Below are 288358 nucleotides of genomic sequence, written 5' to 3'. Positions count from 1 at the left end.
TTCAACATAGACACACCCTTCCTCTTTCTAGCCTGCCCTGTACCTTTCATTCAGGTCCTGTTTGCAGTTCAGAAGCCCAGCAGGCGAGACACTTTGTGAAACTTTGTGAAGCAGCTTGTTTTTCTTCGAGGTACGCTCCGTTCATCAGTGAAGGATGTGGTTACTTCAGCAGAGCCTGATACCCACTGCACAGGTGTGATCTCCTAACGTGGCACACAGCAGAGCGAACCGGTGGAAAAGGAGATGGACTGTGCAATAAAACCTTCAGAGTCCCAGGTAAGACCCACGCTGCTGCGATGCCCAGTTTTTGCTTTAGTGTGTATGTGAGGAGCAGCAGTATCAAAGCCATTAGTCTCTTGAGCTTTTATAAACAACTTTTAACAAACCTCTATGGTGATATATTCATTAGTGTACTGCAATGCTACAACTCCTTAATGTTATAGATAATTATATATCTTATTATTACATTGTCTGTAACACAGTATTGTTATAGCTCCTCGTTATCATTGTTAATAGTGATTGAATGTCATTATTCATAGCACATGTATGTACACCATGTGTCTTTTCTATAAGAGATTCTTAAACTAGCACAAATACAACAGTGTGCCTACCACAATTACAGTAGTGGCCAGTATGGTCTTGTTGTAAAAGGATCTGAGTGCAGACCAGCCTTCTTGGCAGGGCTTCCTAAAAGAATGGCTTGCAGTGAATTTGCACGAGCTGTACATTTCTAATGCATTTTAATAAAGTGACATTGAAGGCTTTAAAATCACACTTCTTAGTACTAGCAACACCATCGATTAAACGTTGAAACTGCTGCCTCCGGATATCCAATAGCTTCCTGTTTATTTATAGCATTCTGTTCTCTGCATATTCTGAATTAAAGTTAGAGCTTATAGGATCAGTAGCGTTGGACCATAGGGCTGTAATGATATGGCATGATATTTTAGATTGCTGTGTCAAAAAAAGCGTATGTTATATTCACATCAGACAGAGGCTGTGTCATATATACCATTCAAATGATATGCCCATGAAACTGAGGAAGTGGGGAATTCTCTCCGCCGCTGCTAAAGCTGATACACATTAAATTGAGTTGAGTTTCTGTTAATAATTGCGTGATTACACAGGGCTAACACAATCTCTCGCTGAATTCTTTCAGTCATCGCGTTGAATAAGAAGCACACGATCATTTCAAATCCTGTTCATTAAAGTGACACTGTGTCTGCTCAGGATAGCACTGCCGCAGTTTATTACTATCACGTTTAATCGTGACAGCTCTGCGTGAACTGAACTGCAGTTAATGTGAAGCCACACTGCCACTAACGGGATGTGTTTGAGACCGAGCCTCACAAGAGAGGGTCCCAAGTGAGAAGTTAGTTATTCACATGCTGCGCTTTACAAGCACATCTGAGAAAACCGACATGCATTAGTGAAACATGGAACAATGCAGATTAGACCAAGGGGTTACAGTATTTAGCTACCGCATTGCAGGCCTATAACTGTACATCACTTTGGTGACCTTCACTTCTTTTTCTTATGAATCACAGTAAAGTCTCTTGTTATCTGAGAGCCCCTTCGTCTGATCTCGGAGGTGTTTTCTGGGTATTCTTCATATTAGCCTTGCTGTTTGGGTCTGTTTTAATCACCTCCACTGCAGTGGATCTCCTGGTGCTTCTGATTCCCACCGGCCTGGGTCACGTATTGACTCTGTTTTTTGTTAAGTATAGTTTTTCTGACTTCATCTTGGTTGCAAGTGTATACCTGGAGATCATCCTGAAATCGATTTTGTTTGTTACTGACAGTGCCCTCATTCTGTAGTCTTGTATACATATTTCCGACTTTACAACTAAGTGCCTATGTATATAGATCAAGGAGTCAAATCCCACTCCCACCTGTTTCCAAGGTAACATAAGAGTGGAATAAGAAATCTAGAATCTATAAGAATATAAGCTTCAAGGAATCTTGTGGTGTCAGTTTAAATCCCAAATATGTTCTCCCTTGAAGAGCCCTGTTGTAGTCGTGTCGATCAGCTGTATGAGGTGGGGTTTTGTAATTTATTGGCAATATGTTAATACTGTAAATGCACCGGTTTTATTTATTTATGTTTATGAATCATGTACACAATTGCTCATGAAAACAAAGCTAATTAAGCTGTCATCCCTACACTGAAGCGATGTTAACCAGTTACAAGGGTAGCATAAGTTCACATTTTCACGTATTTTGCAAGCACATTTCTTCATGCACACATGTCTTTTGACGTAAGCCTCTCTCTTGCGGTAAGGTTGGTGGTTATGGCAACAGAATACTTCTGGAGTCATCAATCATGACACACTAGGCGGTCTGTGGGCCTGTAGGAACTAGCAGGTGCTCAGCCGGTGCTATCCCTTCAACACGGTACTGCAATGATTCACACTTTGCGCTGTAATCTGGGTCAGATCTTAATGTTGAGGCTTTATATCAAGTAGGCAACCGTTACAAGGAAATACAGAGTGAATAATGAGGCAATTAACACTTAGTGTTGCCTCTAATTTATTGCTTTTAAATAACCCTCTGTTCAAGGTCCCCCCCCCCAATTCATCTGTATTCTGGGATAATGACCCACACACTGAAGACACTTTGCTTAGCTTGCTCGTTGATGGTAAGATGACTGTCTTTGAACCGCAAGGTTACTTGTTTCGTGTCCAGCCCCTGCCTCTCCATCCAATTCAAAAGGGTTGATCTTGGTTCATGTTTCTGATAGTGACGTCATCATATAGGGAACGAAGTAAAGTTGCCCATTGTTACAATATTCTTTGTGCCAGAGGTGAGTCATTGTGTGAAAGGACACAAACTTTCCATTATTGCAGTCAAACAGTTAGCGGAGGACGTGTAAAAAAAAATTAAAAAGTTGTTTTTCCCTGAGATTCTAGATTGGCACTCCACCTGGACCACACTACCTCTATTGTGTTGTATGTGGACGGCTCTTTTGACAGTAGTGACCGGATTTCTGCATGCAGTGGGGTCTAAATAAAATGGAACGAGGACACGGAAACAATGCGTTTTACGGTGACTGTATTTACTGTTGATCTGGCTCGAAACACGGCTGCATGGTGTGCAGGGTGAGTCATACATGGGAGCGCAGATTTGCATCCTGGCTGTGCAAAGACGCTGGTCTTCACTGAGAATTCTGGAGGGAGAATCGCATTGGTTCTGGCACTCCCATTTTAAACTGGGGAGAAAATCAGGGATGAAATATTTGGCCACTCTAAAATAAAAAAAAATAAAAAAAAAAAAAAAAAAACAGACGTGGCATTCCTTGTTTCCTAAAAGAGCCATTGTCAAGGAGATCTTATAGAGTCATAAAAAAAAAAAAAAAAACGCCACTACTGTGTATGTGTTTTCATTAAACAGGGTTCATCTTTCAATGCGACCGATTGTTTGTGTTTTGCTTTCTGATGGCTTCTACTTGAACCTATAGATTGTCCAGCCATCTCCTCTAAATCAAAAGACATACTGCAGAGATCAATGAGCCATGCATGGCTGCAGGGATATCTGTTGGACAGCCCCAGTCTAAAAGGCATTGCTGTACTGTCACATGTTAAAGTAGCTTCTTTCTTTCTTTATATTCTGACAAGATGATCTCATTGGTATAAAGGAAGCAATTTCCAAAGTGGCTTCCTCCTTGGCCAGGTTACTTCTCCTTTAAAAAAAAAATGACTGTTTGACTGAAATGTTATTCATGCAAAATGCAGAAGTAAGAATAAACATGCTGAAAGATAGATGCCTAAATAGAAGTTTAGGTTCAAAGCAAAATACAATAACTTTGGCCAAACTTGTTTTTTTGCAACGATTTGCGGATTTGAAAATTGAGTGCAAGATAAGGTCACGTTCAGAGGTTTTTAAACCAGAGATTTGAGTAGCTTGTTTTAGCGTCATTCGAGATCCACATTTCACACTTTTGACTGAAACTGAACTTGTCTTTTTGACTTTGTGCCTAAGGTTTGGTTTAAGAAAATGTGGAAGTGTGACCGTATTTGGGGAAAATGACTCTGAAAGGAAACTTGTGTTCCAAAGACTAGTCATGATATCAGCTGTTGACACAGATCTTTGTTTGTTTTAAACAGATCCTCATCCAGCAGGACTATTCATACAATGAGTAATGTTTAATGTGTGTAGAGAGTGTTGGCCTCAATGTTGTATAGTCTAATATTGGGAGTCCATCACAGAGCTGGATCTTATACAGAAGAAGATGTTATATTATACAGGCGTTTTGTCGTAACACTGTACAAAAAGTAAACAGCAACAACATAGCTAAAAATATTGAGACAGTTATAGTAAATCTGGATATAGATATCAAAGTTGCTGAATCTCATTGTACTGCACACGGGGTAAAATGAATACAACCATGTCAGCTGATAGAATTACAGAAACTTATAGAGAGTTTTGTTCACTAAGTTGATATATTGATAGAAAAATACTTCAGACACACAACACAGACAATTGTGCAGGATGTCTGACTTAACAATGTGGTTATAATTGAAGAAAACAGGGCTTTGAAACTGGGTCTTTTAACCCTGTTCTTATCCTGCTGTGCTGCCTAGCAGGTGCATGCTGTCTAACTAATACTGAATGTCAAAGTGTTGCAGATTGCAGAAAAGCTACAAGCTCTCCAGGGTGGGGAGGACTTGCAGGATTTTGGTACAAACATAAAGAGATTGAGAAGCAGCATTAGGAAGCAAAGTTGTGTTTTTTTGGCATGTAGGAATCAAAGGTGTTAGATGACCCTTTAACACTGCACTGGGGAGACGACCCTTTAAGCTATTGCACTCCGGTTACTGTTATGAAGGTAAACAGTTTTAAATCCGGAACTGGTAACCCCTTATATTTGTGTAGTTACACTGTAATTACTGTGTGCTAGTACAGTATTACAATTACTCGTGATTAGAGAATTCATGTGACGTGCTAAGCTAGGATGGTGAAATTGATTTGGTGATCCGAGAGTAGAGCAGGGTGTCCAGGGCAAGCTTAAGGCTTTCTTACACGGCTGTTTGTGGAACAAAGGGCACTGTTGCAAAAACAACTTAATAAACAATGCAACTAGAAAGATGAGTGGTTGATGATTATGAGGTTCCAGATGTTTCACAAGAACAATCAGGTTTTTTAATCTTTAAGAAATGAAGGTGTGGGACCCTGTGGTTTTCTCAGTTTCAATATGTTTATTCAGGTTGAGTTCAGATGTTTCTTTTTTCGATAAATACAATGATGATAAGGAAGCTGGTTTGTCCAAATCGTTGTGACCTATATGAAGCAAGTTAATAAACAAACTTGTTAGCCGATACCAAGACATCCGACTTTTTGATTCTCTTAACTGTTAAATAAATATCATTTATATCATACATTTGAATAATAAAGGCATTTTTTGGTGCAGATTTACCAGGATTTGGGGCAGTGTGCACATATCATTAAAAAAAACAAAAAAAACAACAGAAAATGGTGTTTCTTTTTGCGTGCCGCTCCAAAAAAGTAACGATGTTGTGCTGTACAGTATTGGACTGTCCGGACTGTTGACAACTAAAGGAAGCTATCATAAGCAGTAACCAGAGGCAGAGGAAGACTGCGTTTGTGAGTGTGTTTCTCCCACTAGTGTCTGAAGGGCTGCTTCTCTGCGTTGTCAGAACTCTTCTCAGACTTCATATTATTTGTGGTTATTGCCAAGGTCTGACAACTTTTAGTTTTTTAGTTGGTTGCCATAGTTACCTAATTTCACAGAATCAAACATGTAGATAGCTGATAAGCTGATATATATATATATATATATATATATATATATATATATATATATATATATATATATATATATATATATATATATATATGTAAAAACAATATATATCTACATGAAAAGGAATAGCAATTCTGGCAATAGCTGTCAATAGCTGGCCAGATCTTCGTTCAATGCATCCCTATAAACAGCCCAGCAGCTACGAGCAGCCAGTATCACCTATATAAACATGTACCACTGCAAAGCTTTCTAACTTTCCCAAACCATAGGTGAAAGGGCATCATTATTCCCCCTTGTTGTGCAACAGAACATGCAGGTATGTGATGTGACTGACTAAAAACATATTTCCAGCTACCTGAACTACACTCATACAAGTCTGTATTTAATACAAAACGGATATCCTACAGGGAAGTCCTATAAGCTCTCACAGCTTCTGTATGATTATAGCTTTAACATGTCGTTCATTCATTTAGTTATTTGACCTTTGGGGATTTCCACACTGGAGTGAGTCAACATTAAGAGGGTCCTCAAGAGGCATAATACATTTTTACTTTTGTGAGACGCAATCAAATGTCATGTAGTGCACTGCTCTTCTAAGCGAACCATACTTCCTGAATTACTGATTTCAAAATGTACAGAAATTGTGGAATACTGTAGTAAATATGGCAGTACGTCTGTATTCTGCAGCTTTGCAGTATCTGCTACAATATACCAGTTTACTGCCTTCAATTCTTATACATGACAGGTTAGCGAAACAGATCTCCACATATGTAGGCGTTGCTGGAAGGGGTTTCAGTTAGGTGTGCGTTCTTTTATCTTCTACCAGTAGTCATCGAGGGTTACAAACTACAGCGTCTTTGAAATTTGAACCCCAGCCCCTTAAATTAAAGGTTTGCCACAGTGGGCAAATAGATCTAATTTTCTGGCGTAACCCCTTCGGTCATTCATTTTTTATTTCATATTTTGTGCAAACTCTATAAAATATATACAAGGACAGGAAACTTCACATGGTACATTGATGCATGCAGGGAAAAAATAATAAGGATTTCACTGATAGGCAGCTACGCTATATTTGAAGTTCAGTTACAGTAAGCAGTCAGTCAATAGATTTTAGATCACTTTGTGCTTCCCTCATATGCACCCCTGTAGCCTCCATAAGGAATCACGTTTAAGCTTGCCTGTACCCCAGTGACCCCATTAGCCTGTCCCCTGCCCCACTGTGCCCCGCAATGAATCTAACAAATAATACATTTGCTTTCTGTGGTATTTCTTACATTTCAAGAAAGATAGGTGTGTTTTCATGTTCTACAAACAGGAAACAATATATATATATATATATATATATATATATATATATATATATATATATATATATATATATATATATATATATATATATATATATATATATATATATATATATATATATAATATATATATATATCTATCCTTTGACCTTAGAATCTATGAGGAAACTGGAATCTAACTATAAACAGACAGGACTGGTGTAACTGTCGCACTTAATTCAGATTAGCTGGTCTGAGTAGAAAGTGCTGTTGTTAAATGGGGTCTTAATCAGACCCTCTGTAACTGCATGAAGCCCACTGATGCATTTAGAAAGGCATAGGGTAGCACAGCAATACAATCAATCAGGCATCTCAGAACATGCATTACTGACCAGAATAATAACACTATAGCTATAGAGTGTGATAAGAACGTGGGACTAGGGCATTGATAAGAAGCCTTAGAAGATATAGGTTTGTAACATTACGTGACAAGCTGCACACTGTTTACTCTAGGTGTGATTAATATGGTATTGTAGTTAAAATCATTCATTACACATTTCTAGATGTTTTGTACATTGATCATTAAACAAGAGCACGACCCAAGTTTTACCAGCAAAATCTACTTGCAACTGTTACATTATTGCTGCTTCCTAATGGCGGTATTGAAAGTAATCACTTGGTTGAACAGGGTTATGATCTAAATGTTTAAGGATTTTTCTAAGGATCACTTCATATTTTTAGACTACAACATATCTGGATTTATACTACAACCTATACCGGTATTGGTAAATTAGACATTGAGAAATATTTAAACATTTATAAAACTTTAACAAACTTTTCTTTTGTGCAAATTTTAACCACAATTCATAGGCGGTAGGTGTTGTTGCTTATTAGCAATTTAATAACGTGAGCGATGTATAGAGGCACATTTTGCTTGCTGTGTTATGTGTTTATGTTATCATTCTTTAATTCTTTGCTCAAGGACTACGGGTTGGGAGTCTGTTCTTATTTTTTTAACAGTTCAGTCATTGTTTGGTGATAAAACAGTGTGAACATTTTAAAACTCAATAATATAATACCCCTCATGGTATAACTGTGACAGAGTATCACAAGGGGTCTGTACAGCGCAGCATGCAGTGGAAGTCATGTGGTTGCAGGGGCTGACTTGCTGAGCTCGGCTGTAAGCTTTCCTTGCGTTTTGCTGAGGTAGATTCGCATTGGAAATGTATCAGGCTCTCTTGCAACTGTTTTCTCACATCAGGATGAAGCCTAATTCTGAAATGTTACCTCAGAGGAGATCAACAATAGGAAGAGGAAATGAAGCACGGGGTCTAAAAGCAGCCTTTCTTTCCTGATTTTGTTTTTCTGTCGCACCTTCAGGGGTCTTTGCTTTAACTGACATAATCGTCTTTAACCCTTCACGTTTATTGCGGAGCTGCTTCACAAATCCCTGGTGGAGTGCCTTCTAGAGAGACAGCTGGGATCACTAGCAGTGAATAGTAATGCGAGGTTACAATCTACACTCCAGGGAACAGGAGGAGTAACAGGGGGATTGGAGCCTCCTGCCAATGCTTCTCTTTCACTCCACCTTAACAAATATATACCTGTCTTATTAATTCTGTTCTTTGATCTCTATGTGCTGCTGATTAAGGTTGCCACACATGTGTTTTCTGTTGCGTTGTCTGAACATTGTAATTCGTTTTTTATACATTGCAGTTGTCTTTTTTTTATTGTTTTCCAGGACCCCCTTGTAAACAAGGCCTCGGTCTCAATGGGTAAATCCCCTGTTTAAATAAATATAATATGAGGATATTCATGATCCTGGCCTGCTGTTCTAAATACCACCCAGTGATTTTGTCTTACTCAAGTCGCTCGCTGTAGCTCAGTGGATAGAAAACTTAATCCCTAAGCTACCAGGGTTGAATCCTGCTCTGTTCTACTCAGTTTGAATAGCAATAAAGAAGGGGCTCCTCTCTTTGCAGAGTGGATTGGTGTGTAATTTGGATATGATCTTTTAATAGATACACATTATTATGTGGGACATCAAAGCTAGCGAACAATATTGACTTCACAAAGTGCAATTGGCAGTGATTTAGTATTATCTAGCCTGCTCCACTTGCCTGTTTCTGACCTAAAACAATAGAGTATCGCTGGAGCACCTGCTTCCTCAGTGGAAGTCCACTTATTTTGGACTGTTTTGTGGTTTTGGGAGTGTGACCAAGGTGCTGTAGAGTCATTGATACTGCAATTATGTAAATGATATAGTACAACACCAGCCTTGTACATATTCCAACACTTTATTAATGTAACATTGTAACTGACATGCCTGCTCTAGAACACTGCGTGAGCAAATACACAAGCGTGTTCACAGTCACGTTTCAAATTCACAGGAGATTTACACCAAAAGAGGTAGAACTCACTAATGTATTTCTATATATCCTGCATATTGAGTATTTTATTATGGAAGAGTGCAGATCACCTATTCTGTACAGGAAGTGGTCATTATGACCAGGTTTGACTGCAAAGAAAAGCTTCATTTAAAATAATAAACTGAATGTCCATATTGCATTTTGAACTTGCAGGGATGAACTAAGTTGTTTTCATTAGAGGGGAAAAATAATCTTTTTCACAAAGTCTGTGGAGGATATCATGGTTTTAAGAAATCGCAGAAAATAAGTGCATGTTACAAAGATTGGGTGAGTGAGGCTTCTGTTGTAGTGTTGCATTGAATATAAATTGTTCAATGTTGCATTGAATATAAATTGTTCAATGTTGCATTGAATATAAATTGTTCTCTTTTCTGTGCCACAGATAATAGGACAGCCGAGTCAAAGTGCAAATAAAACAACAGCAAAACAGGGCTCTTGTGAATCTTGAGAAAATTAGCTTTGGTTATTACAGGCTTACCTATTAACTATGTGTTTATTTTTGGCTTCTCAATAGACTATAGGCTTTATTTAGAAAGGAAGTGTGCATTTTGTACAGCTGCTGAGATGAATCAGGCATGACTTGTACATTAATGACTTGTGGGTTAAAGCTCTGTGTTCAGCTGGTTCATGATAATTGTTGTTTTCACCTGTGTCCATCACACACCTGTTTCTGCTGCCTGCGATGAAGGATTGCTATGGATCAATCATCCCTTCCCGGGAAAAGACACTGGCTGTTTTGGGGCTGTTCTGTGTTATGTGTTGCGTTATTTTATTAGTTACTTGTGTATTTTAAATGTTTAATATTCTTAATTTATTTTTAAATGTTCTCTCTGTATCCTTGCTTTTCTTTTTCTATCTTATTTTTTCCTTCTTACGAGAAACATTTTACAATTTTTAATTTAGTATTTCTATATTTTGTTTCTTTTCTGTGGATAAAAGTGCCTGCTAATGATACACAGGCTGCTTGTAGTAGTGATTCCCACAGCAACAGAACGTGGTGTAAAGTAAAGCTAGTGATTCGATGTGAATGATTACTGCCTCAAATTAGGGAAAATCAGACTGAATCGCCCACAGTATTGCTGCTTATTGAGAAATCATTCCCATAGCAGTGGACACAGAAGCTAGTCCTAGTCCTGCTGTATTGAGAGGCATCTTTTATATGTTAGAGAATACATGCAGGGGATTCTGTTCAGGAGAGTGTCGTCTTTGTAAGGTAAAAGACAGTGAGCACGCGCTATAGTTTTGAGAGGCCCTGCTTTTATTTAAAAGCGAGAACAGCTTTAAAAAAACAAATGTACAAACAAGTTTTTTTTTTTTTTTTTTAAATATAAGTTACTGTTTCACTGGAGTAAGTAGGGGATTGAGAAATGTTACCACACCGGACTTGAATGTCTAAAAATACGAGCACGAGGCACATGGTATTTGTACAGTTCTCTGGATCGTTTTAGAACCCCTTTGTAAAGTCAGACATTGTACAGGCACATATTTGACTGTCACTTTGAGCAAAGTAATAAAACATTTTTTTTTTTTTTTTTTAAATCGGAGTACTGTGATTGACTGAACATAATTCAAACCCATGCATAAAGCTTAGTACAACAATTCTTTTTTTTGGAAACTTTTCTAAGTGAAATAACCCTGTTGGAGCTTTGCGATTCCACTGAGACAACTGATTTTTCAAAGGGATCTGAAGGGACTTTGCGAGCACAGCCACAATCCTTCCTGTGTGCTGTTATTACACCTACTGTAGCACCCGTCATTGGAACTTTAAGACTGCAGCATTGAGACTGCATTTACAAAGTTCTTTAAAGGTATATCGCAATCACTTTCATGTACAGCGTGCTGTCAGTGTTTTCTTAAATTCCAAACTAGCAGTATGTCATTTTATATGATAACTTGTTAACCATAAAATATCATTTATGTTCACTTGTTATTTTGGATTTACTGATTTTCATTTTCTTGGAGTGTTGATATAGCAATAAACCCCATTATTTTACTAATGTTTATCAGTAGAACAAAGTAATGCAAATCGGCCTGTCGTTCCTTATTGCTTGGCATGCAAATCCCACACAGTATCTGATGCTTTGGTATCAGCTGGACAATCACACGCACAAAAACAAGCTCCTGTATGCTGGTGCAGCACATGCTCTGTGATCTGCTGTTTCACCGACAGCTCTGCCATCTAAACAATGTGAGGAAGTACCAATCCGTCTGCTTCTGTGAAATATTCAGCCATAAAGGATCCATGATGGCTGTTACCTTCTGAGCTCTGCGGCAGAGTGAAACGGTTAATGCTGCAAGCTTTGGAATTATCGACCCCAGAACAGGTAGGTTTGCTTGGTTTTCTTTCCCTGGGTTCTGGGTCAGTTTTCCATGTGAGCTCAGAAAAGTCCTCCAGTCGCTGGACAGACCCGGCGCATCCTGCTTTTTGTTTGACAGGATGTCCAGGAAGACATTCTTCCAGCAGTGCCTGTGTCGAGGGGGCAGCTGTGAGTTGAACTGCATTCGCCGTCTGGTAAATCAACACACGTTTACTAGCCAGGCTTCACAAAGTGTAACAGCAATAGTGTGGTTCATGTGTGGTAGAGCTACATAATGAAGCTGATAATACAGTGAGGTAGAAGCATAGTTGTCCTGTAACCTGGACTCTGTGTCTACTGGTCATTTCTCATTAAATTGACGATTTTCAATCTGCACTCTGATAAAGTACCCTTGGTGCAAGGTTTGAGCTGTATGGCATATCTAGGGTCTTTTTGCACAAACCAACAAAGCTGTATCTGAATGAAGAGGCATACGGGATAATGTGCCAGTATGTCGTTGATATTGGTAATAGTATTAAGTGTCTCACTGTAATAACACAGATTGCACAGCTGGTTGTGTCGTTACAATCTATCTAAGTGTTTCATTACCGAATGCGACGCATTGTTGTTTATGCTGCATTTAGACGCAGGCGTGTGTATTTATGGTGTAATTGCCATGTAACCCTATTCGCTTTTAGTGTAAAAGGTTTTAATAAATGTGCATGTTTCCCAATACATCCCTACTTGTCTTCTGAGGAAGTCTGGTACATAAAATATAACAACAAGTTAGTACACAGCAAGAAAATGAGGGAAGTACATGTTCCAGTTTTGTTTGTTTCACTCAGTGTCAGGAAACCTCACATGTTTGTGGTTAATGAACTTATTGCACAGTCCAGTCAGTTTCACACTTTCTATGAGCGAATAGCTCCTGCTTGGTTGACTCATGGTTAAGATCAGTTATGGTTTAAAATGAGGAAGCCAAGGGACATATTAGCATCTGAAATAGTGTTTCTTTAAATGGCTGCCCCGTTTAAAGCACTTGCAATTGCAGCTGTAATGTCACCGCTTACAGATGCCAACGTTTCATACAAATTCCCCTGGTTTTGCCTACATCAGCTGTAAAACTACTGAAATGAGTAATTTGGGTTTTCTTTCTTTTAATTTTCCCTGATGGCATAAGAACAGGCAGCATCATCTTGTTTCCTTTCAAACTACCTGCTGACAGCAGGTGTAGGCTTATGGTTTATCCACCCAAGCACCTGAGCTGAACATTATTGAGCTACATTATGCAGAAAGGATGGGTATGCTTTATATAACAAACCCTTTTTTTACTCGGCTGACAATCATTTTTTGACCATCCAAAAAAACCAAACTGGGATGGCGTTGTGCATCATTTTGACTCTCAGCAGTTAATAAAGAGTAAATCCTACTCTATTCCTTCATATTGTCCTCTCAGTAAAATCTGTTTAGAAAAGTTAGTCTTGTATGGGACAAAAAAAAACTATATAAACCAAAGTTACAAATATTTTTCTGAGTGCTGAGAACAGTAGTGTTTGCGAGAAGCAGATATTTTTTTTGTTTGTTTTTGGTTTACTCTGAGCTGTTTTTTACATGTTTGCTTGTTAGGAAGTGTTGTGGTCTGGAGGTGCTTTGTGCAAACTACAACATGATTCCAGGAGCCCTCGAGTCTGAGTGCTAGCCCAGTATCTGTGACTCACCCTGTCATCCTGGGGCAATGGCTCAGATCCACACCCGTGTAGTAACCAGGACTGATACGAGAGGGTGTCTCTCCTGTGACATATTCTTGTGTTATAAGTTGTGCTTGGTTCCAGCATTTATTGGTACTAGCAGTTAGCTGTTGGTATAAACCCTCTTTCAAATGTATAGCTAAGGGGTGGCTTTAATCAACCTGCTTCCTAATAAGCCACAGCTGGATTTCATAGGAACCTTGTACAGCACTATGGGGAATCAATCTGGACTGCAGCAGCCAACCTATCTGTGTTTGATGCAGTCCAGATGGATTCCGTGCTGCTGTAAAATGCTCTGATATTGTACACCTGCACATGTTGTTTACAAGGCAGTGTATGTCTATAGGGCAGGTTAGTGCATTCTGAGCTCAGGTTAACATGCGTTTCCCATTTCCTTGCCAGGTGATGTTTTAAGATGCAGCACACCACGTGCACCGAGGACCGGATCCATCATGCACTGGAGCGCTGCCTTCATGGGCTGGGCAGAGACCCCTCCTCCACGGACACATGGACAGGTTGGTGGGACTCTGTGTGTCAAGAGAAGGTTCATCCATGGATTTTTAAATCTAACTATAAAACACTCAATAGTGGTACATTTAGAAGTAATAAAAGAAATTCCATTTTCTCAATGCCCTGAATGTTGCAATGAGTTTACGTCACATTTTTATATCCAGGGGTGGTGTGGTCTTCACTCACAAGTGAAAAAGTGTGAAAGTCCCATTAAGAGGAACATGCATGTACTGATTTTGCCTGTATTAGACAACCTTGCATAGCTGTGACTTGGGATAAGTGTCTATAAGTACAGCTGGTCACGTAAGGGAGGGAAGACATATAGTCGTTTGTCATTAAATTCACAAAGTTTCTTTTAGAATCTCTAAATTTTTCCTTGGCTTACTTCCAACCACGACAGCACTTTTTAAGTTGTTAACAACGAAATCACTACCATATTAACAAAACCTGTTCATGGCGTTAATTTATATAACTTATTTACCACTCATCTCTTTACTCCAGTAACGTCTTTACTAGCCATTAAACAAATGGAAGCCTGTTTCAATCATATGATAATCATTTAATTAACTAAAAAAGTGACTGTTTTGTATTAAATGCAAGCCAATATTGATGTCACATAACATTTAGAAAGAGGGGAAGTGTCAGAGAGCAGGGTGCAAAAGGAAAACCTTTACAAATATAAAATAGGTAGTGTTACAGATTAGTAACAGAAAAGTTGAGTCCTTAAATGAAACTTCTGGGTTTTACGGTTTTCTTTCACAACAAAAAGAGTTTTAAAACTACATAAACAAGGAACATTAACAGATAGATAATTGCCACCATCATCAAAACATCATATTGAGGAGAAAAAAAAAAAAAACAGATAGTAGATGTGTTGTTTTAATAAAATACCAAGTAGACCTGGGTTTTTTGGTAACACCTTTGCAGAAAAGGAAGTAGTGGAATAAAACCACATGGAGGTTGGGTAGTGGAGGATGGGAGGGTTTCAGTGGGTGGTATGCTCGCTCACGCATAGCAAAACTCAATTCAGAAAAGGGCGCTATCCTGTTCCTCAATCCTGCAGATGGTTCTGCCCACTCACACAAACACGCAGCCTTGTTACCACGGTTACACCCACACAGACCTTAACCCCCTGAGGGCCGGGTGCATGCAATTGTGTGCTTCTTGATTCTTTTATATCAATGAACCCCACTGTCTCACACAGAACAACTGCACTTCACACGGCTCCAACCAGATGGAGCCCTCGGCTTCCTAATCTAGTGTAATCTAGGGTATGTAAGCTCCTATCCCCTCTACCCCCTCTTCTTTAACTGTTACTTTCACAATCAATTAGAAAAAGATATTGAATTTAAATGTGTCACTCTCTCTTTTAAATGTTGGTGAACATTTCACAGATAAGAATGATACAAACCGAATACAAACCTTTTTGACATACTATTCTTCCCACACGAATAAGTTCATGGCATTTTGCCTTGAAGATTAACGGTTTCATTCATTCAGGATTGATGCATTTCATTAGTCTACCATTTTTGGAATAAATCCAGTATTTTCATACCTATATATTGATACTTAAAATAGGGTTGATTTATAATAAATGAAGACAGTTATTTTTTTCCTACATAAGCATCAGTTTTAAATAGTGAGTCTGTGAATAACCGTTCTATTGGTTTTTGAAAAACAAGATTAGTCACATTTTCCAGCAGGATAAAAGTACTTTGTTTGATTAAAATGGTAATATGCATCCTTCTGCATTTTAATTGTATGCTTTATTTAAGGAAAATCATTCTTAAATGCATTCAGTGATACACTTGCCCACCAAACACAGGTTGGAGCCTCTGTGTGCACAGGAGTGCAAGGGAGGCTTTAGTAAAGTATGTCAGCCAGTTCCTGCAAAACAAACATGTGTTTTCTGATGCGAGAGTCTAATGTTGTTGTTGTAACCTCTGTTGAAAACATGACACTTGTGAAATAACAGGAAGGCAGTTCAGACAGTGCTCTAATAGCTACGCTAGGTGTGATACAGATTAGTGCAACTGTATTCAGGCTGTAATAACTGTATTGTTTTCAGGCTGGTTATGTTACCTGCGTCAGGCTTGTTTGCTAACAAGCTTGCATCATTAAAGATTTCGCTTCCACTAAAGCTGGACAGATCCAGTTCTATTAAAAAATCTATTTGTGTATGCTGTACCTTCCTGCTTTACTGAAACTGTAAGGCTGATGAATGACACAAAGTTAAAAACTTTTGGTTGTTGTTACCTTTTAAACATGCATTCAAAATTGTTATGTGCTTTTTAAATGTGGGGCAATTGTCATTGCAGTATGTGCTGTTGACATGTTTTGTAACGTTTGTGGCGTTCTAATCAGCAGACCATCTTGCACAATTTGGATTATAGATATGCTGATGATATCTGTGTCCTGAATGCATTTTTTAACCCTATTGAGAAACGGCTGAATATGTGTTCGGGATGCAACAAACTACACCCCTTCTTGGAATAATGGGCCAATACTTTGCACTGTGCTGTAATGAATAGGCATGGATTATTAAGGGTCAAACAAAGGGTAATACTGTAATTTTCTTTAATTGCACATCTTTGGTACTTCCCTTTTATGCCTCAATTACATTTTTTATTCACTGCATGTCCCCTAAACTTGGAAATTTAGCTGAAGTGAAAGGGCATTTTCAACACATTTTAATAGTGGAAATTCTAGGCCATGCATTCCTTTTTCACATGTTTCTGTATACTGCTTCTGCAGAATGACTGTGTGGGATACTTGTTCTTTATTTTACTGAAAAAATAAAAAAATAAACCCCAAATGGTAAACAGGGCCCGATGTTGTCTTGAGCTTTTTTTTTTTTTTTTTTTTTTTTCTCACCTCCTCTTCTTGCCTTCCAGTGGGCCTGTGTATGAACCGCTGGAGCCTGGAGGAGCTGGTGAACAGAGACCCAGGAAACTTCCTCATCCTCCTGCAGCAGATACTGAAGAGAACCAGAGAGGTAAACACAGCAGAACACATGCACTGGTCCAGCACCTGCAGTCCAGCTATATTATCCAACAGGATGCTGACCTGTTACCATGCTATAAACTGGCAGTTTCCCAAGCTGGTTTTTAGCTTTTACCATGGTATTTGCTCTGCTCTGCTCTATTCACCATTAATCCTTGTGATTCACTGTGTTTTTAAATTATACTTCAGCCAGTGTACTCCACGGTAACAGTAAATAATGTGTTATCTGGGATGTATGAAAGACTTTAAACAGTTATTATCAATAATAGCAGGCTAAGGAAACATGTATGTAACAAAAGCATTTATGTCAAACCTTGTAATGACTGTTCCCTTGGGGAGATGAGACAAGGTTTTTTTGCTCTAAAACCACAAATGCAGATGCAGATCTTTTGCACTGTGGTTAAGATGCTTGCTTGCTGGGCACGTGGTCACCTGTTCACGCCCAGCCTCCGCCCTGCTCCGATAGCACATGCTGTAGATTTTCTATGAATCGATATTTAAACTAGTGTGACCCTAGACTCACGTAGGTTAGGGATGAAGTTCACTGAAGACACTGTCACTCAGCAACCGTTTCCTGTGTATCCATACTGCTGGCATGCTGTATAGTGTTGTCCTGCAAAACCATCATCAAGTCTGTCCCGGGTATGGCTGATTTTCATGTTTTGTTTTGCTTTTTTCAAGGTGCAAGACAATTCTGAATATGTTCTCGTCACCCCTTTGGCTTTGATGTTCTTCTCTACAGTTCTGCGGGTAAGAGAAGAGAACCATTAAATACCGTGCTATCGCAGGGGCTGGTACACTACAGTAGTTTGATTGAATATTCTGCACAGTGAACAAAATGTCCAATGCTGTTGTTATTTAATAAACCTACTGTAGATTATACATCTCATGTGGCAACATTAGTTCAGTGGTGATATATGGTGTGAAATATTACCAGTTATACAGTAGCAGCACAGACAGCACTGTTATTAAGGGGGAGATGTTGTTTTGCTTTCAGACTCCCCACTTCCCACCGGACTGCACGCTGCTGAAAGAAGCCTGTGAGATATATCACAGATTCCTCACCTGGCCTGAGCCCTACTGCAGCATCTGCAGAGACCTGCTGACATTCATCCACCAGGAGCTGAAGACACCAGGTAACTAGGAAAGAAAAACAGGCTTGTGGTGACAATGCAAGGCTATCCAGCACCACCTACAGGCAGAATCTTGCAATTATTTTATTTACTATCCATTTACAAGTCGACCGTGTTTCTCAACATTATAGCACTTAACTTTATAGGGAAACAAACGTTGCTTACATTCCAGTTTGTTTAAATCAATTCATTAAGCTGTTGAATGCTGTAAAACTCAGGTTCACACACACATATATATATATATATATATATATATATATTATATATACACACACACACACACACACTTGCAGTCATTTCAAGTTGGTTGAATGCGTTGGGACATTCAGATAGTGAAAACAGGCCCTGTGGTGCAGTTTTGCTCACAAGTGGTGCACATTAAAAATGGAAGTGATTTTATGAATTAACTCAGAATTTGGAAGTAGAAGTGGTGCTCCTCACATCTGTTGAAGTATCTGTTTCACCTCTTGTGTTTTTTTTGCATTTTTATGTTTGTTTCCGCTGTTTCCATAGTAACTTATTACTAATGTCATGGTGGTTTGCTTTATTAATTCATTCATATAGCACATTGCTCCAATATATATATATATATATCTGGTGAAACTGTGTTTATCTCACTGATCTGAGAAAGTTAATTTACCTTTGAAGTTATATGAAATTACAGAACATATCTTGGAACACTTTAAAAGGTCTCTGGATGTGTAATTTTGTTTTATTATTATTTGTTTATTTAGCAGATGCCTTTATCCGAGGCTATACAGAGACTAGGGTGTGTGAACCATGCATCAGCTTAATCTCATCTCATTTGCAAAGACAGAGCACAAAGAGGTTCAGTGACTTGCTCAGGGTCACACAGTGAGCCAGTGGCTGAGCCAGGATTTGAACCGGGGACCTCCAAGTTACAGGCCCTTTTCTTTAACCACTGGACCACACAGCCTTCACAGGATTCCAGTTCAAAGCATGAACATTGAATTTTCACCTTTCATAAAACAGCAGTTAATTACAAATGATTTGGAAATATGCCACAAAGCTTCCATAAGCAAAACAATGTGAGAGACAGCAAGCTATTGATGCACACGGTACTCACAGTTCTGTCATTAGAAAGATCATTTAAACCTCTGTTTAGTTCATATGTACACCATTTTCTGTTTATTTTTTTCTTTCTTCAATAGGGATTTCCTACCAGAGGCTTGTGAGAGAAGAACAGGGGTTAACCACTGAGAATCACCCAAGCAAAACAATGTGAGTTCCTTTTTCTGAGCAGTAGTGCTTCGCAGCACTCACCGCAGACACTCTAGCCCCTTTGTCTTCTGCTATTTGTTTATTTAATTGCACTCAAAATTTTGAACTCTAGCAGGGCATGCTGCATTCATTATGCATTAGTTTGGTGCTTTATGCATTTATTGGCACGCTAATGCATTGTGGTGCAGCTCCATCCTAAAAGCAGAGAAACTAGTAAATTGCTACAAGAAGTCTTTATCACTGTCTTCCTATTCTGGCATTGAAACATCCTTCTACAGCAGATATATCTTATTGCAGTCAGGAATATGTATTATGTAGTATAATTATAAGTAGAAGACATTGAAAAACACTAACTATAAGTACAGTATACTATTCCGATTAAGCCACCCCCAGTTCTAGGTGAAAGGTGAAGAGGTTTAAGTCTAACTGCATGCACCACTTGCAGTGTCCCTTCATCTTCATGAATCGTGTCGTTTCGTTTAGCTAAAGAGTTGCAGTAGGTCTGCTTTCTTGTTCATGCAGTCATCCTTACTTCCTTCCCAGACCTGTCTGTGTTGTACACTGGGGCAGCGCACTGCCATGTGCATCGCCTTTCAATCACACCTCTCACAGGATGTCCTGAGTCTACTCTTCCTCTGTTTAGAACAGACTGAAGATTGTGATACAGCCTGCGCATTTAAACCTTTTCCACTGAAACACATATATTTATTTACTTACTCTCACTTCTCCTGCATTTGCTTTTAATCCAACGTCTATAGGACACAGTACAGTTTCAATAAACAAACGTCACAAAGGTTCCCATTGATTCAACGCGCAGTGGAAGCAGCACATTGCTTTTTAATTAAAATTCACAGCATTAAAAAAGCAAAGTCCGAAGCACACGCCACCATCTGTGCTTGAGACAACCGTCACCCTTGTACAGAAACTGTTGTCTCCTTGTACACTAGAGGTGCCCTGTAGTTGTGGTTTAATTGTGAGCAGTTGGGTGCATGTTATTGTGTTCCCTATCTCTCCTCACAGTTTGTGCTCTCCCTTCAGAACGGTCCTGTTGATGAACTCTGTTGATGTCCCCAAGGAGTACCTGACTATAGCGGATCAGCTCAGCACAGTGGAGCACTCCCAGAGGGACTCCTACATCACTCTCATCAAACACGCCTATCAGTGCACCTTCGGCACCAAATACTCCCCCAGAGACATACAGAAGACACTAGAGGTAATGTCTACTCTTTTGAACTACGCACTGCCTACCAAATGTACGACTTTGAACTAAATTTGAACCCTCCATATGGATACTGTAATCGTTAAACACGCTTTCCCATTACCCTCAAGTCAGAGAGGTGAGAAATATTGTTTATTTCAAGATGGAGTTTTTGATTTATTATTATTTGCTGTAATACATGTTTAAGCATAAATATATATTTAAATATATAAATACATTGTGGGGGGTTTGTGGGTATAAAACGGTATCCGGTAGGTGTTAGATTTTTTAACCAGTGGATTGGGATTTTTAATGATCTTTAACATCTGTCACCTGTAGTCTAAGGAATTAAAAGAACTTGTGGAGATCTTCTCAGCTAGCACAGAGATCCTGGAGACAGCATCTGCTCTGGAAGACAGTGTTAAATCCAGGGAGTTTATACAGGGGGAACTGGGGGAGCTGATGCAGAAGGCTGGAATATGTGCAGAAAATGGAAACACAGCAGCAGGTAAAACTGTTTTCTAGCGGGCAATAGTATTGCTGTACTGTATAACCACGTACAGCTTAATTCATTAATAGTGAGTCTGGATACAAAATGATGTCGCATACGTATAGTATGTTTATCTTACATGCAGTATAGTTCATGAATAAATAAAAATTACCTTTAGATGATTGTGTTGAGTTTTGAGAAATAAAAAAATGAATAAGTGCATTGGAAGTATTTTTACAAGGATAATGTTTTATTTTTAAAATGTTGTTGTGTTTGTGTCTTCTAAAGGAGAGAAATCAAGAAGTACCATACAGACTTTGCCACTGCCCATTGCCAAGTGCCACACGTACCACTGGGACAAGGATAATTTTGGTAACTTTATTACCTACCTTAAAATATTTTGTGAGCTGACATTTCTTGCATTTGGTTTTAAACAAGGTAACAAGACTTTAAACCCTCTTTTCCATCCAGATGTTTTGAACGAGATCCTCCGCAGTGAGTGTGACCTGCCCCCAACCACCCTGGCGAAGCCGGAGGAAGTAAAGCTGGATGATGAAGAGGAGGACATAGAGGATGAAGTCGAAATGAACGACCACCGAGCCTCCACCTTCTCCACCATTTCCAAAGATTCCATGTTCTCTACTTACTCCTTAGCCTCCAACTGCTCCATGCCCTCCGTGCTGTCAGTGGCCTCTGGGGTGGACAGCGACTTCTGCGAGGACATGGACGAGGACAGCAGGCAGGAGAAGCAGAGCAAAGCCAAACCGAAACTGAAGAAGAGGATTTCCATGCTGTTCAAGGCCAAGAGCAGCCAAACCCTGCGCCGAACGGAGAGCCTGGGAAACCCAGAGACCAAGAACAACTTTCCGGTCAAGTCCAGGTCTAATTCTCTGCCGCAGCACGCGTGCTTGCTGAGAGCCGAGAGGCAGTCCCTGAAGACCACCTGCTTCAGACGGAGGCCCTTCCTGAGCTGTGACGACGACAGCAAAGCCACGACGCTCAGGGTGGTCGTCTTCGGAGCCGATCAGATCTCTGGGAAAGTGGCACGGGCGTACAGTAATCTCAGGTGAGTGAAGGCAACCATGGATGGTCTGTGCTTTGACAATCTGTTCATTCTGTCATGGTAAACTTGCAGATGTTCTCATACAGTCGCCCCCTAGAAATACTGAAATCTTAGTTCCAAGCACCCTAATATGAATTTTATTATGTACGTACAGTATGAAAACAGAATACCTTCCAAACCCATTTTTTTAATATGCAATGTTACTTTTTTGTCTTAACTGTTACAAAACTTGCTTCATCTTCTGGATATGATATGACTTATACATCACTATCTTTCAATGACAGCCACAGTCATATATACACAGTTTATTTATTAAACGCTTTTTTTTTTTTAAATTATGAAACAGTTTCACAGAGATACAGTGTATCAATCCGATGCTCAATTCCTGTATTTCCATTTCTCACAGACTGCAAGAAAGCAGGTGTCCCAGACTGACGAGGTACTTCAAGTTCCAGTTCTATTTCATTCCTGTAAAGAGGAACTCCAACTGCCCTGCAGTGCCAGGTTCATTCCCTAACAGTGTGCCAGACAGCCCTATGCGACCAGCAGCACCCATGGTAAATAACCCAGGGATCAGTGGCTTTGTTACTGCAATGTTCACAACCTCAAGCCAAGATACAGGTCGTGTATGTACATGTATATGCATATGTATAAACTCAATGTGCAATGTGTCCTATTGCTGTAATACACTAAGTCACTGTGCAGGCTCACCCATTTGTTTGTGGTACTGTAGATGCTTGCTTACATACTTACCCTTAATGTCTGTACTGTGGATTTGCAGGCATTAAACCCAGCTGGTTTGGAGGACAGCACCAACGATATTGCACGCTACATTGGAATGCTAGATCCCTGGTACAATCGCAACATCCTCAGTTTACTGAGTCTGCCCGTTGGTGTTCTGTGCCAGGTGAGGCTGCATACCTGCAACCAATATAATCCTTTATTAATTCAGTCAGACAGAAAGTCTTATCTTACCACCTCAAATCATCAGCTTAACACTTACTGTGAAATTGCACCTTACTAAAATATTATTTTTGCAACATCAGCATTGGGCTTTAGTACTGTCTGTTCAGAATACAAAAAAAAAACAAAAAAAAAACCTGTAGAAATAAATGATGTCATTTTCTCACTTTTTGAGTTAGTGTTTCCTCAGCATAGACATTTTATTCCCAGGTTGTACTCTGACTTCCATGCAATTGCCCAATAAAGCTGAATCCAGTGGAAATGAGTGAAACTGGATGAGTGACTCGTAGGGTATTGCATTGAAGACGTTTCCTTAATCTGCCTGTGTGTTTCGCAGCAAGCCTCCAAGATTGAGACCGACTCCTTCAACAATTCCAAGCAGCGGCTTCCCATTTTAGCAGACATGGTGCTGTACTACTGCAGACACGCAGCTCACACTGCGCTGGTCCAGCTCTACCAGGCTGAGGTAGGTAACAAGCCACGTCAGCCTCTTCTCATTCACAGCTATCTGTGAGGGGCAGGCTGGCTGAATGGGTTGACAACAGCAAATAGATCTGGATTTCAAATCCCCTGCAAGAACTTTTTAAAATGCATAGCGCAATTACAATATCCACACAACAGGTGTCACTGTGTGCAATGCATTTCCGGTAATGATACTAATGATCTGGGTAAGCATTTTAATCTGTGCCCCCCTTCCCCCCTCCTTGTTTCCTATTGCAGTTAACCCTAGCTGGGGGTGAGAGACACACAGAGGTGTTTATCCATTCCCTGGAACTGGGGCACACAGCAGGAACACGTGCTATTAAAGCTTCAGGTGAGCAGGACTAGTTTAAGTTGTTCTGTACATATGAACCTGTTTCCAAGAATCCAATAATGGGATGTGATTCAAATTAGAGGCTGATAAGGATAGAAACTGTATAAAATGACTCACTAGGGTGTGGTCCTCGTTTTGTCTACTCAATGTAATGCTGGTTATTTATTCCAGTGCTGTATATTCTCTGCAGGGCCCGGCAGTAAGAGATTTGGCATTGATGGGGAGCGAGAAGCTGTTCCATTAACACTTGGAATTGTCTACAGCAAGGTAAGCTTAGCCTGGGGAACATTGTTTCAGAACTGGACATATGCACACGATTGATAATACTTCTTCTACTACTAATAATACTATATATTAATAATAAGAATTAACTGACCCTCTACACCAGCACCCCCTCTGTTAATCAGCCTTATTCCTTCATCTAATTCCCTTTATGTTTCCTTCTGTTGAACTGTATCAGTCACTGAATCTTCTGGCTTGAATCTTCATACTTAGCTGCACCTTGGCGGACTAAATCCTGCAGTGAATGAGTTGTACAATAACTACACTGCGTTATCTCCCCCAGGTGTCAATAAGCAGCCGGAGCCAGTGGAACAATGTAGAGAAAGTTTGTACCTCCGTAAACCTCACCAAAGCCTGCAGGAGGCCTGAGGAATTAGGTACGTACTGAATCAGGAACTTTTTTTTTTTTTTTTTTTTTTTTTTAAATACCTCTTACTCCAAGAACATCCATAAACTGCACTCATTAATCTTCACACGTTACACAAGCCTGAAATGTAGTCCGTTTGTTACATTGTTGTTTTTTTTTTTAACACAGATTCCAAAATGGAATGTCTTCAGCTGACAATGACTGAGGTACTCAAGAGGCAAAACTCGAAATCCAAGATGAGCTACAATCAGGTAAGGGCTCTCCACAGTTAAGGGGAGCTGGATTTCAGATGCGGGCAAAGTGTATCATAGATTAACTGTTAACTGCAGCCACCGTGGCTCATCGTGGCAGGACTTCGTAAATTAACATGTGGCAAATAGATTTATTAGTTTATTTTTGGGTTCGGTAAGGTCAGTGAAACTATAACACAGTACATGTCTCTAAATATTATTCAGGTTATAACCCAAACTAGCAGATTAGGTTTCTTTGCAAATACACAGTCTGTATAAATGTTCTGTACCTCTTCAGTTTAAACAGCAGATGGCACTGTTTGCAGTTACGCTAGATAGAAGTACTGTTTGGGGATCGTGCAGTTTAAGGAAGCTGGTGTTAAATAAGGCTTGAAGAAATATGTTTTTGTGGTATATACAGTATCTAGGATCCCTCATCCCTGGTCTTTTAGTGTCCATTTGTTTTCTTTAGCAAATGAACACCACTCAGGTGAAAGTGGACAAGGTTCAGGTTACAGGGAGCGATAGCACCACCTTCGCTGTGTGCTTCGACCAGGATGAAAAGAAAATCCTGCAGAGCGTTACCAGGTGGGTGTGTTACCAAGTCTCATTCGTGAATAAAAATCATATACACGTTTACCACAATGCGGGCATCTTTAATAATGGAAAATGTGACACATAATGGGTAAGATTAGCTGGGATTGCTTTATAGCTCAATGCGATCTTTTGGTGAAATGAATTGCTAAGAGTGACCACTGACCCGTTTCCCCCGGTGCTGTGCAGGTGTGAGGTGTCGGTGTGCTACAAGCCCGAGAACAGCATCCTCTGGAGGATTAGAAGGAAGCGCTCCTTCCAGGAGCAGCCTCCCCATCCTGAGTTCTGCTCCCTTCTCTGCCTCCCCATCTCCACCTTCAGTGGAACTTTACCCTGAACTGATCTGCTCCTTTCGCCTTCTCCCCATCTCCAGTGGAACTCTCCCTTGAACTGATCTGCTCCCTTCTCTTTCTCCCCATCTCCGTGGAGCTCTCTCCTGAACTGATCTGCTCCCTTCTCAACTATTTTGAAAAATTATGGAAATAGTCTATGTATTTATGGGGGAGGGGAATTTGAAAAAAAAACTATTAAAAGACATTCTATATGTCAGAGTTAAAAAAAAAAAACAACAACATAGGCAATTCCATTTGACTGTGGGCTTCCCTGGGCTGTACAGACTGTCAGCTTCAAAATGTGCAATAACTTTAAATGTTTTATGGAAAGGTTTTTATTGTTATGTTTATGTTTTTTTTCTAAAATTTAAAATGCTCAAAAGTAATTCAGGGAAACTAAATGCACCATTAATAAAGCATACACTAAGGCTGCCTATTCAAATGCATTCTGTGTTTCTGAATGCAGGCTGTGTGCATGTTACAGTAGATTAGAAAATGATTATAACTATGTTTAATGCTGTTTTTTTTTTCTATAGCAATATAATAATGTTATCTTAGATGTTATAGGCATCTGGTACACATATTTCAGCACAAGATAATTATGTAAAGGCATACATGATAAAATAGGTACCCTCTGCTTATCAATGAATATTACATCTCTGCCATTCACTTGCATTTACATTGCAAATGACGTAATCTTGCAATGACATGGTACAGTCTGGAGAACCAAACATCACAAAGTTAATTGCAGCCTGTTGCCGAGCTGAAGCGGCATGTAACTGACTTTTTAATTATATTAACAAACAGGAGAGAGCAAAGGGTTTGTCATTTAATAGTGCTTTAACTGGAGGACGCAGCTGGAGTACCTGGAGACAACAGTCTCCCTCATGTGATTGTTTTTCTTCCAGTTGGAAGACGGTTGTGTCCTCGTACACTTTATGTACCTTCTAGTTTATTATGTGACAAGTGGGATCTCGCTGTCATATTTTGTGAAAGCTGTATTGCTCAAATGTGTACTTTACCATAGACGAAATCAATACAATATCATATTTTCACACGCCAACCTACTCAAGGCAGGAACATACAGTAGATTTTAAGGAAACCAACCAACCAATACTTACATATATATATATATATATATATATATATATATATATATATATATATATATATATATATATATATATATATATTAAAGCTTTCACACATTTTTGAGCCCTATTCACAAAACTCACTTAATTTTTTTCATAGAACAGACTTTAAAACATTAAGAATGATTTCACTTTCAGGAGCGGAAGCTTTGTGAATAGGACACGAATACTGAATGGAGACAATAGCTGACCAAAAAGATTCCGCACATTTCACAAGGTTGATCTATGTGTCCTAAAACAAATGTTTACATGGTGTGGTGATTTTATTGTCAGTTTTTTTTTTTTTTTTTTTTTTTTTGTGATGTTTTATGTTTTAATGTTTGTAAAATAATGTGTATAGTTTGAAAGATTCTAATAAGGTAAACTGTTAAATCCACGTTTTATTTTGCACTAATAAAAATAAATAAAAATACAAGAATCTGAAAGCCTCTTACACGTGACTTCATTTCAACACTGAGAAAGAACTCTGTCTAGTGCTGGGCACGTTTGTAATGTTAAATTTCTTTTGGTATTACTGTCAGTGCAACACAATCCTGGCAATGAGGCCTCGTTGCACATTACCCCTATTCAGAAATGCAGTTTGTTTGGTTTAATTTTCTCGTATACAGTATAAACTGTCTTCAGCAAAAAAAAAAAAAATATATATATATATATATATATATATATATATATATATATATATATATATATATATTATATATCTTAAACCTCTTAATCAATCTCTCTGTCTAATAACTGGGCAGGGCTGAAGAACAGTCAGAACCAGTAAATGACGTACCTAACTGAGCTGGGGTGGGTCATTTAGATAAAATAACTACATACAGGTAAAGTAAATGTAATGTTATATTGACTCGGGAGGCAGAACAAAATAATGTAATCTTCTGCTATGACAATGGTGCTGTGGCTTCTGACATTTTCTCTGAGAAATGCCTGTAGCATTTCTCAATACCTTTTTGCAATACCTGGTACATAACCTCATATGTTAATAGCCATTAATCCAAAGCTTTGCAGCCGAAGGCTGAAATGATTCATTGTGCATCACATCACAACTAAACGTATCCCTGACCTGTCAGTCAGAAATCAGCACATTCATCTTGTATACAAACTCGATTTTTTTCTGGTTACATAATATTTACTTTCCACAGCTGTCTTATTCCTGCTCTCACCTTGCAATCCAAGATGATAAGATCCCGTTTCTCAGTTTTCTTATACAGATTCTGATCCACCTGCAAACGTAGTTATTCTAGTAAAACATCTACCTGGGTTGTGGCTCTCATCTCGAACTGTTTTTTTTTTTTTGTTTTTGTTTGTTTTGTTTGTTTTTTTTAATAAAGACGCTCTCTTTGCTTAGGTAACCAACATGAAAAGAGAACAGTGATATTATGCAAACTGTGTATGGCCCTCATTACATTGGTTCAATTAACCTGTCTGCCATCATGCATTCACCTGTTGAGGGGGCGTTGAAAATAATTTACCTTGCATTTTTCTTTACAAACATCGCTGAGTCACTGAGACACAATCAAAGAGCAAGGTTACATCTACAGATCAAAGTTAATCCACCAGTACAAACAACCACGGAAGCCTTTGTGAATGTACTCCACAACCAAACACCCAATTACAGTGCATTTAAAATGTAAGAGCTGCATATAAAACATTAATCAGAACCAGGTGTCAGCGTGCTACAGGTGTCATTTCCCCAGGACTGACTTTGCCTTTGCTTTAATCCTATTAGGGTACTTTTTTAAAAAAAAATTGTATTTAGTTCTTTTTCTGAAGCCCACAGGACTATATGGCTCTGTTTTTTTTTTTTTAGACTGTTCTGTTTCCTGTTTCAACATGTGCGGGAAGAGCTTTCTGGTCCGCAGTGTTTTTTTGTTTGTTTGTTTTAAATAGATTTCCTGTTTCGGAAAAGCAGCTAGCAGGGCCTGCGGATTAGGTTACATGAATGGGGGACGATTCACTTAAGAAATAGGATGATGGCACGAGTTTAAACGTTTATCCACTTGATTTATAAGTGTGTGACCTTGAAAAATAAATAAACACATTTATAAAAAGAATAACATTTAGTCCTGACCCCTACCCCATGCATGCTACAGCCTACTAATATGTAGCATTGTCTACTAAAAGCATACTTTAACACAAGTATACATATAGCCTGTTATATATAACTTAAATATATTGCTCATATATTAAATATTGCAATTCTGTTCCATTACTGTACGGCTTTAAATATATTCTCAATTATTTCATGATATTTATAATAAATCCTTTTAACGGTAATTGTAATATTTTGCCGTTAGATCATTTTTTCCGCTATATATATACACACACACACACACACACACACACACACACAAGTAAATATGTCTTTCATATGTAAAATACAGGTACACGGTATGGATTTGTGATTATGAATTGTTCAGTTACAAGAGTTGTCAATACATTTTGGGGTTTTTCACATTTGTTCCTCTTAGTACGCTACTATAAATCGTTAATCTATAGAAAGGGTAAGACCAACTTAGTCTCGTACTTAGTATCCTCTAGAGGGCAGAAGCAGTTATTTTGCGGTTCTTTGCAATTGAGACCTTTTTTTTAGTTGGGGACTAACTTCAGCGCCAAGTTCGTTACAATGGTGTTCAATTTACGTACTAGTTTAGCACCGAGCTGCGTACTAACCACGGGGTCACCGCCTGTAGATACGCTGCTTTCAATTCGTTGCAATTGACCCAGTGTCTGTAACTGAATGATCGGCCCTTGTTATTAAAATTCCTATTGTCTTAGGTGCAGCTCGCCTGGTAAGCCATGCTATGCATTTATAACTCTGCATAAACAAAGTGCTTCCTAACTTCTGTTCTTGGAAAACGGCGAGTTTAAGGTTGTGATGACGCTGTACGGCAATTTTCATGTAGCTCATGTCATTTCGATACAGCCAACATATCAAAAGACTTTTTTTGAGCCAGATTCTCAAAAGTATTTACTCCAAACCGTCATTAGCGCAATTGTTTTTTAGAAAAAAAAAAAAAAAAAAAAAAAACATAAAACACCGAAGATAATTTTAAAGCAAATAAAAACGAGAACAGTGTAATTCAATAAAACTGCTTGGAGGAATGATGGCTGTCAAGATAAACTGCAATTGATGCGCCTTTACAAAGCAGTAAAATATGTGGATTTAATAAAGCTTGTCAAAACACTCAGGTAAGTCACAAGCAAGCGTTCCAACAGATAGACGTAATCAGCAATCAGTCCAAACTGGAAACAGCAGGTTGAAGCTTGGGGCTGCTATTATTAACATTTCCGACAGCGTTTCACAATTAGTTTTGGTCTATATTAACCTGCAGGCTTAGGGAGGGAGTTTGTGAAGGGAGTTGAACAAGTACAGCATGGGGTTAACAGTTGTCCAGGGATACGGGAACTCTTACAGTAATATTGGCTATCTGTGGTTTGTGTACTCGGTTGTGAGAATGGAGTAACAAAGTATGTGATTGAAAATAAACGGAGGCCTTTCCAAATATCTGGACTTCTGTGTATTCACTCAAGGACTCTTTCCTACACTGTTACTCTGGCAGAAACCTTACAGGGGTCAAAAGTATCGCGATCGTATCACATCTTTTAATGTGTTCTCCATACCACTCTCTTGATATAAATCATATTAACAGTTCTATTGTTTCAGTACAGGAAAATCAGTTTGGAAAGTAGTGGTTCCCTTTGGGTAGCTGTCATTTTACAGTAGCCCTGCGCCTCTTCCTTATATTGTCTTGCTGTAAGTGCAGGATAGTGTTGGTTAACAGCCCCAATTCTCCCCATTCAAGTCATACTATGCTAACATGATTCATTTTAAAAAGGTTGCTTCCTAAAACTATAAATATAGCTTGATTGTGATATTAACCATTGATATAGCATCTGTGTCATGAAAGAATAAGAGAGCTATGACCTGATCTGTGTTTACCCTTAGCAGTTTAAATTCTTTGTCTGTATTCACTCAGCTTATCATGGGGAATTCCCACTAGTCTCACAATCAGACTGCCAGCCTTTCCTGTTATTCTGGCATGCAATTGAAGGAAACGCAGCGTTCGAGTGGAGATCTAGTCTTGTTACTGTAACCAGTGACTGCAGAGAATGCTTGTCTGGTAAGGAAGCTTAACTGCAGGGAAGAATAACACTGCTTTATGCTTGGAACCCTGCAATCATTATAACGTAGATATACAAAATACAAATACTTTTAATGACCCCTTCTGAGCCAGTCAGAAACGAGGTTCAGTTACAGTAACAAGTTTGATATTATTGATTATGAAATGTGATAAGTAAAATTCACATTAGCACTTCAGATTAAATGGAATGAATAATAGTGTAATTAAACTGTAATAACTCTTCTTGTACAGTGGCATTGTTACTATCATGCATTCTACACTTTCCACTGTATTCAGTGTACTATGTATTATGCTACTATCATGTAATCTGCACTTTCCACTTTATTCAGTGTACTATGCATTTTTTTTGTTTGTTTTAACTGTACATCATGTATGATGCATTTCTCTATTTAAAGTATTATGGATTTGCTTGTTGTTGCTGCATCTTGTAAAGCACTTTGTGATGGTGGTCCTCTATGAAAGGCGCTATATGAAAAAAAAAGATAGATTAAATGTAATTAAGCGTAATTCGATTTCACCACCATGGCAAAGGCCATTTCCATATATAAACACAAGGTCAGGCTATTTGAATACGTAAAAACAAGCTTTTCATTTCACTATAAAGCGTGTGGCACTAGACCGCTCTAACATTCCTATTTTTGTTGACATTGGGAAATAAATGGAATGCAGGTCCTCTATTTTATGATAGCTGGCGTTTGTTCCAGGAATCAAACTGCGACCTAAATCAACACTCTGAAAAAACACACCCTTGCTTAAAGATGGCGACATCTCTGTGAGTTGAGTGCCAGGGTCAGGAAACTAACTTTTGTTTCACAGTAAAGATGGCATGCTGACCCCCAGAACTCACGGTGGGGCTGAGGTTGTAGTGCAGGCATGTATTTAAGAGTACAGGTTTGTGGTTAAAAAAGGCTGGTCTCTTGCTGACGTCTGTATGAGGCTGATATATCTTAAGAATATTTGGTTCTCCTGAGCTGAACGCAGTCTTCCAGATTTCCGTACAGACTCGGGACAGTGTTTGCATGTCATCTGTGCATCTTCAGTACAGGCCTCTTACAATGCAAATACACCGATGATCTGTCCGTTTTTTTAAACACTGTTGCTGATGGGTTTTTGTCATTGTAATAAGGAGTTAACAGGCTGGGGCAGGTGCCATACATATTGCTGTATTGCATGGTGCTTGATACATAAAGCTGCTACTCTACATATTTCAGATAATATAACATGAATTGCACATACACCAACAGCTTCAGTTAGGAACACAGACAAATTCCATGGTGACAAAAAAATGCTATCAGTCTGAATAACTGAAATCTATATCATTTATCGTTAATGATTCACAGTTTGAGTATGACGTGACAGTATTTGAGGTTTATCTGTAGATGCAGGTGATGTTTTACTCAAACTGAGACTCTTCACTAGGCACAGGCTCACAGTACCTAGCAGGGCTTGTATCTGATAGCTGATTGGGAACAGTGGTCTTTCTGATAACCAGGGAAGACAGGGGTTCCAACTCTGGGCATCCCATTAAGAAATACTGAAAGAAGGGTTCAATGTCGAAACTTCAGTACTGTGTCCCAGCCTCGTCCTTAAATGAAACTGAACGAATTGAACCCAACCTGGACCCTAATCAATGAATTATACTGTACCTATTAAACAGAGTTGCGATTTCCAAATTAAATATCGGACATGCAGTAATCAATGATAATAATAATCAATGGATTGAGAATAGTTTATCATTCAAAAGCAAGAAGAACAAAACAAATAGATCACTGGCTGTTTAACTGAGGCTCGCAAAATAAAGGCTTGTCAGTGAATAATCGATCAATCGAGGAGCTGTTGCTAACGGGGAACAGTAACCCAGGATCGGATTGGCCTGCCTCCAATATAAAATAATCGATTGATCTCTAAACACTTTAAAGGAGATGTTGATGTTAACAGAGGGGTTTCATTTCATATTTTTCGTATGCTTCCCTGCGCTCTGTGACTGGAATGTATGCAGCTCCAATGCAAAGACTGACCAGAGCCCACCTACTGCAAAACTGTTTCTTAGAAACAAACTCATGACAGGAAGTTGCCTTAAAATAGAATCTAAACGTACAGATGCGTAACTAAACAAGCAGCCATAAAAATGCAAGATAATTGCACTGATGACATGCGTATAAGGTGGCTGATAGGTCTGTCTGTCTGGATCAGAAACATGCAAACAGTTTATTGATTTAAAGGTTCTGTAAGGAGGCTTTGGGACAAATCACACCAGAATATGGAGAATTACTGGATCGTGGTTTTTTCCCCTTAGCTTTTAGGGCTGATGCCATGATGCATGCTACTCAGAATTTAAGATTGCTTAAATTGTTCAGCACATTACCTATTGCTTTTCAGTTGCACCATTAGTTGCTTAAAAGGGAACTTACACCACTGATTGTGCAAGGATATGTAGGCACATGAATTAGCAGAAAACAGTAGACAGTAAACACGCTGCCTAGTGGATGTACACTATACCCTGCAAGTTCATTCGACTGTTGCTTTTGGTCGATAACAGCCTGGACTGGTTTTCGGGCAGGTTTTGCTCATGTGCTGGGGGACTCATTGTTACATAAGGCCACCACATTAATCTCCTTTGTTCTCCTTGCAGTCACCCCTTTTTAATGTAGAAGGGCAGATAATGATATTCAGGCATTAAAAATGAAAGTATACAGTGCAGTTGACGTCAAGAGGGTGGCCCACACAGCGACGTTCATTACATTGCTTTATCAGATGGTCTTCTTGGAGAGAATATTTCTGTATGCCTTCCTGAAAATATCACCTCTACTGGGATAACCAGCTTGTAATTGAAACAGTTTCATATACGTATGGAAAAATCTAAAGCCTAAAATTATATTTGGGAAAGTATTGAAAATGTTACTCGGAAAAATGTTGAAAGATACAGGGTATTCAACATGTTTTTGAATGCTGTAAGGAGGAAATCTACACTTTCTAATATATCTCCTTTTGTGAACAGCTGTCTTTTCTGACTGCCACAGACTGTCATGTTGATGAAATGAATACCTTGGTACGCCTTTAATTCTTGTAAAGATACCAGTTTCCTTGCTAAGAATAATAGTTAGTTACCTTTTAGGTCCTTCTGTTTGTCAGGGGTTATAGTAAAAGCAGTCATAAATCTTAGCCACATGACATTAAAACTGTCAATTCTCTGTTTATTTTTTAAGTGTGTCCATTGAAGCAATATTGAATATGTTGATTTAAATATGTAAAAAAAATAATAAAAAAAAGCTTGAAAATGCCTCTTGCAACTAGTTAATAATAGCTGTCTTTACACAAACAGATTGGTTAAGGTGCATTACCTACTGTAGCAGGTATGAGTCTGAATTAATTCTCTCTGCCCATTGATTAGTTGACCTCCCAGGCAGTGGCTCCAGTCAACCTAATCATTGTGATCTTGGTAAATGCCGGTATTTCATTTTGACGCAGCAGTACTCAAAGTCATTTCAAAAGGTCTTTGTATTTTAGACCTGGTTATCAAATGTTGTTAAGACAACGCAAAGCCCTTTTCCCTCCCCTTTTTCCACATTACAGTACTTCAAGTCTTCTGACTTTTTTTTTTTTTCGGCCGCCTCGGACAATAAGCATAACAGATATAATATATATATATATATATATATATATATATATATATATATATATATATATATATATATATATATATATATAATTACACAATAACCTTTGTCCTTTCTGCAGCACAGTCTAAGCATTTAAACAAATACAAATAAAAGAAATCAGCCAATGCATTTCAATGAACAGGAAATGTGCTAATTATAACACTGAAAACTGCTATAGGGTTAAAACAAACAAACAAAAAAAAAAAATTTAAATCAGCATTTGCTGGGTACACTGTACCGGTGTAATGGCCATTGGAAAAAATCTTCCACGTAAATCCTTCATAATATTCTGGAAACAAAGGTTATTTGTATGCCGTGTTTGGAAAGTTAAAGCTGTCCAGATACACTGTATTGATAAAAACCCACAGCCTTCCCTCAGCACCACCCCTTACACTGCTGTGAAGAGGAAGTGAGAGACTCAGTATAAGGTACTTTCATGCTCTCAGCTGTGCTGTTTATCAAGATCCCAAGCTGCCTCTGACAAGAACAATCCTGCTCAGAGTTTAGCAGTGCGGTGCCAATGTTTGGAGCTATGCTTTTCTCTCTTCATGAATAAGGTAAGCTGTCATTTTTAGGTGATTTAAAAGTGCAAGCACAAGAAGGATGCTGTATATGGTAGTGGGAGCTCTGTGCACCAGACTGCGCACGCCTGTGCTTTGTACTGTATGTTGCTGAAAAGGAAAAGTTTGCTTAGGGATCATCTGTTGCCCAGTTTGAATTGTGTGTGCTTAAGAAAAACAGTTGCTTTTGTGTTGCAGAAAGAAATATTTCAGACATAACTTGGTTTTGAGTTATTCTGCGTTTGTGCTATTCCAAGTATGTATTTTGTTAAAAACCTTACAGTATCTAAGGGAAATTGCTTATAGGCAAAACTGCTACAAAGTAATGGAACAGTTAGTTATGCGTGTAATTTAGCAGGTTACGGTATCGATTGTATGCTACTTCAGTTTTTGTTCAACATTGAGGTGCAGTGCATTGTTATACAGTATACTGTGTTAAATATGATATGGATTGGGTTCATAGTGGAGCATTAAAATGGACCAGCCCTCTTCCTAACCTAGACCCCAAGCTGATGGAGTCACATTTTGATTCTCTGCAATGAATCCCAAACTGATGAAGTCAGATTTTTATCTGGAATCAGAACACCCCAAGCTGACGGGTTCATAGCTCAGCTTGAGATCAGTAATTGTTGCATGCATATTAATACACGGGAATATACAGTAATTATATGATGCATAATACATAATAGAACAATCTCCTCTACACGCATCATTAGCTGTTAGCTGTAACAGTTTCATGTACATGTTAAAAAAAAAACAAAACAACTAAACTGTAGAATTACACAAAGAGAGATTAAAACCGGGACACTATTCTGTGTTCATATGCAGCATTATTGTGTTTTGAAGAACAAAATGGGGCAATAAACTGGATCATTAAATTACAGAGCCTTACAGCCGTACACGCCTAGTGTTTAAACTGGAGGAAACTCAGGTCCTGATCTCTGCTCAATGATTTAATTGAACAACAATTCACAAAGCTTTTTTAACACAATGTTTCAATTCAGGATGCCAGTCAGTAATTTAATCATGCCTGCGCAATGCCTCAAGGAGAGGTTTACAAGTGGAGAAGCGTGCAGGCTGTGGTGCAAAGTACAGCGTGATTTCTAAATCCCAGTTTAAAGAGTTGTAAACTGTCTGTACTGTACTATATCATACAATTAGTGCTTTCCCTTCCGAGAGAGTAAAATCTTTATTGCTATCTTTATTGTGGGTCAGAGGAGTGTAGTTGCTGGCTTGCAAGTTTATTGACATACCTGAGCTCAGCTGCCGAAGTAGAGAGACAACCTCATGCTTGCAGTACCTGGGCATTTCCACGAAAAGGGCAAAGTGTCTAGCTAGTTATAGTCAGTGGCACTGGAACCATTTTTATAGTGGTGGTGCTGAAAGCCATTGAACAAAACTGTAACCCCTGTATATGATGGAAGCAGGTGCACAACACTTCAATCCAGGGGGTGCTGCCGCTCCCCCAGCACCCTTAGTTCCAGTGTCTGCTTTTTATAGCATTTCTGCACAATACTGTCGACACTTTATGAATGGGTCAACGCAACATTTCCTAATATTTAATTTCTTAGCAATACTTGGTTCCCAGAGTTGACTTCAGAGAATGAGCCTGATGGAGTCATTTACCAGAACAGTATTGTAAATAATGATATGTAGACAATCTAAAGTAAAGACATAGGCTAGTGATAATATAATTAGTGCCAATTAGAGATAATGGGCAGAATTTTCAGAAAACAGTGTTAATGTATTGAACTCGTGGTGTAGTAACGAGTCGCAGACATTTCTATACTTGTGGTTATGAATGAGACTGGTAAACTTTTTTTAACCATTTGTAACTTTGAGGAATGTTTGTTGTAATGCTAAAATGACATACCGTTATTTGCACCCAGTGTAATGTTACTACCAAAAAACTATCAATGCAACTGTAGCCTATTTTAGTTCTGCATAGGCACATTATATGACAGCTGACATCTACTGTAAATTTCATTTGAATTATATGATTGAAATCTTGGTACAGAAAACAACATATTCGATGTTACAATAGTTTCCTTCTGTGGTTGTGGATTTTTACCCACAATCCAGATAATCAGCATTTTATATGTGAAGTGTTCTAAATAAATGCACATTATGCATGACAAAATGCACTATTTTAAATGAAGTTTACAAATTACACACAACATATATATTCCCATTATGTTTTATTTCCATGTGTCTGCTGCTCGCTGGTGGGAGAGCCGACTCCCTGTACGCTAGCACTAGTTTCCATAACAGCGAATTATGCTTCTATTCATTTTTCTTGATCTCGTTAACATGCATTTTGATTAACGAGTTCCCTTCATCTAGTCGTTGAGACAGGAAGTGATGTAGGTGATCTGCGACACACAAAACAAAATAAAATAATACTCATGTCCGGCTGGGCATTTGCCTTCACAGGCCAAAACAGAAATACAGAAATACACGGCACATGGCTAGACTCACCTAACTCCTCTCCAATCACTGTCCCAAACAAATGATTTCTCCTTGCTTTTATACATGCATATATTACCATATATTACCTAATTGGGGAATGGCCACATTCTGGCAGAGGCAGATTTAACCCTATCTTTGGCAACCTTACATTCCCACACCAACACTATTTACAGCAGCAGGGCTGCTGCTCTGTCGCACCCTCCTTAGCCCATCTCTAATCAGACAGCCTAGAGTTAACTGTCAAATGCTACTGCCTAACCTGGTAAGTTAATGACCCTTTCAATAAAATCCTTTCTGTGTTTGCAGGTGTGGCTAACCTGAACCTACCTCAACATGTTTGTCAGCTTTAATCACTCGGAACTCGAAAACACTTTAGCTTGCTGAGAACGACATGGAGACAAAAGGTGTGTACGGAGCAGACTGAAACTATCTCTTAATAACACACAAGGTCTGTAAGTTAAGCTTGTATGCGGTACTTAATAAATGTTCTAAGGTAGGTTAAAAGGAAACAAAAGAAACTAAATAACTATGAAATGTCCGAGAAGGGGGATTTGAAGTCTTCAATCAGCACTGGTTTCAGGTTGCTAAAGAGATTGCTGCTGAGTCACGATCTACAGTAAATGTGTTGTAAGTGTTGCAAACTCGTTAAATGGGTTGTAAAATCAATGCAAGGGAAGTATTTAAGTGGCTAGAAAGAGTACAGTGCTAGATCAACTGGATTCCCATTGCTACCTTCTGCCTTATGGTCTCTACGGCTCTGTTGTACACGTTTAAGATTTAGGAATTTTTATTTTAGATGTAATTATTAGGCTCACAGTATACCTTTCACTAATAGAAATGCAGTTACAGACCAGGTTCAACACTGAGGAACAACTGGACTGGTATGGATTGAAGCATAAAAAACTTGAATGTTCATCAAATATTATTTTAAATAACTTTTAAATAATTATTTTTAAATAACTTTTTTTGCAGCATGAGGATTTACAGGCACATCTAATTGAAATACAATTTAATTTGAACCCCTGTCCAGACTGTTACCCTGGGTCTCTTGAGCACAGTATTGAGAGAGCTTTGTTTTTGTGCAGCTAACCCTGAGGTCACTGATCGTATGGAGTCGGATCTTCTTCGCAGTGTCCACTCTATTCTGCTGGAGTTAGACGGGCATCACACGGCTTCTCAGTTCAACAGAGGTAAGATACAGCAAGCTCTAGTGAGAATCAAAGAGAGCTTATCAGCCTATCAAGTTAGTAACAGCTTAGAATACGAGAATTGTGGTTTTTGTATTATTTATTGAAATAAAAACTGCAGACGATTGTAATATATTTAAAACCACTTGGGGGAGCTCCACTCTAAAGGAGATGTGGTATTTGTATTTTATCTGAGCAGATCCAAAACAAGAAAATACTGCAGGAGAAATTGTTTGAAGTTCCCTGAAAAAAAAAAGTGAATATCTGAAGCTTTAACCCTTTTATGCGTGTCAACCTCATATGGGGACAGATAAAAACTCTCTTCTAGTCTTTATATGGGGACATGAGGAAGACGCAAATGCATGAAAGCCTCATAAGAGGATGCCGTCTTCCCCATATAAAGCAGAGGAAAATTGAAAAAAATATCAATGAAAAATATATTTATTATGCAACCAAACACTACTTTCTTCAGCTATTTTTTAAAATATTGAATGCGTTTTATTTGAGATCTTGGGGTTGTTTGTTTAAGAATGCAGTGTGCTATCTTGAAACACATGAAAGCATGCGGTATTGCTGATAAATGAAATACATGCTGAATAGTGGTGCAGCAGAACCGTGCTTTTTATCTTGCACAATTCTGTGCATGCTCAATCCCTATGCTTTATTGCACCATGTGTTCTTACCCAGGGTCATTGTCTTAAACCTTTACAAGGGCTATCTAACGAAAAGCCTTTGCGTATTTCCCCGTCTTGGATCAAGAACACTTCCTGGTTTGTTACAGATTTGAAAGGGAGTTCTTGGATTAAAGGGAAGTAAAGAACACATTAATCAAGCAGTATGAACATTGGCCCCAAACCAATATGTAAATCATGAATTATAGTCCAGTCAATAAGTTACATACTTATATAGCTGTTTCTTGTTTCAGTGGTTTATTTAGCAGCAGTTTTCTTGAATATTTAACATGCTGATGTACAGCAAAAGTTGAATCAACTGGTCGAAATGTTGAAGGATCTAAACCCAACAACGGTTCAAGTTATTAAAACAGGATCAAGGTTTCAAGCTAAGCAGTGTTTTGTTTTGTTTTTATCAAAAAACCTACAAAGACACACAGTATGTGCCACAAAACAGAAAAGCTATTTTAAAATGTATTTTTTATTGCAAACATTGTCTTCTTCTGCAATAGGAATGCTGAGATGGACCTTGCACAAGAAAATTGAAAGAAACCCCACCAACAACAGCACCTTGGTTGAAATTGCTGTTAAAGAACTAGAGAGAGTAAGTTGTCATAATGTATACCATTGATTTTGTACTGTAGGGGTGTGTGTGTGTGTTCTTAATGTAAAACGTAAGAAACACAACACAATGATGCAAAGAACTCCAGTACAAACAAATGCTTTCTGTCTGGTTTTGTCACAGTTGACATGTTGGCCTGCAGTAATCAATGTGTTTGTTCACAGGCAGAGAGGTCTGATAACAAGCTTCACATTATTCCTCTCCTTCACACACTCATGTATGCTATAGTACAGGTAAGTGCCTCAGTCATACCATTGATTTATATGGTCAAGGCCATGTCAGTTCTGATAAAACGGAATACACCAGTAAGAAATACTACGTAGAACGAAGAAAGTATCTACTGGGGACAGATTGTTGCTAGGAGACATTTATAATCTAGATGAACTTAACCCTTTAAGTCTTTATCTTAGCGCTGTACTGTGTTAACACATGCGTGCTGCAATCTCACATGACACCTAGGTCTCAGTCTGAGGTAGTGTATAAATATAGGGTGAAAAATTACATTTTGTCCTGTTCTCATGTATACTTGATAAAGGAGTTTATTCTTCAGCTGGATAAAAATAATTCAGGACTAAAAGAGTTAAATGACTGCTGAGCTTTAAACAATAATAATAACTCCTTGGTTAAGCGGGCTGTGATTCTGCAGACCAGAACCGAGACAAGGCAGGATCCAAAAAATAGTTTCATACATTTGTAACAGTGCCCGTTTTTTAAATTTGTTTATATTTTTATCGCAGGCCGTTTACATTCCAGATGACCTGTACAAGAGGGCTTATGAATTCTGTAAAAGATTACTGACGCTGCCCCAGCCCTACTGCACAGTTGGACTCAGTCATGCAGTTCGTGTAAAAAGTGAAAGACTGACCCCAGGTATTGAATAATCCTTGTCCTCAATGCACATGACTCTTGCACACCACCCTCTGGCATGCATTGGGTGCGAAGGGACAGCTTTATCAAGGTCTTCACACTCATAAGCAGTTTGCACCATTTTTTTTGCGAAGAGTCAATAAACTGTTTATGTTTCATAACTCGTAGCTTACATTGTAGACCTTTGAAAAACCCCTGGAAAGGCTTTACAGGTGTGATTCATAGAGTTAATCTTTGAACTGTCCCGTAAGTCCTGACTGTTTGTAATAATTTGCAGGTGTTCTGTTCCAGAGGATGGTCCTTTCTGAACAAAACATCAAAAATGAACTATACCAATACCATGAAAAGTAAGGAGATTTTTAAAAATTACAGTAGATTGGTGTAACAGTATGTTGCCGTCATGTGAATGACATTTCACACAAGCTTGTCTATCCCTTACTATTATGCCATGCACTTTATAGTCCCATGTGCACTGTACACTTGTGTAGACGCTGTACAGATAAGACAGATTGGCTTTGTATGAATTCCTTATCATGTTGTGGTAAATAGTATATATAGATAGATATTTGCGTTGTGGTTTATTTACATGTCTCGCTGAGGGTCTATACTAATGAGCAGGCTTTCCCACAGGGTGTTCGTGTTTGCAGACCCTGCCCTGTTGTCAATGGAGATGAGCGCAGCTCTCAGCAGTGAGATCGAGTCAGCCAGCCCCTGCAGGAGCCACATGAGCTACATGTGTGATGTCATCGTGCACACCATGCAGGCTGCGCTGGGGGACAGTTGTGATGCTCCGGCACTGGAGCACATGCTGAAGGTGGGCGTGGCTTTGTGATGGGTTTGTAAGCTTGGGAGCTTAGTCACTTCTTTAGATGTGTTCCAGATGGGGGTGGTAATATACAGTCTGTTTGCACAAGGCCACTTTGTCATCATTTTTGCCTTGCCTTGTCAAAACACCAGAAGCACCTGCCCAGTGAGGGGCCCAGTGAGCAGGACAGCCCGTTTGAACAAAAGCATCAAACAGTTAATCCAGCCCAGTGTACAGTGGGGCCTGTCTTGCTTGATTACAGTCCCATCTTTGTTTCTTTGCTTTAGAGGCAGGCAGAGCACCTATTGCTAATAATAGTGCAGTGTTTTTATGACAGGCAAAAGGCCAAGACACGATCGAGCTGTGCTTCCGGGAAGTGGTGGCGAATGTGGAGGTGTGTGCAGAGGAAGCTGGAGGAAACCACAGCTTGTACACAGGCAGGCTGCAACAGCTCTACAGAACCATCATCAGCTCTGCAAACCCAGGTGCGCTCTCACTGAATACTCTACAGTACTGTACTTTGCACTAGCAGGATCTGCAGGATGCACTGGCAACAGAGCAGTGTACTTACAGTGGTTATACTGCAGCTATTATTCCACAGGTCTTACCTGCTGAGCATTTCCACTTCCTGAAGCACATGCTCTAGCAATTATGCTTTCTAATACCTGATTTCAGATAGTAGATTTTTTTCATATGACTATTCTGCCTTCTTTTCAGTTAGAGAGAGAGAGAGAGAGAGAGACAGTGAGTGAGTAAAATATATTTGTGTTTCTGTTTAAGATGGACAGTCCAGCAGCACACTTTTCGGCATTCCACTCCCCAACCCTGAAATCAGCTTTCATCTTTGGAGAGAGGATGATTTCTTGTGTAAGTCATCTATCTTATCTGAATATTTCCAAGTGCAACCAACCAAATATATATTAATAGTGCAGTGTTTTTGTGACAGGCAAAAGGCCAAGACAAGATCGAGCTGTGCTTTTATATATATATATATATCAATATGTTAAGCATACATTTAAAATATTTAATTTATAAACAGGGAAAGAACTTGCAAAGTTCACTAGGTCAGCATCCTCCAGTGACTCTGTACAGTTTGAGATGCCGGATCCCATTTCGGACCTCACATCCAGCGAGCTCCTGCGGCTCTCGATACTGTCGACAGACAGCGGCATTGAGAGAGACCTGCTCCTCAGTGAGCTGCCGGCCGTCAGCGAGGAGCCCTCTGCTGGCCGCAGTGAGCAGGAGCAGGGGAGGCTGTTCAGGAGGGGTGGGTTTAAGATGAAGCCCTCGGTGTCGGACGGCATGGCTCTGCTGCAGGACACCCTGGAGGAGACGAGTGCGAACCCCCCGGGGAAGCTTCAGAGGAGAGCGAGGAGCCACGGGTTACCAGGCGGCAAACAGCAGAAGCTCTACACAGCTCGCATTGTGGTGGTGGGCGATGACAGGATTGTAGGAAGACTTGCAAAGGCCTACTACTCTTTAAGGTACAAGGCTGGCCGAGTGGTTTATGACTCACTGTGGTACAAGGCTGGCCGTGTAGTTTATGACTCACTGTGGTACAAGGCTGGCCGTGTAGTTTATGACTCACTGTGGTACAAGGCTGGTCTAGTGGTTTACAACTCACTGTGGTAGAAATCTGGTTGAGGTAAATATTAGGCTTTGTCAATTGTTTTGTGACTGCTGCTAAAAAGCCAACAGTGATCTAGGATGGTTTCATGAATTTGATTTATTTTTATTCATAAAAACAGACTTTTAAAAAACAAAATAATTTAAATAACTCAGAAGCTAAAGTTATACACTGTAGGGCCAAATATAGCATGCTAACTGTAACATCAACAAACCTGAAACAATGCTTCATTGAAGTGCTGTTTACACTGCCTTATCGAGGAGGTTCTTTCATCCTTTAAATGAAATCAGTTGACCGCAAAGAAAAACATGCTGTTTCACATTAAATCTTCTAGTACAAAGAGGCCATGGGAACCTTTGTGTTGTATATCTTTTTTTTTTTTTTTTAATTCTCGTGTAAATAAAATGTAGCTGCACTTTGCAGAGTTTGCTGATTCCTGTTCTTCTGCTTTGAGCCTCGATGGCACATTTCCTTGTTGTTGCCCCACAGCAACAGTTATTATATTGATGTTTTTCTATTGCAGGAAAAGGGACGCAAGACGACCGTTTCTCACACAAAAACTGAGCCTGCAGATTTATTACGTACCGGTAACTCAAGAAGAGTACTCTTTCACTAAGGTACCGAGACTTCTGTTAAAATAGAGATCCATGGGGTACAGGATCGAAAACTTTTATTAGATGCTAAAGGAAGTCCAGTAACTGCATAGCGTTTCATACTAGCACGACATTTTGTATATTTAACAGGAAAATACTGTAGGAAGTGATCTGTGTCAGCTGGCTGCATACCTGGGCAGGGTTGATCCGTGGTACGAAAACACCATCAGAAGTCTCTGTCATATCATACCCAAGCTGGCAAAAATGGTAGGAGCTGACTGACAGCAAGTTTACCATGACACATTTGCATACTTGGCATTTAACTCCTTCAGTCCTGAATTATTTTTGTTGAGCTGAAGAACAAACTCTTTTACTGAGTATACATGAGAACATATGTTTGTACACAATCTCAGACTGGGGCCTAGGAGTCCCATGAGGGACAATGTGATTCCCGAAGGCAAGGACAGAAAGGGCTAATATATTTGATCATAATAATCACTGCTTATTATGTAGAAGATATTGACAGAATGTCAAGGAAAGTACGTCATAGACTGATGCCAGTAAGAGAAGCAGACGGTATGAGGGGGAGGCAGCCGAGACAACCAAGTAAGCAGATTACCCTTATCTCAGGGCTCATCTCCTGAAGGAAACAGGAATAAAAGGTTATTTAACCAAACTTGAAGGTACATCAAATCTTTATATATCTTCTAACAATCTTGCTTATGTTGCCTCAGAAATCCTGCTCTGGTAAGTCCTTAGAGGCAAACTCCTTCCTGACCGACGTCATCTCCTACTACGTGAGAATGGGGGGGCAACCTGTTCACTTTTGCATATACTCAGTCAAGGTGAGGCCCACTGTAGCTTCTTTTGGATTTCAGAACAACAGTCAAATAACATTATTATTATTATTATTAGTAGTAGTAGTAGCGGAGAAGTAGTACAGGTTTGCTGTTGGTTTTGTTTGTTAAATAAATTTCAGTCGGCTGTCATGTTTTAAGTGTCCAGCAGGTGGCATTGGCCTATGGCTTTCTGGGTCCCGGAGCCTTGAAATGAATTGTTTTGTTCTGATTTCAGATCACATTTACCTGCCTAACCAAAGAAAACGTAGAAGATGTGTTTGTCACCCAGCTCCAGATTGACATCCCAGAATGTATGAAGTTTTCCGGTACAATGAAAGGAAGTGAGTATGCATTTAGAATCCTACTGTAACAGTTACACATTTAGAATCCTATTGTAACAGTTACACATTTAGAATCCTATTGTAACAGTTACACATTTAGAATCCTATTGTAACAGTTATACATTTAGAATCCTATTGTAACAGTTACACATTTAGAATCCTATTGTAACAGTTACACATTTAGAATCCTATTGTAACAGTTACACATTTAGAATCCTATTGTAAGAGTTACACGTTTAGAATCCTATTGTAACAGTTATACATTTAGAATCCTATTGTAACAGTTATACATTTAGAATCCTATTGTAACAGTTACACATTTAGAATCCTATTGTAACAGTTACACATTTAGAATCCTATTGTAACAGTTACACATTTAGAATCCTATTGTAACAGTTATACATTTAGAATCCTATTGTAACAGTTATACATTTAGAATCCTATTGTAACAGTTACACATTTAGAATCCTATTGTAACAGTTACACATTTAGAATCCTATTGTAACAGTTACACATTTAGAATCCTATTGTAACAGTTACACATTTAGAATCCTATTGTAACAGTTACACATTTAGAATCCTATTGTAACAGTTATACATTTAGAATCCTATTGTAACAGTTACACATTTAGAATCCTATTGTAACAGTTACACATTTAGAATCCTATTGTAACAGTTACACATTTAGAATCCTATTGTAACAGTTATACATTTAGAATCCTATTGTAACAGTTACACATTTAGAATCCTATTGTAACAGTTACACATTTAGAATCCTATTGTAACAGTTACACATTTAGAATCCTATTGTAACAGTTACACATTTAGAATCCTATTGTAAGAGTTACACATTTAGAATCCTATTGTAACAGTTATACATTTAGAATCCTATTGTAACAGTTACACATTTAGAATCCTATTGTAACAGTTACACATTTAGAATCCTATTGTAACAGTTTTACATTTAGATATGTCACCTGTACATTTAGTATAATATTTGTATTTATCCTGTTTTGTATTTTTTAAAAAGGTAATTGTGGAGCAATGATGACAATCTCCTACAAAAAGGTAGGAACCAAAAATACATGCTGTACCAAAGTTTGTTTCACTAGAAACAGGATGAACTGCTGAGTTTGTGTTCCAATTAGAGTTCTTGTTTTGAATCACCAGAGGAATACATTTCTCAAAATGTACTAGATAGAGTTATGTGGAGGTTTTCTGTTCTCACATTCAAATCACCAGCACACAGGATACACTATGATTATAAAGAGAAATGAACTCTAAGCGTTTGTTTCCTTGTTTGTCAGGCATCTCTAAGCAACAGGGAAGTTGAGAAGGCGCTGTCGTTACGAACATCTGGTTTGGTTTTGAGAGCTATACCTTCCTGCGAAACTGAAGGTGTGAAACCTTTTAATAAAATAGAGGAAAGGTGTGGGGCAGTAGATGCACAACACTGTCATTATAACATTAAAGCTATCTGCTTGTGATTTTACAAGTTCATTTACAATCCAATTAAAAGCTTAACATAATATCAGAACATCATTTACCTGGACCTTAACCAGAGACCAAGAGCCAGCTTTGTTATCATCTTCAATTGCTAATTCCTTGTACTGTGTTCTTACTTTTTTTTCTGCCAGACCTTGACTGTCTGACTGTGAGCTTTTCTGAGGGATCCAAGGCGAAGACAGGTGTGGTAGGTATTTCTGTTTCTTCAGAGAACCAATTTTACTGCACAGTATGGAGTGCACTGGGATAATGAAAAGGTGATCCTTTAAAACTAAGAGGCTACGAACATCCTCCACAAAATGCTATATGTGATAAATACAGTAGCTAGAAACAAGCAACACAATGACTAAAAGAGGTAATCATTTGTATTTGATTACAGGACAGCAAGATTAGAACCTGCAATATTAAAATCAGGACACTTGAACAAAAACCTTTCACTGTTTGTCTTGATCAAGACTACAGGAGGATCTTCAAGAATGTTGCAAGGTGAGGACAATGTACCCTCCATTGGTTCCATTGGCTGCTAAGTGATGTCATCATTGTTCCGACAGTATTAATGCCCTGAAGTCAGTGAACTGGTGCAATATATTTATAATCGGGTTCATTTGAAAACAAAACAAGGTGAAATCTTATAGTTAAGGGAGAGCATTTTTGTTTCTAGACCTGATGTACTGACCTTGATTTACAGCGGCTCCCATATATGCTTCATGTTCTCATCTGCTTGTGGATCAGGGTTTCATGCCTTATTGTTGGCGTGGGTAGCTGCAGGCCCACCTTTGACTAGTCGTGTTTTACCATAGTCTCCAGGTCTTGTTTTCATATGGTTCGTCACTTGAAAAGTTTTTAATTCTCACCTTCTTGTTGCTCCTCTTGAAAAGAAAATCCACTTATTCAAGATTCTGTCTCTTCTTTTTTCAGCATTGAAGTATCGCCTTGTTTGGAGCCTGGTTATGTTATGCAGAAAATGCAGAATTCAAGATTCAGTGTGTCTGACCAAGAAGACGTTGGACTGACCAAATACATGTCCAAGGTGCTTCCCCTGCCAATCAACACGTTTGCTGGCATCATACAATGACAGTGACAATCGAGGGGGAAAAATACAGCAGGTGTTAACTACAGCACTTTACAGATGTGTGTCAATGCAAGCGTGAGTTCCTATAGGTTCACAAAAGTTGTATTCATCTGCAGCAGGCAACATTGTCGAAAGCTGCAGGACACTTTACCTTATATAGAATATCATGGCAGATAAAAACACTGGTGAAATAGTGTTTAACATGTGACCTCATTTAGAGGCAGCTCTCCTCTTCAAATATCCTTCATAGCGGTGTCATCTGCTTCATGTAGGGACGAAACTGAAAGCCTGAAACAGAGCAGCCACACACAGCTGAGATTGATCTACACAGGAGTCAGCATTAAAGAAATCAACATGCTGGCCTGGAAATGAAACCCTTTTAATATTGGAAAAATGTTGCAAGTTAATGGAAGTCAAATAACAAGATTGTCACTGTTTTACATGCAGTCAAAAGTATGCCACAATCTAATCAAGGGGAGAACGCCACCCAGGTGGCACCATGCAAAGCCCAGCTGTAAGTTTTACAAGTTTTTAAAAGTTTTAAAACTTACAGGCTGGTGTTTTTAATGGTTTTTGTTCCAATGCAAGATTAGCACCAAATGGTAAAAAATAAATCACCTTCCGTTAGTTCATGGAACATGATTCATTTTAACAGCACTGTGATAACACATGGGGGTGTCCCTTCCAAACACAGTCATGTGATCACACAGGTGGAAAACGTAATGGTGGTGCCTCAAGCTTAACTTACACTAGCTTTATCGTTCATACCGTGAGAATATTGAAACTTTTTCCATTTCAGGGACTTTATTAAATGAAAAAATAATAATACCTAATGTTGCAACATGTTGCAACAGCTTACTGTATGTAAAAATGACGTCCTGTAAGTCAAACAAAATGTTATATATAAGATAATTTATTAATAAATATGTCAATGCAAAACATTCTGTAAAACTTGTATTGTAAAAATAATAAATAAATAAATAAATGGAATTTAAAATGGGTTAACACTGGGTCGTGATGTTGTGTTGTATTCCCTGATAACCTGTTTGAGATCTCATCCCAAGAAAAAGGAAAGAAAAGATCTTTAAAAACTAATTCCACCCAGTAGAAGAATACAAAACCTAATATATATGTTTACCTTTAACTTGTTAGTTTTGTATCAAATAGTTTGTATGTAGTATTGCAGATGTGTGAGCCCGTGATGGGCTGGAATATGTGCTACACTGGTGAAACCTAGTTATGCAAATCATATCACAGCTGAGGAATGTGCAAGCGTGAACCACATACCTGCCTTCTGCTCAACCAAACTAATTATCGTTATTATTATTAAAGTTTCCCATAGTAAAAGCATAGCAAAGTGTTATAATGCATATTGAAAGCATGGATGGTAAAAGATAGGTAAGCACTGTAAAGACCAGCAATGCATGGTAAAGCATATTAATAAACATGTCCAACCAGGGTAAGCTATAGTAAATGCATAGTATAACCATGGAAGAAAACATAGTATAACTGCAAAAACAGAGTGCCAAAAATACCAGGGTTAACTTGTATAAGGGCGTTTATAACGTGTATAAAATAAATGTATTCCTGTCAAGGTTCAGTACAATAAACGGGTGTAATTTGGGATCAGAAAGGCATGTGAACAATTGTAACAGTGATCAAGTGGAGCCAACATGGCGAACATAGGGATTCAGTTTCAGTGCAGAGCTGTGTAGTCTTCCTTACCAACAGAGGGCGCTGGAACTAATGACTGGCTAAACCCTCACTGCAGAAGGCGCGTCAACATTCCACAACAGCCAAAAGCCAGTTTCCAGGTGTGATGAATATAGTACAGCTTGGGCAGCAGGTGCTGTCGTTTTACTCATAATACCAGCGATACCTTTTGGAAATTCATGACTTAACCGCGATTTAATCCAGACTGACAGTGCGTATTCAACAAAACAAAGGTAACATCTTTTAAACCATATGTGACGTGTCACCAGACCCACAGGTGTAGGCAAGTACAGGTGCAACTGGTCCGTGCAGCTCAGGTAATGCGTGTGTGGTTATTATAGGCAACTCAAAATAGGTTGAAAATGTTTTTTTTTTTTGTATTGCTTGTAAAGAATGGGTTTATTTTATGTGAGACGTAAAAATGTCACAACTTTAAGATATTGTCTGCGTCATTACTGTAGTTACCGACCATTTATTTAAATATTACATTGACTAACATTTGAATTGTTTGATTTAATATACATCATACTTTGGTTTTCAGTGTTTCTTGTGTTGATGTATTGCACATTTGTATGCAGTAGACAGCTGTTCATTTTAACCCCAGGACTACCAGTACGTGAAGGTGCTTCCCAAGTGGGAACAATACAGTAAGAGTAAATACGATTAAAACCGCAGTGAAAGATTTCAGTTCACAAACATTGTATTACATTTTAGTTCATTTCTGTTCTGGGACTGAAACTTTATTTGAGGACAGGAAATAAACACAGATAAATGGTACCCACCCAGCTAAATAAATAAATACAATTCATAAATACGCCATGTAAGAGGTGGGAGATACCTTCTACAGTTTAGAAATGATATATTGTACTTTAACAGTTGTTGTATTGTATCTTACCAGGATACATGTACAATCATTCACACATATACTATTTACATAATGTATAGAGATACCTATATCAGCCCAGATTTATCAAGCTACAAACTTTGAACCTGGTTTATTAAGCAGCTGTTCACTATTCCTGACACCAGACAGCGTAAACACCTTATCAGTGTTATTATTGCATTGGGAGAGTCAGTGTAAATTGGGGCTATAGATTACTAATTAACAGGAAATAAATAGCAACTTTTAAATATTGAGAACTGAAATACTAATTTTACAAAATAAAAAAAGTCTCTTGAATAAACCTACACACATGATTTTAATTTTTTTATTTTGTAAGATTTGTATTCTCGCAGTGATTCAGATAATTAGAAGCAGTATAAATTAAGCCAGTGTTCAGCGCTCAGTTCACATGTTTATTTCTTTCAGTTTAAGGGCAACTTTAAAACCCCATCCCATCCCAAAGAGTGGGACCAGGTGGCAACCCTAGTAACCAAGCTAATACTCTAAGAAGCCTTCCATGTAATAAAATACTGTTTTCAATATGACAATATCACTGCAGAGCTTAGCTGAACCCTAACATGTGCTTGATGCTGCAAGTTAGCAGCTTCTAAGCTTTAAGCATCAAACTGTATATTTTGCATTTGTGTTTTAATTTTATAAAAATAAATAAATACTTTTTTTGTGTGTGTGTGTGTGTGTTTGCAGAGATGTCTTTCTGTTGAGTTTGGGACTTATGGAAAACAACTGCAACCATGAGGAGGAACAAGCAATGGGACGTGAACAAAGCCATGCTACTGTCCAGGCTCTTTCACTTCCTGCATTGCGCTGGGAAGGCATGTGTCATCCCCTTTCTCACTCTCTATCTCAGACATCTTGGACTGACTGCTTCCCTGACTGGCATCATAATGGGCACTAAGCATTTCATTAACCTGGCCTGGGCTCCGCTAAGCGGTTACTTTGCCAAGCACTACAACAAACGAAGGGTAGTAATACTGAGCTCACTGCTGTGCTCCATAGGAGCAGGGCTTCTCCTGTTACTCATTCCACCGGCAAACAGTGCAGCAATGAGCAGGTACTGCAATATCAGTGCATTTGCTGGGTTTGGGTTGCCAAAAACTGCAGAAGACACAATAAACAATAGCCAGTTAGGAAACACTGCTGTGACTGTACATACCTTCACAACCCTTATATCCCCTACAGCACTCACTTTAATAAATACAAAACACATTGCAACTGCAGGAGCAGGTCAGACACTTAATGATGCAATATCAGCCACCGCTGCTGCAAGTAAACTAATCGCTCACCGACAATTCCATAGGGAAAATCACAAGAACGAAGAAGGGGCTGCTATTCCAGATAATTCTCATTCAAAAAGATCACTCAGGTCAAAATCTTTAAAAACTGGCTCAGCACATGGGCAAAAAGCCACAGATGTCGTTCTGGAGGTCCAGCGCCAGCTTTTTTTCCTAGTCCTCATGGCTGTAGCTCTGTGGGAGGTCCTCGCCGCCCCTTTGGAATGGACTGTGGATGATGGCCTGTACGAGTACCTGGATTTTGTGGATGCAACTGACGGTTACAGCCGGCATTGGATCTGGGGGTACCTGGGGGCGGCATGCAGTGCCTGTGGCGTGGGTCTTTTGGTAAGCAACCTGGACTGCTTGCTAAATGTCCATATTCACCGGAGCTCAGTCCATTTCTATTGCTACGCTATTCTGATTACATTAACGCTTCTCACGGGCACCTTCTTGCCAATTCATGTCAACAGGAAACAGGAGAAGACAAACAAAGTTCTTAAAGCTCTGCACCTCATCAGCAATGAGGGCAGAGCCACGTTGTGCGCGCTTACCGCCTTTATTGTTGGCGTAGTCGGCTCTACCGTTGAAAATTACCTCTTCTGGCAAATGCAGGACAAAGGCAGTAGTGAGTTCTACATGGGAGCCTCGATAGGAATCACGCTGTTTGCTGAGATTCTGCTGTCCTTCTTCAGTCACAGGATCCTGAAGACTCTTGGTCAGAGTGGGACCGTAGCACTGGGGATGTTTTGCATGGCGGTCCAGTGTCTCTACTACTCCTTCCTCTGGTCTCCATGGTCTGTGTTGCCTATTCAGTCTTTGAATGCATTTAGTAATGGAGCCCTGTGGTGGGCTCTGAATGCCCAATGTGAAGATGTTTCCACCCCAGGAATGGAGAGATCTGTTCAAAGGGTTTTTCAAGCGCTCTCGCTCGGCCTCGGCGCTGGAATTGGCAGCTTGGCGGGTGGCTTCGTTGCCAGCAGGTTCAGCTTAGAGGTGCTTTACAGGGCGGCAGCAGTTGTTTTGGTAATCTGGTCAGTTGCATTCCTGATAGTACAGTCCAGGATTCCCAGGCAGAAGAGGGTTAACTACTCCCAGCTTTTAGCAGCTGACAACACTGACCTTAGTGATACAGAGACGGATCAGGAGAGAGACTGGCTGGTTAAAGCCATGAAGGACGAAAAAGAGAATAACAGCTGGTAAAGACTGGATCAGTAGTGTTTACCTGTGCACTGACAGACAGGGAGCACAGGATTTGGAAGGGTTAAAAGCATTTTGGAAAGTAATTGAAAATCGAAAGCTTGCCTCTACAATTATGGACCAAAAAAATGTGCCTTGAAGATCAGAATGGGGTGATGGGTCTATTATTGATAAGTGAACAGTAACTAGTGATTGCTTGTTCAACTAACTGGCTACCTGCTGTGGTAATTTGAAGGTTACAGGTATGTTATTCAGCATGGTGCTGGAGCACATGGATAACTGTGTATTTGCATAATGCCTACAGGGGAGTATTATGCTTTATTACTGACAGTGGTGCACAGAGACTAGGTCTACACTCACATTGCAAAATGCATAATAAAAGATCTGACACTACAGAAAATAGAAAGTATACATTTTAAAGACATTAAGCACACAAAACACTTTCACAGGGATTTCAAAGACAGTTTACATATAATCTATATAGTTATTTCTCTGTTTTAATAAAGTCAAATCCCAGTTCAATCACAGTAATGGTGGAGACACTAAAACAAGAGTACGGGCCAAGTTATGACATATACTGCATGCCAGTGATTTGGTTGTTGTAGGCTGAAGCACCACACCCAGAGATAAAGAATTGTTGGTACAATCTCAGGTAATTAGTTGTTCTTGTAATGCTTTTTAAAAAGCTTGTTACAGGGTATGGAAATAAGACTTGCATTGCAAAGCAGTTTCATGCATTCCAGGTTTCACTATGAGCTTCCTTATCCACAGTGTATAGGTAACAAGCTCAGGTGTGTCTAATTGCACATAGTAGAACCAGGAATGGATCAAACCGCTCTGCAATGAGAGTCTTATTTCCATCCTTGCTATTATCACAAAATTGTGAGATATTTGTGTTTGGTTTGTTCATGCCTGTCCTTAATACAGGATGTAAAAGCAGTAAAACATCTCATTTGGCGTGCTGTTTTAGGGGATGAATTTTCCAGAAAGGAATTTAAAAACGTATGTTTTTGTTTGTTTGTATACAGTATATACAGATACAGTTAATTCATGGTACGTCTGTGTTACACACAATACAAGGGTTCTGTACCAAGGGTCACATACACACTAGTAAGCCATTGCAGTGCAATGACATTACTAGAGTGCAAAACTTGTGCCAAGTCTTTTTGTGCAGCCATTGTTGGTAATACTGTGATTTGCTAATGATTTGGTAATGTTTCTTCTGGTTAATATACTGGCATTAAATGTCAATGGTATTTTTTGGTAAGGGTGGATATTCTTTTTGGTTATTTCTTGGCTGGGATTGGCAAACTGACAACATTTACACTTCATTTAGTACACGCCAAACAATTCTTGTCTTTGTTTATTCTATTTTTGAACTGCTAATGTAATAATATAATAATAATAATAATAATAATAATAATAATAATAATAATAATAATAGATTTTTAAAAAATACCCATTTTGTATTGTCACAATGTTTATAAATGTTAATTTATGGACATGGGGGGTGAAGTGGTTACATTGTATTAAAACTGTTTCATTTAAATGGTCTTATCAAATTATTCTTGAGCATTTCAAATTCTATTAAAAAATGAAAATGGGTTCTCTGCACAGGACCAGTGATGGAAACAAAGTGAGGAAAGCATGTTTTCTTTTCCTGTAGGACAGTTTTGAAGGGAATGGGTTTTTTAAGCATCTTTTTCTTCATGCACAGTCTGCGATTCATCACGATTTGTTAATGGGGTCAATCACTTGTCCACTTCACGTCTAATTTATTACTGAGCAATGACACATGGTGGGTGAAGATACAGGGATTGGCAACAACTAGAGGGTTATCACTATAGGAGAGGCAGACAGAAGAGCTTTTTCACTCCTCAGTGTAGTACCTAAATCAAGAGAACGCAGCATTTTATTAGGGATACCCATACTCCTTAATGCATGATGTCCTACAGTTCCCAGATCAGTGGCATTTCCACTGAAGTGAATTGGGCATGTGACTAATAACACTGTAAGATGTGAAAATACAGCCCTGCTCATCACTTCACTACAGTATGCTTGACCCTTGGCTGGATCTCTGAGTCAGGCACCAGCTTATTGTCTAACGTTTCTGCACTCTGCGTTGCTCTGGGTGCTAACCTGTAAGCCTGATTTCAGTAATCTATCATGCTCTAAGTGGCATGTTTGATTCACCTCTTTCCCTTTCTTCTTTTACGAGGTGTAATTTTAAGGCTCTGAGAATATGGATGGCATGCTGTGCTCAGTTCTGTAAAGCTCCACAGTCTTTATGTATCATTGAGCATCCAGCCTTTTGCTCATATTTTGATTCCCTGAACACATGTTTGCTAGCGGATATTATGCTGGCATAAAATAAACCTTTTATGAGCTTACTTGGTGTATGTTGTCATAAAAGCATTATGAAGTATAGGAAAGCACTGCAACTACATAGTACTGAAATAATAGTGAATGAAAAAGCAGGCTGTTCCATGGAAGTGAGCTGGCACAGTGGGGTAATTCACTAGCACACTGTAATGTTCCTCCTTGGGGGGACTGGTTTCAAATCCAGCTGTTCCTTCCTTAAAGATAAGTTCTCTTATTTCAGTGAGAGAGACAGTTTTGCTGGGGGTGCAGTGGGCTGTGCTGCTCTCTGTGGTGTACTGTGTTCCAATGCTGCTGATTCCATCCTTCTTCAAAAAAATGGGTTAATTGACCCTATAGTCAGTGTGAAGCACAGCTCCCCAGTGGGAGCTGGTGGCACAGTAGGCTAATCTCAGTTCTATGGAACAGCTTGCTATTTCATTGATTATATAATCAATGATAAACCAAGGTAAATAAACCAAATAAAGGAAATAACTGCTGGATTTGAACTCAGACACCCAGGGAGAAACAGCACAGCATGCTAGTGAATTAACCCATTGTGCCATGTCACTTTTGTGAGAAAAAGAAACCTTTATCAATGTCTAAATAGGAAATTATTACCCCCCACATTTTCCCTTCTTTTTGTTGGCTTAGCGATGTTTTTGAGACTTTTTTTTTTCCAATTATTTGCGCCGCTTATTTTAAAATAAACACTATTAGATGATGTGTGATAGAACCCAATTTGTTTTTTATGTAGCTAATTCCAGTCCACTGTTGATTTATACGTGTTTTGCATACAATATGAATGCATCAGTTTAGCGAAAGCTGTATATACAGTAACACGTGTAGGAATGCGTCATTAATGAGCATGTTTGAACCCTACGTCATACCTCAGCAGCAGTAAGCAACACGAGCCCCTGGGTAAAGTAAAGTGATTTACATGGACCTCTTACAAGAATGTTAGTTAAGAGCCACCATTGTTTGGAGATTTTTTTTTGCAAACTTATGCACATTTGTTCGAAATAAAAGTACAGCATTTTCAAAATTATATTTTCAAGTATTCCTGAAACCGCTGAATTAATGCTCGGTATTAGCTTTGCACCGGTACCTATATTTTATTAGATTGCATTTATCAAACACGAATACACTAGTGCGGATGCACTGTAATTCCAAGTTATTGATATGAGTTCCACTAGGTGGCGGTAGTGTCTCTTACTTGCTGAATCTTGACAGCGCTGTTTTTTTGTCATTTTCACATCTGTGCAAGAAAAAAAAAAAAGCTCACCAGGCTTCAGCTTCAGTTGAGCAGGTGTCAACATCAGCACGCTGGTCGCCGCCTTTCTGTTCCTTTATTAAGTTATGGTGGGTTGCACGGTGCGTGCGGATCGCCCTGCCTTGAAAACTGAATAACGCCCGCCGGGCAACAAAATACAACTCTTCTGTTTACTAGATTATTAACCGGTGGTTGTTTCCAAGTAGAATCAGAAAAGCAATGGAGAAGGACAGACGATCGTCCAAACAGTATGGGTCTTTGGAAAGCACAAAACGGACTGCAGATTCTGCAAAGGGTAAGTGTCGTCTGTTGTAGAATGAAAGCATGGAATGCGTGCGTGTGCGTGTGTGTGTGTGTGTGTGTGTGTGTGTGTGTGTGTGTGTGGGGGGGGGGGCATCTTTTATTTATACAGCAGCCTCTCGCATTATTTATTTTTTTACCATATATAATAAACATAATTGGGTTATGTGTGTTATTATATATGTAGCTGCAGTCACACCTGCTACCCCTACTGTTACTACTGCTACTGTCAAAACGGTGAAATCTTTAGCCATTAAAATCACCTGGAGGACTGGAGTACCATACGATAATAAACTGAATATAAACAGAAACCTTTTTAACCTTCTCTTATCTGTTAGGCTGCTAATTGCTGTTTTGATAAGCAGGCTTTGATTCAAACTCACAAATTAGAACCCCAGAAATGAGCTGGTCTCGCTTATAAGGTTGGGGTTGGGTGACCCATCATACATACGGAATAGATTATCATAACTTACTAAATAGGGTTGGTGTTGGGGTTTAGCTCAGCTAGACCCCAATGCCTGCATTGCACTGCACTGCACACATGTTTTCCACAGGGGCACATTGCATATCAGAAGTCTGTGGCTTGCGGTGTTTAGAGGTTATGCATGGCATTGTTACACTGGGTTCAGTGAGTCAGCAGAGGTTTAGTAGAATTGAAGCTAGGATCTGTAGAGTTGGTGTGTACTGGGATTTCATTTCTCATGGTGTGGGTTTGAAAGATGCTAATGACTTAGGAGACCCTCCCTTTTATAATGAATCTGCTGCTTCTCGTTAAAGAGCGGGACTTAGAGAAAGGCTGAGCCTTGTGTAACAGAAAACAATACATGAATAATTCAAACAGGGCTGAAACATTTCTATTATATATTATACACCTCCGGGGTCTTCGATTGGATACTGGTCATAACTGGTGGGGGGGGGCATCTGTAAACTAAACCCGTATCAGACATAAATGAAACGATAAATAATTGAACGATAAATAATCCACCGGACTGACCTTTGAAATGAAGAGACTATTTCTTTCTCTCTGCTGTTCAGATCACAGTCAGGTTTGTCAATAAAGAGATGAAGTCAGTAGGTGGATAAAAACATGATGAACACAGACTAAAAAGAGGTAGTTTTAATGTCATTACACTGCCCTGCTGCAATATCTCTCCTCTCCATATCGGTATTTTTGTGCATTTTTGTGCTTATCAATAAATACAGATTCTGCTTCATGACTGACATCAACCAAAAAAGGGGCATAACAAGTTTCAGCAGAGCCTTTGCCTTGTTTACCAACTATGCCAGCACAAGCTGCTTTTACTCCCCAAGGATTGTTTAGCACTCCCATGGGCTTCAGTGCGCAATGCAGTGCCAATACACCACCCCTATCTCACATGGCAAAGCGGAAACAACACCAGAGAAGTATACAGCGTGCTCATTAAAGGACATTCAAACAGGTGAGAAATGTAATATTAAAAAATGTAGTGGACATAAAGCATCCCTTTAAAAATGTCTTCAGTCATCATTGGCACGCACTTACAAGCACTAAACTGATCCCCTGTGCTGTAGTTGGTTTTCAGCACTGTTCCCAAGGGGTGTATCCCTCTTAATCTAACCTAACAACTCAGCCCTATATGTTAGATCAGTGACATCACAGATGTAACATATTTATCCATATCTCTCCTTATGTCGTGCAGTTTGAATTTGTGTGTTGTGTTCTTGAAACATGGCACCTTCTTGCTCCACAGTCAAGGCCATATAATTAGATAAGGCTTCTTAACATTATTACATTCATCTTATGCCAGGTTTATGCCAAATGAAAATACAAGCATCATATCAGCTTTGTAGACCTTTGGGGGGGAAAAAACCGATACGCTTTTGAATATCTGTTCCACTCACAGAGCTACAACAGAGCTTGTAAATTAGAAGTCACTTATAACCTCTGTTGCAAGTAGTAGTGGGAGCATGGCTGCACATTTCTAAAACAGATTTGATGTGGATTGTATCCTTAAAGCTAAAACCGTTTGTCAATAGAGCCCATACTGTTGTACTGGAAGCCATATAGTCAAGTTTCAAACACAAGGGCAAGCACCAAATGACAATTCAATCCATTTACTTTAGACAAGAAAACAGGAGGTGTCATGAACTGACTCCCAAGTCTTCAGTCAAGGTTTGTTTCAGAACATTCATCCTTACACCTTTTGATTACCATGACAAAACTATCGAATGTTGTACATGAGCTTCGTCCACTCCAGCTTTAAAAAAAAAAAAAAGGAAAAATAAGCCAATCAGGAAAACAATCATTTCTGATTGGAGTCCCACGCTTTCAGACTAGTCCTGACTGTCCATCTTAGTAATCAGACGTTCTGTTCAGCAAATGAATCCCAATCTAGCTGCTCAACATGCAATGCTGTGTCTTTACTGTGTTTTTCTTTATACCAGATTTAGTGTGATGCTACAGAATACTCTACAGTTCTTTTAATTGTGCATCAGCCACTTTATAAAGTACCTGATAGCCTGTGTGCCTCATGCATAACAACGCACCAAGAAGTGACAATATCCAGCACAACCCATGCACTCTGGTGCCTTATTGTTTAGTTGACCACATTGTGGAATGGGAATGTGTGAGCACGTTCAGCCAAAGTGTTCCTCTAAGGTAGATATTGACTATTTAAAATGATTCAGTAAGGAAAAATTAGATAAGAGTCACTCGCATACAATTGATGGGTCTAAATTGAACACCCACTGCAACCTGCTCTGTCAGGAAGGTTGATTCAGAAGTTAATAGCCCCTGGTTGCAAGCCTTCTCGATAACAAGGTGTTCATTTTGAAAAATTGAAATTATGTTGCAGAGTTGATGCAAATGCATTTCCTTCTAGCTGCTGTTATGGCCACTGTCAAGTGGATACATTCAGTTTTCTTCTGCGGCAAACATGAAAAAAGTTGTCTGATTGGAGTGCTGGTGTGAACGCTTCACAAGAAACAGCAGTCCTTGTTCTTGTTCACAAAACGCACATTTAAAGTACAGACTATTCCTCAGCTGCAGTCACGCCAGACAGCACCTGACATTACAAAGAGTAGCCATCACAGCCTGGACTTCAGAAATCAAAGTGCACCCCACGTCAGAATGATCCGCGCTTCACAAATTGAATGAGAAAAATGCCACTTGCAATCAATCACGTCTGTTTATACACATTCTGCACTGGCAGGTCATCAGCAGGATGCCTTCCAACTGTAACATTAAAGTGTACTGCAGTATTTGTAGATAAAAAAATGTTTAAAAGTCATACAGATGGCTAGTAAAGCACATAAGTGTTTCAAAGAATAGTATAGTAAAGCAAGGCAAAAAATTAAAGTATGGTAGAAACCATGAAAAAGTGTGGTAAATGAATTGTACACAACGAAAATGATGGTAAACTGGAGAATTAATGTCCAAATTTAGCAGTTAAACTTGGGTGCCCCTTATACACAGACACCCACTGTTCAATTAATGGCTCCTGGGACAGCAGCTGGGTTTCTGGTACCACTGCTTCTTGGTACAGAACCATTGCAGAGCTGCATTGCCATTGGAGACCCCTGGATAAGGCTGCTATATTGTGGAAAGAAGTATCAATCATATATTCCCTTTTTGTTGTTTTGCAGCTTGCTGCTGATGTAGAAGCCCACCTTGTCCCACACAGTGTGAATCTTTAGATGTATTTCCTTTAAAAAAAAAAAAACGAAATTAATAAAAGAAACATTGAGAGCAGCTAAATTCATTTTTCATTTATTTACACAACACACTTTGTATTTCATTTTGCTTTAGGGAAAGCTAGCATGAATAACAGCAGTTTGAAATGAAAAGATAAATAAGTAACTGAGAGACAAAACAAACACTGTACAATACAGCCGAAGCAGTTCTGTGATGTGCTGATTTGGGAATACTGCATCAGAAACACATACTAAATAATTGCAGCTGTTATGAAGCCTAAGGAGGTTGCTCAACAAAGCGGTTAGCGATTTCTTGACTAATGAAGACGGCAAAGGTTTATGCACAGTATTTGGTGTCATGCTAGACTGCATTGCATGTACTTGCTGTCACAGAATTGCTTTAGGAATACTGACTGTGTGCCTTTGCAGAGCTCCGCAGTAAAAAGCAAGATTCCCACTTGGCATCCAGTTCAGCTGAAGGGCGCTATATGAGTCCAAGGTTATTGCATTGTAGGTAAGCTTGGTAACTCTTTGTAATAAGTGTCTGTAATGACACAGTAATGATACAGTAATAGCTCAGTACCTAGTTGCATGGTTGTACCGTTACAATGCAGCAACATGATACATTTTTAAAATATTATCCAGCAGAATCAGATAAAGATGTGCCAAGCGTTACAAACCTGCAGTAATAACCTACAGATCTTACATTTAAAATTCGGTGGACTGGTCTCCTGCTCTTCAAATTCTTGTTCCTGTAAAAGAACTGGCTTGCCTGTAGTGAGCGTCCTGGAAATGATCGATTTCATTGTGTCAGCCCCACATCGACCCTCTCTGTTAGCACAGTGTAGAAAAGTATTCTCACCAGTGGAGATGAAGCCCAGTGGATACTGCCATTGTCTGTTTCCTCAGTTTCTATGATGGTGATAAAGGAACTCTATTAGTCTTAAAGGACCTGCTGCTGCAAAACATGTTAACAACAAAGCAACCTGACTTGAATAGCGAGTGATTTATACATGTTGTACAGTATACGCTTCATGCTTGGTGCTTAAACCTGGGAATTCCTTTATGGTTAGCATTGTAGGTACTGCCTATACTTGGTATCACCATACATGTTGGCTAAATCATAGTGTTAGTCCCAGTTTGTAGTTTGTAACCAGGTTTTATTGAAGCTGTGTGTTGCACAATGGCTTGTGCATGGCTTAAATACTGTAGACATTCCTGGTGTAATATCTGCATAATCACCGGATGTATGCTTCACTTTTGGTGTAGGAAACCTGACTTTAGCTGAACTGGATTTAAACTTTGATTAGGGCAATTCTGAAGTCATTCCTGTTAAATTCAGCCTTGTGTGCATTTAATTTCCCATATTCATTCCATGTTATTTTCAAGTTTTATCAATACAGATTTTACAGATAAATTAACTGTGAAGACTATGACATTTCAACGTCTGCCTTCTATCGTAGAGCAAGGAATGTGAATAAGTCTAAGTGAGTGAAGGAGATTGCCTTATTCTACAAAAGACTACACCCTTACATGAATGAATAAGACAAAAATAATACTTTTAAAAATTGCATGGGGCAATGCAGCTCTAATTGTGATATAAGAATGGTCACCTATCTGGCAGCAGCTGTATATTGTCACCCTTTGATTCTTTCTAAGGACCAGTAACCAGGCACTGATTGAAGCAGAGCATAGACAAGATTCTGGTGGCCTGTATCACAGTGGATGAGACACCACTGAGGCTTGCAGAAGCAGATATCTCCAGGCATGGAGGGGTTCATTCAAGTGGCAGCTCTCCTCTTTTGTTAGGATAAGCTAGAGTTAATCTACTTTTAAAAGGTGACATGTAGAGCTGACCCTATGGTGTACCACTGTTTATCCTGCACACTTTATAATGGTGCAATCGGCAACCGAACTCCAAATTGAATATGGGACAGGTAATAATCAACAATAATCGCTGCCCTACAGATGAATAACATCATGTAGATGGGCTGAGAAAGCTTTTATAGGTGACAACTATATTATTAAAACACAAGAAGGTCATTTTTTAAATTAGATGCTCACATTTCTCATCACGAAACAAATACAAGCAGAAGAGTGGAAATGAAAGTAATGGAGATCAATAGCACACCTGTTTTCACATCTGTAAGTGTTGGAAATAAGAAGCCTATCTGGGTTTACATTGTCAAATTATCACTGAGCAAAGTGATGAGGGAACCAATAACTGATGCGATTCTGATAACTCATTGTTTCTGAAATAAATAGGACACAACACAGGCCTATGTGACACAATGAATGAATTAAAGGTGCTAATCTATAGAGCTGTCAGCTCTCAATGTACTGTAAAACATCACTCTGACTCTCAGTGCTTTACGCACCCTTTAAATGCTGTAGATGGATGGCCTCTGCACTTAGAGCTGTCAGTTCCTTACTGGAGACAAACCCATCTGTCAGTCTACAGCAATGGGAATGCCGGCTGCAGAAATGACAGGTTGGAAATGTGAGCTTGCTTGTTGTCTGGACCGGGTGCACTGCTTTCCTAATTGGGCTAAATTCCTCATGTATTACTTTGAATGTATGATAAAGCGGTAACACTTTAAAATAATGGCTGCAAATTCATAATAAATTCTGTCTGAATCCCACAGGAATAACACCTGAATATCCCATGCACTTCCACTGAGTTCTGAAGTCATTCATTTTGAATTCAGCCCTCTTAATTCATGTGGGTTTAATTACCTGTATTCATTCCACGTTCCTTTGCAACAAAATCATGTTGATCGCACATATAAAGCATACATTCAGCCATATACATGTGATCAACATAATTTTGATTCTTTAACATATTTTGCAATGCATATACTTGAACATAGTATATTATACATTTAAATCTACACTTCAGTGTTGAGAGAGAGAGGTTTTGCAAATCCAATTCTGAACAGAAACTGGAAGTGAACTGTGAATTGCAGCCTCCCAGTGAGTCTGTGCAATCGTCACATTGACACCAGGGGACAGAGATGAGTTTTGAGCGCAGAGATTCAGTCGCTGCTTGCAGTTATTTCCACTTACAGTGAACCAGGACCTCAGGATCCTGAGGCAGAGAAACACAGCCTTAGCATTGAAGTACTGTAGAGTGAGTCAAAGCACCAGTGCTAAGTGCCTGGAGCCATTGTGCCAGCCCTTATCAGAGTGTACCCTGCTCTTTCTATCAGCTTATCCTGCGCTAGTGGCTTTGCTCCTGACGACTCCTGTGTCTGCTATTCACTGCAGTGAATTCAGTTACACTGCATATGTTGACAGAACAGCTCATACTGTGTCTAATTATTTTCTTCTGTGGTAAAGAATACCCGGTCCCTGGGACAATGTTTCGTATCGAGGGTAGGTCAAGTACAATAATGTTGTTGAGGGAAGATTTTGAGTGTGTGAAAAGGCTGGAGAGCATTGCTGTGGTACCGGAAGGATATCCAGATGTAAATGCTGTGCCAGGAATTTACTGGAAAGCTTGTGCTTAATTTGGACTTTGAAACAAACTAAATTGGTTGCACAACATTTAGAATTTACTCCTCCGAAAGAAATGTCAGAGTTTATTTTTAGGGTTAGTACATTTATTGTGTGCGTTTTTCATTTCTGAAAAAAAGAAAAAGCCCTGAGAAATATAGCGAGGCCTCTATACAGATAAAAAATTAAACACAAAAATGACAAGTTGTGTTATTTCTCCCCACCACTGGACTCAGATTTGTTGTATTTGACAGCCCCGTTGAATCATTTCAGAGATTTGGGAGGGAATGATTTATAGCACCTGCAGTTCATCCTGACGTTGGTCATTTATTTTCCGCTCCTTAGCATTGGAGTGAATGTCCTGTGGGATTCCTTCCAAAGATGTCTCCAGCAAAGTTAGCAGCACAGCAGAAATATCTATAATGCAGAATAAACCAACCAATAGCATGCACACACCCACATGAAAACCTTCCAGTGTGTCCTGGATTAACAATGCTTTGAAAAGAAGGATAAACTAATAAGCCCTCTCTTGCAGACGAAGACGTTGTTTCAATGGCAGATTCCACAATAACAATCAATGACATAGAAGAAGAACTTTTCAAAATTGAGAGAATACGGGATGTCCTGGTTAGGAGAGAGTCTGAGCTCCGATACATGTAAGTATAGAGTCTATTTTACAGTTCATTCTTGCTTGCTGACTGCAAAGAAATCATGGCAGATTTGCACCACAGATCCACAATCCAGTTCCAGATCCATGCCCAATCATGCTCTCATGTTTATCTCAATTCCCTGTGCTTCGTCATCTTTCCCTTTGCTTTACTACAACTGCCTGTGCTTTTACGATCACCAAGCCCTCCTTAATAAAGAACAGGCGCTGGTGCAGTTTGAGACTTTAGTTGTGCTGCAGTTCTGTCCATTTGTGTGCGGGAGGAGAGAGAGGCTGTATCCATAGAGACAAAAGAGTGATTGAGTGAGAGAAAAGGAAAAAAAAAATCTCTGCAGACATGAGTGGGAGGAAGAACTTTGGGAAATCATTTGAAATAGGCTTTTTACACCTTTTTAAAAGATGTGAATGCCTGTTTTGCTTTAGTAGACAGACAATAACCGAGAATACCTGTCTCAGGCCTTACCTGTCTTGCAGGTAAATAACAGACAGGCTATCAGGGGAATCTAATGCAAGGAGCCGCACCGATCTTGTTCAATACACAGGCACCCCGGGGGCAATTGGACACCACATTGGGACCTGTAACAAGCCGCTGCTGTAAACCATCCAAATTAAGAACTCTATATACATAACATGAGAACCCTGGGTGTCACTGCACCACTATCATTTACACACTAAACTCCCTTGGCCATCAACATAGATTACATTCCAATCACGCATTGCTGGCAAGCGAATGGAGTTGTATATGCCGTTGTACATAATACTTGGTATTGCAAGCTGTGTTCGTGATGCACTTTGTTAATGGGGGTCTGATGCACAGGTGAATGGGATTATGTATTCAAGAATTCATGAAATGCTTGAAACCCTTTGATGAGCCTGGGCCCAGAGCCCTGCTTTTATCCCTTCAAAATGTCGGTAATGGTGGGAGCATCATTATTAACACGCTAATTACACAGCCGTCTGTTCGCAGCGATCAAGGTCGGCAGCTCTTGTGAAAAGAGAAGGGGTTTGTAGATCCAAGGACACAGCAGCTGTAGGCAAAACCGCCCTGGCCGTAGACGCAGCGAAATGCCTGTTTTCTTTAAGATAACATGCTTTTTTTTCTGCCTACAGTAGTTTGGGAGATAACTTTCATGTTAAGACTGCAGCCTGGAATTCCAAATGGACACCAAAAGGAATCTGTTGATGTCCATTGTGCAACTGGCTTGAGTAAATGTTTAATGAACTAATATTATGTGAAACATTATTTCACAGATGGAATATAGTGAATAGGTTCTGTGGACATAGCACAATGAACACACATATGATCCTTATTCTGTCCATCCACTCCAGGGGTAGCCAAATTTGGTCCTTCCATGTCTGGTCTTAGTTCCAACCCCATTCTAAATTGTTTAATTAAACCTTGATCCAGAGTAATTAATGATCTCTCTGTTAAACCTGGAGTGGAATGGCCCTCCAGGATGCTGATTGGACACCCCGATGCACCCATTGTAGCATGACCGAATTTATATTGTGGGTGGGAATGCAGTTCTGATGCTTTGGATTGCAAGAGAGGTTCCACCTGGCATGGTATTTGTACAGCAGTGCATAGGACCTCAATATCGAAGTAGAATTGCCCCCTTTTGGTTATTGTAAAACAAAGACTGTGTAAGACAAAGGACCCCTAACAATGACCAAGTTATGACCATTTTGTTTTTGTGTTTTACATCTCTTGTAATCTAATGTGCTTAATCTTTCTTTCACCACCCTCAATCTGACAACAGGACCTCTGTGAGAACAAGCATGCAGTAAGGGCAACAGCTTTAGAATTATTCATCCTTTAACTTCAAAACACCAACATTATTAGATAAAACTTTGAGCCGAGTAGACAAATGTTGTGTCTGCTGCCTGCATCGGTGTAATGATTTAGGCTGTACGTACAGTAGTGGAAGTTTCTGATAGGTTTTAATTAGGAAACAGCTAGCACTCTTTAAAGGCAACCCTGATAAAGAATACTGCCACAGTACAAAGTCGTTGGAGTTGGCACAGCTGTTCCCCTGTCAGTTTAGATCTGGAGAGAGGAAACCGCGGGCTGACACAGCGCTCACTGGGTGACAGCTCAGTGTTTTCGTTAAGTGACAGTGTGGTAATTCCTGGATAAGTCATATTATTTACGGTGACAGGGCGACGCTGTCTACAGTTCCCAATTTCACTCTTCTGCTAGGGAGCAGGAGCTGTGCAATCAGAAAGCGAAATACTTGACAGCGTAGGTGTTTGTGCTTTTGGATCAATGTGTTTCGTTTGTAGACGTGAGCACAGCTAAAGAATATATATAATTGCAATACAAGAGGGGGGGCCATTGACATGCTGGAGCCAATAGATTTTATAAGAGTGTTGCACAGATGACTAGCCCTGACTACTCTTGATTGTGTTTTTAGATCAATGAATTAACGATAATTGCTTATACTGTAATATATATATATATATATATATATATATATATATATATATATATATATATATATATATATATATGTATCATATATATATATATATATGATAACACTATAATACTATATATATTATTGTGAATTACCAAATATACTGTATGTATGCATATAGTATGTGCACTATATATATATATATATATATATATATATATATATATATATATATATATATATATATATATATATATATATCTATTACAAATGGTATTCAGAGTATTGATGGCGTCTCATATGTGAAAAGCTGCATTAACAGTACAATATATATTATCTGTCTCCTACATCATACTATGTAAATCAAGTTGCCAACCAGAGAATCTTAAAACTGTTGTCAGAATTCTAAAAGTTATTTTATCTTAATATTCTCAAACAGCACTCACCAGCCCATATAAAAATCCTTGGCAGGGTGTATTTTGCCATGTAGTTTACCATGCTCACACTTTACTTCACCACACTTTACATGAATCTAAAACCTGACATGGACTTTTGATTTCAGTTTCCCAAACCCCAGTACAGCTGCAGCATTAGCCCTGCTGCACCACAAATAGCTGGTAGCTCACAAAACAAGTTAATTTGTTTCATAAGAAAATAAATAGTGTTTAATTAGGGGGAGCATTTCTTTGAGAAGCCTTCTGCTTTCCTGTTTAATTCATTAACATGTGGGGATCGCTGTGATAATAACAGGTGTTCTGCTTCCAAGCTTCCCATAATCAGTTGCAGTCCTTTCTCAATCAAGCTGCACATGCTGTTTTGTACCAAATTTGCCTTGCCCGCTTTTATTTGTTTTTGCTGTTGTTGCATGAAACATATTATTTGTGTGTGTGTGTGTGTGTGTGTGTGTGTGTGTGTGTGTGTGTGTGTGTGTGTGAAGAGATTAGGGTTGCCGTCTGTCCTTGTTTTCCCTGCATCATTCCGGTTAGAGGAAGGGGACCCGGGACACTAATAGGTTACAGTTTTTAATCTTAGCCCTTTTTTAAATTTTATGCCAGTACCATAAACAGAGCACAAGTTAGATCAATGAGGATACAATATTACTGCAATAGATGGACAATACAGATTGGTTGTCAATGCTATAATAGTAATATTATCAGTGTTTTCTATTGGATTGAATAGAGGATTTCTAAAGGGAATTTAAACTTTGAACAACCCCTTTCTGTTTGGATTGAATTTGAGTCTCACCTATCAGACAAAAAGATATCGGAATACCAAAAAGATTAACCCCTGGTTAGTGATATATAGAGCTATAGAGGTAGGCACCTGTTCTCTAAAATGTGTTTTGCCACAGCAGGATATTCCCCATGGTGTCACAGGTCGCAAAAGCTTGTTTCACAAGTGGTTTGATGAAATCGGCTTCTAATTAAAAACTCAATTCACTGTTGTGTGAGTGGATTCGAGAGGATGGCGATAAACATTCAACAGGTTATTAAAAAAAAAAAGGTTCGGTGATAGTGTTAAGTAAAAGTTATTTTGCGACAATCACAAGTGCTTCTATTTTGAGTTTAAAATCAGGCCTCTATAGCGACGAGGCCCTTCACGTTTGCAAATAGCCTCTCAGGTTCCCAATTAGCGTGGCACTGGCCATTTATTCACTTTTTTTTTCTCTGACAATTTCCCCTCACAGTTTGAAACGTCACAGTAGGAGGCAAGTCTGCTGGTGCCTAGAGGTAGCGGGTGCATTTTCTCTTTCAGGCTTGCTTGCTGCCTGCTCCTGACAGCCCTCTCTGTATGTGGTAGGGGGGCATCTGTGGTTTAATTGAGGCTCTTACCTCGAGCCTCTGCAACGCAAGTTTGACTGGCAGCTGGCTGTCAGGAGTTCAGTATGGGATGGCAGGGAGATACACTCCACCCCTCCCTGTTTAACATTCCAAGTCAGCTGATTGAACTCATGGAATGCAGGTACTGTTAAATGAAGAATCAATGAAGGGAATAGATTCTCGGCACCTGCAACTGGTTTGCTGATGATCTGACTTCTCTTTAAATCTTGAAATAAATATCCTTCTCTATTTGTGTCTCTTTGAATCTGCTGTTGAAAAACCCTAAATCGACCGCGTGACCTGCCTTGTTGTGTCCTTCAAATCTCATGCTTGCGAGATATTAAACAGCTTTGTTTCCTTCATACTACATGTGTTGTAAAAGGTACTACATGCTCATTAAAAGGATGCATCTGGAAATTAAGTGCAGACACTGAGGTCTTAGGACAGAGGACAGGAAACACTTTGTTACATAAAGTGGTGAGGGTCTAGGACGGGTTACAAGCAATGTGCTTTATCATTGGTTGTGGGGTCATCCGAGAGTCTGTGGCTAAGGTTGAATTTTATTTGTGGTGCCACTATCATTATACAGCATGTTCAAAAACATCCCAAATAAAAAAGATAGACAAAAATTGGATAGTAAGATAACTAAAGTTTTGGGGCGGATCATTTCAGTGATCTATATCTTAGTTTGTTTTTGTCTTTTTGGTACTCTAAATAGAGGGACAGTTATATAATAGATAACCTAATTAATCACAGCTCTCCATCAGTTTCTATTTATATACTGTATTTAATGATCTGAAAAAACAATGGTAAAAGCAAGGTCAACTTTTTAAATGAACATGCAAATTCACTGTAGTTTAAAAACTTTTGTAGGGGATTCAAGCGGACATCAAGTACCTTAGCGGTTTAGAAAAGGTTATTAAAAAGCTGGATAAATATGGTGACTTTTACATGCAGTAACTATAACGGGAGAACCCCACCAACTCGGTTTTCATGTTCAAGCACAGAAACAGTGTGAAGTGGCCAGATTGCTTAATAGCCTCTAATTTTAGATGCTGGTGTTGTGTGCTGATTGATATTGAGTGCTTTTTCAGACGTTATTGCTTTTGTTAATGAAACGTAATGTAGCAGGATTTCATACTTAAACAGGTATCTGTTGTCACTACTTACGCTGCAGAATGAATTTAACCAGGATAGTTTGATAAATTGGTTTGATAATAGCTGCACGTTGGCTGTGTTCACCTCCTATGAGTCAGCAGAACTCAAGAAATAATTAGGGAGTAATCTTAATGCTATCCCAAATTACCGTTATTTACTATTCAAAACCATACAAAGCTGGTTTCAAATAAAATGAACAGTAAATTAATTGTACATGGCACTATCTGACCTTTTTAAATCAGCTTCCTTTCAAAGTAGTGCAGTTCTATTCCAAGATTAAAGAACAAAGACCTTTTTTTGTTATTTGTTAATTTTCGGAAATTGCACCTGCATTAATGAAGACTCCAAAGACCCGACTAATTCTGGCGTTGATGTGTTTCTTCAGAAGAATCAGTGGCAGGCTACGTCAATACATTCACAGACACATTGGGCAGATGTTAACTTTCATTAGTGAGCTCTATTTCTAGAAACTCTTTGCAGTATGCTGTCAGGACTGATTTGACAGTGATTTCAAGTCCAGTGCATTTTTTTTCCATCAATAACAAAGCCATCTGAATTGGAGCTCCCATCTGCCTGAGTAAGGATTTTTGATTGGCGCTAACTGTCCTTCCAGATCTATTTGATGGAAGTAGTGGCCCAGTGCGTGCCTACATGTAAATAATGCATAGAAAACAAACACTGACTTCTGTGCTGTTCTCCTTCTTTACAAGTGGGCAGGCCATGTTTGAAATGTATTTGAGTTGAAGATCAGATTAAGGGCTTCAGGTGGATTGCTATTGTAGTTCTGCTTTTAGCTGTTCACTCTCGTTTTTCTTTTTTGCAGGATGGACGATATTCAGCTTTGTAAAGAAATAACAAGGCTTAAGAAGGAACTGCAGAAACTAGTTTCAATACCAGGCAAGTGGGAGTGCATGGTTTTAAGATCTTAACACAAGAACATGGGACTTTTCAGAAACGTGTGGTCTTACTAATAAGCATACTCACAGTTCATGTATTTGACTCGCACACCCTGCTAATACGAAGTATTACTACCAGAGATTACAAGATGAGTACAAGACAACGACAGCCTCTATATACCCAAATAAGGAATGTGTCCTTTTCAGTAAGCTTGCCTTTACATTGAATTAAAGAAAGTGCACAGACAGAGCATAGCTACGTATAAAATAGAAAAAAAAAAAAAAAAAAACATTACAAAACAACACCTTGTCTTGCAACACAGGCTTGAGAAGCGCGTCACTCTGGATGCACAGGCTGCGACGCTGCCAGCAACAGCAGTCAGATATACATTTATCAAGGTCAAACAACTCTGCAAACATTTAGAGAGTCAGAGACGTACAAGAGACAGCAATTCCGGATTTGGAATCTTTTGCCCGAGAGCAAAGCAAAGATTAGTATCGGTGTTTCCTTTATGAAATGCTGCTTGCTTTGCCTGCATTCAAGAGCACTTTAATTAAATGTAAGCGAGCGCCCTTTGCAAAATTGTTCTGCACAAACACAAAACTGCAGGGACCTTGGGGAGGATGCGTACTCTGTTTGGAAGTGCACTCAGAACCCCTTCAAATGAATATGCCCCTTGTCAGTAAGGCTTGTATTCCTTCCATGTGCATGCCAGCATGGCATTAAAAAACATGACTGAGGGTGTCTGCAAGTAGGAAACTACATCAACATCTAGTGCTAGATCTGTGATTTTATATTAAATTAGAATGATTTTGCAATTGGGAAATCTGATGTATTCTGAGTATATTGATGGGCAGGACGGGATGGGATGGGGCGAGATGGGGGGGTAGTGATTCCATACAATAAATGTGCTGAGCGTTTATATATTGCTGCAATAATAACAACGCAAAGTTAAGTAATACATGCACAGACATTGGTGACGTTTAGGCTTAGGGGTAGGATTTGGTCTTGCAAGCAATAACTTAAGCTTTTGCAGTAGTAATCAGCGAGGAAATGCATAGTTCCTGTGTATAATGACTATGCAATGTGTGTTGCTCTTCTATAACACGGTGTGTGCCTGTCCCCACTCTGCTTTCAGATAGAGACAAATCCAAAGAGGACAAGCTGAAGGAAGAGGAGCTTCTGCAGCAGATCCACAAGCTGGTGGAGACCCGAGACTTCCTGGTGGATGATGTGGAGTTTGAAAGGCTGAGGTAAGAGGATGGCAGATCTCTTTCCATCATCTCAACATCACTAAATACCAGCACGCTGTTACCAGCTATGAGGCAGAATGCAGTCAGGTGTTTCACAGCGGCAGCTTTAAGATCTGTTTGTATCATTAAGTAGAACTCAGAGTGTATCAACATTGACTTATTCCAACAAGCCCTTGAAAAAGGTTCACCGTGGTAATTATACACAGTCAACTGTCCTTTTACTACGCTCTTCTATTTTCTATACTAAATATTTAATGTGTGCATCTGTTTCTTTTTTGCTTTTTACATGCTTTGTCATGCATGTTTAACTAGACCTTGCTTTATCCAGGGTACACTCTTATAACATTTCCGTGACAGTAATCACCTGCTTTGGTCATGTCATGTGCTTATATTAGAATCATTTTATGACACATTATGACTCTCCTTTGCTGTATATGTACAGTTATCACTGACGTTAGTAAACTGGGACCTGCCTGTTTGTTTGTGTGCGACTGCAATAAATAATTTGCATTGCTGTGAATTTCTTTAGTGTTATCTGTGCTGACAGCTCCATTCTGTTTCTATAACACAGGGAAAGAGAAGAAGACAAAGAAATGGCAGACTTCTTGCAGTCTAAACTGCCTACAAGTTGCATAAAGAAATCAAGTAGGCATTTAACGTCCTTAATGGGGTGCTATCTGTTCCCCTTCACTGTGCGTGACATTTGACAGCAACAGTATATTTTCTCTGAGCAGAAGCTTGAGTCCAGGTGTGTGCATTCTCTTTACAGATCCAATAAAAGATAGGAAGTTGACTTCTAGAGCACAGCAAACCTCAACACCGTTCACCACCAAGACTGGGCTGACCCTACTGAAAGAATGCTGTGGCTTCACCTGCTCCATCATGTAGAAGACTTCCTCCCAGGGGCCAGTAAAGGATTCTTTCGATGGATGGACCAGCACAGAGACCTAGTGTATGGAAGTGAAGGGTCGTTCCTGGGGGGCACTGCACCAGCTGAGAGGACTAATAATGCACCAGGGTTAGAGAGTGTATGTGCTGTCCAGCTCTGTGTGTGTGTCTGTTTTCATTCTTAGAGTTGCTTGATCCACAGTTGTCCAGTTATTCTCGATAGAGCGGGGTGGGCCATCCAGCCTCTGTACTACCCTCATAAAAGTTTACCACTTTAAGTTTGCTCAGTAACTTTGCAGTTTTCCAGTGCTTTTCACATGGTTGTGCTATACAGGACATCTACTATAGTCTGCCATGGTTTGCCATGGTGTTTTAAATTTGCATTTAACATAGTTTACCCTTTTTTTTGTATATGCTTTACCAGACCTCTCAGTGCTTTACAATGCAAATATATGCTTATCATACCTCTCAATGCTTTACAATGCTTATCTGTGCTTTACATACCTCTCAGTGCTTTACAGTGCTTCCCTATGCTTTACCATATCTCTCATTGCTTTGCAATGCTTATCTATGCTTTACCATACCTCTGCTTTAGAGTGCTAATCTATGCTATACTTTTACTATGGTAAACTTTTATAAGGTTAGATATTGTTAACCAGGTAAATATAATCGCTCCAGCTGACAGAAATAACCCAATGCATGCCTCCAGAGTCTAAGGGCAGATCCGTGAATAAGCTGTTAACTGTTTATTTTTAAATATGTAGTGTATGCTGCAGAGTTATTCCATTATAATGTGTGTTTTTTCAAGTAATATCTCACTTTTCAATTTGGTTAATCTTTGATTAAGTAAATTATTATTTTACTGATGTGTTAATTAAACACCACTTAGCAGTTCGTTGTTAGCCTGTCTAATTGCATTGGAATTAAATTAACAGTGAATTATTTATTAAAGGTGAAACTATATTAAGAATTGAACTTTTCATGACGTGGTGATGAGTAAGGGCCCCGAGGCGAGTGTTGGAATTTTAGTAATACGTCTCAATGGAGTTTCCAGACCTTAAAAGCGTAACAGAGTGTAACGAAGCACAGCGAAAGCATGGTGGAGTATAGGCAAACATTGTAAAGCACAGAGAGGTATAATAAAGCATAAGAAAAAACGAGGCAAAACCAGAGGAAACAATGAGAAATACGTAGTGTAACCATAGGAAAAGCACAACAAAATTACAGTGCAAATCCACTCCCCCAAGCAGATATTAAAATGTCCGGATTGAAGACCAACACGTGAACACCCTGATATACAGTAGTAGAACGCAGCCCTCACACTCATCCTTTTGAAATGGTTCTGGTTTCAGTTAGCTTTCCTCCTCTTGCCCGCTACCCCTTGTAGTTGAGTTGTAAAGCTTTGGCGCTAACCTGGTTAAACAAACACACGTAAACCTGAACAGCAGCAATGCCGTCTTGCAGCTAACCAACAGCTCAGAACTTTGATTGTTGCTAGGCTAGTTTGGTTTCCATAACAGCAAGAAGCCAGCAGAGCACATCTGAGGACAGCAAGGAGCTTAAGTTTGTGCTCCCGGCTCCCAAGTCCAAGGTTGTAACTTGCCGATTTGGGAGGTCATGGAGTATTTCTTACTGGAGCTACTGTAGTGTGCTTCTGTTTATAACTTTTAAACACCCTTTTAAACATAAGTGATCCATAATGTTTATTACAATAGGAATAAACAGAACATCTTAGGCATGTATACAAGTATGTATATGCACATAATACAGTGTGTGTGTGTGTGTGTGCGTGCGTGTGCGTGCGTGTGAGTGTTTATTTATTTGTTGATTATTTTAACTTATTTTAAATGAATAAATTAATCCACCGATTAATGAATACTGTCATCGAAGCTTTTTGGGTACGAGGTTATGTATCCATAAGCATGCCAGTAAAATTCTTTGACAGTTTTTGACTAGTTCTCATTGGAACGCTTGTCAAACAATTGTACTCTTAGTATTTCTTAAAGGACAGTAGGACACATTTGAATTTCTTTCTCAGAGTGGCAAACCAAATGGGAAAAGCAGGATTAACATGAACTCAACAAGTGTCAGCATTCGAATCTTCCACTGTTTAAATATTGAAAATCGATGTTAACACCATGTGTAAATAATCTGTGGTTTCAGCAAGACTCTGCGCTTGAACGAGCAGCTCTGTGTTGTACTTTGTTAATGATGGTAATATCCTTGTGTGCCGTTTACATTTCAGGGTGTGGTTTTGTAATTGAGAAAGAATGCATTGGCCTGTGTGATGGCCCTTTGGCTCTGGTACTGTATAAATATGCTTGTATGTACAATTTTATGTTTCAATGTACAATTTTATGCTTGTATGTAAAATGTTATGCTTGTATGTACAACTGTACAATTTTACTGGCTGTTTTGTAATCAAATAAAAGTATTGGAGCAGGGTTAAATAAAGATAAACTGTTGTTTTGAGTTGTGTTATACCTGCCGTACATATCCTGAAATGAACCCCGACCTTGAATAAACACAGGAAAAAGATTTACTAAAGCCGCTGCCCTCGAAAACCATCCTACTTCCCGTAAACGCCACTCTCGAATACAGGGCTAATGCTAACTTCAGGCAAAGGGCCCTGACAGTGGATCCCATTGGATCTTGCATCTACAGGTCAATGTAAGGATAATGAAACAAGCCAGAGGCACACTGCAGAGGGTGCCGCTAAGGAAATTTATATTGAAATATTTTTAGCTGCATAGTTACTAAAATTAAACTTTTATAGAATAGCTGTAAAGAAACACTGTAAATCCAAAATGCTGGTACAGAACGTTTTATAGTAAAGTATCGTCACTTGCAGTATTTATCCACAGTTAACTCGCGTTGCCTAACAAGGTTGCTGACTATATGGCAACACAGATTATACTTTATGAAGACTTGACTGTGATTACTTTGTGTTGCTTTTGAGGAATGCAGTGGAGCGTGGCAATGCAAATCCGCGGCTGTGCAGCAATTGGAGTTTTGGATCAATATTTTTCATTGAAAACAAATGCAAATAAGCAGGATTCAAATGGAATTCCGGTTCTGTAAATCTCAAACCTGTGATGTGTCTTCAGCATAACAGCAGCATTATGTGCATTACATCACTCTTACATAAAATTGTCTGCAGTAAGGGGTGCCTTTAAGTTTATTTAAGGAATGTGCCACATGGGAAGTGCCTACATAAATACATACAAAAAAGCAACATTTTAAATGCAATGCAAACCCTCTGAGTTTCACTAAACTCTACTTGAAGTGCTTCATTAATTCACTCTACTTGAAGTGCTTCATTAATTCACTTGAGTTTAAAAAAAATGCTGGAGACACAGTTAAGAGATGTCAACAGCAGTGAGTTGATAGAGTTGTCGATCCTGTTTCTCGGCAGCCATGCGGTTCATGTTATCAACGGCTGGGCTTTCCTCCCAGTTTCCTTGTTCCTTCACCCTTGATTAAAAACTCTGCAGGAATACGTCCTCGGGGCTCTGCTGGAAGATGAGCTGCCTGTCCCCTACAACCTGCACAGCGCTCCTTCAGTAGAGTCACATTGAAGCGTCAAACAGGGTTTTACCAACACAGGAAGAGTGAAGGAGTGTGCCTTCCTGTGAAGAACAGATACAAACAAGGGGTATGGCGTATTACCAATTTAAAATTCATAATAAATGTTAAGGCTGTTCATTTTAAAACATTTAAATGACAAAGGAAAATAAAAATGCAATCTTTAACCCATGAAAATGTTATGAAGATCTTTGGCAAGTGTCATTAACAGTGTCTTGATATATTGTGTAGCGCTGTTACTGTATAATACTGAATGCAAAAGGATTGCCAAATTGGAAATGAATACAAAAGTAAACTGTAAATACTCAGTAAAGTGTACTTTTTTTTAGTGAGTGTAAGATAGGTTAAACTTTTAACCTTTTCACTCCTGAATTATGTTTGTATTGCTGTAGAACAAACTCCTTTATTGAGTGTATATGAGAACAGGACACTTTTTTCTTTTTACATATATTCACACTCTACTTCAGACTGGGCCCTAGAAGTTAAAGAGATCCCACCAGGACTGAAAGGGTTAAAGCAGTTTGCCTTCTGAATGTCAGGTTAAATGAAAGCCCTTCTCCACCACATTGTCTTTGCCTCTGTTTCAACAATGCTGGTGATGCAGTATTTACAGAGTGTGCTGCAATATAACGTTTAGATTTTTTTCAAAGGCAGTCCAGAAAGTTCAAAGTCCAACTGTTGCACCAGTCTGTCTTATATTTATTCTGAAGTCTCCAAAGGTTTGACTTAAAAAAAAAAAAAAAAAAAAATCAGAGAGGCTGCTTCGTTTTGTTTTCTAGAAGAAATCGCAGGTGGTTTTCTCTCTCTGCATGTGGGCAGTCGCTAGTTAGGATTTTACTGCAGAGAAGTCCTGCCTAATTTCCACTCATGTGTTTTCTCGGTAGGTATGTAAATGTAGCTAATAGACCTAACAAAGAATGTGTATGAAACTCAGCAGAGAGCTCTTGAGTGATAAAAGGCAGCTCAGTCCCTTGCAGATGCTAGAAGAAAACATAGACAAACCATACAGTATGACATTGATAAAGTGTACCCGTTAACATGCATTTCTGTATCGCATACAATACAATGCTTAGCCAGCTGTCGATATCATTCTTTTCTCAAATCCAGCCTCACAAGCCAGAATTATGAGTTACCGGTAGCTTTTCTCATTTCAAAAATGTTTTTTTAAGTTTGCCTTTGTTATGAGGTTTGTCCAGTTACAGTAGAAATTGAGCGTCTTGATTCCAACCAGGGGTCTAATAAAATAATTGGATTGTGTCTGGTAGTTTAGCACAGTTAATGAGAAAAATGACATATTTAAAAGAGGTATATTTAACTAACATGTAATTAGATATGAACAAGCATATTATTTACTCCTAATTTCCAACTAAGTGAACAGTAATTCATGCTTAACACAAAGACTTACATGAATTGATGATGAATACTTCGTATATATAGTTACACTGTTAAAAGAACATGTAACTAAGGCATTTATAAGAAGCCTAATAATTACTTTATAACATGATGTAAAGTTGGTTCTAGTAATGTGTCATTAAATGCTATTGCAATAAACTTGTATTCCCCATGTTTAAACCTGTAGTAACACATTTATTCATGTTTTATAAATGGATTGTCTTGAAGTGGGTTTTAAAAGGAATCCTGTTTAGCTGTTCTTAATCCCACAAACTCAAATGATTTGACCCTACTCTTAAAATCTGTTGTTTTTTCGCTGCTGTTGTTTTTTCGCTGCTGTTGTTTTTTCACTGTTGTAAACGTTCATCAAGCCCATTATTCAATAAACTGAATAAAACCTTGCAAAATGAAAGGAGAATGATACTGATAGCAGCTGTATACAAATTGACGATCACTGCTAATTTGGAATCATTCAAAGCTTGGGATCAAAACTAATAATTGACCACAGACAGCAATAAGCATAAACGTTATTACTGAAACACAATCTGTGGGCTGGGACTAAAGCAAATGGGTATAAAAAGGTTTCATTACTTGCAGTGTGTGTGTACATCACTAATTAGAAAGTCTAGTTTGTGCAAGGCAGAGACAAATGAATCTGTGCAATGACAAGCTTCAATGGTAAATGGCCACTCAGTTCACACTACTTGCATACATAACCATTTCTGAATGTGGATTACTTGAATGGCAATCACGTGCTTCAAAATGTGTATTCTTTTTTTAGAAAGTATTTGATATTTGTTTTTGGTAACTTATAGTAGCATCAAAGCAGATAAGGACTGGCACTGCATCAAAAAAGGCAACTGTAGTGGTTAGGGTTAAAAACAATATCAAACTAGATTAAAGGAAACCCTGCAAGTCACATATCAAAAAATACTGCACTGGTTTAAAAAAAAAAAACCCATCTAAAACCCGACCCGTTTTGGTTTAGCATTGCCTTCATCAGGTATCAAAGCAGATAAAGGGCTGACAAACCTAGACTAGACAAAGTAATTTAGCAATACTGTGTTAGCTTAAACACCTTATTTATTTTGTACTCTCCGATTTGCACGTTCCACATGGCTAAATGAATTACACACTATATTTGACCTGAATAATGTAATCTTGTAATCTCGTATAATTAGATTTTTAATGGTGGTATGGTGCCCTTTTGCAATTAATCACCTTTTTAATAACGTGAACCATGGCAACCTGTAGCCCTGGAGAGCGTAACCAACAGCAAATATAAAAAAATAGGGCCAAGGCCAATTAAACATCGTCTTGTGTTCTGATCTTTAATTCCATTTTTTGGAGATAATTCCAGTGTTTGGAGATTCGCAGGGATCAATAATCCAAAACTGAGTTCTAAAGCAGAATGTCTCAAAGATATAGGCATGCAAGAATTCTATTTTTTTAAAAAGCAATTTAAATTGAATGTAAAATTTACCATAATAGGACTGTGTCATTTTCAGAAGAAATTGAAACTAACATTTAAATGTCAAATCTTTTTGTCATTAATTTAAAGATACAGTTCCATGATGTTATTAGTTCACCAGATAATATTCTAGTTATAAAGCACAGGTAAGTACTTTGATATTACACACCCCACGTGTTTGTTCCCCGCTTAGTTCATGCGATAACTTTGTCAATAAAGTGTCGTTAGCAAATATTAATAGTACACCCATGATTACATTCACCAATGTTAGTACAATAGTAAGCCACTGTAATTGAATAATTTACATTTTGAACACGATAAAAACCATTTCCACTACAGCACTCGCACTACGCCATGAAAGGTCAACACATTTTCAGCAGTGACAGTAAACCGCTGCTTTAGAAAAAAAAGTTGAAAGAACACAAACATAAAATGACGGATTGACAAGTGAATCTTCAGACTCTCTTCTGCTAAAGATAATGCTGGTAAGAGCTTAATCAGAACCTGCACTAAAAGCAATGTTGCTATGGCACAAACGTGGTATGAATGTTTCTAATTGGGGTTTTTTTGTACGAACTAAGCTCTCATTGTATTATTTTATGGCAGCTGTCTTTCTATCACAGTACTACGCATTACAGTGTGAACCAACATTACCATTAAAAAAATAAATAAATAATGTAGTAAACTAGTAATTAATATATGGGTATTTGGAACTTGCAAAAGAAAAAAAAAATCAGCAAAAAGATATTGAAACCTGATGATATGATAGTTGTTCAATATAGCACAATGGTAATATTTTATTGCATTGTTGGTAGTCGGACTGTAGTCTATGTGTAGCTGCTGCTCTTTGTGCTTATCCATGGCATCATGGCGTGTGCAGGCTGCAGAATGGAGAATGGAAATGCAGCACACGTTGGCAGCAAATGAATGTGTTTGGGCAAGAATTTAGTAGACTGTTTAAATCCTTTCTGCTGGAGCACATTAGCAATGTGTTTTAATTTGTTACATTCAGGAGACTACACTGGCATAAAAACAAGCTGATACTGCTTAAGAGATTCAAATTTCAATAAAGAATCTCCTTTTTCAGAACTTCAGAAAAGGATGCCTACAATATAGTAATAAACAGCATGAAGAAACCATGTCCTTACAAGAGCTCATTGTGGGTTTTTTATAATGCTCCTGGATAAAGAGTTGTAGCACATGCATGCTATTTTTCAACGGTATCTTTATGAAATGGTGAAAGTATGGTGTCTCGTTATGAACAGTGGGAAAAAATTAATAGAAATGCCGAGATCATGTGATAAATGATCTCAGGAGCTCGACATCTCAAACTGCTATGTTGAGACCAGAGGGATATGATATTTTGATCTTGATATATCACTTTTATTTAATGTCCTCAATGAGCCACCGTACGAAAGTCTTTGGTGTCGTTGTAAAATGTATTGCATTTATATCCTGTTTGTTATTATTCACAGGCAGATAAAGCCTTTATTAGTTAAACAGAGTCCTTTTTGAAGTTTGTCATACAGATTTCTAATCAGGACTCCTCTTTAAACTTCACCTGCCAAAAAAGTCTCCATACTCCCAGTTTGAAAGCATCAGCACACTTCATGTTACAAGACCCTGAAAGGGAATTCTAATTTGAAGGAATATTTCAGACCTCCTTGACTGTAGCTCTCTTTCATCCTCAAGGCTACATGGTGCCCTGTTGACGTCAATGGAGAGAGATTCTACCTTAATGCTAAATCTTTCAAAGAGAAAGTAACCTGTGAGCACTCTTATCTCTCAAGTGCCTGCAGAGTAGAAACAAATACGCTTTCAAATCGAAGAAGCACAAGCTTAAACTAAATCATGTGTTTCAAACGAAAATCGAATTTAATGTTAACACAGGTATTTTGCACGTTTGAGTATATCCAGTTTCCTTCTAAGTCAGGAAGTTTGATTTGAATAGCATCATAAAACAGGCAAATAGCATGGATCATAAAGCACCTTTTAACGGTAAGCTTTGATTGAATCAACACATGTCTGAAAAAGCAGCAGTTTAAGAATCCACAATGTGGCTGTGCATGTGATAAAGAAAAGTGAAATTAATACTCAGCAAAAAAGGAAAGAAATCAAGACAAGCAGCTGCTGCATGCTGGGAATACAGAGTAGAGCCGCTGGGGTCATCACCATGACAGGGGTCAATATAGCCACACTGAGCCGCTGGGAAGAGCTGGGCAAAGGGCAACCAATTAAGAGCAAAAAACTTGCTGCTTCTGACTAAAAGGTCAGGATCCGCGCGAATGGCAGGGAGAATGCTGCTTAATTAATTAAGCCCACTTTGGTGTGAAAATGATGACTCCATTCTCCTTGCACAGCAACTTAAGGAGAAGGGGTTTCCAGAAAGAAAAGGATGATAAAATGAAACAAGCACAGTGTAGAGGATGTTGAGAAGCATAGTGCGGCAATATTGAACGGGAGATAAGCTCTCTGTTTATCAGAAACCTTCCATGGCATTTGACATGGATGCATTTCATTGAGGCAGTGTCTCTGAAAATGAGACATGCTTGAGGAAAATGACCTTTAGGGTGGATGAGAAAGGGGACCAGGAGATAGCTTTCAAACAAAGTCTTGCGGCGACCATTGGATACACACAGGAGTGGTGAGATTACAATCGGCTGAGTAAAAGAAGAGCTAGCGAGAGGCGTGATAAAAAGATGGACCAGCACTTCACCCCTAGACAGACTTGTCAAGCCTTTCCAGCTACAAGCAAAATAATGCTTTCAGCAGTCCCTCAAGCCAGATTAGGAAAATTACCATTTAATCAAGAGCATTCAGGCGCTGAATAACAGCACAAAGAAAAGCATTTGTTTCTCTTCACTGGGAAATAAATGAGTCACTCTTCCACGTCGCTTCATGAGTCATTCCTGGCCTTTTGTGGAATCTACTAGCAGATTATAAATCAAATCCTACAATTTAGAAGTTTTTTTTTTTTATTAAGAAAGCACAGTAAAAGCATTAAAGAATGCAAAGTGTTGTCTTTATAAAACAGGAAAGAGATAGATACCTACACAGATATCATTTTATGAGTACATCAATCTGATTGTGAATTGAAGGTGTGTTTTTATATTGAGTGTATCAGTCTCCTCGTGTATGTTGTATTTTGTATTTTGTACAGTACACATACAGTTAATCCTTTCAGATCTATAGCCTTGTGTAACCTTTTTCAGTGCTGGAAACATTGAAATAATAATAATAATAATAATAATAATAATAATAATAATAATAATAATAATAATAATAATAATACCTTCATTGCACATTTCTTGTAAAGACGCTGTCATATCTGAATTTTCTTCATCGCGTTTTTTTTTTTTAAGTTCTCCACGCACGTGAGAATAATTTGTTATTTGTGATAAGTTTTCAAACTGTGTGGAAACAAGAGAAATCGGTGAAATTGGCAGGGTATGGGATTTGTAGTTTTTAATGTGTGATTAACAGTGGCAGAAGACACCAATAAACTACATTCCAAGAGCTGGATTTGAGAGTAATATGTATAGTGACATAGCACCTTCCTTATTAGTTATTTTTAGATTACTAAGGTCACAGAAACCCCTTCTTCTTTACAAAGTAGAATGCTGCAGTCGATATACGTTTAATGGATGGTTGTGCAATCTTTATTATTTACAAACAGAAATAAATAAAATAACCATAATCCCAAACAAAACCACTGTTTATTTTTTTCATTCTCCAGTCTTCTCTCTTTACTTCACCTTAGTTATCCTGACTTCACTCCTATCAACAAATTCGAAAAGCCCCAGGTTTTATATTCCTTCAACTCAGACACAGCTTAAACAGACTGTGGATTAATGTGGATAATTGCTGTCTCATCTGAGATCAAACCTCTGGGTGCCGAATGCACGCAGTGCTGTTCACATCAAGGACTTTAATTCAACAAAGACTCCTAGATCTCATTTCCAACGCCTACATGCTGAATGCTTGCATAGCTCATTCTGAGTACAATATGCAAATACACATTTGTTATCAGGGCACAGTGCACATGGACTGCATTTCTCCTGTTTTATTTTTTCCTTTTCTCATTTTTTTTAACCCTCTCCCAGTCAACAAGCATGGTGTTTGAGAACAGGCTGCCACTTAGTTTCCTTGTTTTCTGTTGCAGTGTTCACAAGCCCACACACATCATCAATTACACACCATTCTTCATGCTGCCTTCCTTCACTTGCAGACCTTGTTGCTGCTCTTGTCACCGTGCTGCTTTGAGTTCACCAGGCGTCTAGCCAGTAGGAGCTGTAGCGTGAAAGCAGAAAGACCCCTGCCAATTCTGCCTCCCAAATCTGTAAGAGTGCCAGAGCCAATGTGACACTCCATATGGAATACCAAGCGAAGACCAGCAACTTCGCAGAGCCAGGACACAAACCTGCTCTCAAAGCCTGTAATCCAGGATCGTGCCTTACCAGGTACACCACTCAGGGACGAACTGGTCTTGTGTTTCAACGATTTAGATCAATCACACCCCCCCCCCCCCCATCAGTAATTCATAATCTGAATACCATTGCTCCCACAGAACAAATCTGCATTTTGCATTTATTCATTCGTTTCCCACAGCATGACAAAAAAGATTTATTTTATCGTTTTCAGAAGGGGTTACAAAGAACCAAATGGTGTTTCATTTTCCTGTCTAATGATCCTGGGGGCCCCAGCCACACAGGAGACTCTGAAGTGAAGCATTAACCTGGGTTGCTGGTTTTCAGTCAGATTGTGTCAGATCATTATAGAGTGTGTTAAAATTCAAATGATTTGGCTAAATTTGTAACATACAAAAAAGAGGTTCAAGAAGAGGGGAAATTATGTGATGCATGCTTGGATTTCAACCAGGGTGTGAATGATCTCAAACCTGAAAGCTGGACTGAGAGAGATATATCCTGTAATATAGCACCTTTCACAAGCACCAATACACAAAAACAAATTAGGGAGCTGATGGAGCCAGCTAAGCAGACTAACCACACATACAGTACAATCCATGTTCACACCTGGGTCCAAAGCTGAAGCCTTTGCTCTTCATCAGGGTCCAGAAGGAATCGTAGTGATACATCGGGGATGACAGTAAATAAGCATAGATGAGTGCCAGGTAAAATAACTCATTAATATTAGTGGCTATAGGGACATACACCAACAGCTTTGACAGCTCTTTGGCAAAGCTATTGTGTATAATGCTGGATGGGAAACAAGCTAAATGAGGTAATGATATTAATAAATACTGAGCAGAGGCAAACAGACCCTGTGAGTCACTGCTAATCTGTCTCTGGTATAACGACTAGGTCAGCCAGCAAGCGGAAATGTGTTTTGAAACTTCTTTCCAATGCAAGTAAACATTTTCATGAATACAAAAATACAGAGAGACTGTCTTCATTAAAACAGACCTTGAATGTTGTTTTTGGAGTTAGAGCTGAGTTCGGAGTTAGAACGAGGTTATTTCAAATGTCTTTCAATTGACATTGCTGTAATTATCAAATTGCTTACAGTGCATTGCTACACTGCTGATTTGAATTATGTTGCATGGAGAAACCTTTAAGAACACATTTTCTGAAAGTTTACACACAGTGCAGGAGAATTAAAGAGCTAAGTAAATATTACACACATACCGAAATATGTAAATGCACTGGGTCTCAAACGGTGATCCAGTGCTGTCAGAATTGGAAGTGTGTTCCCAGTGTCAGTAAATGCATGTGTGCCTGTGTGCCTACGTATGTGCGTGGTGTGGGGACTAGCAGCCTATGCTTCCCAGTCTTCGCAGGTCATTATGTGCCACTGTATTTCAGGGAGCCGATCCTATGGACTAGCAATCATCTGGACTGTAAAACTGCTGTCAAGCGGTCTAGGAGCCTGGAGGTGTCTGGCCTTGCACCCCCCTACAGCTCTTCAGTTGGTCCCCCGATGTGTGCAGTCAGCAATCGCAGCCCCAGCAATAGCTCTTGTTAGACACAAGGGTGTGAATGCCACGGTGCAGCTTGCTGACCTGTGATGAACAGCAGTGTAAACCGCACACAACGCGGATGTGTACAGCTCCTCTAGACGTTACCTGAAATACCGTGCAGGGCTTCACTTGTGTAATGGAGATAGTCAGGGCTGCTAAAGGGAATGCTGCTGTGGTTTAGAGACGAGGGGCCCATGCAAGGCTGGTAATGGATTTGAAAAGAGGGTGCGGTACAGTTCAATTGCAATCAAATCAATGTCTTTTTTTATATTTCTTTGCCTCTATTCACATCAGTAAGATGATTGGCCTGGAAATTGCACTCACTGTTTTGTGCAGGTATTTCTTTTCATGTGTCCTCCCAATAGTAGACTAATGTCATTTGTTGGGCTTGTAATATAACTTGCTTGGTTTGTATTTCATCTGTAACTTGACATCTGCAGCTTGATTGTTTTAGCTTCTTTCGTTTGGTCGGGGTACTTTGCTAAATCTTTGTGCTGCAGCCTTTGATTATCTTCCATATTAACAGGACTTAATTGTGCTTTATTACATTTTATTTGGTATCATCCTGTTTACTGATATTTCTGATAAAGGTTGATTCAATTAAATATAAGACCAACCCCTTAGCCCCATGAAATCTTTAAAAGCAAGGTAGCAACAGAAGCACTTGAACTATGATCCCATGCCACCACTAAAGGCTTTCGTTTAACGATAACCTTTAAAGGGTCTGCAAAGCCACAGGATCTTTTTCTGTGCTGGAAATGCAATAAAAAAAATCTCTTTTGCATCTCTAACATAATTCCTTTTGGTCTGTCAACAAAGCATTTAAAAATGGCAGACTCTACATAAGAGTCTGTGTCGTATTTACATGTGTGGATGGGATCTGGCCCAGTGAGTTTAAGTTTCCCTTTTCAAATATATTTCTAAAATGTCTTTGTTCCCATTATCCTCACAATTTTTCCTTCTTGTTTTTTTTTTTTTTTTGCAGATTTATCTATAGGTGAAGCTCATTCGACCTGCCTCCAGACTGTAGATTCACATCACTTAAATCATTGATTTCCCATTGCTGCACACCGGACTTAAGAAGTGGTCAAGTTAATCATCTGATTAGCCTTGACTGATGCAAGAACACCAAGATGCTCCGAGGTACATACATGAGGATAGCATGGAAATGCGTGTCCCTTAACAAAACAAGACCTCATCTTTAATGTGAGCTGACTATGCTTCAATTTGCATTGCCCGACACGGCTGTTCATGACCTAACAATTCCCCGCTTGTTAGTTGTGCTGCAGTAAACAAATGTAAATTTTTTTTACCAATTAGAAAATTAGATTCTGATTCTGATCGGTAGCCCTTTGTCCATGATCCAATAAACTATTTGTCAGTGGTTTGTGTGTCTGTGTTTTCAAATGCATTTTCAAATACATCCTTTCAAATATCTTGAGTTGTCCAGCAAGCAGCTGTCTGTCATGTTATTCTGGTAACGATCGTTAACTTGATAACACTTTGATAGCACAAATGAAAAGGCATGAACAAATGTGTAATTACATGGTAATAACAGGGTAATAACCTTGGTAACTACTGTGTAATTACGTGAACATGGCCCTTTGAACAACAGTGTGTTACCTCATGTAATTACATAGTAATTCCACTGTACAAGTAATTTAAGCACACACTTATTCTAGCAGTACCATGATGGAGAAAGCATTGCTTGTAGTTATAACATGGTTATGAATGCCCCATAATCAAAAGTTCTACCAACTTTGTTAATGACTAAACATGCACCTTTTTTTATTATCAATACTTTATTTGTTAAGCCAACTGAAGCACAAAATGCCTATCTCTCTCTCCCTCTCCATCTCCCCCTCTCTCTCTCTCTCTCTCTCTCTCTCTCTCTCTCTCTCTCTCTCTCTCTCTCTCTCTCTCGGGTGAAGAGAGGAGTTCGGAAAAACGAGAACTTTGTCTCGCTCCCTCTCATCCAGTCCTCTCTCTCTCTCTTGTAAGATTATCTTTCCCATTCTCCTATACTGGCGATTGAACCACCCACCAATTCAAAGGCACCCAAGCTTATCCAGTCATCTGTTGAGTTCTTAACACCCCTCTCTGGGTTAATGTGAAATGCCTGAGGGCCTCTGGCAATGCAAACCACCTGCTCTCACCAGTAGCTCCTTTGAACAGATCCAGTCAGAGCTTCAGTGAACTGCTGATGGTTTCCAGACCTGGATCTGTTCAATTGCCAATGTTTTAAATATTAATGCACCCTTTTTTTCCACTGACGAATGTTTCCACTTCTGAGCAAAAAAAAAAAAAAAGCCTTTGTAAAAAAAATGAAAATAAAAAAAAATAACATCTAGAATTAAATTTGCTTACTTCAATGGAATTCACTTATTTTTAATCCCCCATAACGTTGCTTTTTTTTTTTTTTAAGCTTGTCATAACATTAGCATTCATTCAGGATAAGGCAGTTAAGGGACCTGCAAGGGGAGCTGAAATCAGGCAATAAATATAAAGCCGAGGTAATAAGCAGCAGCAGAGATGACATTATTAGAGACCTCATCTGTATGGGCATAATCACTCCACACTCTGTTGGCCTCTGTGACGCAGATCCATTGACAATGGATATAGCTGTGAGAATGTCTCATCCTAGGGGACATGGTGAGTCATCCCTAGCCTGCGTCATTAATTTACTGACAGTGGGAGCTAGCCAGCCATCACACAGCTGCCACATTAACCTGGAAGACATCACCCGAGCCATTTCCTTCAGGAGATCTCGTTACATAATAATTCACAGATAACAAATCACGCACGATCAGTTATGTCCATATTTCATTTATAACTCTAAACCCTTAACAATACTCAGTTTAGAAATACGAAAAGAAACTAAATATGTTCAATGATAAATGTTTTGCTGTTTAATTTATTTAGTTTATTAGAGTACCCTGTTTAAAAGGATTTTTTTTTTTTTTTTAAATATATACTCTTGCAATACAAACATACGCTCATATATAAATATACATCTACACATATAAATCTCAACCTACAGTCAATACCATAAGAGAGCATTATTACATAACAAAATTGCTACACAGATAATACAATAATCAAAATACATTCTGTTTAAGTTAATACAGTAAGCCAACAGGACCACTATACATACCTCATGCATAGTTTATATTATACCATTCTTTTAGATAAGGTATTTTAAATAAAATTAAAATAAAATTATATATATATATCTATATAGTTGTAATTCATGTATCATTTATTTTAATATTTCTGATTAAACCACACTCCCATGAACTGCAGCAGGATACACTGACAGACTGGGGACAGCATTGCAATTTCTCCACCTATATCCCAATCCTCTGTAGCTTTAATCTCCAGGATGACAGATATTCAGAGCTGTTGGTGTTGTTGCTAAAGTTATATTTTATATGCTCTTTTGCACTTTGAAGTGTACCGATGAGAAAGTTCACTGGTGACGTTAATAGTACTAACTAGAAGAATTTAGGTTTCAAGCTCTATATATCATATATAATTATATATATATATTATATAGATATGATATATATATATATTATATATATATGTATATATAATGTATATATTACATATATAGTATACATATATAATTGGAACATTAAACTAACTGAGACTTTGACTCCTTCTTGTTTATATTACTTATTTTCTAAATAAAAAAATAATATTTAAAGCACATTAAATACAAATATACATATTATACTCTGAAATTACCCACTGATGACATGTACTTTAGTTTGCAACAATTGCTCTGCTGAATAAGGAAATAAGGCTTTTCAAATGAAGGTAAAGTTCTCAGAAGACTGCTAATTCTGTTGGTTTCAAAACATTTTTAGGTGCAAGTGGTGTATGAGAAGATAGAGCCAGACCCCTGTTTCGTTCCATTAAAGGGAGACTGCAAACTCTGATTAAGTTTGATAATTATTCACAGCACTAGCAGAGAGAGAGAGAGTGAGAGAGAGAGAGAGAGAGAGAGAGAGAGAGAGAGAGAGAGAGAGAGAGAGAGAGAGAGAGAGAGAGAGAGAGAGAGAGAGAGTGACAGCGCCCGAGATGTTTAATATAAAGAACATGAGTGGCAAATTGAGCTTCCACCAAGGCTTATTAATGTGTGAAGCTTTCAGGTGGCAGCAGAAATGGAAACACATTCATTTGTAGCTCTATTCACTCTCTTTCTTTCTTTTTAACCAAACCTGTTTGATTTCTGCAATCATATATATTAATGCAATGCATACTGAGACAGTCTGCTTTTTTACACATCATGTTGCCCAGTGCTGTAGTCAAGCCGGAACGCACTGGAATGTTGTTCCAGTCCTATTTTCTATAGGCAACTCAGACATCATCCTTCTGCCACTGACCCACAGACACTAAAGTAAAGCATTCTATCAAGATGGAGAAAGACAATGTGGAAATTGCATAAACACATTACCTATTATCTGTGTTACTAGTTCAATAAACAAATAAAATGTGAATTTGTATAATAATTCCTGTTTAAGAGAATCTGTATTTCAGATTTAGGACAACACCACTGCTGTTGCCACACTGTTGTTCATCATTAACCCTTTGCATGCATTCATTGTGGTCAGCGTTGCTTGCTGTTGTGACAGGCTGGAGAATGGAGGCGAAGCCTGCGCATGTCTTGACCACTATGCAGAAGAACCAGGCTCATCTGCAGGAGTGGTTATGGAGCGTTCAATCTCATCCATTAACAGCATCTCTGGAAGCTGCTTCACAAGACAGATCATCATCGAGATGATCTGACTTAATGATTTCAGGCACCATATGAAATGCTATCTGTGGCACTCCACTCTTCAGGACTTGTTGCTGTAACCAGATGTTCCAGGGCTTTGGAAATCTCAAGAAACAGATACTGAACCATATATACACACACAGCCATAGGATTGTCCCAACCTGTCCCTAGGCTTTAACAAGCTGTGCACAAGGGAGGAATGTGAATCAGTCAGGAGTCAGGAGTCCAGGTTGTGTCTGATGTCTGCAAATCGTTTACTGATCAGTAATGCTCTGGGACAGCAAATCTGATAGCAAGTCCAGTGTTTCTAAACATCTGATGAGGTTATACTGGCCTCTGGTGGCTTAGAACATGCATCACACATCATATTTTAAAGTATGCAAATATGTAGAATTTCAAAAGTTGACGCCATTGGGCCTTAAGTTTCCATGGTAACTGCACGCAATCTTTCATACTGCATCACATCCTACTTGCATCATACCGTGCTGGTATCTACCACACTGTACCAGCTGATAGTACCAATATTTGCATCAGAGGGTCTGCACAGTATACCATAAAAACAAATGGTTCTATAATTGTTTTTGGAATCATTTCAATACTGTAAATCTTTCCCACAGCATAGCCTAGTGGTCACCTATTGTAACTGCATCCTTTTTTTTTTAAGTAATTAATTCATTAATAATCTTTAAGGAATGTGAAATTTGAAAGGAAATTACTGAATCAAATGTAATTTACTTTATTAAGTTGGTGAATGCATGTGTTTAGCTAAACTATTATTTATTTAGGCAAATAAAAATAGTGCAAAATTGAATTAGCCAAAATCTCAGTAACTCTGACAATTAATTAATTATCATTAGGAAAGGCTGGGGCACACTCCTTATGTACCTTGCGTTATCGTGCGTTTGTAGTTAGACAAATTAATAGATACAGTTACTGTTATAACTTAGTGAGATTTTTAGAAGACATAGAATAATCACACAGAAATGTATTTTCTTAAACATGCAGTATATAAAACAACTATAATAGACAAACTCTTCAAGCTGATCTATAGTCAGGCGCATCACATGTGTTTAATATATTGAGTCTTTAAAACGATCCAGCTAAGAAACATTTTATAATATCCGGCTCTTTTTTCAATCCACTTATTGCATACACGGAGAAGAGGCCTCTACTGTATCAAAAGCTTGTGATTGTATTTAACAGTAGAGTCTAAACGGTATCCACTTGTAAAACACATTCTGAAGTGTTTAGCACATCACTGTCACAGAACATGAGTCTAAGTCTGATTTAACAGGTTCTCACTGCTACTAAGATAAATACACCTCAGAGGGACGCCACAATTTTTAATTCTAAGAAAATAACGTTTCTATTTATAACAACAGGCTGCAACTATCGCATGGTGGACGCAAGGGGTCGCCCCACATACTGCTCCCTCGCATCTCCCCTCCAAGTGCAAATGCATGATGTCATTCGATTCGAGACTGGGGAGTGCGAGGAGCAGCAGGGGCAGAGAAACAACAGAGAAAAAGGACGGCTTTCCTGTTTGCATTTTTATAAATGATTTCTGTCATTTGGGATATTTTGATGATCTATAATAAATAAATACATTTAAAAAAAAAAAAAAAAAACAACAACGAAAATAATGCAATAGACCAATACTGTATTTTTTTTTTTTTTTTTTATTAATCAAGTTCACTGCATCCTCTTCACGTGCTGCCCACACACTTGCCAATCAAATGCAACCTACCCTGCAAGCTAGATGGGGCAGGACGGCTACATACGACGGGCATGGTGCTGGCCAGTCGTTTAAACACATTCGCGCAGACTTAAATTCCAGAAACTACAAAGGCTGCAATGCGCCGAACCCCCGCTGGGCGTGAGGTCAGGGCAAAACGAGCCAAAATACAGCGAGGCGGGCCGGCTTTCCAAAGGGGAGGGTCTTTCTGACCCAACACCCCCGGTTTACTTGATTGGCGTTGTCAGCAGGCAATAGAGCTTCTCCGTTTTTAGTGGGCGTGTGCTGCGGCGCTGCGTGGGCGGGACTCAGGATGCCCAAAGTCTCACAGTGACAACTCTGCCACAGGCGGTGTCTGGGTCCCCCCCCCGGGGCGGTGGGGGGGGGGGGGGGGGGGGGCGGGGGGTGGGGGGGGGGGGGGGGGGGGGGGGGGGGGGGGGGGGGGGGGGGTTTTTTCATTGCAAATTTTTGCGTAAAAAGCAGCGCCCTCCTCGTCGCGTCTCACCTGCGAGGAACCCGCTGCGAGGAGCGCGACGCTCCTCGCGGGCTCACGCCTCCCCGATGGCAAAAAGCAAAATTTTTGTTTTTTGGGCCTGAGCTCGGTCCATTCAACTTTCCGTCTATTTTTCTTTTCTTTTTTTTTTTTTTTTTTTTTTAATTAAATACGTATTTTTTAAAAAAAAAAAAACATACTATCATCTCCAGTGGAGGTGTACATTTAATCTGAAATTAAATTAAACATATTGACTGAAAACAGCTCGTTCTCTATAGAAACGTGCCGATATCAAATAAACAAAGTGAACATGCTTTCTTTGTGTTTAAATGCATCAGTGTGTGTTGACGTTGTCAATTTCAACACATCATGTTTTTAATTCATACTATTTTTATATATTTTTTTTATTTGGTAAGTTCCAGACAGTATTCATTGAATATTTAAGGACTCGGAAGGGGGTTGAGAATGTAACATCCATTAGACTTAGCAAACGTGATCTCTCATCAGTCACAGTGATCACATATCCCCATATTATAAGAATATATATATATATATATATATATATATATATATATATATATATATATATATATATATATATATATATCACATTCATTTATTTGAATAACAGTTAACTGTCGTGTATTTGAAGTGTTTTAGGAAATGTGTAACGCGTTACTTTGTTCCCGTAATCTCTCAATAGCTGCGCGGATCTCGCAGTCTGCACTAGTCCTAGCACACAAGACGGCGGCACCTCACCAGTGAGCCAAACTGCAAGCAGGAGTTGACCCATTTACGTCTGTGCTGGTCCTACTTTTAACCTTGCCCGCAAACCATGGCTGTAGATCAGCAAACGAATCAATAAATGCATAAAGTAAAACTGCTATGTAACTAAAAAATTTAAAAATAATGCAATACATCATGATGATCACACACGTCTGGTTAAAAAAAAAAAAAAAAAAAAAACTGTGATCCACAATTAATTCCAGTTAAACGGCTTCAGTAGTCGACCTTTTATTTAATTATTTTTTGTAACCCGTTCCAGCTGGTGCATTGGAGTTCTTACTGTAGATTAAGCTGCTCTCATACAGAACTGCTACTCGTTGGCTTTCCTTGGGAGCACTGCTGTACTCCAATATTGAGCAGGTGTCCCACACTGTCAGACTTAAACAACGACCTTGGCTGGGGTTTAATAATTGTCACTGTATTTCTTTCCCTTTCTCTATAAGTAGAAGAACTCTTAATAATTTGATGGCCATTGATCCCGTTAGACCTGCAGGTTAGGGAAGGTACCAGTCCAGTTATTAAGATTACCTCACATGCAACAGGGGTGTTTACACACTGACAGTAAATCATAGATCTGCCCTACTGTTCTGGGTTGGCAGGTTAATCTAAGGGGAAGCCAGTTTATCTGCTGTTAGCTGGCACTAACTTTCTCATGCACAGCAGGTGAAGTGTGTTGTTGTAGCATCCCTTTTGTTATTTAAAATCAAGACTGTAGCGTTTCCACGTTCAGATGACATGCTTAGCCGACTTGAAGTGCCCACCGTGAGGCCTTGGATGCCCCTAGACTTCATACCAGTCATGTATTTCTTAATCCGTATTTATGTACTGTGTGATCATGAGGAGTGCACCCTCCTGATGCTGAACGTCTTTGCTTGCTGTATCACAGTTTGAGTTCCCGGATGAGAGAAACCAGACTTTCTCGAAAGTGATTCTGATTACCAGTCGTTAAGCTATTCTGAGACTACAGTCTCTTGGCTGCCTGTCCTTGCTCTCTGTCACTTTGGTTATTTACAAATGGTTTGGAGTTATTAGTATTTTGTAATGAAAGCCTTGGTGTCAATGATTTACCTTAATAGGTTTTCTCAGTTGGAGCACCTCGGCGACCATCCCTTCCTAGCATTTCTTAATCAGTCAGCATCTTCTCTTAAAAGCGACGCTGGAAACATGCGCCATTAGTTTTTTTGTGGTGGTTTCATGTGAAGCATTTTCTTGAAACCCAAAAGCTTGAATTTAGGTGAGTCTGAAGAGATGGGGTTGACAGCTTTTTCAATGCAGAAAGTGTATCTTTGAAAAGTTTGATACATTTGCAGGTCCTATTTTTGTTATATATAAAACTTTTAGTAACAATGTACACTTAAATGTGAAAATATATAATATCACAATTTAAGTTAGAAAAAGGAAAACTGTTAGGACATTTCGGTCTACAGCCCTTCTTCAATGGGATGGAGGCAGTGGGAGGTAAGGGCACACCCGTATCTGAGATCAAAATCTATTCTTTGAATCTGGTGTTAGCTGCAGCTGTTGTACCCCTCCTCCTCCAGGCCAGCGAATGCCTGAGTCACGCCACAGTGTGCAGTGTAAGATCTGAGAGAGCTGCTGATTGGTAGCCTGGGAATACAGGACTGCTGGCTACTGTACAGTGTATTCCTTTCTCTGCGTTCGAGACATCGATAGCCTGTTTAATGGAAAGTGGATGCGTGCCATACTTCAGTTGGATTGGCACACCCACGTCATCCAGAACTCAATGGCAATGGAAATTTTGTTAGGAAGTAATTACACATTAAGTATTGTGTACATTGGTATTGATTCTTAGGGTTATATGCTCAATATTTATCAGAACAGAAATGTGTCTCTGTTTTAAACTAGCGCAACACTAAATACTATTTTACATGTGTATGTATGAAAACCACAGACATTTGTTTTTTTATACTTATACACATTAAGTACTAAGGGAGCATAGCGCAATTACTTGCTAGTACAATAGTAAGACTTAAACACAAAGTAGCTAGTACCTGCTTGTACCTCATTATAATTACAACCACAATGAAACATTACTGAACATTTAGCTAAATCGTTTTATTTAGAAGGAGGTGTATACCCCAGAAACAATGAATGTACGCCAAAACAATACAAGGTTTATAAACATCTTTCTTTCTCATTTCAGGGGACCTGTTTTTTTTTCCATAGCTCAAGATGGCACAGAGGAGTGGGCAGGAGGACCCGGAGCGGTACCTGTTTGTGGACCGGGCAGTGGTGTACAACCCGGCCACTCAGGCCGACTGGACCGCCAAGAAGCTGGTGTGGATCCCGTCGGAGCGGCATGGCTTCGAGGTGGCCAGCATCCGCGAGGAGCGCGGGGACGAGGTGGTGGTGGAGCTGGCGGAGAATGGCAAGAAGGCCATGGTTAACAAGGACGACATCCAGAAAATGAACCCACCCAAGTTCAGCAAGGTGGAGGACATGGCTGAGCTCACCTGCCTGAACGAGGCCTCCGTGCTGCACAACCTGAAGGACCGTTACTACTCTGGGCTGATATACGTGAGTGTCTCCACTTGTTCCTCCCCACGGTTTCCGTCAGCCAGGGATTGTTTCCCTGGGAATGTGGCTGAGATAGCAGTGGGGGTCTGGAGGGCAAACGCGTTGGCTTCCAAGGTGCAGTTTTGGAACAGCTTGCCTGTGGCTGGTGTTTGATGTGACTTGTAGTTTTAATTCTCAGCTCACTATTCATGCATTCATTTGATGTATGATGTATTGCATACCTCACATCTGTTGCAGTGCCCTTATATGGTTTGGGATAGCGAGACGAATGACTTTAGGAACATTCACAGGTCATGGATCGTTCATTACACTTTAGAAGCCATGTGCATTAGATTACCTTCAGTATGCATGAGCGACATACACTCTGGAATGTGGAAGCCCTGGTAGAATCAATCAGAGTTTGTATCCGTTATCCCTTAGATCATTAAAATAGGAACCACTATACTGAAAATAGGAGGCTTGGGTATTCTGCAGTGATAAGCATTTCAAGCGAAGGCTTGATTTCGGGGAGATAACGCGTTTTCTAAGACAAACAAGTGATGAATTGATGCTGACTGGCAGTAGAATACCCCCTCTCCCCCCATCACTGTGTCTAACGTTTATATGTCAAAAATTAACAGAACTTACTTGCCTCTCCTGTGATGTTTCCATGGGACGCTGTTGAAACTTGTACTGTATGTTTCAGCTCACTGGGTTTATCCTGGTAAAATAGTCAAATAGATTACTGAAGCTCTGAAGCAGGCATGGGCAACATTAGCCCTTACCCTTCAAGTCTTCGTTCCAACAACGGGTTGTTTCACAAAACACTGTTGCAGTGTTAATTTAAAGATATATGGTACATATTCTAATTGCTGCTATTTTCATGAAGAACATTCATTATTATAAGCCTATATTGAGGATGCATTGAGGGTCGTACTGTTATGTCAAGTTTTAAACATAGCAGCAGATCCATCATTGTATTGAGGACATTAATAATTTCATGTTGCCCCAGAAAATGTTTTTTTTTTTTTTTTTTTTTTTTATGATCTTGACCTAGATGCTGACATGGAATTCTTGAATAGAATCTCAGTTGGGAATAGAGGCACCTCAAGCAACAGTAAAAGAGCTTCAGTTTATATACCATGAGCATTTATATTTAGAAAGGGTAGAATAGAATTGATGTGCCTAACAGTCAGACACGATCAGTGCTTAGAGGACCCTTATGCATTTTAAATGTCCACTAAGCTTTGAAATTTGCTAAGTAGTAAGTCTGCCACCTGACCTGTTACTGTATCAGAGCAGCCAAGAATAATGCAGGCGCTCTTAAAATACATGCTAATAGGATGCAAGATAAAATACACTTTGTAACAGCTTGAAAAGAGCTAATGGAGTGCATCCACTTATCTCCATGATCCCTGGCCAGGGCTACTAGCAATCACGAGACTCTGGCCACCTTTCCTGAGGTCTACCCTCCTGCAGTACTGGTAAGGAATGGCTTTTTTCCCATATCTCGGCTCACTGCTAAATCAGTCACAGAAGCACCAGCTGAGTCACAGAAGACCAATGCTGCTATAAGAAGCCCTTTTGTCTCTGATAAGTAGCAGCTGGCTGAATAATTCACATTTTTTAGACCTTTATAGGGAAAGTGTCATAAAAATAAATTGAAGGTGCGGCCTGATTTGTTTTGTTTATTTTATTTTTTCATTGCTTGATGACTTTAGACTAAGTGTTAGTCTTACAATTAGTGCTCTGTTAATGATTTCATTATTTCGTAGTACTAGAGTGACTGTATTTAAAAGCAATGGTACAGCATATCTATCGAGTACCATTACTTACAATGGAGCCTGTTCTAAAGCATGAAAACAGACTCCCTTTTAAAGTGGCTGAGCTGTGTTAGAGTAATAGCACCTACTCTGCAGAGCCAGCTTCTGTTACTTCATCAGTGGAATTTTCATTTCATTAGTGTGCCTGGTTATTGCTTCAGGGCAGCGTGCTCTTACGACTTTGTTTTTATTAATGAAAGTGTGCAGATGAATTGTCTCTGTTACTCCACTGAGTAACCTGAGAGGCAGTAAGCACCCAAAGTGGTGTGAGCTCATTGCAGAACAGAAATATTGAGCGAAAGTGGTATGAGGCGAGTTATTTCCCAGGTCTCTCACTCTACAGGAGGGATAGGAAGCTGGTCATGTCTAACAATCCCCATTCTGTTTAAATCTTTCCAACGGCTGGGAGAAGTTCCATCTGTTCATTGTTTGTAATCTGACCTGTGAACAGGAGTGTTCTTTTTTTTTTGTTTCTGTACCTTTTCTTTAATAAGCTGTACATCAAAGACAAGCGTGTTTTTATACTCTTGTGTTTCTCATTTTGAACACCCCCCCTCCCCCCAAAGGGTTAATTTCCTCACGCTATCCTCTCCTGTCAAGCGCAAGACTAAAAATACGCACATGTTAATAAAGCTTTCATTAGAAACCATGTCAGAGACCCATGTTACAGCCAGCTCCTTCATATTTTGATTGAGCGTTTTGAATTTACAGTTTGGAGGAGCTTGTCACTACTCAGTAGATATGTGGGTTTAAAACTGAAATTCTAGAAACCCCTCCAAATGCAAAAAAAGTATAGGTAGGACTATCTCCTATAATTACACTCTATGTGCCTTTGTAGATTACTAATTTGTTAATTAGTCATTTGAACTGTATCATATATACACAAAGGGGCATGTGTGACCCCTCCTTCCCTGTCTCAAAAGTAATTTGTTAATTTTAGCACCTTGCTTTCCCAAGTCGCGGAATGGTAATAAGCCAGATATGTGCTAGTTAATTGTAAGAGAAGAGAAGTATAGCGTCCTGGAGAAAAAAAGTTTAAGCCTATAAATACTTGCAGTACAGTAACTTGTAAAAAACTGTTTCTAAGGAGGAACCTAACGTAGACGTGTGTGTTGAGGACTCAGCTGAGCTCCTAAATCTGTCATCCTGTAGATTCAGTGTGATTTCTCCCAAACCACTCCTTTCCTGCAGGAAGCCGTAGGCTGGTTTGTGGCCAGCACTGCTATAGCCTAGACGAGCTAGGGAAAGTGATGTTTGCATTTCTGCAATCGGACAGTATTGATCTTGTTTAGATTACTGCTGTGCGGTTCACACCCCTCGTGTGTGTCTGTGCTGTTGAGTAGTAAAACACCAATGGGGATGCTGAGTTAGAATCTTACCCACGACCACACGGGCCCTGTTCCCTCTGCCGGTACATGAGGGCAAACTAGGGAAGCTCTGCTTTGATGTGCGAGAGACCACGGCCAAGTCAACTCACATTCATTTCTACTTTCTCTAGAGACATCATGATAATCCTGATTTATAGTAATCCTTTTTTTTTTTTTTTTTTTTTTTTTTTTTTTATTTATGGTCATCAGCTCTACAAACCTAGGCAAAAAAAAGTGAACCTAAAACTATATATGCCTGCTTATATAACGGTGAAGGAAGTCGTAATTAATGGAGGTGAAACACATTTTAAGGTAATTGTGACTAGTCAATAACTAACTGAGAGTGTCATTATCTTCAGCCCTACAATCCTAGGCAAAGAAAGTTAACCGAGAACGAAGGAAGTGAAGTGAAGGTTCTAGAGTTGTGTTGTATGTCCTAACTGTGTGTGCAGTGGTTACAGCGTTATTTCTAGTAGGGTTAATTCCACTTTACGGAATGCTCCAGGGATATCTGGAGCAATTGCTAGTCTCGGTGGGCTCTGAGCGTCTTGTATGTCTCCCAAGCATCTGGAAGGGTTCCCTGGAGCAGCTAAATGGTGTGCTAACGAGATCTCCGCACACAACAGACCCCTGTCACTGCTTCAGCATGACGCTTGTGCTCTTGGAAGGAAGTCAAGAGAGAGTGCATTCCAGTGCCATAGGGCCCCTTTGTCAAACAGACAGACTGTTTGTGATGAGGAAGAGTTCTAACTGCAACCTGCAAGAGTACTTTAACTCACATTAGCAGTTGAAAATCGAATGTGTCATTTATTTTCTTGAGCCTAATGACTATGAGCCACAGTGTTTAACACTGAGGTTTTCTAAATAGAAACTAAAACGTTGATGCTAAAAAGCTCCTGTGTGCACCATGGTTTTATCTTGCCAATTGTGTAACATGGGTAGTTTGTTTTTTGTTAGTTTTTTTTTAATAGTGCAGACTTTTGTGGTAAATGCTTTGTGAATGTGGCCCTTAACGTCCTGTTCAACTGCTTGCACATTGCTACTTGCCAAGTTCCATTGCTAGAACAGTACAGTGTAATTGCAGAAATGTTGCTGCTGCTGTACTCTTCAGCCAACCATTGAGGAAAAGGGAGCAAACTAAACGTTGCATGTTTGAACACTGATTAAACCAGAGTGTCCCAGAATAATATATTAGAGTGCATGGCTGAACATGTCATTATAATTTTTACTGTCCAGTAATGTTTCCAACCATATGAAGTTATTTTGTTTCTGTGTTAGTGCTTTGACCTGTTGCAATGTAAAACACACATGCACACAAAAAAGCAAAGGACAGTATACCTTTGAAAATGAATAGAAACTACCGACTATGCCAGTTAATCTGTTGCTCTCTGTTTCCTCGGTTCTTCCAAAGGTAGTTTGAAGAAGTAATCGTACTTGGCCCTTACAAGCCAGTTTATCATGCTAGAAGCCAAACGTGTCAGCCACTGCTAGTGCTGTGAATAGAAAAAAAAAAATAACAATGCAATTTTTATAAAGTGCCTTTCACATCAATGCTTTATGCCAGCCGTACCTGAAAAAGCCAAGTTTAAATATAATTCAGGTGGATGATATGCAATCCTTTAATGAGGTAGACACTGGCAGCGTTTGTTTGCCATCGTTTGTAGGCAGGATTATATGTAGTAAGCAGTTTATAAGTGCAGGTGAGGGTTGGGAAACTCCTTTAGTGTCACGCTTCTCATGATAGGAAAATAGCTGACTCTCTGGGAAGGATGGTAAACAAATTGTTTTTTTTTTTTTTTTTTGGTTAATGTTTCTGCAAATTGGCACAGTAAATTGTTTGTTCTTTCGCTTGGCAAGCTGTTGTCTGAATTAACTCTGTGTAGATTTCTATTCCTCCCATATGTAGAGTTCAGCCATGCCAAGGTCATGAACAGTACAACATCGGCTGTGATAAGGCAAGAATGCTGGCTCTGTCTGGCTGCTTTTGGTCTTGCCTCACTCAAGACCTTTTAAAAGAAAATATATCAATTCTGAATGCTGCACTCTCAGACCAGCTTACATGGCAAAGTGTGACTGAAGGGCAGGAGGGGTAACATACAAACCATTTAGGTCGGCTTAGATTTCAAGACTAGATTTCGACCACTTGTTTTTATTTATTTTTAAATCTAACCTTTGTATAACATGCACCTGCTGTGTAATTCACATGACTTGTCTTGGTCATTTCCCTTGTATAATGCACACCTTCTGTGTAACTGCTTTTATACTACCCTATTAAAAGTAGTGTACTGTATAGGATACTATTACCCAAGGATACTGTGCACATGCAGCTTGCATATACATCAGACCTAATCGCTTATTTTCACTCTCTATTTTTTTAGACTTACTCTGGACTTTTCTGCGTGGTGATAAATCCCTACAAGAATCTCCCAATTTACTCGGATAACATCATTGAAATGTACAGGGGGAAGAAGCGACACGAGATGCCACCCCACATCTACGCTATCTCTGAATCAGCCTACAGGTGCATGCTTCAAGGTAAGGACATAACCAGCTTATCTGAAGGTTAGTGGTTAAAGATAACGGGATGTAAGGGGTTAGTTGCTAATCAGAGTCTGAAATCACCTGTTAGAATCTTGCTGCGAGAAGCTTTGAAAAGCTCATGTACTGTGTAGAAATGCTGCTACAAGCTGGTTAGGGAGTCGGTCAAGGCATGAATGTCCATCGACGGACTGTTGACTCAAGAAGGGGGTTAACTGTTCATGAGGTTGGAGGGTTAAGGGTCAGGCTGTGCTGATAAATATTGATGAAGCATTAATATTCATGATTGATAAATATTAATGATACATTGATATTCATGAGCCCTCATGGTATTCTCTGTGCAGAGCCTGAGTAAACTGGTGTATAAATGAGACGGTCTCAAAGCAAGACAGGACTTTGGCCCTCCAAAGTTTATCTAGAGATAAGTTGCGATGCCCTATCCATTTCAAATCATTCTGAGCCGGCCCGGGACTGAGACAGGACTCTCGACAGGTGTCTCTTCCGGATGTGAGCCAAACTGCAGCCTAAATATCAGGTGATGACAAGCAGGTATTGGATCCCAGCACAGGCTGTACACAGCACAGTCAGCCATGTTATAGACTGCTGAGGATCCAGTAGCGCATCGTACACGAACTTTACAGCTGTCCTGTAAGCTTACATGTATATGAAAACACAAAAAACGTTGCCCTGAGGATTAGAGTGTGACACTTGTGGGTTTAATAAATAAGATTTTGGGGGGGGGGTTAGATTTCAGCTCTCGCACGGTACAGGATACCTCGATGCATACGTTTCTTTACAGTATGTTAGGAAAATAAACTGGTGTGGAAAATGGCAGGGTTTTGCGATTCTCCTGCCCATTCATGCCGAGTTAACTGTGATTCCTAGAGATTAAAGGAAAGGTATATTCTTTTTTCTCTTACAAATGGTGCAGGTTTACCATGAATCCTGATTCCACTCCATCTGCAGTGAATCACAAGTAGGAGTGTGATGTTTAAGCCTCAAAGCCTGTACCATGCAGTGTACAGTATAGCTTACAGAGCATCATTTTCTTCTGCTCTGTGATGTTGGATAATTGAGGAGAGATTCGGATTAGGACCAGAAATTCAGTGCTGTGTTTAAAAAAACAAAATAAGCAGCAGGATTGATTTCAGGAAGCTTAAAATTAATCTTTGGCTGCTTGTGTTTTTAAATCTTTTTCTTTTTTTGTTTGTTTTGTTTTCATTGATGTAGAAATAATTCTAAACCAGCTGACTTATTTTTCACTCGGGTGAAAATGAAATAGAGGTCTTTAGGTTTTTTTTTCAGTTCTTTAGAGCTTGAAGAGATACATTTAATAAAACTATCCTCATGCAACGGCTTGCCAGGTAGCAAACCACAGTGACAGCAATTGACGCTGTAAGGTCTATCCTCAGTCCTACTACCCTGCATTGCGTAATGCTGCTTATAAAGACATTGTTTGCTGCTTACAGATTTTCTAGGGGCCTTTTACTGTTGTTACAGATGTTTCTACAGAAAACACAGGCTAACGTTTAGCTCCCTTTCTAAGTGTATGCAATGCTATGTGCACTGGGACACAGTCGACGGCGTCAAATTATGATTGAACAGGCGTCTGAAAGGGGTCACTTAATCCCTGACTAAATATTTACAGCAGCAACTGGCATGCTTATGTGAGGTGCCGATTAAGCGTGGCGTGGGGGGATAAATAGGACACTATGACACAGCGGCTTGTCTTTATTTAGAAAGACTTTCCGCAAGGAAGAAAAACAAACAAGCTGCCAACGGGTCCCTCTGCTCGGTTCTAAACAGAGTTGCTGTGACTATACAATCAGATTAGATAAATCTGACCAGAAGTGCTTAGCACTGGAGAAGCCGTAGCGATCGAATTTTACTATAATAAACAAACACGTGTGCAAACAGAAGGTCTTCTGAGTTCATTTTCCTTGTTTAATTATAGCAGAAGCCTTCAAGACCTTTGCCCGTACCGAATCCTCCTGATCTTCATAGGCAACAGTGCGTCATACTTTCCATTCACAGACCGAAGGCACGTGCTGACTAATGTAGCTGTTTACAGGGTACTTTATCTTTCCTTGCTGCCACCGCCAGATCAAGTGTTTCCTAACTGTATGTCCCACTGACCCTTCGTGTCATGCAGCTTTCAGATTGCTGATCCTGGCCAGGGCAGCAGCGCTAGTTTAATGCATGATGTCATCTCAATCTGTACAGTCACTGCATGTCTCCTCCTTAGTCATCCACGCATATAGCAGCTGAAACAGAATGTCATGTAGTTTGTGAATGCTGGGGCATATATTGTGCAAGGGAGAGTGATGCACTGTGTACTAATATGGACAAACGAGGGGCTAAAACATGGAACCTCCTTTTTTTGCAATGTGATTCAGAGTTGGTTTCTTAAAGGGCTTGGTATTTGACTGATCCTTGTTATTGTTTTGTAATAATCCCCATAAAGTGCTAGAGGGGTCAACTTTCAAAACGAACAACAACTTTTTTTTTTTAAAAAACACAGTTGGTTCCCCAGTGGCTTTAGCTTGTAAAATTGAGAACTTCAAATAAGGTAGATAATCTTAAAAAAAAAATAATAATAATAATAATATTAATAATACCACTAAAAGTTTAATTGAATAGCACCATCATTCAGGAAAATATCATGGCACGTATGGCAGTGCTGTATTTTTAAAAAAAAATTAACACTGGTAGGTGAAGTGAAAGCTTATGATATCTTTTCCAGGGTAGAAAGAATTCTGTTGAGTCTACAGGCAGCTCATGCATTTTTTTGTGCTTTGATAGGCAAACACAAAGACGGTGTTTTTGGCAGTTTTGTGCTTGTTTTCTTTTGCTGATCCCTTTTGGATTGTCTTTATGTTTACTGAGTTGTAAGGCTATGTTTGTCACCGTTCACTTGTTCTTAAAGTAGTAACTATTTTCCTTTTGTATTTTGCAGATGTAACATTCGTTGCCATACACAGTATAATAGAGTATGGTACAACAAAGGTGCCACTTGCATGTGGTAATCCATAAGTGATCCTCATAAAACAGAACGTTACGCTTAAGTTAACAGTACACTGTTCTGTTTATTAATAAAAAAAAAAGAAAAATGGTCACTTCTCCCATTTATTTTATGATCAAGGACTTTCTTTTATTATATCGTTGAGCAGAATACAATATTCCAAAAACGTACACACAATAAAATAATTTAACGGATCATCAGATCTGTCACAATCCCTCGCGTCACATTTCAGTGTGAAGTTCAGCTTCAGTAACCTCGCCATTTGTTTCGTCAGATGTTTCGGCACATTGTACAGCACATAGATAACCTTGTGTTCCTGATCAGAGAGCTCAACGCAGTGGAGCGACGAGGGTTACGCTTGTTAAAATGTGCCCTGTTTCTTGTGTGCGTTCTGACCAAGAGACTGTGCCGCACAGTGAGAGGTAGAAGACAGGTGCTGGAAGGCAGGACGCACTCAGTGTTCTCTACCAGACAGGAACAGCAGTCTAACAATGCCTTCTCTGTGCAAGTGCCTTACTCTACAAGTGAAGTATGCTTTGCAGCGCGTCAGGGAATGTGGGTAGGCCTCCTCAGCAATGTTGGCATGCAGCTGTGGGACTTGAGCGAGAGAAAAAGAATATTACTGTTGGCAGGGGTTTCAGAATGTTGCAGGACTTTACAAGAACCCTGTTTTAATGCCACACCGACCGGGGGGTGGGGGGTGGGGGGTGTAATTGTCACTATAATTATGATCATTTTTAAGATATAATTTAAAACACAAAGCACAAGTAAAACATCTTTATATAAACAACCCAGGAGTGCATAAAATATCTGAGGCTTTCTTCTCCGGTCCAGTTATGATCGTGACCCTGACGGACAGCAGGACTCCAAAAGGTAATTTGTTGGTTGCTAGGCAGGCAGATGAAATCAGACAAGAATCATCAGTAATCTATTTAACTGGGAACTATCCCGTCCTCTAATAGGCTGCACTAATCCCCCCAGATAGAAGCTGCCTGGTCCATTAGGGGAGAGGTGGGAGTGTCCTAGGGGTTAGAATGTAATCCTTCCGCATGAATTAGTCACACATGCTATAGATAGCTCCAGTGTGAGCCAATTGGATATAGATGTATAAGCATAGTCCTGCCTTTTATGGAACCAGGGGAACCTCCTGAAGACCTAATGTAATGGCTTTATCACTAGACAGGACACATGAGTGCATTCCCTGTATCTGGCTGACCAGTGGACCCGTCAGCTTTTTGAGTTATGGTTTCTTTTCTTCTACTGTCACCTTGGATTTCATCTTGAAGAGCACAACTGGAGATAAGACACAGGGTTGCCATGTGCAAGGTTGTTTAGTTTCTACGTCTCTGTTCTTTGCGGATACAATACAGTGCATGCTTTTTAACTACAGCGAAAGACGCTTACTGTAATCACTGGTTGATTGAATAAACCAAATGATATTGTAATCAGAAATTGCATTCCCTTTGCAAACCAATCACCTGAAAGAAATCTACCAGATCGTAATGAAGGAATACAAATGTGATTGGATAGTTTTCATTGTCATTTATTTTGCTGATGCGTGGGTTATAGTGACATTATAAGGTGCTGACATCACATGATGTACGATAGTGTTAAGTCTAGTTTGGAAGTTTTGCCAGATAATAGGTAGATTTGGAAGCCTTTGCACAAAGCACATGGGGAGCATTACATGTTCTACAGTAGTTGTTGAAATCACAGTGGCCTCTTTATCAAAACATATTTAATCTGCAATATTTTCCATCTTGCATCTAGTTGACTTCAGCTTCTTCAGCGAGGTACAACAGACTCATTTGAGCATTTCTGAAAACCGTGCAGCCAGGAAATGCTAATGTTCTTTGAAACAGAACCAGCAGCTTGGAAGGACTTGCACCGTGGCTCTGATGTGTATTCACGTTGATTGCAACAAGCTGTCATGCTGCCTGAAAGCTCATTGCCAAGGCTCTGCAAATAGCTTTGGGGAGGGGCTATCTGGAGACTTGAAAATCAGCTAAATGTCTTCAACTAGCCAACTCCATTTTATTACTTGATCTTTGCTACACTCTCAGTTAGTGGTAACTTGTAAAGTAAACATCCAGCATTGATGGAGAGTCTGCAGAAAACAATGCAGCATTGTTAATTTTTAAACCATGGTTTTATTTGTATTCACATTTGTATAGTTTTTTTTTTTTTTTTTTGTTAAACTGCAGCCTAGAACAATGTTAATACAGTTCAGTTCTTGACTTCTTGGCATGCTGACCCAGCACTTCCTGCCGGGCATATGCCTGCTGCATAGAATAATGTGCTTGCTGGATGCCCACCTGGTATCACTAAAAACCCTAATGCCTTTAATGAGCTGTAGTGTATTTCCTAATGCGCTTATCCTGTGGGGCAGCTGTGAACCATATTCGTTTTTTACATCGTTCCACTTGTGTGGACAGAACCTCGGTTAGACCTTTTTTTTGTTTTAAGTGCTCAGTTATTTGATTAGTCCTTTTAACAAGCCATCCCTACAGTAGAGAGCACAAAGATGGGCAGACACACAGTTTTCCCGTTTTCAGTGACGTGCTCCTTGTCAGCTGCTGGAGTCAGGCAGTAGCAAACTGGGGGGCTATTCTGAGATACAGCCCACCTTGAGAAATGACATGCTGTGCAGCAGAAATGAAGTGATGCAGAGACCAAGCAAACGATGAGATCTGGAGTTGAGACACTTGGAGAAAGTCTTTATTTCCCCTCTCTTGTTGCGTTTCCTGCTTGTGTGCGTCAAGGGCGTTAATGTTAAGAATTGAGCCACGGCAGGAGCAGCAGCAGCAGCAGCAGACAGCTCCCCAGCGGGGGCCAAGTCTTCAGCTTCATGTTTTCTTTGAGGTCATGGCTCTACCGAACTGGGGACTGTGGATCAGGGATAGGTGCTGGTGCAGAGCACACTGCACTGCCACAGTACAGCACTATAACAATACACCGTGTTTTTATTTTATTTTTTTAGGAAGGCGGACAAATGCTTTAACCCTTTCATGTATGGTGACCTCATGTGGGAATGGATAAAAAAAAAAACTCACTTCTAGTCTTTATATGGGGGCATATGGAAGATGCAAATGCATGAAAGCCTCATATGAGGTTGCACCCCCCCACCCCCCCTCCCCATAAAGGCAAGGGGGAAAGAAATGAAAGTATTGATTGATTTAACATACTATTACTGATTTCCCCACCCCCCTTTTTTATTTTTCTGAGAACCTTTTGGCCCTTTTTTTTTTTTGATTAAATCAATATATTCAAATATTTCAAACGTATCACTGTAGATACACATCTGCATGTTGCAGTTTAAAGCAGAGCTCCCGTATCTTCAACAGAACTAAAGGGGGACCGGTGATGATATTGCTCCTGCTGAGGGATGAGAAATAGATGGATTTGTTTTTTGCTTTACCATTTCAGGTCATAATAGTGTTTGAAAAAGGGGCTGTACTGGTATAGTACTGGCAGCAATACTCGAACCTGCACGTAGCTTTGGAATTCGAAAATTTTACTTTTAGTGCAATTCTTAGTGAAAAAGGGATTGAACAGTAAGTGTAAAGGGATATGGTTTTCATGACAGACCCTGCAGTCCGTGGATAATTGCAAAGCTCCAGCTTGTGTCAAAAGAAATGTTAAACTGATGGAAAACACATGTAGCTTGATGCCATACTTCTTTGTGTAATTAGGGAAAGTATGAAGGGAATTTATCCAGTAAGTGCTGTCATGGTCCAGACACCCTGTTATGGCAGATAACATTTTTTGTGTTCAACCCAATGGAGGACCATTGCATTCTACACTGATTTATAGCAAATGTCCTAGAATAGAATGAGCTGTAAATGGTGTTGTGTTGTGTTGGCGTTGATAGTTATTAGTTTGAATGGACCTGCACTGACCTGTGCAGTAATTGGGGTAAACACATTGTTCAGACATCACAACTGCCCCTGCCTCGAATTTCCCAGGCTTGAACTGAACTGATACCATCATCTGTTTGGGAGTTATGTGTGGCTGTGCTCGTCCCATTCCCAAAGGAAACAAGCTGCCATGGATCTCTGAAAGCTTGTTGGTGTTTCTGATGTTTTCTTACTGTTACAGCTAGAATAGCCGATCACTTAGCCTTGGTGTTTGTGCTGTGTTGTCGGTTTCAATTAGAATTGAAGAGACTGTCACGTGTCCCTTAAAAATAATTTCTGTTAAAGCAGGGCCCTGAACTTATCTTGCACAGTGGCATTTGGTGCATTTTCATGCAACATTTCATTTTCGTGGTATGTATTTGCAGCTAACAGCATTTTGACGTCTGTGTTGTTTTACTCATTGATTAGTTTGTGTAAGACTGTGAACACATCGCTGTGACACAGATCACGTGTTATACCAAGACAACTCTTACCAGCTAGTTATAAAATGTGTCATATGTGCTGTCTGTTTCACACAAAGAACCCAATTCACAAACCTTTCAATCATGAGTTAGAAAAGAATGAGTTTTTTTTTTTTGTATAAACTCTGTTATGAATAAAACAAAGCTTGATTTATTCTTTATGAGAATGAAGCATTACTTGTGAATTATGTCCACCTTGTTTGCCTTATCAATCTCTGTAGGCCCTATACACTAAACTTCAAGGGTTGTTTAAAGAGTGTTTATCAACATTCTCTTCATTTTAGACTGGGTTTTTTGAAAATGAGAATAGACTTCTAATCCTCTCTTAACCATTAAAAAAAGTTTAGTGAACTGCAAGCTTAGAAATAAAATAATAAAAAAAAAAAACAGTCCTTAACAAAACATTCCTTAAAGCAGTCTTTAAATGTTTGTGAGTAGAGCCCTGGGTCACTTGCAGATGACAGCGATTGGCTGAACTCGAAGGCTGCCGCATTCAGGTTTTGATGCATAATTGAATGAATGGGTTGTAATTAAGCCCAGGGGGGCGTGGAACAAAACCACCACCAAGAAAACACACATTTTCTTTCATTAAGCACTAAACTGCTCTGCAGCCCTTTATCTCTGCGCTCAATTACATTTCCGCTCAGTGCTTTAAACTTGAATGTAGACAGACGAGCACCAATACACTACCTACAGTAACTCAATTGGCTTGGCTTTAGCAAATGATTCTGTATTGGAGGTTGAGAGAGATTTATTGTAGCTTGCCTAATGTACAGACAGGCTCCCGACTCTTACGATAACTGTCTGTATTTGATGTTTCCTGCCAGTCAGTCAAGCACTCAGCCAATGATTAATTATTAGTAATGAAAGGTCAACTTGTACAATAGAAGAATACCTCCAGTGGTTGGGGGAATGGCTCTTTGATTGTGTTCTGATCTGAGTCATCTGGGTTCACACATGCTGAAAGATATTTCGTCCGCAGCACATTCCTTTACAGTGAGCACTTTGAATGGAACTGGTAATAACCCTGAGAGGCTCAGCTGAGCCCAAGTTTCGGATATAAACTTATTTTCTTTCATCTGGGCTAATTTATTTGACTACCCGCTCGCTTGCTACTTAAAAGAAGACTAACCCTGCCAGCCACCAAACTGCTAGAGACTTTGATGTTTCATTAAACCTCCAAGCTGTTTTGAAAAAGTGGTGTTGATAAAATACAGGAGGGAAAACTGCCAAGTGATTTGTAGATTGTGAACTATAGTGTATCGCAGCATCACAAAATGGCAATTATCTGTGTGAACTATATGAGCTACAGTAAATATAAAATTATATAAAACACGCCAAATTCACGGTGCTCTGTGGAAATAAAACCACCATATATACACCCTATTGCGTCATGGTATTCAGGACATGTACATGTGATAAATACTGTCAAATTCCGTTTTCTGGATCAAAAAGTTGCAAAGTTTGTCAGTCGTGAAGAAAGCAGATTATTAATGTACCGTTGTGTCTGATTCCTGTGTTTAAAATGTACCCTGCAAAAATACATACATCTAAAAACTGCGTGATCTACAATAGTAGCCTTGCTTCAAATCAGTTGTCATGTCTGTTCTCAGGAGCTATCGGAAGAGCGATCCTTGCATTGCCTCTGAAATCTGCGTCATTTTAAAATCAGCTGCACTATAATGATAAATAACCCACTTTTGCTGTGAAACAAACTGCCCAAACTATCAAAAGACTGCCACGCACATCTTAGCAAATGCTTTGCACTCAAGCAGAGGTTACTGTGAATTGCATTACTGCAGAGTGACGCCTCATTGACCCTGTGCAGTTTGTCATTGCAATGCTAAACGCTAGTGAACGGGGGCCACAGGTCCGGGTTCAGTTCTATTAATATGCCGTGAATATCTGCAGGACCAGAGCAGCCAACGCTTGGTTGTACAAACTCTGATAAAAGGCGTTGAGTTATTGTGGCTGACGTTGACAGGAACAGGGCTCTCTGACTGTAATCTAACATTTACTCTACCGTTTCCTTTTGGGTGCCATTTGACCTGGATTAGGAGTCCCAATTTAGCAAGTGCGTAATTTCAAGGAGTAGGTATAGCTCTGCTAAGCAATGGAGATGAAAAGTCCCAGACTGCTCCGAGATGTAATTGAGATGGAACGGGATATAAACAGTTAGGAACCTAGTGGTCTCTGGCACTCGCTGTAGCACATTGTGTACCAGTATTCTTCTAAGTGTTGTAATAATTTAGTACCTTGATAAACAATCCTGTCTCTTTAATGTGTTAATGAGCTGCTTGATGGATATCCCAGTCCTGCTTTGTGTCACTGGGAGGAAGGGCATGTTTTTTTAGGAATGGGTAGAGGAGAAAGCTTTTGTTTTAAAGGGAGAGATTTTAACACGGATGCTGGGATCATGGGTGAGATTTTGGTTGTTTTCCAGATACGCTCTTGTTAATTCCACTGGGGACAAAAAAAGGGGTTTGGTTCAAATTCGGGAGGGGGCTTTGAAGAGAATTAGGGATAATATTATAATACATATTTTTTTGTCTTTGGGTGACAAGAACAGATGCTACACCTCTGTTTTGTCAAGAAAAAAACAAAAAACCTGCCTATTAAGACTGTAATCAGTCTAGCTTTCCATATGGTTTTATAAGAAATATTTCCTAAAATACACTCTCATTAGAGTCTAGTATTCATCCAGCGTGCAGCAAAGCCCCTTATTTCATTATTGCTATCATTCTTCCTTCCTGTCTTTTAAATGTCAAATTTGGAAAGAGGTGAGAAAATTGCCAGAAACAGAGCTGACAATCCCATACATGGTCAACTCCATGAGTTTGTGTGAAATATTCAACAGGGAAAAAATGCTCCACAGCTTTCAAAACAGACAGGGGGGGGGAAATAGACCGTGGTCATGGTCTGGAATCTGAGGAATTCAAAAGGTTACTGCTTGAATCTGTCTGGGGGATAAATGATAGCAGTCGTAAAATCCCCCACTGTGCATTTCAGACAGAGATTTGGACAGTGTGGCTAACAGCAATGCATGATGGGAATGAGGATTGTTCAGTGTTAGAGTGAATAGAAAGGGATCTCGTCACATTTAACACAGTGGAGCTCGTGGCAAAAAACGTGTGTGTGTGTACTGCTACTGCTGATTGATTTTAAGTAGGAAAAAAAAACGTTTTGCATTTATTTCTGTTAGTGCTACTGTGTGTGTGGGCAGGTATTACTATCAATGTGTGGACAGAATTTGAGAAAATGTCCTCATAAAGATAGTAACTCCTGGGGAAAAAAAAAAAAATACGATGTTGTGGGGATGACCCACTTTACAAAACACCATAAGTACTAACTATGCCTTCAAAAGAAAAAAGAGAAAGTGCCAAAATAATTAATTTGTTGTCGACTTTCGCCCTGTGTGGAGTTTTGTCTGACTGGAGTTAGAAATAGTAAATAAATATAATGCGAGTCAATGAGAAGTCCCCACAAATATAGGAATGCAAGTGTGTGTGTGTGTGTGTGTGTGTGTGTGTGTGTGTGTGTGTGTGTCTATATATATATATATATATGACACACACACACATGGGGGAAAGTCAGTGTTGAAAAAGATATTTTTGAAAATATTGTTGAAAAAATGTCTAAACATTATTTTTTTTTTTTTTTATGTTTTTGAGTTGTTTAAAAACCCCACCCACATGTCAGACTTGCAGTTTTTCCAGCACAGTTCTCATTAGAAACACATGTTTTTTTGACTTCTTAATTTTAAAATGAGGGTTTGGTGAAGTCTACTGTTTCATTTCAAAATGTATAACACAGTTTAAATGGGCCTTCATTTTCATTTTGTTTCAGACTGTAATATTGTTAGTTGCATTCTAAAAAGAACTGCAGAAAGCAGATCAAACAGACCACCTACTGTACCATACTATGGGGGGGGGTTCTCAGCTTTTAAGACTGGGGAAAGAACCAGGTGCAGTTCATTCTCTTCAGTTTCTATAGAGTTCCTCTGCCCTGCTCCCACTAGTGCTGGTGACCTGGAAACACAGCAGCCAGATTTTGTTTCAGCAAGCGGTTGAGCAGAGCGGGAGGATTCCGTCGGGGAAAGCTGAAACCGCTTTGCAAGTACTGCACAGTAGACCTGAAAGGATTGCCAGTAGTGCCAGTAGCACGAGTACACGTTTCCTGAAAGCTATGCTTATTGAAATTAAACTAAGAAGTGAAACTGATTTAAAGAGTTCACAATGATCATACTTTATTTTCCATCTGTCTTACGCATAAAGAAATAGCGAAATAAAGAATATGGACAACTGGCAATCAACGTGGCCTAACCGTGAATGAATGATTGACTGTTGAAATAACAAGGGAGCATGCTAATCTTTCTGTTGTGGCTGAAAGATAAAGGAGCCAAACTGTCCCTCGAGAGCCATTCCAGTTCAGGACTCCAGTCAAGTTCCAAATGTGCTAACTGACCCATAGCCAGTTCAGTGAGGCCTGACTAATTCAGTACCTGCTTGGAATATGCATCTTTAAGGGAAGAGGTTGGGAACCACTGAGCTAGACAACCAGCCTCTATAATGGGCCGTAGCAAATGACGTCACATTAAAATAATCTGCAGAGACGAGGAACAGCAAAAGGCAGTTGGACGATTGAAAGCTACAGCTATGGCCAAACGTTTTGCATCACCAAGAATTTTAGGATTGAGACATAAAAAAAAAAAAAAAAAAAGCTATATGAACATAATGTTGATCTTTTATTTAACATCATGTAATGAAATAAACTGCAAAAGTATACCAGAAGCCATAATAGTAGTACAGCATTTCATGTTCGATTTCGAAAAATGTCACATTTTTCAATTGTCAGATTTTCGTTAAGTATATGGAAAACTACAGAACGGTATGTAATTCAATATGTTAACCTAACATTATTCACCAGGTTTACAAAGCAACATTTGTCAATTCTATAGAGTAATGCAAAACTTTTGGCAATAGTTGTACCATATATGTAGGTTTTTAACTAGAAAATATTATTTACAATCCTGACAACACGCTAGATGCCTGCACCAGTGTCCACATTTCAGAGAAGGATTACATTTAATTAAAACCAGTGGAAGGTATTTGGACTGTGGACAAATCCAAAAACAGTTTAGCTAGAAATTTTATCTGGTTATTTTTTTAAATTTTTTTTTACAATCTCCAGGTTTTTTGTTTTTTGTTTGTTTTGCTTCGTTAACCATTCCTTGCTGTAATATCCAGGCCCACCACAAACCCAGGAATAAAACTATGATAATTATAATGCTGAAGCATAGTTTTGCAAGCATCTTGGAAATTGGTGCCAACCACTCAGAGAGAGAGAGAGAGAAATGGAAGAAAGCAGCATGAAGAACAGATTATTACTGTAGGTGTGTTGGGAGCGCATCTTAATTAACATGAACACAGCTCTGTTAACTAATCCTTTTACAAAACATACACACACACAGTGTCATGTAATTGAGGAAAAACTGACAGATGCCAGCAGATATCAGGGTTTGATTGAACTTGAGGGCTGTGCACAGTCACGCATGACAAATATGTATGCGAACGGGGTCAACATGTGCAAAAAGAAAAGAGCATTTATGGAGGCCTATAATCGCAAAGCTTAATGAATAAAACCTGTTGTTAATAAAACTGCTTGATTGTCAATGCAGATTCCTTCAGTGACACATGAGGAAACCATTTTGTGAATAAATGTTTTTTTTTTTTTTTAATGACATTAGGAGCTACTGCACTGGCCCTGATAAATGTAAATATTTTTTGGGGGGAATCTCTGTTTCTCACATCAGTGCATTTTCAGAGGAGAGGCAGGTGGACTTCCAGGTTACACAAACCTCACACTCGCTCACTGTTGAGAGACAGAATGCATCTAACCGTATTCCTCTGGTTCTTCAGTCTAACACAAGAACCGCAAAACTCCTTATTTGGGGTTATCCAGTACTAGTAAGGATGTGCTGTGATCCATTTATTTAGTGACTAGCCACAGGTCTCCAGCTTTTCTGCTGTTTTTAGTTAATTGCTTCTGAGGCTTGTCTGCATGTTTTGGTCAACTTGATTTGTATTCGAGATTCTTGGAGCTCATAAACTAAAAATATTTTAACAGAAACCATGTGTGCGCAGTGAAAGAGAAAGAATGGTCTATCAAGGGGCAACATTTGAATTCATTTTATTATATTTTTATAGATATGTTTTTTTGGGAATGCTAACATCAGTCTCCGCCCCCTCCCAACCCCCCCCCAAAAAAAAAAAAAGAAGTTGTTAAACTTTTACAGTGCAGTTTGAATAGGATTCGGAACATTTTGTTCGTGTTTGCAAATTTTTTTCATGTGTTTTTGGATGAAGCTGCATTGCTTCAAAACTGTTGATAGCTAGATGAAAAACAGAGAGGCTACAGTATGTGCAGCCAGGGATGACCTAGTTAACCAGTGTAAAAAAAAAGGCAGTGTAATCGCAGCTATAATATCAGTGCGTTCACAGCTCATAGATTTTGTGAAGAATTTGGCTGTAGTTCAATATGCTATATTGATAGCAGTTGCTATCCTCTGAGCATACACAGAATGCCAGCTTCAGTCCCCACTCAGGTCATTGGTACACCATCTGAAGAGCCACCCACACCAGACTACCAAAAGAATGGTCTCTCTCAAAGTTACCTTGTGTGTCTTTTACTCCCCTTATCGCTGTACAGTTCCGTTAAAAAAAATAAAAATAAAAAAAATAAAAACTTGCTTTGCAGCTGTCGTGTTGAGTGAGCGATACAGTATGATTCTGTCTGGGTATGTAGAGTGCGTTCCCAGATAAATTTTTCAAGAAACTTTACATGTAGTTGTTAAAAACGTCACCAGCATGCCAGAATGTTATTAACTTTTACCACTCTGTTCCAATGTTATTTTATAGAAGATTGTTCCACCCTGTTAGTTTCACACAATCCAGTTTACAGATACATTTAAAGGTGCAGTGCCCTATGTTTTGAGCAGATTTTTAAGGATGTTGTACCCCAACTGGGTACGAGCAGTCTGTGACTGGAGAAGTGAAGGAAAAAGTTTTATAGTGATAGAGCACAGGAAGTAGCTGAGCTGAGTTTTGAGCCCAGGTTCATTTAGGCTAATGCTGTGCAGAAAAATCGTCCACACTGCCTCCAGCGCACAGATTTAAAAATGATTGGCAATTCATCCATAACTGAAGTTTTAGAAATATTTCGACCAGAGCCTTCATCGATGTACCGAAGGGTCGTGAGAAACGTTTGCTTCTCTGGACCCTTGAGGCAGTGCATCATGGGTTGAAGAATCTGAAGGATGGGAAGGCCTGGGAAATGTTGGACAGGGAACAAACACCTGCGCCAACAAAAACACTTAAAATTGTCTTGCATCTGTAATTACCTAATTACTTTTCGAGATAATAAAACCCAGCTTGACTTTCACAATGCACAGTATTTGACAAGCCTGGCTCCAGCGTGATGGAGCCTTGCCAGCAGTTTTCCATTTTGTTTTCCTCCCTTCTAAATGAATGTGAAAAGGAAAAGACTAAACCCCTCCTGTGACATTAAAAATGTCGTTTGCATTGTTAAGCTGCAGAACAAAATCCCAGGCTGTGAAAGCGATCAAGTGATCCTATTAAAATGGCTGGTGTAGTTTTAAAAGGAGACGTGAAAGGAGAGCGCAGTCCCCAAGACTTGTTACCACAAGGAAGGAGATTCAGAAAAGGGATTGCTGCAGTTTAAGCATCGGAACACGCTTTTGTTAAACAAAAATAAAACAACAATACATACAGAAATAAACCTGCACCCAAGAACCGCTATCTCAGTGCAATAGCTGCTAAGCACAGCCTTTCTGTTATACTGCAGTACCTCCAACAAACAAAGGATTTAGCTCCCCTTTCATACCATGTGGCTGGGACTTGATTGATGATCAGTTATTCAATCAAGATCCAGCCACATTCCAAATAATACATCTTTATTTAAAACACACTTAAACTATTTACATACAGGGCTTCTGTCTTGGTACAGGAGACGTTCAGTAATGTGTGCCTGGGACAGAAGTAAGACTCCCATTGCAGAGCACTTTGATCCAGGCCTGGTTTTACTATGAGTTTAAAATCTCTGAGCTTGTTACCTATACATTGGGGTCTTGTATCAAAACCTGGAATGGGCAACACTGCTTAAATTGAAGGTGTCAAGATTACAGTTCCTGTTTCTTTTGGAAATAGAGTGCAACTGGTGAACCTGAGGATCGCGGCTCTACTCTTGATAATATCGGCACCTCAGACAGACAGACAGACAATACAGTCGGTCTAGCTGTAGATCAGAGGACAGCTTTCTAGGGACTGCAAATGTAAGTCTAGTCTCAGACGCTTGTGCCAGGCATGCTGTAGAACTGAAGTTAATGTCGTCCCAAGGTGATACCGACAGCAAGGAAAATATTTCCCATGACCCAGCACTTGAACTTAATAAGACCTTTTTAAATCATGTGACAGCCTTGTATAAAGGCTTGTATAAAAGCCATGTAAACAGGAACTCTGTAGCTTGTCTGCAGTAATGTAAAAAGTTATTTTAGCAATAAGCATTTTTTTCTTTTGCAACAAGCATTTTTTTCTTTTGCAACTTCCTAGATTATTTGCATGGAAAGTTAAAACTAGAGGGTTTTGGGACTAATTTGCTGCAGCTCGGGCTGTTTCAGTTTTACGTCCATGATGGAACATGTGATAACAAACATTTATCATACTTATTAAAAGACCAGTGCAATATAAAGAAATCTCATGGTCTAATAACTCGTTACTCCGCTCGTAATTACAGACATATGTTTTACTGCAGAGTAAAAAAAAAATGTATTCTTGCCTTGAAAATGTAGCTCCCACTGGAAGTGTGAACGCTGAGATATTCAAGGTTAAAGGTGCTGCATATTTTCGAGAAAGCATTTATTCGTCTAGCCACACATGTTAAAAACCAGTCAAGCCTAGAAGCGTGACAACATGTGACAAGCCAGTGTTTTCTCGAATAAACCCAGCAGTGTTTAGCTCCCTGGGATGTTTGTCCAGGCCACAGTAAAATGAGTACAATAGTTCATAAGATCTTTCAGTGTTGGGAAAGACATGCACACTGAGATGGTGGTGTAGATGAGTCTGTAATGTACTGTTTAGGCGGTCTAAAATTTCAGTTTTTATTTGAATAAAAATAAAGCTTAAAAAAAAAAAAAAACTGGAGCGACTAAGAATGAATTCACTGTAGGTTCAAGTTCTGTGAAATTGACTTTTGATCTAGTTTTTCACAGATTCTGTAAAAGCATTGTGACATCATAGGCACATTGTATAAAGCTGCCGTCTGATTGTAGTGTTAGGGATGATGTAATGACATTAGAAGTTAAAATAAGGGATTTACATTTGGCTGCCTCTGTCCCAGAGAAACGCTGCGCAAGGTGGCAGGAAATGTGACGAGGGAATGTGGATAAGCGTCCACCCAGCCAGCCATGGCCGCAGTGGCAGAGTGATGTAAGCCGGGAGAGTGTAGAGAAACTGAAAACACAAAGAGAAAGGGGCAGTCAGCTTGACACAAGATGAGGAGTGACGTGTTTTGAGGGTCAATGTTTAGAAAAGCTTCCTTTTTTTTTTTTTTTTTACCAGTCCATTTAGCAAGTTTAAAGGGTACATAAGAACCTTTTTATTTTATTGTGTCACATGTTCCCATGTGTTGCTACAACTGTTTATAAGGTGTGTGTGTGTGTTGTTAATTTTTTTTTTTTTACATTTGAGATGGATTTACCAGTGATCAAGAACATGATGGGAATGTAGTTCTGAGATGTCCATGCGGGTACATGTGAAGCCATCTTGAGGCAGCGCATGCAATTTAAAAGTTTAAAAAAGTTGTCAAAATGTAAAAAAAAATAATAATAATAATTAAACATTACACACACCTTACATAAACAGTTGCACCAACATATGGAAACATGAAATAAAGTCCTTATGTACCATTTATGTTAGGGTTAACCCTGCCCAGTAAGTGCTGGGAGAACGTCAGCCAGCAGTATGGTACTATCAATCTAGCGCGTAGCCTGATCCAGAAAAAGGTCGTATTTCTTTCTCCCTGGTGAAATTGCTCCCTGATGTCTGAGCCATTAATAATTGCTGCTGGTTAGGAATGATGTGTTGTAGAAAGATTGACAAGAACCATGAGACAAATTACTGGGTGACCTTTTCAGTGAATGGTGCTATTATATAGTTTAGTTTTATTGCCACTTGCGTAACCGTGCACTGAACATTCCACGGTTTACCTCCACATGTGAAGTGCGATTAATAAAGGGATGTGAATAAACCTCCCATTGCATATCAGTTTGAGGAATTCCTGGTTTTTACTGTGAGTTTAATTAGTAGACTGTTTTTTTTTTTTTTAGAACTGCTCCATATTTAAGCAATAGTCTAGCTGCATCATGTCATGTCACATTGCATTTGTCTCTCTCAAAAAGGCAGAAACCATTTTGAGAAACTGCACCACTGACCTGAAGCAGCCCCATCTGAGTGAGCATTGGCAGTGTGGTGCCCTGGTTGCAAGCTTCATGACAGGATCTCAGTGCTTGCAGTCAGCAGTAATCCTTTCGTAATGCAATACCCTGATATATGGGCGTGTCGCTTCTGGAGTATTACTCTGTTTGGCTTTGTTTGTTTGACTGGAGCGCCAGTGGACTGTATTTAAAGTTTGGGGTTTTCTATACCAGCGATATGGCAGCTGAGGTTTGGAGGGAGGTGCAGACGGAGCTGAAGCCTACAGCTTCAGATGTAGCGTCAGTCACTCCCTGTCTAGACAGGTCTTTTGTGTCTAGATTTAGATTTGGGTTTTGGGAATCTCTAGGGGTGTCAAGTTTAAACCCGGCTAAACTTTTAGATGTCGACTAAACTCTGAGATATCAACCCCGAAATTCATTCAGGATTCTGTATTGCTCACTAAACGCGCTGTGTTAACTATGCAAAGTTTATTACACATTTTATGAAATGTTATTTTATCATAGCCCCTTGGTTTGTGCTGCTTTGTGAATTTGGCAGAATCATTAAGGAATGAGTGACTTAGTTTATCACGTTTTTACATTTGTAAATGTGTAAACCCTAAATTTACATTTTCTTTTATACTAATAAATAACAGAAACTGCGGTACAGAGTATTCGTTTATAGCCGCAGTGAGGGTAGTAGCACCGTAGTGTGTTAATGTAATCTGCAGCCTTGACTCAAACGCATTGCTTTGCAAGTCAGTAGATTTGATCGTTTATTTGAAGTGCCCTGATGTGGAAGTACATATCTCTCACGACCAGGAGGCAGCCATCAGTCTTACTTTATCTAACTGTCCTTTCATTTCCTGTGGTCTGTACTGAATACTTTCAGCAGGATTTCAATATCAAGGTGTTTGGCGTCGGCTTGTTTTAAAATGGATTGCATAATTCAAATATCCATATTGTATTTCTTTGTGTATTGCTTTGACTGATCATATTTTTGTTTTTAAAGGAACAGTGTTAGTGCATGAGTCATTTTGCATTCTTTATTTAGCAGGCTCAAGAAGCTGTTTTTTTTTTTTTGTTTTTTTTTAATCACTTGCTTGATTTGTAAATTATTATCTTGTGCTGCAATTGTAACACGTTCTCTTAAATGATAATTATAGTACTGCAGTGTAACATTAAAATAAATCAAATCCCAAAATGGTTACCGGCATTGTGTGCACTTTTATACAGTTCTGCGCACACAGACTTTTTAATAAAGGCTTACAGGTGGTTTTTTTTGGTTTGTTTTGCAGATCGCGAGGACCAATCAATTCTTTGCACGTAAGTAATGATCCTGTACTGAACATTACTGGTAATATATATTTACTGTTTCTCTTATCCAATGGTAAAAGCAATGCAAAGTACAGTAAATAATTCATAGCAAGCATGGTAATGAAATAAAAATATCGTCCAAGATTGGTAACCAACCCATGGTTAACGATGGATGCCACAGTAAATGGTTAGTATATCAAGCATATCATGCAGCCATATACATTTGCTTACATTGGAGTGATTTGCGGGTTATTATTGTTTCTGGCCAGTCAGAGTATTATACCAGGGGACTCTCAAGCTCACATTGGGTTTGTGTTGGCTGAGCCTCCTGTAGCACTTTTTTCTGTATTTGTCAGCAGGAACGCTTAGCCCTGGATACCTTGCCATGCACTGTTTCTGAGGTCCGTATAGACTGACAGTGTATTCCCTTTGAGAACTCGCTCGCTGAGTAAATGTTGCAGTTGGGTCCTAAGAGTCACACGGCAGACTGGTGCCGGGAAGCGAGAACGAAAGAGTTGTAGGATAAAATTAGGAGCACACCAACCCGTTTCACAGCCAAATTATATTACTTAAATGGAGTTCAATCCAAAATGTTTCCAGGAAATATTTAGAAAACTCAACAAATTATATATACTTTCTCACAAGCTGCAGAGAGTTTGACACTTTAAGTGTTTATGGTATTCATTTATTTATGTTTTTATTTTATTAATTAGATTTGTTCTCGAACATTTTTCTCGTGCCACTCTTTAAAATGTATTTTGGTCCAGATTGGCTTAAAAGGCTGACTGAAAGCATGGCGCTTTTTTTTTTTTTTTTTTTTTTTTTTTAAACAAGAACGAACTGCATATCACATATTTTTGTCTGCTGGCCTTTGGCTTTCCCCCAGCTTTGCAGACAGAATTAAGTCGAAAAGAAAAATCAACCTGGAATTGGGATTTTTAAGCCTGTTTGACAGTGCTTTGTATTAAGATGACTGTAATGAATTGCATCTGTAAAGCCTGGGTAATGCTAGTGCATTACTGAACACGCACATCATAACCTTCCGGATTCAGCAGGGCGTCTGCTTCAGGAGCAGGGAGGTCTCGGTGCTGGAGGTGCACCTGAAAACAGAACAGAGCAACAATAGGAACATTTACAATGCGGCGATGTTGGGAAAAGCTGTAGCTGCTTCAGTATATGTGTTTGCTGGAAGAAAGGAAGGATGTGTGACTGTACAGGGTGTTCACCGAGTGTGATGCGTCTATATCTATGGGATCAGCATCTTCACCAGCGTGATCTAATGAAGTGTAGCATGTCACAGCTGTTCAGTTCAGGATACACAGCCCGGGTTCACGTTGGTATATTTGCTGAGCTTTCCTGTGTTTTTATTGTATATAATAATGATAAGTGCGTGAATAAATAACCCGGGCAGGGGTGGGGGGGGGGGGGTGCATAGTTTAGATCAGGGCTGTCCAATCACGTTCCTGGAGTGCAATTCCACTGCAGGTTTAACAGATACAATTAGGTAATTAACTACTGCAGGGTCTGGTTGGGGGTTTAATTGGTCAGTTAAACTATTTAGAGCAGTGTTGGAACAAAGACCAGGACTGGAAGGGCCAACTTTGGCCACCCCTAGTTTAGATTGTTTAAATATCTAATAGCCATATTTAAAAAAAAAAAAAAAAGTAAGTCGTCTGTCTGACCACAGCACAAAAAAATGCAGGCAGGAATTGTGAATGATTCAATCTGCAGACTGAGGAATGTAACACCTGGCAAGAAACGGCAGAGGGACGGAGGCATCTCCCGAGGGCCACTCCCTCAGGACCGCCACCTCTTACAGCACAGTACATTGTTGGGTATTAGTTTTAGATTTTAATGTGGTTTGTATTATACCTAACAGGTGCTGGTGGAAATTTGTACCACTGCACCTTTTTAACTCCTCCTCAAGTTTTTTTTTTAACGCAGTGTTAAATCCATTTGCTTGTTTACAAATCTAGCATGAAACTCTGCTAATGCAAGAATATATACACTATAAAACAGTGTTTATGTGACTCTGCAACGCACCATTCTCTGCTTAGCCCTTTCAGTCCTGGCAGGACCTCAAGGTCCCGTCTTATCTTAGCACCGTATGGGAACACATGCCGTCGGGAATCACGCTGGAACCTGAACCTGTTCTCATGTTTACTCAATAAAGGAGTTCCTCCTTCGTCTCGACAAAAATTAATCCAGGACTGAAAGGGTTAAACAGCATTGCTCTGCAGGGATAACGATTGCACGGCAGGTGGATTGCATCATGGTGTATCAGTTTCTTTTTCGTCACGCAGAGGGGAATCTGGTGCCGGAAAGACAGAGAACACCAAAAAAGTCATTCAGTACCTGGCTCACGTTGCCTCCTCCCACAAAGGAAGAAAAGACCACAACATTCCTGTGAGTGTCCCCAGGGTTTTCACACCTGCTCTGGATTACCCTTCACAAATAATACTTTTTTTTTTTTTTTTTTTTTTTTTTTTTTTTTTTTTTTTTAACTAATGTGTAGAAACTGTAATTGCTTTCTAATAAGCGGTCTTCACTTCAACAAATTAATTAGCTTAACAAGCTAAGTGGACCGTAAGTAACTGAATGGTTTGAAGTGACCACAAGAACACTGTGACTCCTTGCAATTCAAAGCCCTGCTATTGAAGGGCAGAAAATAGTTTTTGCAGTGTTTCATGGAATTGGCTTCCCCACGAAGTTGAAAATAAGCTGCATCAACATTAGACTTGTACTGGCTTTAATTAATCCTTGAAATCAACATGCATAATGTAGCATATTTTAACATGCACAGCAGATACAGTAACATAATCAAATAGGTCTTACAGAAGTTGTTGTTTTTATGCTAGACATTTGCTAAGTTACTTTATTGTAAGCAACTCTGTGTACAGTTTAATTTCACCTTCCTCGGCATACTGCTGCAATTCCATGAAGTGCGATGCTTGTTTTTGAAAGAGTGATGCACACAGGAGGAGGTGAGGGGTGAATGGCTTGCAGTGTGCAGCAACACAAACTTCTAACACTTGCATTTGTTTATTTGCAACAAACAGCTCGAATCTCCTAAACCAGTGAAACTACAGGCAAGTCTTACCGCTTTTCAAAAGTTTGATATTGTGTATTTGTTTCTTCTAACTCCTGTCTCTCTTTGGTTTTGTTCGTTTTAAGAGGTGGTTAAATTGCTATTCTCCTCTCATGTAATCGTTGAAGGGAATGATTTTTCTAATAGACTTTGCTGCACGTAGGAGCAGTTCAATTATTTCAAGTTTTATATAGTTATCCTTTTATTTTTAAAACTGCTTTTAAAGATTCTCTTTATTAAACTTGGCAAGCGTATTTGAATTGTGTGAGTTAATGTTATTTTGTCATGTTTTGCATGGACAGTGATCTCTGTAGCCGTTAGAAGTGGAAAGTAACTAAAAGCAGCTGGGGAGCTAGCTAGTAAAGCCACTCAACTTTTAAATATGGCACAAGCTGAGTGTTTATCATGATCTAATATTACAGCTAAATGTGCAACTTCAGTAGCCCTTTTAGACCCCCTTACATTTGAATGGAAAACTTTGTTCATAAACTCCTCTTCATCCAATGCTGCTGTTTATTAAAACAGTGGTCCGTATTCTTAAAGCTTTAACCTGTGCTTTTTGATCATGTTAATAAAGTTTTATATTGACAAGACTGTCTTTGTGGACCCTGTACTGTACAGGATCTGTACAGCTTGTTCATTCTAATACCCTTTTATCCTGATCCAAAACATTTAAAGACCAGATCCATCTATCGTAAAGATAGATACAGTTTCGCTTTCTTGTGTCTTTCCTGTTGTTCATCGAAGCCATGGCTCACAAATTATGTCAAAGCCAGCACTTTAATTTCCTGTATCTGCCTTTTAAGTACAAGATGCCTGCTAAGCGTTTAACTTTTAAAGAACATGCATTAAAGCAAACCATGAAACTGTGTAGCTTGCAGTAGTAATATGGGTCATTTTGACATTAAAGGGTCACCAATTTTAAGGAAGGGCAGTACAGTCTAGTGGTGCAGTGAGGTCAGTTCCTTTGAGTTTGATTTGACGTTCCGAGTCACTGTCTGACCCTGAAGGAAAGATACTCGATCTCCCTGTGACGCAGTACAACCCAGGTCTAGATGAAATAATGTCAAATCACTGAGCAACCCATTTCCTTATATCACCCACACAGAATAACTACTCAACCTGCCCTTTTTATCGGATTAGCAGAGTTTCCGCGAGGTTGTGTTACCAACGCTTCTTGTTCACGTTATTTTTTGTATTGCACACATCTTATGCCAGTGCAGTTTGCTGAAGAATACAAAAAAAACGTTGGCACAAGGAGTAAAGAAAGTAGCGTTTCTAAATGTCACACAACGCTTCTGGGTCCTGTCTGAGATTGTTGCAAGTGCAGGTGGAGGTTTTTTTTTACATTTGCCAGACTTTTTTACAGGAGTCTGCTGTTTTGTTGAGAGAGAGAGAGTAAAATACTTTTTTTCCTTTCTTTTTTTTATTATGTGCAGACATGCCTGCTGATAATTGTAATTTAATAGAGGTCTGACTGCAGTTCATTTAGTGCACAGTACGAGATTGAAACTGGTGGCTATTTAAAGCAAAATGACCCAGCTTGTGCATAAATCTAAATGTTAAACTGCACACTGGCCAGAGCTTAACATAGTTTTGTTTTTTATTTTGCATTTGTTGCCTTTTTTTCTAATCTGGAAAATGTATAGTAGTGTTTTATTTAGTTGGTTCATGACTATTAACACTTTTTTTTTTTTCCATAACATTTGTTTGACTACAGAGTGGATCCCTGTTGTATGTGAGTAGCATGTAGTCCCTCCCTTGTGTCCTCAGTGTTGTGAGCTTTAGTCGGTAGCTGATAAAGGATGCCATTTCCTTTGTGTGTGTCTGTGTGTACGTCTGTGCACATCTCAATTAAAACAGCATACCAGCTTCTCTTGTGCATGTACTAACGCCTTGACCGGCTCAGATTCTCTGCATGGTTTCACCCTTTTTAACACAAGCCGCTTTTTCCAAAGACAATAGAAACATCAGTGAGATTTACAGCTTGGTTAACCCTTTCATGCAAGCAATATTGAAAATAGCTTGAAAGGTTTTGGACCCATAATATATTTTTCATTGAACATTTTTTCATTTTTTTGTTAGATTGCTTTATATGGGGAAACGATAACTACCTCAGATGAGGTCGTCATGCATTTGCGTCTTCTGTATGTCCCCATATAAAGATTAGAAGAGAGATTTTTTTTTACTGCAATATACAAATTATACTTTTAGTTTTTCAGATAATTCAATAAAAAAGTATACTCAAATATTTGTTTAAATGTTGAAAGAATATTTGAACATGCACAAAACAATGTGCTTCCCGGCACTACTGTAGGTAAACCTTGATCTGTTTGCATGAACGTTCTTAGCATTCATGTTTAAAGTACTGGACCAGGATATGTTAGAGACTTGCTAACATGCACAAAGAGGTTAACAAGCACTTCTGCACCTAATTTAGTTTGCCATGAGCTTGTTCAGAAAAAATGCAGGGTGTGATGTTGCTGCCAAATAAAAAATGTTAATAAGATGCCTGCAAGATTACAGATGCCAGATATTTTTAGTTGCGACGTGAACACAAATGTCGAAATGGCTGGAGAATAGAAAGACGGCTGATTTGAACCAGCCTCCTTGCTGCTAAGTGTGTGCAGTCTCTGGAGTGAGCAGGTTCACACTGATCATACCTGACACTGGCAATTCACAATCAATTTAACTACAGCAGTTACCCGCTTTCCTCTGTAGTCAGGAATGCAGGCTGACAGCATTTTGAAGAAATCGGTTAGAGACTATACAGAAACCTGTCATTGTGGTGTTCCTGCATTGCCACAGAAGGTCACCTGGTTTGGTTCAAGATCTAGATGTCCTGGTGCAACACTTATGGCAGGCGGAACGCAGACTCTGAAATCCTAGAGCATGCTTCATGCAAACAGCAGGGACAGATCCATTCGAAGAAATGCAGCTGTCAAGCTTGGCCAACTTTTGACATTTCCTGAAAGCAATTTCTGGAAATCATACTGAATGTTAATTTGGTAAAAGCAGATTCTGTGCTCCCAGTTCTCCCAACCCTACTGATTAAACCAGGATTCATTTACCATTGATCCTCTGTGGTTCATTTTCTAGCAGAAACAACCTGTTTAGCATGTACAGTCTTTTAGGATATAGACATGTTTTGGGGGGAGTGGGGACTGTTGTAAAATAAGTTTCCAAATCCTGTGTGTTCTCGTTTAATCTTAACTGGGAGAATGGTTAAAAGATAGAGCAGCTTAGGATGCATGCTTCGCCGTTGCTTCTGTAGTTTGTAACACTAACCTTAGTGCATGTACTTCCAACAACTGTCAAGGTGTGGCAAACCAAAAAAAAAAAAAAAAAAAAAAAGACTTCCTTCACATTTCAACCATGGGCTCCACACACTGTTCTTGAATGAAGTTGTGTGTCGAAGGTGAATCTGAATCTGGTTAAAGAGGTAAGGTCTGTGGGCTTACTGGTCATTGTACCCGTCTGTTGTCTGTGTTGTGTTAGAATACTGGTGGGGCATCCCTTTGAGATGCATGCTGTGCACTAATGAGCTTTGACTATGTTTCAGGGCGAATTAGAACGTCAGCTGCTGCAAGCCAACCCCATTCTGGAGTCCTTTGGAAACGGCAAGACTGTAAAGAATGACAACTCTTCACGTTTTGTAGGTGCATTTTGTGTTTGTATCACAGCATGGTCACTTAGCATATACACAACCATGAAACAAGTGTCCTGTTATAAATATAGGTACAATAAATATAAGTACAAGTATTAGGACACCCTGTGATAGCAGTGTATGTGTTATGCTCCTGAACCAGCATCAGTCTTAATGGCTGTAAGTGGAAGTCATAATGTGTCTTTGGATGAAGAAAATTGTTCGTAGCAACAGGCATTTACAGGGATGGAAGTACGACTCCTGTTGCATAGCAGTTTCATCCATTTCAGGTTTTACTACAAGCTTGATTGGCCACAGGGTATAAGTAGCAAGCTCAGGTGTGCCTTATTAAACTTGCAGTAAAACCAGGAATGGCTCAAACTGCTATGCAGTGCAAGTTTTATTTTCATCCCTGAGTTATCCATCCAGTGCTGACAGTGGATGTTGTCTTACCCAATTTGGGCATTGGACAGCGTTGTATCCAAATTCCATAAAAATAATGAATATTATGGCTTTGGGCACTGGCTCCTCTCAGATGTGTGGAGAGCAATAATAAAACTGAAATACATTTTTGCATTGAGAGATTGCCCAATAGACGAAGCACTAAGTGCCTAAACTAGATTGAACCCTAAGCAGCGGTACAGATGGTCTGTCACCAGGCTGGTTGTTTTAAATCTTTAAGCAAGTGCCAGTGTCATTCAGTAGATCTGCTCAGGTGGGCTCAACACTGTGGTGCATTGGTTTGGAGCACCCACGCGAGTTGCTATGGTAACGAACATAATTATGTGAACCTATTAAATATTACCCATCTGGAACTAGTTTTGTTATGAAGTGGAATTTTGTGGAACCGTTTAAATTCCAGAATGCTTTGTAGAGGAGGGCGGCTTGGTGCTTTCTAGTGGTCTGTATTAAATGGTTTATTCTTTTACAGAGTGGAACTTGATTGAGGATTCTTTGTTCTGTAAAGTGCTGTGTTTGTTCAGCCTCACTTACAGCTACTTCTGTTCAGGTTTTGGGGTATCAAACATGGGCATCTGAAACATGCAGAGCTTAATTAGAAACAAATTGAAGATGCCCCCCTTAATAGTTTCCTAAATGTATTAATTGTTTTTTTCTAGTTTTCAGGCTAAGAAAAGTACATTACTACAAGAGATGCATAAAAGAGGATTGTTTTAAGAGGAAAAAAATTGTAACTTTGCAGTTTTGCTTGTTTTCCTTTTCTTTGCAGGGCAAGTTCATCAGAATCAACTTTGACGTCACTGGTTACATAGTAGGGGCCAACATTGAGACCTGTATCCTGTCTTAGTGACTAGTACAGGGCTGGTTTGGCTCAGGGTGCCTTTATAATCGGAGCAATGCCGCAGAAGTGCAATGTTTCATTGTCCCGAGTGTGCCAGCCTAGAAAAGTGATTCTCGTGCACAGTGCGTAATAAAAAATAAATCTTAAAGCTGTACTAATGGTTTCTTTCTTTCTGTTTGGTTAGAGATGATTTGTATACTGTAATGCTTTTAAGATACAGAAATAATTTTTAATGAACCTCAATTCAGTGAGTAGCCCAGACCTGCCAAATCGTGTGGCATTTTTTTGTGGTTGTTAAACTGTTTCAAGTGGTTTCTTTCGGTACTGAAAATGTGATGGTGCAGTAGGCAAGGGGTTTTTATAAGTAACTTCATGAACATGCACTTTAGTCATGCAGGTTTAAAAGTGCTGTCCGCTTAAACTTGTATCCAGCTGGGTAAATTCCAGAAGATTTATTCAAGGGCATTGTTAACCAAAAAGATGACGACAATAAACAAGATTTCGTTTTTTAAATAGGCAGCATCTACAAAAAGCTGTGTGTATATATATATATATATATATCATATATATATATAATGTGTGTGTGTGTGTGTGTGTGTGTGTGTATATATATATATATTATTTATGTGTGTATTCAACAGAGATCATGTTTAATGAAATTGAAGATCAATTAAAACAGATCTGGCTATTTATTCTCCAAGTATCTGATTTAATGATTTAATGCACAAATATTTTATACTTACATGAAATTACCCTGATGATTCATAAAATACTGTCCAAATGTCCACCGTGTGTGTTGATACCCTAGCCAGTGCAGCCTCTTAGTTCATCAGTCCAGTCCTTGACTCAAGCACTCAGACCTGCTGGAGAAGTCCCGCGCCATTCGCCAGGCCAAAGATGAGAGAACCTTCCACATCTTCTACCAGCTTCTTGCTGGGGCCGGTGAACACCTGAAATGTGAGTGCAACTGCAACCTCTAAACAGCAGGGGGTGCTGTCTCATTTAAAGTAACACAAGGCAATCTGACACATTCGTTCACATAAAGATGTTTGACAAGAAACCAAGTGCTTGTCGAATTGACTGGAACTCCTTACAGTTTTACACTGTCACAGAGCTCGTTACCATTCTCGGTGCTACTGACAAACCCTGAAACAAAGAACCTGTGTCCATCCTGTAAGAATTCCCAAGCTCAATTCCTAACCAAGATTAAGAGCATGGCGCTGTCTGCAATGCAATAATAGCATTAAAATTAAATATACATTTAAGAAGAACCAGCTGCAGTGTTAACATTTGAATGAAATGGGTCAAACAAACCGAATGTGATGACCTTGTTTTATAGGATGAAGCCTCGTTTAGTGGTCTCAGCAGGATAGACTCTTGCCTTTACCAGTCTGTCTCCTTTGTGTTCTCTACCCAGCTGACCTGCTGCTGGAAGGGTTTAACAATTACCGCTTCCTGTCCAACGGAAACATCCCCATCCCGGGACAGCAGGACAAAGACAACTTCCAGGAGACCATGGATGCCATGAACATCATGAGCTTCAACCACGACGAGATCCTGGGTGAGGCTCGGCACCCTGGCCAGGTGGCCCATAAAGGACAATTCGCTCCAGTCAAACATTTGCAGTTTGTTTTGTGTTTTTTTGCTTTGTGAATCTGTCCCCAATACAGTACAATGCAAAAAAAAAAAGTTGCTGCAACACATTATTTATGAATACAGCCTCTCTTATTCAACAGGCCAGGCATGGAGAATAAAACATAGAATAATGAAAACAAAAATCAATGCAGCAGGTTTGCAGTGAAAGGTTTTCTGAGCTTCAGGTAAGATCACAACTGGAGGAGCTCAGTTGCCTCAGGAAGGTAGTCAGGGCTGGAGCTGTCTTACATTAAAAACAAGCCTGGAAAGCTGTGGTGGCTTTCAATCTAATGCATTGCAGATACAATCAGTCATACAACAGTTAGTGTTTTATTCTGTGTTCCAGAAACAGGCAATTGGGCACAACAAAAAATATGTATTTCTGCCAGTAGAAATTAAATGCCTGGATGATGGTTGTGGCAGGAACGGGTTCTGCCGTCAGCGCCTCTGTATATTCATGGAGATTGTGCAATTGTGTTTCTAACGCAGCTATGCTGAAGGTGGTGTCTTCTGTACTGCAGTTCGGTAACATTGTCTTCAAGAAGGAAAGGAACACAGACCAGGCCTCCATGCCTGAGAACACAGGTACTGTATGCATCATCACAAACACACACGTACAGTAGATCTGCTCACTTTCATCCCACACTTTACCGTGAACCAGACGATTAGAAAGTGCATTATTTCTGCGGAAACAGCCACCTTTTAAAGGGGGATCACTGTATTAGAGCAACAGAACTATTCAGACAGACATATTTATTGAAATGATATTAGTAGCTGTACATTAGCAGTCTTAAGGGTGCTTTGGTATCTGGAGTAGAGAAAGCTAAGTGGTGTACTAGGTCAGCATTCTGGATCTATATTCTTTTTCAAATGTATTAAACACTGTATGATTTAAATAACTATATAAACCAGCAAAACCTTAAAGCAGATCTTTTTAACAATGAGAATCTGCTTCTTGAAACAGGAGGTAGGCTGAGGACTGTTTGTGTTCATCTTTAAAAAATATCCAGAGCACGTGCAGTGATAAATTCCAGAAAAGATATATATCCCTTTCAATACGAAAAAAAAAAAAGCATGAAGTGTTCCTCTTCTTGTTTATGAAGAACCTGCCAGCACCTGTTAGCACATGGTTTACCTGTTTTTTTAAAAGGTCTTTTTTTTCATAAAAATGTCCAAGCACCTGTGATTTTGAGTATCAGCACAGGTCAATAAATAGTTTTAAATTTTAAAAAGACCTGTCATACGCTTGGAAATTTTAGTATTCAAAGCTTAATAATACTTGATCTGCAGCACAAGAAGGGGGGAGTTATTGAATTACTGCTACTAAATTGGAAATTAGCACAAAAAAATTAAATGCATTACACGATCTGTATGGGTATGTTTTTGCTGTGTAAAGCAATGGTATTTTAATAGCAGTGCGACTTTTCTTTCTAGTAGCATGCCGTTTTGCGGAGGCTGTTAAGTCTGCCACAAACAAAAAAAGCAAATCACCTTCGTTTTGTTTTTGTGTTACCGCTGTGTCTTCTCCTAGCTGCCCAGAAGCTGTGTCACCTGCTAGGACTTAATGTCATGGAGTTCACCCGCGCTATTCTGTCCCCGCGTATCAAGGTCGGACGAGACTATGTACAGAAAGCACAGACGAAAGAGCAGGTAGGACGGCTCAGTGTGGATACTTGCAGTGTTCTTTATTGTAGAGTCTGTGCTGTGCCTGTTGAAGGGTTAACATGGCATTCAATCTTTTAGAACACAAACACCCTGCTTTTACCCCAGCATGCAAATTAAAAGACAGCTGTTTAAAGAAACTTTTTAAAATGTGCCCCGTGGTTTCCTTGGTCTTGCCCCAGTTCCAGGTTTACGAGCCCTCTTGTTTTCCAGGCTGACTTCGCAGTGGAGGCTCTAGCAAAGGCCACCTACGAGCGTCTGTTCCGCTGGCTGGTTCACCGCATCAACAAAGCCCTGGACAGGACCAAGCGGCAGGGAGCCTCCTTCATCGGCATCCTGGATATCGCCGGCTTCGAGATCTTCGAGGTCTGTGAACACTGTCAGTGGATGATGTAGCCAGATAGGACTTTATTCGGAATGCTTTTTATAATGAATTGTGGAAAGAGTCATGGGGAAAAAATTGACAAGAACAATCAAAAATTGTTCTCGAGATGTATCCAGAATAGAAAGAGTTAGTGCAATAAAGGACAACAGCAACTTTTAAGGTCCTCTCAGGATAATGGAAAAAGATATTGAATTGGTTAACCAAGTTGGCTCCTTTGCATAAATATTTAAATATGTTTAAAATAAAAAAACAAAGTTTAGTGAGTGAATTAATGGGATATTAAGGAGTTGTTAGTTTTTATAAACGTGTATCTGCGGTTGCTTCTGGTTTGTGGTCAGCACTGTGCCTGGTTGTGAGCCCTACCACACACACGCACTTGTGCAATCAAAATCACTAGCATGGAATCATCCTGCGTCAGCTCCAAACACCCTGGACAGCAATGCTAGTGTCTGTGTACACTGCAGTCACTTTTCAATGAATGCAGCCGTGTGCCAGGGTTTAAAGGACAAGCTCATTTGTACGTATATAAGTTCATTTGGTGGGATTTGAGGTGGGATTTGCGTGTGTTGTAGTTTCTTAATATAAAGTCTGGCTGGGAGCTGGACGTGGGCTTTTTTGTTTTTACACTCGAGAAGAATTTAAGTGATTTTTGTTTATGTATTTCTTTTTTTCTGGTTCTTGTTACCATGAAGGTTATGGCTTAATATTTAGCACAGTGTGATATGTTATTTACCATTCCTTTACTACACTGGTTTAGCTCTGCAGTGAATATTATTTGAGAGCAGTGCTGCGTGGTTTCAAGCATCAAACTGCAAGCAAAGTATTTCAACCCTTTCTTGAGAACAACAGCATCTGTTTTTGTTTTGTTTACATTCGATGAGAAGCGTGGAAACCATTTTCAAATGTTGTATTTATTTCTCAAAGTGCAAACATTTGATATCTTAAGAACGATGTCTGTTTCCTATTTGTTCAGATGTTCTGGTACAGTACGTATTGTACGTCCGTTTTTATTTCAAACGTTGCAGTCTTTAGACATGATGTCATGAAGCTGTGGTGTTTATTCAATTACATGAGTTATGAAATAAAAAATAAATATGAACAAGCTGAGTTTAGTTACAGTTCAGTCACTTCAGCCATCAGTAGGAAAAAACAGTTTAGGAATTGTTAACATCGTGCATGCATTTAATTATTCTCATATCTTTTGCTCTAAACTGAGTTCTATCAGTCAAAAAAACTAGCTCGGTGTAAAATAAAAAAGTCAATTTTTTGCCATAATGTATTTATCGGTTCTGCCTGGATTTATGTTCCTGCTTCACTTTGTGAATATTGAGATGTGTTTATCCCGGCTGCTGGGGATCTCATCAAACCAAAGGATATAGTGTTCTTTCACTTTCTCTGATGGGATTGCATTCGGGGACTCAGGTCTCATATCTCTGTGTCAAACCCCCCCCCCCCCTTCACAGCTCAACTCCTTCGAGCAGCTCTGCATCAACTACACCAACGAGAAGCTGCAGCAGCTCTTCAACCACACCATGTTCATCCTGGAGCAGGAGGAGTACCAGCGAGAGGGCATAGAATGGAACTTCATCGACTTCGGGCTGGACCTGCAGCCCTGCATCGACCTGATTGAGAGACCGGTGAGAGAGGGAGTGTGTCTGTCTGTCTGTCTGAGCATGTGTGTGTGTGTATTAGGGAGAGCGCTGAACTTCATCAGCCTCAGACTGGACCTGCAGCAGTACAGATACATTTGTTGTACAGCATTTCTGGTTTCAGCAGCTCAGTGAAGGAATGTTTTTTTTTTTTTTTCTCCTCCTGGTGGAAGCAGCTCTGCTGTAACCACAGGCTCCCCTGCCGTCGATTCTAACAAAACCCTTTTTTATATTGATCAGAATGGAAACACATGTTTCTTCATGCAAACCTAGCTTAACTTGGCAGATCCTTGTGCAGTTACTTCCCCAGTAGACCTGTGGGCGTAATGTTTGATCTAATAAACTTTACAACATGCACCTCCTTGGAGTGGGATTGCAGCAACCTTGAATTCTATATCAGATGTATTATTGGTCTGTGTGGACGTGAATTCCCTATCAGGGACCACTTGGATGCCCAGGTATACTGCAGATATTGTACGCATCCCTGCAAGATTTCAGAAACCTACAGTATGAGCAGAAAGGCAAAACTATACTGAACTCTTTCTAGTGCAGACTAACTTCACTAGGATAACTAGGTACATAGTTTCAGTGTGTTTCCTTTAGTACTAGAGTGGTCTCTTAAAAAGATGCACTTTATACTCTAAAATGACTATAAAATTGTAGCCAGGATCAAGCAATGTCAATGAAGGAGCAGCTTGCTGTCGGCTCAGTCCCTTCTCTGCTACTTGAGCAGTGGTGTTCTTGTGGGCTCCAGTCAAGGTATTTTACCTAGAGTAACATTGAGTAGCCTAAGATGCAGTACTTCATTTGTGATGTGTTGTTGTGTCCTGCCAGCAGAGCGTTCTCAAGCGTCTGGTCCTTGTTTTTTTCAGGCGCACCCTCCTGGCGTGCTGGCACTACTGGATGAAGAGTGCTGGTTCCCCAAAGCCACCGATAAAACCTTTGTAGAGAAGCTGGTCCAGGAGCAGGGCACTCACCCCAAATTCCAGAAACCTAGACAGCTGAAAGACAAGGCGGACTTCTGCATCATGCACTACGCTGGCAGGGTAAGCATCACAGGCTTCCCACTACTGCTTGTTGAAATCTTCAATCAAGGTGGCCAAAGCAGTTTCCCGATCTCGAAAGAAATCAACCGTGCCGGCAGATATTTGAGATACAGTGTACTTTTGAATAAGCTTTGTTCCTCCAAACCAGGTGGATTACAAAGCTGATGAATGGCTGTTGAAGAACATGGATCCCCTCAATGACAATGTAGCCACACTCCTGCACCAGTCCTCGGACAAGTTTGTTGCAGAACTGTGGAAAGATGGTAAGCTCATGATCAGGGTCTTCCGTGCTGTTCTGTTAGCACAAATTACAAGCATAAGCAGCAAAAGGGATACGCTTAAAACAAAAAGATTGGGATAGCCAGAACTACATCCTGTATTTTACAAGGCTCTGTTTAAATTAACAGATAAGGCAAAGGTCCAGAACAGATCTCAGGCTGTTCTGAAGGTGTAGAAGGCTATAGAATTGCAGATTTCATCTTGTCTGCTGTCCTCCTTACCCTGTGCAAAATCCAAACACTCCTTGACGACTCCTTGTGTTGAAACTCACGAATATCACATCAAATGATTTTAGTGGAATATGGAATATTTCCCTTGAGAGAGAGACTTGTTGGTCTAAGCTGGTATTTTCATGTTCAATCTCTCTGTTCTAAATACCATATGAGCACATGTGCGATAGTGGCCAGATAACCGTAACCCTAACCCAGATCTGCTCTTGATTTGGGCCACACATTTTAACCCTACCTGAGTGAAGTGGCTTTTAACCTGCATCCCTGCAGTGTGCTGATCAGATAGTGATCACGCAGTACTGATCAAAAAGGGCCAAATTCATCTAGAGTACACAGTTATTGGTAGAGGAGCGAATATTATAATATGTCAGAGATGGAAATGAGGCTTCTGTTGCATATCAGTTTCATCTGATCCAGGTTTTAATAGGTGCTTGGTTATCCCCAGTGTATAGGTAACAAGCTCTGGTGCGTCTTATTAAACTTGTAGTAAAACCAGGAATGGATCAAACTTCTATGCAATGGGAGTCTCATTTCCATCCCTGTAAGTCAAGTAAAGAAATGTTTTGGCTAGTGCTGCCTTCAGCATATCGACACGTACCAGTTTCTTATAAGGTTCAGCTTACAGTCCTGATTAAGGGTTTTGTGGTTGTGGTTGAAAATCATATTGCATTTAGTAAAGGATCATTTTTTGTAAAGGGGTAGCAAGTACAATTTTAACCTTGGTGAGCCAGTCGTAAAAAAGAGAAACTAAATGGGTTAAAAGTAGCCCCGTGCCCTATGAAACGCTCCAGCTTGTAGTCAGTGTCTTTTGAATGCTTCCTTGTAATCCCCCTTTCTAGAAAAGAAGGCTGTAGCAATGCAATAATGTATTCTCTGTGCATGAAATTCCCTGCTGATGTAAATAACCTTCTTCTGACATGTTGGGGTGGTTTGTGATTTCCTGTAGTCGTGTCTCGTGCTAACCACAGCGTTTTCTGTGTGTGTGCTCTGCTCCTTCTGTTTTTGTCTCTTCCTCTCTCTCTCTGTCTTTCTCTTTCTCTGTACTCTAGATATTCAGACTATTCAAAGAGAGTCTTTCTATGACAATATTTCTAGTCTTCACGATCCACCAGGTGAATGTATACGATGCCGTAGGTCTCTGCTTATGTGTACTTTCAGAAGCACTCACCGCTTCTAGGCTTGCATGAACGTAATGCAGTCTTACTAACAGAAAGAAAGGAAGAAACACCTTTCTGTTAACCCTTTAGGTCCTACAAGGTCTGTGGATGCCCTAGAATGCTCACCAGTGTCCATTTAAAAAAAAAAGTTCTTGCTGCTTGTAAAAAATCACAAAACAATCCCCATAGGAGAGAATACAGGCATTCCTGGAATGTATTACTGTTCTGGTGCCCACTGGCAGTGTAGGATCTGAAGAGCTAACCTTTCAGCAATGCTATTCAGTTACCAGTTCTATTTTATTGGTTTTTAGTTTTGTATCCATGTAATGCTGTGCAGTAGACCAGCAGATAGTGTTTGGCATATTTTCAAAGATGCTGTATCTCTGGAAAAAAAAGCAACTATATAAACAAGATGTGATTTACCATGGAAGTGTCTGTGTTATTCAGCAGACACATGACAACTTGTAAAAACAAATAAAGGCTTGTTGGCTTGAGCTCTGGTTGGTTTGAAAGACGATGTTTCTTTTTACATACTTTAGAGTCTGTTTTATTCCCTTAGCAGCAATAGCCCAGTTGGATCCATAATTGCGACCTGTTACCTGTACATGGTGAATTGTTTCTGAGTTTAATGTTGGAATGCTAATACAAATGAATAGCTAGGGACATGCTCGCTCTTTTCCCGAATTAGTTTGAGTGTGTGCAAGGCATGTTGATAAACGAATTTGTGAAATGGGGGGAAAGATGAAAAAGACTTTCGGAGTACTTTGTCCTTTTTTTCAGAATCAGAAACACATGTACCCCCTCCGTTCGACAAACCCAGCTAAAGTTACTGAGTAATTGCAGAAGAATTGAAAACCAAGCAAAGACTCATCCATCTGAGAGGAACTACTGTTCCTTCACAATAAACAGCCTTGCAACAGTGAAAGATAGAAATACAATGTAGCGAATTCCTTACACAATTAGTCAGAAGTACAGTACAACGTCGCATATCTGACCCCCTGTGGACTGCAGTACAGGCGGGTATGTGAAAAAGTTGGATTTGCGGACATCTATAGAAAAAGCATTTATACATCCATAAATAGGTTAGTGATCAAAAACAACACGCAAACTGCTTTAAACATGGGGACATTTTTTGCTTTAAAAGTGAACGTAAACAAGATTAATTAGGTCGCAAATACACAGTATTGCTATGTGGTTTGCTATTAGCCATCTCCACGCAAAGCTTTTTAAAAAAAGAAACAAAAAAAAAACGGTAAATGTACAGTAACCTGCCACTGATGTCTTCTTTCTTAACTCTAGAAGTCCCTGCCTCCCTGCTTCTGCTTTCTTAATATCTCTGTCACGGTACTTTGCGCTGTTTCTTGATATTGCTAACAGCCGATAAGCAGCTCGGTTTCAATTTTGCTTCGGCTATTTTTTAACAAACAGCTGGTAAGCATTGTGTTTCTGAAGCTTGCTTTGTTTAATTCAAAAGTATTTAAAAGCTACAACACGCTGCAAGTGTGCGCTCCATCATATAAACACATTGCACAGAAAAAGCTTTCTCGATTGGTGTATTGAAACGTCACTGCTACATGCAGCTGACTGACACGCGCTTGCTAGAATGATTGCTAGAACACTTATCTTTCTGTTTCCATCGTGGAAGCTGCATTTGCTGCCAATGCCATTGCTCTCGTAGCCTACTTTTAATATTTATTTATATAGCGAGGAGGTTAATTGATCAGGGCAGTTATGTGACGGTTGGATATGCAACGTTCCACTCTACTACTAAATTTGGCAATACTCAAAAGAAACCTTACTAAGTTTAAAGGAGTGTTTTTTAGATTTTGTTATATACAAGCTATAACACAACAAGATTGCTGAAAGGAGCAGTGTACAGCTGCATGTGATTGTTGGCTTCGCTCCTGCTGTTGGAGACAGTATTGATGAGCTGTTTTTTCCCAGCAAGTCATCACAGACTAGAAGAGGAATGCCACACCCATGCCCTTTTCAAGCTCAGGTCTTTATAATGTCCCTTTTAAAAGTGCTTGAAGAATGTGATCAAAAAACGTGAAAGAAAAAAAACATCAGTTGTAATTGATTGCCATTGTCTTCGACAGTAAGCTGTTCAGTGTGTTTTCTCTCAGTTCTGTTTGTAAGGGAGTTGCCATTCCCTCTTAAGTAAGATCAGGGAAATGTTTGGGGTTTCTTTAAAAATAAACAAATAAAAAGAAAATTCATGAAATTGGCCATACAGAGGAATGAAAACACTGCAATGTTTATGTTAAAATTTGTTTTTCTTGTTTTGAAATTCTTTCCGAATATGTGAACGCCAGGGCTCATAGGATTTGCTGGAATTTTAGATGCTTGTCTAAAGTGTCTTTTGAAGGGTGGACGACTGAGTCTTTGTACTTCTCTGTGTTAAACAGAAAAACCTTTTCCTTTGTTAAATTACAGGATATTAAAACATTTGTGGCTGTGTTCTGATATGTAAAAGGATGCAGAGGGGGTTTTAAGTCAGCCAGCATTACTGCACCACAGCGGGTGAAAGAAGGTTTAATTAAAGTTGCAAATCGGTCAAAGTAGTTCTTGCGTGGAGAAAGAGACCTAGAGTTAGTTGCAACATCAGTATCAGTATTTCATTGTTTCACAGCTAAACTCATGGGGTAGGTAAAAAAAAAAAAAAAGGTTGCACTGCCTTCAAATTAAATCTGCACATCATCTCAGAGTTGTTTCCAGCAGCAGTTTGATTGCTAGACTGTGTTTATTTTCCCACTAGCCTATTGGATTGAACGCCAGTTAGAATCTTTACGTGGCTCTGGGTTTAATAGGGTCCCTTGTTTAAACCCTGGAATGAACCACACTGGCACAGCTGGGAGTTACTGGGTTCCTACAGTATATGTGGGACAAGATAACTGGAAACTGTGTAGAAACTGAGAGAAGGCTGTGGTCGGTATATAGGCCAGTTGTGTCACAGGAGGACCATTTCCCATGTCTTTTCATTGTGGCTGTTCGTATCTACCAGTGAGGCCTTCAGGGTGGTATTGGTGGGACACCTGTAGTAGTGTTTTATTGCTGAGATCTAGTTCTGACCTGGTGATCAATCTTTGAGTGCTTTAAAGGGGCATTATATGGATTTGTTACATTTTGTGTTGATTTAAACAAAAATCAAACAAAAAAAAAAGCTAAAATGAATAGTGTTAATAAATGTAAAAAATAATTTGGCCTAGGCTGGCTGGGGTTGGGGGTAAATCAAGGGTCGTGTTGCATTAAAATCAAGTGACTGCGTTTCATGCAAACAAGCACAAGCATTAGGAAAGTAGGGCTTGTGTTCCATCGGTACCGTGCTGCACCAAACTAGTGCCTGTGCGCTTCACTGTTTTAGCAGTCGAATTTGATTGACATTTGTAGTTGCAGTTTGATTTTATTCATTTTTGCTGTTTATGCTTCTAGTTAAGACTGTGTGCTGTCTGCCGCACTGTAGCTTCATCTGTAGTTGGTCTTGTCCATGCTGCTCAGTGCTTGTCCGTCGTCGTGCTGCGTGCGGTTTCCCTAGCCCCTCGCTCAACCACGCGTTTGTTCCCTTTTGTCGCCGGCAGTGGACCGCATTGTCGGTTTGGACCAGGTGGCAGGCATGAACGAGACTGCTTTCGGCTCTTCCTACAAGACCAAAAAGGGGATGTTCCGCACAGTGGGGCAGCTGTACAAGGAGTCTCTCACCAAGCTCATGGCTACACTCCGCAACACCAACCCCAACTTCGTCAGGTGCATCATTCCTAACCACGAAAAGAGGGTGAGATACACTTCAAGGATTCCTACTTAATAAGACTAGTGGCATCTGCCTCGCAGGACAACAATTCTTCCATCCAATATATATATATATATATATATATATATATATATATATATATATATATATATATATATATATATATATATTTCTTTTTAAATAGTTGACTGATGCTTTGCTTCTACAATTTGCTGATAATTTTATTAAGTTACTTGACGCAGTTCTGAGTTAAGAGTTTCATATTTCAGCTGTCTCACAGGCTGCCTTTAACATGGTCAGTGAGTTAGTATGGACTGTTCTTGAATGATAAGCGACACACTTAAACCCAATATAAAAGCAGATGTGTGACAAGATAACCCATAAAAAAGTTTATCATAGTAAAATCAAAGCAGTGTGATAAAGCATAGTACACCAAGGTAAAACACAGTTAAGAATGGTAAAATAGTAAATGCATGGGTAAGCTGGAAAAACTACTGCATTTGCTACAGTGGTAAACTTTTATAATGGTAATATTAACTTAGACATTTCTGTGTGTCTGGGAAATGAAAAGATCTTTCAGTCGTTATGTCTGGGGCAGTATTTCTTGATATTGCACCAGTGTAAGTTGCACTTGTATATATACTCTCACTAACACTACCATACTCCCTACCATTCTTGCCCTGCAGGCTGGAAAGCTGGACCCTCATCTTGTACTCGACCAGCTGCGTTGTAACGGGGTGTTAGAAGGAATCCGAATCTGTCGCCAAGGATTCCCCAACAGGATTGTCTTTCAGGAGTTCAGGCAGAGGTAAAATAAAAAATAAAGGTGCTGCACTTATTTTTTGGAGGTAGAACTTAGGTTATCTGGCTGCTTTTGCAAAAGTATATAGTATTTACATGAATACTATGTAGGGCATTTCCCCTATTAATATTACATTAGTGCTGTTTAATTCCCTTCTTGTTACAGATATGAGATTCTCACTCCTAACGCAATTCCTAAAGGGTTCATGGATGGCAAGCAGGCCTGTGAGCGAATGGTAATGTATTCTTAATTGCTACTGTAGAAAAAGACATACCTGTACTTAAAAGTTGGATTTTCAGAACCATGCTTGTTATTGCTTGTGTAGATCCGCGCCCTGGAGCTGGACCTGAACCTGTTCCGGATCGGACAGAGTAAGATCTTCTTTCGGGCCGGAGTCCTGGCCCACTTGGAGGAGGAGCGGGACCTCAAGATCACTGACATCATCATCTACTTCCAGGCAGTCTGCAGGGGATACCTGGCCAGGAAGTGAGTGCAAGGTCTACAGTAGAGCACTGCAGGGGCCCTCCCTGAAAAATACCAGATTCATAAGAGGCTGTTTTTTTGGCTTCCGTGTACTTGGTAAAAACTCCCTGCGTTGAGTGACGGGTTAGTGTTGCAAAAAAGAGCTTGCTGATATGCTGGGGGCCTACAAAGTGCACTGCATTGGCCTTTCCTTTCCTGTGGGTAAGAGAGGAAAATCTTCACTGTACTACAAGACCCCTCTGCGGAAACTAGCCAGATGGGCTTCACCTCCAGGGTTCAGTAGCTATTCAGGTTCAAAGGGTCAAAGAGATATCTGAGCTTCTGATCTTCAGCAGTGAGGTGACATTCAAAACTGGGCATTTCAATTTGGGGAAGGGAGGGATCATTTGAATAATAATGATAATCGGCTGATGCATTCAGTAGTTTTAGGGGAGGAGAGAAGGCGAGGGCCGAGAGTTTGAATGGTGTGTCTTGTCTTTCCTCTTGACCAGGGCCTTCGCTAAGAAGCAGCAGCAGCTCAGCGCTCTGAAAGTGCTGCAGAGGAACTGTGCTGCTTACCTCAAACTGCGCCACTGGCAATGGTGGAGACTGTTCACCAAGGTGCGTCCGTCAGTACTGTGCAGTGTGTGTGTGGTTTTATGGAGGAGGTGTTGCATATCATTCTTGAATGAATACATTAATAGAGAACGATATAGGCAATATTTTTTCACCAGGTTTTTCAGACATGGATACCAGCTGTGCATCAATCAATCAGTTGAATTTGATTGATTGATTGATTGGTCGGTTGTTTATTGGCGGTGTGCAGGTGAAGCCGCTGCTCCAGGTGACCCGCCAGGAAGAGGAGATGCTGGCCAAGGACGAGGAGCTGGTCAAGGTGAAGGAGAAGCAAAGCAAGGTGGAGGGGGAAATGTTGGAGATGGAGAGGAAACACCAACAGGTATTCACGCAACTAAATGGACCATCTGAAAGTCATTGCAAGTGGTCTTTATATACTGTTCAGCAGCACTGCAACCTAACCTTAGTTCAATCTATATCCTATATTACTTAATTGAAACAAATTAACCTTCTATCCAGGTCGTATTCAGTTCATTATCTGACTAAATAAAACTTGTAGGACTCAAGACCTCCCAGGGATATAGATAAAAGCTGGGAGTAGAAGCAGTGACCATACTCATTCCCCAGATTCCCCGCTGTATGAAATGCTAACCGCACCCCCCTGTGCTCGCTGTCTCCCAGCTGCTAGAGGAGAAGAACATCCTGGCGGAGCAGCTGCAGGCAGAGACGGAGCTGTTCGCAGAGGCGGAGGAGATGCGGGCGCGCCTGGCAGCCAAGAAGCAGGAGCTGGAGGAGATCCTGCACGACCTGGAGTCCCGGGTGGAGGAGGAAGAGGAGCGCAACCAGGGTCTGCAAAACGAGAAGAAGAAGATGCAGACTCACATCCAAGTAACTGCGCTTACACTTGCAAACCCCAGCAATGTGCAAAATCAAAATGCATGCCATAGCCACCTGGGGTCTCGAGAGGATGTCCTTGTATGCCGTCCTCTGCCTGCCTGCTGCAGGTTGTTGATGGGTGGATTTTTAAACGTGGTTTTGACTTGATTTAGGACCTGGAGGAGCAGCTTGACGAGGAGGAAGCAGCCAGGCAGAAGCTGCAGCTGGAGAAAGTGACGGCCGAGGCCAAAATCAAGAAGATGGAGGAGGACATTCTCCTGCTGGAGGACCAAAATTCCAAGTTCATAAAGGTGAGGGTTCTAGTTTCAGACCACATGGGGATGGGGTTGGTTTGGGGGGGCAGGGGGGTGCCTCACCTCATGGGACACCTCTTGCTCTGGTTAACCGCGTCCCTTCCTCTGTCCCTTCTGCAGGAGAAGAAGCTGCAGGAGGACCGAGTGGCTGAGATTACATCTCATCTGGCAGAGGAGGAAGAGAAGGCCAAGAACCTGACCAAGCTGAAGAACAAGCAGGAGATGATGATCGTAGATTTGGAAGGTGAGTATTGACCCCAGGCCGCTCCACGGTTTATTGGTGTGTGGATGCTGTGGGGTGTGGTTTATTGGTGTGTGGATGCTGTGGGTGTGGTTTATTGGTGTGTGGATGCTGTGGGGTGTGGTTTATTGGTGTGTGGGTGCTGTGGGGTGTGGTTTATTGGTGTGTGGGTGCTGTGGGGTGTGGTTTATTGGTGTGTTGAGATTTATTAGGATTCATATCAAGTGAAAAGTTACAGGAAGAAACAAAACACTTTGTCATTTAGTATTTGGAAATGACATTGAATTTAGCCCAAGCTAAAGAATATAATTAAGTTTGTAGAGACGAGTCAATGAAACCTCTGCTTGCTCTCTCAATTTATTTTCAATAGAAATTATTTTTTTTTTACTTTCTTATATTCCACAGTAGTTTACAGCAATCTAACCTGCCCCAGATAAAATGGAATGTGTTTAGATCTCAGCTCTCTCTCTCTCTCTCTCTCTCTCTCTCTCTCTCTCTCTCTCTCTCTCTGCTTCTCTGCGTCAGAGCGGCTGAAGAAGGAGGAGAAGACCAGGCAGGAGCTGGACAAGGCCAAGCGCAAGCTGGACGGGGAGACGACAGATCTGCAGGACCAGATCGCAGAGCTGCAGGCGCAGATAGAGGAGCTGAAGCTGCAGCTGGCCAAGAAAGAAGAGGAGCTGCAGGCTGCCCTGGCCAGGTCAGAACGGAGACTGGCTGCTTACTACTCCTGTATTTGAGGAATAGCACGACTAGAGACGCACAGTACACATTGAAACCAGCAGGGTTATAAATCACTGTGTTTCTTTGAACGGTTTCTCTTCTGAGGCCATATAAACACATGGCCTTCTTTATAGCCAGACTGTCACAGTCTCCAAATTCTAGAGGTACAATATCATTCTTTATTAGTGGCTTTTGTGGACCCCAGATAGAATCTGAACAGTGCAGTGCATTGCTAAACAGGGACGTTCTTTAGCCCAAATTTAGCTGAAATGTGATTGGCAGTCATAAACGTGGGCTTTGTTTAAGATGGATCTTTAGGGAAACACTTCATCCCAATTTTAAGTACATGGTTACTGTCACACTCCAGGGGGGGTTATTATTACACGGTTTTTCCGGAATATTTGTACAGGTCATGGTCTCTGGTTAAGACCCCCTCCTGGATTTAAAGTAATTGACAAAGACAGATTGAAATTCAAGAGATTTAGTCACAGACAAACAGTGCTTTCCAAAATCTTTTTCAACACATTTTAAATTAACAGCAGGGATTTCTACTTTGCACCAGTTCAAAGGTACTGCATTCACATTCTTTAGCGTGGCTGATAAGGTTTAATCCACTATGCAGTTCTGTTTTGCTAAAATCCCCAGACACATTTTTGTAAACTTACCAGTTCATCTCTGAATAAGTCTGATTGATGTTTTTTTTGTTATTTACATTTGGAACACATGAATGTGATTTGCATTTGGCTGTGCTTCATAAAAATCATCTTGACTTCTAAAGACATAACTACTTAGGAATGCTTATTCATTGGGTTTTTTTTATCACAAATGTTTGGCTGTGGGCTATAAATACGTGGCCCACACCCTCCTTACTTCCTATTATTAACAAGGTCTATACTGCCTCCTACTGGTGATCCAGAATATAGTCTTTTAGCTGTGCTTTAACGATTGTGTTGTACATTACTACGCGTGTCCCTGTATGCTTTCTTTGTGTTGCATGAATTCGAATTTTCACGACACTGATTTAATTGTGCCCTGAGTTTAGATATTCTACCTGTGCTTGTAATACAATTCCCCTCATCTAGTATTGAACCTCCTCTTGGACCCGACCCCTTTCCTCTTGGCTTCCCCTTGTAAAGCTGAGCCTGCAGGGTTTGGATAACTTGTGTAGCAATTGTGCATCCTGCACTTGGCTGGGAGCGGCTTACATCTGAGCAGCAGCTTCTTCAGATGTTTCAGTTGGGATGATAATTTGGCCCAGTCAACAGCATTGACCCCACTGTCAGCACCTGCTTTCACTGTAACTTCAGCAGAATAAATCGGTGCCTGCAGCTCTTGTAATAACTATGAGTTTGTGTTGGGCTCGTTACAGTAAAAAAAAAAAAAACTAAATCCCCTCACAAGGTAGAAAAACCCTACTACACCTACCTTATGAGGTCCTGTTCCTGTAATGTTTCAATAAAGGGATATTTTTACTTTCATTATGGTGGCAATTGTTAACCTGGATTGTAGAATTATAAATTGATACTGCATGGGAGTGAATGAAACTCTTTAAAGGAAGGTGTATGTGTGTGTGCATAGCAGGCTTGACTGAGCGTGTGTGTGTGTGTTCTTGTTTCCGCAGGGGCGATGAGGAGGTGGCCTATAAGAACAACACCCTGAAGCAGGTGCGGGAGCTGCAGGCCCAGATTGCTGAGCTGCAGGAAGATCTGGAGTCGGAGAAAGCCTCCCGCAACAAGGCAGAGAAGCTCAAGAGAGACCTGAGCGAGGAGCTGGAGGCACTCAAGACTGAGCTGGAGGACACCCTAGATACCACCGCAGCCCAGCAGGAGCTCAGGTGAGGGGGTAGCAAATTAACCCTCCATTCAGGGACATAAAGCAGTTCATTATTTCATTCTATCTGTTAAATCTGGTTCAGATCCCATGCATGTCTTAAACAGATGATATATGGAAATGTTTATTGCTGTTATGCTTTGAGGTTAAGTGAAGTACTGCTTAACATGCACATTTATTATTTGTTTTAATAGAAATACCTGTACTTTTAAATCACTACTCACTACACAATACATAGTGATCTATTTCTTACTGAATGGTATAGGCAGACTTGCACTCATCAGTCCTCTAGTCCTCCGTGTCAATCACACGCTGTCCTCCTCTCCATCGTCCAGGACCAAGCGAGAGCAGGAGGTGACCGAGCTGAAGAAGGCCATTGAGGAAGAAACCAGGAACCACGAATCTCAGATTCAGGAGATGAGGCAGAGACACGCCGCGGCCCTGGAGGATGTCTCAGAGCAGCTGGAGCAGGCTAAGAGGGTCGGTGCACAGGCCAAACCAGCAACTGACTCACCCTGCCGTTGTAGTTACCAGGACCCATACAAACTATGTGTAACTGTTCATAAAAGCAGTGCATCATTAGTAAAAGTACTGTAAAATATCTCCTTACTAATGTGGAATTGAGACACTTGTGCATTACAGTGCCTAAATGGAGGATATCACACGTTGTTGTTATGGTTTAAAAGATCCCCCCTCCCGATGGTGCTCTCCTTCCCTAACCCCGCGATTTCGGTGTGTGCAGTTCAAGGCAAACCTGGAGAAGAACAAGCAGACCCTGGAGAGCGATAACAAGGAGATGTTGGTGGAGGTGAAGGGGCTGCAGCAGGCCAAGGCAGAGTCTGAGCACAAGAGGAAGAAGCTGGAGGGGCAGGTGCAGGAGTTCACAGCCAGGATCACCGAGGGGGAGAGAGCCAGGAACGAGCTGGCTGAGAAGACTCACAAGCTGCAGGTATGGAACTGTAGGCACAGGCAAGCTAAGCATGAACACACAGGGGCCAGCCAAAAGACAGCTTGGGGATAGTCACTCTAAAATGCATCCCTTTTGAAACTTTGAGATCTCGTTTCAGAAAAATGACATTGCAGTGCAATATTCAGTACTTATATAATTCTTAGTCCTGATAGAATCAAAGGGGGACAGTTGCTAGCTGTACTGGGCTGGATTCTAACCTGTCTTTCCTTCTACACAGAGTGAGCTGGACAATGTCTCCGCCTTACTGGAGGAGGCAGAGAGGAAGGGCATTAAACTGGCAAAGGACTCTGCCAGTGTGGAGTCCCAGCTCCAGGATACACAGGTGTGTCAGCACCACTGCAAACAAACACAACCCATAACCGGAGCTAGAACAATCAACTCTGTTCCATAGTAACACTGTATGTTGTGTGTCTTTGTGGACATTAGGAGCTGCTGCAGGAGGAGACCCGTCAGAAACTGAACCTGAGCAGCCGCGTCCGTCAGCTGGAGGAGGAGAAGAACAGCCTGCAGGAGCAGCAGGAAGAGGAGGAGGAGGCACGCAGGAACCTGGAGAAGCAGCTTGCATCCCTGCAGGCTCAGGTACAGCACCCACTATAGCACTCGCATTACCTGGAGAAGCACCTAGCTTACTACACACTGCTTACCTCCCCTGGAGAAGCAGCTGGCACCCCTGCAGGCTCAGGTATAAGATCCACTACAGCACTGCTACACACTGCTTACTTCGGAGAAAACAATCCAAGTCCTGCATACTCAGGTATCGCGCACACCACAACACAGGTACCACAACAACCTAAAAAAAACCTACAAAGCACCAGTAGAGTAACTGATCATGTGTGTGTCTCTCTTCTCCTGATTTATATGAATTAACCTGTGTGTGTGTGTGTGTGTCTGTCAGCTGACGGAAACCAAGAAGAAGTTGGAGGAGGACGGGGGCGCCATGGAGGGTCTGGAGGAGGTGAAGAAGAAGCTGCAGAAGGACATGGAGAGCGTCAGCCAGAGGCTGGAGGAGAAGAGCATGGCCTTCGACAAGATGGAGAAGACCAAGAACCGGCTGCAGCAGGAGCTGGAAGACCTCATGGTGGACCTGGACCACCAGCGCCAGATCGTCTCCAACCTGGAGAAGAAACAGAAGAAGTTTGACCAGGTAAGTGTTCAGGGCCCTGCTTTGTCTCGACACCTGATGCAGACGCTTTTACACAGGACAGCTCAACAGTAGACTAATCCTGCATGTACTCATTTTATATTCATCCCAGTTTGCATTTAATCCTTTAACAGTACAAGACACTGACATTGTTTAATTAGGTATCCAAGGGTTACCTTTCTGTTACTTAGTGCTGGAAGTGCTACGCCTGTCTTGTCTAGAACCAAGCTACAGTACAGCAATAATATAATGCATTGAAGCCATGAAGAATTTATGCAGACCAGACCATTTTGCAGTTTGCTGATGGCCATAAATGCCCAGATGCAGCTCCTGCAGAGTGTCACGTCCCGGCTGTGTGTTTTGCAGATGCTGGCGGAGGAGAAGAACATCTCTGCTCGCTACGCTGATGAGCGGGACCGCGCAGAAGCCGAGGCCAGGGAGAAGGAGACCAAGGCCCTGGCTTTGACCCGCGCCTTGGACGAGGCTCTGGAGGCCAAGGAGGAGTTCGAGAGGCTCAACAAGCAGCTCCGCACGGAGATGGAGGACCTCATGAGCTCCAAGGATGACGTCGGGAAGAGTGTGAGTCTGACGATATTGCAGCGAGAGTGCTTTAAGGAGCTTGACAATAACTAGATACAGCAAGGCATTTGAAAAGAAAGAACCACAAGTTTTACCCTTCCATTTGGTCAAGAGACATAAATTGAGAAGGGGGTGGCATCTTCTCTGCCATGACTTGTCCCCTCTTCAGTAGCTCAAAAAACTAGCAAAGGGCGCTCAAAAATAAATAAGGTGATAGTATCCCAACAGCTTCAGAAGTGAGGTCTATGCTCTGTGTTTGTATGTGTGCCCACTACCTGCAAACTAAGTGGAGCTCCTGTAAGCCGTTCGGGTGGTCCCACGTTACTTGTTAATAGAGCAACAGAAATATTACCTTGGCTTTCAGTGACGTGACTCTGAAAGGGGTAACTGGGATTGGGGTTTGTGATTAGGGCTACGCAGGTCCACGAGCTGGAGAAGTCGAAGCGCACTTTGGACCAGCAGGTGGAGACGAAGACTCCTCTCTCTCTCTCTCTCTCACCCCCCCTCTCCTCACCTCTGCAGGTCCACGAGCTGGAGAAGTCCAAGCGCACTCTGGACCAACAGGTGGAGGAGATGCGCACGCAGCTGGAGGAGCTGGAAGATGAGCTGCAGGCCACAGAGGATGCCAAGCTGAGACTGGAGGTCAACATGCAGGCCATGAAGGCTCAGTTCGAGAGGGACCTGCAGGCACGCGATGAGCAGAACGAGGAGAAGAGGAGGATGCTGGTCAAGCAGGTACGCACCTTGCGGAAGAACTGTACAGTGGATAGAGGAGGAACAAGGCTGCTGGAACTGTAACTTTTTAGAAAAACTACTCTACATTTTAAAAACCACGTTTCCTGGTAGTGCCACATACGTAAATAGTTGTAGTTAATACCAAGAAGGAAGTTTGATATCGGTTAGGGTCAATTGCAATTCCATTTCCAATTGCTTTTTAAAATCTGTTCCAGTTCATTTTGGAGGAATTGGAATTGATTAAAAGGGAATGGGAATTGATTTTTAAAAGGAATTGGACATGGAATTGGAATTGAAAAAATGGGAATTGACCCCAACTCTGATATAATACAAATGATGGTAATAATAGTTGTGTCCGAAGCGCTTGTTTGAAAGAGTGCTGTGATCGGTTGGGTTGGCAGGTGCGAGAGATGGAGGCTGAGCTGGAGGACGAGCGCAAGCAGAGAGCCCTGGCCGTGGCTGCCAAGAAGAAGCTGGAGATGGACCTGAAGGACATGGAGGCTCAGATCGAGGCGTCCAACAAGGCTCGCGACGAAGCCATCAAGCAGCTGCGCAAACTGCAGGTAACTGGGAGCAGAAATAACATGTTCCCCAAAGCACATGACTTTGTGTTTTTAATATCACTGCAGTTATTTAATGGTAGTGAAGCAGATTGTTGTGCTGTTAAGTGCAAGGTGGAGTTACAGCAGTTGAATCCGTATATATGTGGGCATGTTTTGTGCCAGTGAGGTTCATGCGTGTCTCGTCCCCAGGCACAGATGAAGGATTATCAGCGAGAGCTGGAGGAGGCACGTTCCTCGAGAGACGAGATCTTCGCTCAGTCCAAGGAGAATGAGAAGAAGCTGAAGAGCTTGGAGGCGGAAATCCTCCAACTGCAAGAGGTTAGTGCAGCTGATCAACAGCACAGCTCCACTGTACCATTATCCTGGATCAGTGCTTGGACTTCTTACATACGCTAGTCATTTGTTTCCTTCGGGAGCTGAGAAATCACAAAATCTGTTACTAAGACACTGCACTGACAGCTTACTAAGTCTGCTTATTTTCTTTTCATTATGCCTGTCAGGTGTTGACTTTGAATCACTGATTGTTTCCCTTGCTAGTGGCACCACACAAAGCCAGTAACCTTCATTCTGATGTGAAACCTTGCTGCAAAAATTGGAATTAGGTTAACAATTGGGAATTTGTAAAGAAAGGGTGGATGGGGGAGCAGGTACTCTGTATATTTGCAATTGGAGAACCACACAAAATCTGAGAGCAGAGTAGAAAAAGAGTGTACTGACGGCATTCTCTCCCCCCCCTGCTGCAGGACCTGGCTGCTTCAGAGAGAGGGCGGCGCCATGCTGAGCAGGAGAGAGACGAGCTGGCTGACGAGATCTCCAACAGCGCCTCTGGAAAGTAAGCTGTGTCCGGAGTGTATTCCGACTGCTTGCTTTCCTGTTAAATGCACAAAGCATGTTTCTGATGTTTGCCAATTGCAAATACACTGTAAATCTATGCATTGGAAATCTGCAGGTCTTGTTTGCGGGAGAAAGTGGTCCCTGCTCCCTGTCTTTTTATATAGTCTTTCAGATCGCAGTGGCATAATGGAGTAGCTCTGTTCCCTGTGTTCGTGCTGTATTTCTGTCTCATTTCGCAGTACTGGGAGTGAGATCCCCTGTTCTCTGTGTTAGTGCTGTATTTCTGTCATTTGCAGTGCTGGGAGTGAGATCCCCTGTTCCCTGTGTTCATGCTGTATTTCTGTCTCATTCGCAGTGCTGGGAGTGAGATCCCCTGTTCCCTGTGTTAGTGCTGTATTTCTGTCTCATTCGCAGTGCTGGGAGTGAGATCACGTTCCCTGTGTTCGTGCTGTATTTCTTAACACACTTCCCTGTGTGGTTTTCAGGTCAGCTCTGCTGGATGAGAAGAGGAGGCTAGAGGCTCGCATTGCCCAGCTTGAGGAGGAGCTGGAAGAGGAGCAGAGCAACATGGAGCTGCTCAACGACCGCTTCCGCAAGACCACCATACAGGTAGGGCGGTCCTCTCCAGCAGAATCAACACAAACGCAGCACCCTTCCTAGAGATTGACCAGTGTCTCGTCTCCCTCTTCTCTTCTCCCCACAGTTGGACTCCCTGAACACAGAGCTGGCAGGCGAGCGCAGCGCGGCTCAGAAGAGTGAGAATGCACGTCAGCAGCTGGAGCGGCAGAACAAGGAGCTGAAGGCCAAGCTGCAGGAGCTGGAGGGCTCGGTCAAGTCCAAGTTCAAGGCCACCATCACCGCCCTGGAGACCAAGATCGCACAGCTGGAGGAGCAGCTGGAGCAGGAGGCCAAGTAAGAGCATCCTCTCGCCTCCAGGTTTCTTAAAGGACAAGCCAAGTCTGAACGAGTTATCACAGGAGACAGGCCTTTGAGAGTGCAAGGGCTGTGTCCTGCATGACCTCACCCTCACATCAGTGCAAGGACTAAACTGAAGTACAGTCCTGTTTAAATACTGATTGTGCACAGCAGACTTGCTGTAGGGTGATTTAAACAAACTTATCGGAAACAGAAATGCAGTTTGGCACATGTATGCTATTAACTTTGATACAGCAGTTTTGACAAAGGGTTGACACCACAGTAGCTGTGCAAGTATACATCTTAAGCACACCCAGCAGGTTTGTGCTAGTCCTGTATTTAAGTAATGGCTCCAAGGAGACCTGATTTATTAATGGCTAAAGCAGTTTATTGAATACCATCAATCCTCTCTCTTCGGTTGGTTTCCTTCCCAGGGAGAGAGCTGCAGCCAACAAGCTGGTGCGTCGCACAGAGAAGAAACTGAAGGAGGTGTTCATGCAGGTGGAGGATGAGCGTCGACACGCTGACCAGTACAAAGAACAGGTACGGAGTGCTGCAAACACACCAGACCAGCAAGGAGACTGTTGTGATTGACAGTCGTTTCATGCAGTTCTAGGCAGGTGTATTTAAAATTCCCATATTTAGCCCCCAGCTACTGCATTACATCAGTTCATTTCCCATTTAAAAGACATTAAAGAATTTGTCATTGAATTGATATATTTTCCTTACGTCCTAATAGCCCTTTTAAAGAGTTGAGAAAGGCGAGTGCAGAGGTTTTTATGGTTTGATTCTCCCTCCCGGCCAGATGGAGAAGGTGAGTGCAGAGGTTTTTATGGTTTGATTCTCCCTCCCGGCCAGATGGAGAAGGTGAGTGCAGAGGTTTTTATGGTTTGATTCTCCCTCCCGGCCAGATGGAGAAGGCGAGTGCAGAGGTTTTTATGGTTTGATTCTCCCTCCCGGCCAGATGGAGAAGGCGAGTGCAGAGGTTTTTATGGTTTGATTCTCCCTCTCGGCCAGATGGAGAAGGCGAGTGCAGAGGTTTTTATGGTTTGATTCTCCCTCCCGGCCAGATGGAGAAGGCGAGTGCAGGGAAGAGGTTTTTATGGTTTGATTCTCCCTCCCGGCCAGATGGAGAAGGCGAGTGCAGAGGTTTTTATGGTTTGATTCTCCCTCCCGGCCAGATGGAGAAGGCGAGTGCAGAGGTTTTTATGGTTTGATTCTCCCTCCCGGCCAGATGGAGAAGGCGAACTCGCGAATGAAACAGCTGAAGAGGCAGCTGGAGGAGGCAGAGGAGGAGGCGACGAGGGCCAACGCCTCCCGACGCAAACTGCAGCGTGAGCTGGACGACGCGACCGAGGCGAGCGAGGGGCTGAGCCGTGAGGTCAACACACTCAAGAACCGCCTCAGGTACAGAGAGCTTCGAGAAACAAGACATTCTGGGACAAATCACACTGCCTATTTGCAGTTGTATGTCATTGGAGAGTAATGAACGATTGGAATGTACACACACACTCAATAGGGTTGGATCAAAAGCAATTGCTGCAAAAATGTATTCAAATTTACAGACGATCAAGGTCACATCCTGAACACACCCCTTCGATAGCTAGACCGTAACTAAGTGCTGTATGTCCTGTATGTCGATTTGATTTTGTTTTCGTATTCTCAGACGAGGTGGACCCATCACCTTCTCCACCAGCCGCTCCGGCCGGCGGCAGCTCCAGATCGAGGGCGCCTCCCTGGATCTCTCGGACGACGACGCAGACGGGAAAGCCAGCGAGCTGAACGAGATACAGGCCGCCCAGGCAGAATAGAGCCTGAGCCCCGAGCCAGTCTGCATGCAAGCACCCTGCAGTCCTCCCCTGACTCAACATGAGGGACATTCAGCAGATACAACCTGTCCGCCAAATTGCCTTTGCAATCTGCAAGGCTACTGAAATCATTGACGTGTTGCGTCTTAATAACTTTCTATAGCCTTGGCATATTGTACTCTTGCTTAAAAATATAGGTACAAGAAAGTGCATTTTATTTGTATGCATTGTTAAAATTATATATATATATATATATATATAGATATATATATTATATATATATATATATATAGATTTAAAAAATATTCAGTGTAAAGCCATTTTCTAGAGCATTAACACTAAAGAAATAAGCACTCTTGTTAGAAGGTATTCATTCATTCCCAGAGATTTCTTAGCAAAGATCGTTATGCATGCCACTTTTTCAGTTTGCTTCAAAAATAAAATAAAAAAGATGATGATTTTGTAATGTGGCACTTGGACCTGTACTGAGTCTGAAACCATTTCTTAATTCTGTAAGAAAATGTAACAGCTTAAACTAGAAACACAGTATGCATTCTTCACCTGTGGATTAACTCATGAAGCAGCAATGGTATTTGTAACCTATTACGTTAATAATAGAGAAAAATGGGTGCGTTTTTAAGGTAGCAGTGTTACTGTAGCATTTGTTTGGCAGGCAGTAATTTTAAGCTTTAGTAATAGCAGTATTTAAATGATAAGGAAGACCTGTGATACAAGAGAAAACCTGCACACAGCTTTAGTAGTGTCTGTATGCAAGCTGCTTGCTGTGGCATTTTAATACATTTCAGACTGGTCTGCACTTGCAAATTAATGTCAGTTCATCACTCTGTTTCACCAAGTCATTTATATGGCACACAGAAGGCATGAATTAAGGACTCCTTATTTCCTTCTTACCTTAACTGAAGTTTGATTGCCTTTTGCTGTCCCTTTTTTTTTTAACCTCTTTGTTCACTACTCTGACTACAACACTACATCGCCTCCACAAATTTAAGATGCTTAGTACTTTATAATTCCAGTTCTACAGTATTTTCTCTACATTGAAAGAAATACACTAGTGAATGTGAAGTTTTGAACGCCTAGGGAGAAGGTTGTTTTAAAGTTAAATATGGTGCCATTATTTGCTTAACAGTGTTAGTACTGCATATCTGCAGTGTTAGCAAGCCTGCACCTGCATGTCCAGCCACTTTTTTTTTAGTTTCATTTTAAAAAAATGAAAGTAAGGTTTCAAGCACTGTTAGCATATAATTAAACCAATGTTTCTTTAAAAAGTGCCTGAGAAAGCATTACTAGTGAGAATCTTCATATACAAATATACACGTATATCTAACATTGCAACAACTACAAATGTGTAACAAGTTTAAACCTGTTTTAATTGTATTACTTTTCGCTGTGCTTTCATATGTTATATGTGGTATGTACCTCTCCTGTTCCAGCAGTAGAGGTATTAAGTGGTTATGAATCAGTGTTAGTAACTGAAAAGTTGAGCCTTCTGCCACATGCAGGAAGTGTTGTGATTTCATTTGGTTAAAAGCTTTAACATCTGTGACATACAGTAGTTAAATTGTTGAACTGACTGTTGACAACCAGGCATTCGGCTGCAGAGATCTCCTTTTATTTCTTGTATACCTGTCTTTCTAGATGACAATGATTTTTTTGTAAAAGACAATAAACATATTATTAAAAAAAAGTTTGTGTTTCATATGTACTGGAACAAGACTGCAATGGCATTTGGGTAATCATTCCAAGTCAGTTTTTTTTTTGTTTTGTTTTTTTTGCTGCATTTCCTGTTTTAAAAAAAATGCACCTTGAAGTAAAAAGCTTGATTTAAAGACGATTTGTAAATGGTTTTCAAAATGTAGTGGCGTCTTTGTAGTCTCATACCAGAAGGTGGCACCAAATGCATTGAAATACAGGAAGTCTTGATAAAGCACACATTTCTACAGCACTGAAATACCTTAATAAACACGAGAATTTGCACTCTCTTCTTTAGTCTAACTAAATGTAACCAAGAGCTATGCCACAAAAAGACATCTCTTGTAAGTTAAATGTAGATGAATTTAAAAAGTCTGTTTAGTAATTGAATGTACACACTCCATATCTAAAACTTATTTGGAGAATGTAAACCAAGTACACTGGGAATAAGGTCTGCTGTGTAGACATGTTAAGCTGAACTTAATTGTATGACACTGCAGCTTTACAATTAGATGACCAGGCTCTTCTGGTAAACAACACTATAAGAGTAATGTGGTCAAGCCTCCTGACACCAAGGTCACAACCAAAATAGAAATAAATGCATCCGGCGTCACCTATTTCCAATGCATACAAACAGAACAGAACTGTAATGCTTTCAGAACTACTGGAACAGGTCACCTTCAGTAAGAATGTGTAGAATATACAGCACACATTAAATTTAAAGATTCTTACTCCATTTAGTAAATGTTTTATGAAGAAACAAAAGTTGACCCCACCCCAAAAGGTACAAATCTTAAACCCGTTCTTATTCTTTATTGAGCGGAGCCCTTTTTAACTGGCTCTTGCATAAAACAAAATGTCTAAAGTATTTGAGGTGAAACCATCAAAAGCTTTGTCATGAGTTTTGTTTATGTATCCCCACCAACCCCCCAAAATAAAACACATTAAAAAACTTATCTTCCACATACTAAAATAAGTTACTTTGAGGGGGGGGGGGGGGAACGACATTGTTTGCAGTTATCAACTTAAGCATGTAAAAATGATTTGTTGTAATGCAATTGCTAACATGTGCTTCACTTTGTGTGTTTTTTTTTTGGTTTTTTTTTTACAGATCTTTATTGGAAGATTTAAGACAGCCAGTTTTACATCATGATATACAACAGTATTATGATACACTTTCTCATTTCAATACATGCCATAAAGAATCTGAATAAATAAAGTTACAAAGCCTAAGTTATATACAAACAACTCTTAGGCTACTGTTTACAAACCTATATACAATAAACAAGTGTAAATGGGCAATGTAGCAAGTGAGTATTCGACAGCAAATTAAATAAATACGGATGCACATAAATATTTATTTTTAAAGAATTTAAGAAATGGATCCTGCACTGTTATGCCAATGTTTCAAATCATGTTTTAATAACCAACCAATTTACCAATATTAAAATTTAAACGTTCAAACTTAACTCTTCAAAGCCAAACAATCGATGACAATTTAACACAAAAAAGGAGTCTTTATGGGTGTCAAATCCACCAAATAGAGGCACATTGAAACAGAAAACCTCACAAATACAAAATTTCAAGACACAAAATGTACAGGTGTGAAATTTGTCATGTTACATGTCTGTCTGTTTATATAATTACACAGTTGAGAGAAAGAAAAAACTATATTACATACTTACTTTCTAATACTGTTTAACTCTTCATATTACCAGGTTTGTAACCGAGGTTTGTGGTGAGGGGGTCTAGATCCATGGTGCACTTTAGAAAGGTGGTGTATTTTACCATCTTTAGAGGAAAAAGTTGAAAAGCCTTGGACAGGTGCGAACAGGTGCAAAACAAATGTACTGGCAAGTAATTTCAGGAATTGGATCAAACCTGTGTACCGTTTTTTTCTGGCTTCCCAACCTTTCTTTCAGAAAACAAAAACGGCAACAGCAGCACAGTTTTGATGCAAATCCCCTAGATACATCAAAAAGCAGCTGTTCTTATTTAAAAAAAAAAAAAATGTTTATAACCAAAAACACATAAAATAATTAACATAAATACAGTATTTTAAAAACAAGTGCTTAAATTAAATCCCTTATCTTTACATCAGATCTTGTTTGAATATACTTATTTATAAAAACAAATCCACGTTTGTTAACGAAAGGATTGTCAATAAACAGTGTCGTTAGAATATTGCAATTGCACTATGCTTAATAATGAAACCGGGAAAGAATGTTGCACATTTGTCTAGATAAAAGATCTTGTGAAAAATAAACCATGCTTAAGCTGAGAAGGAATTGGTTCCAAAAGAATCTGTGAGCAGATCTAAACAGAACAACCTAGCAGGTGAACAGTGCTTTTCAAGTCTTTAATTTGTTTGTTTTTGCAGATCAATAAATAACACATTGTTCCTTCTTGTTCAGTTCGGTAAAGCGGGGGGGGGGGGGGGGGTGTTCAGATAATGGCTTTCATCAGACACTGAGCTGAAGCATGCCAGGTGGGGGGGATGATCTTGGGGAACCCATTCCTGATAGGGGTCCTTGGTCAAGCCCGTTTACTGCCCTGCTGCATGGAAACAAACACATTAGTTAAGTTTAAAAACTGAACATTAAAAGAAGAGAGCAGTCTTTATAAACCAAGGGTTCCCCCAACACTGAAATTAATCCAAGCAGCACACAAGTTAAAGGTATGAAGTTTAGGGAAATGTTTCTTTTATTACCCAAAATATTGGGTAATAAAAGTAAATTTACAGGCTATACATTGAAATACATACAAAAAAGAAAATATAATTTAAAATCAGTATAAAACCAAGCCTTGCCACAGATTATTTGCAAACTAAAACTGCGAAGAACTGCACTCGGTCGAATCACAATGGTTCCAATAAAATGGTAGTTACTCTTCTGTGAAATACAGTATTTACTGTTCTGAATAGGGATTGCGATTCATGGCAGATGCTGCTTTGAAGGAAAGAGGCTTTACCTATTGCTATGAAACTGTACAGCCACAGTCTAATACAGTTAAACATGTTTATAATGGCCACACAAGGGATGATAAAGTGATTTTTAGAAATGGAAAAACAAACATGTCTGCATTGGGTGTCATAACATTTGGCTGAATTCCTCTTTGTTTTATTAATAGAACACACTGTACCTGGTTCCTGCAGTGTAATCTGAGCTGACTCCCTTATTGTTTTTGCTAACTCACCCACATTTTGTCTACAACTTTGATCTGCCCTTGTAGTGAAGCTAAACACCCAGGGTGTATAATCCCAACAGTTCAGTTACAGCAGGTTATCTGCAAATGCAAAATACTAAGGCTGTCATGCTGAGGTTTACATATTTCTTTTCAATTGCTCTATCCGCTCTATCCACAAACAATCCTTCTATTGAAGTAAAGTTAAGAAGCTGCAGTGTGCCACAACTCCAAGCTGTTAGTGAAAACGTTATCTAGTCTAGCTGTTAATACTTTGTCCTCTATCATGATTAAAATTAGCTAGCATGCATATACCCACATGGAATAAATTAAGAATTACCCAAGATAAACACAGGGAATATGACCTTTTCCTGCCTGCAGGAAGAAAATATACATTCTAGCAGGTAAAGTACTGTACTTGTCCACTTCTCCCCTCCTCTTTACCTTAAAATACACACTTAAAAGTACCTTTGTTAACCAACATATGTTTGACCATCAGGACTTTATAGTTTCTATACCATATAAATGCACAACTTAGATTTATTTGTGTACACTTCACACATTTCTCCCATTCTGATTTTCATAAGTACATTTGTAAAACAAATAAAAAATTGTGATCTTATCTGTACTGCACCTAAAACATTTACCTAAAACAAAATTTCCTCCAAATCATTCATGTCTGGTTTCACAGACCCTGATTAGCACTAATCCTGGACTAGTGCTAATCAGGGTCTGAAATCTGTAAAACTTCAACCTTATACACTACAATGCATATCCTTGATTTCCATGCCAAGTTACTGTTTCACTGTGCCTAGTAAACAGCCTGCTAATAAGAACGTGATCAACCCTGCTGTTCCTCCCAGACGATACCATGCACTGCTCTCCCTTCCAGAAGCTACACAATGCCAAGGGACCTCAATTCAATGCCTCAGCAAGTTTCTGTAAAAAAGCCTTCTGTGATTAATTAATTTGGCAAATGCTCACTTGATCAAGATAAAAAAAAAAACAAATAAATAATTACCTTGCTAGGGTAGAAAATTAAATGAACCCTATTAGCTCATCCAAGAACACAATTATTTATTCTTTCTGGGTAAAGCTGCTTGATGATCATCACGCAGTAATCCCAGGTTAAGATGTCCATTTGATCACATCTCTGATCCCTGAAACAAGGACCAGACATGTGACTCCCATTAGGAATCTGCCCGATCCTTTCCAGGTTTTGCTGTGAGCTTCATTAACCACCGTACATAGGTAACAAGACTAGATTTCTTCTAACTAAGCTCATAGTGAAACCTGGAATGGAATAGGAGTCTAATTTGCCATCATGAGCCACTGCAGTGTAATCAGCAGAACACTTACACTTTATCGAAGTATGTTGTGTGCAATGAATGTGAAAACTTTGTACTGTTGCTGTTCATCAAGTGGCTGCTCCCTGCATACGTTTTCCTGGATGCCTGGTCCTTGGCAAAATTTCTGCAAGCTGACAGCTTTGATTCTAATGCCTAGGAACAAACAGAAGCAAAACACCAGTGTGAAAGAAAACAAGTAATGCACCTGAAATAATATTTAACAAGGTTTGGCACATGAGGAGTACTGTCCTTTTATTTACAGAAACGTGCATATTTGAGCTGTAGTGATAAGTCTGCTCAAAACCAACATTACTTAACACCAGCTGTAGGTAGTTTTAATTAAATCTGATTGTCCGTCTACTGTGCACGTGACAATACTCCAATTACCATTTAATGAAAGCATGTTGCTGAAGTATCTCAGGTGTGAATACTAGGTTTAAATCGTGTTGTAATATACTGGTTTAAAGGATATATTTAATAAACTACTTTGTGAACATACCCCTACTTTTCTCAGGAGATCCCCAACTATGTTAAGAGCGGATATCCTTGCAGATGGGGTTAATGGAGAACTGCCACAGCCGTTTGGTATTACTGAAAAAGGTGAACAAAACAAAGTGATTAAGGAGAAAATCTGAAGACCTTCTATTAGCACCAGCTCTGGATAAAAGTCACTATGTACCAATAGTTAATCCTGAACAACAAAATATTTGTTTAAAAATTACAGAATTCCCCTGTAAGGCTGCAGATCACCACTGATTCAAATAAAAATTCTTCACAGCGAGACTTTTTCAACTGGGTACATTTCATTGCTACAGGACCAAATTAAAAAATGTCTATACAACTTCGATCTAATCACCAATGATCTTAAATGCCACTTCACTGTGGAATTTCAGACAATAGTCCTATTTTTTTTTTTTACTTAAAATGTGGTCAAGCATGTTCATACAGACTCAGTACATTCAATTTTCTCTGCTGTATCCTTGCTCAGAACCCTCCCCCTTTTTATTTATTCTACCTTTTGTTGTGGTGAACCCATTGTCTGCACTCTTCCCTACAGGAGTAGCTGGCAATGAGAGGGATGCTTGGACAGATGAATCCATCGTATCAATGTCCAGAGTTGGAGAGCTGGGTGCAGACATTCTTGTTATATCCGTCTGTCTCTCTCGCACTGCTAACTCTTGCCTGAGATCTGTAAGATTTCAAAGAAAATTACATTATACACTACATCTTTGATTTGAAGTATTTAAGACCAACAGTTGTTTTTAGACATGCATGAGACCAAACTCAAAGTCATTTCAACACCAGCAATACCATATTGACTGAACTGTATTCCAACTGTATTTATAACTCCAGATGAAAGTAATATAGACTGCTCTATTAATACCTCTGGCTTCGTCCTTTAATCTCTGTACAGACACCAGCAGAGACTCTTTTTCATCAAGCTCGCTTTCCAAAAATGCATTTCTTTCAATGGCCTGATTTAGCCTCTGCTCAAAATCTTCCAATGACACAATTGTTGCCCTAGAATGAAAAGTAAGCAGTAGAGCAATTACAGCTAAGTAACAGAAATGGTCACACAAACAAATAAGTGCTCACACAAACACAAACACACGCACACAAAAGTGGGGAAATGTTCAGATAACAAAGCTACACTGATTCTATTCAAAATCGTCTAAATCAAGGGTAGGATTATTTGCACAATCAGAAGGATAGGTAATAATTACACAGCCTTGAAAAGAATCTCCCTGGAAACTCTGATTAGACATTTGATTCACACAGCCTGCTATTGAACAAGCCCAGTCAGAAAAAAAGCATCTTCCACTAACAGCACATGAACAGACAGAAAAAAAGCATCTTCCACTAACAGCACATGAACAGACAGGGAAACAGCTGTACAGAAAAACTGGCTTTTACTTTAACTTGAAGCTAAGTTGTAATATCCAATTTCTCATCATTTTTTTTGGAGAATGCCACATATTTTAAGAGGGATTGAATGATAACCCTGAACCTCTATTCACAGACACTCACCTCTTTGCTCTTTCCAAGTCATCATTTGCCTGCTCCAGCTCCCTCACATATTTGTGTAGTTGATCTTTGATGGCTCTTGTTTGACCTAACTGATCTTCGAGCATAGATACCTGCTTGTAGCTCTGTGCATATTGTTGTTCAAGTTTTTCCTTGAATGGAAAACAGAGGAAATATTACCACGTTGTGTGTAAATCAGTACTACTGCACAAGTAAACTTACACCTCTAAAATATCCTTACAAATACAGTAAACTGCAGCACTTCAACCTTTAAAAAAAAACAAATGGATGAAAAGCTTTCATTGATTGCATCAGACTCTGTAGTTCCATGATGCTCTCTTAATTTAGATTAGATTAAGTCAATCTTATTCATACATTGCCCTATAGAAAGAAAAATACAAATTTGTATTTAGGAACCCATATTGACGATCCATATTTTAGGGTGAATACACTTAATATCAGCCATGTACTTTGTGTCCTAGGTAATGAGGTCCAGTCAGGAATCATATACATACATATATAATATATATATATATATATATATATATATATATATATATATATATATATATATATATATATATATATATATATATATATATATATATACACACACACACACACATATATAAACACACAAAAGATTACAAGTACAGCAAAAAGAAGATAAAATATTTTATTTTAACCCTCAGCAGCTTGTATCAACAAAAGTAAGGAATTCAATAACATATATTTAATACTTAGGTTTAGGTTTTAATACTTTACAATAAATGTCAATATTGAAGACTCTGCTTGAGTCTGTGGACGAGGATGTTATGTTTATTTTTGTGGAAAGTTCAGGGAAATGTACTGTACTTCTCTAAGATTGACTTCCTAGTTTGATCACTGATGCTCTAGAAACGTGCATTAAGAAAGTGCCAGGGGAATTTCAGTTTAAACTTTAGTGTTTAAAATTCCCTAAATAAATTGTAGTTCTGTTAAATGTTCTTTGACAGGGTCAACAAAATATTAAAAGATGGGTTACAAACATAATACTCTGAACACTCCACATGAGGCTTAATGTAATTTTCAGTCCTACTTTTTCCATGAATCAGACCGCCTGAAACACCTATAAAATAAATATTTGCATTACCCTCCTCTGACCTGGCCTTGGTGTTGACAGCATTTAGATTTCCTGTTGCACGGAATATTTACAGGAACACTCTGGACAGTTTGCACAATCCATTAAATCTGACAGTTCAACAAACCTAGCAACAAGAAAATCAAGCTATACTGCAATACTAAATACAAGGGGTAACACTTGCTTATTCAGTTTACATACTGTAGAGTAAAATATTGACAATGTTTGATCTGAGAAATGTGCTGCTGATCAGATGTATCCTCACCTTTAATGTTTCAACCTCGGTTTTCAGTCTTTGGTTGTCCAGCTGCAAGTCTCTGATCCTGTGCTCCGCGTGCCCCAGCTGAGCTTCCAGTTCTGCTTCCAACTCCCTGCTTCCTTCCTGGAATTCCAGTAGTTCCTCGTGAGCTTCTTGGTAACTATGAATGAAAGGGACACAGCCTCTTTAGCACTGGGCAATGGAACTAATACACATAAGCCTTTGCAAACACACTTCATTTTACCAAAGTCTCATTTTCAGTGATGGCCACATTCACACTTTGAACTCAAATATGAATGCATGAGAAACATCACTGGAACACAAACACAAACAAGCTCCCACCATCAATGCCCTTTTGCACACACAAACATTACTATATATACGGGTTGTGTTTTGCAGATCCTAATTTTTTATTATGCACCCATCAAGAATATGGCAGTGTAATCAAAGACTTTTGGTGCAGCTGTCTGTTTTGCAGTAGAATTCTGTTTTGTTTGCTGAAGGCACCTTGAGAAATCTGACTGACTAAATAACTCACCTTTGTATGGCCAGGCAATGACTTGAGTTTGATCTATGGTAACAGCAGATCTTAGGTATTCCTTAGCAAGGGAATATATTTGAAAAAGGGTAACAGTATTTGCACTAAAGGAGTCATTGAGACAAACTATGCAAATGCTGACTTGAGTTTGTTTACCATCGAGTCACTGGAGCTTAAATGTCAACATGTACTTAAAACGTCAAAATCAATAGGAGACTTAACTTCTAAAAGTGGCAGCTTGCTGAGTTACGCCACATACCACATCCCACCCATGTGACAGTGTGATATTTAACAGCACAAGTGGGAGGGGGGTCAATCAGGGCTTCACTGCTGGGGAGGCAATAAGTGCATTATAGAAGTGGAAGTTGGTAATGTCAAACAGAAACATTTTGTTGAAAAAGCTGTAAATGTGACCCCTTAACCTAATATTTCTGTTTCCTCCACAAACAGAATGTACCTTTGTGAATTCTAAAACTTAAAATACTTAAGGCAAACTTTCTATAAATGATTTTTCCCCTGTTACGTGTTGAAAATGTAAACTTAATACATAAATAGATTGTTGGATCTGCAGTTCTCCCTTGAATCACAACTCTTTCAATTCTTTTTTTTTTTTTAACATTTTAAATAAGCCTATAAAACTAGTTTGCACATGTACTGTAGCTCTCTAGGTTATACAGCACGTACGGTATTCCAATGCTCACCACATGAAGGCTGAATGACCTCATATTAGATGTCCCTCACATGATATCATGGCTAGAGGTTTTAGACCTCAGCCCTGTGGGGATTGCAAAACTAATTAGGAGGTGGTCTACAGTAAAAGTACACAGCTGACAGTAATAAGACTTTTAAAAAGGTTTTTACTTTCTAATTTCAAACATCATAATGCCAGATTGAATAGGTTTCTGCTATTTGCCAGACATATTCAGGCAAAAAACTGCATATAGCTTATGATCCAGACAAAAAATTACTGCATGCAATTTGATTCTGGAAGCTAAAAATATGTTCTCCCATAAAACTTGACCGTAGTTTGTGCAGCATCTGTAATAGTAATGTCTGAGAGAGACCCACTGCATTGCAGGTCTCAATCACTCAGTGTTACTGCAAAACTTGGACCAACTGCTTTCATCTACTCTGACTGTATCCAAGAGTATTCCTCAACTGATGTTCTCAATTCAGATAAAAACATCTACAAGAAGTCTTATGCAATAGTGCCGTGCAGTACAGCAGTACAAGCTCAAGTCTGTGCAGCCTGACTTTTGTGACTGGATGGATCGTCGTGCACACTTACGTCTTATTTAAGTCAGTCCTTGCCAAGGACCAACAACTCTGCAATGCAAAGGGGCGTACACTTTTCACAAAGCCAGTTAGTTGCTTACTTCTAAGTTTAGGTAAGTGGAACAAGTTACATGTACTTCTATAAGGAAGAAGCTCAGCTTTCCACAACCTTGGCTCAAAAAACATAAAATAACGACTCCCAATTCTTCCACAATCTTCAGCACAACTGAAGCTATTGTTACAGTTACTTGTTCAATTCAGGTTTTCTGAAACCAAGAAAACGCCCATCTGCTGACTAGTTTCTATGCTTGCAATTAAAGCCAACAGGTTCTTCCACTGACTACGGAGCACAAATAGGAAACTCCATTGTATGCCTGCACTTACAGTATTATATTTTGTTCTTCTCACTGTAGTTTATATTTGTGTGAATTACCTTTGCTTATACTTCAACGAAAGGGATTTCCAGTAATTAATTTCCTCGTCCTTAGAGGAGAATTTTGGTATCATCTCTGTGTCCATGGTAAATAAACCTGGAAAAATAACACAAGAAAAAAGCATGGTAAAACATCTTGCCTATATTCAACCACAAATAGTTAAATGTGCATTGTGCTGTAGCACAAAGAAACAGGTCCAGCAGCTTTGCAGGTGATATTTATTTTGTTATATTTTATTTCCCCAAAGTGCAATACTCCTACGTAACATGCTGTATAATCAAACCCTTAAACAGAGGTTATTTTAATCTTATTGTTTCTGTTGCTTGGGAAAAAATTCCAAGTGGGACTTTTCTGTGTGTAGTGGAAAATCGAAGTGATTACATTACACTAGCTATTGTGTTTAACAATTTCCACACCATTTGTAAAAACCACTGCTGTCAACAATACACGTGTTGCCCCAATATAAAGTTTGCCATCACAGAAAACAATAATGTCAACAAAAGTTGTTTATACATGATCACATCAAGCCCTTAAGAGTTTGTAACCAGCAGACACTGAAAGAAACAGCTACTTGAGCAAGCTGCACGGCAAGCAATCTGACCAAGTGAGTCTGTTAAAAAGCTGCTGAAAAAGGCAAATACACCCCCAAAATTACAGCTGTACCAAAATCATCTGAAACTAAAGCATATCAACTTGAACTAAAAATAGAGCTTCTTAATCAAGAGCAAACCACAGACCCGGACTCAGATGAGCTGTCCTTTTCCCAACTCAATCAATATCCCAACTCAATGTATATCACTAATCACAGTGTAACTCACTACATTCCAGTAAGTGGGACTCTTATCACATACCCGAGCTACAGAACACCTCAAGTTGAATGTCATCAGTTATATTCCAGTTACTGCTACTTTTGTATTCTTTCAGCTATTACTTGCACAATGCCATCTTTTTTCTGTATAAACAGATCAAATGGGACACATGAAAGATGAGATATTTTAGGTTTCAAAAATAACCTTATAATACAAACTCTTCTTGGCACCGAAAAAAAGATGAAAACATGCTTTAGGCTGTAAATTACCGTGGTGCACAGTATAGTCAATCAAACACCAGATCTGCAACTACTGTTCATGCTAATCAGTGAAATGGGTTTATTATTAATGATATTTAAAAGATACTGTAAATTATAGTAGTAATTATTTTAGTCAATAGCCTTCAAACAGTACTTTAGATTCATTCACAATTTGTAGAACAAGATCAACTTTGTGCAAGATGTGATCTGACTTTAAAATAATTGATAGCACTAAATATGCACAGGGTATCTGCACTATCAAAGCAACTCTTCCCATTTACTTAGTTAAATTAGATTATAAAGACACTGGGCAATTTCACAGAAGGACACAAAGGATACAAATAGCATCCCAGTTTATCTGCACGGACTGTCAGACGCCCATAAATCTTGTCGTTAGGATGATTTTATATACAGAATGGTGTAGTTCAAGGTTTTTAATCCTCTTCACTTTTCAATGACACCTACTGTAAACGAATTCATCACTAGCCCAACACAAACTTGATTTGTTCTGCGTAAAACAGCAGCTTCTTATCTTGCACATGCAAAAGGAAGAGCTGATGCTATCGCCTGAGTGTTTACATGTTTTGTCTGTTCATTTACATCACTGCCCTCTGCTCCACACTGTCTGCAAGCTCTAAAAACAAACAAGGGGAAGAAAAAATGCCTTGCATTACAGTACATCAAGACTACTGAACAAAGGATAAGCTACCGAATGTCAAAGCTAGCAGAAACACAACTACAGCACTTAAAATTACCTTTCAACAGCTACAGAGTAAAATCCAGAAGTGCCAAGGCATATAAATGGTTTATACTACTCCATTGCTATTGTCAACCATTGTTTTAAAATCTACTGTTGAAAAAGGGTACAATGCAAAACTGTAAGCTTGGATGCAAAGCTGTTTAATCCAATTGTTCTGCTCCAGACAATATTTTGTAAAATGTTCAGATGTCATGTATGATTAATTGTTTTAAAGAAGAGTAATAACTATTTATTAAATTAGGCTACATTCTCAAGCCAACTTTAGAAGCCAGAATATAAAGAGTCAATGTACTGTGATTTCTCTTGGCACACATACTAGTTGCTTTCTACATGATGCCACCAGAATCAGGGGTAGATAAAGATTAATATCTAATTTTGCTGCCATTTTACAAGATGATGAAGCGGACATGTAAGCAGGGTTGGTTTTGTTTACGCAAAAGCCCACCAGGAACAACACTTACTCAATTCACCATTTTCTGTAGTTCAGAGGCATGTTTGAAAACTTCAGGCTCATGAAATGTCTTTGTGTCATAGTCAATACTGAGGCAGAACTTGAGAGTAAACTGTGCACAATACTAAAGTATACATTAATATACGCGTTTCTTTTAAACTTTAATGCACCAGATATTTTAAGAATATTTGTATTAATAAAATGCATGACACTCATGACAGTCTATGGTTAAATAAGTTAACACAACAAAGCTTCATGAATATCACACTATTTGATTCATAAAAACACTCAAGCTTTCTTAAATAAACACAGTGCTCTAGGCTGTATTCACTCAGATATCGTAAAGGCTTTTGTTGTAACGTTCATACAATATGCATGCACTGTTTTACATCACTAAGTACTGCTTACTTAATCTATACATTCCTTCAAACCGCAACTGTAGCTCTACCCTCCAGGGATGTTTTTGCCTTATGCAACTCTGCAATTACCTGCAGCCGAGCCACTGTTTTCCTATGGATTTCTTACACTGTTCATAATATGATGATGAGTTTTACAAGTAAACCTGGGTGTAGATACGACACTCTCCCATGCTCACTGAATATCTACCATGTTTCCTTTCATTTGGTGTATGTAATCTAAATATTAATGAGTCAGTCACTGTGACTAAGAGCTCAAGCGTGTATACTTCAATAAAATAAATACCTTGCAAACAGAACTATGACTCATCTCACGTGTAACCCTTTCTCTAACGTATGCACTGCTAGATCTGTTCCTCTTTAACCATATATGGTTAGACAGAAGCAGCTGTGACATGTGAAAGATCCATCAGCTGTTTTTTTATTACACCTTCAAGCTGCCCTACAGAAATGTATCACAGCATCAATTCTGAAGGTCCCAATGTCACATAGCCATAGGAAAATAGGCAGCAATTACAGTGCCACGGTTTCCAGTACAAAACCAGAGGCCGTACTGTGTGATCTTACTTTTAATAAGAGACACAACAGTTTGGGCTGTAGAACACCAAAAATGTCTCATTTTAATTCCAGGTAAGATTCTCACTTCGACCACTCACTGATTCTGAAAATCACATCAAATCATTACATAATGGTGTATTATTTTAAGAGGTGCAAAGTTACCTGACAGTGCTTCAGATATTGTTTTATAAATAGGTGGATACAACTGCCTAGAAAATCTATAGTTGTTATAGAACAGTCTGTTTACCTGAAAAAAAGCAAACAAGAAAAAAAAAACAAAAAAAAAACACACACATCTATTTATATTCTTTCAGTGAAACTGTCAGTGGCAAATAACGTCACTTCCAATAAAATGTTCACTGAAGACTTCACTAACATTAAATAATGAAAGCCAGTTCTTAATTAACAGTAATACTGATTATTAAAACACATTTATTAAACAAAGTATGTACTGCAGTCATGCAATTGTTGAAGGGACATGGCACACATGTTAGCCAATAGCATCACAGTAGACCCTGTGTCACCAGAAATACTGGTTATCAAACCACCAATTAAGTTAAAGTTTGTGTCGTTACAGAGACTCACACACAAGTACGATTGGCTGTAGGTGAGTGAGTATGGCAGACGCTGCCTAACGCACGCATCTGGAAGCTCTCTGGAGGCATTTTCATGTTTCATTTTACATTTTCAAGCTTTTAGGTAGCAAAATAATTTATTTTGTAACAATGGAGGTAGGGTGTCAATAAATATAGCGAGTGTGGGAGTTATTTTCTAACAAAGTGTTTAGTGTGGCATTAACTCTACAGCACACGCTGGATAGCAACAGCAAAGTGAAACTCATAAGCTTGTCCGGTTCCCAGTACCTGATTGATCTAGGAACTTTGTCAGGTTTGGTCTTAAAAGATCCATCTCTGATAAGTAAATAAAAAAAAAAAATATGTATTTATAAGTATATACGGTATGAAATTTAGTTTGAGGCAAGCTTAATGAAAACAGACCAGAGTTTCAAAAGTTTCCCATGATGTAATTCCCATCTGCACCAAACTCTCAAATCAGCCTTCTCAGAATCGATCCAGGATTATTAATGTAGCATATACCACAAAACGCCACATGAAGCAGTCATTTTTCATTTTTTTGTCTCAGTATTTGTAGACAATGACTCATATGAGCTAAGCCACAAGTTAAATGTTAACAGATGCGATTCTTCTACATATAAGCAACACTGTTCGGTTCTGTTAAAACTGTGCACAAGATGTGGCGTGAAGCTGTGAAATAACCAGCTGCTTCACCTAATGCCCAAAGGTTACAGGTCCTTTATGTTGATATATGCAGGTTGTGAATCATTTTCCACCCAAGATTAGATTAGTCTGCTAATTCACCCCACATATATTGCTGACATTTACAGTATAAGTTAAACATAAGGTCTGCATTTTACCAGTGATCCGATATACTTTTTCCAAAAGGCTGATCTGTCGAAATGTTTTGATGTAAAAGTAGGACCACCTACAACCACCCCCTCCCACAGGCTGCCCTATTAATAGCAAAATAATTTGAGTTACAGTAACAAACACAATGTTCAACGTTTCAAAACATAACAGTTGGGTTAGCAGCTAGCCTTGTGACCCTTCCAAAGTGTGTCCATAGATCCTCTATAAATGCAGTTTGAGCGTTTAAAAGTTCTGTAGATTTCCCACTTAATCAATGCAAATACTGTATTAGCTTAAAAAAACAAGTCACTTTTGATCCAGAAATAGAATCTGCTCATTCATAATGTTTAATCCTAACACCCACAAATGGCATGAATTTGTTTTCTGCTGGTCAACAGTGTTAAATAAAAATGATGACAGATGACAATCAGATTCTTTGTATTCTACAAGCCTTTGGCCAATAGTCTGTTTCCATATTATAACCCAATCACACCAAGATACTATCACAGCTACAGTATCACAGCTGAGGCTTTCTGTAAATGAGGCTGTTCATGGAACTGTGAATACCCCGGACTGATTTATTCGGTTTTCCTTTATTTATTTAAGGTGGATCCACAAATGCAGGTACATTAAAACAATTACACACCAACACCCAACAATTGTTGAGTGGTCACCACAGCATTCCCGTCATCACACTTTCCCTAAGCGTGTACCTTGACTGCAAATATTTGTGCAATAACAACACGTCAACAGTAAATAGTGAACATTACTGCGGTTAACAAGAGATAACTAATAACACTTGCAAACAAATAGCTTAAACAAAATTAACTAGTTATAAAAACTAAAACCAACACCAACTCCTACCTAAAAATTATCACATGCAATTCATACTAAACATCTGCCCGGCAGATCTCTCCCAAATCATACCATGCCAGCCTGTGATGAGCAACGCTGACTAGGGAGGCGGGACGAACCGCTGGCAGGTTTGACGGACACTTGCTACACAGTACCGTAACATACACAAAGCCGCGCCGATACAAATTGTATAAATACAGTTATCGGTGTATTCCGCTCACAATAAATAGCCATTACTTCTCATTAAAAAACAAACAAACAAAAAAAACTGCATACTTACTGCCAGGGTTATTCACAAGAATTCGGCCCAGATATGATATATGGCTGCCCGGCTTAATGCAAAACAGACAAACAGCCTTGATTTATTATCCGGATAGTTACAACACTTAATCAGCTAAAACCAAAGAAACATTCAGCCAGCCGTCTACGTAATTAGAATTTCAACCATTACTGTATTACAATGAAGGCATGTTGCTGAGGGTGAGAAGGGCCGCTGTAGTCTAAGCTGCAATACTGAGCAAGCAGAATTCACCCCTACAAGATCCAACAAACACGCAAGCAGGACGCGTTTCAAACGCACGGTCTCGTCGTCTCCCGTTTACTGTTTATAATATAACGTGTAGATACGTGTATCCTTTAAAATGTACTAATAAAACGAAGCTGCTGCTCAGAAAGATGTATGACACGTCAGGGGGGAGGGCAGTCAGCTGTCAACAAAAAAAAAATAAAAGCCACTCCGGCAACGCGCTCGACGTTATATAGCAGAAAACCTCGACCCCGCTGACAACGTCGATATTCGAAATGAAATCATACATATAACACCTGTCTTTAGTGCCAGTATTACTCTCGTATCACAAACCCGCTCATGTCCCGCCGCCAGTCGCTTTCAGCGCCTCCTCTCCGCCGGCTCTGCCTGGCTCTGCCTGGCTCTGCCCGGCTCTGTTTAGAAAGCGAAGCACCAGCCCTGCGTGGGCCCGGCGTGACGTCGCGAACACGCCCCACGCCCCCGGATTCTGGAAGCGAGGGGAGGGGGGTTGCCGGCACACTTTACCGGAGCCCTTCACACAGTGGCATGTTAGCTGCCACCCTTCCGTTCAGTATTCAGCAGCGGTGTTTTTGTGGCTGCTTGAAGTTCTTGTTCAGGAGACCTTTTTATAACTCCCAACAGGGCAGGTGTGACGTCAATGTAGGCTACCTGTCACAATTTTCACCTTGCACTGCGCATGCCCAGATTTTTTTTTCCTATATCAAACACGTGTTTTGTAAATATTCCACATGTAACCAATGAGTTTTATATTCAATGCAGACATGTGCTGTTAACCAACGTTAAAGTGTACCGCAGAGGGCTTTTTTTTTTTATTTTTTTAATAGAAAAAGGAAAAGAACAATGCACATACACGACTGTAATTTTTTACATTGAAGCGCAGCGTTTTCTCGAAGCTAATGAAAGTAACCTCAGGAACACATTTGCAGCATTGTTTTGCAAAGGTATTATTATTATTATTATTATTATTATTATTATTATTATTATTATTATTATTATTATTATTATTAGTAGTAGTAGTAGTAGTAGTAGAGAGTATAAAGTACATTTACATAGCTATATATTATTATTAATGTTGTTGTTGTTCTTGTTTTTCTATATTGTTTTTATAAGTAGAATTGCCAGCGTTTTCCCGGATAAATTGGTGACTCGGATATAGCAATAAGTAATTCCATTCACGGTGAAGTGAGTTAACTGGAATCCAGACTATGTTGTTCCATGGAAATCTGCCGCCCCCTGGTGTCAAAGAGTGTATATTCTATCAGCTGGCGGATCTTTTCTAAACAATAGCCCATAGCCGGTATCTAGTGCTTTGGTCTATAGCCTTGTTGGTACCCAGCCCAGATCCTTGTTCCAGTTATGTTTATGTTTTAATAAATGCAATAATAAATTGACGGCCTGAACAATACCTGGTTTAGTTTCCTTAGAGTTTTGCATATTACATTATAATTGCAATATCATATGTACTGTATAGCCGATTCAAAGCTATTATTAAATTACGAATTACAAAAGGGTTATATTAGACGTCTGCATAATATACCGTATTTCTTAAAAGAGGGGCGAGGGATTAATCCTAGACACTCTGGGGGAAGGTAAGCCTGGTACTGGAGTTCATTTCTCTTACAGGTTTAATACAATGTATTTATTCATTGCTTAGACTGGTTCAATGGTTTAATTTAGTTCAATATTCAATGTAATATTTGACGACATTGGAACAAAGACCTGGACTAGAAGTGCTAACCTCGGTTTAATCAAATAAGACTCTTCTTGCAGTACCGATTGTATTCACAAGAGGGCAGACCTTCTCTTAGACAAGTAGCGGCACAAATAAAGTAAGGTATAGTAACTTTTCAGTGTGTGTGTGTGTGTGTGTGTGTGTGTGTGTGTGTGTGTGTGTCTGTGTGTCTGTGTGTGTGTGTGTGTGTGCGTGTGTGTGTGTGTGGAAAAACATGTTTTTATTATTAAACAGTAAGTCAAACTATTGGACGTGTACATGACTGCACTTAAACCATTGATTAAAAAAAATAAATAATAATCAATCTTCTCTCGAAATCATCATTCTTACAGAGTCCTGTAACAGCAGTTGCATATGCAACTGTACGATTCCTGAAATAAAAAAAATAAATAAAACTTATTTTTTCACATACAGTATATATAGTTTTTAAAAACAAAAATGTAATACATCCAATTTACATAAAGCTACAAATTCTGGATACACTGCTGCATTTTCAACAGTGCGCCTGTGCTTCAGAGCCTAATCACATGCTGGATGGGGTTGAGTTACTGTATAGAACTGCATAGAACTCCTGTGGGCTGGAAATACGAGCCAGACTACTTAAGACTGACACTCTCCCATAGATTTCACTATCTCCTCCAGTCACTCACTGTGTGCGTACCATGTTAAGTAACCTAACTATGTATCTATTATAGAATGCATGTATGGTTCTCCAAAGGTCTGGCAGCTCAGCTTCTCGAATTCCAGAGAGTTCACACAAACTTATAATATTTAAAAAAAATCAAAATCAAATATCGTGACTGACGGAAGGGGCTACACAGCCCTTTGATGTCAACAATTGAGATGGTTTTATACTTCGTTATTAATACTTTTTCAATCACAACTAGCGTATTAGAAACCGAAGCTTTGGGCTACGGCTACCCACATCAACAATTGGAAAATCAGGTTTAGCAGCTTCGACAACTGAATCTACTTTTAGACACACCTCGCATCGCAGATCGCTTTTGTGGTTGAAACCCAGACTGTTCAATAACCCAGATATTAGACCGAGTCTGGATGGTTGCATTTTCTCGCCGTCCCCCGCTGGGATGCTGTGCATGACTGAAAAATAAGAACACAAAAAGGAAGTGTCGGGCAGGTGCTTCTACTCAAGGACAACACGACTGATCCGACAGGAGTGGAAACTGAGCCGCCAGCTGTCTTTAAGCTTGTTCTGTTCAATGCCATTGTCAAGAGTGCGGGCACGACACAGAGACCCCTCCAGCTACTGAGCAGATGCTAAACTTAGTGATATCTGCCAACACACTTTAAGCTTTTTTTTTTTTTTTTTTTTTTTTTAATGATCGGAGTTAGCTGACGTGATCTGAGCTTATAAGAAAGAATGTCCGACTCTCCCGACGCACCTCCACTGCAGGCAGAAGAGGCAGGTGAAAACGAAGCCGGCTCGGACGAGTGCCCCGTGTGCTATGAAAGTTATCGAGAGGCAAAGAGGACTCTGGTCTGCGGGCACGTCTTTTGCCACGACTGCCTGGTAAAGACGCTGGTCAGCCTTAACCGACATGGGGATATAGTTCGGAAGAATATCATCTGCCCGATATGCCGGCACCTGACATACATCAAAAAGAAGACACCAATTCCTCTCATAGTGACAAGCAACAAGAACAAGCAGACCTTGGAGGTCCCCCTCTCTCCAGGGAGTCCCGTCGCTTTGAGCGCGTCTTCTCCCTTTAATTCCTTAGACACATTAGAAGAGGTAATGAGTCCAACCCCGACCAGACCAACAAGAAGTAGGCGAATCCAGGACTTTGTATTCAGAACTGGTTCTAGTGATTCAAACCTTACTGGTACTACCCCGACTAGCTCAGCTAGTCCCTCGCAGATCTTTACCATCAGTGGCCATGGCAGACCCATGTCCGAAGAGGACACGGTCAGCATTAGGCCTGCTACGACTAGAACTGGCAATCGTCAAGCGCGCTGTTGCAGGTTACAGTGGATAATAATGTTTTTAACCGTGATCGTCATCGTGGCGATTGTGGCGGCTATCTTGCCTTGGATTCTGAAATAGACACTTATAAATACTTTGCACATTGGCTGCCTATACTCGTTCTGAATTGGAAATTTAAAATGTGTCTTTAAGAAAAACAATGTGATGGGTGTTCTGTACATCGTGGATGTTAGATTAATCACAGAATTAATCACATATTTACTTGAATGAAATTTAATACAGCATATTTACATATTATATACACGTGATGCCAAATTCAATCTGTGTGACTTGTTATCCTTTTATTTATTGTAGGTATAGGATAAGTACAAATATGGCACAATTACCATGGTTTCACATGTCGGTCATTATAATATATATAATATCTTATATATATAAAGCACGTATATCCATCATAATTAATGTATAGTTATACTATATACAAAAAAAAGGTGCCACGCAGTTTTAGTTTCTCGTGGCGGATTTTGTAATTTGAGATGGTTTGTTTTTCCTTGTTGCTGATCAAGCTGCATTCCTTCAATGGCTTACCTCAATGCGTTCTTTTATTTTGTTGGACCCCCCTTGGAGAAATGAGCTTTAAAATGACACTGGTGTTGTTTGTCTCGGTCACCCCCCTTACGGGTGCTTCTCGCCATGGGGGCATGACCCTGGAACCCCTTTCTCCACCACATGTGATCTGCTTATCATTAACGCCGAATTAATACATGTAAAAGCACAGTGGGGGGGGGGGGGGGGGGGGGGGGGGGGGGGGGGGGGGGGGGGGGGGGGGGGGGGCTGGGTATTACCAACGATGTTTAACTACTTTGATTGATGTATTTACACTTTACCAACTACTACAAATGTGAAACTTCATCTAACATTTATATTGGGCTATATACAGATACACATCAACGTGTATTAACCAATTTGCTAACAACACAAAAATTGTATTCTATCTTGACTTTATTCAACTGTCTAGCCATGGCTTTTTCCAAACGTCTTTCTAGTCATGTTAAATACACGTGATTCATGCCAATTATCAAAGTAGCCTAATGTATGTATAGATTTGCTGGAAAACGCTTCCTTGTATTAAACGACCTGTGTTATATTACACTGTACCTTTCTTTAATTCTCTCTGTGTCGTGTGTCATTATGGGTTAGGTACATTTTCGAGGTACTGCTGTCTGATAGAGCCAGTAGATACCGTGGGTGCGTTCACGGAGATCATTCTGCGCAGATTCTGTGCAGAATCTGACCAGTTTTGCCAATGATCTTATAAGAATGATCTCAGTGAACGCTCCCATTGGTTAAACTGGTCAGATTCTGATCCCTGCGTTCTTTTCAGTGTTTCTAAAAGGAAATACGGCTCTTTACTGCTTTCGTCAAAAACACCTACTTCCTTGGATATTGTTGCTGCGTGGTTCTAAACAATATGGAGGCGTCATTGTTTTCTGCATAGACTTTAAAACAACAACAACAACAAAAATCAATTAAAAGTGGAGAAAACTCTTTCAAATCTGGATTAACAATCATTCGTGTGTGCTGGTAAACTTGGTGACTTGTAAACCGTAGGCTTACTGGAACACAGCCTTACTGTCCTGGACTTAAAGCTGTACGATCATTTTCATTGGACCATTGTAGTGTCAACTTTTCAGGTCATATTAATGAAACAGGTGCCTAACTTGCTACACATTGGTGTAAAACGAATAATAGCTAAAGGACATTCTAGGATATTTTGTGTTAAGTTGTATCTTTTTAGCTGTGTAACATTTCCATTGTGTCTCTGGTGCAATTCGGGTCGTGCACACGTTAGATCTATTAATACAGTTTGCACACACGTGACTGAAAGTCCTGAAGATCAAGACCTAAACAAGCCTGTCCATTATTTAACAAACGAAGTTCTGTTCTGGGGTTCCACGTTTACATTTTAAAACGGGCTTAGAACTTGCATAGATGAATACATCATTTATGAATACCGAGGAAAAAAAAATACTATTGAAGTAATTGAGAAAGACTTCCAGAGAACAAACTGACTGTGTCCCTTGTAGTGTTGCTACATATTTGTTCTACTGGGTGTTTGCTACTTATTGTTTTAAATGAATAGTCTAAAAATACAAAGGTTTCTTGTACATTTTTTCAGCATGCAAACGTTTTTTGTGTTGCTTCCTGGAGCTGAAACTGAGCTTACCAAGCATACCCATACCCTCCTGCTGCTGCAGGCAGTTAAGTTCATAGAGGTCAAACAAATCTGTCAAAAACTGGTTATAGATGAAATCTAAACTATGCAAGTACATACTAGCAAGCACAGTTATTATTATATAAATATGTGCTATAAAAAGAAGAGATGAGCGTCACCTTTCAAATGTTTTTGTTACACATTGTATTATAACCATGCCTGTAGAGTGCATTGACACCTTGCATCTGTTAGCCAGCATTTCATTGTTGACTGCATTGTGCTATTGTTTGAATGCGGACATATTTACTGGATTTACCTGTTCTTTGGTAACCAGGTGACTTTTGTGTGGGGAATCTAGTGAGCTTGTTCACTCCCAGCTCATCGTGCTCTACACCTTTTATCAAGGGGACATACAGTATAGCTGCATACTAAATATAAACTCAGTGAAATCTAGAGACAAAATTCACCATGAGATAACCTTGCCGATGTCTTTACATGTGCTGCTTTATATCTCACAATTGAATGCTTGGAGTTATGGAGGGCAGCCAATTACAGATACAGGGTAGCAAGGTACAAGGTACTTGATAAGTTCTAGTTTTTTGGAAACTACAGAAATTGTGTTTGAAGTGACAGGTACCATCAATACCCCTTGGAGAGGTTTAATAGATCAGTTCTGTGCCTGTATCTTACCACTTAAACTGAGGGAACACTGAGCAACTTTGTGGCTTGGTACTTGGTTTCAGGAGACTAGGTTTCAGGCCACTGCATGGCACAAAAGGGGAGACTTGGGGTTTGATACAGCAAAGCTACCTCAAACAAGGTTCCTGTCCCCTGGAACTAAATTCAAGCCACTGTTCCTGAAAAAGTGGCTTTGTGTTTCCTCAGCTTTGGGCCCTGGGGAAATTTCCTCGTCCTCCCCGCCCTCTTGGTGGGCCTAGCAGTCTGATACTGAACACGAGTCTGCCTGCAGCAGTATTGCCTCTTCTCTTTTGTACATCACATGGTAACTGTACTGCATATTGTAAATCTCCCCTACTTAAGTATGCAAGAATCCTGTAAAGACCCTGCTGGTAGAGCAGGCAGGTGAGTTTCAGGGGTGTGCAGCTCTAATCTCTGTCCCACCTGCAACACTGGCAAATTAGTAAACTGGAAATCCCTCAACAGACTCACAGATTCATTCCAAGATGCTCACTGAGATAGTTTCCTGAGATGCACTGTAGTACAACAGAGTTCAACACTTCTTTGTTCCCTCTAGAGCAGGATTTCCGAGTTTAAATATATTGTCAGCAGCCTTGGAGCTGTACTGTAGGTACAGCGAGACACTAATTCAATTCAAGTATAAGTCAAATCAAACAATTCTTGCAAGCAGCATGCATGATACTAACATGAATCATATGATGCCATGGCACTGCCTGACCAGGATGTGTTGGTTCATACCATTCTGATACCATCAGTATGACAAACTGTGACGATGTGATAGTACCATTCACGCATTCCATTGTGAGTGCACATTGTGCTTGTGTTTCATACCCATGGTAGCATGTCTGCATTGCCATTGAAGATAAGTTGGTAAGGGCAATTGCACAGTAAATTAAGCTAGTGCAACTGCACGTGTGCCAACTGTTGAAAGACTGACCTTACCGATTAAAAAAAACAAAAACAAAAACAGAAAAAGCAAATAAAGCTCAACAACTCTTAACAAGTCTAGTGATTGAAATATGCTTGCCTCACAGATACATTTCTGGAGGAAGCTTACCCTGGAAACTGCATGGTCTAGGTTTGTTGGTCTGAGAATGTAAAATCAGACGGTACTGTTGGGAAGACTGTTAACAAAACTAACGAACGCTCGTAGCAACAGCTTATTCAGGGTTACACAGCTGTATTGAAAACGTTCTACTTGGTTTGACTGTATAGCAGTTCCAGCAGGTTATACCCCAATAATCATCAACACAAAATTAGTTAAAATTCTTAATCATACATTTCTGGACAAGAATATCTGTTTTGTTATTTTTTTAATAGGCACACTCTACCTTTAAGAAAAAAAAGACGCTACACCCCCTCTTTTCACTTCGCTACAGCGTTGCTAAGAAACCAGCACCAACAACGGTGTCATGGCGTCCAGCGCTGAAAGGATTCCGAACATGCGTTTGGAAATGCAGGATTTCGTCTTTGAAGAAAGAGTGTCAATGTACATGCTTCGGCAAAATAAACAGAGGGAAGTCAGAAAGGTTTGTCGATGGACGTTTTTGTTTTGTCCACTGCGTGTAATTACCACCTCACCCATGCAATGCATTGCGTTTGAGCCCCTGCACGTTTTGTTTTAATCATAAAGGCACCCGGTATTTTTGTAACAATTCACTCTTTTTATAATAAATTGTTTCAGGGATAGTCTTTCAAAAATATGTATTTAACAAAGGTAATAATCATCAAAGTTATCAAAAACATTATGAAACATTACGTGTTGGCAAAACGTTTTCACATACTCTGCGATAAAACGCATTATATATATATATATATATATATATATATATATATATATATATATATATATATACATACACACTCACACACTCAATACTAAACTTCATTAAATCAACTAAAAGACTTTTTCAAAGTCATCAGAACGTAGCACTATTTGAAGTTCTGGGTGCAATATGAGGCGCAGAGTGGTAGTTGATTCTCTGTATTTACTCGTAATTCAGGAGGCTTTTGTCTATTTTATGGTTAGCTCAGGTCCTTATTTTGCTACAAGCAGACACCAGATTGTAATGAATTTCGATGATCTACCTTCGACTGGAGTTGAAATGACTTATTCTCAGGTGACAGTAGGGAGGGCTTCATGGCATGTTGTTGTGCCACGTCTCTGCCCTACATTCTTCAGCCACTTGTATCATTCATTATGATGCAACAGAATAGATATGATCTCCCTCCTTAGCATAGTGTAATAGCTAATAACCAGGGGATCAGATTGCAATGTTTAATACTTGTTAAGAAAGTGATCTTATAATTCACTGTTAAACAAACAAACCTGTGACCATTCAAGCACATACAATAACATTAGTACAAAACTGGGTTACATTCAATTATGTAGGCTACATTTTAGATCTATAATTGCAGAGCATTGTTCTAATGCTTCTGGTTTAAGAAGCTTTTATGATTGTGATCAATGTGTAAACCTACTAACTTTTTAAGGACAAGGTAATCCAAGTTGCTTAGTATTTTCAAAACCTTTGGTGCTTCTCCGTTTTTTACAACCCAAGAACATTTTGCTCAAGATTTCAGTGCCAGTAGCTGACTGCTGTAGACATTCTCACGTCCTGAGATAAAGACAAAGCAAAAAATCAGGCTGGGGTTTGGTTTTGTGTTGTATTTGAGTGAAGCCTTCGCCCCACATCTTTTTTTCAGAACAAAAGGAACATGTTTAAACATGTCACTAGCTATTTAATATATTTAATTTAAAGTGTGTTCTACAACCGCTTGCAGTCCTTTGCAGTAAAGAAACATCTCATCTCAGAGCAGAGTATATACCCTGAATACTACAAGATGAAACAGTTATTGAATTTAATGAAATCGAACTCATCAGAAGACTGTGATGTAAGTGAATTATCCACAGTTATGTTTTTAGGCACTTTTTCCTGTGGTATTACACACACACACATCATAAGCCTGGCCTGTGTAATGCAACGATAACTGCAGTTCCCAGTGAAAGACTCTGCTTTAACATTCAAGCAAAACGTTTGAAGAGCTTCACCAAAGAAGGATGTGGTCTGTTGTCACAGCAACCCAGCCTTTCAGCCAAACCGTCAAGGGTAAACAAGATTGCCAACAAACACTACAATGTAGATTAAACAGTCGCATGCAAACACACAAAATCGGGCTGCTGCAACCATGAGTTCCAAAGTACTGCTGCTTGGACACCTGCAAACGCCTGTAAACTGAAAAGCTTTTGTGTTGGTAATCCCTCTGAGGCAGCAGCCAGGCTAGCAAGCCAGTAATTCTTTACAGTACAGGGACCAATAAAAATGGAGGCTGACGAGAAAACAAAAAGTCAGACTGGTAGTGCAGAGAAGATTAGGACAAGTTTGTTTCATCTCCTTCTGGATAAGAGGATGCTGCTGAATCCCAAGGAAGAAGTGGTGAGTCTGTTGCAGGAGTGTAAGTGGAAAGACTTAGTGCGATACTAAATTAAGAGGGGCGGAGTTATAGAGAGTACACTTGATAAATAACATAGCAAAGAAAAACCTGTGATTGCACAATTTGACACCTCAGACATATTTCTGGCAGCTATGGTAACACATGATATATTTGTCAAACTGATTTTAACATGAGCCTGCATTCTTGTATGATTGAGTCTTTATAAATGTACATTGCAATTGAACAAAAGAGCTGGTATATGCTGCCTTGTGACCAAGCTGTATTTTGTATAAATGTAGTTGTTTTGAACCACTGACTTAAAATTATAATCTCTGCTTTTGCTGTCTGCATTCAGAAGTTCCTGCTTCATCGGCTAATATTTATTGCCAGAATATCACCAGAGCTGGCTGACAAAAGGGACCTCGGAGGTAAGAAAACATATAATTTGGAAAAAGGTCACATTTAAAAAATAAAAAACAGTTGGAAGATGTCTTTGTTAAAATAAACTTAATGTGTTTAAGGGCAGTGCTATGGAGATTAATTGCTCCTAAAGGTATTGATTATTAAAATACACTCCACTTGAACAAAGATTGTGTCCTTTGAACCTGTGAATCACTGTGCATCTCATATCTGGGGATTATAACAAATTTTGGCCAATTTCAGACCCTACCTGCAATTACATCATCAGTATCCCCATCCACCCACCTATCCCCCCCCCCCCCCCTTTCTTTGCAGAAAAACAGATTTGCAATTTTTACATTTTTATGGCAATGTCGCCACCCCCATGAGCCAGTACCACCGTTCGGGGGGGGGGGGGGGGAACACATGAACATTAGAGCTGCTTATTCATTGCAGCAAGTTGTTTTGGGCATGTGTCTCAGGTCAACATTGAAACCTCTGTGTCCTGCCCTAGGATATTATGAGCAGCTTTACCAGGACCTGCAGCGTTACTTTCAGGGTGATGGTGTGACTGGCCTGCTTCTGCTCTACCCATCCTACCTTCTACACATTGTGGAGGTAACCTAGAAACCTAAGGCCCTAGAAACAAGCATCAAAATTTTACCAATTGCTAGCAATGTAGAATTTGACTAGAAAAGGGTGTACCAGGTAGTTCTAAAATGTATGGTGTCAGTAATCTTCATAAAGTCATAGTTTTAATTTACCAGCAATTGTAATACTACTTAAATAATGTGTGTAATCTGGAAGTGATGCTGTTATTAGTCTTATTGTTAACCCGTTTCTAGTTCAACTTCTCTAGAACTGCTGTGTTCGTCCTTTTCTCTGCTGAATTAGAAATGGTTTACAGTGATTGTCAGAGCTCCTTCTGAATCGGGCTTTCCGAAACGTATGGCCTTGTATTAAAGTTAATGTTTGTGATTTCAGTGGCTGCTTACCAGCAACAAACAGCCTTTCTTATTTTATTCCAGTCTTCCAATGATGTTCTTTTTTCTGTACTGCGGGATCTGGGACACATGCAGCAGCAAGGACACAGGTGAGACAGTACTGAGCAGTGCTCATGTATGAGTTAATATAGACCGTTGATCCTGTCTCTTACACCCTATTCACACTACCTGAACAATATGCAACTGATGTGCTAATATATATGTATGTAACTGTAATTAATATCGGTTTATGTATATGAATGTGTATGTATCTGTAATCATATTGATCTAAATTAACGTTTTATTAGTTGATAGAACGAGAACTGCTGAACAAAAAAAAAAAATACTGAAATACTGCTTGGAATCTGATCCTGAGTTTCCTGGTTTTGTTGTTATTTATACCTCAATAGCAGCACAGATTGAGCCATGTATTACACTTTCGAAAAGTTTAATGAACGCAAGCATTTCATTGAGCGGTTATCTCATCTAGATTGCAGTACATTCTCAGAGTATCTTTCTTTCTTTCTTTTTTTCTTTTTCTTTCTTTCTTTCCCTCACCTATCTATTAATTGTCTTCATGTGCAAGTCTTTAAAAATCCTGCCCTAACTGCTGATCCCCTCATTTAAACCTGGATTCTGTTCTGAATGCAGTGCCCTTATTCTGGAGCCCCGGATCCTGGTGATCTCTCATGACATTCCCAACAGGCTGTTTCAACAGTGGAGCTACAAGGTCCTCAGCGTCCCAGCCAGGAGGCTGACAGAGACAGAGCAAACCGAGCCGCCTGAGAAGCTAGTGAGCGAATCCCTGACCATGCTGATGAAACTGGGGGTGGAAATGCTCAAGACTCCCAAGGTACCGTATCTAAAGTTTACCACATACACACACCGTGATGCACATGCCTAATGCTCTTCCACTCAACCCCTTCCTGTGACTGTAGAAAGATCAATGCAGTCCTCCCTGTGGGTCCCTTGCTGGTTCTGTAGCATTTGAGCAGATTTTTAATAATTGCCCAGGTGGTATCTGTGCTTCTATAGACTCTTTGTGCAAAGGGGGGTCCGGGGTTAACACACTGGCAGCTGTGCTCATGCACGCACATTTGTTTTATGTCTAGCGTTCTAAAAACTCAGCTGATTCTGTCCTGGACAAGGTGCCTGAGTTGATCGTTCCTCAGGACAACATTGAGCACCTGCTGAAGAACGAGGCTCTGTTGACTCCTCTGCAGTATCTAAATGCTTATGACTGTCCGATCAACGTGGTCATGGATTCTGGTAAGATGTAGAAAGATTTTTTCAATGCATTTGTGTGAGCCTTTTTTTTCTTTTTTCTGTTATAAGCTTATTTTTTTCTGCTCTTAATTTTTTATGTATTTATTTATTTATAATATTACCAGTAACAAATTTAAATTGGAATGAACAAAACTAAGATTTACAAGTGGAAAATCTTTAACTTGTAAAGGTGACTTTTTAAATATATTTTTATGAATCCAAGTTAAGGCATTTGTGGAACTGTTTATATTATAATTACTGCTGAAGTGTGTTTCATGACAGTGTTGAAAGTTCAGCAGGTGTTCAGTCTGTGCAAAGCTGTATCCACGTGCTGTTACACACTGTCTGTTCTGATTGGTTAAAGGGCATGTGTTTGGAAGCTCCAACCCAACCACAGTTTAAGTTGTGATGGAAAGGTACAGTATGGCAAGCCTCAGCATGCATGTTGCCTGTCTGCATGTCATCAGTTGATTGCATGCTTTCATCACAGCAGAGCCTCTCATTCATAGTGTCTTACCCAGCTCCCACAGTGCAGATGACAAACAACCAGTCACACAGATTATAGCAGCAATACCACCCATCAGCTACAAAGCAACTTATCACACACGTCACCTGTGCCTGTTATTTTTAAACATTGAATTGGCATTAAAAAAAAAAATCTCACACAAGGGATTGAATTCCTGTGCACGACGATTCATGTTACAATCTTAGATTTTCATTGCTAACTGAAAATCTGAACAGTCTGGAGTTATACAATTAACAGGTAAAGTGTTTGTGGCTGCAAAGTAATTTAATACATCTTAAATGTCACATGTATATCTCGATTTTTAGCAAACTTGCATCTATTTTAAAACATGAGATTTGGTACTACACTGCGTTTTCATTGTGCTTGCATTGTTACATTTTCACTACTGAGGTCCGTTCACCTCAGTAGTGTCAGGATCAAAGCTTGTCACTCAACAACGGAAGGAGACGATTGGTTATTGACAGGAAAGGCGGCTCTGAAGGGGTGGGGAACAATATCACTCACTCCAGGTGAAACAACCAATGGAAGTGCAAGAGTATTTGAAAGGAAGGCTTGCAAACAGATCTCTTAATAAACCGCACATCATGCTTTAACAGGTGTTTATTTCAAAACTGCACATTTGAGAGTTCTGTAAAGAGTGGAAAGGTACACATTGCATTAGCCTCAACCACTTTAATGCTATAATATTGCAACTATTGTTTAAGAAAGGACAGTGACAGTCATTTTTATTCTTTTTTTCAGACCATGTTTGGCCAACACATGAGCACTTTGATCCCATCCTGTGAATATGAGATACCACACTACGTCTGTATTAGTCCAGTTATTTATGCCGTACAGGAATCACTGTTTTGGAGGGACCTGGAAACGTACAGCATATTTTAATCTGTATGATTATTTCAATACCTTTTTTTTTTTGAAAGACTTAAAGCATTACTTAAGCATTATGCTAGCATGTAAATGTGACTAGTAAGCATTGGGGGTGAGTTAGGTCAGTGACACAGACATAAGGAAAAAATACAAAGCAATGCAGCTAATATATTCTTACTGCACAAACATTAGCCCTGCCTAAGAGATGATACATTTTTATCTGATGTTAAAAAAAGCTTTTGTGATTATATGAAATTTAACATGCAACAATAATAGCTTTGTTTGTTGTAAATCTGATAATACCTTTAGAGCTAATGTTTTTCAAGTGTATTGACACTGTATTTCCTGTACTGATCCTCACTTTGTGCTTTAAAAGCAGCTCGATTAAAGCACCCTAGATTCTGTGCCAGCATTTTTGGGTACTTTTAAGATTTAGAAAAATAGAATAAAATGTTTAATTTAAACCCCTCACAACCTTCATTAATGTGTTATTTGTTATTGCTATTTAATTTTCAACAAGAGAGCTTTTGTACAACCAAAGTCTTAAAAAAAACCAAAACCAAAAAAAAAAAAAACACGTGGTTTGTATGGAATAGTTGTGTGTGATACTGTGGGAGTCAAACACACTTGCCCAATACTGACACCCAGTGGGGGAAAAGGGCAGGACAGATGCAGCTGTAAGGCTCAACTCAGGAGTCAGTCTGTCTTTTTAATGTTCCAAACAATAAGGGGTTAACTGGAATGGTAGGTGAGAAACTATTTGTTAAGGTTATTATCCCTTTAAGAACAGAGTACACAATTTCTAGAAATGCACCCCTTGTGGTTACATCCATTACATACATACATACTTTAAAAAGATAGGTTTTTAATTGGTTCAGCATTCTGCTGAGGAGGATTGTTGCAGTGTTCACGGTACAGGCTGTGTTTGGCTTGTAGGCTGGGCTAGTATAAGCAGGGAAACATTGTCAGGATCAATGGTTTCTCCTCAGCAGCCAATTCCGGTTCCTCCAACGGCCAGCGAGCGCCACCCACAAATAGCAAGGTCCCATGGGTACGAACAGCTTTGTAAATGTTTCCATCGTGGTTCTGTATGACACACACCACGGACTGAGAAAGAGCCACAGTATTACAGTTTCTGGTAAACCACCTGTATATCTGTGTCATGTTTAAACATGAACCATTGAAATACTATGGTTAACGAGTGCCAGACCTTGCTGTGGATGCTACCACATCCGAACCATGTTCAACACACACATACACACTTCCATCACACCATGGCAGTATCAGACCCAGTCATAATGGTTGGCCATGAGGCTAAGACTTGGAAATCAAACATGACGGGTAATGTAGCTCTAGTATTAAAGCCAAGATCATTTGTATAGTAATGGACTTTTATTGGTGCATATTATACAGCCTTTCCAGCAAGCAGCATTCTCTTAGCATATTCCATAGTGGTTGGATCAAATGATTTCTTTTTTTTCTAATTGATCTGGTTTTCCAATCAGGTTGCTTAATCTTTTTGCATGGTGTCTGAGACTTGTCTGCCTTGTAAGTAGCAGGATGATGTTCAAGACCCAGTCGCTATGGACTGGTCACCAGCACAAAACATCTGGAAGTTTTCATCAGGGCCATTGCTTCTGCCAGTACCATCTCATGGATCTATACAATGTCCCTTGCAAAAGACAACATCCCTTTATGCAACAGGAAAGTTAACTGCAGTTACAGATAAGTATGGTACATACACATTAGTTCATTAACCTCGAGCTTACAAGTACCCAAAATTTTACATCGTGAAGCCTGTCTTTAACAGCACTTTTCACCAGAATATAACCTGGGAGTATTGTGGCTAAAATAACAACCCTTTTAAGGTTGTTACTGTGCGTATCACATCTGGAAATATGCAGATGTATACAGAGAAATGTAGGGTAAATCAGTCTGTTGTAATTGCAAATTCACGAGAAAGGAACATGTTGATTGTTAATTTTTTTTTTTTTTTTTTTGCAAAATATGCAGCCTTGAGCCACTGGAAAGTAACAGAACCACATGTATTTGAATATGATATATTAAAAAATAATAAAACATCAGACCTGTGAGCAAAAGTTATTTGTTATAGGCAAAGACTTTCCGTTTCTGGTTTCCCATAAACATTATTATTTTTTATATATATATATATATATATATATATATATATATATATATATATATATATATATATATATATAGACGCACACACACACACACACTTGACATATGGTAACAGGTACATTGGGTATTTCCACTTGGATTTAAGAGCAGCATTATGGCTTCCAGGCAGTGCACATAGACCACTGACTTTCTTTATGAAAATCCCCAACAACCAGGATTAAAGTATATGCATCGTTTTGAGAAAAGGCCCGGTTATGAGATGAAGCTCTGTACATTTTGTACAATTGTGTTGATGCTGAAGCAGGTGGCTTAACAGAATATCCCCCACAAATAAGGATGTGATGCAAATATGACACTTTCATACACTTATGAGGACCAAATGATATGCACCTTTTGACATTAAAAAGTATAAATATATAACAACCTGAATATTCTTGATTAACTAGCACATCTCACCACGTTTTCCAAGAATTTCTATACGGACATCAATTTATGTATTTTTCTTGTCTTTTATGTTTTTAAATTGGCCCCCAGAAAAACAACACCGTACATCCAGTTCTGAATCGTAACCTTGACAACATCCACACAAAAAAGGAACCATTTAAATCCAGTGGTACAAAAACACACAGCATCAACACCAGCTGAGGACCACAGAACTGGCAACATCTACAGGCTAGAGCGGTCGATTGTACACATAGAGAGAGAAGAGCAGAATCTCCTTTTCCACTTGATGCGATTTAAAGAAAGACACCCAAACTAATACTGTGGGATGCTACTGGCTCAGTCAGTGGTTAAGTGACTTGACCACTCATCACGGAATCACTCTACTTATCATCCACCAGAGGGCGTTTCTCACAGGTTCTGTCAACATGAAACCATGCCATCTCTTAGTTAAGAGGTAGCATCCTTTGAATGGACCGTGCAAGCAGAAGAAAGCAAGGTGCTGTATACTGACTCGCATGTACACTAGCAGGAGGCATTTCAGGAAACAGGACTGAAGACAGGCTTTGGAACATAGTAAAAGGAATATGGCTGGTTTTGAAGAGATAAAGAAGATGAAAAAAAATAAAAAGTGACTTGTCAGAAACACTACCAAAATATTGAACTGGAGCTCTTTGGAGACAGGCATACTTGATCAAACAGCTTTTTAAAATAAATCCGACCATGTCAGAGATTCATATTTTAAAACAAATGCCTTTTTTTTTTTTTTTTTTTTAAAAGCAGCCAGGCTGTGTAGTGTGCAACTTCTTTGGCTTTTCCAGTGTGTGCTGGGGCATGCCACGACTCTCTTTGACATACTTTGTATAGATTATTCTTAATGTTTCATTAATCAATATGCCACCGTATCAGAGTACATCAGAAAATCCACCGGCATAGTTAGTAACAAATATAAAGGCAAAGTTGCAATGACTCGGAAAAGGCAAACAAAAATAAAAAAATAATAAAGTAATTAAAACATGCCACAATCAAAATGTAACATGGTATTCAATTCCGTGTTGGAAGTGTCTTTTCCCATCATTTCAAATTCTCCACACACACACACACACACATATATATATATATATATATATATATATATATATATATATATATATATATATATATATATATATATCCATCTAACTATCTATATATTCCGATGTTGTTTTTGCAGACAGTAGAAGCAGCTTGGGTGCTCTCAGTAGTAGTTTGTATATATTGTATGTACAGTAACAGGGTCCCTGTGTCAAAGGGCAGTGCTTTCCGACTCCACCTCCTCCAGCTCTGTTTTTGCCATGAAGTCCCCCACAGAGTTCCTGCTCGCTGGATCCGGAGGTTCGCAATGCAGCCCATCAAATTCTATGTGTATGACGGGGATTTCTAGACCGAGGTGATCTGCAAGGGAGGGAAGTGGAACAAAGAAGAATAGGGGTTACTGACCTGCAGGATCAAACAAACGCTGTTATTAATACAGGATTTATTTATGGTTTTTTTGGGGGGACAGGACGGGACGGGACGGGCGGGCACATTATTAACAGGGATGTCACAAAACCGTGTGGTTTTCACTGACATTTTATCAACTAGATTGTTATTATTAATAATTATTAACAATCCACAGTCTCTTTTCAGGTAGCAGATGGCTCTTTTTTTCTTTAGGGTCCTGGTTTCCCACTGTGGGCAAACTGACCACGTTGTTTAAAATGGAGTGGGAAATCTGCCAGCTACTGCAGTGGAAAGTACAGGCTACTTATCTCTCAAGACTGTGGTCTCTTAAACTTCTCCACTCTTTTTAAAAGTCTTACTGTAATTTGGTTACAGCCTTATCAAATGTATAACAGGAAATCATTGATTTAAAGAAAACACTTAATCTAATGCTGTTATACATAGCAAAAATATGATATTTTAAAATGCATTATTGGGTCAAATTTAGGAGGTCAACCAAAAATGACAAGTACTGTATAGGGCTGCAATACTGCCCAGCTTGTCAGAGCCTTTGGCACTGAGGAATCAGAGGAACTCGGCTCCCTTCCACTATCGAAATACCACTTGGCTGCTAGACCTACACATTTATAAATCTACCCATAAGGGTATCCCATAAGTCAGACATCAGAGGCATCATTTTTAATACGTTGTCTTCTCTCTTCCAGTATGGAAAGTTGTTAAGATACAGGAAATCAGATCACTCTGATGAGTGGAACCCATCCTACTCAGTAATGATGCAGTCACCTATGAACCCTGCTTCTGGGACCCAGTGCTGCATGTATGTATCATGACATCCCATCTATAATATGAAATGGAACAGGGAAATAATTCTCATTCAGGGACACAGTTATTAAGCCATGGGACTGCAGGGGGAGGGGAGGGGGGAGTTGTAACAAAGCATGGTGTGTGTCAGGTGCAGAAACATAGGGGGCGGGGGTGATGGGGGGGCCTCAGCAGCACAAGTCATCCCACCGGTCTTTGTGATGCTTTAAACAAGCCATGCGTCTGAGTTTCAGCCCCATGCAAAGGCTGGATAACAGAATGGGTTAGTGGTGATCTGGAGACAAAGCTCCAGAGATAGCCAAGATGCCAGAGGGTTAGACCTTGAAGCTCCATCTTACCCTAAAAATCCCCCTCACACTTAGCCAACACTGAACCCCTCGCTTCAAACAGCTGTAAGTACACAATAAATAGATATCGACACAGAAAACAAAAACACAGTAAAAAAGAAATAAAAAACACATTCTGGAAAAATAGACACATTCTTTTAACTCTTTCCCCTCCCGCTGGAATCTCTTTATAAACTGAATCAAAGCACCGCATTTATTAAACATTAAACATTAGTGCCACCCACCCACATCCCAGCTGGCACCCCCAGAGCATTTTGCAGCTACGCACCAACAAGCAACTAGGACGCCCTGTACTTAATGCTTGTTGAATGGTAGTATGCAAACGTGTCAGTCTTTCTCAGGGGCGGTGTGAGCAGATTGCTTATTTTTACCCTTCTGATCAAACCAATGACAAGAGGATTTCAAATATAGTCTGAATAGACATTAAGATGTATCCTTAACCCCCACTTCGGAAACACAAATATAAACCTGCAGTGTTACAGTTCTTGCATTACAGTTGTACTGTTTCACAGCGGAAAACGATTTCAAGTATTTTCAGTTTTTTTTTCTTTGCTGTCTCGGTTGGTATGTGTGCTTTGTTAAAGAAGGGTTAAGATATAGCTGCTTCCTGCTGTTACGGTATTTCACGTTCATTTAAATTATGAGCCTCTTCAGAAGTGTAGCTCATTGTTAAATAAGTTATAATGGCTCTTTGATGTGGGGAATCTATGGAGCGATATATACCGAAGATGCAGTGCAACACACAGAATGCAAGCAGTTGTCATTTCATTTTGGTTTCAATGTTCATATTTTCAATGTTACAGTCGGTTTGATCTTACAGGAAAGCCGCGAGGTTTAACATGACATTGAATAGACACCAAAAATAAACCGAAAAGCACATGTTTTAAACACGGGGTGGGGTGGGGGGGGGGGATTTTTAAAAGGTCATCTTGGAGCCATTTCAATTTGGAGAACACTATCACAGGTGGCATTAATGGCTCTGTAATTGTACTTTGTAAATACTGCACATGTGACATGCAGATAAGCAGCACGTTAATTTGAAGTTAATTGGTATGTTAATTGAGAGCTCTCACAGCCATTCAAGAGATCAGCTAAACGCGGTCTTTATTAGAGATGGGCTGTATACGCAGTTAGTCTTCTTTATCTTTACAGTGCAGTAATGACAGTAAGTGTTACCAAATGATCTCTCTCTAAGTTAAAAAACAACATATTAAACAGTTTAATTCAGTGCTGCTTACTGGTGGACCCTTCAGTCCATTCTAACCCACGACCATAACATAATTACACAGTTCAAGATTAAGAGGTTTGGAAGCAGGCTTCTGATAGTTGAATAATGTGTCCTGGTGTGGTCTGGACTGGAGGTGCCACAAGCAAACAACGCTGGTTCGCTCTGTCTAGTGGGAGGGCTCTGCTGTGTTTACCTGTGGACATGCTCTCCCCTGGAGACATGCCGTCCAGCATGGTGTGGTCCAGAGACTGCGGGCTGGAGCCGGGGACGGTGGGCGGCTGGGGAGGGGGCAGGCTGGGCCTCTGTCGGGGCTTTGGGGTGGGCCGCGACTTGGTGAGTGTGCCGGTGAGGGAGGAGGGAGACGACAGGGACTGGGGGGCCGCCGGCGACACCTGGCCTGGGGAGGTCATGGTAGTGTACCCCTGGGGGTAGCTGAGTCCGTACGGGGAGGGAGTGCTGGGAGGGGTGGGGGAGAGGCTGACGGGGGACGGCTGACCTGTCGACTGGTCGGACACGGCCCCCGACTGCCCAAATGGCACCTTTGGGGGGATGGGGGTCAGCTTCTTGGACACTGCAGAAAGGAAAAGGAGGGAGGCTGTTAAGAGTAGGGCAGTTTGAATGGCTGGAGAAGAAAGAGACTAGGGTCTGAACATTTTCTAGGATAACGATGGGGGCTGAATCCCTCTCGCTATCCTGAAATCTGCAAGTACACTGGGTGTCTGCATCTCATGAATGAAGGGGTGGTAGAGGTTGTACAAATGAGCAGGCTGGTTTCAAATTAATCTGACCAGAGGATCAGAGGACTTTTTAGCCTGTTAGTTAAGCCACTGCTCTCTGCCCTCTTCGGAAGAGACTGATATTCACAGCCCAGTAGACAGCACTGCAGAACAATCTATATTACTTAAAGGTACAGTAAAGGCTCATTCCAAGGTACGTACAGGTCCCTTTTCTGAGGGAGTGGGGGCTCTGGTCAGTGGTGAGCTGCTGCCCTGTTCCAGATCCCTGCTGGCCACTGCCTGTCGACGCCATGGAGCTTATACCAGGGCAACTGCCCTTCTGCCCCATCACAGGAGAGAGTTCTTTGCTCTTCAGGGTGCTGGAAAGAAAAGCAGACACAATCCCACTCAGTACATCAGTATGCATTAAAATGAACCTATAAGAGGACCCACGCTTTCACTGAGGGCAGGCTACCCCAGGCTACCCCAGGGGTAACCAGAGGTTAAATGTATTACTGGATGTTTAGAACTCTGTGCTGCTATCGGGTGTGACCCTGTTATTAGAAGCGGAATCTTATGGGTTGTTTCCTTGGTTACCAAGGGGCCTACTCTGAAAATATTTTACTCCAGTGCCTGGTAACAAGAGGAGTGTGTTTCTCCTATGAGGATAGACTTGTAAGAGTCTACCCTATGAAAGAGCAGGATGGGGTGACTAACATGCTCAGATTGTGGAAACTAATCTTACACACAATGCTAAGTCACAGGCCCATCATATCCAATAGCTCACCCAATCAGGTGTCAGCTCCTACTTCCTAACCTGCTTCCACAGCGAGCAGAACAGCTTCTCCTAACAGCACTTGCAATGGCTTATCAAAATCAGATGAGCATCTCTTAAATAGAACAGCAGGTGTCCCTACAGCTTAACACAGTGTGTGAATAATGACTTGCAACAAAGGTGCATGCACAGATTCATGACATGTTCTTAAGATACAGCTAGTCACGGAAGCTTTCTGTTGGGTCACTGGAAAAGAGGGGGGCAGTGACAACTGTGTCAGTGACTCCAGGCAGAGCAGTGTGCACAAAGGTGGCAATGAGGGGTTATACTCGCCTCATCTCTCTTCTCTCATTGGCCATGCAGCTGTAAGATCTAAAAGTTTGCCAGTTTCGTTCTTAACCGTCATTGAGTCAGACACATGGGCCCTGCCTGTCTTTACTGAGTCAGGACCATAGTATGTAATTCCCAAATAACATCAATGGCATCAGATTTGACCATAGTCGATATTCCATGCTGTGCATCATTAACATCAATGAGGACAGACTTCCGATAGAACATTGAAATGAATCCTTAGCAATACAATTCTCTACACCTCCATATTCATGTTAGGCAAAGCACGTCGAAGCTCAGAATACATCGTTGCCACATAACTAAAACAAATATGCAATTCACTATAAATGATTAGATAAATCAATAAACCCAAACCTATTGTTTCTCAAATAGGCTTTAATTAAATGCTTGCTCGACACAAAATAAATACGGAAATAGTCCAAAAAAAAAAAAAAAAAAGAAAACTAAACAAACAAGCCCCTCTCTCATGTAATAATATCACGCAGGTTATTTTAATAACGAGGTTTATTAAAAGCAAAAACATTCTCCGTTCCTAGGCAACCCTCAACAGTCTACTCTCCAACACGCTCCTGGAGTGATACCTAGCAACGGTGAATGCCATTGCTGAAATACATCGAGCAACGCAATCCAAAAGAAATGAAGAGGTGAAAATGTCATCCAGAATCTGAGAAGTAAATAAAAAAATAAAACAAATTAAAAAATAAAATAAAAGACAGGCAATTCATTTGACACTACTGAGAAAGCACTTATTCCTCAATGCCCAGTTTGTTCATGGTTGTAATTTTTATTTGAATGTATTTAAGTGTTTTCGGCTGTCGGTCGTTCGGTTTATTTACCTAGTCAGCTTGGTCCCTCTTTCTCTGGTACAGGTACAGCTGACCCATTGGGGTGAGGCTGACATAGGGAGGTTAGGGGAGGTGCCAAAGAGGGGGTCTTGCTTGGTTAGCACGAGGGGTGTTTTGATGTAAAGGGGTGACACGTTAGTTTCGGGACCAGCATGCGGTGCATCAGTGAAGGAGTTTTGCTTGGGGAGGTGGAGGAAGCTGGGCTTTGGGTTAGAGTTGATGTCAAGCTGCTGAGGGGAAGTGGAGGGGGGAGGCAGGGGGGCACTGTAGCCCATCCACCGGTGCGGCGAAGAGCCCAGGGTTACAGAGTCAAGGGGGGTGGGAGCAGCCGGCCGAGCGGAGGGCTGTGCTTTGGGGTAGTAATGGTGGGGAGGGGGGTAGGAGGTGGGGTAAGGTGGTGGGGGCCTGTCATCCTCTGGGGAAGGATAGGAGTAACAGGAATCCGACCGATTGGAAGACGCATCGTCTGTGCTGCAAATGTTGAAAAACAAAAACAAAACAAACGCAACAATGATTGTATAGGGAGCAGTACAAGAGAGATGAGCCGTAGAAACAGAAGAAAAGTATCTGTAGTATGCAGGGCAACACACACACACGTCAAGACCAATCCGCAAAGTATAGGGAGAAATATCGGGGAAAAACTGGCGTATGGCAGAAGTGCCTTTTTTAAAAAGAAATTAAATTAAATTACATTTATTTATTTTTAAATTAAAAAGGCAGGTAACGCTGACAACAAGCTTAATACAGTAGTGTACAGATGGGAGCGTTCAGTCTCAGAAAATGTGAAAGAAAAAAATAACAAAAACTTTCAGATTCCTTAAAAAAAACCGCATGCATCCACTATATACTGAAACAATATTAGTGATGCATTCAGCATGGGGCTGTGTCTGAGTACACTGCATGTCCTGCCTTCTTTATTTTACAAAAGATTAAACCATGTAAAGCACCATTCGTCAACATACTAAAAGGATGGGGACCAGTTATTACACGTCTCTCTGTTCTAATCACAATTTTGCTTCAGATTTTGTAACAAATTAATCACTTTAACCCATACTGAAGTTTTTGTTTTTCAAACCAAAAAGAAAAAACATGTCTTTATATTAATATTAGTTAAAGCGTTCCTACAGTCCTACATGCTGCAAGCTGTTTATTGCTAGCAATGTCTGCAGTTTGCTCTTTGCACAGCAGACCATTTAGAGAATCACTTAGTTTACTGAAAGAACAGAACCTTCAGTACAGGAATGCACAACCCCTCTCTGACATGCAGCAAATCAGATACAAAGGCCCATACCTTGTAAAGAGATATTGCCATTGGTGAAAAAAAAAGACTTCATTCAACTGCAAATGAGCTTTTCTTTAGTTTTTCTTTTATATAAAGGTTTCACATATATATTTGGTTTACCTGATGGGCACAGCTTTGAGGACCTCTGACCTGTATAAATCGATGACCACACACACTGCTGCAGATACCCCCCCCCTCCCCCCCATTAGCTTCTTGACACGTGTCTCAGTAAAACAATCCTGTCAAATGAACCAGCCAAATTATTGCTACCAGATGGATTTCCTTGAAAACAGAAAAACTAAAAAAGAAAAAAAAAGCTCAAGCAGTTCAAATGAACCCCAGAAAGCAAAGAAACAAAGGGGAGGAGGCCACAACACCACCTTACCTGGCCCGGTCAGAGCCACCACTGCTAGGAGGAGGCGTGGGGGAGGGAGAAGCAGACAGGTCGTAGGGCTGCTCAGGGAGGAGACACTGAGACACAGAGCCTAACTCTGTAGGAGGAGCGGGGGGCTGGACGCTCAGAGGTGTGGACGCCGTCTTGCGCACTAAGGAAGAGCCCCTGCGGGACACCCAAGATGTGTCCATCACCCTGACTCCCATGCTGCAGGGAGATAAACACATGCTGCCAGTTCAGAGGAAAGGGTCTCCATTGCATTGTGCGCTGGTTTGTTTAAAGGGGCTGTGACAATGCAAAGAGAGGTCAACGTGCTTGAGTTCTAGATCTCCTCTACCAGGGTCAAGGCATGTGGGGCTTTTTGTTTCTGTTTTTGTTATAGAGGATGTTAGCAACGGCAGGCGAGTCTTAAAAAAGCTTGCTAGTGCATTTGCAGACCTGTGCAACACATTACATGACGACTGAGATGACACGTTAATTCAGACGGCACTAACTGTACAAAATGACATGTTAGGCAGTTTGTTTTGTTTTTTTGTTTTGTTTTTTTTTAACACATATTTTTTTTTTTGTATTTTCTATGTAATTACCATGTCACTAAAAATTATTTCCCGAGTGTAATAAAACCATTGAAATGCTAGAATAATTGGAGGATTTCGTTTTTTTTCAATATTAATATGTTACTAAATAGGTTTTTACCAATGTAAAAATACCAACAGCTCAACAGATCTCAAATCGTTACCATGGTATTACAGTAAAGTGCTGCATAGTCAGCTGTAAAATCCTTTTATAAATGTTATGAATGAGGTTCAGCAAGATCAGAAATCCCTTGGACGATACTGAAATATATCAGACGACAGATTTTGCAAATCCCTGTTTTAGAAGCAGAAGGTGAAGAAATTCAAATCTTTACACAGTGCGTTTCCCCTTTGCATTTCTTCCAGTGGGTAAGATTTTTCCCTGTACAATAACTCAGCGAGACTGTCTCTGTTGTCTGATGATCCAGGCAGTGTGCTATGGAGAATGGGAGTGTACTCAATGTGATGGCTCTTTGCCTGCAGGTTCGTAGATCCACTGTATGTATTTCCAGTGGCTCAAGCAAATGCTGGTTTCTGTTTTAGTCTTCAACACAAAATAGATGCAGGAAAAGGTTATGTACGGTACCTTTGGATTTTCCTGATGCTGCGTTGGTAGGACAGAAACATCAGAATCAAAAGTGAAGATCAGTATGCTGAAGCAGGGTTTGATTATTATTATTTATTATTATTATTATTATTTATTATTATTATTATTATTATTATTAAGAAAGGCTGGATCACAGTGCAGGGGGAGCGGGTAGGGGGGACGAGGTGAGGGTGAAATGCATTATGATCATGGATCCTGCTCGCAGGGGAGATGAATGGAGAGAATGCCACAGTGTGCGGTAAGCTTGGAAAAACTCAACTCGCTCGGGTTCAACACAGCTGAGAACACTGTCAAGTAGTACTGGGAAAGGAGAGCAGCGTGGACGTGACAGACAGACACACAGACAGACATCACTTGGTCAAAAAGCAAAGCAGGAACCCACAGCTGAAAGACCTCCTAGCACCGATCTGTTGGCTGGTTTCACAAACTGTGATTTACACTAAACCTGAACACCCTAATATTCCCTCGGGTAAGGCAGTCAGGCAGTTAGGGATTAGTGCTAGTCAGGGTCTTGTATTCAAGGTTAAAATACTTTTTTTGCTGCATTGGCAAAAACAAAACCAATACACTTTAATTATATCATCTTTTACTCATAGTTACTAAAACATGATGTACATGGACAGGCCAAAAACACTGCAAAACACAGTGCCTGGACGAGATGCACAGCCAGTACAAAGTACACTATTCAAATATAGTTAAAGCAATGTGAAATTCTCAGTCAGTAGTAAATAAATCTATACAACAACCAATCAATCAACCTGTCTGCCTATCCTCTCTATATATTTGGTTCTCTATCTGATTCAAGTGCCGGCCATTTGATGCTCTATGCCAAATTTAAGTGCCCCAAGCATAGAAGCAACCCCGTTGTCCTTGTGATTTAGAAAATGTTTAACAACATGTTTCCGTCTTTTCATAGCCTTCAATTAGGATTCTCTCAAATACCCTGCTCTCAGTTCAGATCAACAGGGAATCACCCAAGACATTCGACAGCATGCCGACAAGAGACTGAGAACACAGGATACAAATCGTACTGTATTTGGACCCCAGTACCAACACAGGAGTCAGCACCAAACAATGCAGGTCACCAAGCTCTAGAGTGCAGAACAGAATCTTTAAACAAACTAATGCAATTACTGCTGAAAACTCAAGCCAGTACTAGTACTTATCAGGGCAACCTTCTCCATTTCGTTTGCCAGAGACGGTTTCTCATGAGCAAACGCAAAACTTTCTCTCTACCGTGGCAGCGGTCCAGTGAAGCGGTCTGCTTGTCTGCTGTCTCTGTAAGGCAGGGTGCAGATTGTTAGTAGATGGCCTGGAGCCAGCGTAATGGTCGCGGAGGGGAAGGGAAGGGGTGAGGGAGAGGAAGTTAAACACAGCTCTCAAGTGAAGGGTTGAAGCAGTGGCTGACTCCCTACCCATCCTTCTTGTAGAACTCCAGCATCATGTTGTCCGTGGCGACGCTGAGGGGCCGTCGGGTCTGGTCGTGGAGCTTGCGGTCCGAGTGGTCCAGATCCGGGGAGGGCATGGAGCTGTAGTTGGCGTTGTGGTTCATGTGAAGAGGGCTGCCGTAGTTTCCAGTTATGTTGAATTCGATTTCTGTACCGGGAATATTGCGATTCATCAACACGTGCATGCAGACACAGCAAGCTACACAAAAGTGTGCAAGTTAAGCTTCAAATGTTTCCATTTGATTTTCACTGTGTTCTTCCTCAATCACACAGGCAATCAAATAGATATTTAATCCCAATTTGTTTTTAAGAGCAAAAACAATTGCATTTTTTTTTGCTGAATACATACATATGTACACACACACACACACACACACACACACACACACACACACATATACTAAATACATACTGTACTGCAGGGTTGGGGTCAATTCCTTTTTTTTCAATTCCAATTCCATGTTTCCTTTTTAAATTCCCAATTCCAATTCCAAGTCCTTTGCAGTTGGAATTGATTAAAAGGGTTGGTTTTAAAAAGGAATTGAAAATGGAATTGGAATTGAACAAAAAGAACTGCCCCCCCCACCCTGTCGTGCTGAAATGAAAAGAAAGCTCTCGATCAATAAGCTCTTCCTCCACTACCTCCAGGGAAGAACCAATCGGCATGCTGGATGATGGGCTCAATGATGCCGACAATCTGAAGGGAGACGGTGGTCATCATCTCCGTGATGTTCCTGAAACAGATGAGTCACATTTCAGGAGAGGGCGTTTGATCACAAAGAAGCAGGTCTGTTACAAGCAGAGGGCGCTTCGATGAGTAACTCTCTGTATCCAACGCACACAATAAAATGAATCATGGGATCTGTCTGTCAAAAATGTGTACCATTTAATACTGATAAAGCAAATGGACTGTGCCAGTGGCGTGGGGTTGACTGTGATGTCAGTAGGCAAGCTTAGTGGTGCTGAACCTGTAGCGCACGAAGCACTAAAAATGCCATTTAAGTGTGTTAGTGCATTAAGGTATCAGTTATGTTGCATTAGTTAAATTAATACAATGGAAACTATACGCTGCAATCAACATTCAATGCACTATAATAAACACAGTCTGCTAACGTGTCCTCATTTTTATTCCATACAGAGTGAAATTGCGGCTACATTGTAAATACTATTCTAATGTGTAATAGGACCCAGGAAGCTCACATACCCCTCAGTGTGAGTCCAGAGCAGGTTGGGCCCCAGCACTATTGCAATATTCCCCGGAGTCATCTTATTGGAATCCTGGTATTCCGTTAACTTGGCCAAAAATTTGATTAAGTATCTGTAAAATAATTAAAAAAAAAGAGAATACAGGAATCAAAAGACAAACTTTTCCAAAACTCTACTCCATGCATTTTTGTTTTATCATTATGCTGGAAAGTGCACTAAATAAAAGACTAACCCTATTCAATTAGAAGGATCATTCTTCCTGGATTTTCCCTCCATACAAGACATTTTTAACACACACAGCTGTGTTTGATTTGTTTGTCTGTGTTGGATGTGCAGAGCCCGTTTCCCAGCATATGTTGAATTTGCTCCCTTCACCTAAGATGAGTTTTCAGATTTGGACTGTAAAAACTGACAGAATCTTATCCAGCCAGCAGATGGCACTCTAGAGACTGTGACAGTGCTTTATCAAGGGCACTGACTGCACACACTGCCACAGGACAGAGACATTACTCAGTCAAGTATTCCCTTCATCAGAATGCTTTCCTACTAACTCAGGAGATTATAGGAGCATCAAATCCGCACAATGAGACTTGCAAGTGTTTGTTAAACGGGACACAATAATGTGGGAGCCACCCTGCCACACATAGTAACTCTAGCCTATTAAACTGTTGCTAATAAACTGGATCTTTTATTATCTCATTTGCAACATTGGATGGTGTAAGAGGAAGAGCCATTTTGCTTTTGAAGACTGCACGAATGTCAAGTCACAGGAAGCATGTGGAGAGGGAGACAGACGCTGAGTGCAGGACATTCACTCTGCAGGACTTTCCTGATGCGAACTGTCATTTTAAATGTACCTTAGATTGTTGGCATTTGCCTTGGGAAGCTGCTCGCAAGCATTCAGCAGAGCCTGCAGTCTTTTATCTTGATCCTGAATGCTGGAAATGCAAAGCAAGGGCACAGTTTAGAATGGAAACACAGGGATCCGCTAGGAAGAACAGGAAGAGCCTCCTGTGCTACAAAACCAGTCATGCCTGAGAGAAGCTCTCCGTCACCCCGTCTCCCTCTGCATTATCCTAAGCTGGTGTTAATAAGTCGTGACGAAATCTCAATGATGTGCTTTAGTCAGGGTTTAAGTGCAGATTATCCACATTTTAGAACAGATTGCCAGTTTACCCATAAATGATCACCAAATACATCAACTTTAAAAAAAAAACCGTAAAAAAAACTAAATAAAACACAATAAATAAAAGCTAGAATGACAAGCGGTTGATGTTTAACAAAATAATAATTTAAAAAAGCAAACAAACAGTGAAGCAAATTATTATACAGCTTCTCGAAAAGAAATCGGCCATGCTGATCATGCCACCCTACCCTTCCAGATGCAGTTACTGAGCGAATGACGGAGCTGCCAAGCGCCAATCACACTGAATGACTAGATGACACCTGGCATCCTAGGCAACCTGACATTTTCACATGATAATCCAGAATAGTTTAAAGAGCTTGAAACCCATTTTGTGTTGAAAACTGAATTAGTATTCAGATTTTCAGCCAGCATGCCAAACCTTTATCTCTACTGATGAAATACTTGAAATACCGCAATGTTCCAGGAGGGGGCCCCAGTGAGATCCAGATATTGTAAACAACAGCATTACATTAAATATGGGTTGACAGATAATATATACACAGATGGATAGACTGGTAGATAGACAAAAATATAGACAGACAGACAGACAATGTATGAATTCACACAGATCTAAAAGCTGTTAAAAACATGCCTATCCAGCACACAGATTGTCACGTCATGTTAAAAGCTTATTCCAGCAGACAAATGCATTTGGCAGTAAAACGAAACAAAACAAAACAAAAAAACTATTATTACAATCCAGCTACTTCCAGTTTCAGTGCTTGCAACACTGAATAAGCTTTCCAATAAATAGGCTAATCCACTTTGACTTCCAATATCTGTCACATGATGACAGCCTCTCTATCCATCTGCTTCCACTTAGCTACCTCTCACCCTTACTTGGAAGCTTGAATCCACTCGTCATAGAGTTCAAAGGTCATCAGCGGTTCAGGCAGCTCACGCAGGTAGGATTTCAGAGCTCCTGACAGAGAGGAAACAGGAAGTGGTTCAGCAGCGAAAGCTCTATCTCAACGAATCTGAACAGTGACACCCTTTAACGCTATAAGAATCTGCCTATAATCACAAGTCAAAGAGGTCTGCATTGCAGGCAGTTCTAAAGCAGTTTAAATCATTCCAAAAAATAAAATAGAATGGCAGGCATGTTTTCATTAGGTGCCACAAATTTCATTTACATTTAATCTATAGCATAATCAAGAATTCACACACCATAAAAATGCATCTTTATTCATTGTCATATCAGATATTGCTGCCTTAGCTGGAGACAGGCCACTGGCTTTCCAATAATCGTACAACTTGGTTTTAAAAATCAATCCCCTCCCTGCTAGTACCACAGCGATCTGACAGGAAGTGTTATTATGCCAAGATAATTGTTTTTTCTTTGTTGTTTTTTTTTTTTTCATTTTCTTCTGCGTGCCAATGAGTCCAGTGAGACGGAGTCATGGCTCATATTACAGTCAAGCATCTCTGGCTCAGAAAAGAGAAAGGAAATTCATGTTGACCTGGATCCTGTTATTTAGGCATCTGGGTTGTTCTTTTTGCAGCAAACTAGTCATTCAATCGTTTGATGGCTGACTGCATGTTAGCTTGGATATTTGAAAGATTAGGGTTCTGCTTGTGTTAGAGTTTCTTATTTCCTTGAGCAGCTTTTGATCAAACAATGTGTAGTGTAAATATTAAGTATTGCAATCAGGTTAGTATCTGCTACCATACATGGAATAATAATAATTACAATTTTTCAGATGTGCAAACACATGTCGGACTTGCTCCACACTCTTCAAGGCACAGCTGTACACCCATATTAATTGAGGGGTCTGCCCCTGGAGCTGTTCACCGTACCTGCGATGGCATGTGGATCTGCAGAGTACTCCTGCACATCAAGCACCCCGCAGTCCAGAGAGGCTTTCAGCTTCTTCAGCTTAGAGGCAGAGGGAGCCACTCTGAACAACCCCTGCAAGACAAGCAAACCAGACACCGGCTCGAACACACACGGGACTCTACAGACTTACAGGAAACAGGACGAGCGATTTTAAATTGAATTAACAGTTCGATTAGCTTGCAGTTACAGGTCTGTACTGCAAACCCCTCTGCAGAGTGAGTCAGGGGTCTACAAACTGTAAGGTAATAGTAAACATATGCTGTGGCTAGTGCCTTCATCAGGCGGTGGTTAATATAAGAGGCAGATCTGATGTGTTGAGTGGCAAACTGGTAGCAATAGCATCACAATGTAAAGATCCAAGGCAGGTTCATGCAGGGAGAGCACTGGACCGCGGACTCTCACCTCCTCTTGCATGCCACACTCCAGCAGCATGGTCACACAGGCCTCGATGGGGAAGGCGATCTCCCTGCCGCTGATTGAAAGGTGCTCCTCCAGGGCTTTGCCATAGGACGGCTTCTCGACCCAGGCCTCTGTGACAGAGCACAAGACAACAGCACAGTGTGAGACACCAGAAATATTCAGCACTGTGAGTGGGACTCAGCCTCAGCCAAACAAAGTGAGGTGGCCAGGGGCCAGGAGGCTGTTAGGCCAAGAGAAAACAGAGCTTAGTAAGTTCTGGCACAACAGAGTAACTTCACTGTTGCAATCTGTGATTAATTCTTTATCATGAAGAAGCTGTGGTATAAAAACACACATTGCTAATGGAGTTAATTTTGTATACAGGTATTAGAAATCACACATTGCTAATCAAATTGATCCTATATATATACCACACTTATGTGCTCAATATTATATAGTATAGCCCCTGTTATGCACACATGCATACTGACAACTGAACAATCTACCCACGGAGAGCGCCTGATGTGCTGCTCTATACAATCCAAAGTGAATACAAATGTTCCTGTTCACTCACCCTGATGTGCTTTAATCTGTGGCAAGATGCTCTGTAGAAGTGCCAGTGACTTGCTGTGGTAATCTGCCTGTACTTCTATCAACTGAGGGGAGAGAACAGCGGAGAAAGTTGGGGTTTGATATGGTGTTAAACAAACTGTTTTAAAGATGTCTTCATGAAAGAGCAACCTCTCCCGCAGACGTGACTGGTTCCTTTACAGTCGCATATACCCTTTGAAATATTTTACAATGGGTGAAATATATAAAAAAAAGAATAGTAATAATCTAACCCTACACATTAATTTCGAATGATGGATAGAAAGCCACAGTGACAGGCACATACTTACTGTCTGAAAGTAGCTTGCATAGTCTATTTCTTTGGCCACAAAATTGTACATGTCAGCTGACAGCTGATCCTGTTTGTTTAAAAAGAAAAAAGAAAGCAGAATAAGAGCCCTGTGAAGACTAACTCTGCAGTTACATTGAAACAGACCTAAAAACGCTCCTGCCTCGAAGTGCTGGCTGAAAAACAGCCGTGACAGTTAGTGCAGGTCATGTGTTGTTACAAGACCTGCCAACCCAACTAACAGAGGAAACTCCTTTCAGAAAGAACTGCCTGACAATCAGTTTGGTAATGTTTTGTAAGAAATATTAAAAGAAACCAGTTAGTTTCTCAGTCGCATGAGGTATATAGTTTTATATAGAAGAATTTCCTTGCTCTATATAACTAGATGCCCAATTAAATCGTCTTCTGAAGGGCAATACAGCATTCCTCTGCATGTGCTTATTTTACTATATTAGAGTATTGTCCTTTAATGTTAAAAAGTATCACAGTATTTAGTTAGATACTGTACTGCTATCCTTTATAGACAGAAACAGATTGTTTCTCTTTCACCAATCCAGCTCCAAAAATGAATATAGTGGTGTATTTCTCTGGATTTGGTAGTTATTGGATACAAGTGGTTTATGTTGTTGGCTGTGGGGGTGTGAGCCTCTTGCCAGCTCGCCATTGGAAACGAGAATTTGTTCTCAATTGACTCGTCTGGATAAATAAAGGTTTGACTGATTGATTTGTTAACAGTACGGAAGCAAGGCTGACTCCCAGACATGGTGGTTGAATCGTTCTCTGTTGGCTGCGTGCATGTCAAACAGGAACGTGTGAACGCTACAGCACCCTGCAGATGTCCACCCGGTTCGCTGCCTCCTCCATTTCTTCCCTGAGAGCATCAGCTTTGGCACCCGATGGCTGCAGGTTACTGGCCATGCCTGAGGACTTTGAAGACTGCTGCCACCTTACAAGGACAAGAGAAGAGGTGTGAGGAGCGAGGTGTGACACATGCCGAACTGTATGCTTACTTACTGGCAGTACCACATTATTACTATCACTGACGAGGTTATTACAATTACATTTTCAAGACCACATTACTAGTTTCATGTCTTGTTTTTAAGTCATTCTACGATCTCTCTTATTAAGTAAAATAAAGTCTTCTGCTTCACACAAGAGAGCATCAGGTGCTCAGATTACAAGGCTCCTTTGCCTACTTGGGATTGAAAAGATCTTCTAAGATAATGAACACACACACACACACACACACACACACACACACACACACACACACACACACACACCCATGCTGCTCTCGACAGTGCACTGCTGTTTACAGCTTCATCTCTTCGCAAATACAAAGTACATGCTGCACAATATCAAGAGCTCCACACAGTAACAGGTTCGTACCGTGTCCTTGCAGAGTCCATATCCAGCACTAGTTTAGCTAAATGCTTTCTCTGTTTCTGGATGTTGGGAATATCCACCTGGGAAACAAACAAAACAACAACATCACTTCAAAGGAACATTATTTGCTGTTATTTGCTGTAATAATAATAATAATAATAATAATAATAATAATAATAATAATAATAATAATAATAATAATAATAATAATAATGCAGGTACACTATGTTACCTCTGCTAATATGAATAGTGGTTCTATCACATCTCTTTCTATCTGCAGTTCAAACAGAATGAGTTCCTGGGCCAGCCTGTCTTCTGTCTCTCCGCACAAATTTAGCATTTTCCTGCAAATAATCAAATAATCACTCGCAATACCGTTTGAAAAACAATGTCCCTTACCCAGGTTTCTTCACAATTGGGTAAACAGCTTTCAAGACAAATGTGATGTACGCAAAACAGACGACAGACTGTCAGTCAGACAGTCCCTTATAAACAGATTCAGATACTCTTAATAGCCTTCTCTAAAGCAGCCTTCCTCACAATAAGATAAGCAGTTCTCTAATGCAATGTAAAGCCCTGAGTGGAAGGACAGAAATCATGAAAATACCATTTGAACATGTGGTTACTTGCATAGTATGGTCAGCTTTTTCAGACTGAGTTACTAAAGGCGGATAGTTTTATTTAAATATATATTCTTCAGGTTTGCATAGCATATTCATGGTATGGTACAGCGATATGCTATTATGGTTTATTGTGTTTTTGTGTGGCAGTGGGTGTGTGTGGGCGTACTCGCTCTCTTGCTCACTGTACCAGATGCTGAACGTTCAATAAAATAAATCAGTATAATATTGCATTTTTGATTGGAAAAAGCCTCCACAAAACCCTTCTTTAATTATGCTAAACACCCGCTTGCTTAATGCTCTGTAAAAACTTACAGCACCTCTTTCTCTTTGTATCACACGATGTTGTCCTGAGCTGCTGTAAACAAACGCAAGCTCTAGGCTTTGGTTTCGTCAATAAAACAATACACAAAATCCCTAAACAGAATGTCTTTGTGGATAGGGGCTTCTATTGCCAATAACCAACGAGTTCATCATCAGGATAGCCCCTCGGAGAGAATGAATCAAACTTCAGAATCTTCAGGTTGGCTGAACACAGGACAGGCCCCCTTTGATAAAGACCTAATCAGATGTGTGTTTCTACTGGGTGTAAAGATTAGACGTTTGCTTGTTACCCCAGAAGAGATTCGTCCCCGAGGACAGCAGCTCCCTCCACTAAGCACTGCGCCAGGGTCATCAGAGGGAGCTTCTTCTGGGAAGAGAACAGAAAACGGCCAGTGTTACTATATGATCAAAACACAAGGAAGCCGTCAAAAAACGATGTGATAGCAATCTGTTCATGTAGGGTTACCGTATGGCTGCACGTACACTGGGACAGTGCGGGACAGTTCAGGCTTTTCAACTCACACCCCAATGCATTCTGGTAAGTGTAGTCCTGCTGTGAAAGGTACCTGAGACAGGTAAATCATTTGGATGTGACACCTGAACCGTTCCAAACTTCTGGTGTCCTGCAGTCATATGGTGATCCTATGCTCATGGGAAACAGATGAAAAGAAAATGCTACAAGGATCTTTAAAAACGTTGAATGAATTGTTATTTTTTTCTGTACAATTAAATAAACCACAGTGATTCAATCCCACGAGTGCTACACACACGAAAAGGAAAGCATCCATTCAACCATCTAGTTGGTTCCAGTTTTGTCTGGTCAGGAATGCTTTGGTATTCGGTACAGTATCATGTCTTGAGTAATGGTGTCTATCTATAGGCGTCTCTATAGCTAAGGTTTCAGTTCAGTGGTAAATCCATCAGCAAGTCAGGTAAAAATAAACCCTTTGTTCAGAAGGGATCCGCACCGAGGGAGAGCGCACCGATCTCTTGTCTACGTCCACGCCCTGCTGGCTCTGTAGGCATGCTGTTAGTTTCTTGTGGGTGCTGTGAGTCACTTGTTTTACCAGCTCCAGGCGTTTCTCCACCTGCAAGCAAACAGGTACAAAAAAACCTATTAGAATCTCGTGTGATTATCGCTGTGATCCACAGTGAAGCACATGACAGCTCGGCCCTGACTGAGAAGTGCTTGGAAAGCCTTTACATTTTCTTTGAATATCAAACAGATTAGGGGCTCCCGAGTGGCGCCTCCAGTAAACTAGCGACCCCTGGGCGCCTGCAGTTCTGCAGTGGTGCCATTCAGGTATGTGTTGTCCTCCAGCACTATAGGTCTGGTGGTCTTGCTGTGGATCTGCAGTGCGAAAAATGACGGCTTGGCAGGAACACGTTTCGGAGCCTTCATTTCGCCAGAGTGGGGGGCTGCAGCAGTGAGTCGGGATATAAATAATAATTGGGCATTCCAAATTGGGGAAAAAAGAACATTTTATTAAAAAATAAATACAAATTATTGCTATATTTTATATGTCACCTTTTTACGATTTAGTGTGGATCACACAAATTGAAACAGCAGTTTTATCAAAATATTTAATAGCTCCTTTAAATTAACATAGACAGAGAGAAGAATGATTTAATTTAATAAAGTGTTCATGTTTACCTGTAATAGGTCTTCACTTAATACTTCTGTTTTTTCGGCCCTAAGTGTAAGAACAGTGAACAGTTATCAGGACAGGCAATGCAGAAGGCAACAAGAAATACACCAATTGTAACGAAAGGCAGCCTCAAAATATCCTAGGAAAGGAAAAGAACATTTTGTACATGGTATACCACATAATCTTAAATAACTGTCAAAGCCCTTGCCTTGTTCTGGTCATATTCTCCAACAGTTTTTACCCATCAGAATTTTTAAGACACAATTATTCTTCCCCAATTTACTACCAGCGATTCTGACCGCTTAGTGAAATGGGTGTTAAAACAATCTTCTATCTCTCTCTGACTGTAAATAAAATAAGCCTATGGAGGTCTACTCTAACTATCCCCCAGTGGTGACTTATAGACCAGCTTACCAACATTAATTCAGTGAAATTAGTTTTGGGCCTGGCTGATACTGAATGTATCACACCTTGACAGTTACTTCATTCTCCTAATCCTGGTGATTGTTTACAGCATGGGGTGCTCTTATGAACTCTATCCTTGAATGGAGGAGCGCTGCTTCACTGCAGCACTGGGACCCTAATTGTACTGGAACAAGTACAAACAATAATCTCTTGTATAAACCGCCAGCACAATGGTGTTAAAAAAAAAAGAAGCAGCAGTACAATTTTTTCAGTTTCTCAAGCAAGCAGCTGGAGCTCATACAGCCAAGATCTGAATGCAGGGGGTGACTGTGGTTGAGTGCGAGGTAGGTTACACAAATATAATGAGCCCAGAGCGGACCAAATCAGGCCACATGTTAGATATAAAGTATTGCTTGATAAATCAAGGTTAACAATTTAACAGGCTTGCCAATGAGCAGAATGTGTCTTTTTCTGGCTGAAGCTGGTGTGCTGTTACTCATTCTTAAAATTGCTTTTAAGATGTATTGATCTGCTTATTATTCACTATAGCCTTTCATTAACACGTTGATTTTAAAACAAGAAAAGTTAATGGCTTCAGTACGCCAGTAAAAATGTCAGTGCAACAAAGTAGTTTGTTTTTTTATTCAGCATTTTAAAATAGATGAAATTTTCAACACATTCTGGTGCAGCTATTTTGGAGTGTGTGATGTTTGGGATGATTACAGCAACACGCATTATCCTGTGTCTATATGCCAGGCTAACTTTCACTGAGCACTTTCTAACACAGGAGGAAAAGGTTTGGAGGCAACTTGTTACCAAATATACCTACAGAAGAAGAACTCAGCAACATTTAAAATGAATCCGAAACTAAATTCTAAGAACACTTTCTGTAATACACACATAAACTTTTTATACTGTTATAAATCACAGAGCAGATACAACAGATCACTAGCAATCAATCACCCTCATCTGACTTCAACATTACAAAAACCTACATTACAAGGCAGCATGAACTACATAGTCTGAACCACTGAGTGATTATTTTATTGCACAGGTCAACTCCACGTAGACAGACAATGTTCTGTGGCCTGAAGCATGGCAGCATCCCAGCGAAGCCTGCAGTCAGTGTGTCTCTAGCAACCCTCCGTCACCTATCACAGCCTGTGACAGGGGTTTACAAAGTCAGTTACCACAAACAGTGCAGGGAACCAGGTACAGCTTTGAGAGAGTTAAAAAGCGAATTAAATGATTCTATAAGCACAGACTGTCACTTTTCCATTCTCTATTTAGGCCTCATGTGATTTGAGCACATGTTAGCATATTCATTCTGTTTGAATCCAGCTGTAACCCCTCCGCGATTCTCAAGATCAGAGCTGTATCTACGCTGCTTTATTTACAAGGGCACTGCGGAGATAGGAGACAACCTTCACAAGTCATGCACGCTCTGCCTCATTAGCAAATTGCTTCAGGTCTGAGACTGATGCTGCTGCATCCATTTCATTCAGCTAGAAAGACTGCCAAGTAGGCCACTCTTCTTGTTTCTCTTTTACTTCTTTTTCCTCTCTCCCCCTTTTTTATTCTTAGCGCCAGTGCACTTTGCTGTTAGAGTATTTCTCAAGGGCTCTAGCAGTGTGGAGCTCTTTCTCATCCCTCTGTGGACACAGCGCTGATAAAATGCCAAGTCAGGGAGGTAAACGTAACAATTACTGACCCAGATAAGCAAATATAATATCACTGCAGAGTTAATAAGGGCACTAAGCTGTAAGTTCAGAAATCCACAGGCCCTTTTCATCCAGCTTTTCAAAACATGCTATTTAAAGGCTGCTTTTTTATTGTTGTTCATGAAACTGTTAGAGCTTTAGATTACAGGCCATGGATAGCTGTGTAATTACTTTGTAATAACTGTGTAATTACACACATCTTCTGTCAGTGCATGGGAATTATTGTGTAATTACAATGTTAAATAGCTTTGTTACCTGAGGCAATTTCATGACACAGGCCATTTCCAGATAACTTCACTCGTATGCTATTCCCATGTTATTACATAGTAATAAGCGCTATCATTCAGAACCTAACAGACAAGACCACAAATCAAGCCAGCTGTTTTTTTTTTCCATTGACATTACCTCATGAATAATATAAATCACAAAACAAAGCTATATAGACATGCTAATAACTATACTGAGACATTTATTTAGAGCACAGTAGATATTTTGTAATAGCTTCACCGAGCCACGGTTTTTAGCTAAAAACAACATCTGGATCCTTATTAATTCCCTCTTGGATTTAAATAAACTTACGGAAGTTTCTTGTTGACCTTTACACAAGTTATGTTCAGCTTTCTCCTCCACATTGTCTGGCTTCAATTCGCTCCAGATTTCAGCCAGCTGTTTTGCATTTCTTTCTTTGTTTTCCTTGAAGTCCCAAGTCCGGTGCTTTTAGCAAAAGGTACAGCCGTCGAATGAAGAAATGAGCTGCCGGCAATGCTTTCCCTTGCTCTAACTCTCAACCTTCATCTGACCATCAACTGAACCATGAACCGGCTGTATTAATAATAACCACGGCTTGTACATTTATTAAAGAGGTAGTTGCTTACAGACTGTCATTTCCTCTAACGTAAGAAACAGGAATCAGAAAATGAGATGTGCATCCACAGCAAGACCCCTTGAGAAGGCCGATCTCAAACTTATTTTTATCAGAGAAACCCCATTGTCTTACCTAGTTCTTTATATTACAAGAATAGGAAGTTATGGCTAGATCTGTTTCTTCAGAGACATATAGAATTGTGCATGTCAAACAATGGATGCAGGTGGCTCAGTGATTCATGCATCTCAACCCCAAAGACCCGTGAATGCTTCTACAATATGGATAACCCAGACTTGCTCCTACTGCAGATTGTTTGACAAGGAGAAAGGCAATGAATGTAAAAAGTTTAATCGCAACTTTAATGTAATCGGTTCTGCCTAAACCCACGTTTCTTTCTGCAAGTTCCATGCTAGTTTGTCTGTTTGCAGTTGTGTAAATGGAACAGAAATCAGACCCAGATAGTTAAAAGGGAGTGATCTCAAGGACCGACGATATCTCTATACTGATAATGAGGCCAAGCTAAGCCAATAAACGAACACATTCCAGTATCATCTTGTGCACATGACTACCAATAGAAAAACAACTAAACATATGGACAACAGCCTTAACTATGCAATGTGTTTTTTATTTTTATTTTAAGCATGCTTTATAACAAAGTAATATGTACAGCTGAGTTTGTCTCGTATACCAGTGTTGTCTAGTTTTACACTCTGAGTGACAGAATGGCACAGCTTTGCAAAAGGTAAACTGCATGTATTAACTTATAGCACATTATTAACAATCCCCTACATGCCACGGCCAAACACCAATACTGAACTGTTTAAAAAAGGGCTGTGCAGTAGGTGCTGCAGTATGGACAGTTCTAGCTGCAGTATGGACAGTTCTAGCTACTGTACGTATTTTTCGTTTTGAAACAATGCTTTACATTACAAGGGAGGAAAGGAAACATATTCCTTGTGGTATAGGTTTTGGCAGACAGAGTGCTGACTGATATGATTAGAAAGTTTAGCTCGGTTAACACAGAACAAAATATCTGCTCGAGATAAAACTCATCTCCCATCAAGACAGCATGCACCAAGGCGGACTGTCTAACATACCAGCTCCTCTCAAGGGCATCCTCAACAAAGTGATTGCAGCCGATATATACAGCCCTACACAACTTGATAAGTAGGGACTGGAATAAAACACTTCTATTTATCCCATTCCTATTGTATTGTATTCTAAACTCCAGGCACCAAGGAGAACTATGTTTTACTATAAAGCAAGTTCCTGGAATAACTCAACATGACAAGAGATGAGAATCTGGGTTTTCTAATTCAATTTTAGATTAAAAGAAACATTTACACACTAAGGAACTAATCTCAAGAATAGGAAAAAAAGAAACCTTGAAAATCCTCATGATTTTACAGCAAAACAGAGGCACCTTTATTATGACGCCAAGATAAAAGTCCTGACCACAATCTAAGCTCCTGTAAACCCTAGTCGTTTTATACAGCAAGCAGTACTGCCTGTTAAGCGGACCCTAGGTGAGTAAGGAACAATACAATGTAACTCATTGTCTGAAATCAGCCTTCAGATGGAATCTACCAAATATTGTACGAGAAGGTGACTGCTGCTAATGGGATCTGCACAGATGAAGTTAAGTGGGGATCCTCCAGCAAAGCCTCTATGGGATTAATAGACACTATTTCTTCAGTAGTAAAAAGGGATAAGGCAAACTTTGATGGACCACAGCTAATAAATGTGTACTCCTCTCCACTGCTCTCTAATTCTACATAGAAGTTCCGACAGCCTGGATCAGCGGCAGCCCCTCAGTCACGCTCAGTTCCGAAGCATTAGCTGTCACAGGGAGCATTCAAGCATGGTTAATACCAAGACCTCAGGGGGCCTGCATCTGCAGGCCTACACCCTCCCAGCATATCTGAGGTAGGCTGGACCTTCCACCCTGCTAATTCAGCTGTGAAGAGCCGCAGACCCTATGCTGAAGTTATTTTATATACATACTTAGATGCTACCATGTTACTGTTGGTGCAGCATTACTGTTACGGTTAATACTGATGCATGGCCAGTCATTTCAAAAGAGCTCCTGTCATCATACCTCGAGTGGGGGAACTGCAGCTATTTCAACTGGAAGTCCTCATTTTCTACTATAATGGTAGCTGGAGGGAGGTGGGAGATTTGCCTTCCTTTAAGACAGTCAAGGTTCTCTAATGAAGACAGCAGGTTAATTAGGGAGACAGACCTCCCCCAGCTCAGTGCCACTCCAGTCCCTCTGCCATCTGCTAACCCCTCCCCCTCCCGCCAGGAGATCCCTGCTTCAAAGGAACACTCAGGAGATCCCTGCTCTTCGCATTCTAATTTGCGCAGGAAAGCAGGAGAACAGAAGGGATCATTTAATCAACTAGATAACCCAATCTGTCCTTTCTTCCAGCAAGCCTCTGGACCACAAGTCTGCATTTGAATTTTTTATTTTTATTTTTGTGGAGCTTGTAACCTCTTCCCATCTCACAGACAGGCGACAGAACCTGTAACGCCGGTGTATCACACAATACTGTCGTTACACACTCCTGGTCAGCAGGGTGCAGTCTCCTGATTCACCAGAGCTCGTCCTCACCGCCAATATGTATGATCTTGCCAGTGATGCTGGACTTATGGGACTCCCTGTTTTGTGTTAAATGAGAAGCCAATGATCACAATTCAACTGGATCAAATCTTTTGCTGCCAGCTGTCAGCAAGTATCAAACACTACACTCACCTGGACTGAATATTAAGACCATCCTTGACCTGACCTTATAAAAAAAGCACATAATCATTTATTATGTTTTTAAGATTAACTGGCTTTCAGTATAATATAAATCAAGGCGTTGCCATAGTTAATATTTGTCTTATGAATCAACTTCAAATTTAATTAAAAAAAGAACTAAACAAACTCCAAAGAACAAGAATAACTCTGACTCATTTCCTCCAACCACCCCCCCCCCCCCAAAAAAAAAAAAAAAAAACAATTTTAATAAAGATTAATTTACATCCTAACAAAAAAATAAATAAATAATCGTACTGTATCATCATGTGTTTTTCCATTCATTCATCAGAGTGGATCGGCTCCCAGTGCAAATATTGTACACTCAATAAAATAATTTACTGTAGCATGGCAATCTGTGACTCGTGTGATCATCTTTAAAAAACCCCAATAACCACAACAGTACTGACTGACCCAGCCACCAGCCTGTCTAACTCACCGTTCCTCCTCCCAAAGATCTCTTATATATATAAAACAGTCCTTGCTCAAAAGACCCAACTTCCCACTGCTTAACACACCTTTGTCAAGGGAAAGTGTGTTTGAAAACAAACAGTGGAGGTACTTGGAGGCTTTTAATGCCATGGTAACTACATACACTCTGTTTCTGTTTAAACCTATTAATGTGCCTGTGATGCCATTTACTACACTGTTAATGATGTAACAATCTACTATTCCTTTATATTTAACCCTTCGGGGATCATGGTATTGAACCTGTTTATCCATTTATGATCCTTTTCTTCTGTATTGTACATTATCTAATCTGACTTTTTCTAAAACTACAAATTGTAGGTCAATCATGTTATGTGATAGATAGATAGATAGATAGATAGATAGATAGATAGATAGATAGATAGATAGACACACACACCTTAAAAAAAAAGTGCTAAACATTTTTGTCATTTTTTTTCTCATTTACCACTGCAGTCGCTGTAACAGAGTCACCTTCATGGGCTAGTTGGTTATTCCTCCATCCTTACTCGTGAAATAAACTCTCTGTGAAAGCATCCTCTACATACTGTGGGAATACACACTGCCTGTTGATGGAAAGGTGGTGTAGAGTACAATTATATATAACAAAGCCTCTTGTAAAATCGATTTACTTATACCGGTGTTGTCCAACTGAAAAGACGACATGTGTTGTTAACAATCAAGTAGTGTAAGGTTTATTGATTCAATTTCAATTGTGTATAAAAGGGACAAGAAAAAAAAAAACAAACCTGGAAAGGATTCTTGTACCAAACACTGCAGAGCTATACGAAACAAGGCCTGCTTGCTCCTGTTTTAAGACCCATGTGTGCGTCAGCCACACAGCAGAGGAGACACAGGCAGCAGTGCCACAGTGGGGTCTCGGATCACAAGGCTGCACTGCACAGCCCCTGAGGATTCAGGTGAGCTGTGAACACCCTTATCCTCTACTGCAATTCCCCCCTTCTCTGAGGGGGTGGGTTGCTATGGCAACCTGGTTTGCGCAAAGCAGGCAGACAAAAGGCTAACCTCTTCATTTCTTTATTAACGAGTGGAGGAGAAGAAATGGAGAGACGAGGGAGGCTACAACTTTTTAAGGTATCAGTATGCTCATTTATCAAAGCAGCCCTTTCTAAAGACACCAAGGTCAGACACATTTGCTAGAATAGCCCAGATTGCTCAGCTTCATAGTCAACCTACCCCCTCAGAATGTAACTAGATCTCTCCCACACATAAAACCCACATAAGCGAGTACTCAAACGTCATTGCTAACTTAAACCGATTTCACAGTTTACTCAAAGCAGCAAAGGGATACACTTAAATCGTCTCTGAAGGAAAGTAGCTGGATCTTAGACTTGTCTTTTCTTAAAACTACAGTGACCAAAAAGTCTCACTCCCTTCAGAAATATCTTCTGTTTAAAAAACAAGAAGCCTGTATCGTTGCAGTATTGACGGTATGGAAAGCCACCTTTATATGTTGTCATCCTGCATCCTGAGAGGGGTTAAAGTTATCTGTGGAATATCTCCAGGTTGACTCTTCTAACTAGGCTGAGAGCCAGCAGCTCTATTACAGAATCCTCAGGGGGAGACCAGCCACTCCTGCTGCATGCTGTAGCGCCAAGACAGGGCATTACCTCACAGTGCAATGCACCAGCATACTGAACAGGGCTAGGAGGGAACTGTGGAACCTTGTGTCTGTAGGTAACTTTTATTGTTTTTAAGTTAAATAATATTTGATGCATCTGCAGCTTAAATACTTTAAGACAGATACGGTGTCTGTGCCAACTTATGTTTAATGCATTTATAACATTTACATTTCAAGCGAGAAGATTTGCAAGTTTTATATCAAGAATGAAATGTCTTTCATACATGTTGCTTGTCATGAACCACATATTTCTATTTGTGGTAATCCACTAAACTGGTATTAAATATATTAAAAAAGGTGGGTAGGGAGGGAAGTAATGCAAACTCCCTGACAAAAGCTACACTTAACCCTAGACAAGAGCTACATGGCTCTACCTTTAACATTGCAGGGTTACAGAAACAATCCTTCTAATGAGAATTGTCAGCCTGTGCTGTCACACTTGGTGAATACTTTCCAATCCCATTCTGAGCTCCGGTTCCTCTTTTTTTTTTCTCTGTGGTGTCATAGCCAGCTGTATCCTCTCTGACCTGCAGTTCTTTTGACAGTAAAGAAACATTGTCTTTATCCCTCGACTTTAAAAGCATCCGCTTTGCTATTTAAACAAGCCGTATATTATAGTCACCAAGAGTAACGTCTTTTTTTAAATGAGTTTAATAAAACTTTTACAGACATTTTGTTAACACCAGACACATGTCACAAAAGGCTTGATTTGGTTGCGTCACTAGATCCATAAAACTGGAAATCTATCTGCACGTAAATATCTGTGTTTTAAGGGATAGACTCAAATAATAAAAAACTGTCACTTTATGACCTAAAGCATATTTAAGTTATTCAATAGCTCTCCTCCAAACACCCCAGTGAATTGACTGCATACATCCATGTATTAAAACCATGAATACTGCCTGTCTGGAAAGAACTGAATGCAGCTAAAGAATAAGAAAACGCCATGGCATCTGTAATATTTGATTGAATAGACTCCTAAGTTGACACTGGATCAGAGGTCATTGCTCCTCATTCCTGACAGCCCTGGAAAACTGGGGGTTATTATAACGATTCACCAGTTACTGTTGTTCATCCCTGGCGTACAGAGCAGTTTTAGTTTCAGACAGTTTTAAGTCATCATGGGCAAGATAAGAGATTGTGACAACATTTTGAGATCAACATTTAGGAGGAATATCGACAGTTCTTTTGCTGGTAATGGAAATGGTCACTCTGGGATAGGCTCCAGTAAAAAGGCTCTCCTCTCAGGTTACAGCTGGCAAAAACTGCAGAACCAGAACCAGAACCTCAAGCAATGATGCTACTTAACTTGCTAATCATTTGGTCTGACAATACTGATGCATCGCCTCTGAAATTGAGACACCCACCACCATCTATAATGATATTGCCTCATATCACGTGTGTGCGTGCACGTGTTGGGATGGAGATAAAGCGAATAAACACAAGCCATACATATTTACAACTGGAAAACAACTGCAAAACAATATTCCTTCTTGCGTCAAAAAAAAGATAGAGAGAGAAAAGAGTGAATGAATAATAGCTTCTATTCCAGATAATGTTATCACAAAAAAAAAAAATTGGCACTAAAGATCTCATCTTTGGTGAGGCTGGGCTATTGAAGCAGCTGTCTCCTCATTTTATAAAGTATGGGCTGGTTTGGCATTACCAGCATCTACATTGGCGTTCCACACCTTCTGCAGAGCGAGGTGAGGCCGAGACAGGCTCGGATTTTATCTGCCTCTCCTGTACAGCTGCCAAGAATCAATGCGTGATCAAGGCTGCTGTCTGGTAGTTTCTACCCTCTGCTGCTATGTTACTTTAGTGCCCATTAAGATATAGGATGACGATGTAGGAGACTCTTGAAGGTTATGCATGAGTAGTTGGACATGTTAAGTATACAAATATGAGGTTTACAGTTGTATCCATACTATATACTAACCCTTTGAACAAAGACCCCAAGTACCTTACCATTTCCAATACCTACAAATTGTAGGGGATCCTCTTTGCTCTACTTTAACATTCTACATGCAGGATGAAAAGGGTTGAACCCTCTGATGTTACTGAGTTCTGAAGGGCACCAAGAGCTACTACAGCAATATGGTTTGGGATTCTCACAGCTGCATCTTACAATTCCTTGAGATCAATAGCATATGAATACAGAAGGCCTTGCAGTATGTGCAAATTGTTCTGAAGTACCCTGACCTCTGGATAGTAACCCGTCTCCCAAACAAACAGAACGAAAGTAAAACAATTTCTGGGGGTTCTTTTACTGCATTGGAACTGTAACTGAACCAGCTGTTGATTTAAAGGGAGGCTCACATTTTATTGCAGCAGAAGCGTCCCCCACAGGGAGATGAGGTTTCAATTCTTCCCCCTAAACTTCCAACTTGTTACGCCTGTGACTCAGCTTGAATGCATGATTTATGGGCTGGTATTCCTCAGCTCTCTCCTGATGTAATTACTGCTCTGTACTGAAAAGAGGAGGACAATATTGTTCTGTCTCAGAACAAGCAGAACTGCACACACGCACAGAAACACACACAACGACTCACAACAGCTTAATGATGAAACTTGCTTGCCAACACGGTATTAATTAAGGCAAACCGTGATCTGCCAATTGCAAACAGAAACAGAGACTATGTCTAATTAGATTTTTACTGCAAGTGTACTTGACCCTGTTTATATTGCTCTGGTCTCAAATCCCAGGCTGTCTCCTCGAATCTTAAACGTATCATTAGCAAACACCTCAGGCCCGATTTTGATGATGGGGCAAACCTTTACCATTAGGTCAAAACACATTTGTCTGGTTTTGATGACACGCTTTGCCCAGTCCTTTACCATCTGTGTTAGTGCCAGCCTCCAGCCACAAGCTGCAGATGCAATACAGTACCAACTCATTGTGCCTCTTATGCCTTCAGGGACATCTCTTGCATACTTCAAGGTCGCCCCATTCAAGTAATATCTTGACCCAGCCTTGCTTTGTTTCTGAGAGCTGACAGTCCAAGGCTGTATTGCTGCAGGTTTTCAAAGTGTGAATCAGTACTGTGAATAGCGCCAGTCATTCCATTTTCTAATCAGGGATCTTGAAGCCCTGCTATTGGGATTGATTTGGATTGCTCGGGTCAGCAGGACAGTATTGCTCTTCCTGTCTGAGACCTGAGTGAGTGGCTATGGGAAACACAGCTCAGACAGGGGGATGACAGCTCGGACACACACCCTGGAGCCAGCGGAATGAGTTCCCCTCAACTTCCTCACAAAGACAGCTGACCCTCTTCCAGGAATTGTGACTCTACAAGGAAGAATAAACACAGCGCAGACCCGAGTGGAGAGGGTTCAAATAGTCTCTCAGCTCATGGTTTCTATTTATCTTTATTCTATCTGTTTTAATTTGCTGATTCAAAGCGGTACTGTACAATACCACTCCTGAAAGAATGTTTGCATATCAAGTAATATTTAAATTACCTGACAACGGTAGGTAGGTACTACAGACTACCATAATGATATAAATAAAATAAGAACGTGACCCCGAGACTTAATCAACTGGTCTAAAATGAAAGGCTGCTATCTGTAAACCTGCATTTCCTGGTATGTTCCTGTATTTCAGTTTAGTCTCATAAAAACAATTTAAGAGTACAATAATAATAATAATAACAATAATAATAATAATAATAATAATAATAATAATAATAATAATAATAATAATAATAATTTTAGCTGAGCACCCCTTAACATTTGTTTTTTATTTTTTTTTTGGTAGCGTGTTGGCTATACTTCTACCAAAACAAGAAAAAGTAGTATGTGAATTTGCTAATGCCCTAATAAAGCCACTCAGCTTCCTTTAAAGAGGATATAATCTGCCAGAACATAAAACCAAAGTGATCAAATGTGACATTTACGGATCACTAAGCATTAGCACTAAGAGCTTCGAGGCTTTAATTGAAACAATAATAAATAACACCACGGTATTCACCAACACTAGACTTCTTTAATTGAGAGATATCAGTACACCTTCCTGACCTGTTAGCTGACAGATACAAGCGTGGCTCAGTCACTCAATTCTTAGAAATAAGACTTGATTGTAATGGAATTTCTGTTTTCTTTTTTTCTACCATCAGTTCCAGAGTTCTGAATTGTACTGTTGACCAGCTCTGCCTTTGCTCGGTGTCAGTGTGAATGGGCACTGGCTCTGCTCCACAGTCTGCAATGTGTGCTCCCGTGCTGGCGGTGTCTTCACAATACACTGATACTACTAGGACCCCCTGATCCTGTCGCTTTGATGTGAACATGGCAGTACGATGACGCACTGTAAATAAACACAGGATACCTCTGTCACTCTCTCCCTGCTAGCCGATAGGCTTTGTGCACCTTTAAAAAAAGTAAATAAATAATAAGTAAAATGGGATAGTTTGTCCTCTCTCCACAATAAAGCATCCAGTCTTTTAGTTCTACAAGACTCTACAAGCTTTGGCATCTTTTATTTCTTCTATATGGTGCCGACATGGTGCACTCACATCCGGGCACGCACACTTCCCAGCACTACGAAGCGGAACGGATTTCACTTGACAAGCAAACGATACCGATGCCATGACATGATGGAAAACTAATTTGCAAGAGGTCAGTAACGGAAGGGAAAACATTACAACACCCCCCCCCCCCTCCACTAACCCTTTCTAGTAAACCTGTCACAGTGGTTCTCTGAGCATCACTCCAGTCGGTCGGTGGCTGTCTGTTCTGTACCTTGCCAAATGGCTTCTCTGTAATGGTATTGAATGACCATTCAAGCTAGCGCATACAGGCTGTAACAATGGCTGAAACCCACTTCTTTCCCACAGTATATTGTATCCACGCACAGTATCACGCTATTATAGAGCTACACTCCAAGGACAGTAATGAAATCCCACAAGATCAGGCTGGAGTTCCCTGGGATTTTCAAAACCCTTGTGTACAATGATGCAAGGCTGGCTGTTCATGAACGCACGTAGTGTAGTTTCATGACACACTTTTCACAGGTCCTTTTAATAAAGAAAGGATTAAACATTCTTATTACAGCTTTCGTGGGCTGCAACGGCAGACAGAGCTTATTACTGGTCTGACTGGCTTTTATAGCTGTTCCGGCTTAATTTATTTATTTTTTCTTATCAAACCTTAATTCCAAATCCAATTTAGTTCAACACACAATTTTTTTTTTCTTTTCTGGGGTCTATTTTAATGATCTAAGCAGTGGCTGACCTAAATACCGCCGCTCTTTAACTCTGTATTAATCCTGTTGTTGTTTATTGACTCACTTATTAGCATTACTACCTTCAGAAAAGTTTACCATAGTTAAAAGAAGTGAAGCAAAGTGTAATAAAGCACAGTGAAAGCATGGTAAAGCACAGGTAAGCATTGTAAAGAATAGCGAGGTATGGTAAAGCATAACAATAAACATGGTAAACCAGGGTAAACTGACAAATATATAGTATATCCACAGGAAAAGCAAAAAAAATAACTAAATAGTAGTGCTTAACTATATTCAAACTATCTTTTTTTCAGTAGGAAAAAATGTTTGTATTTGTACAGCAATCAGATAGCAGGCAGTGTGATGCAAGGCTGGAATACTATTGAGGGGATCTCTGAGTGACAAAGCATGAGAGCACAGGATGCTAATATTTTAATAGGCAGTCCCACAGTGCTGAGTGATATTGCAGTTTCACTGTGGAACCCAAATGAATGCGGTTTTCGTGCTGCAGTTTTTTATATTCAGATCACTCGCGTTTACTAAGGGGACATGCACATAAATAGAAAGAGCCCAATGACAGGATAATATACAGCGGAAAATATACTGTGCGACCACAGGCTCAAACACAGGAAACTAACACAATAAGATGTTATTCAATTCATTTGTTCTCTTTCCATCTCCCACGGCCACTTTACAGCCGCAGCATGACAGGTTTTAATTACTCCACGCATGCTTTGAGAAATACAGACATGCAGGTTAATTAAAAACACCAACAAATTATTCATTTGCATATATATTCAGCTCCTACCTAAACATGAGTCACAAAAAACACAGCTACCAATTAACAAATGATAATATACACTCCAATATAAATTCAAGTACCAGGGCAATTCAGATCTGTGTGTGCCTGGTTCTGATGGGATCTTTGTGGTCCGAAATGCTTGCCAGTCCTGTTCCTTGACCCGAGCAGTTTGCACACACACATACACACACATACACACACATGCGCACACACACGCACATGCACACAGAATATTCCTTTATAACATCCAAATAATGGCTCAGACCAAACGTCAGCATACAGATTACATTGCCAGGGCTGACCTGTGGCTAGCACGCATACTTTGTTCTCAGAACAGACACAAATCCATACCTCAACAACTACAGGTACTCTGGAGCTAGGAGAGCACCTGCATACAATATGGATTTGTAATAAATACCTCCATTAGCTAATGTCACTTGACAGTTCTTTATAGCTTCTACTGTGGAGTTGTTTTAGAACTTTATAATGAAGACATTTCAAATAAGTACTTTTGAACAGCTGTAATTCCACACAGCCTGCAATCTGCTAGGCTTACTCACTCTCAGCCACTCCTGAGCAGACAGACCTGCATTTTACACTGCTCAAATTACAGCAGCAAACCCACTGGGGATTTCTCCAGGATCAATTCTCCTTACAGCAGTCCTGGATCCACGACGTACTGCTCCCATATGATGATCCATCAACACAATCTACATGAACCATCAGAGCGACCTGATAACCTGCAATTCATAATCCAACTACAACTCATTGGCTACAGTTCGATAGCATTAGGAAACCTGCTGTGTGCCTCTTGTTGTGTGTGTGTGTAACGGATTGCAACAGGTTATGGAAAAAGAGCCTTTTGCAATGCCGTTTAGCCGGTCTACTTTTTTTTGCAGTCTCGGTTCTAGCTCGTAATCAGTTTTCATAGCAAGATAGATCAGGGGAATCAAAGCCTTAGATGCAGCTGTTTGTTTGTAAAGGGAAAACAACAGTAAAACACCGCTGAAGTCGTAGTGGTGCTGCTGTAACATTATTGTCATGCCTACTGTTAAGCTAATTTCGCTTATACTTCTTTCTTATCCATTTTAGAATCGTATTTGTTGTTTGTTTCTTACTTTTACAAAAAAAAAAAGAGTGCTAATGACAAAGTTTGGTAGTAAACAGCTAGCTCTCCGTTTTGAACTCTAAATTGACAGCTTGCACATGGGTTTCAGAAACAACTTCATCAAGTACTGTATATTAGTAAAACGTTCAGCAGTTGTTCTGCGTTTCTAGTCCTGTTACCTGCAGGTGTGACTTCTTCATGCTGTGATGAGTTACAGTAACAGAGCAGTATTTCCAGGGGCCTGATTGATCACTCATGGCATCTGGTCATTTCAACAATAAAACCAGGAAGGTTCTGAAACATAGAAACTCAAACCCGGTTGATAGGTGTTCCTAAGTCTTCCAAACACACAGCTCGGAACACTGCACTGGCTGGAATGCCAGGTTTCAGACCCACTGGAGGTACAAGAGCAAAGCCCCGGATTACATTTCCATCTGTTTGAATCAAATCAAACGACTGCATGTTGTTTCCATGCGCGTGGACCAGTTTCAAAGAAAATAAAAATAAGAGCTCAGCAACTGGAGTAAAGGGAAGAACTCCAGATTGTCTATTACTGCTCTGTTTAAATGTTCCCAAGTCAGGAATGATTTTGTGAAACTGTTTTCAACTGTTACAAAGAGGGTTTTATATATTTTATAACACTGTATATGGAAATTGCCACAAGGGAACCCCAGACCGCATTCTTTATTTAAAGGCTACTTTCACAACTTTATGCATATTCTACCAGCTCTGCTGTACTTAAGTGCCCTGGAAGGACAAGCACTCCAAATGCAATTCTTACAGTATAGCAAATTCTTCTTATTTGGCAGATTACACTGCAGTTATGGGAATGAGACCCTTATATATTATTAAGCTTATAGCAAATCTGGGAATGGCTAAAGGTGCCATGCAAAAGAAGTGCCTTTTCTATTTACTCACTGGCTGCATAGTATCATAGTATCATGTTCTGCTGCTGTTAAAAAAAAGAGACACAAACAGAACGTCACAATTCTGCATGTTAAATGGCGGCATCACTGGGACATTGGTCAAGGGTTACTATGCTGGTAGCAATAGCAAGGGATTATCTACAAAGCATTCTGGGGGTATTATTTTCCCCTAATTCTGTGAGTCTGTACATTGAGTTATGAGTGGCTTTGGACAAAGGGGTTGGCATCTCAGCTACTGTAATGATCCGCTGGATTCCATCTCATCTCATCAGTAACGTTAGCGCTCCATATGAAAACAGAGCCTTCATGTTTACTTGGCATTCAAAATGAACACGCTGCTTTGGTGTGCTAGTGAGCTTCTTTTTCAGCAGACCTTGCTCTCCAAACAAAGCAGCAGATATTGAGGGCTCTACCGTTTGTATCCCCATCACTTTTGTTCTCTATCATATCTCGAATGTCCTTGTTTCTAAGAGATAAGAGTGCACGATGAAGATAAAAAATTAGCAATTTCTTGAAATCTGAATTGACTGTCAAATATCTGCAAATAAATCATTAGGGCAGTAGATACATGCAGTAATAAACAACTTGGATGTTTAACTAAAGCCCCTTTCACACTGGCTCTCCTACCCGGGTCCTCGCTACTCGGGTCACAATCAAACGTCGTGTGAAACCATATACCTGGGTCATACCCTTACAGAAAAAACAAAAATACTAAATGACGATTTAGAGTACATAGCTTTTAGAACCTATCCCACAATGTACTTCATGTAAATAACCAAGGGAACTCATTTGAATGCATTTAAAACAGGAATTCCGCACAGTTATCTATAAGTGTGAAAGTTCACTACTGCAGATACTACCAATACACAACGCTGATGTCGCTTAAACCCCAAATCACAGGCGTTTAGTCTGGACTAAATGAAAGTACGCCAAGCCTAGGATCAACTTCAAATTGTGGTGTGACAACCCTTTAGAGGGGTTGCATGGGCTTTTTATAATTGGTGACAACTGTATTTGATTCAACATGGAGTACACAAGATAACAGATAGATAAATAGATAGATAGATGCATAAGAACAAATGCAATACATTTTGTTTCTATAAGACTCCTTTATTGTAAAGTTCACTCTGTAGCACTGTGTTGATCTCTTATAAAGGTCTACTTGTCTACTGGTATTCCGTGATAGAAGCATTGCAAAGCATAGTAAAGCACAGTAAAGAATTGGCGTGGTAACAAGATAGGGTTGGAAAGTGGTTAATGCATCGTATAAGCATGGTAGAAACATGCATAAAAACTTTCTTCATTAACAAATCCAGTTCTAATCTCATGAGAGGACAACTGAACGACTGTCACTGCGTGTGATTTACAGTCATAAAAAAAAAAAAACTACAGCACAAAAATAACCCTGCCTTTGATATGACGGTTTTAGTATAAGATTTAGTTTTGGCTTCTGTGGTAAATGCGTCACTGTCATGTTAGTCAGGTATTTAAGGCCACCAGCTCCTTATCGAGCAGCAAGGAGTGTAGCAGTTCAGGGATCACCAAACACATTCCCCAGTTAGGAGGTGCTTGCAGTGAAGCCTGACTTCCTTGATTCCTCTGGCATTACTAAATGCTGATGATGGTGTGGAAAGAGAATAATGAAGCCAGTACGAAAGACAGTGTAAAGGCATTCCAGATCAGAACTACAGTGCTGCGAAGAAGTTTGTGAACCCCAGTGATAATTATGGAAATTCCATAGTTTTACCATGATAGCTTTCTTGAATCAAAGCCTGTCTTTTTTTAAATATCCAATAGGGTATATATTAACCAATTCCATGTCTTTTGAAACAAAATGATGTAGGAATTAGACAAACAATGAGTAATTAAGATTCAGGGTATGTGAAAAAGTAAGTGAACCCCTGGTTTTATCAGCTCAATTAAGGGGATAATTAGAATAACATGTTTAAATAATTAGGTAGATCTTCAGGGGTGAGTTTGGGAGGCCCCACCTTCTATAAAGATCAGAAACTTTGTGAGTTTGATCTTCACCATACAGGTGTGTGGAAACACGTCATGCCACGATCAAAAGAAATCTCTGAGGACCTCATAAAAACAGTTATTGATGCTCAACTGTCTAGAAAGGGTTTCAAAACCATTTCTAAGGATTTGGGGCTCCACCAATCCATTGTCAGACAGATAGTCTACAAATAGAGAAAGTTCAAGACCACAGTCACTCTATCCAGGAGCAGTCGCCTACTAAAATCTCTCTAAGAACAAACCGGAAAATCATCAAGGAAGTATAAAGAACCCCAGAGTAACATCCAAGGCTCTGCAGGCCACTCTTACCTTGGCTAAAGTGAGTGTTCATGACTCAACTATCAGAAAAAGACTGAATATGAATGGTGATCATGGAAGGGTAGCCAGGAAGAAACCACTGCTCTCTAAAAAGAACATTGCTGCCTGTCTGAAGTTCACCAAAGAGCAGATAGATGATCCATAACACTTCTGGAACAATGTTCTCTGGACAGACAAGTCAAAGGTAGAACTTTATGGCCTCAATGAGAAAACCAAACACTGCATTCGAACAGAAGAACCTCATCCCAACCGTCAAGCACGGTGGTGGGAGTGTGATGGTTTGGGGCTGCTTTGCTACTTCAGGATCTAGACGGCTTGCCATCATTGACACAACCATGAATTCTGAATTGTATCAGAAGATTCTAGAGGAGAAGGTCAGGCCATCTGTGCGTGAGCTGAAGCTGAACTGAAAGTGGGTCATGCAGTAAGACAATGATCCTAAACATACAAGCAGATCTACAAAAGAATGGCTGCAGAAGAAGAAATTCGGACCTAAACCCCATCGAAGCGAGGTGTCTAAGCAAGGAAGCCCTCAAATGTCACAGAGTTGAAGCAGTTCAAAATTCCTCAAAACTGATGTCAGAGACTAACCAACAGTTACAGGAAACGCTTAGTTGAAGTCATTGCTGCTCAAGGTGGTGCCACCAGTTACTGAATCTAAAGGTTCACATACTTTGTCACACATGGACATTGAATGTTGAATCATTTGTGGATAAATAAATGTTGATGGTTTGTGTCATTTGTTTAATCAGGTTATCTTTATCTATAATTAGGACTTAGATTAAGATCTAATAACATTTTAGATTTGAAATATGTGAAAATTCTAAGAGGTTCACAAACTTTTTCTCGGCACTGTAGTTCATCCAAGATTCCTTTCCACACTCTCATCAACATGTATGATGACCAACGGACAAGCACAGACTACAGGAGCTCACAGCCAAAGAGCTGTTCACAACCATCCTCAGGCGAGAGAAATTACAACAGCACATTGTGAACGTTCATGGGTATTCTGTTTATATATCAAGCACAACGTATGGAAAAGAAAGTCTGTATAATATTAAATTAAACAGCTGAATTTGGAAAACTGCCTTCCTTAGATCTGCAGCTGAAAAGCAATTTGGAACACCGCGATTTGCCTGGTCATTTCAATGAACGAATAAATAAATAAATAAAAAGCATCACAGTCTGCATTCATTAAAATGAACCCCCTGCTTTTCACCTTGAGTAGTTACTAGGGTGGCAATTGGACTCCACTAATTAATAGATTCTCAATGAAAACCTCATGGAGCGATGCCGGCTCATCCCAGGAATAGTCTCACGAGATGAGTGGCATCATATATTCCAAACTCATGGAATATTTCTGAACTGCCCTCTCAGACACATCACATATCCTCCATTTCACACTTAACATGTGTTATGCTGATTCTGCTCTGCAAAGCAGGGCAATTACATTGGAAAATGTACCCTTGACATGCCCACACAAACATGCAATTACGAAAGACGCTTGATTACCTCCCTTTATGAATATGCCACCACAGAAATATGTATTTATCTATACACTCACCCCCACTCCTCTTTCTCTCTCATCCCTCGCCCTCCCCCGGTCAAAATGACATAACAACAATAAATCAAATCATGATTTTTACCCTCAAAACACAGATGCCAGTGGCCCCTGCCTTTTTTTCCTTCTTGTTTGCCTGCTCATAGTTCTCGCCTGTGGTTCCAAACAAAAGATGCTGAAATACTGCAAACAGGAATAAGATGAGGCATCCATACAGCTGTGATGCATCTGTGTTCCTGCAGGCTCTTGGGCAGCAGGATACACTGCAGAGCAACAAATCAGAACATCATGCCTCAGTAGTTACATTAACCAACCCCTGCCACAAATGATCAGCTTTTATTTTTCAGAGCGAATACCGCTTTCAGTTCTTATTAACCTGACCGGAATGACCAGACAAGCGCGATTCAGAGGACGTCGCTAGCAGAGGAGGAATGGAAAATGAAAACGCAAACATAAACATACACGGCATTTTTAAAACTGTGCAGAGCTAATGATTTCTCATCTGGAAGAATTACTGTCTTCCTTTCCCCCTGCTGCTGCTCTGCAACCTTTATGAAATCACTCTCATGGACTTGTAGCCTTAGTTACCGAGTTTCTCATTCATGTAGTCTTCCAGAAGGGGCAGTGACTTGCCTTCTATTTAAGTATGCTTCCTTTCCTCTGTCAAACCACCTCCACCTGTGGCTTCTAGGAGAGAGGGGACTGTCAGGCTGCCACCACTGGCCTTTCTTTCAACCCCCTTCAAAGATATTAATATTCATGTCTGCCAGCTGCTCTCTTTCCTCACTCAACATCTCCTTCTCAATGAAACCAAACCACTTTTAAAGCGCAACAGGCACACATAAGGAAAAAGGTTAGACAATGAATCAAGTATAAGTTGTTGATTTTTTAGGTAATCTGAAGCTAACCTCGTCTTGACTGCTTGAACAGTTAATATTATCACAAACCAATCACAATGATTTACTGTGTACCACAGCAGATGTCTGCGCTGGACTGCTGGAAATCTCCACCTCCCAGCCCAGGAAGGGTTAAGACAGTAACCCCAAATGTCCGGCCAGAAATTCCAAACAAGACCGGCAGACAAGGATACTGAAACTACTTATAAAACCACAGCATAATATTATATTAAGCAGACAATTTCTAACACTTTATATCCTTTCATGCATACTTACTTAGTATGCAAGTCAGTCATTTTGCAATGGATTTTGAGCATTCAAACAGGCATGGGATGAACCCAGAGAGCACTGGCAATACAGGTTAACTGGTTAGCTTCCCAGAGCTGTCCTCACTGCCTGATTAGTGAAGCTATATTCAATACCGTAATGGCTGTTATAAAAAAACCCTGCAATTCATTCATTCAAATGCATACATGCTGCGTTTATAAACCTATATGTGCGACAAGCATCACTAAATGCAAGATTACTGTGTTTACTGTGTATCTCTTAATTTCAGTGAATTACCGGTTTGCTTCTAGTTTCATTAAATAAATATAGATGCTAGGTTTAATATGGGACATTGTATAAAGAATCTAGTTATTTTTTTAATTTTTAATTACATTTCACACAGAAGGTATGCATTTTAACAGGGGTTGGGAAAACAGTAGTTACTGATGCATTGCAGACTTATATTTCGTGTCATTTTTGCACATCAGCTATGAAGGACGGTCATTATCCTTGGCGATGCCCATGCTTTGACTTGTTTTTACAAACTGTTCTGCTTCATGTTAAAACTGAATGATTAAACTGCATGACACACTGCAGTATTGAAATTCCGCTAGCTTTAGGGACTGGATTAGCTTTTTTCCTTTTCAATGGGCACTTGCTTTCCCTTGCTATTCAAGCGCAAACAGGAGCAGCAGTTAAGCTGGTCTCAGAGTGCAATGAATCCCTAATCAACAGTCAGTGGAAACTGCAATGTGTCAGCAGAGAACACAGAAAAGAACAAGGCAATGTAAAACTGACAGGGTCCAAAAGAGAAGATAAAGGAACGTCAGCGTTTTTACTGACCAAGAAAACATCTTGTGTGCTTTTCCTGATCTTTTTAAAACAAGACCTGAATCGTGTCACTGATGCACGCGTGCGCGCACACACACACACACACACACACACACAAAATGATGCATAATAAAACAATAACACAGGCATGCTCCTGGACTAAAGGACATTTCAATAGTCATTCCTGTCCTGGAGGTCTCTCCCCATGGTTTTTTTTAACTGTATTCATGGAGTTTCTTACTATGTTTAGCCCCAGGGGTTTCACCAGTTTTATGTATTCAACCACAGCAATGAAAAAGGAGCTTGAAAAGTTCCTGGAATTTGTATTTCAGTTCTGAAAATCTTGTTGTTCATCCACCCCTGTGATGCACAGCCCCTACCAGCAAACACATTTCCCTTCTTCCTTTTGCTGAACCAGCTAAAAACAACACGTCCCTCTTTTTATCCTGGAAACAGCGTTTCCCTTTCTAAAGAGGTGGCATCCTTTTAGAAACAGCAAGCACGCAGAACCGACAGTACAGAGAGCAGCAATACTGAGACAGGTCTACTGTGCAGTCCCTAAAAGGAGGGTGCAAACAAATCAGACACCAATTTTGAATTGCGGTTTGGTTCATTCGTGTCTTTCCCCTTGTCCCGTTTCTCTTCCTTTTGCAACTGTTTCGAATTGTCATGATGAAGCAGGATTGATGCCAAACATCTTCGTGTTTGCTCACGTCTGAGGGGAAAATTTTAGAAATTAAATTAGGCAAATGCATGGCCACCGTCTGTGTATGAGTTAAACTTTTTAACAGACACACCCTGTGTTATGCTGTGACCTCAGCATAGGTGGAGAAACACAATGGCTAAGCGAAGCTAGTCTGTGACACGGTTTGCTTCACTGTGTTTGTAAGCGAAAAGAAAACTGAACTGTAAAATGTTAAAGCGGGCAGCAGAACTGGGTTCAGTTGCAACTGGAATTGTGCAATCCATAACTAATAGCAGTTACAATGGAACCGTAATTCTAACCGAGCCTGGGCACACCTGCATAATTGTAATTGTAATTATACCCTATAACTGATCGATGACCCCATGTTTTAAAAAAAAAATAATAATAATTAGCTAGCGTGCTTCTGTATTTGTATCTGCGATTATTGCTTGGTTGTTTAGAAAACAATATGCTAATGTGGGTAGTTGTTTGTTAGTGTAATTGTAATTATAATTGAAATTACTGTTGCATAATGCAAGTGTCTCCCACCTGCTAAATTCACATGAGTTCAGTAATTACAGTCCCTGTGAAACAGGTTAGGCAATTATTGAACACACGGATGTTCTGGCACAGGAAGTTTTACATTAGTTTACATTATTAATCCCTTGTTTTTACAGTAATTGGAGCATGGTAACTAAAGTTTAGGCAGCATTTAGATTTAATTGCGTCCTTGTAGTTGTGCTGTATACATGTACTTTTTCAGCTTTGGCCAATTGTTTTGGTTTATTTATTTTGTAAACCTCAATTCTGCCCAGAACCAGTATTTATTTATGCCACTCAATTATGCAGCATGTTCAGTATTCAGATTCAATAGATTCAGCTTCACTGCCTACAAGGTCTGCATGCAGAACAAATCGTACCTTTGAACATTACAAAATGTCTCTCCAAGAAATTTAAACAAAGCCCTGCAAACAGGGCTGCAGGGTATGAGCCAGGAGGGCTGCAGCCGCAAATCGTTGGCAATTTGGTTCTGATACTGCTGTAAGAGCAAAAAGGTTCCCCTCCTTTAATTGGGACGTCACTCCCTGGCTCCCAGTGGAAATCAATACCTTGCAGGCTGAATGTGCTGTTCCACAGTGCCTAGGCTCCTTGGATTATACCACTGCTGAAAATCAATTCCCAATTCCAATACTGAACTGATTACTGTAATATTATTGAAATATATTGATACACTGTTTTGCCACCAGAACACTGTCCTTTTTATTTATTGAGAACCTTTTATATTTTTATATTAAATATATATATATATAATATATATATATATATATATATATATATATATATATATATATATATATATATATATATATATATATATATATAGATCTACACAAAACACGGCGGTGCACCAGTTTGGTGGTAACTATGTGTTGTACTATTGCAACCATGATTGATGTGTTGTAATATTGGCCCTGAATATTAAAAGTGTCTTCTGACAGTCCGAAACTCGCCGTCTCCGACTCTTATCCAGAACGTTGTTTCCATTTAAAAAATGGAAACACTTTTCGGCTCTTTTCTGACAGGCGGAATGGGTGGAATTTACATAAAAGGTGTGAAAAGAACTATTCAGTATTTAAACGAAAAACCTAAATGACAGCTTTTACATCATTTCAGGATTTCAATCAATGGACAGGTGGAACTGAAAGCTAGTAAAGGCAGAGATAAACAAAACCGACACACTTTGTGAAAATTAATAACAGGAGTGCATAATAAGATATCACATAAACAACCAGTGGCAAAGAATGACGAAGCTGTGAGTGATAATCTTAATTAGGTACTCACTTCATTTGCATAACATCCTTCACACTTGGGTTTGGGTCAGAATTGGGGTTTTGCGACTGTTCTCATCCTTGCTGGCCCTTTATGATCTTTGCTTAGAACACTTGTAAAACCATGCCACAAAAGACCTCCCCAACCATCGGAAAAGCTTTGATATTCAGGGCCACTAATCTCGCAAACATTGATCACATTAGAAACTCAATGTGGGCAAAGGTTTTGTTAACAGCAGGTTTCCATATTCAGTTAAATCAGTCATGATTTCAAATATATTTACTTCAGTAAAGGAATTCAGTGCCTGATCTCTCCATGACAAACCAAATACAGCAGCGCTTAGTGTAATTCAATCTAATTAAGTCATGCAAACACCTCTTTCATGCTCAGGTCAGATCTGCATTCAGATCACATGCCTGCAGTTTTTCAGTGTGTCTCAGGCTAGCTGATGGAAAAGTCCTTGGATGTTATAGATGTTACGTGATTGGGCAGCAGTGCTGTGCAGCAGCAAGACCAGCTGAAGACTTTATTCCCTGGACATTTTACATACGCAACAAAAACAGAAGGGGCCCTGGAATGTTTAAAGATGCAGGAGCCAAGACTTTTCAAAACGCAGGCTAGAATACAGAAACAAAGCTTCAGTTTACACCCAATTCTTTTAAATGTTGTAAGGAATTAAGAGAATCAATTATGAGGTGCTGGACTAAACTGACTGAGCCTGCTCTTGTGGAATGCTGTAGGACTACAACTGTCCCTGCCCGATATTGAACTCCCAACCCAGGGCACCTCTGAAAACAAAATGATGTTTTATTATACTGCACAATGGTGACTGATGGGATTCACTTTCAGTCACAACCCACATGGGCTCAAACTGAAAAGAGCTAGCTTTCCTTTTTCTTACACAGTAACTGTAAAAATGAGGTATTCATCCACTAGGTGTAAACAGGTGACCTGTGTCAAATGAGAATATCACAGAAGTATTCCTTCACATGCCATTTGATACGCCAGTCTACTGCAGCCCAGTGCAAAGGAATGTCATTTTTTCGGTTTTGTATACATGACTTTAGCAAAATCTACAATACTGTAACCACACGCCTATCCCCTTCTACAACAACAGATAATGGGAAACACTGAATAGACAAGCACTTTGGAAAATGATACAATACATTATGTGCTTGTAAAACTGTAACACTGACACTGTAGTAGGCGTGTGTGTCCAATGTTTGCCAGCCAGGATTCGCCCTGGTCAAGTCAAGGAGCTCCTCTGATTACCAGCATCAAGACAACCCACATAAAACGACCTGAAATGCGCATTGTAACGCTTGTTGAAGGCCGAGATCATCGAATGCAAAGTGTAAAGAAAAGAATAAAGGTTAAATAAAACAGCTTCCATTATAAACAAAATGGTCTGTTTATGCTAAGGGAAGGGGGGGGGGTTAAGGCCTCCCACTTGCGTTACACGATGCTGTGATGTATTACATTCTGCTATTAGGGAGCAGTAAAAATCGGCCATGAAGAATAATTTTTCAACCACGTAACAGGTAAACCACTTACATACTGCTGCGTTAAAGTTTATTTATTAGAAATGCGGTGCATGTCAGATGCCATGCAAATCTTGTTTGACAGGAGGAAAGCGTATGGGCAATTTGTCACAGGCGCACCGCCGCAAAGACAACATTTGCCCTGATTGCATATTTACCTAAATGGTTCATATTTCTGGTCGTTAACGAGAACTGAAGCGCACACGACATTTGTAAATTCAAGACAGAATGCTGACGATCTCTATCGGCTGCACTGATTCGTCAGCGTCGATATATTTTCCCCATATTGTGAGCAAGCATCACGACTCTGCAACAGTGCAATGAATGACCTAGTACATCCGATGTTAATGCGGCTTTAAAATGATTAACATGAATATTCCCCCCAATCAAATACATACAGGGCACTATAATTACCGAACGATAAAGTGTGCTATTACTATTCATCACCCCCACCCGGTTTATTTTGGGCTAAAAAATTGCATTGGAACATTTCAGCAACACAGTTGCGTCCCATACCGTAAAGTACAGACGCATTTTTTATTAGCAACAAAACGTAGCACATCGAAATATGTGCATTTGAGTGTAAAAAAAAAACAAACAAAAAAAAAAACATTGCATTTATCACAAATCAAGGACCAGTATTCTGCAACTAATAGCAGGCTCACAAATGTGTACCATAACCCCTTTTGTCCACCATATCCCGCAAACCTTGATATATCAGGCAGGTTTATACGAATGCTTAGAATAGGGGTAAAATATATCATTGTTTACCTTACCTGCCCACTGTTTGGTTGGCGAGCTGTCGCATTCGATTAAATTGCTTCTTCATCGTTTATGTATTTTTCTCAGCGTTAAGACCATTTAGCGAACCACAAACGGCATTTCTCAATGAGAAACAGCAATGGCTCTTCGGCAAGCGGTTATCCTCAGAATGAGAAGCCCTGTCCTTCATTGCAATTGGAAACACATTGTGAATAAAGGGAAACAGATCATTTCATTGCATTTTCTGTGTCCCCTTTCCTCTCCCCTGTCTGGAGATGCTGGACCAGCTTCGCCTCTCTGGGCAAAATGACAGCTAAAAACACGCAGGCGCAGCAGCCCTGGAGCATGCTGGGAGTTGTAGTTGTTTGAAAAAGACCGTCTAAAACTGCCAATTTTAAACCCACTGGGAACACAATTTCACTGTCAAAATACAGCACATTTACATTCACATTTCCACCTCCCTAAAATGCTAGAAACGTGATCTAGGTCTATATATTGTGGACTGAGTGCAGAAGAGACAATAAGTAATACCCATACAAGAACAGGGCTGTCTTTTTAAGTTTCCATATCCTTCTCTTTAATCCATTTTCACTGCTCCCTTCATAATTGTGCATTTGAACTTTTAATTTGAGTTTATTTTTTCACACTGTAATTTTGGGCAAGATTGATCCTCTTGCACTTACAAAAACGTGCTACAGTAGTAATTCCATAGTATTGAAGTGTACTGCAGTGTAGTGGGCACTGCATACATATAGTGGGTTGCACAAATACAATGGATAATTTGCAGAGCTATTGCAGTAGAATTACTTAATGTATCCCAACTGTGAAGAATCAGTATAATGGACAGGGTGCCCTAATGCTATCTGTAGGGTGGTACTGTAATATGAGAATGGCATTTAAACAAGAGCCCGCACCTTTCATTGTTGTTTAGCAATAAAGATAGTTTCATGTATCTGGTCCTTGGCCCAGAGAGCAGCCCAGTACCACCCATGTCTGGGCTGTAAGAAGCAACACTTTACACAATAAATAAACACAGTGACAAAGCACTGAGGAGGGAAATGAACTCATTATTGAACTCATTGAGTTGCTCATGTTTTCCTCTTCTTTTCTATAAGCATTCATTTCCATTTAGTCACTTAACAGACAGTGAACGCCTTCTCTCATATGCTGTGAGCATGCAACACACACAGTCACAGCAAGACAAACAACACCGGTTTAACTTGAAAAGCAGAAAGGCTCTTTTGTAAATAATACTGTAGCTGCTGATTGTAGTTGGATGTATTTGAACCCTGTGGCAATTCCTGCACTTTCAAAATCCTCTCCACCTTAAACTGGTGCAAAAAACTGAAAGTTTCATCTTACAGCTGTGTGCAGAAATAGGATTAATTTCCTCAGGCTGCTTCATAAAACTGAAGACAGAAGCAGAAGTGGCTGGATCCTAAGTTATCAACCACAGCAATATGAGCATTGCATGGGCAGGAGGACATCTGTCTAAATGAATTTTTGCAGAGCACATACGGCCATCTGGTGGCCAACAGTTATAACTGATATTTCTTCAGTTAGGATTTTAATATATAAAACATTGCCATCCGGTGGTCAAATGTTTTCATTGCAGCAAGCTGCCCCCAGATGGAAAAGGAGGATGGAAAAGCAACATTAACAAACTTTACTTTGTATGTCTTGTTGCAGAGTTCATGTGACAAGCCACAGGTCACTTCCCAAGACCACAAACCTTACTTGCCTCCACACCTGTTTATTGAAGCATGATGCAATGGAAAATCAAATGATGCTCAATAAACATTAAACAGACATATATCTGTAATGTTCAACAGAATGAATATGAATGTCATATAAAAAAACGACATTTGGCGTTTGAGTGTAAAGACGGTGTTCGCATGAGAGATGATTTACACACACGGACACCCCCTAGCTTTTATTTTTTGAACTGCATCATACTTTTGCGCTCAGCGCCTGCTGCACACAGTGCTTACCAGATTCAAACCACTGAAACAGACACTTGCTATAAATTATAGACAATTTGATTTGTTGGACTTACTTCAAAGCTTTCAAATATCATATGTGTCATACAGTAGAGTGTCCTTGCTTATTTTATTGAATGCATTGTTTATAATCGTGCGTGTGGGTGTGGTTCTGTGGTCAGCATACAGTAAAAAGCCTTTACATAAAAGTGATGGAAAACTCAAATGTAATTTGATTGCACAATGCTTGGAGGACTACACCTGTGGGCCACACGGGCCTTATAACTAATGCATTTTAACCTGCGCATTATGGTATGTAGTTTCTGTTCCTGCGAAACTCCCTTGTTCAAACCCTAGAATGCTGTCATAGTCATTCTGTTAAAACCTCCGCAATACACTGTTACCGTTTAGACCCCGAGCAGTGTCAGTGAACCTGAGATTTGTTTATATACTTGCCTACGTAGGCTTCTCTACTCGAAATTGTTGTAGCATTGCTGTGGCTGGACGTGTCCGTGTAATATCACGCTGCTTAAATAAGGTTTTCCAAAAAAATGCTTAAATAGGCATTTAAAAAATGTATAACCCCAAAAAGTTACTCACGTTATCTTTTAAAATGCAGAATCTAGCGGTCATTGTGAAAATTACCATAGAGTTTGCCAGCTTTATGCCTCAGACTGAAACCAAAATTAGATTTGAATCGGTAATTCACGTCCTAGAGCACTTCAGTGTAGTACGTTTTCTGTGTACCTGCATGGCGTTTTCTTCGTCGGCGCCGCTAGTGTAGTGGTATCATGCAAGATTCCCATTCTTGCGACCCGGGTTCGATTCCCGGGCGGCGCACTAATGTTTTTTTTTTTTTTCTCACATAAATTTAAATGTTGTTTCCATTTATTTAAATGTTGCTTTATTTATTATTTCAGACTAACATTGGAGGTTGTTTATTTAAAATTTATATCGGAAAAAAAAAAAAAAAAAAAAAAAAAAAAACAAAAAAACACATACCTTATAATTATTACCAATATATCTAAATAACGTTTTGGATAAATGCAAATTCAGTTATGGTATTATATTGTTTATATACTTGGGTGTATACATTATTTTGAACAATAACTACTACAGGCTGATCCCTTTAACGTTGGTTTGCGCTCTTGCTGCCGTGAAAAGGCTTCAGATGAGCAGACACGGCGTCATGTTGCCAAGCAACTTTGAAACGACCCACATTGTATTCCACATTTTGGAAGAGAGAATGCCACAGAATGAAGACGAAGGACAAAAGTAGGAAAATACGATATGACAGAGTCTCATCCCCGTACCGAGCACCGCTAAACCAAAGGTAAGCAATCAATTTATTCTTAAACTTATTCCTTTCAAAATAAATGCTTCAGTGTCATTTGATTCGGGCCGTTAGTTGCTTGAAAATAATCGTTTGATGCTTGCAGTCAGCTCTTTTCCACAATAACATTGGTTCCAAGGGGAAGTAATGCAATATATTTGAAGATGCATTGTGTGAAGAAACAGTATTCTATTCTGTCGGGGTGTACTGTTTCTAAGCAGGGGCAAGGCTGGTTTCTCATAAGCACAGTTCTTTTCAGAACAAAAAACAAACATTTGATAAAATTGCAAAACCAAAACTGAACAACTTAGACATACAGGAGCTTGTTAGTCGTCTTAAGTAGTTTCTTCTTGTATTAGGGTTTTTTCCAGAACAGGATTTTCCTGCACACAACGAAGCAGTTAAGAGGCACCTCTCGGTTGATGTTGGTTTATCTTTTTATGCTGTAGGATTCCAGTTTTGAAGCAGTCTATGCCGAAAAAAATGGGAGAGAGGAACATTTATTGCGGATCTCAATGTCCTTGTACTGACCGACCAGTAGGTAGCACATTACTTCAGATGTGGCTTTTGTAAAAATAATATTTAAACAAAAGTTTCCCTTAGCAAAAGCATAGCAAAGTGTAACAGACCACAGTGAAAGAATGCCAAAGCATAGGTAAGCATTGTAAAGAATAGCGTGGTATGGTAAAGCATATTAAACATGGCAAACCATGATAAACTATGATAAATGCATAGTATAACCATGGGAAAAGCGTGGGAAAACTGCAAAAATACCATACAAAATTTATAAGGGCTTCCATGGCATCATAGAAGTTATATTGGTTCTGTAGTTTTATATTGACTTCCTGTAATTGTGCTCAGTGAAGACCCATCTAGGACGGTCCATTACAGCGGAAGGAGGCTGTTGGCGATCGGCTCTAAAGACAGGAAGGTCAGAATCCTCGATGTGATCAAAGCCAAGGAAGTGCCCCCTACCATCCGCGGCCATGCTGGGAGTGTCATAGTGGTGTTCATCTGTGAACAAAGAGGCATTGTGATCAGTGCCGGTGATGATCTGAGCATCAGGTTGGGACGGAATTTAAAGTATATGAAAATAAAAAAAAATACAAAGTACTGTATGGATTTACAGGGGTCAAAAAAATTTACATTAAGTGTCTCTAATCTCCTCAGTGATAGGGCAGAATGGAAACAATCACATAGTGATCAGGCTCTAGATCCTGATGTACATTTACCTGTTTAGTAGGGGAGTCCATTCCTGATCAGAACAACAAGGTGCAGGAGGTGGTGAAGCAGCAGCGGAGGGACTATAACCTAACGCCAGCCCTCAAGAAGCACTCCTACCCCTATGTGCGCGCCCAGCGCATGAAGAGGATGGGCTCCACCAACCAGAAGATCTACCACCGAGGGGAGAAGGAGTTGGACACAGCTCACGCTGGCCTCTCTCACCAGGCATGCAGCCTCTCCGCCAGCAAGATGCAGAGGGCACAAAGTATGTCATTTTGAAGTGCAGTCGCCTGCCTTTCCTCTTCCTTATATGCAGTGGTCTTTCTGTAATCTCAAAAGCTGCTCTATTGCCAGTACTGTGTTTTGAGTGCATTCAGATGGAATTCATTTACACAATCAGGGCGGTACTGTTCACATTCCATGATACTGGGGCTGAACAGGTTCTCTGTGTGTTATGTGCAGGCATTCAGAAGGAGTCCATGAGGCCGGCAACATGGAACGAGCTGCAGAGTTACTGGCGGAGCATGGCTTACATTGACCTACAGCCAGAGTTCTTCACCAAGCCACCGTCTGTCCTCGAGCCAGGCCGACCCTTTCGGACCATCAACTCTGAGCCACAGAGCAGAGAGCGGAAGGCACCAGACTCAGGTAAGAAGGACAAGCATCCTCCTTGGTACTTGCATCTTTACACTGGCTACCTGAACCTTAACAAGTTTGAGGAGGGGTTGTCTTTTGGCTGGAACCCTAAAGACTTGCTCATTTTTAGTAGGTTTGGGGGAGCTGATCTGTGTGTGTGACTGACCTTCAAAATCATCTTGGAGGTATGCCTTTTTGAAGGGAATTCTCTCTGCTTTCATTCAACTCCATCCAGTTAAAGTAAAAATGCATGTTCAGTTTTTCATTGTGTTTCTTCTTCAATCAAATAGTTATATTTTGCAGTTACAATTTACCAAATTAACAATGCAATTAACTGATGTTTTGATTCCCCTGTTTACTTCTCTGATCTCTAGAAGCTGTTTTTTCTCCACAGCTAAAGAATCGGGCCGAGGGTCTTCGTTACGTCTGTCTCGCAGTGAGCACTCTGTGCTGGAACACGTGAGGAAGAGGGGGCCCCATGGCTCCATAACCCCTGAACGCCTCCTGCTGTCTGTTAGCGCACTCCAGCGTTCACAGAAATCAGACAAAACCACGAAACACAACTCTGGGAAACTGACTGGGCCCCCGAAGAAACATCAGAAAACACCTGCCGATCCCCGCACTGTGGAGATGGTAACAACCTACACTCCTCTGGTCACCAAAGGGGTGCAGCTGAAGCTCAGGAACTCTCTCTACGGGAGTCACATCATATCCAGCACTCCCAAACCGTCCCTCGTGAGACCCCAATCCTGCGTGGGATTCGGAGAACCTAGAAATCAGGGAGCCGGGAAGAAAAGGCCGCAGAGCACATCCGGAGTGCAGGTTCAGGAGATCGGTAGCTTCACCACTACGACAGAGGAGCTGCTCCAGACTCCGAGCAGGATGGGGATTTTCAGAACCCCCGCGAAGCAGGTCACCTTCATAGAGGCCAGCGAGAAGATCGAGAGCTCGAAGCAGAGGGATCCCTACTGGGTGCGCAGTATATTCAGGCTGTGGATGGCCAAGCAGGAGAAGCAGGTGTGCCAGCACAGCCTGGCTGAGAAGAAGGAGACTGATGACAGGGATGCCGAGTGCAGGAAAGCTTGGCTCATGAAAGCCAAGGAGCTGCCCATTGCAGACTTCTCCAAAAATGACCAAGTGGCTGCCCCTGAGCTGGGCTATGGCGTTTTCATCTGAGATCACTGAGCCGTGCTGAATTCATGGTCATCTCTGTATAGACTAGAAGCGTTTTGTGGGCAGTGAAGGAATACCGCTTTTATTCCACAGTTTTATTCCACAGTTCAACAGCCCTGTGACTACATATGTAAATACAACACGAAAGTGTAAATAATCTGGCACCACCTAATTTAAACTACAGAAATATTAGAACCTAATGTTGGCTCTGGAGAGTCAGGTGAGGTGAAACATCAGGGGAATACAAGAGTAGTTTCTTGTAATAACATGTACATTAACTGATTTTGATCATGTGATATTGTGTATTTACATTATTATTTTTTAAATGTAGCTTTGAATCACTGTTGTAACACTTCTAAAGGTTTATAATCAATTCTTTCCGATACTGTATACTTTGTTATAGGTAACCGCTATACCCGAAACAAACACAAGATGGCAGTAGTGCTTTAGATTAATAGTGGAACTGATTTGAGTAAATTCAGCATAGAAGGTAGGATGCACTTTTTATATTTTTATGTTAAGAGTAATAAACGCATTTAACAATTTACCATGCGACTTTACTGGCATCATTGAAAAAAATGTCTAAAAAATGTCATACTGTCTAATATTGTAGGATAATGTAGGGTTTAGGATGGTACTGCAGTATTTGTTTTATAAGGGGTGCTAGCAAGGGACAAGTCTCGATATGCCAAGCACACGCTGCTCAGCTACCCACTTTGCTGCTGAATCTGAACCAAAAACGCATTGCGTTTTGTGTTGCCTCTACCTGGGTGTGCTGGCTGTATCCACCTTTTCTAATTAGCGCAGACCAAACAGATTGCTATTAGAAAGACAGGCTGATAATGTCATTATCTGACGTGCCAGCTCCCATACAGTTCAGATAATTAGAGTGAGAGGGAGAGAGGCCGCTGAGTCAAGCATTTGTACCATCTTAAAAAACACTACTACTGCCCGATATATGTATAGTATATATATATATATATATATATATATATATCTATGATATATTATATAGATATATTTATATAATTTTTATTAAAAGGCAGAGAACTCTCTTATAAATAATATACATGCAAAGTAATACAGATGGGTTGAAAGTCTTAACTGGTTATCAGAATGCATGTCCAGTGGTACATACGGTTTGAAAAGGTGCCAGTACCATCAGAAAAAGTCGGTGTGCTGGATGGTTAGATTTTATCAGCCACAGCTAGTATTATATATATATATATATATATATATATAAATATAATATATATATATATATAATATATATATATATATATATATATATATAGATAGATAGATAGATAGATAGATAGATAGATAGATAGATAGATAGATAGATAGATAGATATTAACGCTGCTCTCACAGTCAGCAGTACTGATAGGTAGTGTGCAAATATTACTGAATGGTTTTTTTTTGGTTTCAGTTTTTGAGGAACGTTCCATTTTCCTGTTGATTTGTATAAGTTTAATTCATATCCAAGCTGACATTGGTGAGTTCCGGCTCAGCTACACCACAGTTGGTATCATACAAGTGATAAAAAAAAAAGAAAAAAGTCAAAGATGCCCAAATCACAAGCAATTAAAATATATATATAAACCTTAAGAGAGGGCTGCAGATTCAGCTGTTGTTTTTTTTTTCTTTTTCTTTCCTTGCCTTTGTAAGTGCTGCTAATTGTTCTAAGGGAGGACAAAGCACTTGACAAATTTATCTTCCTAACAACTCAAGGGAGATTAAAGCCTGGGATCCCAAGTGGGTTCATGTGATTAGTTTTTGTAACAGAGGATGATCTGTTCAGATTTCTCTCCCCTGAAAAGCCTCTTGTTCAAGGGCTGATAAAACTCTCAACTGGAAACCAAGAAAAGACAATTCTTTCCGGGGCCAATTTAAACAGCTCCAGGCTGTGGATCTGACAGTGAAGACAACGGCAGTGTTCTCGTACCACTCCGAGAGCCCTGCGCTTTGGGGGTTATTAGTCTTTGCATGGATTTATTTTCATTTTTTATAATAAGAAACTCACTTTAGCGAAGCAAACTCCAAGACCACCCAAATAGCTCTTTCAACAAACTCTCGCTTTTTTGGTATTTTCTTGGTTTCCTGCCCAATTGAGATTTTTAAGACTGCCGGATTAAACAATAGACACGACCACAAAGTATACACTGTCTACCTCTGGAGTAGTGGAACTCTGAGAATATTAACGTTTGAGAAAAGGTATCACTGCACTTCTCTAATCTATGTACATGCTTGTGAATTCAGCTCCCACCTCTCTATATGGCCCTTAGCACAGCTATAGCAGTACACTGGGGTGTAATGAACCACATTCTACCTTAAAGGGGTGACAGATCCCTCCCGGTGTCTCAGATCAGATTCTGTTTTGACAGGTGAAGTGTTTGGCATCAACAGAATCAACCACTGTCTCGGCTACAAGGATACACACCACACCTTCAGTGACACACAAGCAGTATCACTGGACAGAGTGTGTGTTTGTTGAGAGGATGTTATAAAAACAGACACACAGTCTGCAAAGGTGGCTTTAGATGGCTGTAAGATTGAAAGGAGGTTGTGATACCCAACCACTGCAGTCTTGTGGCATTTTTACATGGGTATTTGATGATTAGTTAGGGTGCCTGGTTTGTCTGAGCCATTTGATAGATGTGTGATACTTGACTAATATTGGTTTAATTTGTGTTCATATTTTGCATGAAAAAGATACGGCATACCGTAATAAAAGTTTATCACAGTATTTTTGTGTGGTATTCTGGCCTTTTCATTTACCGTGGTTTACCTCCCTGTGCTTTACAATGCTTCCACTGTGCTTTATTACTCTTAATGTTAGGATTACTAAATAAAAAATGTTGATTTAAAGTACTTCCGTTCCCAACATAATATTACCTTCATGACCTCAACTGAAGAGCCATATTGACATGTCAATGGGCACTTTCACTGCAGTTCAGTAAATTAGCCATGCATCAATGGAGTACCTTCTTAATAATGACTTGCTGGAAAAACAATGAGGTAATGTTACAGAATAATTAAAGAGCCTGCTTGACTGAGTGTCGCCAACAATTCCTACTGCCCAGCAGGACTCCCCAATGAATCAGTGGTGATGCTGCCAAGCTTCCTCCACTCCAGTGACACCATTCAACCTGCCACCTGCCACCAGCTTCCTTTCCTTGAAGAATCATTAAGGATGGGGAGGGATTCTGAAAAATATAACAGCTGTGGACGGGGAGGGAATCCTCCGAGTGTCCCCCTTTTCAGAATCAGCCGTGTGCTAATTTGATTTAATCTGCAGAAAATTGAGGTTTACAGCTTCCCTTTCTTCATGGGCACTGGCTATGTCTGAGTAAGGAAGACAATCCTTTTCTTGCACCACTAAATAGCCAAGAAGAAAAGGTCCCTTTTGTTCCTCCAGGTATTAGCAGCCAAGGCTCTGGGTTATCAGTGCTGCGGTGAAATAATGAGCGTGAAATCAAAGGTAATGGGAACGCTTCAGTGGAGAGATGCTAAAGGCCCTTCTGTGTGAGAGTGGGGGAAGGAGGTTCCACAAGGATCCCTAAAGGAATCTTCACAGCATCTATGGGAAGGGGTAGAGGGTCCTTCAGTGGGATTAACTATGATGCCAGCAACACTTATTTATTTACTATTGGTTGGTTTCCACTTTGACCACTCAAACCTATTCAGTTTTCTAGAATAGTCCAATAGTGTTAAATCTACAGTAGATTTGACTTTAACCCCTTAAGGTACACAAGGAATTGAGCAGTTGCTCAAATGATTTCTTCTTAAAATACATTTAGGAGAGACTCAGGTATCACAAGGAGGAAACTGACAATTTGGATGACCAGATCCAGCCTGTCACTACATTTTAAACCCTGTTGCGTGCACCTCATTGCAAAAATAAGAAAGTTAGGTTCATTTTTATTTGTGGGACACAAGTCCCTTGTACCTTAAAGGGTTACTCGTTCACAGAACGTCTGTTACTATTCCTCTTGCTCTGCTTCTTGAGTTTTACAGATCACTGTTTATCCCCTTTGTTCAGTCATTCTGTCTCCTCATGTCATCTTGCAGTAGCACATCCAAACAGTCCTTTTACTAATTCAATAATAAGATATGATAACTGCTTTCAAATCGGTGGAAAACAAATTACTAGCGACATGTATATTCAACTTACATCAGATCCCCTGTTAACACTGCCATATGCACTCACAAGCACGCACACACATAGACTTGGAGAGATGGGCAAAATTCAAAAGTCTTTGCATCAAACTGGAATTTGAACCCAATTTTAGGGAGAAAATAATACTGTTAATGTTATCAGTAGCAAATAATCAATTTCTGCAAATAATAGTTTTGAGTCTTTAAATTGTCCTGTGAGAAGTATGTTGTTACTTTCACAAAAAATAGTGTAACATGAATTTTGGAGTAAGGACCTTGATAAATAGGCCCCCTTTTTATGCAATTGGGTTTATGTCTAAATCTGTTGTGTCTTGGGTATAACAGCAACCTCAAAAAAAGTTAAGGTCTGAACTCTTTCATCTCAAAGCAACACTATTCTCTTGTGGTATCCAGGAAAACAACTCTCTGAAAAAATGTGTTTGACAAACACAGAGACCTTGCACAATAACACACAATAACAAGGGCATGTTCTCTACTGGAATAATGAAAGGGTAAAAAAAAGAGAAAGACGCTTTTGAAATGCCTTAAAAACAAATCCACTGTCATTTACCAAACCATATTATTTAAAACTACTGGGAACTCTGTAATTAAAGTACATTTAAAACCATTACCTGAGAAACTGTGTTAACAGAAGAAAAAGCAAAACCGAGCAGTTGTCTGAGCACACTGTGGGGACGGGGAGCGCGACTGTCAGAAACATCACAATAAACATCCCTGACAAATTTGAATATAAAAATGTGCCTTTGCAGACAACAAAAGAATTCCCAATGCACGAGAGCTCTCAAGCCATCAAACAGCAGCTAATCCACTCGCCTAAATGGTTTCCCTGCAGAGTCTTGAAGCAGTGTTTATTTTTTAACATCCCCTAGAAAGACCCACTACTTGGAAGTTGGGAGAGTCATTTATTTATTTATAAATGCTTTCAAAAACAGTGAGGAGTCAGAGTGGGATGGAGGAGCAATCAAAGCCACTCTACTGCAAAGCGCTACAGGATTCATTTACTGAGTGTGTTAGGACAAAACCATACAGACAATGGGTGCATATATGTGTGTGTGTGTGTGTGTGTGTGTGTGTGTGTGTGTGTGTGTGTGTGTGTGTGTGTGTGTGTGTGTGTGTGTGTGTGTGTGTAAGGTTTGCACATGACAAGCCAAGCTTCCAGGGATGGAAAGCATCTGAAAACTATTCCTCCATGCTTGCAGTGTACTGTTTCTTGTGTAAATCCCTATAATAGAGATCTTCTGTATGTGTGACCAGGTTATCAGATTCACAGGACCTGCAACCCAGTGCTCTATACTGCACCAAATTATAACCATACGCCATCAGTAATCTAACTACAAATCCACAACTTCAAAAACACTTGATCATAGATTACAAATAAGCAGGCATTCCAGTTAGTGTCTTGTTCTATGTAATTAATCTGCATATGGTTTCCTGTTAAGAATGCTGCATACAGGTGCTAAATACAAAAAATGATATGAAACTGTAATAACAGAATAGCATGTTGAATAATAGCATGCAAAATGAAACAGTTTGTTTCAATGGAATGGTATTTGTGGCATGGGTCTGTGGCACCTCTTCTAATCATACTGCTTGCTGTTAATAAGAAACAGAAGCTACTGGGTAACTTAACCTTTGGTTCCGGGAGGCCGTTGCATATACATTGAAGAGTTCCATCCTCTTTGGCAGTAGCAGTGTGGTAACTGCAATTCTGAATGCCTTAGGCTTTCAGCCAGACAGCAGTGGAGCACAGAGAGCTGACAAGAGACTGGCAGGAGTTCCAGTGACTGTTTGCAGCTTTGTGAGCTGGGAGTTAGAATCAGTGCTATACCTACAATAAGTTACCAGTGGAGCTCTTAAGAAATTGCTTGTACAGTATATTAACTTGCTAATTTTGCTTTGTAGTGTAATTCACTTATCATTAATAATTGTCACCGCTGGTGGTCCACAAAGGAAATTCTAGAAACTTCTCATTTATTTAATAGCAATAATAAATTGAATGCACAGAAAAAAATATCTTGTCATTGTTGTAGTGAGAGAGGCCCTGTCTACAGACAGTAGACATAAAACATCTACTGTCACTTAAGTAAAGGTTTTTGTGCTTTATCATAAATGTTCAATTCCTAGTACCCTAAAAATGACATTAGACAATCTTAAAGCCACCCCAGCCATGTCACAGTCACTGTACGCTTGTTAGGCAGTGCATCTTGCAGTTACTAAGTTGTTCTAATAATGTCCTGTGTAATACATTCTGAAATGCTTAATTAGGAACTAATTGACTGTATTTTGCCAGCTGTAGTAGCTGATGTGAACTTTAAAAGGTTAAAGCAACTGTGACAAGCATGCACACGGATTGGATTGGGAAGAGGGGGTGGGGCGAGACCGGATCAGCGCTCCCAGCTCCCAGAGAGAGAGAGAGAGAGAGAGTGACTTGAGAACAGGTCCCAGCCTTGGCTGTGATTTAAGAGGCTGTGGAACAAAGCAGTGAGGGGTTGTGAATGAAACCCCCCTCCCGTGCTGGGCTCTCAGCTCTTCCAAGCTCACACAATGAAGTCAGCCCTGAGGAAGCACATGGCTCTTCCAATGTATTGGATTTGGTGGATCGGAGGGGGTCGGGGAGATTGATTGCTGACAAGGATTTTAAAGTGTCACTTCTCCTTATCCTTACCTCTCAGTTCATTTGTTGCGAAAACCCATTCTCAAAAGAGAGTTTCAAAAGAGAGCTATATAAACACATGACTAGTGACTTCTTGGTGCAATTAATCTACCTATGAATCTGCCTCTGTTTCCTATTAAGAGTGTTACATGGCTATCTGTCTGGGGATCAGTTCATACAAGTAATTGTCCTCTAGAGGGACCCCTTGCTTCATTAACCTGGCCTGGAGCTCACAGTGCAGTGGAGCTCACATTGAGGAAGCAGCTTAAAACTTGTGTCATTTCTAAGTGATTTACCACTCTGTTCAGCTGCCTGTCATTATTTCCACGTAAAGCCTGTATTTTGCTCTGAGTGTCTGCTTAGAAGCTTCTCAGGGTTTTAATTTTATTATCAAAAAGAGACGGCACAGGATTTTTTTTTTCTCATCCTGTGCTGAAACTGTTACCATATCTGGCTATTCTTTACAATGCTCAAGCTGTTTAGAGGCTACACAAAGACACAGTTTCCATCCTTTCCATCAGTACACTATACCCTTCAACCAGAGCTTTAAGCCTAATACATGTTGGAGGAGCATCGAAATATGCCTTTGTTTTTGACCTATTATTAATTTATTTCCCCCCAATTTGAAATGTCCAATTATGTTTTTTCTTCTCATCGCATCGAGTCACCATACAGCACAAGTCTAAGGCCAGAATCGCTTTTACACTGAGCAGTCCAGAGCAGAAGTGGGCAGGCTACCAATCCTGGAAGACAGAGGTCAGCCCTGCTTCTTGTTCGCTCTGAATATGCTCGGTGTCTGGCCAGTAGGGTTTGCCATTGCGCGATGAGGAGAATAAGTCCTTGGAGGTTTCCCATCCCCCACTCCGGAAGCGTCAGAGCCAATGTGACGCTGCCCTTGGGGTACCCAGAAAAGTTTGGCCTTTTTGCACAGCCTGGACGCGAACTAGTGCCATCCAAGCTGCGTGACTCATCCTGCACTCCCAGCGGCAGTGCTTTAACTAGGTGAGCCACTCGGGGACCCCCTTAAATGTTGTATTTTGTATATAGTTTTAACTAAATGTGACTGTGTCTGGAAAGGTGTTGACATTGACCTGTCCATTCAAACAACAAATTCTGTCTATATAATACGACTGAGTTTACAATGTGTTTGAAGTGCTTATAGTGTAGACAACAGGGCTCTATTCACAAAGATCTAAAAATCAAGTATGATACTCACAAGGGAGTTGTTGATTGTTGCTGGTTTATTTTAGGCTCCCTGGTGCACTGTCTTGAAAACTGAAGCCAACAATGGTGTGGTCTATTTGGGTGCAAATGTCTTGTTATAATGAGTGCCGTTGAGTGAATTGCAAAGGAGGTCCGTTCAGAATGGGAAGCGGGCTTAAGGTTTCAGGCATTCCTGCCTGTGCAACTTTATCAGCCAATGTAACAGTCTTACTGTGTCAGGATCCCAGCTAATTTCACAAGAGAAAACATAGAAAGGGCAAAGGTCCCCTGCCTAAAACTTCCCTCCTTCAGTTATGAAGGAAAATGAAAAGGCAAGCTGAACAAGAAGTCAATTCACACAGGAAAGGTTAAGGTAAGCAACCCCTGACTCCTTTTTCCTGTAATTCCAGAACAGAAAATTAATTGAAGTGCAACGCTAACCAGACCATTTGAATGACAAGACTTTTTTTGAAGAAAGCTCATGTTATTTTAATTTGTAATTCAGCTGTGGGCTGATAGACCCGGTAGGCCTGACCTTTAAAAACATGTTCCATACAATTACTGTAACACCAAAGCACACTAACACACACATAACCACGAACCTACACTGCCTGCACCAACTGAGACACAAGCATGCACAGTCACACAGTACTGTAGATATACTCATGCTCTTAGTAGGTCTACCTTTACTTTTCCAAACTGCAGTCCATAACAATGGATTTAACCCTCCTATTATGTTCCGGGTCTATTTGACCCAACTCTAGTTTCCAATTAGCTTAAATGCTATTTTTCTTTTCATTTTCTGTGTAATATTTTATGACTTTTCCTAAGTTGGGGGTCATGAACTTATACACAGAAAATAGAACCTTTGAGATATTTAATTTTTTTAAGAACAGGTCATGATTACAAAGAAGAAGTTTTGGGTCACTGTGACCTATGGCATTAATCTTTGTAGATTTTTGTGCAGGGGTAAAACAAACTTCTTTCATTTGTTATTTGTATTCTTATTTCAGGAAATGGCTGCACCTGTCTGGAGATACTTATAAACAAAAAAACAAACAATATACATCTATAAGGCAGAGCCTAATTTTCTCTGTCAGTATTGCAACAGCATCTCACTGGTAAAGACATTCCAAAATGAGGAGCACCCAGGTTGGCAGTCAAATAAGTTTTATCTCAACTCCTGGAACTAAAAGAGCAGAAAAGAGTAAAACCTTTGCAAATATAAACATTTAATCAATTTAAGGCTGTTTAAATTAGTTTGAAATTGCATCGGGTCAATATGACCCAAAACACAACAGCTGTATTCTAAACATAATAGGAGGGTTAAAGTATAGCATACATAGGAAACTTAACATGGTGCAATTATACATGCGGTATATCATGCATTTATGTATTGTGCTTTAGCACTGCAACTACAGTTTGCTGTTCTGACTCTGTATTACATATGTATACACATACTACTATATATACACATCTACCAGTACACACACACACACACACACACACACACACACACACACACACACACACACACACAAATTCCCTCTTTCTAGACATCCCTGGCATGTCTGATTTACACTGGCAATGGTGTGTCCAGCCCTTCATGTGCAGAGTGCTTTGAAGAGATCTAACCGCTGCTGTGCCTGCCTGGATGGTCTGTCTGTCTACGTTCACACCAGAGCAGGCAGTTTGATCCAGCGACTAAAGACAACTTTTCAAGCAGCTTTCTGCAGGGTAGGGGAGGGGAGAGGTAGGTTTAGGAAGGAGAGTGATACTTCCATGTACAGCTAATTCAAACCATACCAATGTCCTTAATTATTCCATTGGGCAGCACTGTTCCATCCAAGTCTATGCATTTTTTATTAAACGAAGATAATCAATCAATTGTGGACCTGTTTGGAACAAAGCCCTGCAGTAAAATGTGCTGAGAAAGCAGTCCTGGTCTAGGCTGTTACATCCCATATAGGGATCAAACCGAGCAGGCGTTATGAAACGCTAAGTGGTAGCAATCCAATAGCCTAAACTGAAGTTGAAAATACACGGAATAACCCCCTTTGAAAAGTGAAAGACATTTTTCAATCGACCCCTCCACATGGTGAAAAGCAATTGACCATACAAGATTCGAACAACACTTTTGCTTGCCTGGGACATTGGCTGTTTCTCTGCTATTAGCAATTTGCTGGTTGTTGTCTGCAAACTCATAATCAGCTTCATCAGAGCCCTCCTGACTGTCTGTAGTGTATAGTTAATAGCAAGGTAACAGGTCATTCATTACAGAGGGACTTCAAATACAGATATTTGTTCTCATGTGCCTCCTGATATGGGAGTCTCAGTCGCAATGAGAACACTCACCTGATAAGAACAGCCCCCCACCCCACCCCCCTCAATGCAAATACAGCATTATCTTTTATATGAACTCTCCACGCCTTAGAAACAAACCATTTTATCATACAAGTAAACACTTCCCAAGTCTTCTGACTGAGATTATCTGCTTTCCATTACAATAGATCACAGTGTGTACAGAACTGCGTGTGGGAATGCATCAGGGAGACTCATTGGCTCTGTTTCTGTTAGCTGGGAAAGGTGAGGACAATACCAAGTCTTGCAATGCATAGAAGATATTTCATTTTGATTTATCATTAAGGATGCGCTAATTGAAACTAAATACAATTTTCTCCACAACTGCACACGTTTATTGCAAGCTTTTTTTAACAGTTAAAACTATATAAATGTGCTGCAATACTTTTCACACCATGGTTATTTCATACAACTAGAATATGTCTGAACCTGAAATGTACATTACTCAGTCCAACAGCTGATTCACGCTGCTTAAATAATCATCACATTTTAACAGAGTAACTGTGAATGCAGTAAATAGCAATCAAGCAGTTCCAACACATGTTGCATTATTTAAATACAGTATCATAGTAGTAAATATAACTTCTAATATTGCACAATGTCCTACATAATCTTTGTTTTTAAATACCACAGAGTTTGTGTTTAATTTTCTATTATTCTCAATGCAAGCTGCAAAAACACTCCAGACTTTACATGTAATTCCTTATCACAGGGCGCTTCTACCAGGAGGCTCTCTGCACCCTGACACCCCCTGTTTGTTCAGTTGCCTGGCCTCTGTGATGTAACAAACAGCAAGGGTCATACTGGGGTGCCATTTGCTGTAGCAACTATGCAACATCCCTTGCTGAAGGATCTTCAACAGCAGTGCAGTGGCACTGCAAAATCAATGCAAGGGTTCTGTACTAAAGATCAATGGCAGAGCAAGGTTAGCTGCAGTGGTACAAGCCTTTGTTACAATATAAACTGTACATGTGTCATTGCAGTACCATAAGATGTGCTTCTGAATCGGGACTTCTGTGGAAGATTTGTCCCTAATCTGGTGTATATGTTGTGGTGTGACAATGGTCCTGTCTGGGTTTCTTAAGCATGATTCTATCACCCTAATTCTGTTTGTCAAAGTTTTTTTTTTATAAGGAACAAGACTGTAGCACTTTGGTCTACATTACATACACTCACTGTTTAGCTGTACTTGTATAATGGGAAACTTAGCACATAGTGTTGCCTCAAACCGTCCAAGTTTTGTCGTTGAATTGAACATTGTAAGATGTAATGTATGCACACTACATTGGTTCAGCACACGCTGTCTTGTGCATATTTTGAGAATTGAATTAGACCCTTAAGGTAATGAAAGCACTTTCTACAGTGATTGCAAGCATATTTCCTTCTTACGACCTACACACAAGTGGATTGATATATTGCTAGAATAAGTGGCAGAAATAAGTAACAACATTCATATCTTTTCTGTCTGCCCCTTGCCACAGAGTGATTTATTTTATTCTCCTTTTCGAAGCTGTCCAACCCTAACCAGAGCCAGCTGGTCCAGTGCTTAAGTTATGCAGAAATGTATGAAATATGGTTCCTATACCAGTAGTTTTCCAAAAAGGAAGTTCCTGTACTTCTTAGGTAATGTAGTGTGTTATTTTATATATGGTTACAGACCATAGTCTATCCTGGCACATTCTGGATAACAGTCTCTCGGTAGGATCAGTGAGGGAGGTAAAACTTTTTCAATGGCACACATTCACTGGGAGAATTTGCATTTAATCTTACTTCTGGAGGGGATCGCCCTTTTTGATTTTCTTTCCATATGCCACCTGCATGTTCCAGCTAACCTGACGCCGCCTCAACCCGTCCAAGTTTAGTCCTGGAATTGAACGTTGTTTCAGGGGCCCGGGGAGGAGATCCGAGGCCCTGGTTGTCAGTGGGTGAAGTTGGCCAGTACTGGGGCACTGGACAATGCCGTAGTACAGAAGTGTATTAGACCTGTGGGAATAGGGCTTAAGAATAAGAGTGTGACATGTACTTATTTATTGAGTTATTTAACCAAGAGATTTACCCATTGAGACGGAGGTCTTGTTTACAAGTGGGTCCTGGAAAACAATAAAAAGACATTCACGCTGCAAACAACAATAACAACATGTGTGGTTCAAACTTAAATTAGCAGGATACAGGAGAGTAAATTCTGCATCTTTGGGAGTTGATATACAAAAGATCATTTTCCAGTATGTGTTCAAAACCTTGGAACTGACTGATTACCAGAATCTTCATGTCACCCAGTGCAAAGAACATACAGTACAGCATGCTTTTTACAAAGCAAGGGTTTAGACATCTCCAGAACTCCTAGAATATCATTACTGTGCATCCATATACTGCATGAAATACGAAATACAGTTTTATGATCTTTCTTCGAATGGCATTAGTATAGTTCTGACTATATATATCTTTAATCCAAAGTGTTTTTCTGAATTTTAATTCATATTAATTTAACAGCTTCCACATGTTTCCTATCATATGTAGCGGTTTTCAATGTGTTCCTCTCAGGCTAACACAGAGTAATGTCAGGAGAATCCAAAGGAAATTACACCTCTGTCTCATTATGAAACTGTATTCCTGTATTAACTGCTTATTAGGAGGGGAACTCACTGATCTTACTGGTGCCATATTAAAGGATAACTTTTGCAGTTTTGCATTTAATTAATGCACCCAATAACAGAATTATGGAGTTTTACTAAATGAGGTATTTTATCTTAAATTATATATATATAAGATATCTCCCCTTCAATCACTGTGTGCACAATTGTACCATGCTAAATTTCCCATCTATGTACATGTATCTATTTTATAACAGTTCACACAAACTGTTTTAAAATGTCTAAAAATAAATTTTAAAAAAATGACCAAAGTGGATATACATTGTAGGTCACTATTTAAAAAGGTCTACAAATTTTAAATGATATTCTTATCTTTAATATGTTACCTGCTTCACTGCTAGTGGCTTTAGAAAAACAAGTAGTATTGCACATTGGGTTCAAAGCCAACAGCTGAAAACAGAGGAAAAGTTAACTTTGAAACTTTTCAGCTTTTATGCATGACATCATGTAGCCAGATAAAACACCCAATTAGAACAACCTTTGACATAGCAAAGGAAACTGCAGTCCCTAGTTCTGATCACAATGATGTCATAATGATGGCAGCAGACTTTTCTATACAGCTGGTGTGCTATTTCCAGAGGGAAACCTCAATTTGTCACAGCAGATTCTACAGACGAAATGGGGATTCATTCATTTTTAATTCCAACAAATAACAACTTGTAAGCAAGTGTGTTAAAATATTACATTTAATTGGAAACTCCGCATTGCCCATAAATAATTATCCAGCCTTTGCAGCTGTTCCACATGTAAGCTGTTTCATTAAGAATATAACAAGAGCAAATAAAATCACTGCCTTGATCATGTCCCAGTTCAAATGCGTATGTCGAGCAGCGCGATCAATCTAACTGGCTGCCAGCTTGCTAAACTATACCACGAAGCAGCCAGAGTTACAATATCACATGATTGCTGAAGAATAAGTAAACACAAAAAATTAGCATTTGTAGCTTTGCTCTCCTATAAAAGCTCTATAGCCTGGAGTGCAGAGTGAGTCATGCAATTGGGAGCTCACGGATTTGAATCTCGGTCCCCCCGCTTTGCTGATCATATCCTAACATTTACTTAGTTACATTTCCCTTTAGTTTGAGATATGTATTTGCTTTCTGTTTGACAGACACCACATGCTAATGCAAGCCTTCATTCTGGGGCTTACATCAGCAGCCAAAAACCTATGAGAAGTTCACAAAATGTTATAATAGAAAGGGATTTAAAAGGGAATTAAAAATGCAAAAAAAAAAAAAAAAAAAAATTCACAAAAAGTACAACACAGAGTAAAAAATGCAATCCCGAATTGAAGTGAAATAAGGATTTTATTTTTCCAGGAGACCTATATACATGCTTGATCTGATCTAGTGCTCCTAGATTGAAATCAAATCGCATTTCCTCTTCACCGAGCAGAGCTCTAATTAGTACCATCTGATGTTCACAGGAGTCTGTGGAATAGAAGTGTTTTTAACAAGTCGATCTGGGAAAGCTACACCACGACACAAGGGGACCTTTCAACAGGGACGCCTTGGGGATAAGAAACCGAGTCAGCCTGGCCTGGTACTAAACTTACTCTCCCCTCAATAAAAATATCACCAGTCCAAGTACAGCAAATATTGCAATTACTGAGTGCCTTCTCAGCTACATGGAAAAATTCAAGACAGCATTTTACAAGAGACAGAAACAGGACAAAAACAAGAGTGGAATTTATTAGGATTCAATTGGACAAAGAGATATTCTATTGAACTAGCAGCTGTGTTAGGCACCTTTACAATCAGGAGAACAGCACAGCTCTGAATCACTGTAAATGCATTAGGTAGAGAGAAACGGAGACGTTTATAAAGGTCTTTCCACCTTATAGTAATAAACGCCATTTTGAATCCTTAAAAGTAACTTATTACTTACCTTGGTAGAAAACAGTAATGGACTTACAAATAACAACTTTACCAGGAAAGATTTGTATAATTGATTGCCATTCTCACTCCTTGTATTTCTAAAGCATGTATTTGGATTGCGCTATACACTCATGACACACTGCTCTGAACCTTTATCAAAGTGCAGGGGCAATATGTATCCTGTTATCTCTACATAAAGACAATCCAACCAACAAAACAGACATAGCTACTCATCAATTCCCCATAGTGACCCAACATAAATACTGCTCACAGAATACAATATGCTTTGCTTAAAGCTAAAATCTTAAAGCGAAATCAATACGATAAGCCATCAATACTTTAGCATCCAGCTCTGGCAGACCAACAACGCAATGGCATGACAATAGCACATTGCAACATGTGTCAAATAGTTTGAGGAAATACAAAACATCAAACAAACACTGGAGCCTGTGAGCAGATCCCTTGCCACACACCGCAACTGTTTTCATTGCAAAGTTATTCCTTCAACCAGTGCATTCGAATCAACACAAACCATATTAAATCAATTACAAGGGTACTTTAAACGTTTTAACAGCTGAGAGTTCAAATATCGTAGCACTAGCCCCTGTTTGAAAGCACTTTGTGTGGTGTGTTTGAATAGGTATTTTTAATGGAACATTATACAAAGGAAAAAAAAAGGAAAAGAAACAGACTAGAAAGTACTGGTGGATTTTCATGAGTATTTAAATATGAAGAAACACCACAGCATACTGTTGCACTGCTTATAGAATACCTCTACCTACAAGATAGACATACAAGTAACAATCATATCACATTTCTTCTATAGCTTAGTCACTAAAAAGGAGACTTTTGGTAAAGTTTTGCTCCTCTTTGTGCAAGTTTTTCAAAAATTCCAAACCAACTGGAAAAAAAAAAACGCATGTTAATTCTGCCTTATGCCCCCACATTCCTTCATATGGTACCATACAAACAAAACAAAACAAAAAAACTGCTTTACAAAAAAAAAACCAAAAACCCACTTACAGCAACCCAAGTATCTGAGTTTCGATATCTGTCTTATAATTCAAGGCAGCCTGGTACTGTAGGGCACTACAAATAAAGTTCTGACCACCATTTTGGCCTAATTATCGGGTGTGCATCCAGTGCTGTTTAATTGAACAGGCCTCTCTGATCCCGAACCCATTTCAAACAGTCTTGATAACATTTTATTTAAACAACTCAAGTCAGAGGCCTCCGGAGTGCAAACTAGCAGCCTGGAAGCACTAAGATGCCCAAGAAACTGCTTTAAATTATTGAAAAGAGGATGTTTTCCTTACAGGCAGGTTTCTTGTAGCAGCTTTGCCACTGTACTGTATAGCTGAATCTAACGGTTTCTATGATTATTCATTGCATTAAGATGTATATCGCCTTCTAGTGGTCAAAACCTAAGAAGCTGAGTGCTTCCCCTGATTTTTGCCAATCCTTTCTATGATAATTTATTACAAACACACATGTCATGTTATTCATAACCTTCATATAACTTCCATGATGGGATTAAAGCTAATAAAACCAAGTGATTAAGTTGTTGAAATTTAAGATGGATCCACCCTCACAAATGGGATATGTGCAGTACATATCTAACTCAAACACATACATAATGTCAGTTATGGGAAAACTCCACAATAATAATTTCCATCTTATTCTAAAGAGCGGCTCTGACTGTTACTGTACTACATTCCAGCTGCAAGCAGCTGCTACTAATAAAGGAGGTGGGAGGTGGAGGGTGGTATTCGTAGTGCAGTCGTTTCCAATGAGATCAAACATGTACTCTGCACAGAAACCACTTGTGTGTTAATCCCTCATGTTAATATTACAAACCGTGTATTGAAATCATCTTGAAATGACTCTCATTGTTTGAAGTTTTGTTCAGAGCTGGGCGGAATTATCTTTTCGTTTGTAGAGTGAAAATGAAGTTTCTCTGAATACAGGATTATGTAGGCTTAATCAGCCCCTGTAATTGAGATGTTTCTTGCAGTCCTGAAAGCATGTGGTCATCCCATAAAGGCGGCATGGAGAGGTCTGTTCTGGGCAGGAGGAGTGTTATAGTTTTAAAGCGTGCAATTAAGACTTTATTAAAATCTTTCCACTCAAGTGATTGGATTTCTGATCAAAGGTTAAAGGATGATTTCATGTGTTCCTAAGTTTTAATCATGTTCAAACCTAACCACGATAAATGGGTGCAAAGTCACTAACAGTATGGGGTTTCAGCTGGATTTGAAAGTGTAACGTTTGAGGTGCATACCCTTAACTACTAGGGAGAATGAGTTCAAATGAGTTCAGAGCTAGCTAAAGACCCTGGCATGAGTCATATATTATTGGCGTATGACTCAGGCTATAAGTGGGCAGCACCATGTCTGCAGTTTCCACAATATATTGGCACAGTGATTTCTTGAATTTTCCATTAATGCTTGAGACATGCAATCTGACAGGCCTGAGGCTTGAAAATCAGCCAAAGCAAGTTTTCTGTCTCTAAAATATATTTAAACAGTGCATGACATCCCAATTTGTTTGTCACAGTATCTTTAATGGCAAATGATAGGTGAATATGTGGGAAGATGTGGTGGCTTCTATGTAAATTTGATAGCACTCCACAAACTGACCCACAGTGTGCCGCAGTGCAGTGGAAAATATGTGAAACCAAATAAAACTGAAAATTTATGCTTTTTCACATGTGTGTCTTATAGCTTTAAAATGTCATGAGCTAGAGAGTCCAAACCACAGTCAAGGATATAGAAACATATTCAGATAGTTGTTGACAGCTTGTGTTTTTCATAGAGACAAGATATCATTCTGTGTTTTGGAACATGCTTTATTTAATAAAGAATAGTGGAACAAACATGTTAAATTTTAAACAGGATTTTTCTAAGATTGTCCACTTGTTTCCCTTGTTAATAAAGAGAGGGGGTTATAATAACACACCAAAAGATTTAAAAGTAACTTATACTGAGTAAATATCTCACTTTCCTAGAGATGTAGCTTCTACTTTATTTATACTTGATAGATTGTTAATTGTTTTTGTGTTTCCTTTATTTGTAGAGAAGGATACTGGTGCAGTACTTTCTTCAGTTCACACAGTGCATAAAATAATATGAATACAAAATAATAACGTATTCTCATTTAAAATGGGAGAACTAAGTTTATATGTTTAAACATTTCTCCCCTTTTTCTGCACATCCATTTAAAAGTAATTCAGCAAAGCTAGTGTGTGTGATAGTTACCTGGGTTTCATAGAGGCACAGCAGTGAATTAATCTGTAAGAAACATCATTTGAAAAAAGAAATCTGCAAGCAGTTCTCCCATGTCGTAATCATGGATTAGTTATGTCTTTAAAAGACCCAGGCTTCTCAGAAATAAAATGAAGTTTACAGGAAGCTAATACCCTGTCAAAATGAAAGAGACTACACCTGTATATTCTAAATGGACCAGAGCAAATGTAATCCCGCTGTCTTCATGCAAGATTACCCTATGATCTGATGTTCATTTCCACATAACAGCCCTTAAATTAGTAATTTAATTCTAATTTTGCAATGTTAAAATAAAATGATCTCTCTCTCTTTGAAATGGTTGCTAATCATACACAGGAGTGTACCCTTTTAAAAGTAGACAAATTACAGAACATATATCCTTAAATTCAACCTCTGATTAGCTCAATTACGAACACGGCACACTCTGCACAATATCAAATTTTGAGACAGGTACTTTCCTTTAACTTGATTTAACCAACATTACAACTATCTCAGATAGCTGACAATAATAACAGGCAAGAAAATAAATTTTTAACCATTTATTATCACTTCTGGAAGTTATTTCAAAGAAAGGGAATAGCTTGATTCACATTTCCTATACATTGCTCTTTGAAAGAGTCATTTTGAATGACAGGAAAGGCAATGATATGGTTTCAACGCTTGTTCATTGTACATTATTTAAGTAGTGTGCATAGGATACGAGTGAAGGTCCAGTCACCAATTCCACAACTACCTGAAATGTGCAAAAAGTAAATAATAGAAATCTTTCATTAAGAGCATTAAGATTTGCACAAATTAAACTATGATACAGCAATACTGCACAGATGTAGCTCTAGGTTTCAGTGCAATGTGCAAAGCTGATATGCAGGTCTCAGAGCAGGGGTGTCCAATCAAAGTCCTGGGGGCCATTCCACTGTAGGTACCATCAGATTTATTTATTTTAGTTATTTATTTAACCTTTATTTTTCCAGATAAAAATTCAAGATTGAGAACAAATTCTCATTTACAACAACGATCTGGTCAAGAGGCAAACATCACAACACTACAAAGGAAACAAATACAACATATACAAATACGGATATTAACTACTTTAGACAGAGGGATAATTGGTTCAAATAAACAATTAAGAATGGGTTTGGAACAATGACAAGGACATCCCTGTGATAGAGGGTGATTCAGATTCCCATCGCACAGGCAAGGCTTTGGGCAACTTTGTTTTTGCACGAGTGATTTGGAAAGTGTGGATGTTTAAGAAATAGGGAGATACATGGTTTGTGTCAATGCAAGTCAAAATCACTTGTTAAAGGGCATTCAGAACAATGTGGTACTTGCTTGTCGGTCTGTTTGTCAGTCTGAACTATTTTCCGCACAAATAGTTTACAGAGAGACAGGCACAGGAGTGTTCCTTCAGCCTTTTCCATTAAATACATAAATGCTAATAAATGCTAATGGCAAGTGATGTAACAGATTAACGCGGGAACTCTGAATACAACGAGCCCATCACACTAAATCTATTGGAACTGAGCCCGACAGGGTTTATAAATCAACCCACCAGTCTAAGAATTTGCATAATGATACTGTCACTAGCATTATAGAGTAACCAATCTAAATAACTACTTGACATCTGGCACTTCTCATCTAAAGGAACAGTATTTTAGAGGCACGGTAAAGCCTACTGTAGCTATGAAGCATTTCCATTCATACAAACAGACATAGACACATCAACAGACAGGGGAGTATTCAGGTATTCACCCTTCTGTGATGTCGAATGATGCCCACTTGGAACTTACCTTTCAGTGTAGCGAGATCTAGTATTGAATACCTTTCAGTGTGGAGAGATTTAGTATTGATTTAAACTGGATCTCATTTTGGAATCTATCTTGCATTCTTTCAAACCCAGAGACAGACTCAATGGGGTTAAGGGATTTTTAAATAAGGCAATTTTCTAAAATTAGTCATTTACTCTGTTTTTGATACATTGCACTTGTTGTATAATCAGAATCGTACATGAACGTTGATGAGCGCCTGTGTTATTTCACGAGCTCCCAAAAGGATACCTACAGCACCCCATGAATGCTTGTGATGTATCCTTCATCTATAAAGCCACAAGTAGCTCAAATATCCATTCAAAAAGAGACATTCTCTTCTCCTGTTGTAATGGAATCTACTAGTTTATTGTTCATGCACACTGACACACACACACGCACACAGTCATGCACGCACACACACTGACACACACACACACACACACACACACACACACACACACACACACACACACACACACTCACATTAGCAGCAATAACTGCCTACAGTTTACAAACTTGTTCTTAATTTAACGAATCCAGTCTAGATCTGCATATGCCAAGGAGAACAAAAGCTGACTGTTATGCCATTCTGGTCTCCCGAGAAGCCCTGATCTTTAAAACTTGATGTTTTAAAGATTTTCATTTTCTTCATTTTTTTTTGCTTTTGATTGGTAGGAAGAAATGAGAAGACTGATGCCCCCTTTTTATCAGCATCCCTGGGTTAAGGAGATTTGGAGGCAAAGTTAGTTCTTTTCTTTGAACTGCACTTCTGAGTGCTGCAGAGCCAATGAAGAAAACTGTCTTCTATGCTCAAATGTGATTAGTGTGTGAGTGTGAAATATCACTTTCTTATCTCCTGGCACCAGCTGACGAGAACATTTCAAGGGATCCATTTCTGACGGGACTTGGTATTTGGAGAACAAGATGATGCCTGGAATTCAGCCAGCACTGATCTGCTTTGTTCATCGCTTAAAGTTTTTTTTTTTTTTTGATTATTATACAAGAAACTATATTGTGTAAAACCAACGCTTCAACAATTGTTATAAAACTTGTTGTGCATATAGACACACACATACAAAAATGACAGCTGAATCATGATTTCATTTTTAAAATTGTTATGCATGAAGAAAACTGAATTAGTGTTTCAAAGAATGACTCTTTGCAAAAAGCAAATTGTCACTAATTTCCAAAGCATAAGCCAGTTTCTGCTGATTGGCAGTAAAAATTGCATTTTTGTTTAAAAAACAAAAAAAAAACGAAAAAAAAGTAAAACACAGGGTTTCTCTTTGTTAATGACTGCAGTGTGAGGATAAAAGATTTTATTGGCCGATTGCTTGATTAGCAGCACGCTAGCCAAGGCAACCTGAAAAGCAAATAATAACTGTCAGAGAGTGGTGTGTACTCTAACAGTTTGGGATTTCTTGTAAGCTGGGTTGTATAAAAAGAATATCAATTAAATGCTGCCAACTTCTACGGAGTGTTCGAAAAAGCAGAGAGCAGAGGCTGTTATGCTTCGATGAAGTACAGATTTAGTAAAGAACAGTCTATGTGCAGAATTGCCAATAGAGTGAGGAGGGGGGAGTTAAAAGGCAGATACACCCCCACTTTTATTCCCAGAAACAACACAGTACAATGTGCAGTGACTTCATTCTAAAATAAACTAACACGGAATGTGTTTTGTTGTCCAGCAGGTGGCTGGAATGTGCTCATCAGGGGACATTGAAAATGTTTTGCCTCATGCCTTGAGTGTTCCTACACTAGCCAAAACTGGTGTTTCTTCTAGTTTTGCAGTGTCTATGCATAATTTAATACTTTGAACTTCTACAAAATCAGGATGCAAGAAAGGCCAAATTCTCAATTAATTGAAATAAAAATTCAGCCCTATATATATATACATATCCTTCACAGTAGCAGCAACTACTAAGAGATGTTACAAAAAGAACATAAGAAAAGACTGGGAACGAGAAAAGGCCATTCTTCCTAACTTAAAAGCACAGAATCAAGTCTTTTTCAAGTGTTTTAGATCCTACTACTTCACCTGATCGGCTATTCCATGCATTTCAAACTCTGTGTAAAAAAAAAGTGCTTCCTCCTTTCTCTTCTAAGCTTACTTATACTTGACTTCCATTCATGCTCTCTTGTTCTTCTCTCTGTGCTAAATTTGAAGTAGCCTATGACTTGCAGAAAAAGAAATACTTAAATTCCAAAGCTTGCATTAATCCCCTTTGCATTCATTGTTTTTAATGTAACATGCAGAGTCTACTGAGAACATAGTTTTCTCCGGCTCGAGGTTGCATCAGTTTGTACAAATAAACAGAAACTCAGAAATAGCATTAAAAGTTGCCTGTTCCAGGTGAGGAGTTTTAAAGTAGCAGCACCATCGTAAGAGCTGTTCATTTTGATAAGTCTCTGAGGAGACAAAGACAGCAAAACTTAAGCAAACCCTAAAACTTGCTGACAGTCCAAATTGTCCCAGAGAAGTCAACTTCAAAGAACCCATGCAATACGTGTTTGTCCAATTCAAATGTCGCAGTACACAAGTGTGTTTGTCCAGTCAGATTGGTCATTTGTGAGATTATTCTGCCTTGTAATCTGGATTGAAGATGATATGTATTTAGTTTCTGAGTGGTTTGTCAGCGATGGAAATTTATGTGCCTAGCCTCCACTTGTTACACCAGCATGCCATGTTATTGTTTATAAAGTAATATCAAAATGAAATGGTATAATATGGAAAATATTACAATTTAAATAAAACATAGTTCCTGACATACACAGAAAAAATAATAACGTTATTTACAAAACAAAGGTACTGCAATTAATAATTATTGATTATAACTTTTGAAAAAAAAAAAAAATTCAGCAGATTTGACAGGCATGTTCAAATACTTAGATGCAGTTGTGTTAGATTTCAAGTGATTCTGAAGGATAATTCATGTATTTTACAGTGTTATATGGCCTTCATTCAGTTGTTGTGAATGCTACACATAAGTGTCCATTACCAAATCCAGTCTGGATAATAACTAGAGTTATTTCTACGCATTGTGATGAAGTGATACAGTGTTTTTTTTAAGACTGTTCTGATTCATATTCCCCTTGTCATGTGAGAAGCCCACCTCATATACAGGACCGCCACAGACACCGAAAGCTCCAGGACTACTTGATTGACACGGCTAGCTGCACAAAGCATTATGACTGATATCAGCTGTTATCAGTGCTGGACCATCAGACATGCAAAACTGAAAGAAACGAGACCCTGCTGTTGATACAATAGCTCTTCAAAGCACTGACAGGCTGATAGATCACAGTACCATACCCTGGGGTCTAGGATCTCTGTTCTTCACTGTACACTACATGATTTTCCCATGCAGGCTGGGCCCAGAGTTCTCCTGCATGTTTTTACATAGCAGAGGGTGTCCAGACCAGTGACCTAAGAATTAGCTGCAATCAGCTGAAGTACTGTAAATATTGAAGATCTGAGAGAGTCTGATGGGTCAAGTTATTGTTGGCATTTGGCTTGGCCTAGCTCTTTCCTCTACTTATCAGCAGGCAACTTTGAAGACAACCGAGAGGTTTCACTGTGACAGATTTCAGCACAGTGGGGCCCTTTCCAATTACTGCCTGCTCCAAACACTGACGGTTTATTTTAAAACAGGGCTAATAAATATGCTACTTGGGGTGCAAATCTGGGCACATGAACTCATCTCCCCCTGCTTTCCTCAACGCTCCTTCTCCTTCCAAAAGAAAAAGCACTGAATTTTGTCTTGAGACGCTGCCAAGTGTAATATTTGCCTCAGTTGCTCACTCATGCGTGGAAAGTAAAGTGCTAATAGTGCTGAAGCAGTGAGCCCAGCGCTGGTTTAAAAGAGATAACAACGTTTCACCGTTGCTCTTTCTGAAAGGCTGAGTGAAAATGGATCCTTTCATGGGCAGTGTATGAGCCACTGGAATGGATCCAAGCGCTGCTGTGAACATAAAACTGCTCAGGACTCCAGAAAGATTGATAGCCCTGCCTCTTTAAGCATGAGGGAGCCTTACAGAGCAGAAGACGAAGCTGTTCAGTTCCAGCTAAGGAGTGGATCCAGAGTGCAAAAGAACATCGAGGGTACAGATCGGCTTAGATAGGGGATAGGGCAGGGTGTACTTCATTGCAACAGTGGGTTTTTTTAGAACCCTCTGTTGACATTTATGCAAACACAGTAAAAAAAAGCAAAACATATTAAAAGTATTCATGCACTTTTAATGTGAGAAAACAGAAAATAAAATGCAGTATCTAGTCACCTCATGAATACCATTAACCTATATGCTGAGAATGTTCTTTAAGTGCTATTCCCAGCCTGATCATGATCTAAATGCTCTTGGCATCAAGCTTTTATAAATGTTTAAATGCTTAAAGCAATAGCTTCCTTTACTTTTCCCAAAACGTCTCTACTCCTGCTCCATATATCTGACATGGCACAGACTTTCAAAGCAGAAAATTGTGTATTTTCCCGAAAGCTTTACCATTTTGTTAGGGGCAAAAAAAACAATGTTTGAAAGATTGCATGATGCTAGGCTATGGAATCTGGCATTGTAGATTTTAAAGGTCATCAATAATAATGCATTTTCTTCTTCAAAATGTAGTGAATACCAGAGGCCAAGGACTGTATAGTTTATTAGAAGCTTGATAAAGACCACGTTTCATTATGTTTCTGATATATTTGTTTCAAGCAAATGATTCATTTATTTAGTAGCTGAAGCTAGTTAGGCATTAGGAATATAAAGTGCTTGATTAAAAGGCCGGCTCTTTTAGATCGGGAACCCCACAGTGTTGCAAATTAGCCAGTCACACATAAATATAACGGAGCTCTCTCAGCTAGCTTGTACACAGAGCAGCTTGGCCCGGATTACACACTGTGGCTTCACTGTGATGTCACTGCTCCGCGGCATTATGAGGTAACAATGATTAATGGAACCTTCAGCTGGATCAAGCCCCTTTCCTTGTGCTTCGATGAAGGATGAATGGAAATTACTTAATAATGTGTGTCTGATGCAAATTAGCAATGACCGCCTATTGAGTGGACATGATATCAAGTGCAGACGTACAATTCATTTCTTCTTTTTTTTGAGCTGCATAAGGGGATGGGGGTCCACAAGGGGGTTGACAAGAAAGATAAATGTACAGCAAATGGTCATTTGTTTGTTGTTATGGGTTCATAAAGCATCTGGCCGTAATGTAAATGAAATAAAGTTAATTGTGTACGTCTTCCAGTTAACCCAATTTTTTCCATTGTGCTTTGTGATCATGGAAGCGCCTATCTGATTTTAAAGTTCTATTTTGTAGTAACCGTTTCATATTAGGAACAAACAGCACGATTGCCTGGGAGACACAGCGTTTGGAAATAAGTTCCAAAGGCTTCTGGGAGACACATTTCCCTGTTGCTTCTGGTGATTTAATGTAATTATATGGTGTATAATTGAATGCTACAGTTATCTGGTCGCATTAACAACACTGTACACTGTAATGACACAAGAAGGACACAGTTACAATGGTTGTGTTGTTGTAATGCAACAACATGCTTAATTACAAAACGTTCCTGTCTTGACCTTCAATAGGCTGTATTTATCGTTTTTATTATTATTATTTTAAATGGTCTACCTTGCAGCACCCGAATGCCAAAAAGAAAAAGTGGCACAAAAATGCAGGTTTAAATGTGTGAATCCATAAATCGGATCTGTACGCTGACATCATTCATCCTGTTTAAGAGACAGGCTTAGTAAGACATTACTTTTAGAGGGTTTTGTAATGGAAAGACTTAGTGTAGCAGCCTGGGCCAGGCACCTGAAAGCTGCCTTTGAATTAAAATACTGAAGGACGTCCCACGCTGTTGCCTGCCAGCAGCTCCTAGCTATAGAAACTTTACTGTGTGACCCCTGATATACTGTTTCCACTAATCACAGGCTTAACAAGGAATACAGGCTTCTAGATCATTTTGTTCTTCCAATATCACATCCTTTTGTTAAGATCTAAATGGGAAAAATACAGTCATATTTCATCTTTCATTGCCTATATAAATTTATGAACTTTTTAAATGAATGTGGTGTAACATGAGTTTATTACTACTAAGTTTTACAGCCAAGTAACCGAAAAGCTGGGCCAACTGTTCATATAGTGGTACAGCATCTTATTAAAGTGTGGCTTAGATTTGACATGGTTTGGATTAATGTAGCAAAAAAATACTCCTACGATTCAGAGAGTTAAAAATCCATCAGCACTTGAATGCACAGTTTAAAAACTGGACTCATGCTTACTGGCTACAAGGCCAGATTGGAGCTATACTGTCGGTTAACGGTGAGCAGAAGAAATAATAATGCAAAGTTAAATCCAGAGTTATTAAAAAGCCTGCCATCGTTCTCTGCTGGGAGGTAGAATGGCAAGCCGGAGTGAAAATAGACTGTGTCTGTATTTGGTTGTCATCCAGTTGTTTCTCCAAATTGGGAAATAAAATCCACCATATATATAATATATATATATATATATATATATATATATATATATATATATATATATATATATATATATTTTCACCCTTCATTCCAAATGACATCAACAAATATCTGTTTAGTAAAGTTTTAAACATGATAGACTCCCCAAATGTTTATTCCTCAAGTGTGCTAAAGTTATGCCCCCGAGGGACCGGAAGAATTTAGGTTGCTTTTCCTCCTGAATCCTCTACTCAGGGGCAACCAATAGGAGGATTTCAGATTCCCGAATCCTCCTCGCTCCTATATATATATAATGGATGTACAGGAAAACACAACAGCCTGCACGTGAATGGCAATAATTATTCTGTTTTTCCATCAAAGACTGTGTTCTTCATTGATACCAAATTTTACTCTGAAAAAGATCTACAAGCAGCCTGATACCACTCTTTAAAGTTGGTGAGTGCAAGCTAGCAGGCTGAAATGCTTGTCATTTGTATGCTAGGCTGGCCTCCCATCCAGTACATATCTGTTTTTAGGGTATAGCTCTTGGAAAGATACTAGTAGAAGTCAATGATACTAGCAAGCAAGCAAGTCAACCCAATTGTAGATGGGGCACATCTCTCCCTGTCTGGCTACCCACTTAAACCCTTTCACTCGTAACAGTTGTTGAGGGGATACGAAGCCTCTCTCTCTGGGTCACTGGCTAGTTCAGTGTCCTTCTAGGTCAGCTAGTAAGGGGCACCAGGGCTTGGGTGGGTATACTATTGCTATCCCAGTCTGTGCTTTTGTTACAACACAGATTGCAGGATTTATTGTGAGCCCCTTTTTGGAGCTTGTTTGTTAGGCTTTTCTGGTTAAAGGTAAATGCTGTTTACTGTATGTCTTTACCCACCAGTGTTCAATGCTGTTGCTACTGAAGGTTTATGTTGTTCTCTATGTGATCGCAGTGTTTTATTTCCTGCAGTCCCTTCAAGCGCTGTTTAACCTGAATATAGGTGTGTGGAGAATGCATGTAAGTAAAGCCTGATTGCCTCTGCAATTATTTTGTGAGTAATACTATAGAGTGTATTGCTTAATAAAGCATCTTCCCCTATCAAATAGAAACACACGTCAGATTATCCACCACAATTATGCTTGGCAGAAGAATTTGGGAGACTGACAAGGTGATTTGCAAATAAATTAAATTCCCACATTAATTTAAAATTAATTTCAACAAGAAAGACCAGCCGAGACGCAGCGTCCCTGATCCAGGGGTGTCTGCAAGCTGATACAGTTTCCTAATTTGAAACCGGGAGTTTTAATTTCTGAGACTGCAGGTGGGTCTAATTGAAGTCCCTTTCCTGATCCACTCCCTGTAGTCCTCTTGCTTTGATACAGTGAAATAAACCCCTTGTTACTGATCTTCAGTATGACAAGCCACTCTGCAAATATATAAGATATACCCCCCTCCCGTCAAGATGCCTTACAGTTAGCACATACACTATATCAGTGTTCTTAACACTGTCTTCTTTATCCTTCCCCAGAGGTCAAACTTTACTCATCGTTATTTTTATATCCACTTCAATAGTGTCAGAAAACTTGGGTCAAGTCCAAGGTATTATTCAATTGAAATATCGTCAAAGGACTGTATGGATCCTGTTTCTTATGAACCACAAATGGAGGAGAAAAAGTAATAATGATACATCAAACTTTTCAAGTACATGGTACACAGTTCTTTCTTTCTGACTGTTTACTTATGTTATTTAACCCCCCCCCTCCCCTCAAACTAAATGATCTGTTACATCATCAAATTAAAGGCATTTGAAAAATTGAAATGGTGTCTTGACATTTGTTCGACAAAGTATGTCTGCTCGTGAAAAAACTAGATGCATTATGCACTCAAATCATAAAAAACTTATTTTCAAAATCCCAAATATGTGCTACTGAACCCAAGCCATTCACAAAGCTGCCTTGCATAGCTCTAATTCAAACCCTATTGCTTCCATTGAAATCAATTGGTGCCTAGCTGTTGACTTAGTGGGTGGGAGGACAATGATAAAATAAACATTTTGAGTGGTGTGTTTAAGTAAGCCATATGCCTAAACCGTTACTTTCATTGCATCACAGATGGGGATTGATTGGGCAGAAACACTTCTGTAGGCTCTTAAGCAAATCAAATAATCTTTCCTCTGCTGCCTCCTAATAAATGCTTTGGCTCCGTCCGATGTGTTTTTATTCCCTTCTGTTCCTGCTATGAATCATGCCTTTGTAGTCTAATGTTTCTCTCTTCCACCATTTAATGTGTGCCAAGTGACAAGCCAAGGAAGCAGCCAAGAATGTTACACTTTGGTTATGGGCCCAGGGCACTTATATACATGTCAGCTAATCTGAGGTTTTCCAGGATTAAGCATAATACAAGCGAAAAATTTGATATTTATTGGCGAAGACAAATTCAGAGAATACTATTATGAAATAATCAACAGCCTGCCATCTACTGAGTACTCCTCCAGTTGGTGGACCCTTTAGGTATATAGAGTCTGTTCAAACTTAAATTGATCAAAAAAATTTGCAGAATGTAAGAGCATTAATGAATGAAAGGAGGCCATTCAATCAATGCCCTTCAGGTTAGTCCAATTTATTAGCAGATGGGTGGGGGCTAAGTCACAGTTTTATTAGTTCATTAATTATAACAAATCAATCCAAAGCATCTTTAACTAATTTTCTGTCTGCCCTGTAATGTAAAATCCTCCCATTTCTATTACATCTATTACTGACCGATGCATTCTACTTCTTAAAGAGCTAGGAAAATGTTTGAACATTACATTAACTTCTGCTTTTGTTTGAAAAGGTTTGCTTGAAATGGACACACCCATAGCTCAGACTTCCTGTCTCAACTTATCATCAAGAGGCCCTTACAGCCATAGTTCCATGAGATGACTTCTTGAGCCTGCACAGTATGGTCAGATAGAAGTGCAATCACAGCTTATCAGAAATGGATTTTATTTGCTTTGAAAAAAAAGTCAGGGCTTATCAATCAAGTTGATTCACAGTAGATGATTTGGCTTGATTTGGACTACGGGCCCAGGTCAACAATTCCCCTGTTCACTGCACACCGGAACTTCAACCACTAAAGCAATTTAAACCCACAAGTCAGCACTGTAATTCTGAATTTCTGACCTGACGAAACCCACAACTTGGGTTTGCAAAACACCCACAGCTTTGGACTGATGCCTACAGCATAACTATAGACCTTGGGGAACCCACAACCTTCCACCCTGCATTCCAGCTCTCCTAACCGCTAAGTCATTGGCACCATTATATCATGCAACTCCATTGTCGTTGCTGTCTTTAGATGTTGAATCATACATGTTGGCTGGTGACCATTGTATCAAAGGGTGACGGAAGTGGTGAAAAGTTGTAATTTCAGTGGAACCCCCTCTTGCATAAATAAAGATAACCTGGGAAAACTTTACATGAAGTGCCTCTCATTACTGTGCAATTACATAGTAGTTACTTAGTAAATGCATGTGTACTTACACACGATTACAATGCTATTATGCATACAGTCAACTCTCAGTTATCCATGAGTGTGTTATCCAGGTTGCGGATTAACAGTGCTGCAAAAAAGGAAAATCCAGGTGTCCTGTACAGAACACATTACCTTACGCATGCGAGGGTTCCATTATCAGGCCAGTGGCTCAGTGCCATTGTAACGGCAAACATGTCTGCAAGTAAAGGTAAACGCAGGTGTTTAACAATTCAAGAAAAACTTGAAATACTTGAGAAGCTGGACCAAGGTAGTCCTGTAAAATAACTTTCAGTGCAATATGGCACTGGAGAACAAATGCTTTGTGATTTCAAAATAAAGCAGGAAGAGTTGATTTATTACACAAATAGCTCTGCTTCTTCAAGAGGTTTGTCAAAAAGGAAATCAACGAAAAAAACAAGGCTGAGTACTTTAAGAAACTAGAAGTACAGTATTCTTTACATTTTTTTATAGCCTTTTTCGTTATCCATGTTTGTTTGTTCTATCCAAGGCATCCCTCGCTTACATTACCCTGGATATATCGAGAGTTTCAGTGTACTTAATGTGTAAATCTTTTTGCAGTACATAAGTGTGTCAAAAAGGGATAGAGTTAGATCGTGCAAAAAGGTTTACAAATTAAATACATTGTAACTATGCATACTAACATTGCGATTATGTTTACGTACACGTGTATTCACTAAATAACTACTGTGTAAATACACAGTAATTAGAGAATTAGAGAATTAGAGACACATGTAAAGTGTTACCTCTAACTCTCTACAAATTCTGGAAGTAGTTACTATGTCGTTATTATAACGTGATACCCATCTTTCAAGGTCATCTCAAGATCTCTCAATATTAAAATATTCCTTTGCACAATAAATCGTGGAAAATTCAGTCATACCAGACACTTGTGATTAATTTCATGCCATACAGCATCGATTCGACCCCAGTGTGATGGCTGTCACTCAATATGCACTGTGCAATGCGGTTCTGAAATTCAGACCATAGGCATTGCATGTGTACTGGCAGGATGTCTTATCCAGGGTGTCCTTTCACCCACTTACACAAGCATTCTAACATCAATTCCATCTATTTATATATTAAGCACATTAAGCACGCCAGCTTGCAAAAGAGCATCAATTTGTAACCCTGCAATAAGAGTGTCTAACACAGACCTGGTGGGTGTTGACTCCATAACTAGGAGACAGTAAACTGAGAGAGTGCTGTCCTTTCAAATAAGCATAGCTTGGACAGTGGAAACATCTGGAAAAAAACCTTCATATAATTCAGTATGGTCTAGCCTGTTGTCACACAACTGCACAGTGGTAATTACTGTGCCGAACAGAGATAACAGGCAGCACATTAATGAACACAGAAAGGATTCATTCCAGCTACAGAAAGCTTTCAGGGAGCATAAATTGCTGTGTGTCTCTCGCTGTTGCTACACACATTTAGTAAAATTATGACATTTAGGTCAGCTCTGTATCAATAATAGTCCATCCAGAGAGATCCAGGGGAACTTCATAGATTTTAAAAGAGGAAACTTTGAGATGGTCATGTTTTATTTAAACGTGGATGTTATATAAGACTGCAGTCCAGTCAATGCCTCATTAGCAGGAGTAGCTGACCCCCCTATGAGAAAAATCCCAAACTCTCTTCGCTGTTCCCCATGGGAGCTAATGGAAAACTGGCCTTTCCCGAGACACCCTCAGGGAAATATTCCACAATCCCTGGAGTCTGGAGAGGAAGCGCTCCATTCCCTAAATCCCTCTTCCTCATTTGCACTCCTGTACGCAGCTGCAGTCTCTCATGTTTATAGCTGTTGACTTGGATCCAGGGAGTGCCAGGGATTGTCCATAGTAATACTGCCTCTCACTGACCTCCACACACAGCTGATTAGCCCAACATGAAGACATATCTGCTGCCCGCAGGGACCATGTTTTCATTAACTTCAGTAGCTCTGCTTGAAAACAAAGAGACTGGTGGTACCAATTATCATTTTCATTAAAGATAGGACATGAAAGATGAAAGATATCTGAATTTTTTCTCTTTTTTTATGGCCATTTGTGAAATGTTTGTGTTGAATTACTTGTCCGAACAGTTTATCTTTGAGTAACTTCCTTTTTTCGTTTAACCATTTTGAGTGCTGGCTCGTATTAGTTTCTTTAATACATTTTTCCACCTACCATATCATGTATAAGCTGAGCATTTTCACTATACTGACTTCAGGACAACATGGCTTCAACTTAGGGATGGTTGAAAATGATTCTGAGTAACTCTGGAATTATATAAGCTATATACGGTACTATCTGTATATTTCATTTATGTTAACTAATTTTAGCACCCAATTTTTTTATGGAACAAAATAAGCCAAACTGGACTTCACATCGTTAATAGCACAAATTTGTTCTGAAACAAGACCACTTAATTTCCAACTGGAAAAGTGTTAGATAGACCTAGGACAGAGGGTAGGAGAAACTTCATCACACAGAGAGATCCTTTAAGACCCAACTTGACAAAGAGAGAGGAATCAGCTACTAGAAAATGGACTAGCTTAGGACGGGCCTTCTCTTGTTCATAATATTTTTTATATTGTTATGATCTAAGTTCTTGTTTGGACTTGTTTGGACCCTTCATCCCTTCATTAGTGCAGCTGTAGATTTTACAGTAATGTTTGTTAATGTTTGAAAATTTGAGAGACTGCCATAAACTTTTAAGAAAGTCTGAATACATACAGAAAGGGCAGGATCTAGCTGTTAACATACAAGTTTGCATTTTAAGTATAAGTTATCAGCAGCTTAATATTGCCTGATTGAAAAAAATAAACAAAAAAAAAACATCAACACTTTTCTCAGCTGAATAAAATTTTAACATTTTAATTAGTACCCAAGAGCCTTCATGTCAGAATAGGAGTCCCTTAAACGATTGAAAATGACAGTGTAAAATTTATGGAGTTAAGCGTTTCTCCAGACTTGAGTTGAATGAAAATAGGTTGTGCGTTGAGGTCAAATGTCTACCTGGCCTATTGCCATCTCCCCAGTATTCTATTGGAGTCTAGACAGCTGTGTTTTATACAGCTGTTTGCTTTTTCCTGCTAGTTAAAATGCACGCTGCACTGCCAAAAAGGAAACATCACTGTTTTTAACCAGCTGTAATTTCACACTTTTTTTATTATCAGGAGTGTGATATCTTTCTCAAAACTATGTTTTTCTTAATCTTTTATGAAACCTATGTTTGCAAACTAATTAGGAATACACATGAGCCCCCCACCCCCCTCCCCAATTCACAGAGCTCCAGAGAGGGGCAGTCTTCCCGTGTCTGGAAAGTCACTGCAAAGCCACAGAGTTCACACTGCCCAAAGTGTGCTGCAGTTCCAGCCTCGTTTTTAGTGGAAACTAATTGCACCGCGACATTCCTGGCTATTTGAGGAAGTGCTGTATTTTGTACTTTACTGGCATATAAATTGAAACAAAATAACTCATGCAGTCTTACCCGTATCAGCACGACTTAGGGTAGCACTTTTTTGTTCTAGAAAAAGCTTCCTACCTTCTGCTTGCCATCTTCCATTCATACCCTCTGAAACAGTGTTAGCCATCGCTACTTAAGGTATTATACATGTCAGTTCTTTTAACAAACGAATCACCATGCTTTCCTATATACAGCTCTTGCCACTGTTGAAAATCTTGACAAATACATTAAGAATTGAAGCCATCATTGCAAGTACAGGTCATCTTGAGTTATCAGACATACAACCTAAATAGCAGACAACTTATAAAACTCCTACCAACAGTATGTATGGTACCTAACTCATTCGTTTTGTCATAAAGTGTGTGTCCTACTTTACCGTTCCTTTGAAAGTATAAACCAGTTTGTACAAACCGTAGATATCTGCACTGGCACAGAACGGTAGTGTACTTGTCACTACGTCCACCTGCTAAATCTTTTCATGGAAGCAAACAAACATGACCCTTATTTGCACAACACCAAAACAAGGTACACACCTAACAACATCATATTTAAACTGTGTCCATTTACTCTGCTACCACAGTCTGTCATTAACTTTTTGATAAAGATGTTTACAAAAACAAAGTAGACCTCTGTTGGGGTGTCCAACAGCAGGCCTCTCATAACATGCCATGTTTAATTATCATATATCCTTTTCTGTCAGACTCCTATTTGTGTGTTGTTTGTGCTCACGGCATAATAATCTGGTCAACAATTTAGTTAGCCTGTAATTGACATGCAGACAGCAGCCCCAGAGTGAGTCTAATGACGCTCTATGCTCCTTTAACCCTGTTGATGACCTTTGACATCTCCAGGTAGTGATACGCATGGAGGAATCTGACCTCTGCTTTCCAGTCATGGAGACTCTGCTAAGGAGAACATGAAAACGTCTCTAGATCTTTCCTTGCTTAAAATTTAAGCAGTCATAGTAAAAGTAAAACTGCAAAATTTCCTAGAATACTCCCAGTGCCTAGCTCTGTACAAATCATTACATTATCTTGCTTGCATTCATTCATTCAACCAATCAAAATTTAAACACTTAATCAAAAGATATTTAGAAGTAGTAAAAAAATAAGCTTTAAATGTTATAAACTTATTCATTGATTCAAGCTGATTTGCATTATCTGGCATGCTTTTTCAATGATCGTTTTTGCATTAATTTGGAATCCATTTTAATACAAACTTGATCAAATCTGGGATTAATTCAAATGACTATGCCATCCTATAAACTATATAACAACAGCTGAGGAGTATTTATGTAAATGACAGCACTATATCCTTCTGTTTTAGTTGAAACCACAAAACGTGTTAGAGTTATTAAATGAAATTCAATGCAAGTAAAAAATGACCTTACTAAAAGTTAAATGGAATTCATTCCACACACATACAATCATCTTGTTTTACCACACACACAAAATGTTGAATATGCAATTTGATTCAACCACCAACTGACTCTAGTGCGTTAGTTCTCCCATGACCTAGATAATGGGTTTGATATTTAAAAGTTTCTTCATTTCACTTTCAATTTCCACAGGGAACTGAGAGACCTTTGAATTAAGCACATTAGCATACAAAGAATTAAGACATAATTAACTTTTACAGTCCTATCTTTGCTAATCACACACTGAGAAAAAAAAAAGAAATTAGAAAAAAAGTAATCTCTGTGAACAGCACAGTGCTGTCTAACAGTTATGTTAACCCTATGCTTTGGGTCCAGAATACTGGCCATTGAATTCAGATGGCTGATCCAAACACAGTTTTGAAAGTGTTACTGTACAGTAAGAGGTTTTCAGACCTCTGTTTCAACCACCCACCCTCACTGTCTCCCCTACATGCAGTAGTCAAACTCAGTAAACCGGTTTTGTAACAGAATATCATTCAGCCACACGTTTATCAGAAAGCCTAAAGTGCAAAACATTATTTTATTTCGAATTACAGGACCAGCCCTTTCATGTGTTGCAACCCAACCTGGACTGCTTTGGAATGCACATGCTGGAAATCAGAATGAATCTGTAACCCCGTCCAAGCATCACTATTCTGGATTACTAAGGTAGGTATGTGCAGCATGATAGTTCACTTATTATTTAAGAAATTGTTTCTAATTAGTGGGTAGCTGTAAGCCCAGAAATTCGTTTTTTCAAGGTCACTTGCCTGTCAGCCCTATTATTAGGACAACTGGTTGCACCACATGCAGAAACTGCAGGATACTTAAGCCCCATTCTGAGAATATGGAATCCAGCTAAGCATGCTTTGGAAACTGGTTCAATAAAGGGCCAGTGAATGCTATATATTCAGCGCTGATTAAGTCATAACATCATTTACTCCATATTTGGTTTAAAAGAGCATATGGTGCTTAACCTAAGGTGACCAACTGTGTTTCAGCAACTATTATGCCCCCAATAAATACAGCTGGCTGTCTCTCAGCCTTGCCCTCAGTGGTGTAGAACCAAAGATGACACTTCTCATCGACATACTATGCAGGCTTGCTGCTGATAAGATTGTTTTTTGCTTTTCCTGTCACAAGACTACAGTACAGGTAATACATGTGTTCTATGCTGCACATAGGGGCGCAATTACCTGTAACACCGGAAGCGGATATGGACGGATCAGTGGGCTTCAAAGTAAATAGGAAAGCCGGTAAAACAATGTGTGTGTGTGTGTGTGTGTGTGTGTGTGTGTGTGTGTGTGTGTGTGTGTGTGTGTGTGTGTGTGTGTGTGTGTGTGTGTGTGTGTGCGCGTGTGTGTGTGTGTGTGTGTGTGTGTGTGTGCGTGTGTGTGTGTGTGTGTGTGTGTGTGTGTGTGTGTGTGTGTGTGTGTGTGTGCGTGCGTGCGTGTGTGTGTGTGTGTGTGTGTGTGTGTGTGTGTGTGTATATATATATATATTTTTCCTTTAATGAGTTACTCTTCATGGCCCATTTATCTAACGCATAATGTCATTTTGCTAATTTGAGACTTCACAATGCTCACTGGTGTTCCAAGGTGTTTCATTACCAAAATGTACAAAGACATCTGCAACCACCCCTAGTAGATGTCTGTAACAGACACATCAAATCATGAAGGATTCCTAAGCACTACTGCTATATTAAATTACACTTTGAAATAACCTGGGGAGTGGGAGGAAAAGAAAAAAAAATATATATATATATATATATATATATATATATATATATATATATATATATATATATATATAATATATAATATATGGAGCATAATAGCCAAAAAAGCAAGAACTCCCTGTAGTGCTCTTGGGAAACCACTGTAGGTATAAGGAATGGTGTCATTGGGTCATGCATCTTTTTACAGATGGATTTACAAAGGAAAGCGATGACTACCTATAAAAATCGAAACAGCTACTTTTCCATAAGCAATGGAGATTTCACAACCTGCCATGCATGAATACAGCATTAAAATGAGCTCCAATCAGCACGCTGAGGGTTTTAGGTCTGTTTTGGTTGTCATGCTGTCATCGACATCTCAAAAGCAGTTCCTTAGTCCACTGCAGAACCCTAAGAACCCCATTGCAAGACAGTTGCACCGAGGCTTTTGTGTCATTTATGAGCAGTCAGAGTTTCCCTGAGGTCAGAAGGTGAAGGGAAGGTCTGGCTGTTTGAATTCCTGCTAAGGTATTAACAGAGAACATCCTTTAACAACTGCAGCTACCCCACAAGGAAACAAAACTGTGATCAGTCTATCTACCTCATTGCAGTCAATGCTAACAGTATTGATCGTACGCCGATGTTATCATCCTCATTGCCCATGGGAATGTCAAGTTAAACTTGATCTGTTTTAAAGATAATAGCGTATTTAATAAGATACAACTGGTAACTTGATGCCTGTTCGGCTTAATGCAGATGACTTCTCTGGGGACAAATAAATCCAGTTTATAAACAGATGAACCCCACGCTATATATCTGCTTATCAAGACTTGTCAATACATGTCTGATGGCTTGGTTATAGGAGTAGCTGAATGGGCTGATCATGTGAAAGAAGTGCATTATCATCATTCTCACTTTTTAAATAATTCCCATCCTGCCACTGAATTTGCATCCAGCCCTCCTCAAAGCAATGGGTCTATCACTCTTTGTCTAAATGTTGTTTTAAAGGAAGTATTACGATCAAACCCCTTTTTCTTCCTAGCAGAATTAAAGCATTTGAAAAAAAAGGGTATTGTATGATATGGAGAGGACCTGTGACTAATTAATAACAATTTCACAAACCTAATATTGAATTTCTAATGCCTCCTCAGTGGCATTTCCTATAAACGCTCCCATTGTCCCACAGACATGTAATGTGGCTCTAGGAAGTGCCAGGAATCCCAAACCCACGGTCTCCTGGAAAACGAGACATAAAAATAAGTCTCAAGTTATTTTGAAACAGAAACAGATGCGCATAACTGGTGGTTCTACAGACTCGCCAATGAAACCTCTCGATACTGAGTGTAAACAATCACTGTCCAAGAGCCACCCAATGAGATCACTCCGTTCCACTTGTCTCCCACCCCCTCCCTGGCAGGATGCACCACTTACAGCAGTTTTTCAGGAGCATTATCTGGTCATGTGAGAAGCGTGCCTTATGCAAAGAGTCAACAATGTTTTTACTTGCGTGTGGAACGGAAATCCACTCTCTCCATAGAAGTATTTACGGATTTCGTTTTGTTTGTTTTACTTTGCCTTGCGTCATTGTAGGAAATACATTTTTTTTTAGGGGGGTTTGTTTGATGTTTGGCGGTCTATGTGGATATATTTTCCAGACCCCAAGCCCTGGGCTGTATCACAAAGCTTTAACTGATGAGCAGAGAAGCCAAGAATCCATTTGATGCAAACAGGTGGCTTTTCGAAAAACAAAATCAATCAAATTTCTACACCAATAATCATAAAAATACAATATAACATCAAATATAATATCAAATACACCATATTTACCATATTGTGGATATTTTTAATAATGTATCAATGAAGTCATGCCAATACATACTAGGTAGAATTTGCTGGCTCTATCAATTTTTAATGCATTCCGACCCACACAGCATTCTTTCGGGTAATCAGATACAGTAGATACTGTAGCTATACCTTAAACTGAACATAAATAAAGCTTTGCAATCTACATGAATTGTAACAATTCAGCATGTGTGAAGGCATTGCTGAATTTGTATTAATCTAAAGGTTGCTTTTTGGTGTTTTGAAGGAACATTTTGAAAGAAAATAGTAGAACTGCCAATAAATGTGGAAGGGAAATTTGCCTAAAGTTTATTGAAGCATGAGTGATCACACCTTTGCTAAAAAGCCATTTAAAGTATGTGCAAGTTTTACCGTTATTGATGGTCTGGCAAGTTTTGGAAATTTTTTTTATTTCACAAGCCTTAAATTCTGTGCAATTCGATCTTTAGAGACAGGCTTGGACTCAGTTCGGATTATGTTCTTTGCTGCAAGGGCATGACTAGATTTGGAGCATTCTGTGTGTCTGAAACCAATTTTAGGTAAATGACTGGAGAGAGTGGTTTGCTAATTGGCACGACCCTCCAAGAGGCCCTGGTTACAGCAGGTTTGACTTTGCCAGTACAGCAATTTACCATCCCCAGAAACTCTGTATGGATATGCAAGGATTGTTAACAGATTGTGATCCCTTTTCATTTCGGCTGCCACACAACCAATACTCTTAGACACATGATGAATTCTAGGGTCTTCTAGGTCCCTTTTGGAAAAGCTGAGTAAAGGCTCTGTTGTTACATATTCTATACAATGCTTGGCATGAATTTGGATTTGAATACTTTGTTACTTATTTCTGTATTGCCAAGCAACTTAAGCCCTGGAATATCTATCCAAAAATCACACTTCTGATTGATACTGCATTTGTCATTCCTTAGTGAAATGAGTGTGGCATATAATTTGGGTCAGCTGTTTTTCAGGACAGTTCCAAATGATTTTCAGAGGTAAAAAATTTCGATGTCTCCAAAGCACTCATAAATCCAATGTTGCACTTTGTTGCTGGAAATATTACACCTATATCCACAGAATTACTCAGGTCAAACATTCTTTTTTCAAACATTCCATATATATATATATATATATATATATATATATATATATATATATATATATATATATATATAATCTCAGAGTTTATGCTCTCTGGTTGCATATTAGTAACTCATGGCAGCTGAAAATCAGAACTGTACAATATGTCAACTTCTACTACATTTAATTTCGAATTTTGATTAATGTATTATGTTTATGAAAGAAAAAGTAGCTCCAGTCCACTTACCTTTTTTACGATGTAAACAATCATTGAGCATTTCTTATTGCATTACCTCGCCTCATCCACAAGAGGCAGCATCATCTGTAAAGTTAGTGAGGGACACTCACAGTGGAACTGAAACCACAGGCAGCAAAGTGTATGAAAAAGCAATGGAGAATGAAACTAGCAAGAACTTGCACACAAAAGCAGATTTACACAATAGAAGCTATATCTCTTTAATAAGCATATAATTCAATAAGTTTAACTTTAAAATGCATCCCGCATGATCTTTCCATTGAAGACAGATCAAGACTCCTTACTAAAAGTGGCAGTCTGGGGGCTCTGCAGAAGGAAACTTTACACCGAGTTTCTAGAATTCGTAATCTATCAAAGTCCACTGAGTTCTCCTCCCTTGATCCCCTGCCCCTGAGCCAGCAGTGCTTTGTGGAACCTGACACTGAGATTGTTATTGAAATGACTTGAAAGAGGCTGATAGCTCCACTCATCAGATGGGCTGTTCTCTCCTATAAAAGACAGTAGCAGGTCTGATGGATTCCAAGTCAAGGAAGCGTTGCTCAGACCCCCGGAGCACACAGCATATTGGCTTGGTTGGACCCCATTAGTCAGCTTTGCTCTACCTTTCATGTGGTGAGGAAGGTGTAAAATAGAAAGTGAGGCAATACCATTTGTAACTGATTAATTTGGGGTTGGTGGGAAGTTAGGGATACCACAAAAGAGAAACAAAACAAAAAAAAAAAGTATATTGGTCCCAGAAAAGTAAATCTCATCACCTTGTTTCATTTATTTCAATTGCCTGGCCCCGCTATCAAAATCAGGCTATTGAATTACTTAGGCATTTTTGAAGTTTTCTTAGGAATGTGCAATATGGAAGGGGTGTAATTACAGTTTGAATACAGTTGTCCTTAATAAATGATTGTAGAGTGAATCCTAAGGTAAGGTTTATGAAATGAATGAATTATATGTTTATTGAACATTAAGTTCCAGTACTAATGTCCCTTCTTATCTCTCTATAGCCCTATGATGTGAGTAATAATATGTATTTGTGAATAGCAGAGGTTGTCAACACCAGCATCTTATTTAAATTAACTTTTTTTTTTATTTTATTTTTAAGCAAGCAGCATGTCTGGCAAAAAATAGCATGATCAGTTAACTAAAACAGAATGTGAAATGGCTGTTATTTAATGAGAATGTGGTTAGACGCTATTTCAAATTACAACAATGTCTAGCCACATTTTTATAAAACAGAGGCTTTCACAGATGTATGCAATCTAACGTTAAGAGCTTAGAACAGTAAAACAGGGATGCTTTTCATCTATAAACAAAAAAAGTAATGTTGTCTGAGAACGGCCTGTAATAACGCGTTTATTGGAAACAATGTGGTCAGTGGAAAAGCATACACGACTTCTTGTGGTGCTAAGGTAGCTGAACAAATTAAAAACATGCCACTGGAGACTCAAATCATCTCATGCACCTCTCCAGTTGCGCTAAACTGCCAAGAGGTGTTTTAGAGGAATGTGATGTGAACCTGTGACCACTGATTGACTAATTTAACCAATCCAGATGTGAAGCCATAGCTGTCACTGTGTGGAACGCACCGTTGAAATCGTAACCCCATATAACCAAGACAATTAACTACATATGGGACTGTTTCCCTCCACCCTAAGAATTGTTTGGGTTTTCCTTTCTTTAGAATAGCTGAACAAAATTGAAAATGATAGACTGTTTGAAAGGCTGCCACATCCCTCACTACAACAACATGACTAATATAACTGTTAGCTAGCCAATTGCAATGCATTGCTAGAGTTGGCTATTGAAAAATGCTTATGGAACATTTAGAGTGCAATGCTAAGGAGCATTTTGCAACTCAGAGGTAGAATTTAAATACAGGTTCTGGTATTATTAGGATTATTATTTAGAACAGACTTAACATCTGCATCCACAGAGCAGAACTAATCTTCAAGGGGTTTGTTGCTATGCAAGGCCGAGACAGCTGTTGCTATGTCGAGCAACAAGTGCCACCCCCTTCCTTTTAGACTAGGTGACCTTAAGTGAAAAGTAGGCATTGCCATGTATCTTCTCTTGATCTAAAGACTTGCCACATTAGAACCCCAAGGAGATCAAAGGGGTGAAAACTCTACGTCACATAACCCTGGACCATTGAAATTTAAATGACCCCCATCCCCTCCCCTCTATATAAATCATAACATCTTTCATGAAATCAGATTTTGATGAGAACAAAAAACTATTGCTGAACAGACTAAAATCAGACAAACTTAAATATATATACACACACACACACACACACACACACACACACACACACACACACACACACATAAATATATATCAATAATGTGCATAGGTTCTTATGCTCTTATATACTTAAATCAATAAAAAAGCTTTTTTCACTGTTTTGTAAATTATATATTTTTTTAAAGCCCATTTTGATTGGTTAAATCAAACTTGTTCATGAAACCCTTTTCATATGTTTTTCGTAGAGTATGTCCACCCTAAGCGTCCCAAAGTAGATTTTCTTTATTATGTACAGAGAACTATACATTAAGCATTTTATATGCACTGTATGTTAAGATGGGCTCGACTGACTTAGTGAGAGAATAGATTAGTTATTATTCTGTGACCTCTAGTATTGAAGTTCTGGGAGCTTCTCCTAATAAGAATACAATAAGCCTGTTGTATAGCTCACAGGCACACGAGCAGCGTTAATAAAATGTGAGTTTAAAGGACTGCGTGAACTTCATGGGGCCGAGGAAGGGTTCATGTAAAGGTGAAGCCCATTGTCCTGCCCTAGGGTGCATTAGAGTCCATGACAGTGATAGAGTGTGCCATGGGAAAGGGAAACAGATGGCATCACTTTGCGACAAAGATGCCATTTCATGGCTCACCCCCCACCTGTGAGTAGAGGAAGAAGGGTAGGAGCTCCTCTTTTAGCCCCCCTTCCACTTATGTCCTTCGCATCCTGGCAGTGGTGGAGTGGGGGTTTCATGAGAGAAAACTTCATTAAATCATGTTTACGACAGGATCAAATATTCTTTATCCATGTCCATGATTTGAGTTTGCAAATGCACTTAACTGGAAGATGAAGTCATTTTCTTTAATGAAGAGACTTATTACTGTATGACCCGCACTGTTTCAGCAGTGAACAGCTGATATGAAGCATGTAGATTGGGCTTATCAGTACATCTCATCAGTCTAATGGAGCAGAAACCGATGTTTGTGCTGATTGAATTCACCAATTGAATTTATTTCGAAATTACCCAACAACCCAAATGCCTGCTGCTAAACACTCTGGCATATTTGAACAGAACGACAAGAACACGCCCTGAGCAGCTGCTCTAGCTGAAAACTTTATAGAACCGCATTACATCAGTTTCTTTTTCCATTGTTCTTTTTTTTTTTTTGTACTGCTGCACTACAGTCTTCGCTATTATCAGTAAAGTGGTTTTAAATCCATTCATGCTCCAGATAGAGATCCTCTGGGTTTCAATCAGCTCCATTGCTTGCATGCTTCAGACGGCTGGAAAAGCAGTGTACACTGCGATCCAGGGACACAGTCATTGGGTCATCATAGTAACACAACTGCAGATATTAAATTAGAAGAGTCTGGAGGTGAACGGATACGTCATGTGGATATGGAGGTAGGGGTAGGGTTAGGGTTAAGCAAAGTAAGGATAAAGGATGTGGTAATAAATACACCCTCTTTGTGTTGAAACCATGAGCAAATGCATGTGTCTACGTGGCTATCGTGTGGAAATATGATTCTCAGCAGGGTGTTAAAAAATAACTTCAATCATTTTTTATTTGGGGCATATGAGCTGTGACCAGCAATCACAATGCAACCGCTATAACATTGTCGTCTCTGCAACATTATCCCAACAATATCAACTATTAGTAGTATGCATTTAACACCGACCAAAGCTTGCGGAGCCTCATATAGCAAAAATAAAGGATATGACAAGTACTGTTCTGTATATGACACAGTACATGGGAGTCTCTTTGGTGCATTTTAATCTGTACAAATATAATGTTGCCATGGATTGTTATTCTTTCCAGTGCCATTTACAGTAAATCTATAGAACACACCCCATGTAACAGTATATTTATTGTGTTTCTGTGTTGGGCAAATAGGGCGAGACATTGATTACATTGCAGATTTCCATAGAGGGAAGAAAACACATTTGCTTGAACAATCCCTGGTTTGACATGGAGGTAATTAGACACCTACAAAGGCTCAGAGTAAAAGCGAGTCTCATTGTTCTCCAACTGTGTCTAACCCCGCCAAAGGTTTGATTACGTTTAGTCCCCTGTGTAATTTTAGATTGCCACATGTTCTCTGAATCGGAGATGGAGAAGTAATGTTGTGAGCTGCTTGTGGGTGCTTATTAAAATGGCTTTGCTCGGCATGTACAGTAGTTGGATACACTAATAGAAATCTAATCTCATCAATCAGAATGGGTCTGCACTAATTTAAAAGACTTAGAGGCATTTGCTGTGCATTTACTGACTGCTGTACTGAGCAATGATTAAGAATGATGGACATTGATGGACATGGCTGAGAGAAAGTTTTCAGATCCTTTGTGTTTGATTGCTCTGACAGACGTCCTTTGCTGAGTAGGTGTTCACAGTGGTGTAAGTGTTTCTATTGAAGGGAGTAGTTCATGAGCTGATTGGTTTTCTGATATTACCACGTGATGATGATTGGAAAGGCTTTGAGTTAGAAAATATGATATGTTAACAAGAAACATAATTATTGCATGCTCAGATTTTGTTTCAGGAAGTGGGGTTCTGTTTATTTCCATAATCTGAGGGTAATGCAAACAATTTGACTAAAGCAATGTAATACTAAACAACTACCCAACTTAAGAATGACTTCAAACCATAGCAACAAGATTGTGTGGTACAGTCGCAATGTGTACGCTACTGGGACTTTTACTTTTAAGTTTACCTAAACTTTTTAATAACACTTTACGTGGTGTATTTAATTACTGTGTATTTTCACAGTAGTTGCTAGTAAGTAAATATATGTGTACTTAAACAGAATTACAATGTTATTATGGATAGGCTCAATGTACTTAGCGTGTAAATCTTTTTGCAAGATATATGTAAGTACACAATTGTATCAGAAAAGGGTTAGGGTTATGCAAAAAGATGTACACTTTAAATACATTGTAACTATGCATAATAACATTGTAATTGTGTAATGACTGTACATGTGCATATACTACTGTAAGTACACATTAATTAGAGACACTTAACATGCAGGGTGTTAGAAACTTTATGTTTATTAGTCTGCACAATCTTGATTTTTATGGTTTATAATAAGTTAATATGTCATGTGTAGGGTGTCTTATAAAAAGGAAAATCATTTCAGGCAGTTACATCTATTATAACACCAAGCGACACACTACAAACAAGGCATCAACTAATAATATCAAGTATGAACAATTTCCTAATGCGATTGCATACACTTCAGGAAGTAAGTGTTGCTAAATTAAAACAGGAGTTCATTGTCTGTAGTTAGGTGGCAGTCTTTTGTAAGCCAAGAGGGGGCTGTGTTATTACAGCAAAACGCAGTTAACCCTTTCACTGCCATGTGTTGTATTGTAAGATTTTCAGCTGGATTCATCTCAGCGGTTGAAACTTAAGGGATCAGGCACTTTCTGACTACAAAACTACATTGGCGCCATAAGGTCTATACTGTACCATAATATACTACACTCAAAACCATTTGGAATACAATAATGTTAAATAAAAAAAAAATATTTAAAAAATGACATATAAAGTAATGAAAGCTACAGCTGTCTATGACTGCTGTCTTCATACCGCTGTCTGATGTCATGTGATTTTGTGAATTTTTGGTGAGTTACGAGAAGCAGAACTGATTTATTGTTTTTAGAAAAGCTTTAATTAAATGATATACACAAATAAAATAAAACAGGCTCTGGCTTCTTTGGTCATTTTTATTGGACTGGCATGTCTGTCAAAAACACATTAACTTTCAAGAACACACAGAACACTTTATAGAGTGAGAGAGGAATTAAACTATCCACTTTATTAAGCCAAAGGAAAATATGCAGACCTTAGAGGAATAACTGCATGTTTATTTGAAAGGATAGCACTTATAAAATAAATGATACTGTTTTTTTATTTCTTGAGATTGGGGTATTTCTCATTGAGACTGCAAAGTCTTAGTTTCAAGTCCCAAAGCAATTGGCTGCAACAGAAGAAAAAACTAAATATAGATATATGAGCCATTCCAAGACATTCCAAGACAATCTAGATAAAATGCTGATTCAGGTTATAATTACAGCTTTTGGAGAAGGGCACAATTCAATTAACTGTATAAGATCATGTTTTGCAATTAGAGTTCCGGGTTTGTGCACACCACCCCCATTGGAAATGCTGAGAATTGAGCTATTGTTTGTCAGTGTGTGGACATAACTCTTGAGAATCAGCTGTATGAGATATTGCTTAAGTGCACTGGGCCACCAAGCATTAGGCATATATTATCAGACTTAAAAACCTGTGTAGCACATGGCATCATACACATTCAACATTATCGACAT

At 39.7% G+C, this 288358-nt stretch overlaps 10 protein-coding genes and 1 non-coding gene across 38 annotated transcripts; 9 read left to right on the top strand and 2 right to left on the bottom strand.

Moving 5' to 3' along the window:
* Positions 1–37: 37 nt before the first annotated feature.
* On the top strand, positions 38–26098 carry LOC121295616 (phosphoinositide 3-kinase regulatory subunit 5-like). Of its 2 annotated transcripts, XM_041220494.1 has the most exons (20): positions 38–276; positions 11647–11800; positions 13924–14036; positions 16926–17026; positions 17716–17784; positions 18032–18170; positions 19340–19409; positions 20448–20622; positions 20947–21115; positions 21386–21469; positions 21569–22163; positions 22567–22717; positions 22942–23067; positions 23461–23589; positions 23844–23937; positions 24128–24204; positions 24503–24596; positions 24755–24837; positions 25289–25404; positions 25600–26098. In XM_041220494.1, exons 3-20 carry the CDS (start codon positions 13937–13939, stop codon positions 25745–25747), a joined length of 2520 nt encoding a protein of 839 aa, XP_041076428.1. In that variant the 5' UTR covers positions 38–276; positions 11647–11800; positions 13924–13936; the 3' UTR covers positions 25748–26098. The 2 variants fall into 2 exon arrangements, with proteins under 2 accessions (XP_041076428.1, XP_041076427.1); XM_041220493.1 differs by lacking the exon at positions 11647–11800.
* Positions 26099–35110: 9012 nt separating this feature from the next.
* LOC121295189 (phosphoinositide 3-kinase regulatory subunit 6-like) lies at positions 35111–48780 on the top strand. Of its 4 annotated transcripts, XM_041219601.1 has the most exons (20): positions 35111–35257; positions 38036–38133; positions 38815–38919; positions 40100–40191; positions 40374–40442; positions 40947–41079; positions 41354–41423; positions 41707–41890; positions 42219–42366; positions 42662–42748; positions 42921–43365; positions 44032–44125; positions 44252–44368; positions 44836–44946; positions 45176–45281; positions 46312–46349; positions 46589–46679; positions 46919–46974; positions 47167–47273; positions 47706–48780. In XM_041219601.1, the coding sequence occupies exons 2-20, from the start codon at positions 38121–38123 to the stop codon at positions 47860–47862; spliced, it is 2223 nt and encodes a 740-aa protein (XP_041075535.1). In that variant the 5' UTR covers positions 35111–35257; positions 38036–38120; the 3' UTR covers positions 47863–48780. The 4 variants fall into 4 exon arrangements, with proteins under 4 accessions (XP_041075535.1, XP_041075536.1, XP_041075538.1 ...); XM_041219602.1 differs by lacking the exons at positions 35111–35257; positions 38036–38133 and adding an exon at positions 37712–37991; XM_041219604.1 differs by lacking the exon at positions 35111–35257 and having other exon boundaries at positions 38119–38177.
* An 881-nt stretch (positions 48781–49661) lies between these two features.
* LOC121295353 (major facilitator superfamily domain-containing protein 6-like protein A) lies at positions 49662–53684 on the top strand. Its single transcript, XM_041219862.1, has 2 exons — positions 49662–49805; positions 51161–53684. Exon 2 carries the CDS (start codon positions 51208–51210, stop codon positions 52948–52950), a length of 1743 nt encoding a protein of 580 aa, XP_041075796.1. The 5' UTR covers positions 49662–49805; positions 51161–51207; the 3' UTR covers positions 52951–53684.
* Positions 53685–56516: 2832 nt separating this feature from the next.
* Positions 56517–73684, top strand: LOC121295193 (bMERB domain-containing protein 1-like). 2 transcript variants are annotated; one of them, XM_041219609.1, is made up of 7 exons: positions 56517–56667; positions 56785–56873; positions 64581–64701; positions 70931–71004; positions 72143–72257; positions 72829–72902; positions 73027–73684. In XM_041219609.1, exons 2-7 carry the CDS (start codon positions 56798–56800, stop codon positions 73143–73145), a joined length of 579 nt encoding a protein of 192 aa, XP_041075543.1. In that variant the 5' UTR covers positions 56517–56667; positions 56785–56797; the 3' UTR covers positions 73146–73684. The 2 variants fall into 2 exon arrangements, with proteins under 2 accessions (XP_041075543.1, XP_041075542.1); XM_041219608.1 differs by having other exon boundaries at positions 56517–56873.
* A 21850-nt stretch (positions 73685–95534) lies between these two features.
* LOC121295381 (myosin-10) lies at positions 95535–155650 on the top strand. Of its 5 annotated transcripts, XM_041219921.1 has the most exons (42): positions 95535–95905; positions 101453–101609; positions 120800–120827; positions 123122–123224; positions 123878–123907; positions 125627–125644; positions 127469–127561; positions 128781–128844; positions 129711–129809; positions 130270–130413; positions 130977–131072; positions 132019–132137; positions 132363–132515; positions 133998–134171; positions 135056–135229; positions 135378–135492; positions 140474–140667; positions 141330–141451; positions 141611–141680; positions 141771–141931; positions 142420–142528; positions 142734–142865; positions 143165–143371; positions 143533–143670; positions 143794–143917; positions 144440–144611; positions 146256–146468; positions 146800–146944; positions 147207–147413; positions 147652–147756; positions 147861–148013; positions 148330–148578; positions 148942–149154; positions 149677–149889; positions 150291–150452; positions 150642–150770; positions 151196–151284; positions 151772–151895; positions 151990–152198; positions 152636–152744; positions 153436–153608; positions 153868–155650. In XM_041219921.1, exons 1-42 carry the CDS (start codon positions 95561–95563, stop codon positions 154010–154012), a joined length of 5979 nt encoding a protein of 1992 aa, XP_041075855.1. In that variant the 5' UTR covers positions 95535–95560; the 3' UTR covers positions 154013–155650. The 5 variants fall into 5 exon arrangements, with proteins under 5 accessions (XP_041075855.1, XP_041075856.1, XP_041075858.1 ...); XM_041219922.1 differs by lacking the exon at positions 125627–125644; XM_041219924.1 differs by lacking the exons at positions 153436–153608; positions 153868–155650 and adding an exon at positions 153113–153426.
* A 2364-nt stretch (positions 155651–158014) lies between these two features.
* LOC121295383 (nuclear distribution protein nudE-like 1-B) lies at positions 158015–172551 on the bottom strand. Of its 9 annotated transcripts, none has more exons than XR_005946916.1 (11): positions 172261–172551; positions 165902–165998; positions 163662–163815; positions 162280–162428; positions 161636–161772; positions 161267–161440; positions 160751–160842; positions 160262–160404; positions 159924–160062; positions 159243–159277; positions 158219–158275 (listed from the first exon to the last, which is right to left on the bottom strand). XR_005946916.1 is itself a non-coding variant. In XM_041219931.1 (10 exons), the coding sequence occupies exons 2-10, from the start codon at positions 165985–165987 to the stop codon at positions 158265–158267; spliced, it is 981 nt and encodes a 326-aa protein (XP_041075865.1). In that variant the 5' UTR covers positions 165988–165998; positions 172298–172549; the 3' UTR covers positions 158183–158264. The 9 variants fall into 9 exon arrangements, 6 of the variants coding, with proteins under 6 accessions (XP_041075863.1, XP_041075864.1, XP_041075865.1 ...); XR_005946915.1 differs by having other exon boundaries at positions 172298–172550; XR_005946917.1 differs by lacking the exon at positions 172261–172551 and adding an exon at positions 171719–172151.
* Positions 172552–174451: 1900 nt separating this feature from the next.
* On the top strand, positions 174452–176006 carry LOC121295736 (RING finger protein 222-like). Its single transcript, XM_041220735.1, has one exon. It carries the CDS (start codon positions 175099–175101, stop codon positions 175780–175782), a length of 684 nt encoding a protein of 227 aa, XP_041076669.1. The 5' UTR covers positions 174452–175098; the 3' UTR covers positions 175783–176006.
* A 3968-nt stretch (positions 176007–179974) lies between these two features.
* LOC121295255 (testis-expressed protein 47-like) lies at positions 179975–188167 on the top strand. 3 transcript variants are annotated; one of them, XM_041219701.1, is made up of 8 exons: positions 179975–180105; positions 182367–182439; positions 182925–183028; positions 183439–183503; positions 184045–184246; positions 184506–184662; positions 185024–185075; positions 185927–188167. In XM_041219701.1, the coding sequence occupies exons 1-7, from the start codon at positions 179989–179991 to the stop codon at positions 185059–185061; spliced, it is 756 nt and encodes a 251-aa protein (XP_041075635.1). In that variant the 5' UTR covers positions 179975–179988; the 3' UTR covers positions 185062–185075; positions 185927–188167. The 3 variants fall into 3 exon arrangements, with proteins under 3 accessions (XP_041075635.1, XP_041075633.1, XP_041075634.1); XM_041219699.1 differs by lacking the exon at positions 185024–185075; XM_041219700.1 differs by lacking the exons at positions 179975–180105; positions 185024–185075 and adding an exon at positions 181685–182013.
* Positions 188168–189817: 1650 nt separating this feature from the next.
* On the bottom strand, positions 189818–235980 carry LOC121295786 (rho GTPase-activating protein 44-like). Of its 9 annotated transcripts, XM_041220829.1 has the most exons (23): positions 235695–235980; positions 209021–209060; positions 208335–208454; positions 207657–207733; positions 206655–206766; positions 206426–206502; positions 205865–205982; positions 205038–205106; positions 204713–204794; positions 204142–204269; positions 203700–203811; positions 202743–202824; positions 201574–201654; positions 200715–200828; positions 200153–200244; positions 199478–199658; positions 198042–198059; positions 196872–197087; positions 195196–195675; positions 193456–193613; positions 192711–193088; positions 191281–191332; positions 189985–190072 (listed from the first exon to the last, which is right to left on the bottom strand). In XM_041220829.1, the coding sequence occupies exons 1-22, from the start codon at positions 235745–235747 to the stop codon at positions 191325–191327; spliced, it is 2796 nt and encodes a 931-aa protein (XP_041076763.1). In that variant the 5' UTR covers positions 235748–235980; the 3' UTR covers positions 189985–190072; positions 191281–191324. The 9 variants fall into 9 exon arrangements, with proteins under 9 accessions (XP_041076760.1, XP_041076761.1, XP_041076766.1 ...); XM_041220826.1 differs by lacking the exon at positions 191281–191332 and having other exon boundaries at positions 189818–190072; XM_041220827.1 differs by lacking the exon at positions 191281–191332 and having other exon boundaries at positions 189818–190072; positions 207657–207730.
* A 2448-nt stretch (positions 235981–238428) lies between these two features.
* Positions 238429–238499, top strand: trnag-ccc. The gene has a single exon. It is a non-coding gene; the product is annotated as a tRNA-Gly (tRNA).
* A 1134-nt stretch (positions 238500–239633) lies between these two features.
* On the top strand, positions 239634–242255 carry LOC121295465 (F-box/WD repeat-containing protein 10-like). Its single transcript, XM_041220100.1, has 5 exons — positions 239634–239647; positions 239854–240057; positions 240222–240481; positions 240679–240864; positions 241247–242255. Exons 1-5 carry the CDS (start codon positions 239634–239636, stop codon positions 242026–242028), a joined length of 1446 nt encoding a protein of 481 aa, XP_041076034.1. The 3' UTR covers positions 242029–242255.
* The last annotated feature ends 46103 nt before the right edge of the window (positions 242256–288358 follow it).

Source organism: Polyodon spathula, chromosome 20, assembly GCF_017654505.1.
Source record: "Polyodon spathula isolate WHYD16114869_AA chromosome 20, ASM1765450v1, whole genome shotgun sequence".
Taxonomy (NCBI): Eukaryota; Metazoa; Chordata; class Actinopteri; order Acipenseriformes; family Polyodontidae; genus Polyodon; species Polyodon spathula.
Note: the sequence above shows the minus strand (reverse complement) of the source record. Positions and strands in the feature narration are given on the sequence as shown.

Bases quoted from the DNA above. Each gene is read 5' to 3' on its own strand.
- LOC121295616 (XM_041220493.1), top strand. From the start codon at position 13,937: ATGCAGCACACCACGTGCACCGAGGACCGGATCCATCATGCACTGGAG. The intron at 21,470-21,568 runs GTAACTTTATTA...TTTTCCATCCAG, and splicing joins CTGGGACAAGGATAATTTTG to ATGTTTTGAACGAGATCCTC. The intron at 22,164-22,566 runs GTGAGTGAAGGC...CATTTCTCACAG, and splicing joins CGGGCGTACAGTAATCTCAG to ACTGCAAGAAAGCAGGTGTC.
- LOC121295786 (XM_041220826.1), bottom strand. From the start codon at position 235,747: ATGAAGAAGCAATTTAATCGAATGCGACAGCTCGCCAACCAAACAGTG. The intron at 205,983-206,425 runs GTACGAACCTGT...TGTCCTTGTAAG, and splicing joins ATGGACTCTGCAAGGACACG to GTGGCAGCAGTCTTCAAAGT. The intron at 205,107-205,864 runs GTGCTGTAGCGT...TTAAACAAACAG, and splicing joins ACCGGGTGGACATCTGCAGG to GATCAGCTGTCAGCTGACAT.
- LOC121295465 (XM_041220100.1), top strand. The intron at 240,058-240,221 runs GTTGGGACGGAA...CTGATGTACATT, and splicing joins GGTGATGATCTGAGCATCAG to TACCTGTTTAGTAGGGGAGT. The intron at 240,865-241,246 runs GTAAGAAGGACA...TTTTCTCCACAG, and splicing joins GCGGAAGGCACCAGACTCAG to CTAAAGAATCGGGCCGAGGG.
- LOC121295381 (XM_041219921.1), top strand. From the start codon at position 95,561: ATGGCACAGAGGAGTGGGCAGGAGGACCCGGAGCGGTACCTGTTTGTG. The intron at 134,172-135,055 runs GTGAGAGAGGGA...TGTTTTTTTCAG, and splicing joins TCGACCTGATTGAGAGACCG to GCGCACCCTCCTGGCGTGCT. The intron at 142,529-142,733 runs GTGCGTCCGTCA...GGCGGTGTGCAG, and splicing joins GGTGGAGACTGTTCACCAAG to GTGAAGCCGCTGCTCCAGGT.
- LOC121295193 (XM_041219609.1), top strand. From the start codon at position 56,798: ATGGAGAAGGACAGACGATCGTCCAAACAGTATGGGTCTTTGGAAAGC. The intron at 64,702-70,930 runs GTAAGTATAGAG...TCTTTTTTGCAG, and splicing joins GAGTCTGAGCTCCGATACAT to GATGGACGATATTCAGCTTT. The intron at 72,903-73,026 runs GTAGGCATTTAA...TTCTCTTTACAG, and splicing joins AAGTTGCATAAAGAAATCAA to ATCCAATAAAAGATAGGAAG.
- LOC121295736 (XM_041220735.1), top strand. From the start codon at position 175,099: ATGTCCGACTCTCCCGACGCACCTCCACTGCAGGCAGAAGAGGCAGGT.
- LOC121295383 (XM_041219926.1), bottom strand. From the start codon at position 165,987: ATGGACACAGAGATGATACCAAAATTCTCCTCTAAGGACGAGGAAATT. The intron at 163,816-165,901 runs GTAATTCACACA...TTTCATTCATAG, and splicing joins TCGTTGAAGTATAAGCAAAG to TTACCAAGAAGCTCACGAGG. The intron at 161,441-161,635 runs GTATTAATAGAG...GAAATCTTACAG, and splicing joins ATTAAAGGACGAAGCCAGAG to ATCTCAGGCAAGAGTTAGCA.
- LOC121295255 (XM_041219699.1), top strand. From the start codon at position 179,989: ATGGCGTCCAGCGCTGAAAGGATTCCGAACATGCGTTTGGAAATGCAG. The intron at 183,029-183,438 runs GTAACCTAGAAA...ATTTTATTCCAG, and splicing joins ACCTTCTACACATTGTGGAG to TCTTCCAATGATGTTCTTTT. The intron at 184,247-184,505 runs GTACCGTATCTA...TTTTATGTCTAG, and splicing joins AAATGCTCAAGACTCCCAAG to CGTTCTAAAAACTCAGCTGA.
- LOC121295189 (XM_041219601.1), top strand. The intron at 41,891-42,218 runs GTGGGCGTGGCT...TTTTTATGACAG, and splicing joins CACTGGAGCACATGCTGAAG to GCAAAAGGCCAAGACACGAT. The intron at 45,282-46,311 runs GTGAGTATGCAT...TTTTTTAAAAAG, and splicing joins TTCCGGTACAATGAAAGGAA to GTAATTGTGGAGCAATGATG.
- LOC121295353 (XM_041219862.1), top strand. From the start codon at position 51,208: ATGAGGAGGAACAAGCAATGGGACGTGAACAAAGCCATGCTACTGTCC.